The following is a 288,358-nucleotide window of genomic DNA, read 5'->3' on the forward strand; positions in this document are numbered from 1 at the left end:
TTTTTTATGTGGATATTAAAAGGAAAGTTTTAAAATTTAAAACCAAGTTTTAAAATTTAAAACATCTCTAATAATATTTCTTTTTAAAAGAAAGTTTTGTAAATTTTACAACTCTCTTTTAAAACCTTGTGGCCTAATTTAAATTAGGAAAATTTTATAAATTTTTAAAATCTCTCTTTTTACAAATTGTAAATATATGAGGAAATTTAAAAATTCAAAAACAACCTTCCTAATTTAAAGATTGCGGCCGGCCCCCTTGCCCAAGGCAAGGGCCGGACACTTCTAGAGAATATGTGGCCGGCCTTTGCTTGGTCACCAAGCAATGAACCGGCCCCTTCTTGGACACCAAGATAGGCTTTTCTTTGGATGGACTTGAGGCTTTATTGAGGCTACAACAGAGACCTAAAGGAGAAATTGGTTTTGGCCTTCCGATGAACTTGAGTATCCTATGCTCGCCCCGAACACACAACTCAAGTTCATCGATAATAACTCATTCCACTAAAGAGTTATTACCGCACTACCGCACCAATCCCAAATTACATTATGGGTTCCTTCTTATCATGAGTGTGTTAGTCTTCCTGTGTTTAAGATTACGAATGTCCACTAATTAAGTGAGTTACTGACAACTCATTTAATTAATATCTAGCTCCAAGAGTAGTACCACTCAACTTTATTGTCATGTTGGACTAGGTCCACCTGTAGGGTTTAACATGGCAATCCTTATAAGCTCCTCTTGGGGACATTCTCAACCTATATAACTAGGACACAGATTCCTTCTATAATCAACAACACATACTATAAGTAATATCATTTCCCAACTTATCGGGCATATTGATTTATCGAGCTAAACCTCACCCTTTGATAAGTCAAAGAAATAAATATTAAATATACATGCTTGTTATTATATTAGGATTAAGAGCACACACTTCCATAATAACTAAGGTCTAGTTCTTTTACTAAGTCAGTACAAAAAGAACATACCTAAATGATCCTTCTCAATACACTTAAAGTGTATCAGTGTAATTTATTAATCAAGATAAACTAATACTTAATTACACTACGTCTATTCTGATGGTTTGTTCCTTTCCATCTTAGTCGTGAGCAACTGTTTATAATTTATAGAGAACCGACAACATAATCTTCTAAGTGTGACTCCACACTCCATGTTATCTACTATATAAATTAATTGAACAATTACATTTAACAAATAAATGTAAACATTTGACCAATGTGATTCTTTATTTCAAAATAAATGTGTACAAAAGCTAAACTTTTAAGTATACACTCCAACAGACATGTCCAAGGGTCCAATCACACACAACATCTATAAGCCATAATAGTTGGAGCCTGCAACCACAAAGTTAGCACATCCTACTATTATCCTACCTAAATTATGTATGACATGTGCATAACCTAATTTGAAAACCAAACACACAGAGGTAAACTCTCGCTCTGATACCAATTGTTGGTTAGTCATAGGAAAACGTAACGGTTCCACTGTACAAATTTTTTTTGTACAAGTGTCAAACCTTTCCTTAAATAACCTATTGTGTTCTTTAGAAGTTAAATTAGGAATCGCAGATGGAACTTAACATCATTGATTCCAAATTTAACTTATCTGTTCTTGATGGTTTAGATTTGGATCGGAAGCAAAACTTAACACTATTGATCCAAATCCACCTATGTTATTAATTCCATTAAATATTAATTTCCAAAATTGGCTTCCAGGATTACATGGCGAGGCACATGGCCTTCTTGGATATGGGAGCAACCACCACCGCCTAGACAAAGCCTTTTAAGGAAAGCTAATATTTAATTTTCTTAAATAACTCTAGGTTAACCAAAAGGAACAATCGAATCACAAATTCGAAAACAAAGAAAACAAAAATTCGAAACAAATCCGAAAATTCTAGAATCATATGCCTCTTGTGTTTGGTATTTCTAAAAATAACTTATTCAAAGAAAACTAGTATGATGCGGAAAGCAATTACTAGTTATACCTTTCTTTGTAAGCAAATAATCTCTTGATCTTCTACCGTTTGGCTCTTCTTATCCCGGACGTTATGTGGGCAACGATCTACCGAGATGAGAATCCACCTAAGCCACCTTCTTCTCCAAGCAAGATTCGGCCATCACAATTCTCCAAGAGAAGTAGAGGTCCAACCACCACCACCAAGCTCCAAGGGATGCAAGAAACAAAACCTCCTTTCTGTCCTTCTTCTCCTAGCTAGAACCGGCCACCATCAAGAGCTCCAAGAGGGGATAAAACTGGCCACTAAAGAAGAAGAGAAGAGGAGAGGGAAAACCTCTAGGGCAAGCCACATCAAGGAGAAAAAGAGAGGAAGAAAAGAATAGAGTTAGCTCCCATGAAGGCAACTCTACCCCCTCTTTTATAATCCTTGGTCTTGGCAAATAAGGAAAATTTAAATAAAAACTTCCTTATTACTTTGCCATGAAAAGGAAAATTTAATTAATTAAAATTAAAATCCTTTTCACAATTGTAATGGCCGACCACTTTAATCCCAAAAACAAGGAGAGTTTTAATTAACACAAGAATTAAAACTTCCTAATTTGTTTCTGAAAATTTATAAAAAATTTCTCCAATAATTTTTCCCTTTATGGTGGTTTATAAAAAGGAATTTTTATAAATTAAAATATTTCTTTTAAACATGTGGATAAAAAGAAAGTTATCTCTAAAAATTAAAATCTCTTTCAATCTACAAATAAGGAAAGATATCAAATCTTTTCTTAATCTTTTGTAGAAGCTTTATAAAAGAAATATTTAATTTTTAAACTCTCTTTTAAATCATGAACATGGTTAAAAAAGGAAAGTTTTCTTAAAATTAAAATCCACTTTTGAATCTACAAATAAGGAAAGATTTCAAATCTTTTCTTGATCCTTTATAGAAAGCTATAAAAGGAAAGATTTAAATTTTAAACTCTCTTTTAAAACCATGATATCCACATAAGAAATTTTTTTAATAAAAATCCCTTTTTAATATGATGTGGCCGGCCACACCAAGCTTGGGTTCAAGTTAGGGCCGACCACACCAACTCAACTCATCCTATTTACTTGGCCGGCCCAAGCTTAGGTTCCAAGCTTGCTTGGCCGACCCCAATAGGATGGGTATAAAGGTGGATAAGAAGTGGGTATAAATCTCTATATACAAGAGGCTATGATAGGGACCGAGAGGAGGAATTGGTTTTGGTCTCCTGATGAAATTAAGCTTCCCGTGTTCGCCCCGAACACACAACTTAATTTCATCAATAATAATTCATTCCACTAAAGAACTATTATTGAACTACCGCACCAATCCGAAATTACATATTGGGCTCCTTATTATGAGTGTGTTAGTCTCCATGTGTTTAAGATGTCAAACGTCCACTAATTAAATGAGTTACTGACAACTCACTTAATTAATATCTTAGTCCGAGAGTAATATCACTCAGCCTTATCGTCATGTCGGACTAAGTCCACCTGCAGGGTTTAACATAACAATCCTTATGAGCTCCTCTTGGGGACATTCTCAACCTAGATAACTAGGTCACAGTTTCCCTCTATAATCAACAAGACACACTATAAGTAATATCATTTCCCAACTTATCGGGCCTATTGATTTATCGAGCTAAATCTCACCCTTTGATAAGTCAAAGAAATAAATACTAAATATATGTGCTTGTTATTATATTAGGATTAAGAGCACACACTTCCATAATAAGTAAGGTCTAGTTCTTTTATCAAGTCAGTATAAAAAGAACTTACCTTAAATGGTCATACTCAATACACTTAGAGTGCACTAGTGTAATTTATTAGTCAAGATAAACTAATACCTAATTACACTACGACTATTTCAATGGTTTGTTACTTTCCATCTCAGTCGTGAGTAACTGTTAATAATTCATAAAGAACCGACAACATGATCTTCTGTGTGTGACACCACACACCATGTTATCTACTATATAAATTAATTGAACAATTACATTTAACAAATAAATGTAAATATTGACCAATATGATTCTTTTATTTCTAAATAAATATTTATACAAAAGCTAGGCTTTTAGTATACACTCTAACAGTCTCCCACTTATATAAAAAGACTATGTTTCCATATATCTTGCCATACATCTTATTCCCAAACCTTCACCATGCCCATCAAAAGCTCTTGCCTAAGGGCCTTAGTGAAAGGATTTTCCAGGTTATCACTTGATGCAATCTAGGCGGCAACAACTTCTCCTCATTATACGATTTCTCGTATTGGGTGATACTTGCGCTCTATTGTGTTTACTTACCTTATGGACTTATGGTTTCTTCGAGTTTGCTACTGCACCACTATTATTACAATAAATTGTAATAATTTTAGGCAAATCAGAAATCATGTCCAAGTCCATCATGAAGTTTCTGAGCCATATAACTTCTCTAGCTGCCTTAGAGGCTGCCACATACACAGCTTCTATGGTGGAGTCCGAAAAACACATATGCTTAACACTCCTCCATAGTTATGGCTTTACTTCCTAAAGTAAACATAAAACCCCGAGGTCGACTTACTATTGTCCCTATCTGATTGGAAGTCAAAAATTCATGTAACTCATAGGGATCAAATTATCTGCCTTGTAAACTAGCATATAATCTCTAATCCCACTAAGGTATTTTTAATATATGCTTTACTGCAGCCTAGTGTCCCGTTCCTGAGTTACTTCGATATCTGCTAACTATACCTTGGGCAAAACAGATATCCGGTCTCGTGCACAACATAGCATACATTAGGCTTCCGACTGTCGAAGCATAAGGAACTACCTTCGTGACCTCTATCTCATTTGATGTCTTCGAAGACACCTCTTTAGATGAAGCTACTCCATGCCTAAAAGATAGAAAACCTTTCTTGGAGTCTTTCATGCTAAATCGAGCAAGGATCGTATCTATATATAAAGTTTGAGATAGACACAACATTCTTTTCTTGCGATCCCTTATAACTTTGATCCCAAGAATGTGTGCTTATTCTCCTAAGTCCTTTATATCGGATTGCTTGGACAACCATACCCCTACTTTTAACAACACTTTGATATTGTTTCCAACTACCAAAAATGTTATCTACGTATAGTACAAGAAATACCACCACGCTTCCATCACACAAGACTCATCCGAACACTGAATACATCCAAAGGTCTGGATTACTTTATTAAACCGGATGTTCCAAGACCTTGAAGCTTTGCTTCAGTCCATAGACTGATTGAGCTTGCACACAAGATGCTTCTTTGTCCTTTGCAATGAACCCTTCTGGTTGCTTTATATGGATGCTTTCTTCAAGACTTCCGTTAAGGAAAACTGTCTCGATATCCACTTGCCAAATCTCATAATCCATATGAGCAACAATAGATAAAGGAATCCGGATAGACTTTAAGCATGGCTACCGGTAAAAGGTCTCCCTTTTTCAACAAGCCCTGATTTGAAAGTATACACCTTCCTGTCTGTCCTTCCTTTTCTATTGTAGACCTAATGGCTTTTACACCATTGGTGGTTCTACAAGCTCCCAGACTTTGTTAGAATACATATATTCTAATTCTGTATTCATTGCTCTTTGCAAAGATGCCATATCTTTATCTTGGAGTGCTTCGTCATATGTCCGGGGATCAGGTTCATGTCTACTAGGGATCAAGTCCAAAGACTCTCCCAAAACATGAATCTTTTTGATTGCCTAACAACCCTCCCACTACGACGAGGCACTTTCTGCAATTGTGTATCATTTGTGATACGTGTTACAGTTTCTTGTGATATTTCTTCTTGTACAGTTGGTACTAGATTAGACATGTTCTTTAATTTCCTTAAGAACAATTTTTAGTCATGGGCTTGTGGTTCATAGTCCTTTTCTAAAATCAGGCATTGGTGCCAACAATGACCTTCCGGTTTTAAGGACTATAAATCTCTTTTCATTTTTCTAGGATAACTCACAAACAAGTGAACTCATGTCCAACTTATCAGTGTCCCTCATGTGCTAGACCACCCAAATCTGAATATGCTTTAGACTAGGCTTACGCCATTATGCAATTCTATGGGAGTAGAGAGTTCTGACTTAGAAGGTACTTTGTTCACTTCCGTTTCTAGTATATATCCTTATAACGAATTTGGTAATTTTTTGAATAACTCATCATCGATCTAATTTTTCCATAAGAGCCTTATACCTTCTTACTACTACACCATTCTGTTGGGGTGTACCAGGTGCAGTTAGTTGGGATTAAATATCGATTTCTGATAAGTGACTCCTAAACTCTCCTAAGAGGTACTCGTTACTACGATTTCACCGTAGTGTCTTGATACTTTTACTTTGACGTTACTCCACATCAGCCTAGTACTCTTTGAACTAATCAAAGCACTTAGACTTGTGGCGTGTCAAATAAATATATCCTTATCTCGAATAGTCATCTATAAAAGAGACGAAATATTCGAAACAACCTCTTGCCTGGATAGTCAAAGGTCTACACAAATCAGAATGAACCAATTCCAACATATCTTTGGCTCCATACCCCTTAGACTTAAAAGCTTCTTGGTTATTTTTCCTTCCAAGTAAGATCCACGGGTTGGAAAAATTTCCACTACCAATGAACTCAAGAGTTCATTGGTTATTCTCCTTTGAATCCTACTTAAGTTAATATAACCTAGCCTTAGACTGCCAAAGATGTGATTGGTTCATTTCCGAAGGTTGCTTTCTCTTATTAAAGTTTAGAAGATGTGTTATTAATTTCCATTTATTGCATCGTGGGAGTTATTGGATTTTAAATTGCCAACCAACGTACCAAAACAGATAACTTTCTTATTTTCTCGATAATAACTTTGTTATTAAAATAGACACAATATATATTCTTTAATAGTTTAGAAACTGCAATCAGGTCCTTTCTAAACTTAGTACGTAAAAACAATTTCTAAAAATTCATATTTTATTCCTATCATAGGATAAGCATCTCCCACTGCAACAGTTACGACTTTTGCAGCAGTGCCCATGTAGACGGTGACTTCCCCTTCATATAGTTATCAGGTTTCCTGGAACCTCTACAATGAATTGCAGACATGATCAGTGGCTCCTGTATCTACATACCAGGTACCAGTAGATAACACCACTAATCATGTATTAACTAATGAATTAAATACACCTATTTTGTTCTTAGTTCTAAGAGGACAGTCTACCTAAACGTCCAACTCCTATTTCCAATCATTACAATTGGGACTACTAAGTCTATTCTATAGTATAACAACTAGGGGATTGACAAATATTTTAAATTCCAAAAATATTTGGTCAAGACCAACACCATAAAATCCCCATGAATTTTGTATGCCACTATAGTGTGGACGTATACAAAATCAAAGAGGAGATTTTATTCATTAATTTTATTATCTCGTCATCCTAACTTTATGACAAATTAAATTAATAGTTGGTCTATCAAATATTTGGTCAAAAACTTTGAATTTGAAATAATATTGATTTCTCAAAACAATATCATTTAAATTCACCAACACCTCAAACACCGTGAATTTTGCATGCCATGATAGTGTGGACGTATACAAATTCAAACATTTGTAAGAGGAGGGTTTTACCTATTAATTATCTTGTCAATAAGTCTTTATGACAAATAAAATTACCTCAAACACCGTGAATTTTGTATGCCGCGATAGTGTGGATGTATACAAAACCAAACATTTGTAAGAGGAGTTTTTCCCATTAATTTTATTTTCTTGTCATCCTGACAAATAAAATTATCTCATGCACTGTGAATTTTGTATGCCACGATAGTGTGGACGTATACAAAAACTCGACATTTGTAAGAGGGGGTTTTACTTTTATTATCTTGTCAACTTATCTTTTTGACAAATTAATAGTTGGTTTTCCTTTGGTCACACAAATAATAGCAGTGACTCCGATGGGGAGGATACTATTAGACGTGTCTAAGTGTATACCATTACTTGACACTAAGTCCATTAATAAGATTGTGCCCCTTCTGATGAGGAAGATCACACACTCTTAATTAATTTCCTATAATCATCCTAAATGGAAGTTTGATCTAGTGATCTGCAAACAAACTCAGCCTAGATGGAAGATTGTGCCTCTCGGCATATAACTTGAGCCTATCATTATTAATTTCAAAGTTACCTGATAATTGTTGGGCTGCTAATTGAGAATCAGAATAAATGAGGACTCGAGCTGCCCCTATATGCCGAGCGACCTGCAATCCAGCTATCAATGCTTCATATTCTGCTTCATTGTTAGTGGCTCTATAATTCAACCTGATAGAAAGTTAGAGTCTATCTTCCCTTGGAGATATAAGAAGGACACCAATTTCGCTACCTTGTCTGGTTGAGGAGCCATCCACATAAACTTTCCAAGTATTTTCTTCCTCGGGACCTTGAACTTCTATAATGAAATCTGCTAGAGCTTGTTCCTTGATGGTCGAGCGGGGTTGATACTGTATGTTATATTCACTAAGTTCAGTCGTCCATTTGATCAGCCGACCTGATGCCTCATGGTTGAGTAGCACCTGTGCGAGCGTACTATTGGTCAATATAACAATTTCATGTGCCAAGAAATATGGGCGCAACCTCCGGGCAGTCAGCACTAATGCATAGGCCAACTTCTCTAGTGTAGTATATCTACACTCAGCTCCTTTTAATAAATGACTGGAAAAATATACAGGTTGTTGTTCTTTCCCTTCTTGCCTAACTAATACAGAGCCCACAACGTTCTCATTAGCTGACAAATACACCCAGAGGGTCTCTCCATGTAACGATCCAAATTTCCTCAATTAGAGTCCTAAAAGTAATTTAAAAATATTTAAAAATTCTATAGAAATATTCTAGGGATTTTTAGAAATTTTTAGAGTATTTTTATGTAATTTTTGGAAGTCGTTTGGTATTTTTACTAAACGAAGGAAGTTTCGACAAAAAAATATCCAAGCTAAGAATTGAACCCACGACTTTTGACTCGGTCAAAACCCAGCTGACCAGGTGGGCAAACAGATTTTTCTGTTTAGAAAAGGTAGCGAATTTATTTAAGATAGTTAATAGAAAATTTGATTATAAAAGGGATAAGTTGATCTTGGATTTGTCTGTTTAGAAAAGGTAGCGAATTTATTTAAGATAGTTAACAAAATATTATAAAAGGGATAAGTTGATGTTGGATTTGTCTGTTTAGAAAAGATAGCAAATTTATTTAATGAGTTAACAGAAATATTAAGTTATAAAAAGGGATAAGTTGATGCTCTGTTTTCCCGTGACTTAAACCATTCTCTCCTTCTCTTCTGCGTACGATGGTGGAGCTCGGGCAGAAAATGAAAGGGAGTTAGGGCATCATCTCCGGCGGCCGGCCAAGGTCCTAGAAGCCCTTTTTGTTCGGTTGTGAGTCCAAGAATCAAGGTAAGTGCTTCTCACCTGCAGTAGGAGTAGTTTCGGACCTTTGTTCTTCTTGAATTCGAAGCATGAGAAGCGCTTATAGTGCAGATTTTTAATTAAGCCTATAGTGCAGATTTTAATTAAGCTTATAGTACAACTTTTTATGTATGCTTATAGTGCAGATTTTAATTAAGCTTGTAGTGCAGATTTTTAATTAAGCTTATAGTGCAGATTTTAATTAAGCTTGTAGTACAGATTTTTAATTAAGCCTATAGTGCAGATTTTAATTAAGCTTATAGTGCAGATTTTTATGTAGGCTTATAGTGCAAATTTTAATTAAGCTTATAATGCAGATTTTTATGTAAGCTTATAGTGCAGATTTTAATTAAGCTTATAATGCAGATTTTAATTAAGCCTATAGTGCAGATTTTAATTAATCTTATAGTGCAGATTTTTAATTAAGCTTATAGTGCAGAATTTTGATTAAGCTTATAGTGCAGAATTTTGATTAAGTTTGCAGGCAGATTTGATTAAGCTTGTATGCAGATTTAGTTTTAGTGCAATTCAATAAGCATTTCAGTACAATTCTATTAAGTATTTCCATGCAATTCTGTTAAGCATTTCAGTGCAGAGTTAATAAGCATTTTAGTGCAGTTTTGTATGAGACATCTTTTTAATAGAGGTATTAACAAGTATAAGCAAGATAAAGAAAAGAAAGAAAAAGGCCAAGGCCTTAAGTAGATCCCAAAGTCAAGACTTTAGGGATTTTGGCACACAAGGTGCTTATTAAAATGCCAAGGCATTTAAATAAGAAATAATTAAGATAATAAAGTATTTTACTTTTTAAGAGGCTAGTACCCGACTTCCGAGGTTGTCGTTAAACAAATCCAGGTGTCCAATTCCAAGGTCTTGGCCCTGGTAGACCGAGGTCTGCTCTTTTAGGATTGGTGGCTCACTACCCCAACCTATTAGGGAATGCGCATAAGATGGTACTACGCCTGAGCCCAAGAAGAAAGTTGATTATTATTTTGAAGTATTATAAGTATAAAGCAAGTAAAATAAGTTTCACATAAGTATAAAAGTATTCAAGTATAAGTTTTAAACAAGTGGAATAAAAGAATAAGTTTAGAACAAATGAAATAAGTTTCATTTTGTTTTAAATCAGCAAGTTTAGTTTTCTTTTATGCTAGCATGTTTGTTTAGATTTGCTTTACATGTTTAGCATTCCAGTATGCTTTGTTTCCTTTGCAGTTAGATGAGTATGAATAGTATTTCTTTCTGAGCATTCAGTTTTAGACTTCTTTCAATGACATGCATATTCGAGTTTTGTGAGTTAGATAGCGCTTACTAAGCAATTTTGCTTATAGTTATTTTTTCCTCTTACTGTAGATAGAGCAAAGGAAAAGTTATAGCAAAGGAAGACGACTAGGAGGTGCGGATGGATGTGTGATGCCTGGACTATAGAAGCCTTGGGATTTAGCATAAGAATTTATTAACAAAGAGTTGAGTAGAATGTATTAGATGAGTCTTTTGGTCTTCCGCTTCTAGTTAGTTGTAAGTTTTGAGTTCTTTGAGAGTTTTAGGAATTATTATCAACATGTGTGCAATGTTAGTTAAGTAAAGTTAGTAGTCCAGTAGCGCTCTACCCTCACAGTCCAGTAGTGAGGAGGGTGGGGTGTTACAAGTTGGTATCAGAGCAATTCCCATTCTCCAGCATCACACATCAGCACCATCTTTGCCGTCTTCAAGTTAGAAAGTATTTAAGTTTCCTTTTATGCTTTCTTTATAGAGTGATTACTTATAAGTGCTTAAGTCAGATAAGAGTTTTTGCTGTTTTCTTTATTCATATACATAAGTATGTTTAGAAAGGATAGAGAAGATATCAAGTCTTCCAAAGACCACTAATGGATACGATGCGAGATGAATACTAGAGGACTGAGAAGTTAAGAGATTAAGAAACAAAGAAGTACCACTAGTAAAGGATAGTATAAGACAGAAATATCCAGAATTAGTCTAAGTTCGAGGACGAACTTTTTATAAGGTATGGGGATTGTAACGACCCAATTTTCCTCATTAGGAGTCCTAAAAGTGCTTTAAAATATTTAGAAATACTTTAAAAAAATTCTAGAGATTTTTAGGAATTTATAGAGTATTTTTATACAATTTTTGGAGTTCATTTGGTATTTTTACCAAGAGGAAGAAGTTAAAAAAAATAAAAAATAAAAATTTGTTGAAGCCGGGTTTTGAACCGAAGACCCCGGACCCGAATCCGGACTTAGCCAACCGACTGGTCTGGAAACGTTTTGTTAATCATATATGAAACAAATAGTATTTAAAGAATAGTTGGTAACAGAAAATAATTAGAAGAAAAAAAAGGGTTTCGGCTGAGGTTCGAACTCGCAAACCTCCAACCCGGTCCAAGTCTTAAGCGAAACGAGCTAGCCAAAAGACCAAGCAAGTATTTCGTAAACAAATTTATAAGGAATTGGTCTTAAGCCATAACAGAATATTGGATTATAAAGGGAGAACTTAATTACCCCGTGACCTAGCTTTTCCCCTTTCCTCTTCTCCCTCACGCGCGCGACAAATCTGTGTAGGCGGAAAACGCCGCACGAAGCCGAGCTAGGGCTCGTCTCCTGCGGCCGGCGAGCACCCTTCTCCGTGGGTTCTTCACAGATCCGAGCTCCCCTCGGCGAGGAGAGCATGTAGACGTGAGGAATCATCGGATTTGGAGTGTTGCCGAAGCCCTAGAAGCTTCTTCTCCGATGTGAGTCCAAGAACACTAAGGTAAGTTGCTTACTCACCTGCAAAAGAGTAGTTTTGGATTTCCCGTTAGCCTTTTCTTTTTGATTTTTGCATCATGTTATTAAGAAGGTTTGCTTCCTTAAGTTGCTACCGCGAATTGAGGATTTAAATTCTTGTATCTTCTTGATGTTTATTTTGAAACATGCTGTAAGGAATAGGTTGTAAAGGGTTAGTACATGGTTTGAGTTTTACAGAATTCGGATTTAAGCTGTAAGATTTGTTGCTTAAGCTTTCTGCCGTGAGTTAAGTTTAATTCACCAAATGACTTAAGTCTTCTACCGTGAGTTAAAAGGAAGAACACAAAAGGATTAGTTTAGGTTAAGCATGAAGAACAGTTACAAAACTTAGGTTTCCAGTAGTAATTCTACCCTATTAGCAGCACGTTGGAGAATTTGGGTTGCTTTGCAAAAAGATTAAGCTGTGAATTTGTTGTATAGGTTTGTTTTAAGTTTTACATCAAGTTCAACTTGATTTTATGCAAAGAAAAGGGGCACAAGTAGCTCCCTTGGGGTTGCTGTGCAATTCGGCTATTTAGCTGAACATGAGAAGGCATAGATTGTTGATTAGCATGTAGTTTTCTTTATGTTGTTAGCTTATTGTTGCTACTGTCGATTTAGAGTTAGTTTTCTTCTAAAACATGTAGGTTTGTTTTTGTAGCTTAAATGCAGAAGTACGGTTAAGTAGGTATGCATATTTTACTAAAATTCAATACATGTTTTTACTAGCAGTTTAGCATTTCAGTTTTTTGATATATTCTATCATGTTGTTAGACTTTCCCTATTTGTTATTAGTTAAGCATGTGTAGTTTCCTTACTACTAGAATAGCATGAGTAGTATTGAATTATAATGTTTTCCTTGCTTTGGATTTTCTGTACAGCATTAGAACGGCTAGAAGTTAGGAGTAGTTAGTTTGCTTTGTTTTCTTTGCTTTCGGATTACACTATACAACTTTGGAATAGCTAGAGATTATTGAGTAGCATGCATTCTTTGCTCTCTTTCTTTTATCTCTGTTGTAGCAAGATTTAAGGTTTTAATTCCAACAAGTTTTAGATGTAGTTTAAGCTTATATGATATGCAGATTTTCTAATTTTCATTGGCTATTTTTAACAAGCATGAACAGCCATGTATTCTAGTGGAAAAATAAGAGTTCTATTAAATTCTTTTAGAAGTATTAACAAGTATAAGACAGATAAAGAAAAGAAAGAAAGAGGCCAAGCCCTTAAGTAGATCCCAAAGTCAAGACTTTAGGGATTTTGGCACATAAGGTGCTTAATAAAATGCCAAGGCAGTATATATTAGAAGTATTAAAAGATAACAAGTATTTTACTTTTATCAGTGGCACTGTACTAGACTCTCAGTTGTCCTTGGGTTGGGCTCCCATAGTCGTCCCTAGGTTTAGATAACCTAGTATGCAGGACTCTCAGTAGTCCTTGGGCTGGGCTCCCATAGTCGGTCCCTAGGTTTAGATAACCTAGTAAACCCTACTACATTCGGGACCAGCTATCTCGGGTCTAGTTAGGGATGCGCGCATAGCAAGTACAGTTGTCGGGCCCAAGAAGAAGTTGATTATTATTTTGAAGTATTATAAGTATAAGTTTTTGAACAAGTAAAGCAAGTTTTACATAAACATAAAGTATTAAAGATTAAGTTTAGAACAAATGAAATAAGTTTCATATAGTTCTAAAATCAACAAGTTTAGTTCTTTACGCTAGCATGATTGTATAGATTTACCTTACATGTTTAGCCTTTCAGTATGTTTCTTTCACTAGTAGATGAGCATGAGTAGATTTCCTTTTGAGCATTCAGTTTTAGATTAGTATATCCTCATGCATATCGAGATTTTGTGAGTTAGATAGCACTTACTAAGCAAATTTTGCTTATAGACTACACTTCCTCTTACTACAGATACAGGAAAGGAAAAGATAGAGAAAGGAAGGCAACAAGGAGGTGGTCGAAGGATGTGTGATGCCAGGACTATGGAAGCCTTGGAACTAGGAAAGAAGTTTTATTCTAGTTTCTATTGTCTTTTGCTATGTTAGAAGTATTTGAGATAGTACATGATATTTGATGTGATTAGGACATAGTAGATGAATTGTGATATGGTGTGATGAGTTGTGGTATTGTTTTCTTTATTTTGGATTTATTATACTGCGTGGTTGATTGATATGTGTTCCAGCCGCTTGTGGCTGAGTATATATTGCATGTATTGTTGAATATGGTCACCGGTACAGGGGAGACTCTGTCGAAATTTTTCGGTAGGGTTTCCATGTGATTTTTAATCATACCGGTTAAGTAGAGTTAGTAGTTAAGTAACGGTCATCCTTAGAGTGTAGTAGTAGTAAGAAGGGTGGTCGTTACACTTCTACTATAGGCTTAGCTAATACAGGAAGGGTAGACAAGTAATCTTTTAATTCCTGGAAGGCTTTATCACATTCCTCATTCCATTGAAATTTGTTTGCCTTCCGGAGTATTTTAAAGAAATGGAAGCTACGATCGGCCGACCTGGAAATGAACCTAGACAAGGTTGTAATCCGGCCGGTAAGTCTTTGAGCTTCCCTCATGTTGCACGGCGGCTCCATGTTCTGAAGTGCCTTAACTTTGCTCGGGTTGGCCTATATTCCTCGCTCGGACACCATATACCCCAGGAACTTTCCCCCTTTTGCTCTGAATAGATATTTGCTCGGGTTTAGCTTGAGCCCATATTGCCTCAATGTCTTGCAAGTCTCCTCTACATCCCTGCACAGATCAATAGCTTGAAGAGACTTAATTAAGATATCATCGACATATACTTCCATATTTCTTCTAATCTGCCTCTGGAAGACCTTATTCATGAGCCTTTGATAAGTCGCTCCTGCATTTTTTAGTCTGAAGGTCATAACATTATTACAATAAGTACCTTCAGATGTTATAAAACTGACCTTTTCTTGATACTCCTAAGCTAGGGGGACCTGATGATAGCCCTGATAAGCATCCAGCATAGAGATGTATTCACACCCAGTGGTAGAATCTACCAATTGATCGATCCTGGGTAGTGGATAATAATCTTTTGGGCAAGCTTTGTTGAGATCCCGGAAATCAATACATACCCGCCATTTGTTTCCTGGCTTAGAGACTAAGACCACATTAGCTAGCCAGCTAGGATACTGTACCTCCCTGATGTTGTAACGCCCAAAAATTCTCAAAATAAATTTTAGAAATATTCTATTATTTTTCTGGAATTTTAGAATATTTTTATAGAATTTTTGAAGTAGCAGAAGTAGCAAAATTAAATAAAAATGTAAAACAGCCTAAGCGGGAATTAAACCCGCAACCTATGGACTCTATGACTTATAGGGTGACTCTAGTAACCAAGGATCCCCAGTAGGGGTGGTGCTGAAAGAATAGGAGAGAAATTCTATTTATGATTGAGTTGGGGCATATTAATCACTTAATATAAATGAGGAATTTTAAGTGGGGATTTAGGAGATTTGATCGACAACTTCTTTTATTCATCACCCTCACCTGACACCGCCCTCTCTCCTCCTCACCCTCTAGGTGCCCAAGCCCAAGAGAACTAGGGTTCCATCCCTAGGGTCGTAGGAGCACCTTCCGGCGACGTCTCCGATATGAGGACGCTCCTCTCCTCGAGAAGAAAGCGTAGACGTAAGAGGATCGCCGAAAAGACCTTCTTCTCCGGAAACCTAGCGATCGGATTGTAAGAAAACTTAGCGCAGGATGTAAGTAACCCCTCACCTGCTATATAAGTAGTTACTCATGCATTTTTATGCTTTTAGTTTAGCCACATGCATGACTATTAAGTTAAGGAGAGTTAGAGCACACCAAGTGCTCGATAAAATGACTCGTACAACTATTTGATACAGTAGGCATTTTTATAGCTCAGTTAAATGCCATAGAAGCATTTTAAATAGCATGTTTAGTCTTGCTTTAGTTTATATGGGACTATGATCCGATGGGTGGTCTCCCATAGTCGCCTCTAGGTTCAGATAACTTAGTCAGAACAAGATAAGATAAATTAGCTTATGATTCAGTATTTTACTTTATAAGTGGCACTGTACTGGACTCTTAGTTGTCCTTGGGTTGGGCTCCCATAGTCGTCCCTAAGTTCCGATAACCTAGAAAACTCAACTAGATTCGGGACTAGCTACCTCGGGTCTAGTTAGGGATGCGTGCATAGCAAGTACAGTTGCCGGGCCCATCAGCAGCATAATTATTATTTTTATCTATTTATGAAAATAGTTTTCAAACTTCACAAACCAGATATGTGAATATAGCTCAGCTTCAGTTTAGTTTTCTTATTGATATAACAAATAACTTTATGTTCAGTCTTTGATTGCCATGACTTGTGTGTCAATATGCTATGTTTTAGCATTTTCAGCATGATCATCAGCATGTATTTCAAATAGCATCCTTGAAAGCATGATTTCTTCGAATGCATGTTTTTGTGAGGTAGATGGTTCTTACTAAGCTCCCAAGCTTATAGTTTCATTTTCCTTATACTATAGATAAAGGTAAAGGGAAGATGGATTAGCGGAGGCTGGAGGGCAATGCGACAAGATGTGTGTGAGAAGGAACCTGGAATAAAGATTTTTGGGAAACTAGCAAATTTAAAAACTTAGTACTTCCTTATGTTGCTGCTTTTCTGCACTTTTAGGATGCTAAGTATCATGATTTGTGAAACTATGTATTATGCCATGCTTAGACTGCTAATTGTCTTGACATTAGTTAGTAAGGTATGAGTAACAACATGACTAGTAAAATTGTTCATGCTTTAGTTGAATTCTGGAGGTTCTGAATGAGTTCGTGAGGGATTTCAGTGAAATCAGAAACCCAATCGATCAGCCGATCGATTGGGAGGAAATTCCCCATGAATAGAGAGCAGCTGAGTCGATCAGCTGATCGATTGAGAAGTCCTCGATCGATCAGCCGATCGATTGAAACGTGACTTCCGCGTACAGAGAGCTGCTGAATCGATTATCGGATCGATTGACCAGACTGGATCGATCAGATGATCGATTCCGAATTTACCTCCGTGCACAGTAGCACGTTGAATCGATCGGTGGATCGATCAAACAACTCCAATCGATCAGCCGATCGATTGGAAAGTCTGATTTCAGCTAGAAGTGTCTGATTTCAGCTTTTTGATCAAATAGAAAGTTTAGGTTCCCTTCTTTAGCATATGTACAACTTCAGAAATGTATTCTGAATATAAAATCCAGATTTTTATAGCAAATAGCAGAGAGTTTTAATTAGTTTAGCTTTTCTGCACCTTACTATTCAGTGATAGCCCACGAATAGTTTAGCATAATGTAACCCCCGGCCTTACAACCTAGTCAGTAGAAGGCGGGGCGTTAGGGAGTGGTATCAGAGCAAGTTCCATACTTCCTCCACACACACTTCAGCATTGAACCTGCAGCTTCCAAGTAAGAATATCTCTCACTTTATTTATGTTCCTTGCTTTCATGTTTATAGATAACTAAAGCATGTTCATATATGATAGCATCTAACAAGATAATAGTAGTTATGTAAACATGATTGTATTAGTTATGTATGCCCTCTTTCTCCCTAGAAAATGGCACGAGGATGCTCAGCTAGAAGGGCACCAGCTACTGAGCCCCAACATGAGGCAGACAACTCAGTGCCTCCCCCAGACCTTACAGAGGTAGTGGCTATATGATAGCATCTAACAAGATAATAGTAGTTATGTAAACATGATTGTATTAGTTATGTATGCCCTCTTTCTCCCTAGAAAATGGCACGAGGATGCTCAGCTAGAAGGGCACCAGCTACTGAGCCCCAACATGAGGCAGACAACTCAGTGCCTCCCCCAGACCTTACAGAGGTAGTGGCTATATGATAGCATCTAACAAGATAATAGTAGTTATGTAAACATGATTGTATTAGTTATGTATGCCCTCTTTCTCCCTAGAAAATGGCACGAGGATGCTCAGCTAGAAGGGCACCAGCTACTGAGCCCCAACATGAGGCAGACAACTCAGTGCCTCCCCCAGACCTTACAGAGGTACTCGGCCTTTTTGCATGTCACAAGGCGCTCCAAATTAATAAAGATTGGAACCCATTTAAGCTAAAGAAAATGCGTGTAGTAAGGAGTCCCAAGTCGTATTTTTTTCCAAGGATAACTAGTAGGTGTGTATGAATTCTAGAATTGGTTCCAATCAAATTCCGACATCAACAAGATCAATTTAACTTTTCATTTAATTAACACTTCAAACTGAATCCTTCCACAATCACAAATAAATCAAAGAATGTCCATTCTCACCTTAACATGATTAAACTTCTCCTCATCAAATTAATAACAATTAAACTCAAATTCTTAAGTATCAGCTCATCAATTAAATCAATTGAATTCCCTTCCATTCAAGTTCACAAAAATAGAGCCTTCAAGTATTTAACATTTACAATCTTAGTAGCCATAACTCAACTCAAATTCTCATCAAAGTTACATGAACCGAAAATAACAATCCATTCTCTATCACAATCAAATTCAACACTTACTTGATTATCAGATCTTGAATTCACTCCACAATCAGCAAGGTTAACAGAATTTGTAATGAAACCCAACTCAAGAATTTAAACTAAACTCTAACTTGTTGAAACCAAAACATGAATTAAAAACTAGAGATAAGTTGCAAACTAAGTTAGTAACTGAACAAGATTTGGATTGCCAAAAACTCAACAAATCCATAATGCAAGTAAGAAACTCAGAAATGAAATTGCATAAACATCAAGTAAGGAAACCAGGGCTTGAATTGCTGAAATCTAAAGAAATCAAAGATGCAAGCAAGAAATCAGATCTTCAAATCTGAGCCAAGTTATGAACAATTAAAAGACAAAAACAAAGAAATCTAAACCCTAAGCATTCCTCAAACCGTATCCAAGCTCAAACTCCTCCAATCTGCTGTAACACAAACAGAAATGCCCTCGGGACCCCTATAAGCATTCAACAACAATCCAACAAGCTACCTTCTATTACCAGGGAATGCTCATAGCTCTTGGAAACCTCCATTCGAGCTCACATTCATCTGGTAATCCCATCAACCGAAGAACAGAGCTCAGGATCTGTGAAGTTGCAAACAAGATCGAATGGCCAATTCAACACAGTTTGGCTGCGGAATGAAGATCGGAAAAGGTCCAGTAGCATCTGAGAAACCTCCCTTCAGCTCTGGTGGATGCGAAGATCGCCGATTGGGAGACCTCCACAATCGGAATCGCGGCGATGAAACAAATCCCAAATCGCAATCGGGAGACCTCCCTCAAGCTCTCTGATCAACGGAAGATGGACGCCGGCAGCTCGGGTATCGCCGTCGGTGAAGAAGCCAGCTCTCAGATCTGGAATTAAGGAACGGGAACTCGGCGCCGCTAAGGAAGAAGACAAGGCTACAGTGAAGAAATCGCGAACGCCCGAGCCCAGGTGCACTGTAGCTTCTCACGAAGCTTTTAAACCTCCTCAAAACTGATCGGACGGTCCAGAACAATCCGGGTCTTGATCAACGGCTGGATGAGGTCAGATCTGGATCAAAACTTCTGGATATTCATCAATAGACGAGATCTGCTCCTCATTAGGTCGGATGGACCAGATTCTCAACGGATGGCTCAGATCTCTCTGATCTTCAACGAACGGTCCATAATGTTCCAAGGTTTGATCGCCTCGTTTAGCCCTTGATTTGAGCCCAAGTGTGGTACAATCTGATCGGGTCCATGACCCTTTTGATGCCTACAAAATAAGAATCAAATATTAGCACCAAATACCATGAAAATAAGCTAATTTACAATTAAGTCCAAAATCAAATGTAATTACAAAATGTAATGTATATATGAGTTTAAGCTATGAATAGACCATCAAAAATATGCATTATGAATCAAAATAATATAGCTAAATCATGGTTATCAAATCCCCCACACTTAGTCTTGGACGTCCCGTTCAAGTCAAGAAACTAAAAATCATCTCCACACAAATTTTCTAGCAATACCTAGAAGATGGTAAAAAGAATTTAACTACGATCATTTTAAAGATCACAAACAATCATGAATACAATTCAAACAATAATCAGTAGGTATGGTAGTTTCAATCCATTTGAAAAATTAAGCAAGTTGCAATCTCACAAGGTATTCACCTATTCTAGCTCTCACACTCAAAAATGCATATTAGTGGAGCTCACTCAATGCAACTCACAACATTTCACTACCATAAGCTTGCTTATATTCTACTTCTCCACCACTATAAAACATAGCATACATGAATCAAAAGGATTTTATCATGAAGAATTGAAATGGAAGCAAGAAGAACAATTAAAGTAAATGAAATGGCAAAAGAAAAGTATGAAGAAAATGAGAAGATAAGAGTATTGGAGGAGTATACTTGATGAGTTGACCAATTTGATGTATAAAGAGATGAATACCATTTGTTATTACCACTTCAAAATATCAAGCTAACCTCTCCTTCAATTTGAATGCAAACATAGAATCTTGATACTTTATCTCCAACTTTGATACTCTCTTGAATGTGCCATTTTCAAAATTTTTCTTTCTTTTTTTCTTCACTGTTTTCCACTTCAATTTCAACATTTGGAACTAAAACAATTCAATATCACCTTATGGAAAAGAGCTCCCTCCCCCACATTTAAAGTATTGTCCGTCTCGGACAATGAAACATAGTATGACACTCTTCTAACCACTTCTTATGTCTTCCTTCATTGATTCTGCAGTTCCTTTTCTTCTTCTTATTTCCTATTCTCTGTTTTTGTAAATGTAAATGGACTCTGGTATTGTAATCTGCTAGATCAGAATCAAATCCAGCAATTGGTACAAAACGAATTCTGAATTCATTAGCTGCATATGCATCTGTATTGCATTTTTGGAAAACGAAAACAAGCTTCATTAATCACCTACAGCAACCCTTTTACATCAGATTCTAAACCAATCTCTGGTATCCAGATTAAGCAACCACATTATCAGATTTCGACATCAAACTTGTAATTGTTGATACATTAACTTCATCTCTGTAGAAGTACATGTCACAGAAATCAAAGAAATCACACCACTGCACATCATTTGCAAATTCAACTAGGCATTTACAGGAATCACAGCCACTGAATTCCACATTTCATCCACAGCAATAACAATCATTCTATTGAAAATTTTCTACTGCAAAGAAACTGGATAATTCCATAAATCTATTCCATTGTCTATGCATGCTTTAAATCATATCAGATGAATGCCAATGATCAACCAGAATTGCAAGCCAAACATGTTGAGAAACAAAAATGAACCTTTCAACCATAAAAACTGATCAGCAGCAGATAATGTATTTCTTAAAGCACTGCATTTCTGGAATCTGAAATCCAATGCAAGCTCTTAATTTGCTCTTGTAGCTATCCTTTTAAAGTAACACAAATAGCATAGATGAAAGTTTGTTCCATTTGAGCTTGAAAATTCTACAGATTGTGCTAAATTCCAGCATGACCAACAATTGAAATGATAACACTTTCAACTAAGAAGTCTCTAGCATGCTTCAATTTGTTTTTCAGATTGGCACAATTTTGCACAGATTGCTAATTTCAGATTGGCACAATTCTGCACAAAAGCTGTTGATGCCCACCTTGCAATTTCTTCCACAGATTCAATCTTCGAGAATTTCCCAGATTTTCAACTATTGAAACTAATACTCAACCTTTGTATTACTAAATTCAGCTTCAAAACCTCACTGATCAGATTCTTCATACTGAATTCTGGAAATCAGCAATCTAGAATTCAATATCAACAAAAATTCAGCTGCAATACACATAGTTCAAACAACTCCAAGCACAGCAGTAGTTTAAGAATTCAGTTGCTTCAATATGAATCAGAATTCAGCAGGAAATTAAAGAGTTGCAGCTCCAGAATTTCAGGAATCATTCTACATATTAAGGCTCCAGATCAAAGAGCTTTGCTTCCCAACTTCCATCCTCTGATAACTTTTCTGATAACTCCTGATTTTCAATTTATCACTCCTCCTTACTGTGCTCAAAACACAACTTACAGCAGCATCTGATTACTAGCAGTGCAGTAAAGCTATGCAATTTCAGAAATATGAAATCCAAGTAACTCTGCCACTTCCTGGAAACTCAGTTAAAAAGAAGGTTTCAGGTTCTCTGATTTTCTCAGAATTTCAAGGCTGCAAGGCTTGAGTGAATAAAGGATGGTTTGATGAAGGAGTTAACAAAATTCCAGCAGCTTCTAGCTCCTTATAGATTTGCAACAACATACTTTCAAAATTCTGAAGTTACTGGAACACAGCTCAACTTTTTAACAGCTCACAAATTCATCCATAGATCAGTTCCAGAAATCTTAATGTATTTATGCAAATTCAAGCTTCAGAACTCAGCATTTTCAGTATTAAAATCCAAGTTTCAGCAAGGATTCAATGGAGTTTAGCTGCCCAAAATTCTGTTTTGTGAGTGCTAATGATATCAGAAATATTGCTGGAATTTTTCACAGCAGCTCGTATCTTAAAAACTGATGAAAACAGGAAATTTGCTAAGGGAATGGAGTATAATCCTGCTGAAACTGAACTGCACTTCTCTGATTCCAATTCTAGAACTGAATCTTGGCACACACAAATCAGCAAGTTGCAGGAAACCCATATCTGCAGAATTGGTTTCCGATTTCAATTCCCAGCTAATTCCTTCAACTCTAGTATCTTATAACTCACTTTACTACTTGTTCCAGAAATTAAGAATCCAATAGAATGAATTCACAGCTAAATACAAAGCAAAATCAGGCCCAAATAGAAATTTTAAAGCAAGATTGCAGTTTTAATTCTGAATCTGCCCTGTAGTCTCAAGATTCTGATACAAGGTAATTTTTAGTAAAATTTTCAGTAAGTTTAGCTTTGGAAAATAGCTCATTTGATATTGAATCAAAAGGGCTTTGAATTCCATTCATTTCAGAGCAGAAACACCAAGAAAACTTTGGCATAAAACTGATCTTTCTTGAAAACAGAATTCAGTTTCAGATTTGTGGTTTTCAGCTTGTTTATCTGTGGGTGTTGTATCTGCTCAACAGTCTAAAAACCATGTCAATAGAGAAACGAGTTTATCATCCAACCATACTCAAACAACACCTGGTTTATGACTTTACAGTGGTTCAATAGTTCTACCATGTAGCATAGTTAGTGTAAACCTGAATTCGCTGTATAGCATCCTGATTTTGTGTCAACTATACATCATTTAGCCGCCAAATATCTCAATTCCATTTCCATCTACCTTCTTAATATCCCTCTCAATGCATACTTCGCAGAATTCCAGATTTAAGTACGTTTTGCTCATTCAATTTCAATTCCCAATTTGGCACAGAACTACCCATTATTGTGCAGAATCTTGCATTTCTGGAGTTTCTGCACTATGTTCATTTCTGCAACTTACATCATTTTCATTCCTGCACATCACAACGCTTCAATTATCAGAGAATTGCACCAAGAATTCAATACATGAAGGATCAAACTGCATTCTGCAGATTTGATTACTGCCTTTATAGTTCAAAACCTTACTAAGACGTTGAGTGTATCACCATAGTATCAACTTCCAAAATTCCAAACTATTGGAGCTTGCTCTTTCCATGAATAAACTCAAGAAATGGACACATTTAGCATAGAACATTAGAGCCATTCTTTCACAAACGAATTTTCCGAATTTTGCACCATCAACACCTCCTAAAATGAGCCCTTGCTCAAACATTTTCCAAATCTTGATCCATTTATGCCATTTCAAATTCAGTGATGTTCTTTCCCCCACACTTAAAATCTTGGACATCCTTACTCATCAAGCAATTCATCCAAACTCTCAATGAAATAACAGAAATATGACAAGCAAAGAAAATTAAGATTTAGAATGCTAGATGAGAATGTTTCAAGAAAATTATGAGGAAAGGAATTAGAAAGTATGATGAAACAAGAATGACATATATCCTTCATCTCCATGCACACCTATGCTATTGTGACTTTGAAAAGAAACTAAGCAAGTTCTAGAGTTTAATTTGCTATGAGTGCATGCCACACAAAAATAAAATAGAGTATAGGCTTAAAGTGGTCCTCTCTAGGTAATTTTCATGCAATCTAGCCCAATTGATCAAATTGGAATCCACCACCATTTTAACCAATATCATGTAAGTAGAATATCCAATCATGTCACATGACCTAAATTGATGATCAAATTTAAGAAGCTTTGACCATCTTAAAAATATTACTTAGAAAATTCCCATGGAGAATCTTATCCAAAAATGACATGCTATGTAAACAAAATGCAAAGTATGAAAGCAAAGTGTGGAAGTAAAATGCAAATGCAAAGTATGAAACTAAAGTAAGTTGCACAAAAAGAATTTATTAACAAAACATGAATTAAAATTGCAAAAGAAAATGAAATTAGAACCAACTCCCCTTTCATTCCGGTGGTCGAAGAAGATTTAGCAATAAAATCCATACCGGAAATGGAGTACTTTTGGTTCCACTCAATTCCTTTTTATTCTTCATTTTTCCTTTCAAAGCTTTTTCTGGAGGACGGAGGCGGTTCAGTTCAAGCATCCACTCCGGAAGCTTATGTTCTCCTACAACATCAATCAAAGAAAACGTCTCCCACACGCATGTGAGGTAAAAAGAAGATAGGAGAATATTAGTGTGGTTATAAAATTTATCAAGAATTGAATCACAACTAATGAAATCAACAATTGGTACCTCAATTAAATTTTTTGATAAATCACAAGAAATCCTCACCTTGTTGTGTTGAAAGGTACCTAGAGTGGTGATTTTTACCTCTTCTTCATCATGTTGTGGCTCAAGCTCTTGTTCAAGTGATGGTTCAGGTGATTGTACATCCTCATGTAGCGATTCTTGGGTGCTTGGCTCCATAGCACAAGTCCCTACACTTACATCTTCAACTCTTGGTGATTCTTGAGGTAATGCTTCCAGAAAGCATTCCCCTACACTTAGATCATCTTCAAAAACATGTTCAGAACCTGAATCACTAACAACATCTTCAACAACAATATTATTAGGATCAGAAATTTGCATAATTACATAATCATCACAAAAATTACTAGAAAAATCCTGTGAATTAATGGGAGTAGGGTCAGGCCTGACAGAATCGCTACTTTCCATCTCTCCACTGGAGCTTTGTGCTTGCGGCTGATTGATAGATGATGCAATTTGATCTAACTGAATTTGTAGGTTCTGTATGCTTGAGAATTGTTGCTCTTGATGTTCAATCATTTGTTGCATCATCTCCCTGAGTTTCCATGTTGACTCATCCATCTGAGGTTCGTTTTGTTGAAAAGATTGTGGCAAAAAATTTGTTGAAACCTCTTGAAACTCATATGAACTCTGGTAAGCTGGATATGGCTCAATAAATGGTTCTTGTGCACTTTCATACCTGAAACATGAATTATCCACCCAATTAGCGTTAAAACCATTTGAAAATGACTCATACCTATTTTGTTGATCCATGTTTGGGTAATATTGATACTCAGGCTGAAAATGATAATTCTCCATTCCACCTCCAAAATTCTGAAAATACGGATCCATGCTAAAGAAATCTCCTGTTTTCACACTACAACACTAAAATTCAACGTTAGAAGATTCAAGAGCATAAAGTTTCAAACACATGAAAACATGAACAGTAAAGGCACTTAAAAATTCAAGAACAAACCAACATGAAAATATAAAAAGAATTAAGCAATCAAATCAATCAACATGCTAACGAAATAAACTCACTCAATGCATCAATCTAAAATAAACACACACTACTAGTTAGTTGCTCCCCGGCAACGGCGCCAAAATTTGGTGTCGGCCTTTTTGCATGTCACAAGGCGCTCCAAATTAATAAAGATTGGAACCCATTTAAGCTAAAGAAAATGCGTGTAGTAAGGAGTCCCAAGTCGTATTTTTTTCCAAGGATAACTAGTAGGTGTGTATGAATTCTAGAATTGGTTCCAATCAAATTCCGACATCAACAAGATCAATTTAACTTTTCATTTAATTAACACTTCAAACTGAATCCTTCCACAATCACAAATAAATCAAAGAATGTCCATTCTCACCTTAACATGATTAAACTTCTCCTCATCAAATTAATAACAATTAAACTCAAATTCTTAAGTATCAGCTCATCAATTAAATCAATTGAATTCCCTTCCATTCAAGTTCACAAAAATAGAGCCTTCAAGTATTTAACATTTACAATCTTAGTAGCCATAACTCAACTCAAATTCTCATCAAAGTTACATGAACCGAAAATAACAATCCATTCTCTATCACAATCAAATTCAACACTTACTTGATTATCAGATCTTGAATTCACTCCACAATCAGCAAGGTTAACAGAATTTGTAATGAAACCCAACTCAAGAATTTAAACTAAACTCTAACTTGTTGAAACCAAAACATGAATTAAAAACTAGAGATAAGTTGCAAACTAAGTTAGTAACTGAACAAGATTTGGATTGCCAAAAACTCAACAAATCCATAATGCAAGTAAGAAACTCAGAAATGAAATTGCATAAACATCAAGTAAGGAAACCAGGGCTTGAATTGCTGAAATCTAAAGAAATCAAAGATGCAAGCAAGAAATCAGATCTTCAAATCTGAGCCAAGTTATGAACAATTAAAAGACAAAAACAAAGAAATCTAAACCCTAAGCATTCCTCAAACCGTATCCAAGCTCAAACTCCTCCAATCTGCTGTAACACAAACAGAAATGCCCTCGGGACCCCTATAAGCATTCAACAACAATCCAACAAGCTACCTTCTATTACCAGGGAATGCTCATAGCTCTTGGAAACCTCCATTCGAGCTCACATTCATCTGGTAATCCCATCAACCGAAGAACAGAGCTCAGGATCTGTGAAGTTGCAAACAAGATCGAATGGCCAATTCAACACAGTTTGGCTGCGGAATGAAGATCGGAAAAGGTCCAGTAGCATCTGAGAAACCTCCCTTCAGCTCTGGTGGATGCGAAGATCGCCGATTGGGAGACCTCCACAATCGGAATCGCGGCGATGAAACAAATCCCAAATCGCAATCGGGAGACCTCCCTCAAGCTCTCTGATCAACGGAAGATGGACGCCGGCAGCTCGGGTATCGCCGTCGGTGAAGAAGCCAGCTCTCAGATCTGGAATTAAGGAACGGGAACTCGGCGCCGCTAAGGAAGAAGACAAGGCTACAGTGAAGAAATCGCGAACGCCCGAGCCCAGGTGCACTGTAGCTTCTCACGAAGCTTTTAAACCTCCTCAAAACTGATCGGACGGTCCAGAACAATCCGGGTCTTGATCAACGGCTGGATGAGGTCAGATCTGGATCAAAACTTCTGGATATTCATCAATGGACGAGATCTGCTCCTCATTAGGTCGGATGGACCAGATTCTCAACGGATGGCTCAGATCTCTCTGATCTTCAACGAATGGTCCATAATGTTCCAAGGTTTGATCGCCTCGTTTAGCCCTTGATTTGAGCCCAAGTGTGGTACAATCTGATCGGGTCCATGACCCTTTTGATGCCTACAAAATAAGAATCAAATATTAGCACCAAATACCATGAAAATAAGCTAATTTACAATTAAGTCCAAAATCAAATGTAATTACAAAATGTAATGTATATATGAGTTTAAGCTATGAATAGACCATCAAAAATATGCATTATGAATCAAAATAATATAGCTAAATCATGGTTATCAGTTATGTATGCCCTCTTTCTCCCTAGAAAATGGCATGAGGATGCTCAGCTAGAAGGGCACCAGCTACTGAGCCCCAACATGAGGCAGACAACTCAGTGCCTCCCCCAGACCTTACAGAGGTAGTGGCTCAGTTACAGAAGCAACTAGCTGAACAACAACAGGAGATAGCCACCCTGAGGGCTAATCAGCAGAACACTCCCACTTCCACTCCGTAACCTAACTTAGCAACCCCAGTAGTGATAGAGGTTCCACTAGTCTAACCTAAGTACCAGTAGCCCCATCAGCAGGGGCAAGGAGAGAAGCCTATCTGATCCAGTGGCAGAAAATCAAACCAGAGAACTTCTTAGGCACCAGTGAACCATGGGATTCCCAAGCCTGGTTCAAAACACTGGAGAGTACGATGGAGCTTCTGGACTGGCCAGAATATGAAAAGGTGAAATGCACCTCCTTCTGCCTGGCAGGAGATGCACGTATGAGGTGGGAGAGGATTAAGGTGAAGCGCCCAGTGAACCAGATGACATGGGCCGACTTCGAGAGAGAATTCTTTGAGGAGTTCTTTCACATGCGGGTCACAAATCAACCACTATGACGAGTTCACCGAATTTCGTCAGGGCAACCTTTCAGTTGAGGAGGCTGTGAAAAAATTCAACAGACTAGCTCGTCTATGCCCTTAAGTAGTCAGCACTGAAAGAGAACGAGTCTGGTTGATGCTCAAAATGCTAAGGCCAGAAATAGCACTGAACGTGGCCAGCAGCGTCCGTAGGCCGCAAACCACTGAAGAACTAGTAAGTAGCAGTCTAATCACTGAGCATTACCAGAACAGTATCAAGCAACAGAAGCAAGTCTTCTCATAGTCCAAAGGCCAAGGAGGCTCAGGTACTCAGAAACACCAGGGCCACAGCTCTAACTGGAAAGGGAACTCTAGTAATAAACGTAAACCAGGGAGTTACCCAAAAGGAGGACCAGCTAGTAAACAGCCTAGCTATCCCAAGTGTGTTACTTGTGGGAAATTCCACCCAGGAGTTTGTCGCAAGGGCACACGAGGATGCTTCGAGTGTGGCCAGGAAGGGCATATGGCCAAACAATGCCCGAACAAGACCAGTTTTCCCCCACCGCAGTCGATTCAGTACGGAGACAAACCAGCCCAGTTGCACCAGATGCAGGCTGCTTTAGATGGTCCACACATCAACCAAGGCAGACTAGAAGCCCCCTTAGCCACAACAAACGCGAGGATCTACTCACTCACCAGAGAGGACGTAGCGAATGCCTCAACAGTTGTTACAGGTCAGATCAGTATTTTACAGCAAAGTGCAACTGTCTTATTCGATACTGGGGCAACCCATTCTTATATATCCAGGACATTCGCCGAAAAGTTGGCAATATCTCCAGAGGTACTCAGTAGTCAGTTTTTGACAACACTACCTTCAGGAGAAATTATGGCATCCATGCACTGGCTCCGAGCAGTGCCAGTCATTATAGCAGACAGAGAGCTTTTAGTGATCTGATAGTGCTAGATATGGCCGACTATGATGTCATCTTGGGAATGAACTTTCTGATCAAGTACGGTGCCTTTATAGAGTGCCATAAATAGAAAGTTGTATTCCAACCCGAAGTAGGAGTGCAGTTTGGGTACATCGGAGAACCAAAGAGAAAGGCCAAGAAGTTTCTCTTAGCTCTGAAAGCACAGAAACTACTGGATTCAGGATGTACAGGATTCTTAGCACATGAAGTCAGTACCAGTCAGAACAAGGACCAAAAGCTAGAAGAGGTCCGAGTTGTATGTGACTACCCAACAATCTTCCCTGAGGAGTTACTGGGCCTAGCACCAGACAGAGAGATTGAATTTGAGATAGAACTCATCCCCGGTACGAATCCCATCTCCAAAGCACCCTACCGCATGGCTCCAGCCGAACTGAAGGAACTTCAGGAGCAACTACAGGAGCTGCTTGACAAGGGTTTCGTACGCCCTAGTCACTCACCATGGGGAGCTCCTGTATTGTTCGTGAAGAAGAAGGACGGGAGCATGCGCCTATGTATAGACTACCGGGCACTAAACCAAGTCACGATTAAGAACATGTATCCTCTTCCCAGGATAGATGACCTGTTTGATCAGCTAAAGGGAGTAGCAGTGTTCTCTAAAATAGACCTCAGATCGGGATATCACCAGGTAAAAGTTAAAGAAGGTGACATACCCAAGACAACTTTCCGGACCAGATACGGACATTATGAGTTCGTAGTCATGCCCTTTAGCATGACGAATGCTCCAGCTACTTTCATAGACCTCATGAACAGGGTATTCAGAGAATACTTAGATAAGTTTATTATCGTGTTCATCGACGATATTCTTATATATTCCGGAACTTAGGAAGAACACGTGGAACACCTGAAGATAGTACTGCAGACCCTTCAGCAGAACCAGCTGTATGCCAAGTTCATGAAATGTGAATTCTGGCTCGATCAGGTATCCTTTCTAGGTCACATCATCTCCAAGGAAGGTATCATGGTAGACCCCAGTAAGATAGAGGCAGTGAGTAACTGGAAAAGACCTAAGAACGCCAGTGAAATCAGAAGCTTTCTGGGACTAGTAGGCTACTACAGAAAATTTGTAGAGGATTTCTCCAGGATAGCCTCCCCACTGACAGCTCTCACCAGGAAGAACAGAAAATTTCAGTGGACAGAGGACTGTGAGAATAGTTTCATCGAGCTAAAAAGAAGATTGACCAGTGCTCTCATTTTGACTCTGCCAGAAAACACAGACATCTTTGATATTTACAGCGATGCCTCTAAATTGGGACAAAGAGCAGTACTGATGCATAATGGCAAGGTGATCGCCTACGCCTCCAGACAACTCAAGTACTACGAGAGGAACTACCCTACTCACGACCTTGAGCTTGCAGCAGTTGTGTTCGCCCTCAAAATTTGGAGACATTACTTGTATGGAGCTTAGTGTAGAGTGTATACAGATCATCAGAGTCTGAAGTACTTCTTCACTCAGAAGAATCTGAATATGCGACAGTGCAGATGGCTCGAGCTGGTCAAAGACTATGACATAGACATCCTCTATCACCCAGGAAAAGCCAACAAGGTAGCAGACGCACTTAGCAGGAAGTCCAGTGCCACCTTACTATCCCTAGCAGCCATGTCACTGCCCCTACAAAAGGAGATTACAGATTTCTATCTCGAACTTATAGTTGGGCAGCTCTCTACTATAACCTTAGCATCTACCCTACTTGGTGACATCCAGACAGCTCAGGGTCAGGACCTTGAAATTCAGAAAATCAAGCAAGGGTTAGCAGAATCACAAAGTAGAGAATTCAGAGTATCCTCTAGTGGGGTATTGTATTTTGGTGACAGACTATGCGTTCCGGATCAGGAGGAATTACGGAGGAAGATCCTAGACGAGGCCCACAGGACTCCTTATGCGATGCATCCGGGTTCCACTAAGATGTACCAAAACCTAAAGAAACATTTTTGGTGGCCTGGAATGAAGAGAGACATCGCTAGATATGTCAGTATCTGTCTGACCTGCTAGAGGGTTAAGGCAGAACACCAGAGACCAGGAGGAGTTCTACAGCCTATTCAGATTCCAGAATGGAAGTGGGAGGATATTTCTATGGATTTCATAGTGGGACTACCCAGAACCACGAATGGTTTTGATATCATCTGGGTAATAGTCGACAGATTGACTAAATCAGCCCACTTCTTAGCTATTAGGATATCCTACTCCATGGAGCAGCTAGCTCAGTTGTATCTCAAGGAGATTGTCTAACTGCATGGAGTCCCACGGACCATTATATCAGACAGAGATAGTAGATTCACGTCACACTTCTAGGAGTGTGTACAGTCAACATTGGGCACCAGGTTAAAGTTTAGTACAACTTTCCATCCTCAAACAGATGGTTAGACAGAGCCAATAAATCAGGTACTCGAAGATATGCTCCGAGCGTGTGCCCTAGACTTCAAGGGAAGTTGGTGCAAATATCTGAGTTTAGCAGAATTTGCATACAACAATAGCTATCAGGCCACTATCGGTATGACACCCTACGAGGCTCTTTACGGACGGAGGTGTAGATCTCCAATCTGCTGGTATGAAAGTAGTGAACAGAAAGAACTAGAACTTCAGACAGATCTAGTAGCAGATACCACAGCCGCTATACAGCAGATCCGCCAGAGGATAGAGACAGCTCAGAGCCGCCAGAAAAGCTATGCTGATACACGGCGCCGACCCTTTGAGTTTTCAGTTGGGGATACGGTATTTCTCCGAGTGGCTCCCATGAAGGGAGAAATGCGTTTTGGGAAGAATGGCAAATTAAGTCCCAGATATGTGGGACCATACCTTATCACTAGAAGAGTGGTCAAGGTAGCATATAAGCTAGAGCTACCCCAGGAGATGTCAGCTATCCATAAAGTATTTCATGTCTCTATGCTGAAGAAGCATATCCCAGATGCCACCCAGGTGATTGAGCCCCAGTCGGTACAAGTCTATGAAGACCTCAGCTATGACAGTCGACCTATCCAGATAGTAAACCGCGCAGTTAAGAAATTACGGAACAAGGAGGTACCATTAGTAAAAGTCATTTGGCAAAATCACACCACAAAAGAGGCAACTTGGGAGACAGAAGCTAGTATGAGACAGAAGTACTCAGAATTATTCTAAGTTCGAGGATGAACTTTTTATAAGGTATGGGGGATTGTAACGGCCAAAAATTCTCAAAATAAATTTTAGAAATATTCTATTATTTTTCTAGAATTTTAAAATATTTTTATAGAATTTTTGGAGTAGCAGAAGTAGCAAAACTAAATAAACACGTAAAACAGCCTAAGCGGGAATTGAACCCACAACCTATGGACTATATGACTTATAGGGTGACTCTAGTAACCAAGGGGCCCCAACAGGGGTGTGCTGAAAGAAGAGGAGAGAAATTCTATTTATGATTGAGTTGGGGCATATTAATCACTTAATATAAATAATGAATTTTTAGTGGGGATTTAGGAGATTTGATCGACAACTTCTTTTATTCCTCACCCTCACCTGACGCCGCCCTCTCTCCTTCTCACCCTCTCGGCGCTCAAGCCCAAGAGAACTAGGGTTCCATCCCTAGGGTCGTAGGAGCACCTTCCAGTGACGTCTCCGATACGAGGACACTCCTCTCCGCGAGAAGAAAGCGTAGACGTAAGAGGATCGCCGAAAAGATCTTCTTCTCCGGAAACCTAGCGATCGGATTGTAAGAAAACTTAGCGCAGGATGTAAGTAACCCCTCACCTGCATTATAAGTAGTTACTCATGCATTTTTATGCTTTTAGTTCAGCCACATGCATGACTATTAAGTTGAGGAGAGTTAGAGCACACCAAGTGCTCGATAAAAGGACTCGTACAGCTATTTGATACAGTAGGCATTTTTATAGCTCAGTTAAATGCCATAGAAGCATTTTAAATAACATGTTTAGTCTTGCTTTAGTTTATATGGGACTATGGTCCGATGGGTGGGATCCCATAGTCGCCTCTAGGTTCAGATAACCTAGTCAGAACAAGATAAGATAAATTAGCTTATGATTCAGTATTTTACTTTATAAGTGGCACTGTACCGGACTCTTAGTTGTCCTTGGGTTGGGCTCCCATAGTCGTCCCTAGGTTAAGATAACCTAGTAAACTCTACTAGATTCGGGACTAGCTACCTCGGGTCTAGTTAGGGATGCGTGCATAGCAAGTACAGTTGTCGGACCCATCAGCAGCATAATTATTATTTTTATCTATTTATGAAAATAGTTTTCAAACTTCACAAACCAGATATGTGAATACAGCTCAGCTTCAGTTTAGTTTTCTTATTGATATAACAAATAACTTTTTGTTCAGTCTTTGATTGTCATGACTTGTGTGTCAATATGCCATGTTTTAGCATTTTCAGCATGATCATCAGCATGTATTTCAAATAGCATCCTTGAAAGCATGATTTCTTCGAATGCATGTTTTTGTGAGGTAGATGGTTCTTACTAAGCTCCCAACCTTATAGTTTCATTTTCCTTATACTGCAGATAAAGGTAAAGGGAAGATGGATTAGCGGAGGCTGGAGGGCAATGCGACAAGATGTGTGTGAGAAGGAACCTGGAATAAAGATTTTTGGGAAACTAGCAAATTTAAAAACTTAGTACTTCCTTATGTTGTTGCTTTTCTGCACTTTTAGGATGCTAAGTATCATGATTTGTGAAACTATGTATTATGCCATGCTTAGACTGCTAATTGTCTTGACATTAGTTAGTAAGGTATGAGTAACAACATGACCAGTAAAATTGTTCATGCTTTAGTTGAATTCTGGAGGTTCTGAATGAGTTCGTGAGGGATTTCAGTGAAATCAAAAACCCAATCGATCAGTCGATCGATTGGGAGGTAATTCCCCATGAACAGAGAGCAGCTGAGTCGATCAGCTGATCGATTGAGAAGTCCTCGATCGATCAGCCGATCGATTGAAACGCGACTTCCGCGTATAGAGAGCTCCTGAATTGATTATCGGATCGATTGACCAAACTGGATCGATTAGATGATCGATTTTGAATTTACCTCCGTGCACAGTAGCACGTTGAATCGATTAGTGGATCGATCAAACAACTCCAATCGATCAGCCGATCGATTGGAAAGTCTGATTTCAGCTAGAAGTGTCTGATTTCAGCTTTTTGATCAAATAGAAAGTTTAGGTTCCCTTCTTTAACATATGTACAACTTCAGAAGTGTATTCTGAATATAAAATCCAGATTTTTATAGCAAATAGCAGAGAGTTTTAATTAGTTTAGCTTTTTCGTACCTTACTATTCAGTGATAGCCCACGAATAGTTTAGCATAATGTAACCCCCGACCTTACAACCTAGTCAGTAGAAGGCGGGGTGTTACAGATGTAGCCAGCTTCCATGAGTTTAGTTACTTCTTCCTTGATGATTTGGTTCTGCTCTGCACTAAAATTTCTTTTCCTTTGCATGACTGGCCGGGCATCTGGAAAGACATGCAGAGAATGCTCCATTATTGCAGGGGAAACACCCGTGACCTCTTTCAGTGTCCAGGCAAAGACATCATTATTTTTCTTCAAGCATTGCACCAGCTCAGCTTTCAGCGTAGGATCAAGATCAACCGCGATATAAGTAGTAGCTTCAGGTCGACCGGTTTGAATCTGGACTTATTCCTTTTCTTCATAAACTAGAACAGGCGGCTTTTCCTGAATGGCATTGACTTCCATTCTTCAAATTTTTCGAGCAGCATTAGCTTCAGTCTGAACGATCTCTATATAATATTTACAGGCTGTCTTTTGATCACCTCGCACTTCCCCGACCTGGTCATCAAAAGGAAATTTAACTTTTTGACAAAAAGTAGAAATGATCGCCCTAAACTCGTTTAGGGTATTACATTATAAGAGGACGGGGCATCCACCACCATAAAATAAGATCTTCTTGTTCTCATTAAGGGCTCCTCCCCTAGAGATATGACCAACTTTATTTGACCGAGCGGTTGTACTTCATTACCCGTGAATCCATATAGTGGAGTTACCATCTGTTGATGTTCGCTCGGGTCGATCTGTAATTAATCAAAAGCCTTCTTAAAGATAATATTGACAGAACTACCAGTGTCTATAAAGGTACGAGAAATAGTATAATTGGCTATCACAGCCTTGATTATTAATGCATCATCATGGGGTATTTCTACCCCCTCAAGATCTCTAGGTCCAAAACTTATCTTGGGACTAGCTGCTCGTTCCATGCTGCACCCCACAGCATGAATCTCAAGTCTCCGTGCATGTGCTTTTCTGGCCCTATTAGAATCTCCATCAGTGGGCCCGCCCGCGATCATTCTGATATTGCCCCGGGTGGCATTACTCCTGTTTTCTTCTTGTCGGGCTGACATGGCTTCAGACAGAGTCTTCTCTGACACCTGACTTGTACCGGCCGGGGTAGGTAATGCATCCTGCCGAGGCTCAACCGGGCGATATTCCAATTTGAGCGGACTCTACTGCCAAGGGTATTGCTGCCGCTAATAGTTTTTCCTTTGGTAGCGATCCCTGTTTGCTCTTTTATTTCTCAAAACAAAACAGTCTTCAGTATGATGACTGCTAGTCTTGTGATAAGTGCACCATCTTCTCGGTGCCTCTGGCTATATCTCCACATGTTGCACTGCTTGCGGACAATATTCTAGATAACGATGAGGTGTATGAACTACTTGAGGTCCTCTAGGTGGAGGGACAGGAGCAGGAGTCTTCTCCTTTACAGGGGTAGGAGAAGAAGTGGTGCCCTCTTTCCTGCGGGCAGCTTGAGCTTCTTCAACATTAATAAATTCAGTGGCACGTTCAATTAAGGAATCAAAATTGGCAGGAGGTTTTCTCACCAGATCTTTAAAGAAATCATTATCATTTAAACCTTGAGAGAAAGCGCTTACTAAGATTTCAGTAGTAGCATTGGGTACATCGATAGCTACCTGATTGAATCTTTTGATGTAGGCTCTAATAGACTCTTTAGATGCTTGTTTAATTGAAAATAAACTCCAAGGAGTCTTATGATACCTCTTGTTACTGGAAAAATGGTGTAGAAAAACCTTCTTGAAATCCTTAAATTTTTGGATAGATTTTTCTAGCAATCTCTTGAACCAACGTTGTGCAGCTCCTCCGAGTGTAGTAAGGAACATCCGATATTTCACCCCATCAGAGAATTGTTGTAATAATGCTACATTCTCAAATTTCAATAGATGATCCTCTGGATCTGTAGTCCCAGTGTGTTAGTTAGAGCCCTAGAGTCAATCATTTGATGATTGTTGTATGGACTTATTGTATCATATTCTTGTATATTAATAAAGGCATTTGTTTTTGGTTATTATACTTACTTGTATTGGTGTCAAATAAACTAAGTATAATGGCGTCCTTGATTAGAAGGTTCTTACCTATATCAATCTATTGGTTGAATCGATAGTGAGATGATATAGGGAACACTACTCTTAATCATTCCTAGTCGAGTATTAACATTTAGGGACAATGTTAATGCAATAAGACTAGCATATAGGTCAACTCGATGACTTGATCTCACAAGTCATAGATATAGAGATATCAAGTTGACACATGGGTATGCATTGGAGAATGTATACTGAATGACCCTCCATGAGAAAGTATCATGGATCGTTATATGAGTGTCATATACTTTCTCATGTGGCTATTAGTATGACTACTAGTCCTTGGACCTGAAGTCACCATGGATCCCTTCATAAGGAGATACATACTTTGATTTCGTCAAACGTCACCCGTAACTGGGTGGACTATAAAGGCGATTACTGGATATGTAACGAATTATGCAGAGGGATGTGAGTGATGTAGATGGGATCTATCCCTCCTATATGATGGGAGAGACATCGATATTCTTGATAGAGTGAGACCACTAAGTGCATGGCCATGCCCAAATGAGTCAATATAAGATATTGAGCTCATTTGATCGAGTGAGTATACTTGGAGTTCAAGATTTAGATTGATTAGAGGATGACACGGTCCATGCCTCACATTAATCAATCTAGATGTCAAGGATAGAAGGGCACTTGTCATATATTGTGAGGAGTCACAATTAGTAGTCACAAGTGATGTTGGGTCTCAACATTTTTGTAACTTGGGTAGTAATAATGTGTTGCTAGATACCGCTCATTACTTATGCTTCTAAATGGGTTTAGGAGCATTGCCAACGTTACAAGAACCTATAGGGTCACACACAAAGGGAAATTAGATGGAGATTAGGTTCATTTGATGAACCTAAATGATTAGGTTCATATGATGAACCAAATTGGATTAAGAGTAATCTAAATTAGGCTAATTGAGTTGGACTCAAGTTGGTTCATGTGTTAAGTGAGTCTAATTTGGACTTAGACTCATTTAATTAATTTAATTCAATGAATAGAGATTCATTAAATTAAAATTGACTTGAACCAATGGTTAGATTAGATCAACCAAGGGAGAGAAGTGGTCAAGTTTTACTTGACTTAAGTAGGAAGATGAAGAGTCAAGTTTTGACTTGACTTTGACTTGACCAATGCCACATCATCAAGGCTTCTTCATTTGGTCAAGTTTGACTTGACCAAATGCCACCTCATGGAGGAGATCAAGAGACTTGACTCTTGATATTCCATGGGGGTTACAAACCATTATGTGGTCGGCCACCTTTAGTGTGGATGAGATTGATTTTTTCATTCAAGGCATTCATTCCATCTTCTTCCTCTTGCTCTCAATTTTCTTCTCCCTCTCCTCTCTTGGCCGAACACTTCATAGGTGCCAGCACACCTTTTGTTTGGCCTCTCCATCTCTTGCTTGTGTGGATACACATAGAGAAGTGTCTACTTTGACATTTTCAAGATCCGACAAACCGAGGACTAGCGGGATTGCGAAGGGCTTCGCATCAAGGGTAAAATTCCTTCTCCTTGTAGATCTAGTTTAGAACTAGTGTAAGAAACTCGTACTCGTAATGTTTTCAAAATTTTAATCTTCTCACGGATCCGGTGGCTGGGGTTTCGGGGTTTTCGCAACGCAAAAAGAGGTTTTTGCGGCCCGAAAAAGTGTAACACCCCTAGAAAGCCTAGATAAGAAAGTAAGGGTAATGAGAGTACGAATGTAGTGAAAAGAAGGTGTAGATATTCTAAGTTAAATATTAAGATGGGAAGGATTTAGATGATTATGAAAGAAAATAAAGTTGAGAATATAAATCATCTATGCATGATTTATAATGTATGGAATTAATGTAGACAAAAGGAAGAAATATGAATACATGTATGAAATATTTATGCATAATGCATAATAGGGTAATATATGAATTATTATGTACAAAAGAAAATAAAATGTTAGAAGAGAGATTGAACCTTGGATCTCTTGTAAGGAACATGTATAGGATACCAAAGGGGATAGGAGAATTATTGATAAGGAGAGAGAGGACTAAGTGGTTAAGAATAAGAAAGGATTCTTTTTACTAAAAAGGAAAAGGGAGTAAAAAGAAGTAAAAATATACATAACCAAGTTTTGATCCTTGGTTCTCTTGTGGATACATGCATGTGTTAACCAAGTGGGATAGGAGAGGATATTGTAAGAGGAGAGATAGGAATTTTAATTAAAGGAAAGAAAAGAGAGAAATTAAGGGAGAACTCAAGAAGCATCTTCTCTAGAATATTCTTAACATTAAGAAGAGAAGTAAATAAGGAGGATGAATCAAGACAAGTTTCCTCCCCTCATTTTAGTATAAATAGGCATGGAGGGGTGACTTCAACTTCATCCCCACTCACTTTCCTCCTCTCCTCCCTTGGGTGCCGAAAACCCTCTCCCATCCTCCTTTCTTCTTCTTGTTGCCGAGCAACACAAGAGGAAGAAACCTCTTCTTCCTCCTCACTCCCTCCCTCTTTTCTTTCTTGTTGTTGCCGAGCAACACAAGAGGAAGAGGTCTCTTCTCCCTCCTCCTCTCCACCAAAAGACCAAGCCACTCTTCTCCTCCATTGGTGCCGAGCAAGCAAGCAAGGAATAAAGGTCCCCAAGCAAGTTCTCAAATCTAGGAAACTTAAGCGAAGAAGGTAAACTTCCCCTCACCTGTGGTACAAGGCTTTTATGTGATTTTCAGATTTATAAGGATTAGAAAACCTAGGAAAGAATTTAAGAAAAATTCGGCTAAAGAAAAGGTTTTCAAATCTAGGATGATTTAAACAAGACCTCATTTCATGATAAGATTTTCTATGCTATGTAGAAGGATTCCTTTCCATGATTTTATATTGATATGATGTATGATCAGAGGAGTATCTAACCTTAGGATTTCAACCAAAAATATTTTAAAGAGGTGAGTAAGATTATTGTCTAACCGAACTAGTGCAAAGGTTCCTTCTATGAAATGCTAAGGACCTTCCTATGGTTTTCTTGCTTGGAAGTTGATTGGAACCAAAAGAACTCCACTCTCATGTTTCGGCCAAGAAAGAATTTAGGGTTAGGAGGACCTTGAATTTAAAATAACTATGCTTATATGACATGATATAAAGTTCTTAAGAGTTGTATACTTGTATGTTGAAAGAAACTCATGAACCTTACTCTATGCTATACATAATGTTATGTAATATGCCATGATATGTGATAGCATAGGAAATGCTAAACATAATGAGGAGAAAATGAAATTATGTTATATGCCATGATATGTGATAGCATAGGAAATGCTATACATAATGTTATGTAATATGCCATGATATGTGATAGCATAGGAAATGCTAAACATAATGAGGAGAAAATGAAATTATGTTATATGCCATGATATGTGATAGCATAGGAAATGTTATACATAATGTTATGTAATATGCCATGATATGTGATAGCATAAGGAAATGCTATACAAAATGAAGAAATGAAATTATGTTATGTAATATGCCATGATATGTGATAGCATAGGAAATGCTATACATAATGAAAAGAAATGCATGAAAGATTGTTAAGGACATGATATGATAGTTATGCATGATAAGTTATTTTTGTATGGGTTTGTACCATGGGTGGGCTCCGTAAACGCCTCGGGGTCGATGGAGTAAGACTCGGGCCTCGTCAGTAATGGGCCTCTGAATGCCCTAGGTCGATGGAGTAAGACTCGGGCCTAGTATGTATGCATGATAGGGTTCAAGACTTGCTACCTTGGACCTACCTATGAAGCTCGCGTATTATGTATGTGGTACAAACCGGGATCCCCTTAATGATGATATTAATTTAAAGTACTTATTAGTATAAGTTTTCAAATTCATGATGCATTGCCTACATGTGTACTTGAATTATCTGATGATTAGATATAATGTCATGTGATAATATGATATGAATATGATACCCTTGTATGTTGTATGCTTATGATATTACGCATGATATTGATATACGATGATTTTCGGTTTCAGTGAGTAGGAAAGGAACTTACTGAGCCATGAGTGCTCATAGCTTACTTTCCTTGTACCGCAGATATGGGGGACGGATATTCGGAACAACGGAGCAGCAGGAGGAGCAGATAGTGATGTGTGTGGTGGTGGCTCGGCAAAGAACGATTCGGACAAATTAATATGATTAGTTATAGAATCAATATTTGAACAAATCAGAATATGTGATATTATGCTTAATAAATTAAATTCTTTAAAGTTTTTATTCTTCCGCTGTTATAGTAAAACATGTACGTAAGTAGTATAAGAACGTAGCGCCGCCCTTGGGTAAGAAGGGTGGGCGTTACAAAAAGACCCAACACAGTGTACTCGCCGATCTGCAAATTTTGATACCGCTTAGGAAGCAGATCATCCAGCACGCTTTGAGAGAAAGGAGAGATGACTTTTTCCGGTGAGCTATCATTAGTTATCATTTTAACTTTACGCTTTTCTCTATCTGGTGCTTCGCCAGAAGATTCTTGAAATACAGGCCTTTGTCCTCCCTGCTCCATAGGAGTACGAAGAAAGGCTCGCGGACGCCTTGTCGGAGAAACCATGGCTAGAGGAAAATATACATGTTCTTCCTCTTCCGGCTCTTTTCCCTTTCGGTGCTCAGTATTTGAAATTGCTAGATTATGAGCTACCTGTAAAGTGGCTCCAGTATGAGCTTGTTGTTGTTGCTGTTGTTGTTACAGAGCCTTCTGCACATGAGTGTTGATGAGGAAATCTAGATCCTCACGGCTAATGGTGAGTAGATTTGATTTTCCAGCCTCTTCCATCTTGTAGTCTCAGATTCAGGGGAAGTTTCCCACAGACGGCACCAAATTTGATCCTATCTGAGAAGTTTGACAAAACGAAAAGCTGGGAGAAGAAACCTACTGCTTGCGAAGAATAATACCTATAGAACACTGATCCGAAAAACCCAAAGCGGATCTTAGAGAATGAAGTCCCGGAATGTCCTTCTAGTACGAAGCTCCAATGGCGAGAAAGAAATCCGACTGAAGAAAACTCATATCCGGAGCTTCCAAGGCTTCCTGTGCACAAGAGAACAACCAACACTATCGTCAGTGACCTGAGACCGGGGTCGGAATCCCTGGCTAGGCCCTCCGACGCTTAAGTCAGTGATCTCTCTTTGTGTGGGAAAAAAGGAAGAAGAAGATGAACAATAGTTGAAAACTAGGGTTATGAATGTGAGCAGTGATGTGAACTTACCTCGCCAACGGAGAGAATTCCCCCTTTTATACCACTTCATATAACCTCCGTAGTCATGAAGTGGACCCCGGTTCATTAGAGTTTGTTATGAGATGACGTAAGCTGTGTACTTGTGGAAAATGGTTTTTAAGGAATCTTTTTTGTACCCCAGATGTACCTTCTTTGTCGTCTAGTACCTACAGAAAAATCCAGAAGCCTTCCTCCCGCCACATTAGCGAACCTGTTATACAATCACATACTACAAATATCTTCATTAAACTACTTTATTTGAAATATATACTTCTGTCCTGTTTCATAAGTTATTTCAGAGTGCATCTATCATTCCTGCTTGCTATATCATAGACAGCTTAATGTAACATTGCTCCTTGTATCGGTCGAAATCGAACTCGGACTAGGTCCGGTCAATTATTATTACCTCTCATGATGTTTCTTGGGCAATACTGGTCTACACCCCTCTAAGTTTATTATCCTAACTGATATTAGTCTGTATTTTATTAAGTATGTAATCTCGACCAATATTGGCATATCCTTTTCAAGGTATTATCCAGCCAAGACTGGCCTACCTCTCTGAAGGTATGTCTCGGCCGGTATTGGTCTACCTACTTGGAAGTATATCTCGGCCGATATGGGCCTTCCTCCCTAGAGGTATATCTCGGTTGATATTAGCCTGCCTCCCTGGAAGTATATCTCGGCCGATATTGGCCTTCCGGCCTGCCTCCCTAGAGGTATATCCCGGTCGTTATTGGCCTGCCTTCCTAGAGGTATATCCCTATCGATATTGGCCTACCTCCCTTGAGGTATATCTCGGTCGATATTGGCCTACCTCCCTCGAGGTGTATCTCGGTCGATATTGGCCTACCTCTTTTGAGGTATATCTCGGTCGGTATTGGCCTACCTCCCTAGAGGTATATCCCGATCGATATTGACCTACCTCCTTTGAGGTATATCCCGGCTGATATTGGCCTACCTCCCTGAAGGTATATCTCGGTCGATACTAGCCTACTTCTTTAGATTCCATTATCTCCTTTCTTCTTTTCACCAGGGACCTACTAAACCTAACTCATATCAATGTTGGATGAGACAAATCAAATTATGCGGGGGTTGGTAACACCTCGTCATGCGCCTCCAATATTCTCTTACTGTTGAAAAGCCAATCATAATCAAGGAAATTCTGAGAAGAAGACACAGTTTACTAGGTGTAATAAAGGGAGAGAGATTGAGTTTGACAAAACCTGGGTCAAGGAAAAAAAATAATGAGAGCTATTTAGACGTAAAGCACGGTTCGAATTAATGTTATTATAAAGCACAGACTAATATCGATCGAGGTAATTTTGTTTGTTGTATCGGTTAGAATAACTTTATCTATAATAGATGGCATAACACCGATCGAGATAACTTTATTTGCAATAAACAAGATAATATTGGTCAGAATAACTTTATCTATAATAGATGGCATAGTATCGGCCGTGATAACCTTGTTTTCAATAAACAAGCTAATATCGGTGGGAATGACAATGTTTATGACATATAAGTCAATATTGGTCAAGGTATTACGTTTATTCTTGTGAACTAGAAGGATTCAAGAAAGTCACCAAATTCAATACAAAAGATCCTTCAATTTTACACTTAAAACCTGATCAAATACATAACATTACATTTTCCTCTCAAAACATTAAACTTCGAAAGGTCAACAAAAGTTACAAACATACGGTCTCAGAATACTTAGAAGATTTCAATCCCACTGGAGCCGAGCTTGTCAAGGCGCAGAAGTGAAAATATTTTACCTGGCACGAAGGAAGCTTGCTCAGGCTGTAGAAGTGGGAATATTTTGTCCGGGACGAAGGAAACTATGAAGCAGAGTGGGCTCATGAACAAGGAGGGGCAGATTTATTCATGCCCTGGTGGAAAGGTGACTGAAGAGTCCCTTTCCTATTGGAGCCTTTGAGCTCTACTTCTGGAGGGTCTGCCTTAGCCTGCAGGTAACTTGGGCTATGCCTTCATCGCGACATCCATGGGCTATTTAGTTGGCCCTCCATGAGTAGTGGGAACCCCTCTGAAACCCGTCGGGTTTGCAGAGCAGTCGTACCTTTGGCTGGAGATTCTAGATCTCGAGAGACTTCGTTTCTTAGGATAGTTTCTTGGACCAAAAGGTTTACTAAAGCCAAAGCTTGGGCAAACTCATATATAGATCTCGCCTTGTCCAACAAGAATTGTCCCCAGAAAGGAGGATCTGGGGCTATACTCTCGGTAAGAAGATGTGAACAAGGAAGACAAAGAAATGGGGCGAATGGAGAATGAAGAGAGGGTAATAGCTCTATTTAAAGGATCAAAAGACTCACGGGATCACTGTACTTGAGTTCACAGGATGACTATAGCAGAGGATCATGAGGCCACAATAGTATCTATAGCAGAGTCACGGGTAAAGATAGGCAAAGAAACAAAAATAGACTTGTGTCTTGTCAGTCGGCTACACCTCCTTCGACTAGACTTGAGGGGAAGGCTAGTGATATGTGTTATGTTTAGTAGGTCCCTGGAGAAAAAGGGAAAGGAGATAGCAGAATTAAGAAGACAGGTCAATATCGACCGAGATATACCTTGATGAAGGAAGATCAATATCGACCGAGATATACCTTGATGAAGGAAGATCAATATCGATCGAGATATACCTTGGGAAAGGCATGTCAATATCGACCGATATATACCTTAATTAGAATAAGCTAATATCGACCAAAATATACCTTAAAGGAAGTAAGCCAATATCGACCGATGTATACCTCAAGGGAGGTAGACCGATATCGATCGATACATACCTCGGGAAAAGTAGGCCAATCTCGGCCGAGATATATCTTAGGGGAAGAAGGCAGGTTAATATCGACTGATATATACCATAAGGAAAGTAAGCTAATACCTATCGAGAAATACCTTGAGAAGAGTAGGCCAATATTGGCCGGGATACATCTTGGGAAGGGTAAATCAATATCTGCCGGGTTTACACATTTAAGATAAAAAGCCAGGATTGTTTAAGGTGACGTATCTAAAATTAATTAAGTATACATGATCGCCCGAGAATGAAAAGATCCAGAGCTCTATAGAATTGGTAATATATTAATGAACGATTAGTTGAATGATAATGATAAATCGACCGAACAAGGTCTGGGTTTAATATTCGGTCAATACAAAACATAGTATAATACCCAACTGTCTATAACATAATAAAGACAGGACGAACAAGTAGACTCATAATTAATTTAATAAAGATATTTGTATGTGATTGAATATCAGGCTTTACCTATTTGGCGGAAAATGTGTTTCCAAACTTTTCTGCAGGTACTAGACGACAAAGAAGGCACATCTGGGTTACAAAAAAGATTCCTTAAAAGCTATTTACCACAAGTACATATCTTACGTCATCTCATAACAAACCCTAACAAACCGACGTCCACTTCATAACTATGGAGGTTATATGATGTGGTATAAAAAGGGGAATCCTCTCCATTGGCCAGATAAGTTCACATTACTACTTGCACTCACGAACCCTAATTCTCAACTACTGTTCATCTTCTCCTTCCTTCTTCCACACCCAGAGAGATCACTGACTTGAGTGTCAGAGGGCCTAGCCAGGGATTCCCACCCCGGTCTTAGGTCACGGACGATAGTGTTGGTTGTTCTCTTGTGCGCAGGAAGCCTTGGGAGCTCCAGATCTCGGTTTTCTTCAGTCAGATTTCTCTCTCGTCATTGAAGCTTTGCACAAGGAGGGCATTTTGTAATTTTATTCTCCCTGATCCGCTTTAGGTTTCTCAGATTAGTGTTCTACAGGTATTATTCTTCATCAGCAGTAGGGTTTTCTCCCAGCTTTCCGTTTTGTCAAGTTTCTCAAACAGGATCAAATAGTGTTAAGTTCTGCTTATGATTCAAATCTAAACCATTAAGAACAGATAAGTTAAATTTGGAATCAATAATGTTAAGTTCCGTTTGCGATTCCTAATTTAATTTCTAAAGAACATAATAGCTTGTTTAGGAAAGGTTCGACCCTTGTACAAAATTTCTGTACAGTGGAACTGGTACGATCTTTCTAGGACCAACCAACACCCCCTTCATCGATGCTCTCAATGCTCATTTCAGAAGAGCTTGACTCGCAATCATCGTCTTGATGACTTGCCATTAGTGCAAGTTTGGAGAAGGCTTCGACTTCTGATTCAGACGACTTGTCATCCCACATCATTTTTAATGCCTTGCGTTTTTAAATAGGCTTCTTACCTTTATCCTTGTCCTTGTTCTTTAGCTTAGGGCAGTTGTCCTTGATGTGCCCTTCTTCATCGCAGTTGTAGCAGCGGATGGACCTTTTCTTTTTACCCTGTGGATAGTTAGCTTTTCTAGACTTACAAAGATTCTTGAATCATCTTACCATCATTACCATTTCCTCGTTGTCGAGAGAAGACTCCAACTTAGGTTTGTCTCTCGATGCTTTAAAGGCGACATTGTTCTTAGGCTCCTTCGTACCTGCACATCTTGATTCGTGCACTTCAAATATGGAAAAAGTTCTTCTAATGTAATTTTTTCTAAGTCTTTTGAAATATAAAAGGCATCTACTAGTGACGCCCATTTTGAATTTCTAGGAAAGGAATTTAGTGCATACCTTAGTGAATCTCGGTTACTTACCGTCTCTCCGAGATTCGAAAGTCCGGTGATGATTTCCTTTATTCTTGAATGCAGATGCGCAACTGTCTCGTCTTCCCCAAGTCGCAGACTGGTGAGCTAGTTGCAGAGTAAATCTCATTTTGTGAGCTTGGCTTTGGACGTTTCTTCATGCAGCTCGAGGAACTTCTCCCAAAGTTCCTTCATGGAGTTGTAATTGCCGATCTGGTTGACTTCTTGTGGTGGAAGAATGGTTAGTAGATGGTACTCTGCTTTGTCATTTGCCACGTAGTCGGCCTGCTCCTTTTTCATGCAATGGTATTTCTCCTTACCTTCCAGTGCTGTAAAACTGAACTCCATAATTAACATTAAATCAAAATTAGTTTTAAAGAATACCTGCATTCGCTTTTTCCAGCTAGCAAATTCCCCTGCAAACTTCAGCGGGTAGATGCTTGGTCCGGCCATTATTTCATTGCTTTGTTCAGCGGTTTGTCCTCCTGAAGCACCTTGGCTCTGATACCACTTGTTGGATTGCTGGGGCCGACTAGAAGGTGGGTTGAATAGCCTAAAAAATAAACTGAAACAAATCCTTCTCGACTTTTCTTAACCTAACACTTGTATAAATTAAATAAGTAGAAAAAAAAGAAGAGGCTCACAGAGATTTGACTTGGTTACAACCGGGGAGGTTGTTAATCCAAGGAATAAAGCTCGCATTTGTATCTCCTTCAGGCGGAGAAGCCTTTTACAGCAATGACGTACAAAACAAAGAAACTAAACTACAAATTAAGCGCACAAGTGTTGAATGAATGAATTGCTTGGAATAATGTAAAGCTTCTGGACCAAGGCTGTATTTATAGCCTTGGTCGGGGCACCCCAAAGAGTTCCAGGCGCCCTGGGGGGGATAAAACTTTATCCCTAATGGAACAGATCACTCTTGACGTAATTTGGTCAAAAAGCCAACTCCGGATGCCTGGAATGGATCCGGGCACCCGGAATGGATCTGGGCACTTGGACCACTAAGTCAACCAAGTTGACTTTCTAGTCTGGGCCCTCCACTCCGGTGCTACTCACCTCGGTTCGGGTCTTCCTCTCTAGCTCCGCTTGCTTGGGTGATCTCTGCCATCCGGAATAGGGCTCACCCGAACCCAACTTTCGGTCTTCTCGAGCAGGCTTCTGCTCCGGCTTCTCATCCCTCGGAATCGTCGCGTGCTTCCTTCTTGTCTGCCAGCGTACTCATCCGCAGTCTTCGTCCTAAGGTCGCACCCCGTGCTGACCTTCTCACTAGCTATGCCACTTGCTCCCCGAGCAGTCTTCCGCTCCGGCTTCTCATCCCTCGAAACCACCGCACGCTTCCTTTGCGTCCGCCGGTGTACTCTTCCATAGCTACTCGTCCCTCGGACGCACCACGTGACATCCTTCTCACTAGCTGCGTCTTCCGCTCGACTTCCTATGCTCCTAAGCTCCTGCACACTTAGACACAAGGTTAAAAACACACAGGACCTAACTTAACTTTTTGATCACACCAAAACAACCTTAGGGTTCCAACATCAACTACCTGCATTTGAGAGTCTAGATCATCTTGACCGTGTGTTTAAACTAAAGAAAGCCTTGTATGGTCTTAAACAAGTACCTAAGGCCTGGTATAAAGGGTTAACCTCTTATCTAATTTCTAAAGGATTAAACCAAGGTCAAATTAATCCAACTTTATTTATAAAATCACTCAAACAAGATATCTTCATAGCTCAAGTATATGTAGACGACATAATTTTTAGTTCAATCAACTCAGAATTTTTTACAATAATTTACAACCTTAATGGAATAAGAATTTAAAATGAGCCTAGTAGGTAAACAAAGCTATTTCTTAGGATTACAAATTAAACAAACAAATAAAGGAAATTATGTTTACTAACAAAAATATATAAAATAATTACTTAAAAAATTTGGAATGAAAAATACCAAAGAAATAAAAATACCAATAGCGACTAACACAACCTTACATAGTGATCCAAATGAAAAACCAATAAGATCTAAAATATTATAAAAGTGCTATAGGCAGCCTTTTATACTTAACTGCAAGTTGACCTGATATTTTATTTGCAGTTAATATATATGCTAGATATCAAACCTGTACTAAGGAATCCCACTTAACTAATATAAAAAAAAAATTTAGATACTTGAAAGACACATTAAATGTAGGAATTTGGTACCATAGAACACCTAATTTTAAACTAATAGGTTACTCTGACTCAGATTATACTAGATGTACACTAGATAGTAAAAGTATAAATGGTGGATGTCATACCTGGACTATCACTTATTAGTTGATTTAGTAGAAAATAACACCGTGTTACTTTATCTACTACGGAAGCCGAGTACATAATAAAGGGTGAGTGTGTAATACAATTATTATGGATGATGCATACATTCAAAGACTTTAACTTAGAATATAAAAATGTAAAAATTTATATTGATAATATCAGTTCAATTAACTTAAATAAAAATCCAGTGCATTATTTAAGAACCAAACATATTGAAATCAAATATCACTTCATTAGAGATCATGTCGCCAAATAAGACATTGCACTCAACTGTGTTGAGTCCAAGTCAAATCTGGCTAACATCTTCACTAAACCACTTCCAAAATATGAATTTAGTAACTTACGAAGATGACTAGAAATGTGCACAATAGACTAGGACTCTAGTTATCAAATAAATTTTCAAGTGATTTCTAAATTCTAGGAAAATTATTTACTTATGTTTTCTAAAAATTTCTCATTTCTCTAGAGTTGTAAAATTGTTTTGGCCTTAGTTTAGATCAAACCCATAAAAAGCATGATCCTATAGATCTAGGGAACGAGCATCTCACAAACATACTAGGTCTACCTTGATTGTGTATTTAAAAACATAGAATGGCATGAGATGCGTTGGTATTTTTCCTGGACTTTAGATACTTATATTAGTGCATCAAAACAAGTTTAAGATATAAATATAACAATATATTGATCAAGTTAAGTAGTTCTTTTTAGTAAATTTCTAATTGGACATTAGGACTTAACTTAATTAACCAAGTGAACACTACTATTTTCTAATAGTTAGTTAGTAAATAACGATTAGCCATTTAAGGATAGTTTTTAGATGAATATTAATATTTTAAATAATATCAGGTTCGAGGGGAGGATATTTAAAAAACTACTTTCAAATTTTTTTCCTCTTCTTGTTACTACTGTTTGCAAACTAGATGTTAAAACAAAAGGATTTTGAAACTTTAAGTTTTTTTAAAAAATGTTTTGAATAAATATTTCAAAATTAGCTTTGAATAATTTTCTTTCAAAAATTGCAATGAAAAACTGCCTAAAAATACTTTGAAAAATATTTTGAGTGATGTTTTCAAAAATACTTTGAAAAGTTTTATAAAATTCTTGTAAAATTTATCTTTGCAAAATGTTTTCAAACATTGGAAGACCATTTGCAAAATTCCTTTCAAAATTTTCTTAATTACTTTGAAAATTTTATTGAAAATATTGTGTAAAATGTTTTGAAAATTATCATTTTAACAAATCTATTTTAAGGTATTTTTGAAAAATACCTTTTAAAAGTTATTTCGAATTACTTTACAAAATTTAGCTCTTTGTAAAATTCAAACTTCAAAATTTTGAAAATCGTTTGTAACTTTTAAAAAGTTGCTTTCAAATTGCCATAAAAATTTTGTTTATTTTCTCCTCCCTATGATAAACATGAGTTTTTTTTAACAAAAACTTTACCTTTGTAAACATTATTTACTTGAAAATATTACTTGCAATGGTTGTTTTCAAAAAACTTGTTTTTAAAATTTAAGAACTTGAAATTATTATTTGAAAACTTGTTTAAAAAAACTTAGTTTGCAAAATTTATTCATTTTGCTAAAACTTTATTTAAGTTGTTCAAAAATTTCCAAACATTAGTTACAATTGGTTGAAATATTTGTAACTTTTGTTTTCAACTGATATGAACAATTAAAATTTGTGCTTAATGAGTTGTATTAATTTTTGATGTATGCCAAAGGGGGAGGATAGTGGGTTAGGTTAGAAAAATCCAACTCACTTAAATTTTAGATTATATGTTTAATGCATATTTACATGTTTTATTTCTAACTTTAGTCATTACATCAAAAAGGGGGATATTGGTGTAGGTTGCATTGATAATCAGGTTTTGATGTATGACAAATAGAATAAAATTAGATATGTTATTTGTCTAACCTCTTTATCAAGTGTGCAGGACTTAATGGGTCTAGAAGACCGGAACACCAGGTTGAATTTTAGCTAGGTTGATAGTTGGCACGAAGTTTAGATTGATTGAGATCTAGAAAAGGAAGTCTAGCAAGGTTGATAGCTAGCACAAACTCTAGATCGGTTGAGATCTAATAAGAGGAAGTCCAAATTGGTTGAAATCTGGCAGGAAGTCCTGGTGGGTCAAGGGACCTGAAGTCTGCAATTGTTAAGTGTAGGTAAGCAATTGGAGGAGAGATTGAGTGAGGACGCGTTCTTGGTTGAGGAAACAGTAGGCGTCGGTCTAGGTTAGGTTCATTTAGGAAACCTAAGATGAAAACTTTGACTAGATCTTTGTTTTGGGGAGACATGATCTAATTAATACTACCATCTTATTGTGCTAACTTTATTTTGTAAGATAAATATATTATAGTTATCTAAACTAACTCTTTTTTACAATAAAGAGAAGGGTGAAAAAGGGTTGTTCGGGCGTTGGGAAGGGATCCAGCCGCCTAGACTCCGGGTGCTTGAAGTTGGTCTGGGTGCTCAGACTAGCTTCGCCTAGATGGGTGCTTGGCCAGGCACTCGAGGGACAGCGCCAGAGTAGTTAGAGCGCGATGACTAGCCGCCCCACGTTAATGGTCCAGGCACCCCGAGATGGATAAACTTCGGGAATGAAGTTTTGATGAGAGCTCGCCACGTCAACATGGTCCAGGTGACCAAGAGGGGCAACAAGCATGGGATGGGTCTATAAAAGTAGCCTTTAACTAGTATCTTGGAAACAATATTTACTACAACTTTTGTTCTTGTGCTGCTTTGAGAAGGCCTGACGATTCTAAAAAGCTTCTCCAACAACCTACGATCAAGGAATTCTATTCATACTCTCTCGTTGTTGGTCATCTTTCATTTTACAGTTCTTATACTCAAATTTTGTAACTCATTTTCAAACTTATAGTGATTTCCCAACAAAACCACTCAACGAGTATGGGCATTACAGTAGAAGTCGTCGAAAGCTCCAAACCAAGTGAAAAATTAATTGTGTTAGCGCTTGTTCTTTCTTTTTCTCACTTTTGTTCCTTAGTTTTATTTTTGCTGCAAACTTGATATTCTTTAAAAGAAAAAAACGTTTTCAAAATGATGTGATTAACCCCATCTCTCACATGTTCACGATGATTTTGCAACCGAAAAGCCAAAGAAAGGCTAACACCTTCATTTTACTTGATATCTACCTCCTTAAGGTTATTAATCCAAGAGTCCACTCCTTACACTCACAGCTCGAATATAAATACCTCCTTCACAAAGGCAGAGAAGCCTCATACAAAAACAAATATGAGAATACACCAAGAAGAGAAGAATCAAATACAAATTGAAATCGAAAATGATTTCACAATACTTGAATCTTGCTTAGCTTGCGTTCTTCTTGCTTGTAAAATGCATATTGATGCCTGGAAAGTGCAGCAATAGTTGTCTCTAAGAGATCAAGATCTAGTAGCCAAGAAGCGTGCTTTAATCCTTCAAGAATACCCTTTTTTAGGGTTCACTCGATGCCTCCAATTGATTCAAATTTTCCCTAATCGATTGTCAACCAGCCAACCATTCGAACACCTAGAGAATGACTCTTTTTTAACCTTTAATCGATTGGTGAGTTATCCCAATTGATTCAGAAGCATTAAATCAATTTCCCAATCGATTCCCTAAGCTTCTATTCTCTACGAGAAACTTCCCAATTAATCTGGGAAGCTACTGTTTGCTCACATTTTCTCCCAATCAATCACCTTATCGATTGGCCTCTTTGCAAACAAGTATCTCTTAATCAATTAGCAATCTGGCTAATTGATTAAGATATTCTTAATATATTCCTCTAATCAATTAACCCTGCTAGAATCGATTGCCTAATCGATTTTGACACCTTTTATGCTCTCGCGAAAAAAGCCCCCAATAAATTGGGGCAGACTTAATCGATTAGGCTAATTGATTCCCAGCCTTATTCTCACACGAGAATGCCTCTTAATCGTTTGGGCATCTTCCCTAATTTATTAAGTTTAAGTCCAATTGATTACCCTAATTGATTGCCCAACCCTAACTGTTTGATTGAGTCTAGAGTTCCGTTACCCAACATCTGGTCAATTGTGACATGTTGGGACTTCCAGTTGCCTAGTATTTGGTCAACCTTGACCTGCTAGAACTTCTTTATCAAGTGTCCAATCAACCTTGACCCACATAGACTTTTGATTACCAAGTGTGATCCTTCTTGACCCACTTAGACTTTCGATCACCAAGTGCAGCGTTCCTTAATCCGCTTGGATTTTCCTCTTGCCTAATCTCATTTAAGGTTATCCACTCGGTAGACTTTCACCTTGCCTAATCTCAGTTAGAACTTTCTTTTGTCAACGTGTGATCCTCCTTGACCCACTTAGACTTTTCTTTTCCTAACCATAGTTAGGACTTTTCCCTTATTTAATCCTCAAGTTTGGATCTTGCCTTGCCTAACCTGTATTGGTGCAGTTAGCATCAATGATTAAACTCAAGTTTTGATGAATGATAAGTGGATTAAAGTTAGATATTATATTTTTCTAACCTCTTTACTAAGTGTGGAAGAATTGATGAGTTTAGAGGACTTGACACCAGGAAGAAGTCCAGATGTACGATTCTAGTAGGAAGTCTAGTTAGGTCTACGGGACCTAACAGTTGGTTGAACTCCAGTCAAGATGTTCAATTCTAAATGATTAACTGAAGTCTAGATGTTCAATTCTAGCAAGAAGACCTAGTGGGTCAAGAGGCAAGTCAAGAGACTGCAAATGGTAAGTGAAGGTGAGTTACTAGAGGAGAGTGATTCAGTGAGGACGAGTCCCTGTAGGACTATGGGCGTGGTCTAACTTAGAGTCATTTTAGAAGTTTAAGCAGAGACCATGACTAGATTCTGGTCTTAGTACGATAGAATCTAAGTCATAAATTGATTATATTTTAAATGTGCTAATTTTACAGGGAATCAAAGCTGCAAATTGGTTGAAAAAGGGGCTCCAAGCGCCTGAAAAGGATCTGGGTGCTTCGACTAGCTCCAGGTGTTTGGAGTGGCTTGAACCTAGGGAGGCACCCAGCTAAGATGGCAGACACTGATAAGCCAGTAGACATCAGAGTCTAGGTGCCTGGACTGGTCCAGGTGCCCCGAGTTGGATAGATTTTTCATGGATAGAGCTTCATCAAGGTATGACCATGTCAATAGTCCAGGTTCTTTGGGGTGGGTGGTCCATATGCCTAGAGTTGGCTATAAAAGAAGCTTCGAATAGCAGCCTCAACACATCACTTGCTCCAACGTTTGTACTTGCACACTACTTCGAGAAGACTCCTACGACACTAAAAGGCTGCCTTGACAACATGCAACCAAGCTTCCATTTCCTTTTGTTGTCAATATAACTTTATTTTTCTTGCATTATACTTAAACTTTTGTAATCCTTTTGAGCTTATAGTGATTACCCAATGAAAACACTCAATGAGTGACGATCTTGGAATATGAGTCGTCGAAAGCTCTAAACCAAATAAAATGAACTTATGTTAGTGACTTCTTCTTTCTGTTTTGCTTCCTCTCTACTTAGTTATATTTTCGCTACGTACTTGATTTCAAAATGAAAAGAAATTTTAAAAATCACGAGAGTCATTTTGTTCAAAGGAACCCAATGAAAGTCTGTTACCTTTCATTGTATCCTATGCTCACCCTAGATCATTCATCCATCACAATGAAGATTCTCAATCATCCATTGTCTTCAATGCTCAACCTAGAATATTCATGCAATGAAGGCTCCCAATCTTCCATGTCTCCCCATCTTAAAAAAATTATGTCTTTATGGAAGACCTTCCCCTTAAGACATATTCCAATTTCTATCATTGCACTAACAATGATTTTATGTTTCTAAATTTTTAGGAAAACTCAAACGAAGTCATGAGATTAAAAATTTAATCTTGAATCTAAACCTCCCCATAACTTTACATTTTTCACCATAAACCTCCCCCTTTTCATTTTCACTAAGAAAATTACCCTAATAGACTTATACAAGAATTTCAGAGGATTAGAGATGATTAACTTGACTAAACATGGCTTAACCAATTGAAATCAGATATTTTCAATCAAAATTAGAAACATCAATCGATTGATTTTAGCTACCAAATGATTTCGGCCTAAGCTAATCCATTAGCATTGGCTGTCAATCAATTACTTAATCGATTGGAGTTGGATTCCAATCAATTATACCCTTACCAATCGATCACCTAATCGGTCTCGCGAGCTTCTGTGCTCACAAAAATTCATCATCAATCAATTACTTGATCGATTAAGCCATGCCCCAATTGATCACCTAATCAATTGAAGTTTCTGATTTTTAAATCCAATTTCAAAAAATCATTATCAAAAAATTATGAAATTTTATATAGACATTACTATGTCATATACAATTAGGAAAAAATAGTTTTCTATGAAAATATATCCCAATTTCAAGGATTGATATAAAATTAGAAACTATTAAAAATTTTAATGTTTTACTGTAACTTAATGTCTACTTAATTAATGGTGACTCCTATCAAAAGATGGGCTTCACTAATATTTTTAAAAATGATTTTGAAATAATTTTTAAAATAAATTTCTAACCATGATCATTAGGCAAATATACATGACTTTTACACTTGTTTTCCTCATGATTAAACTTCATATAATCATTTGTTTTGATGATATTAAAACTCAAAAGAATATACTAAATCAATATCTTGAGTTTTCTTCATCTTTCTAACATCTCACTTATAATTAATGTGCCTCAATACATATAAAAGTCAACTCCATAGTTTTTGTGAGATGGAAAATAGGTTTTCTCTAAACTAAGGGCTTATGCATTTCTAACTAGGCATTTAACTTTGATCATCTAACCCAGGATGTCAATTGATGCCATATTTGTCCTTAGTAATAAGGAATAATAATTTATGCATATAAATGATCATGACATATACCACATACACATTTTCAAAAAGAAATCAATCATATCATGACTTAAATAATGTATGTATGATATGTATCATTTTCAATGTAAGATGTATGATATAATGACATGACATGTGATAGGGCACACAAAACATGATAATTTTAGCATAAAGAATGTATCCTAGATTTTCTATCTAGGTATCATTAATAATCGCTAAGTCAAAAAATAAACCTAAGTTTACCTTTATCTCCCAAAAAAAAAACTAAAATTCCAACTTGACATTTCTTTAAATTCTATCCTAATTATGCCAATTTGATTAAGTTCAATACTTTAAATATTTTAATTGACACGGTTTTACTCTTCAAGAGTAAAAATCAACATTTCATTTTTAAGGTGTCACACTACCTAGAAAATGTCCCAAAGTGTCAACTTCATCACGATTGGGTTATCCACCCTTCCAATTTGAGTTGATACACTCTAAATCCATCTAGGGTGTAGATAACACACTCTTAGGAACCTAAAACCTATTGGTACTTCTTGGGTGTTTTAGGTACTTATTAGGGATAACTCTCTTGATACCTTCCTAATGACTTTCCAAGGTTTCTTAGAAGCCTTAATCACACTAGTCTCCTCTAGATCAATTCTAGAGATAACCTCTCCTATAACCTTCTTAATGACTTGCTTAGGCTTCTTAGAAGTCTTGGTCATGTTAGTTTTCTCAAGGTTAACTCTAGGGATAACTTTCCTTGAAACCATGACTTGATTCCTTGATCTAAGGTTGATTCCATAACTATATGGAACTCTATGGTATGAGGGAATATTTTCTTGACTTTTAGTTACAATCTGATCTCACTTGGTTACTAGGATTCATAAATTCTAATACTTAAGTCTGGAGGTTTAGAGTTCGAATCCTGGGGGAGGCAAAAATCTATTGCCAGGGGTGGAAAGTTCTAGTGAGTAACGGTACGACCAAAGGGTCGTGGCCGCCAGTTGGGCCGCCACAAGGGCCGCCCAAGAGGCCAAAGGGTCGGGTCGTTACAATAAAAGGCGCCTTTTTATTGTAACGACCCGACCCTTTGGCCTCTTAGGCAGCCCTTGTGGCGGCCCAACTGGCGGCCCTTATGTCGTCGGCCCATTTGGCGACCTCTCATGTCGTCGACCGACGACCTTTGGCCGTGTCGTTACTCACTAGGACTTTCCACCCCTGGCAGTGGATTTTTGCCTCCCCCAGGATTCGAACTCTAAACCTCCAGGCTTAAGTATTAGAATTTTTGAATCCTAGTAACCAAGTGAGATCAGATTGTAACGTCCGAAAATTCTCAAAAGACTTTTATAAATATCCTACTATTTTTATAGAATTTTAGGATATTTTTATGGAATTTTTAGAGTAGTAGAAGTAGCAAAAATAAATATAAACGTAAAATAGCCTAAGCGGAAATTGAACCCGAGACCTATAGGACTCTAAGTCTTATAGATAACTCTAGTAACCAAGTGAACCCAGCAGGGCCATGCTAAAAGAAAAGGGAATCAATTATATTTATATTTAAGTTGGGTGAATTAACCACTTAATATAAATAGGAAATTAAGAGGAGAATTATTTTCATCGTAACTTTTCCTCTCCCTCAAACCCTCACGCCGCCCTCTTCTCCTCCTCATCCTCTCAGCGCCCAAGTCCAAGGAAGAACCTAGGGTTCCATCCCTAGGGCCATAGGAGTATCTTCCGGCAACATCAAGGGTACGAGGACGCTCCTCTCCGCGAGAAGAACGCGTAGAAGCAAGAGGATCGTCGAGAAGATCATTTTTCCGGAAAACCTAGCGATCAGATCGTAAGAAAATTTAGCGCAGGATGTAAGAAACTCCTCACCTACAGTATAAGTAGCTATTTGTATGTTTTATGCATTAGTTTAGTCGTGTGCAGAATTTTAGTACGTAGGGTGAGTTCTAGTGCACACCAAGTGTTTGATAAAATGTTAGCTCAGTAAAATGCTACAGTAGGCATTTTAATAGTTCAGTAAATGCGGTAGAAGCATTTAAAATAGCATAATTAGTCTTGCTTCAGCTTATATGGGACTACGGTCCAATGGGTGGGCTCCCATAGTCGCCTCTAGGTTCAGATAAGCTAGCTCTAGTTTCAGATAACCTAGTAAAAGCAAGACAAATTAATTAGCTTATGATCCAGTATTTTACTTTTATCAGTGGCACTGTACTGGACTAGATGTCCTTGGGTTGGGCTCCCATAGTCGTCCCTAGGTTTAGATAACCTAGTAAACCCTACTAGATTCGGGATTTGCTACCTCGGGTCTAGTTAGGGATGCACGCATAGCAAGTACAGTTGTCGGGCCCATTAGCAGCATGATTATGTATTTTCATCTATTTATGATAAATAGCTTTCAAAACTTCACAAAATAGTTTATGTGAATACAGAGCAGCTTAGCATCAGTTAGCAGTAGTGTAGCTCAGCTTTTATTTTAGTTTAGTTCTTATGGATCCACATGGTGGTTTTATGCTTAGCTATGATTGCCATGTATCGTATGTGATTATGCCATGTTTAGCAATGTTCAGCATATATTTCAAATAGCATGTTTAAAAGCATAAATTGCATCGAATGCATGTTTTGTGAGGTAGATGGTTTCTTACTAAGCTCCCAAGCTTACAGATACTTCTTTTCCTTATACTGCAGATAAAGGTAAAGGAAGGATGGATTAGCAGAGGCTGGAGGACAATGCAATGAAGATGTGTGTGGATGGAACCTGGAATAAAGATCTTGGAAGAACTAGAACATTTAAGAACTTAGCGTTTCTTATCATGTTACTTTTTGCTTACTTAGTTATCTAAATGCCTTGAATTGTGAAAGTATGTCTAGAATACTAGTTATCATGCTTAGAATACTAGTATCTGCTATTAGAATATTGTCCAACCACTTTAGAATTTACGTATGTGATTTGGGCACGAAACAGTGCTGAAATCAGACTCCTGATACGAAATCAGTAACCCCAATCGATCAGCCGGTCGATTTGTGGGTTCCCAATCGATCAACTGATCGATTGGGTAGTTTTTCCGTGAAGAGTAAGCTCCTAGATTGATCATCCGATCGATCCAGTCGCGTTCTGTTGCGAACAGAGAGCTTTTGAATCGATCACTGGATCAATCAACAAGTCTGGATCGATCAGCCGATCGATCCATAATTTATCCCATGCACAGTAGCAAGCTGAATCGATCAGTGGATCGATCAGACCACTCCAATCGATTCACCGATCAATTGGGAGGCCTGATAACAGTTGGAACCCCCCTCATTTCAGCCCTTGATCATATGTGAAGCCTAGATTACCTCCTTTAGCATATGAATAGCATTCAAGATGTAGTTTAAACATGAATTTCAGATCTGATAGAAATTAGCAGAAGAAATTGTATTAGTTATCAAAATTTTTGATTAACTCAATTTCCGCACCTTAAGATATAGCTTAGCACAGCATAATGTAACCCCCGGCCTTACAGCTTAGTTAGTAGGAGGCGGGTCGTTACAACACATGTTGTGCTCCTTATTGGTCCATTCTCTTGTTATCGAACTTAGTAAGGACAACACATATTAATTTAAAATAAATAATAACATAAAAAGAAAGTAAGAGACTCAAGGTTTACTTGGTTTCAACTTGTGTGGTTGTTAATCTAAGGTAAGTGTAAGCTTACTAAACAGAGCTCTTTTGATGAAGGCGGAATAGCCTCTTACAAGTATTGAAAGTACTAGAAATTAAACAGAAGATTACAGACATTGAAACGAGTGTGTTGTCATTAACTTCGAAAACCAGGGCTTTATTTATAGCCCACTAGTCATAAATAGTCATTTGCTGACCTGTCGCTTCCCGGATGCTTGGATTGGTCACCTTGATCCACTCGGTAATGGCTTCCTAATATGTGTTTATCGATTCCTGGGTGCCTGGACCCGGTCTGGGTACTTAGAGACTACTGACATAAACTCCTACATTGATCCTCGCTGCAACGACTCCGTAATGGGTTGCTGATGTGGCCGGGACATCCCGAGCTGCTGGACTTCGTCGGGTGCCTAGAGTCTAGGTGTCTGGACAAAGTCAACTTAGTGTCGACTTGTCTGGTCGCTTGTTCGATCACTTGGGTGATTCTTTGACTGTCCAAAGTTGAGCTCACTTGAATCCAACCCTGACCTTTTCCTCGAGCAGTCTTCCTCCCAGGTTTCTCATCCCTCGAAAGAGCTATGCACGTCTTTCTCGTCTGCTAGTGTATTCTTTCATAGCTCCTCGTCCCTTGGATACACCAAATCTGTCCAATCAATTCCTGTGGCATCCTTCTCACTCACTACATCTAGCTTCTGCTCAACTTCTTGTGTTTCCAAGTCCCTGTACACTTAGACACATGACATCAAATCGTAGAGCCTAACTTAACTCGATTGATCACATCAAAACCTACCCGGGGTACTTACACTCCATGCCCTTTCGTATCATGAGTCTGACATCTTTTGATTTTTCTTTGACCTTGGGTGCCACTTGGTCAATTTTGGGCACTTGCTCTTATACTATCCATTCTTCCTAGACTCAAAGCATATAATATGATTTTTATTTTTAACAATTGAAATTATTATACCTTTGCTTGTAGAGGAGGTACATTCTTCTTCATTTGACTCGGAAGTAGATGCTTCTTCTTGTTCTAGTGTTAATGAATTATGCTCCCCTTCAATCCTTGAGGTAGATGTCTCTTTAACTTCATCCTCGGATGCTGAGCACATCTCAACCTATGAATCCTCATGCACATGAAATAAGCAGTTCCTTCTTTGCCTTTGTCCTTGCATTCCATTGAGGATAGATCTTTATGAAGCTTTGCCAATTTACTCCATAGCTCCTTGGCATCTTGATATTCTCTAATCTGGTACAAGATGATGTTTGACAATAAATTAACTAACAATTTGGTTACTTTATTATTAGTCTCATATCTCTTGATTTGCTACTCGGTCCATTTCTTCCTCTTAAGGAGCTTTCCATTTTCATCTATGAAACTTAAAATCCCTCCATTAGAGCAAACCATTATTCTATGTCCATCATAAAAAAATTCTTAACCTTGATTTTCAAAGATTGAAACTTCCAATTTCGAATGGTGAAGATGATTGGATATTCATAACCAAATCCATCTTTACACTTTATTTTTGAACTTGAGCTCTTTTAATGATGAGTCCTTGACCTTTGAAATTAGGGAATCACTTCAACTTCTTCTTCTTCCTCTAGCTCGTTACTTTTTTTGGCAACTAGTCCAAAGAAGAGCAGCTTCCCTTTAATACCACTTGTTAGGATACTTGAGAGCTGGTGAATGGCTTCTTTCCCTTCTTGTTGATGATTTTACAATGGAAAACTCGAAGCAGGGCTAACAATTTCACTTTACTTGGTATCCACCTCCTTGAGGTGACTAATCCAAGGATCCGCTTCTCACACTCACAACTCCATTATGAATACCTACTTCTCGGAGGTGGAGAAGTCTCGTAAAAGCACAAATATGAGAATACACAAAAAAGAGAAGAGAATACAAATGGAAATTGAAAACAATTTTACAATACTTGAATGTTTCTTAGCTTGCATTCTTCTTGCTTAGAAAATGCCTCTTGATGCTTGAAAAGTGTAGAAACACTTGTCTTTGAGAGCTCAAGAACTGATATCCAAGATGCATGCTTCAATCCTTCACGAATACCCTTTTCTAGGGTTCACTTGGTGCCTCCAAATGATTCAACTTTCCCCCAATCAATTGCCACATCAACTGACTGTTCAAACACCTGCAGAATGGTTCTTTTGAACCATTAATCGATTGGAGAGTCATCTCAATCAATTCAAAACCATTTAATCGATTTTCCAATCAATTTCCTAAGCTCTTGTTCTCCACAAGAAACTTCCCAATCGATTTGGGAAGCTACTATTCACTTGTGTTTTCTTCCAATGGATCACCTAATCAATTAGCCTTTTCGCGAACAAGTAGCTCTTAATCGATTAGCAATCTGCACAATTAATTAAGATGTTCTTAATCAATTCCTTCAATCGATTAACACTATCAGAATAAATTTCCTAATTGATTCTGGCACCTTCTGTACTCTCGCGATAAAAGCCCCCAATCGATTGGGGAAGACAATCGATTAAGCCAATTGATTCCTAGCCTTATTCTCACACGATAATGCCTCTTAATTGATTGGACAACTCCCCTAATTGATTAACCTTAAGTCCAATTGATTATCTTAATCAATTTCCCAACCCTAACTGTTTAATTGAGTCTATGGTTTCTTTGCCTAACATTTGGTCAATCGTGACATGTTGGGACTTCCCATTGCTTAGCATCCGGTCAACTTTGACTTGCCAAAACTTCTTCAGTAAGTGTCACATCAACCTTGATCCACTTGAACTTTCAATTATCAAGTGCGGTCCTCCTTGATCCACTTGGACTTTTGATCACCAAGTGCTGTGTTTCTTAATCTACTTGGATTTTCCTTTTGCCTAACCTCATTTAGAGCTAGTCACCCGGTAGATTTTCACCTTGTCTAATCTCAATTAGAGCTTTCCTTTGTCAATGTGTGATCCTTCTTGATCCACTTGGACTTTCCTTTGCCTAGCCATAGTTAGGACTTTTCCTTTGCCTAACCCTCGAGTTAGGATTTTGTCTTGTCTAACCTCTAGTTACGACTTTCCTTTGCTTAACTTCCTGTTAGTACTTCTGAGTCAAGTATCCGGTCCTTCATAATCTACTTGATTTTTCTCTCATATATTGTCAAATATCTGGACAACCTTTCTTACTTGACCTCTTCTTACATATTGTTCAAACATCGAAACTCAAGTTTGAATCCACTCAAACTTAGTCAACCTTGACTCAAGGAAGATTGCACCAACATAAATATCAAGTGAGGACACTTCAAACCAATATTTTTTACTTCAATCATTCACATCTACTACTAAAGCTATTAGATGGGTTGCACATGGCAAGGTGGGCCAACCCACCATTCTAATAGGCTAGGAAATCCTCATCCCAATCCAAAGTTAGTTGTGAGTTAGGTGGGTCACCCCACAAAAAAATCCTTAGAATTCATGAATTTGATCATTTCATAAATAAACATTTCTAGAAAATTCCCCAATAAAATTTCTATTTCTTACTTTCACACTTATACATATTAGTCAAAGTAATTGGCATAAAAATTCACAACTTTCACTACAAAATACATATATCATGATAAATCTATTATCTAATTTTAAATTTCTTTTCTTCTCAATCCACGAGCCAACTTGAGTTAGTCACAGGCCAGCTCGCCTAGACCCTTATTCTGCGTGAGCTGGCTCATTTAAATAGGTTGTAAAATGAGCTGAAAAAATTTCAACCCAACTAATTTTAAACTATTTAACGAGACAAACCAACCTCACGAATAAAACCTAAATTGATAGCTCTACTACTATTTCATTTATGCATTTATACATTTGTTGTTGTTTTGAAGTGTTACAATCCAAATCAATGAAGGTTCTTTAATCGAGCTACATTTCTATTAGAATTTCTCTTGTACTTCATTCCTTATGTATAAAAGAGAACTATATCAATATGAGATTTCTTCACCTATGAAAAGGAAATATCTTTTTAATTAGTGGATTTGAAGAATGACTCGGCTAACAAGTTATAGGCTATCAAGTAGTAGTTTAGAGGTTTCCAAATCAAATAAAATATTTGTGCCAACATTATATTTTATATATTTTTTAGTTGCTTTATTTCTTATTTATTAATAACTCCACCCATGACGACCGGTCATGGCAGTCTCAAGCCTGGATAAAGGAGGAGGGCTGCATTAGGTTGTCAACTACCTGTTAGGATGTATACTAAAAACCTAGCTTTTTGTATGAACATTTATTGAATGAACATTTATTTTGTAATAAGAATCACATTGGTCGAATGTCTGCATTTAGTTAAATACAGTTGCCCATTTAATTTATATTATAGATAACATGGTGTGTGGTGTCATACAGAAGATTATGTTATCAGTTCCTTATAAATTATAAATAGTAGCTCACAACCAAGATGGATTGGGACAAACCATTGGAATGATTGTAGTGTAATTTGGTACTAGTTTATCTTGACTATAAAATTACACTAGTACACTATGTGTGTATTGAGCAGGACCATTTGAGATTGTTCCTTTTATACTGATTGCATAAAAGAACATAACCTCTATTATTATGGATGTGTGTACTCTTAATCCCGATATAATAACAAGCACATATACTTAGTATTTATTTCTTTAATTTATCAATGGGTGAGATTTATTCGTTAAATCAATAGGCCCGATAAGTTGGGAAAATAATATTATTTATATGGTGTGTTATTGATTATAGAAGCAAATTGTGTCCTAGTTATCTAGGTTGATGATGCCCCCTTGAGGACCTTATAAGAATTGTCATGTAAACCCTGCAGGTGGACTTAGTCCGACATGATAATGAAGTTGAGTGGTACTACACTTGGAGCTAGATATTAATTAAGTGAGTTGTTAGTAACTCATTTAATTAATGGACATTCGATATCTTAAATATAGGGAGACTAATGCACTCATAATAAGAAGGAGCCCATAATGTAATTTGGGATTGGTGCGGTAGTTCAATAATGACTCTTTAGTGATATAAGTTATTATTGATGAACTTGAGTTGGGTGTTCGGGTTGAACACAGGAAGCTCAAGTCCATTAGGAGGCTAAAACCAATTTCTCCTCTAGGTCCCTATTGTAGCCTCTTAATTAAAAGCCTTTTTATCCACCCAAAGCTCAGCTTCTTACCCAAACTAGGGGCCGACCACATCCTTGCTTGGTGCCCAAGCAAGGGGTCGGCCATAGCATGATAGAAAAGGGGATCTTATTTAAAATTAAATTTTCGTAAAATCTTTCTTTTTTGAAGCCATCCACATGGTTTTAAAAAAGAGTTTTAAATTTTAAAATCTTTCCTTTTATAGCTATCTACAAAGGATTAAAAGAGAGATTTTAATTTTGTTAAAATCTTTCCTTATTTGTAGTGTTTAAAAGAGAGATTTTAATTTTGATAAAACTTTTCTTTTTTGTAACCATGATTTAAAAGAAAAGTTTTAATTTTAATCTTTCCTTTTTTGTAGTCATCTACAATGTTTAAAAGAGAGAGATTAATTTTAAAACTTTCCTTTTGTAACCATCACAATAGGAAATTTAAAAGAGAGAGATTTTAATTGTTATTTAAATTTCCTTTTTTGCTATGACCAAGGATTATAAAAGAGAGGTAGATGGTGCCTTATGGGGTAACACACAACCTAAGTCTCCTCTTCTATTCCTTGGTGGTCGGCCCTTCTTCTCCCTTTTTCCCTTGAGGCCGGTGGCACCTATCCTCATCCTTGGTGGCCGGTTGTGTGGTGGAGAAGAAGAAGGAGGAGGAGGCCTCTTCATCTTGTTTTCTTCCTTAGGGACGGCGGCACATTAAGTGACATCTTCTTGTGGCCGGTTGCTTGGAGAGGAAGCAGAAGAGTAGGAAGTTTCCTATTTTGGTTTCCCTTGGTGACTGAATTTCTTGGAGGAGAAGATGTTGTTTGGGTGGATTTCATCTTGGTAGATCGTCGCCCACACGACATCCAAGAGAAGGAGAGGAATACAACAGAAGATCAAGAGGTCTTTTAGTTACAAAGAAAGGTATAACTAATTAATTATTTACGCTTCAAATTAATTAGTTTATGTTCTTTGTATGGATCCTGAAATACCAACACAAGAGGCTAGCGATTTCGTGTTTCGTTTTGTGTTTTGATTTAGTGTTTTGATCTTGTGCTTCTATTGAGATCTTTGTAGTTAAACCTAGGGTTATTGTAAGAAGTTAAATACCCAATTTGTTTGAAAGGCTTTGTCTAGGAAGTGGTGGATGATCCTGTAACGCTCGCCCCTCCTGCTAGTAGGGCGGGGTTACTTACAAGGGGAAAACATACATGCATAATAAAACTTCTTTTTAATATAAAACAGCGGAAGTACTTATTTTTTTATATTCTTTTAATGAACGAGGTCACGATGTCAAATTCTATCATAAACCTGAATAAGTATCATGAAATCATGCGAAACATTAACATAAATAAACATAGTTCATGTCAACATAAAATAACATAAGCAGGTCTTTTTCTTTTTCTTAGCCGAGCCACCACCACGCACATCTCTTGCCTCTCCTGTGGCTCCCCTAGTTTATCCATTCTTTGCCTTTATCTGGGTACAAGGAAAGTAAGCTATAAGCACACAGGCTTAGTAAGATCCTTTCCTACTCACAAAAACATATTTCATATCATAATCACATAAGCGTATAACAATGGAGACATAATCATCTAAACATCATATCATGTAAACAGAGCATCATAACATATCATATCATTAAGAAACATCATGCTATATCATATCATAAATAAAAGAGCATCATGTCATATAAATCATAAGAGCATATCATATTATAAAGAAACATCATGATATATCATATCATAAATAAAAGAGCATCATGTCATATAAATCATAAGAGCATATCATATCATAAAGAAATATCATGATATATCATATCATAAATAAAAGACCATCATGTCATATAAATCATAAGAGCATATCATATCATAAAGAAATATCATGATATATCATATCATAAATAAAAGAGTATCATGTCATATAAATCATAAGAGCATATCATATCATAAAGAAACATCATGATATATCATATCATAAATAAAAGAGCATCATGTCATATAAATCATAAGAGCATATCACATCATAACTGATTATATCATGCAAGATGTCTTTTAAAACATGTGTCATGTCATGTGCAAGATGTCTTAAAACATATCATATAATACTTAAATATAATATCAACATGAGGGCTCGGCTTGTACCACATACATACATAAATGTGCGCAATCCCTAGGACAGGGTAGCTAGCCCCGAACCTACTAGAGAACTAGGTCCGTACTACGACCGTCGACCTAGGGGCGTACTAAGGAGCCCATCCCTTTTTACTAGACCCGCTCATAGTCCGTCGGCCTAGGGGCGCTTATGGAGCCCACCCTTGGTACAAGCCATACAAAGTAAAATAACATGTCATAGTTACTTATCATATCATGAAGAGTGCTCTTAGTCCCAACTAATAGGGAAGCAACTCTTAGGTCTTTACTTGTCATATCATAAAGAGTACTCTTAGTCCCACTTCATAGGGAAGCAACTCTTAGGCCTTTACTTATCATATCATAAAGAGTGCTCTTAGTCTCACTTAATAGGGAAGCAACTCTTAGGCCCTTACTTATCATGTCATAAAGCATGCATACTTGAGCATATAGCACATCATAAGAGTCATCATAATACATGGTTCATAAGCATACATGAATGAGCATATTACTTGTCATATCATAAAGCATGCATACTTGAGCCTAAAACACATCATAAGAGTCATTATCATGCATGGTTCATAAGCACACATAAATGAGCATATAATACATCATAGGAACATAATCATGCATGGAAAATATTAACTAGCATCTCCTACTTCATATCATAGCATGTGAGACACATAGTAAAATCATAATTGGGTCTCTAACCCTAATTCCATGTAGTGGCCGAAAGTTCCAAGCCTAGATCTAGGTTATAAGCAACATAAAAGCATGTGAACCCTAAACCAATTTCATATCATAAATCATTAAGAACTTAGTTTAGGTTCTAAGCTTCCTAGGTCCTCGGTCTTGTTATGGCCGAAAGTTATCATGCCTAGTTCTAGGTTATAAACCACATAAAAACATGTGAACCCTAAACCAATTTCATACCATAAATCATAAAGAACATCATGAGTACATTTAGTTTAGGTTCTAAGCTTCCTAGGCCTTTTAACTTGGTTGTGGCCGAAACTTTGGGGCATGAAACTAAGTTCCAAACAACATACAAGCATAAGAATATCAAGCTAACTTCATATCATATCATAAGGGAAATCATGAGCATGCTAGATTTAATTTTAAGCTTCCTTAGACCCTAAAACTCATCATGGCCGAAACCATAGAGAGACATGTATCTAGATTTCAAGCAACATTCAAACATGATAACCCTAAGTTAGCTTTATATCATGCCATAAGGAGAGTCATGAGCATGTTAGACTAAGTTTTTAAGCTCTCCTAGGTCTTAAATCCCATCATGGCCAAAACCCTAAGGTGCAATACATTTAGGTTCCAATCAACATACAAGTGTGCAAACATTAGGTACTTTTCATAACATATCATAAAGCAAGTTATGAGCATGGTAGACTAAATTTTTTAACCTCTCCTAGCCAATTATTTCTATCATGGCCGAAAACTTTATGAGCATGAATTTAAGTTTTAAGCAACCTACAAGCATAAGAACACTAAACTAATCTCTTATCATAGGGTACATATCATAAGGACATAGTGAGCATGTTTAGTTTAGGTCTTAAGCCTTCCTAGGTCTCTTATTTACACCTTGGCCGAAAGTTTAAGAACATGGATCTAAGTTTTAAGTAAGCATACAAGCATAAGATCATTAACTAACCTTCTATCACTACAACAAAAACCCTCATAGACATCGGTGGAACAACAACAGTTTTAAGCAAAAACCGATGTCTTTGAGTATTTTACACCGGTTTTTCCAAAAACCGGTATCTATGAGCGCAGATTTTCGCTCATAAACATCGGTTTTTTAGCCGATGTCTATGAGCGCCCTTTTTTTCATTAATAGACACCGATTTTAACAGCGGTTTTTTAAAACCCGATGTCTATGCACCAAAATAAAATAATATAATTTTTCCACCAATACTTAGCCAAAATTTTCAACACTTCACTCTTCCCTCCAAACCTAAACCTATATCGCGCCGTCCACCGTATACCGTCGCGACGCCACCACCACTTTCCTCCTTACCTCATCTCCCTCTTCCCCTTCCTAGATCTATGAAAGATGGCATATTTTTCGTGGACGGAGGAGGATATGCTACGGTGCTGCGGTAGCAAGCGTTTCGCCAAGGAGCTCACCTCCACCTCTCCGTTTTCTGACCTCCACCACGCAATCCAGTCCGCCCACGGGATCTGGTTCAATAAGGTCGCACTTTTGACCTCTTCTTCTACCTCTTTCTCTTTTTCAGTGTTTCTTTTTTATTCTTCCTTCCAACCTCACCACCTTTCTTCTTCCATAATTCTATCTTTATATTTGCTTTTGTTTTCTTTAATCTGAATCTCTTATTTCTGCCCCGTTGTTGTTTTGGTGCTCGATCATCTGGTAAATCTCATTTCTTTTTTCCTTTAATCCATTTATCAAAGGTATACTTTCCGATCTGAAATTTGTCTTCCATCGTATTGTTGTTTTGTTTTCGATCCTTAAGTTTTATCTCTTTTTTTCTCGATTTTAACTTATGCGACTGCTTTGATTTGATTTGGTGAAGAAAAAGTGGAGTTTTCTACTGAGATTTGATGGGTTCTCTATCTATGATGGAGCGAGAGCTGATTTCGTCTCGAGTTTGATGGTATTTGTTTAGCGTTTAGTCTGACGATTGTTGAGTTGCTTTTCTTTTTGTATCTGGAAGACGAGATCGATTATTTCTCATCTAGTGGCGATGCTACTTATTTTGAGACATTTAATGATGTCTTTAACCTTGTGTTTGATGTCTGCTGTGTAGAACACCTAAGGAAATGGTGAAGGTTGTTGCTATCTTGGGTAACAGTGAGGGTGTTAAGGGCACAATTTACTTCGTCCAGGAAGGAGATGGTGAGAAATCTCTTGAAATACTACTTGTGGAATGCTAAATTCCTTTCAGATCTAGGGTTTCAACTTCAACCATTTTGATTTTTCTGTGAATTTGTGATCCGATCTAATTTTGGGATGTAAATCTCTGTGATAGGTCCAACCACCATCACCGGATCCATCACTGGCCTCAAGCCTGGGCTTCATGGCTTCCATGTGCATGCTCTTGGAGACACCACCAATGGATGCATGTCAACTGGTAAAATTATTTACCTTTTCCTTCATGGCGATCTATTGAGTTGCAAGTTTCTGATTGAAAGGATTAAATTATTGATTATGTACTCATGCTCTTGTATACTGCATGGCCTCATTTTAATCCTACTGGAAAGTTACATGGTGCTCCTGAAGATGAAAATTGACATGCTGGTGATCTAGGCAATGCCACTGCTAGCGAGGATGGTAAGTTACTTTATCATCAGCTCATGATGTTACTTTTGTTATCTATTTTTACCCATATTTACTATAACGCTTTTTCTCGTAACAAAAAAAAAAAATCAAATGATTTACCCATTTACTATAACGCATTTACTATAAAATGATTTATGCAGATTGAGGCTTCAGGAGGTCAGGCTCTCACTTATGGAGGAGATGTTTCAAAAGAAGAGGATGTGGAATCCATGGTCAAAACTGTTAGTAATGAAGATTGCATAGATCTGGCTTCTTACAATTTCATCTTTGACTTATTTTATTGCATGTGAATTTTTTTAAGCAGTAGATGCTTGGGGATCAGTTGACATTTTAGTTAACAATGCAGTTGTCTGGAATTATACTTATGTTCATCTTGTCATGAGACACACTGTTGATGAGAATGAAAAAATCACAATGGAAGGAAGTCATTGACCTGAATCTTACTGGTGTCTACCTTTGCACACAGGCATGCATTTTCATATCTTATTATCTTGCAATCTTTTATGATGAATACTTATTTCACCATGATGACATTTCTCCTGCAGGCAGCAGCAAAAATTATGATGAAGAAGAAAAAGGTATTCTCTTCATATATATATATTTTTAGCAGTTGGTTACCAATTAGCTAAGTCATTCAATATAGTATTTAACCTGAAGGATTTATATCTATATGAGCAGTTGGCTTGGTAAAAACCATATTTATGATTATTCATTTGTTATTAGCATAGACATTGTGGATTTCCAGAAGTAAATCTTGTTATTGAGTTGTCAAAATGTTGCTTCTAATTAAACCCTATCATTAAAATTGATTATTACAAGGAAGGGAAAATGCTACCAGAAGAGCTAGAAAATAATTTGGAGGAAATGGATAGAAAAAGATTTCTCAGTTTGTGATTTCTAGATAAAGAAAAAATGGGAAATCATTTGATGTGATTGTTCTTTTATTTTGTTGATCCTTAGCATTAGCTAAGATCAATGTTCCCTTTGGTTCAAATACTACCTAGACCAATCAAGTGTTTGGTATACCTAAATTCTGGAAATAATGGTGCCAAAATTGTTGGAACATTGATGATTTAGGTGGATGGGATGAATAGATGGCATGAAGTTTTCGATAAAACATAAGTCAAATTAAGGTTAGTAGCATGTGTGATAATATCAAGGCTCAGAATTTGGAATCGTGCTAAAGTTTTAGACTTTGACTGAAATGATACAATTTCTTGTTTCATCATGTGGTGTTGGTGTAGAGTTAGAGAGGAAGGAGATAAAAAAGAAGAGAAGATAACTATATACCTAACTTTGATCTGTGTCCGTAACTTCTAACTTTGTGTCCATGTACAGAATTGACATTGTATTATATGAATACAAGGTACAAAAGGATATCAAACATTATTAATTCAGCTTGAAGTATTTTGTAGTGTGTCCAAAATTTTTGGATTTCAATACGGCGTGATACTTAGGATACATTACTTGTTGTCCGACATTGTACAATATTTTATTAAAACAATATTTATAATATTCAGTTTTGATAATTTATTAGAATAATTTATTAGAACCATTTTAAAAACTCGTCACTACCTTAAATAAATTCAACATTTACATTCATATAATCATAATTCAGATAGGTTCACAATGGAATGGATAGAATTTTTTGGGAAAATGTTTAAAATGATTTAGTATTCCAAATTCTAATAAAACGCATATTTGCAAATGAAAGTTCAAAAACTTTGTATGGAAATATGTGTTATGAAACTTGAAGTAGCCAATACAATATCCACAACTTTGTAAAGTTGCATGCTGAATTATGTTTGTTGTAATTATCAGGTGCATTCTAAATTGGTGATATTTAACAGGTGAATTCTAACTTGGTGATAATTAACAGGTGAATGCTATTGTGCCGGGGTTCATTGCATCTGATATGACAGCTAAACTAGGAGAAGATATCGAGAAAAAGATTTTGGAAACTATTCCAATGGGTATGTATGTTTTGAAATATTCATTCCTTGGATATACCGAACTATCATATCGCCTTCACAAGTATCGAAAATACACTTGCTAGATTTAAAAAATGAACTATCGCCTTCACAAGTATCGAACTATCATATCGTCTTAACTCTTATCAGTTCACTTCTATTAATCTCTTGGAGTTGGATAAATATTATTCCTTTTGCTTTGATTCTGTTTAATTTTTATCAAGATTGTAGTTATATCTAAGAGGTCAAGGAATATGCAGGCCAAGGTTCTAGGTGCTCTCTAGCCCACATTTTGCACCTCCTTTGAGCTGGAGCATTGTTTTTTCTAGAAGAATTCATGTTCCTTTTCAATCTCATGTTTAATGAACCTTTCAATAAATTAGTGTTAATGTGAAACAAATCTTGTGCTAGAATCTCTCTTGTAGTTACCAGAAGATTCCTCCTTTCAGCAACAATCATTTATATGAATCCTTCCGAAACTTCATCTAAAGACTTCTTTTTTCTGGTCGGCAACATTAATCTTTCACTAATACATGTTTTGGTAATTGTCTTTCTTTTCTGCATCAAAATCATTTATTTGGTCGCTGTCAGTTCCTAAATTAGGCTAGCTTCACTCAGAAAATTCTATCATTTCACTGCATATTTTTTGGTTCTGTTCTATTTGCTCAACTGCATTAGATCCCAATAGAGCCCAGTGCTCTCATGGGCTCCGTGTAAACAAATAATTCTTTTTCTTTTCCAATTTGGAGCTAGTGTGCTATTATGCTTTCATTTTGTTTGAAGAAAGCTATACGAAAAACAGGGCAACCTATTAATCCTTCATGTATTTTTCTTGCTATGAAGGGCTTCCCCTCTGAACGTACTATGACATGGACTCCATTAAGGAAAATTATTATGGCAGCAGGTGAGTCTCTCTCCTACAATATAGTGTGGTCCTATGTGGTTTTTTACAAGTTAAGATTCTCAATTAATTTAATCTCTTTTTTCAATGGTTATTGTCTTCTTGACTTTGCCAAATGTAGATGTCAAGCTGCTTCTAATTTATTGATCCTACAGTGATTAGACCAGGTTTCTAGCTTATATGTTTGTAGACTTTAAAACATTTTATCCAACTTGCTGATGCACCAATCAAACTTTAAGACATCACCATCTTATGAATTCTTTAAAACGTAAACTGTGTTTTATATGTTTTCCTTCTTTTATTCTCCAATCAGGATTGAGTGTAGACTGTTTAAGGATCATATGCAGAACATGTCTTTGTCTCCTCATGCTGGTCATGGGATTCCTACACAGTCCTTTGAGGAAAATCAAGGGGGCATAAATTAATAGATGCCAGGAAATAGGCAATAGTATTGGAAATATGTTGTCAACATGTAAATTTTTTTGCTTCTTTTCTTACCTTTGTTGAAACATGGATGTATTTTGATGTGGCAATACAATTCCCACTGATTATATGCATGAAGGGCCTTGAAAATGTATAATGTGGAGGCGGGAAGGAAAGGGAAAAAACAACCAACATGGGTAGTTGTCAAGGTATGTCCTTTTGATTAGCAACTGTTTTACTTCTTTACTTATTTCTTGTTTTACTTGATGTATTATTGAGCATCCTCATCCATATATTATAGGCCTTGGAAATTATATACAGTTATATATTGACCACAATATTAGTAATTTGATTATCAAGTTGATCTCATAGTTCTGTTGGTTCTAAAGGAAATTTATTCTTTGTCACTTTTTATACGTACAAGAGTTTTGGATTGTTTAGGGGAGAGAATTACACGTCAGAAAAGCTCAAGTTCTTTAGTGGATATATACAGTTGTTTGTTTCACCTTTCTTGATCTCAATGCACACCAATCCCTTAGTTTAGGGAGGTAGTTCATTTTGTTGAATTGTTGTTACAAATTAATCCCTTATATTTATGTGATAATTGATGAATGTTTCTTTTTTTAAGTATTTCAGTTAGTCATCTTGTTACCTGGTGCCCTAACTGCTTTTTCAACTATGATTTTTTGTCTTGGTTTACTAATATATTATTTATGTGTTTTTACAGTTTACAAATCTCAAGTACTCCAGAGTTAAAATTGATGAAGTGCGGTTCGAGTGGGCTGAATGCATGTTAGATTACATTTAAAGTGTGGTTCTACCTTGATGTGTTGTTAAAAGAATGTTCTACCTTGATTTTGATATCTATTAGCTAGCTTTTGATGTAAAAAGAATGTTTGGGTATTTTATGGATACTGTTGTAAGAAGATTATTTATATAATTTGTGAATATCTGTGTATTTTATGGATATTATTGAATGAAGAATATTTGTATAATTTGTGAATATTTGTGTATTTTTTTATTATTGTCGATTTTTCATTGTTTCGGAAATCAAATTGTTAAAAAATATCCATATTACATCGGTTTTCCACCGCTGCAAAACCGGTGTTATTAATTAATATTACATCGGTCATTTACCGCTGCCAAAACTGGTGTTATTAACATACAATATTACATCGGTTTTACACCGTTGATGAAACGGTGTCGTTAAATGATACTACACCGGTTAATAACCGATTCGAAGACCGGTGTCGTTAAGTGATACTACACCGGTTTTAAACCGATGTCTAAAATGGCAGACCTTTTACATCAGTTTCATAGACATCGGTCGAAAATGAAATAGACACCGGTGGAAAACCGATGTCTATGAGGGTTTTTGTTGTAGTGTATCCTAGGATACATGTCATAATAACATAGTGAGCATGCTTAGTTAGGTGTTAAACTTCTCTAAATCTTTTATTCATGTCTTGGCCGAAAGTTTAAGAATATGGATCTAAGTTTTAAGTAAGCATGCAAGCATAAGATCATTAACTAACCTTCTATCCTAGGATACATGTCATAATAACATAGTGAGCATGCTTAGTTAGGTCTTAAACTTCTCTAAATCTTTTATTCATGTCTTGGCCGAAAGTTTAAGAACATGGATCTAAGTTTTAAGTAAGCATACAAGCATAAGATCATTAACTAACCTTCTATCCTAGGATACATGTCATAATAACATAGTGAGCATGCTTAGTTAGGTCTTAAACTTCTCTAAATCTTTTATTCATGTCTTGGCTGAAAGTTCAAGAACTGACCTTAAGTTTTTAAGCATTCTAACCTCGTGGAAAACACATAAACAACTTGTACCACAGGTGAGGGGATACTTACATCTTCTTGCTTGTTTTTCCTAAGGAAGATGGTGCCCTTGTGAAGAGAAAGAAGAAAGCTTCCCCCTTCTTGCTCTTCCTTTTGTTTTCTCTTGTTTGTAAGGAGTAGGTCTTGAGGACTCCTTCTTGTGAGCTAGTTTCCTTAGGAAGGAAACCTTAGCTTAGATTTCAGAGATGAGAGGTAGAGCTTTAGATCTCGGTGGAGAAGGAAGAAGGAGAAGAAAAGGAGGAGGAAGAAGAAGGAGGAAGAATTAACCAAACTTTCTTTCCCTTCTCTTCTCTCATTCATATTTATTCCCAATGAGGATGAAAAGTGTCCCAATTCATCCCCTTGCCTTCTCTATCTTCTCACTCTCTTCATTCCAACGAAAATAGCAAGAGAAGGAAAAAAAAGGCAACTTGTTCTTTGCTTTGTTCTTTTCTTAACCAAGAGAAAGAGGAGGAAAGCCACTTGTCTTTCTCTTGTTCCCTTATTTAATCATACTCTTTACCTTTATCTATAATTTCCATTCTTTGCTATTTATGTGTCATTCATGATTCTAGTGGTTATTATACACCAATTTAACTTTATCATTTGTGGGAGGTTCAAGGTTCAAACCTTAACTTCTCTTTCTTTTTATTTCTTTTTGGTTCTATTTTCATTTCCCTTTTATTCTAAAAGAAAAATACCCATAGGTATAGCTTATTATTTTGTGGGTGTTACAGATCCCATACCCAAGAAGGCTGAGTGCCTTCCCATGTTTAACCTAGAAGTCAATCCTTGAAATAGATATTTAATCAACTTCTGTAACATGGGATGAACTTGGATTAATAATGTTAAGTATCATTTGCAATCCAAGTTTTAACTACTGAAGACACATGAGTTGAACTTGAAGTAAAAATGTTAAGTTCCGTTTTAATTCAAGTTTAACTCATGAGGAACACATAGATTGTTAGGAAAGTTCTGTGCTTGTATAAATTTTTGTACTGGGGAAGCAGAATGGAATTCCGAGTAGCATCCAACAATTGGTATCAGGGCTAGTTTTCTGCCTCTATGTGTTTGATTTTCAGTTAAATTATACACTTTTCATACATAAATTTAGGCAGGATAATAGTAGGATGTGCAAATAGATTAACTCTGTGGTTGCAGGCATCCTAGTTCCAACTATTATGGCCCTATTGTGTTTGTGTGTGATTGGACCCTCGAGCATGTCGAGGGCATTTTATGTGTGCGCATGATTATAATTATTAAATACAGCAAGAGTTGTATTAGTTTTAGGATTTTATATTTTTGTTCGATCTAGATTACATGTACGCTCCATAATGGAATATAGGATCAATAAATGTAAAATTTTATTTTGTTACGGATCGTATCCTTGTGAGGCATGGTGCTATTTGAGGACTAGAGGCACATCGGAAAAGGAAGTAAGAAGGACGCAACGACATAAACCCTAGGGCTGACAACCAGAGTTGGCGGCAACTAGGGTTAGTGAAATACGGAGGACAGCTATAGATGAGGCCATAATAGTTGGAAAATTAGTTTTCATATTTGTTGCCTTTTATGCTGTGATGTGTGTGCTGTGCTGTGTGTGTGTGTGTGTGTGTGCATATTAAAATTCCTCATTTTAAATAACTTAGTGGGAGAGTAATTATTTAAATTTCATGATCTCCATTACTGGTTTGTAAGTGATGCATTCAAACTTAAGCGTTGGCTCTGAGCGCCTTCCTCCACATCGGATGAGTTTATTTATGGATCACTAGATCAAACTTTCTTTATGGATGATTATAGGAAGTTATTTAGGTGCATATGATCTTCTCCATCCGAAGGGGCACAATCATATTTAATGGACTAAGTATCAAGTAATGGTATACACTTAGGCACATTTAATAGTATCCACCCCATCGAAGTCACTGCTATTATTTGTGTGACCGAAGAAAAATCAACTATTAATTTTATTTGTCATAAAGTTAGGTTGATAAGATAATAAAATTAATGGGTAAAATCTCCTCTTACAAATGTTTGAATTTGTATACATCCACACTATCGTGGCATTCAAAATTCATGGCGCTTTGAGGTGTTGGTGAATTTAAATGATATTGTTTGAGGAATCAATATTATTTTAAATTCCTAAGTTTTAACCAAATATTTTGTGATTCTTAGGATTTCAAATGACCTTCAATCCTCTTGCTATTATATTGAAAGAGAACAAACTTACTGGACCCAATTATATTGATTAGAAGAGAAACTTGGACATTGTCTTAACTGCCGAAGGCTACAAGTTCATATTTTTTGAGATTTGTCCAAACTTGCCTAATAGTGATTCTAGAGAAGAGGAGATTGAGTGTGATAAGAAATGGGCCAGGGCAGATGAGATGACACAGTGTTATATTTTGGTTTCTATGACAAATGTACTGCAACATCAGCATCAGGTCATGCCTACTGCTTATGACATGATGTGCAATCTCAAGGAACTCTTCGGACACCAGAATCGGGCTGCTGGACAACAGGCTATGAGAAACTTGATGACGACCACCATGACTGAGGGAACACTTGTAAGGGATCATATCCTTAAAATTATGGCTCATTTAAATGAGATAGAAATCCTTGAGACTGAAATCGATGGAGAAACCCATGTCAATATCATTCTCTAAACATTTCCTAAAGGTTTTGAGCAGTTCTGCTTGAACTACAATATGAACAAAAGGGTTTATTTGTTGGTAGAACTTCTGACAGAACTTCAAGAAGCAGAAGGGTTATTTCATCAAAACTCTTAAATTTACATTGCTGAAAACATTTCTATTTCTAAACCAAAAGGTAGAAAGAAGAAAAAGAAACAAGTTGGTTTAACAAAGAAAGTGAATTGATCTCTCGAACCGAAGGCAGGTGTGAAGAAGCCAAAGGGAAAGTGCTTCACATGCAAGCAGTTTGGACATTGGAAGGTCGACTATCCTCGTAGAAATGAGAACAATAAAGGTATATCTTATTCTCTAGTAGCTGAAACATGTTTAGTGGTATTATCTATCGGTACCTGGTGTGTAGATACGGGAGCCACTGATTATGTCTTCAATTCATTGCAGGGGTTCCAGGAAACTCGACGACTACATGAAAGGGAGATTACCATATACATGGGCAATGCTACGAAACTGGCGGCTGTTGTAGTGGGAGATGTTTATTTGTCTTTTGATAGAAATAAAATATTGATTTTGAGAAATTGTCTTTATGTACCAAGTTTAGAAAGAACTTAATTTTAGTTTCTAAACTCTTTATGGATGGATATTCTGTTTCTTTTGATGACAAAGTAGTTTTCAAGAAAAATAGGGAAGTTATCTATTCTTGTACATTGGTTGGTAATTTGTATACTCAAAATCCAATAACTCCCATGATGCAACAAATGGAAATTAATAACACATCTTCTAATTCTAATAAGAGAAAGCAACCTTCGGAAATGAACCAAACATATCTTTGACATCTAAGGTTAGGTCATATTAACTTAAGTAGGATTCAAAGGTTAATAGCTGATGGACCTTTGGGTTCATTAGTGGTGGAAAATTTTCCAGCCTACGAATCATGTTTAGAAGGAAAAATGACCAAGAGACCTTTTAAGGCCAAGGGGTATAGTGCCAAAGATGTGTTGGAATTGGTTCATTCTGATTTGTGTGGACCTATGACTATCCAGGCAAGAGGTAGTTTCGAATATTTTGTCTCTTTTATAGATGACTATTCGAGATACGGGTACATTTACTTGATACGCCGTAAGTCTGAGTGTTTTGATAAGTTCAAAGAGTACAAAGCTGATGTGGAGAAACATCATGGTAAAAATATCAAGATACTACGGTCTGATCGTGGTGGCGAGTACCTCTTAGGAGAGTTTAGAAGTTACTTATCAGAGGTCGGGGTTCAATCCCAACTGTCTACACCTGGTACACCCCAACAGAATGGTGTGATAGAATGAAGGAATATGACTCTTATGAAAATGGTTAGATCAATGATGAGTTATTCAGAATTACCAAATTTGTTTTGGGGATATGCTATGGAAATGATAGTGTACATTCTGAACTTGGTACCTTCTAAGTCAGTACCCTCTACTCCCACAGAATTGTGGAATGGGTATAAGCCTAGTCTGAAGTATATTCGGATTTGAGATAGTCCAACACATGTGTTGAAAGGAGACATTGATAAGTTGGAATCACATACAGAAGTTCGCTTGTTTGTGGGTTATCCTAAAGGAACGAAAGGCGGTTTATTTTATAGTCCTAAAGATCAGAAGATCATTGTTAGAACCAATGCTTGATTTTTAGAAGAAGACTATGTAATGAACCACAAGCTCATGAGTAAAATTGTTCTTGAAGAAATAAGAGAAGACACGTCTATCGTAGTACCAACGGTACAAGATGAGATACCACAAGAAACTGCAACACGTATCACAAATGATGCACAATTACAAGCAATGTCACGTCGTAGTGGGAGGGTTGTTCGGCAACCTTATAGATTCATGTTTTTGGGAGAGTCCTCGGACTTGATCCCTGGTAAACATGAACATGATCCCTGCACATATGATGAAACAATCCAAGATAAAGATGCAGCATCTTGGCAAAGTGCAATGAACTCTAAAATAGAATTTATGTATTGTAATCAGGTCTGGGAGCTTGTAGAACCACCAAATGGTGTAAAATCCATTGGATGTAAATGGGTCTACAAAAGAAAAAGAGGAACAAATGGAAAGGTGGAAACCTTCAAAGAAAGGCTTGTTGCAAAAGGGTATACTCAAAAAGAGGGAATCGATTATGAGAAAACCTTTTCGCCGGTAGCCATGCTTAAGCCTATCCGGATTCTTTTATCTATTGTCACTCATATGGATTATGAGATTTGGCAAATGAATGTCAAGACAACTTTCCTTAATGGAAGTCTTGAAGAAACCATCCATATGAAGCAACTAGAGGGATTTATTGCAAATGGCAAAGAGCATCTTGTATGTAAGCTCAATCAGTCTATTTATGACTGAAACAAGCTTCGAGATCTTGGAACATCCGATTTAATGAAATAATTCAGTATTATGGATTCATTCAGTGTCTGGATGAGTCTTGTGTATACAAGAAAAGTGACGGAAATATGGTGGTATTTCTTGTACTATACGTAGATGACATTTTGCTCATTGGCAATAATGTCAAAGTGTTTTCAGATGTAAGGGTATGATTGTCTAAACAGTTTGATATGAAGGACTTGGAAGAATGTGGACATATTCTTGGGATCAAAGTAATAAGGATCGCAAGAAAATAATGTTGTGCTTATCCCAAGCTTTATACATCGATACTATCCTAGCTCGTTTTAGCATGCAAAACTCCAAGAAAGGTTTTCTACCTTTTCGGAATGGAGTACCTTTATCTAAAGAAATGTATCGTAAAACATCAAAGGAGATAGAGGACATGAGGCATTTCCTTATGCTTCGGAGCCTAATGTATGCAATGCTATGTACGAGATCGGATATCTGTTTTGCCATGGGCATGGTTAGCAGATATCAAAGTAATCCAAGACAGGGACATTGGACTGCCGTAAAGCATATATTAAAGTACCTGAGAAGGACTAGAGATTATATGCTGGTTTACCAGGCAGATGATTTCCTCCCTGTGGGTTACACGGATTCAGACTTCCAATCAGATAGGGACAATAGTAAGTCAACCTCAGGGTATGTGTTTACTTTGGGAGGTGGAGCCATTACATGGAGGAGTGTTAAGTAAAAATGTGTTTCGGACTCCACCATGGAAGCTGAGTATATGGCAGCCTCTGAGGCAACCAAAGAAGTTGTATGGCTTAGAAACTTTTTAATAGACTTAGATGTGATTCTTGGTTTTGTAGGGTTTTTCGGGCCGTAAAAACCGCCTTTTTGCGTTGCGGAAACCCTGAATCCCATGCCACCAGATCCGTGCGAAGTTTAAAAATTCATGTACGAGTTTCTCTACTCCTAGATCTATATTAGATCTACAAGATCAGAAGGTATACCTTTGAAGCGATGCCCGTCTCTTAATCCCGCTCGTCCAAATGATGTCGGATCTCGAGAATGTCAAAGTAGACACTCCTCTATGTGTATCCACATGAACAAGGAGATGGAGAAAAGACACTAGAGTGTGCTAGCACTCTTTGTGGCTCTCGGCAATGGAGGAAGAGAGGGAGAGAAGAGAGCTTGAGGAAGAAGATGAGAGTTACACACAAAATGAAAAAAAAAACTCCTCTCTCTAATAAATTGTGGTCAGCCACATTAAGAGGTTAATAACCTCCATGGAATACCAAGAGTCACAACTCTTGGTAACTCCCATGAGGTGGCATCCCACTTAAGCAACTATGATGATGTGGAGTATCATCATTGGTCCACTCTTTGCCAACTCACCAATGAGGTGGCAAATGGTCAAGTCAAACTTGACTCTTCATCTTCCTCTCAAGTCAAGTCAAACTTGACCACTTCTCTCCCATGGTTGATCAAATCTAACCATTGGTTCAAGTCAATTTTAATTTAATGAATCTCTATTCATTGAATTAAATTGACTCAATGAGTCTAAGTCCAAATTAGACTCATCTAACACATGAACCAAATTGAGTCCAACTCAATTAGCTTAATTTGGATTACTCTTAATCTAATTTTATTCATCACATGGACCTAATCCTTTAGGTTCATCAAATGAACCTAATCTCTATCTAATTGCCCTTTGTGTGTAACCCTATAGGTTCTTATAACATTGGCAATGCTTCTAAACCCATTTAGAAGCATAAGTAATGAGCGGTATCTAGCAACACATCATTACTACCCAAGTTATAAGAATGTTGAGATCCAACATCACCTTGTGACTACTAATTGTGACTCTTCACAATATATGACAAGTGTCCTTCTATCCTTGACATCTAGATTGATCAATGTGAGGCATAGACCGTGTCATCCTCTAATCAATCTAAATCTTGAATCCCAAGTAGACTCACTTAATCAAATGAGCTCAACATCCCATATTGACTCATTTGGGCATGCCCATGCACTTAGTGGTCTCACTCTATCAAGAATATCAATGTCTCTCCCGTCATATAGGAGGGATAGATCCCATCTACATCACTCACATCCCTCCACATAATTTGTTACATACCTAGTAATCGCCTTTATAGTCCACCCAGTTACGGGTGACGTTTGACGAAGCCAAAGTATGTAACTCCTTATGTAGGGAACCATGGTGACTTCAGGTCCAAGGACTAATAGTCATACTAATAGCCACATGAGAAAGTATATGACACTCATATAACGATCTATGATACTTTCTCATGGTGGGTCATTCAGTATACATTCTCCAATGCATACCCATGTGTCAACTTGATATCTCTATATCCATGACTTGTCAGATCAAGTCATCGAGTTGACCTACTTGCTAGTCTCGTCGCATTAACATTGTCCCTGAATGCTAATACTTGACTAGGAATGATTAAGAGTAGTGTTCCCTATATCATCTCACTATCGATTCAACTAACCGATTGATATAGGTAAGAACCTTCTACTCAAGGATGCTATTATACTTAGTTATTTGGCACTAATACAAGTAAGCATAATAACCATAAACAAATGTCTTTATATATATAAGAATATGATACAATGAATCCATACAACAATCATCAAATGATTGGCTCTAGGGCTCTAACTAACAGGTTTGCCCAAAATTTTCACAATTTATTGTGATAATAGTGGTGCAGTAGCAAACTCGAAGGAACCACGAGCCCATAAGGCTAATAAACACATTGAGCACAAGTATCACCTGATACGAGACTGTTGGTTGCTACCCGAAATATTACACTGGTTCTCCTGTACAAAAATCTGTACAAGTCCTGAACCTTTCCTAACAGCCTATTGTGTTCTTTAGAAATTAAACTTGGAATCGCAAACAGAACTTAACATTATTGATTCCAAATTCAACTTATCTGTTCTTAGAGGTTTAGACTTGGATCACAAACGATGCTTAACATTATTGATCCAAATCCACCCATGTTACAAAGTTAATTAAATATTTATTTCAAAGATCAACTTCCAGGTTAAACATGGTCAGACACTAGGCCTTCTTGGGTATGAGATCATCCACCACTTCCTAGACAAAGCCTTTCAACAAAATTCAATATTTAATCTCCTTACAGTAACCTCAGGTTTAATCACAAAGAACAATCGAATCACAAGATCGAAAAAAAAGAAACACAAAATCGAAACATAAAATCAATTGCCTAGAATCGTTAGCCTCTTGTGTTTGGTAATTCAAAATCCGTACAAAGAAAACTAGTATGATGTGGAACAAGACAACTAGTTATACCTTTCTTTGTTAACAAAAACCTCATGATCTTCTATTGTATTCCTCTCCTTCTCTTGGATGTCATGTGCGTGATGATCTACCAAGAAGAAATCCACCAAAGCCTTCCTTGCTTCCAAGTTTCGGCCACCACCACAATGCTCTAAGGGATGCTAGAAAATAATGCCTCCTTTCTCTACTTCTTCACCTCCAAGCAACCAGCCACCAAGAGCTCCACAAGAGATGATGCTGCCGGCCACAAAGAAGAAGAGAAAGAGAAGAGGAAGGGTCGGCCACTAAGGATGGAAGAGAGCAACAATAGAATAGGTTGTGTGTCTCATGAAGGCACCCCTCCCTCTCTTTTATAATCCCTGGTGAATCCAAAAAAGGAAAGTTTTATAACAAAAAATAAAACTTCCTTTTATTCCTCTCTATGGTCGGCCACACCATGTTTAAACAAACAAGGAAAGATTCTAAACAAAAAATTAAAATCTGTCTTTTAAAAATTCCTTTTGTGGTTAGCAATAAAAGGAATGTTTTATAAATTAAAATCTTTCTTGTTTAAATCCTTTTATGGATATCTATAAAAGATAAGATTTAAAAATAAAACTTCTTTTATATCATGGTTACAAAAAAGGAAAGTTTTCTTAAAAATTAAAATCTTTCTCTTAACATTATAGATATCTACAAATAAGGAAAGATATTTAATATCTCTTTTAATCTTTTGTAGAAAATCTCTAAAAGGAAATATCTTAAAATTAAAAACTCTCTTTTAAAACCATGTGGATAAAAACATAAAAGGAAAGATTTTATCAAAATTTTATTTTTAATAAAATCCCTCTTCCCTTTCACACTTGGTCGGCCCCTTGCTTGGGCACCAAGCAAGGCTTGGCCAGCCCTAGCCTTAGCTCCAAGCTTGGCTTGGCCGGCCCCTTGCTTGGGCTCCAAGCAAGGATAGGAGCCAGCCTCTAGCATGGGCTAAGAGGCTAGGCTTTGGGTGGATATAAGACTATATATAAGAGGCTACAATAGGGACCGAGAGGAGGAATTGGTTTTGGTCTCCCGATGAGCTTGAGCTTCCCGTGTTCGCCCCGAACACCCAACTCAAGTTCATCAATAATAACTCATACCACTAAAGAGCTACTATTGGATTACCGCACCAATCCCAAATTACATTATGGGCTCCTTCTTATTATGAGTGTGTTAATCTCCCTGTGTTTAAGATATCGAATGTCTACTAATTAAATGAGTTATTGACAACTCACTTAATTAATATATAGCTCCAAGAGTAGTACCATTCAACCTTAATGTCATGTCAGACTAAGTCTACTTGTAGAGTTTACATAACAATCCTTATAAGCTCCTCAAGGGGACATCCTCAACCTAGATTACTAGGATACAGTTTCATTCTATAATCAACAACACACCATATAAATAATATTATTTCCCAACTTATCGAGTCTATTGATTTATCGAAATAAATCACACCCTTTGATAAATTAAAGAAATAAATATTAAGTATACGTGTTTGTTATTATATCATGATTAAGAGTACACACTTCCATAATAACAGAGGTCTTGTTCTTTTTAAGAGTCAGTATAAAAAGAAACTACCTCAAATGGTCCTGCTCAATACACTCATAGTGTACTAGTGTAATTTTTTAGTCAAGATAAACTAATACCTAATTACACTACAACCACTTCAATGGTTTGTCCCATTCCATCTTAGTTGTGAGCAACTATTTATAATTTATAAGGAACTGATAACATGAACTTCTGTGTGTCTCCTCATACCATGTTATCTACAATATAAATTAAATGGACAACTACAACTAGCATAAATGTAAACATTTGACCAATGTGATTTTTAATTTCAAAATAAATGTTTACAAAAAGCTAGACTTTTAGTATACATTCTAACAATCTCCCACTTATACTAAAAGAGCCATATACCCTGCCATACATCTGATTCCCAACCCCTCAACATGCCCATCAAAAGCTCTTGCCTTAAGGGCCTTAGTGAAAGGATCCAGGTTATCTCCTGATGTAATCTAGGCGACAACAACTTCTCCTTGTTATTTTATGTCTTGTATTGGGTGGTACTTGTGCTCTATGTGTTTACTTGCCTTATGGGATCGTGGTTCCTTCGAGTTTGCTACTGCACCAAATAATTTTGGTCAAACCAGGAATCACATCTAAGTCCATCATGAAGTTATTGAGTCATTCAACTTCTCTGGCTACCTCTGAGGTTACCACATACTTTAGCTTCCATGGTGGAGTTCAAAAAAGCATTTATTCTTAACACTCCTCCATTGTTATGGCTTCACCTCCTAAGGTAAACACAAAACCCCGAGGTCGACTTACTATTTTTTTTTATCAGTCACAATCTGTGTAACCCACAAGGAGCAAATTATCTGCCTTACGACAATCCAATACCCCGGTTCTGGGTTACTTTGATATCTGCTAACCATGCCCACGGTAAAACAGATATCCGGTCTCGTGCATAACATAGCATACATTAGGCTTCCTATAGCTGAAGCATAAGGAACTGCCTTCATTTCTTCTATCTCTTTTGATGTCTTTGGAGACATCTCTTAGATAAAGATACACCATGCCTAAAAGGTAGAAAACCTTTCTTGGAGTCTTGCATGCTAAAACGAGCTAGGATTGTATCGATATATGAAGCTTGGGATAAGCACAACATTCTTTTCTTACGATCCCTTATTACTTTGATCTCGAGAATATGTGTACATTCTCCCAAGTCCTTCATATCGAATTGCTTGGACTACCATACCCTTACTTCCGACAACACTTTGATATTGTTTCCAACTAACAAAATGTCATCTACGTATAGTACAAGAAATACCACCACGTTTCCTTCACACTTCTTGTATACACAAGACTCATCCGGACACTAAATAAATCCATACAACTGGATTACATCATTAAACTGGATGTTCCAAGACTTTGAAGCTTGCTTCAGTCCATAAATAGACCGATTGAGCTTACATACTACATGCTCTTTGCCCTTTGCAATAAACCCCTCTGGTTGCTTCATATGGATGTTTTCTTCAAGACTTCCGTTAAGGAAAACTGTCTTGACATCCATTTGCCAAACCTCATAATCCATATAAGCAACAATAGATAAGAGTATCTAGATAGACTTAAGCATAGCTACCGGTGAAAAAGTTTCCTCATCATCGATTCCCTCTTTCTGAGTATACCCCTTCGTAACAAGCATTACTTTGAAGGTTTCCACCTTCCCGTCTGTCCCTCTTTTTCTTTTGTAGATCCATTTACATCCAATAGCTTTTACACTATTTGATGGTTCTACTAACTCCCAAACTTTGTTAAAATACATAGATTCTATTTCTGAATTCATTGCTCTTTGCCAAGATGTTGCATCTTTATCTTGGAGTGCTTCGTCATATGTTCGGGGATCAGGTTCATGTTTACCTGGGATCAAGTCCGAAGACTCTCCCAAAAACATGAATCTTGCAGGTTGCCTCACAACCCTCCCACTACGACAAGGCACTGTCTGTGGTTGTGTATCATTTGTGATACGTGTTGCAGTTTCTTGTGATATTTCATCTTATACTGTTGGTACTAAAGTAGGTGTGTCCTCTCTCATTTCTTCTAGAACAATTTCACTCATGGGCTTATGGTTCATTACATAGTCCTCTTCTAAAAATCGGGTATTCATGCTAACAATGACCTTCTGATCTTTAGGACTATAAAACAAACCACCTTTCATTCCTTTGGGATAACCTATAAACAGGTGAACTTCTGTACGAGATTCTAACTTATCAGTATCTCCCTTCAGCACATGTGTTGGACTACACCATATCCGAATATGACTCAGACTAGGCTTACGCCCATTCCATAATTCTATGGGAGTAGAGAGTACTAATTTAGAATGTACCAAGTTCAAAATGTACACTGTCGTTTCTAAATCATATCCCCAGAATGAATTTGGTAATTCTGAATAACTCATCATCGATCTAACCATTTCCATAACAGTCATATTCCTTCATTCTGCCACACCATGCTGTTGGGGTGTACTAGGTGCAGATAATTGGGATTGAATCCCAACCTCTGATAAGTAATTCCTAAACTCTTCTGAGAGGTACTCACCACCATGATCAGACCGTAGTTTCTTGATACTTTTACCATGAAGTTTCTCCACATCAGCCTTGTACTCTTTGAACTTATCAAACCACTCAGACTTGCGGTGCAACAAGTAAATGTATCCATATCTTGAATAGTCGTCTATGAAAGAGACGAAGTATTCGAAACCACCTCTCGCCTAGATAGTTATAGGTCCACACAAATCAGAATGAACCAATTCCAACACATCTTTTGCTCTATACCCCTTGGCCTTAAAAGGTCTCTTGGTTATTTTTTCTTCCAAGTAGGATTCATAGGTAGGAAAGTTTTCCAACACTAATGAACCCAAAAGTCCATCGGCTATTAGCCTTTGAATTCTACTCAAGTTAATATGACCAAGTCTTAGATGCCAAAGATATGTTTGGTTCATATTTGATAATTCCTTTTGTTAGTGAGAGCCCTGTTGGATCGAAAGCGCTAGAGAGGGGGGAGGGGGTGAATAGCGCTCGTGGCTTTCACTATTTTCGAATTTGTAAAGACGTTCGTAAATCGTTCGAGTAATAAAGCAGCGGAATAAAATAAAGAAGACACACACATAAAAACACACCAAGATTTACTTGGTTCGGAGCCAAGGGCGACTCCTACTCCAAGGCCCGCGATCGTTGATCGCTTACTGTGGGAAACAACTATATCGCGCAAAAGTTTGTACAACTGAGAACTACAATAAGTGCAAATTAAAGTAAACTTATACCGACGACAGAATCTTAGAATCGCGGAGCTCCGGGTCATCAGAAACTTGTAGCAGCACTTCAGGGTGTTTTTGAGGCAGCGCGTTGTAGCTTGATCGCTTGGAAGATGATATCCTGAGCCTCTACCTCGAACCCCCTTTTAAACAGTGCTGGAGGTGCCTCCAAGCCTATCCGAGGCACCTCCAGGCCGTCGAGTCGCACGCGTGGATCAGCTCTGATCTGGTCGGACCTTGTCCCACCCAAGGCACCTCCAAGCTGCTGCAAGGCGCCTCCAACGCCTGGTCCAAGGCAACTCTAATGACCTCCGAGGCGCCTCCAGCATCTCTGGACAGCTGGCTTTGGCTAGCACCCGAGGCACCTCCAAGCCCCATGGAGGCACCTCGGACAATATTCATCTGAGGTCTAAGTTGCTCCTTTGTTCCTTGAAATTATGTTAGTCCCAAACATAAACCCTACAAAACAAAGTTAGCACAGAAACAATATGATAGATATACTTGACAGTCGTTGGACTGTCCGGGTCTGACTTTAAATTTCCAGCCGGAAAACCTAGGTCGACCCGACGCCTACTGTTCCCTCTACGGGGAACGCGTCCTCACCTAATCCACTCAGGAAATTTTCCTGATGCCAGTGCGATCCTCCTGATCGACTGGACTTTTGCTTAGCGTTCGTAGCTTCCGGACTTTCTGCTGGACTTCCACTTCCCGGCTGGTCCAGTCTCTCACCTAGTTTGCGACACCAGGACTTTCCACCTAGGGTTACCCCCCCCCCCCCAAGGACTTTTGCCTGAAGCTCTCGACCCGCCAAGACTTTTCGCATAGAGTTACCATCCCCTATGACTTAGGGTTATCACCCCCTAGGGTTTTCCACCTGCCTAACCACAGCTAGGACTTTCCTGAAACACTCAATTAAGTGCATTAGATCACAAAAGAACTTACCTTTGAATTCCTTTGCCATTATCAAAACAACGGTCGATCGTCGGATGCTCCCGCACCAACAATCTCCCCCTTTTTGATTATGACAGCTAAAATTCAAAGCTAAGTAACATAGATGCATAAAGTTTAAGTAAGCAAGCTTAATAGATTTTAAATGCACGTATGGTTAAGCTAAAACTTAAACTTTGTCAGGCTCCCCCTTAATAAAGGCATTCTTTATAAATTTTTGCATTTGAATTCTGAATTTCTCTATTCTCCCCCTTTGCCATTTATTAAAAAGAATGAATATGTTTGAGAAAATCTTAACTTTTCACAAAAAAATTTTAGGATAAAAGAAAAAAAACTAAGGAAATTATAAGACACTTTTTAAAAGCGATCAAATCACTAAGTGAAATAGTTTGAGTTTGAGGTTAGTTTTCTAAAACTTTATCAATTACTTTTGTTAGAGAAAGATTTTTCTTTTGTAGCATAACAAAAGCAACTTTAGTTTTAAGTAATTTAGAGATTTTGAAACAGTAGGCTTTTTATAAGGGACAAAGTATTTTTGTTATACTTGGTTTTGTATAATATGCTTTAGCTAAGTTAAACCAAGGTCTAAAGAGCAATTTTTCTTTTTTTTTAAAAAAAAAAAGCTAAAAATTGACTTTGAAAAATAATTAGTTAAAATTTCAAAATACTTAGCTTTTAAAATGGCAAGAATTTTGAAAGCTTAGTCTAAAAAGTACATCAAAAATTACTTTTGAAAGTTTGAAGTTTTGAAAACTTAGCTAAATTTGCAAGAATTTTTCTTTTAGACAAATAATTAATTTAAGGCTTTTGAGGGCAAGGGAGGAGCTTCAATCCTTAATGTCCAAGCATGAGTTAAGTTAGATTGATTGTAAATTGGCTAATTTCTCTTTAAGTAAGGTATCAGAGCCTTTATGTTCATGCCTGAGTGATCTCAAAAGGTTTAAAAATCAAGCACGTAGGTTCGCGTCCACATGTCTAACCATTTAGCTACTGGCTGATTATCTAGAGGGCAACAGCTTTCACTTGGTTAGTCAAGTTAAGTCAATAGATCCAGTTAGATTTGACTAGTGCTGGAAGACTTGACTTGATTACTGTTAACTAGGTGTTTAATGCCCAGACTCATATTGATGCACAGATATAAGCATTCTTGAGTCCAGGTTATACCCTATGCATCTCACGCCGTTCTATGTTTTTCAAACACAAGCAGGGTAAGCCTAGGTGTTTGTGAGATGCTTTGGCTGAATTCTAGGGGAGCATGATTTTTAGGGTAGAGCCTAAGCTAATTCTATATTTTGAAAATCTAGTAAAATTGGAATTTTAAAAACAATATTTTCCTAGAATTTTTAAAACATAAGATGATTTTAAAAACTGTAGGAAACTGATTTGAAAATCAAAAACTATTCTACCCAACATATTACCATTTGTGCAGATAGTAAACAACTAAAACTCATAAACATAAATAAGTAGAGGTCAACCAAATCCTAGTAAAATCAGAGAAGACAAATAGGTGTCTGTCCAAGATACATCAAGTGATAGTCTCAAAAGGCAGGATCATCGAAAGCAGGATCATCAGCTGGAGGGTCGTCAGCTGGAGGTGGTGCAAGAGGCTGCTCGGGTGCAGGCTGAGGCTGTCCCTGGCGCCGTATCTCACCTCGGAGAGACGCGAACCCTGCAGCTATCTCGGATCGAAGAGATCGGAGGAAGCGATGGCTATCTAGCACAGCCTATCGCGTCTGAATAGACTGGATCTTGAGTCGAGCGAGTCTGTTCTCGACGGAAGGAGGTGCCGAAGTCGAAGGCCTGGCTGATGTGGAGGGTCCGACAGAGGTGGAAGGATCTACGAAAAACTCCTTTGCCAAGAAGTTGGGCCACTCCTCACCCTCACCTGGTACGTCCTCGGCCTCTGGAGCACCAGGAGCAACGACTGGCGGTGGCCGACCCTTCCAGGCCAGAATCCCCTCTGCAGTGACCTCTACACCCGCTAATCTAAGACTACGCTGACCTAACTCATCATATATAGTAAGTGGGATAAGTGTCCCTCTGGTAGTGTCTATCCTAGAGGTGGAGAAAATCTGCGTAAGGATATGGCAGTAGGGCATATGGATCACTCTAGACGTGACTGTACTAGATGCCTGAATGATGTTATGAAACATATGCAGTGCAATGTCTATATCTAGGCGCTGGCTAAGAGCGTACAAAAAGAATGAGTGGGATGATCGCATCTTCGAGACGTCTCGAGATGTGATGGGCAGATGTAAAATATACCTAGGAGGCATTGCAGGGGGATGAAGGAGTTGGAAAGGGTTGAAGGTGCCTTAGGGGAAGGAATCGCACGATTTGGAGAAGGAATCGCGAGAGAGAAACGAGAAACGGACCGTGAACGAACAGAAAAGCTTCTGTTCGTTACTGAAATCTCGGATTGGAGGCGCCTTATATGGTTCTTAAGGCGCCTTCATTGAGACGTTCGAGGCGCCTCGGAGACCATCCGAGGCGCCTTTGGTTAAGGCGGCGGGAAATTTCCCGCCGTGATTAAGGGCGCCTCCCTCATGTGGGAGGCGCCTCCGCTGGGCGCCTACATGTCCCCTTTTTTTTGTTAATTTTTAAACGTTATATTTAATTAAAATAAATTAATTTTGAAAAAATAATTTTAAGTTAATTAAATTTTTGAAAAATGATTTTAAGTTAATTAATTTTGAAAAATAATTTAAGTTAATTAATTTAGAAAAAAATAATTTAAGTTAATTAATTTTGAAAAAAAAATAATTTAAGTTTTAAATTTTGAAAAATAATTTTAAGTTAATTAAATTTTGAAAAAATAATTTTGAGTTAATTAATTTATAAAAATAATTTAAGTTAATTAATTTTTGAAACATAATTTTATGTTAATTAATTTTTGAAAAATAATTTAAATTAATTAATTTTGAAAAATAATTTAAGAAAAATAACTTTAAGTTAATTAAATTTTGAAAAATAATTTTAAGTTAATTAAATTTTGAAAAAATAATTTTGAGTTAATTAATTTTGCAAAATAATTTAAGTTAATTAATTTTTGAAACATAATTTTAAGTTAATTAATTTTGAAAAATAATTTAAGTTAATTAATTTTTGAAAACTAATTTAAGTTAATTAATTTTTGAAACATAATTTTAAGTTAATTAATTTTGAAAAATAATTTAAGTTAATTAATTTTTGAAAAATAATTTATATTAATTAATTTTTGAAAAATAATTTAAGTTAATAAATTTTGAAATATAATTTTAAGTTAATTAAATTTGAAAAATAATTTATGATTAATTAATTTTTGAAAAATAATTTAAGTTAATTAATTTTTGAAAAATAATTTACGTTAATTAATTTTTGAAAAATAATTTACATTAATTAATTTTTGAAAAATAATTTAAGTTAATTAATTTTGAAAAATAATTTAAGTTAATTAATTTTGAAAAATGTTTTAAGAAAAATTAATTTTTTAAAATGTTTTATTAGTTAATTAATTTTGAAAAATATTTTATAAGTTAAAAAGAATAATTTTAAGTTAATTAAATTTTTAAAAAATAATTTTAAGTTAATTAATTTAGAAAAATAATTTTAAGTTAATTGATTTTGAAAAATAAGTTATGTTAATTAATTTTGAAAAATAATTTAAGTTAATTAATTTTGAAAAATAATTTAAGTTAATAAATTTTTGAAAAATAGTTTTAATAAATTATAAATTTTAAAATCGAATTTTGAATTTTAATTCTAATTTTGAATTTGAGTTTAAATTAATTTTAATTACAAATTTAATTTTGAATTTGAAATAATCTTAATTACGAATTTAATTTTGAATTTGAATTAATTTTAATTACATTTCTATTTCTTAGTCATCTCACCCGATCTAAATTTTCATTCTGGTAATCCTGTAATATGTGAGATGAATTAAATTCAATTTTTAGGGTTTGGTTTAAATTTGTGTTAGATTCAGGTTTAGCTTTGGGTTCAACAATTAGGCGTTCTTTGGATAAACTTCTGGACTATGGTGAGTCATAAGGACATCATTAAAATAACCATGCCTTCGAGGTTTTCCAAATAGTCCTACCCATTGAACTTAATACAAAACCTTGGTCTAATTGGTTAGGATCCATAAAGGGTAGCTTCGGTTAATTCCACTTGGCTAAATGCACCAGGTCGAAGCCATATCTTCCTAGACATGCGATGACTAAGTTTCCCCAACGTACTATCATCCAATACTTCACGAGTACCGTGGGTCAAGTTAAACCTAACCCATTTTAGTCTAATCTTAATTACCCGGCCGGGTAGTCTACTCTTGTTTATCCTTATCGGATGGATTAATTTCGGAGGTGCCAGCTATTCTGGAGCCTTCCTTTGGATTTTAATTTGATTTAGTTTGAATTTAATTTTAATTTAATTTAATTTAAATTTAATTTGATTTTAATTTAATTTAATTTGAATTTAATTTGATTTTATTTTAATTTATTGTTAATTTTAATTTGATTTTATTTTAATTTAATTTGAATTTAATTTAATTTTTAATTTAATTTGAATCTAGTTTTATTTTTATTAATTTTCTTCTAGCTCCCCCTAGATCATAGCCTCGATTTGGTCTATCGAGGTAATGTATTTGATCCTTAGGGACCCAATATTGTCCAAGTCCAACTTGATTGATCAGGTTGGACTTGGGGACCCATGCTTGGACCATTTTGTTATTTGTTCTTTATATAAGTGATAAATATGACTTATATTTCTTTTTCGATTTGAATCCTAGTCCAGTTCTATTGTTGATTACCCTTTGTGTTCCAAGAATTAGGTCAAGGTTCTTGGAACCCAAAGAGAATCGTTCTAATGTTTTCTCCAGATCCTTGACCTGAGTTTTCAGGCTGGAATTCTCTTCCTCATGTTTTTAGATTTGAGTCGAGTTTCCAGTCTGAACTAGTTCAGTCAAATATTCGGAGTTAGTCACTTCTTTAAGGACAGCTACTTCCTTTAGAAGTAACTTAATTCTTAGATTAGACTTAGCTAATTTTCGTAACAAGTAATTAACTAGATTGTTTAGTCGAGGGATACTTACAGAGGGATCGGGCCCTTCGGAAACGGATACGGATCCGTGGCTTCTTTCCGATTCTGCTTCTGACTCGCTCTCGCTCTCGGACACATCGATCTGGTCTTGGACCATCAGGACAAGAAGGCTCGTCTGTTCGAGCTCGTCGTTGGTATCCTCTTCTGAAGATTCTTCAAAGGTTGCTTTTAGCACCTTCTTCTTCCTCTGCTTCTTTGCATCCTTCTGATTGAGGCAGTTGGCCTTGATGTGCCCCTTCTGGTTGCACCCATAACAGATCACCTCAAACTTGACCTTTGAGCTGGGTTGAACCTCCTTTGATTGTACGGCTTTCTTTAGGTCTCTCTTGTTGAATCCCTTCTTCTTTTTGTAGAGCTTCTTCACAAGATTCACGAGTTCGGAGGTCAATTTGTCGTCTTCATCGTTTGAGTCGAGTTCGTCTTCCGATTCAGGTTCAGTTCTTCGCCTTGATCTTGGTTCGCGTGTTCGACTGGTACCTCCAACCAAAGCAATACCTTTCTCGATTGGCTGTGTATTAATTTGTTCATGCAATTCAAATTCTGAAAACAATTCATCTAGTCTAATGGAAGTTAAATCCTTGGAGACTTTGTAGGCATCTACCATCGATGCCCACAATGTGCTAGTCGGAAAAGCATTAAGTGTGTACCTTATAATGTCCCTGTTCTTAACCTTTTGCCCAATAGCGTGTAGGGAGTTGAGGATGTCTTGAATCCGTGCATGGAGTTGACTTGCTGTCTCTCCTTCCTACATTTTCAGATTATATAATTTATTGAATAAAAGATCTCTCTTGCTTACCATGGTGTCAAAGGTGCCCTCGTGGAGTTCAATCAGCTTCTCCCAAAGCTCTTTTGCGCTGGAGAATGGTCCAACTTTGTTGAGTTCCTCCTTGGTCAGTCCGCACTAGAGGGTGCAGGTTGCTCTAGCATCAGCTTCCACCTTCTTGATTAGGGTCGGTTCCCATTTTTCGTAGGGTGTCGGCTTGCCGTCTTCGTCGATTGGCAATTGTATTCCAGTCTTGATAATCATCCACGTGTCAAACTGTGTCTTGAGAAAGGTTTCCATTCGCCCCTTCAAATATCTGAAGTCTTCTCCGAAGAAAAGTGGGGGGTGAACGGTGCTGAAACCTTCTTGTTGGGCCATTAGCAATATGAAAAAACAATGACAAATAGAAATGTCCCAAGACTAGGTCTTGGATTAGCAGTGCGGGAAATAAAGTTAAGAAATAGCAAACTCGAGTGGTGTTGCACCAGCCTCGAGCAAAAAACTGATTCGAAAAAATAATTAGAATATAGCTATTAAGCTAATTCTAATTGACTTCGTAAAACTGAAAATACCACAAAAAAATTACGTGATCGGTGGTTGCACCAGATCAACGCGACCCCGCTCTGATACTAATTGTTGGATCGAAAGCGCTAGAGGGGGGTGAATAACGCTCATGACTTTCACTATTTTTGAATTTGTAAAGATGTTCATAAATCGTTCGAGTAATAAAGCAGCGGAATAAAATAAAGAAGACACACACACAAAAACACATCACGATTTACTTGGTTCGGAGCCTAGGGCGACTCCTACTCCAAAGCTCACGATCATTGATCGCTTACTGTGGGCAACAACTATATCGCGCAAAAGTTTGTACAACTGAGAATTACAATAAGTGTAAATTAAAGTAAACTTATACCAATGATAGAATCTTAGAATCGCGGAGCTCCGGGTCATCAGAAACTTGTAGCAGCACTTCAGGGTGTTTTTGAGGCAACGCGTTGTAGCTTGATCGCTTGGAAGACGATATCCTGAGCCTCTGCCTCGAACCCCCTTTTAAACAGTGCTGGAGGCGCCTCCAAGCCTGTCCGAGGCGCCTCTAGGCCACCGAGTCGCACGCGTGGATCAGCTCTGTTCTGATTTCACCTTATCCCACCCAAGGCGCCTCCAAGCTGCTCCAAGGTGCCTCCAACGCCTGGTCCAAGGCGCCTCCAGCATCTCTGGACAGCCCGCTTCGGCTAGCACCCGAGGCGCCTCCAAGCCCCATGGAGGCACCTCGGACACTATTCATCCGAGGTCTAAGTTGCTCCTTTGTTCCTGCAAATTGTGTTAGTCCCAAACACAAACCCTGCAAAACAAAGTTAGTACAGAAACAAAATGATAGATATACTTGACAGTCGTCGGACTGTCCGGGTCTAACTTTGAATTTCCAGCTGGAAAACCTAGGTCGACCCGACGCCTACTGTTCCCTCTACGGGGAACACGTCCTCATCTACTCCACTCAGGAGATTTTCCTGATGCCAGCGCGATCCTCCAGATCGAATGGACTTTTGATTAGCGTTCGTAGCTTCCAGATTTTCTGTTGGACTTCCGCTTCCCGGCTGGTCCAGTCTCTCACCTGGTTCGCGACACCAGGACTTTCCACCTAGGGTTACCCCCCTAGGACTTTTGCCTGAAGCTCTCGACCCGTCAAGACTTTCCGCATAGGGTTACCACCCCCGATGACCTAGGGTTACCACCCCCTAGGGTTTTCCATCTGCCTAACCGCAACTAGGACTTTCCTGAAACACTCAATTAAGTGCATTAGATCACAAAACAACTTACCTTTGAATTCCTTTGCCATTATCAAAACAACGGTCGATCGTCGGATGCTTTCCGCACCAACAAGCCCAAGAGCCGATCATGTGATGATTGTTATATGGACTTGATGTATCATATTCCTATATATATTTATAAAGGAATTTCTTTATGGTTATTATACTTACTTGTATTAGTGCCAAATAACTAAGTATAATAGCGTCCTTGAGTAGAAGGTTCTTATCTATATCAATCGATTGGTTGAATTGATAATGAGATGATATAGAGAACACTACTCTTAATCATTCCTAGTCAAGTATTAACATTCAGGGACAATGTTAATGCGATGAGACTAGCATGCAGGTCAACTCGATGACTTGATCTCACAAGTCATGGATATTAGATATCAAGTTGACACATGGGTATGCATTGGAGAATGTATACTGAATGACTCGTCATAAGAAAGTATCATGGATCGTTATATGAGTATCATATACTTTCTCATGTGACTATTCGTATGACTATCAGTCCTTGGACCTGAAGTCAACATGGTTCCCTATATAAGGAGTTGCATACTTTGGCTTCGTCAAACGTTACCCGTAAATGGGTGGACTATAAAGGCGACTACTGGGTATGTAACAAATTATGCGGAGGGATGTGAGTGATGTAGATGGGATCTATCCCTCCTATATGACGGGAGTGACATCATGATTCTTGATAGAGTGAGACCACTAAGTGCATGGTCATGCCCAAATAAGTCAATATGAGATATTTGTTGGAACCCCAAGATTGTTTGGTGTGATCAACAAGTTAAGTTAGATCCTGTGTTGTCTCTAACCTTTTGTCTAAGTGTGCAGGTGCTTAGAACACAGATACTCGAGCGGAAGACGCAGCTAGCGAGAAGGACGGCACGCGATGCGTCCGAGGGACGAGGTGCTGCGGAAGAGTACCCTGGTGGACGAGAAGGAAGCGTGCGGTGGTTCCGATGGATGAAAGCCGGAGCGGAAGATTGCTCGGGGAGAAAGAGACGCAGATAGAAAGAAGGTCCGCACGGGGTGCGACCGAGGGATGAAGACTGCGGATGAGTACGCTGGTGGATGAGAAGGAAACATGCAGCGATTCCGAGGGACGAGAAGCCGGAGCGGAAGGCTGCTTGAGAAGACCGAAAGTTGGGTTCGGGTGAGCCCTTTTTTCAGATGGCAGAGATCACCCAAGCGAGCGGATCCGGAGGAGATGAATCGGACCGAGGCGGGACTGAACTAGAGAAGAAGTCCCGGATGAAAAAGTCAACAACTGTTGACTTTGAGCTCCGCGGCGCCCTGAGCAGTAAAATTGACCAGATCGAGTTTTGACTCGATCTAAACGTTGGGAGATAAGTTTTATCCCACCAGGGCGCCTGGAACCCTTCCAGGCGCCCCGACCAAGGCTATAAATATAGCCTTGGTCCAGAAGATTTTCAATGAACTCTAAATTGTAATTCCAAACACTTGTGTGCTTCTGTTCTAGTTTAGCTTCTGTTTTCTGCGCTACATTGCTGTACGAGGCTTCTCCGCCTGAAGGAGGTTTTTAGTGAGCTTAATCTTCCTTGGATTAACAACCACATCGGTTGTAACCAAGTAAACCTTTTGTGCCTAGCTTTTTCTTTATGCTTTTAATTTATCAGCTTACTTTATTATTTATGCAAGTCTTAGCTTAAAGAGTTCGAAGAAGGGTGTTTGCGTTTTGATTTTTACAGGGCTATTCAACCCCCCCCCCCCTTCTAGCCGGTCCAACGGTCCTACAAGTGGTATCAGAGCCGAGACGCTTCAGGAGGACTAACCGCCGAACGAAGCAACGAGATGGCCGGATCTAACATCCACCCACCAAAATTCGAGGGGGACTTTGCAAGCTGGAAGAAGCACATGGAGGTATTTTTCGGTACCGATTTTGATTTATTACTAACAATGGAACTCGGTTTTGAAGCTCCCGAGGGCAAAGTGAAAAATCAATGGACAAAGAAAGAGCAGGCCGAGTACGTGGCAAACAAGAAAGCAGAATTCCATCTGCTAACCGTACTTCCGCCACAAGAAGTCAACCGTGTCGGCACCTACAACTCGGCAAAGGAGCTTTAGGAGAAGTTCCTTGAATTACATGAAGGAACATCCGAAGCCAAGCTTGCGAGACGGGACTTACTTCGCAACCAGCTCACCAACCTCTGTCTTGAAGAAGGTGAAACAATTGCACATCTACACTCAAGGATACAAGAGCTCATCACCGCACTTTCGAATCTCGAAGAAGAGGTAAGTAACCGAGATTCGCTCAGGTACACTTTAAATTCCTTCCCTAGAAATTCAAAATGGGCATCACTAGTAGATGTTTTTTACATTTCGAAGGACTTAGAAAAAATTTCATTAGAAGAATTTTTATCAACATTTGAAGAGCATGAGTCAAGAAGTGCAGGAATGAGGGAGCCAAAGAACAACGTCGCCCTCAAAGCTTTGAGAGATGAACCTGAATCAGAATATTCTCTCGACGACGAGGAAATGGTAATGATGGTAAGACGATTTAAGAAGTTATACAATTCTAGAAAAACTAACCACCCACAGGGTAGAAAGAAAAGAACGATCCGCTGCTACCATTGCGACGAAGAAGGGCATGTCAAGGACAACTACCCCAAGCTGAAGAACAAAGACAAGGAAAAGGGTAAGAAGCCTATCCAAAAACGAAAGGCCCTGAAGGCGACGTGGGACGATACGTCGTCCGAATCGGAAGTCGAAGCATTCTCCGGACTCGCACTGATGGCGAGTCATCAAGACGACGACTGCAATTCAAGCTCTTCCAAAATGAGCATCGAGAGCATCGATGAAGGGGGAGACACGTCGGAAGAAAGCAGCAGCTCAAGGGAGAAACGGACAACGAGATCGACAAGGTAAGTCAGGTACGATCTCTTCCTCCCGATAAAATGTTTAAGTTCGTTAAACTTTTAACAAAAGATTGCTGCAAATTAGAAAGTGAAAATAAAAATTTAAAAGTAATTCTAGCTAATTCTAGCAAATGAAAAATTGAAACTTGAAAATGATGATTTGAAAATTCAAGTAGATAACTTGAAAAACTATGCATGTTCATCTAAAACTAATTTTAGAAGATTTAATAATTTAAATTGGTATTTTAAATATCATCCGGGACAAATTAGGAACATTTCAAGAAAATATATCCCTAAAAGCTTTTTAATTAATCCAGTAGGGTGGAACCTATATTGGGTTCCTAAATCATGCCTAAACTAAATTGTAAAGTTAAAATTAGCGCTTTAAGTGAGAAAATTAAACAAAGAATTTCCTTATGAGGCTTTGTCAAGGAAGTGGTTGTTGCTCCAATAACCAAGAAGGCCTAGTGCCTCGCCACGACCTGGAAGCCAAAATATTGAAATAAATGTTTAATTAACTTACTAATAAAGCAGTAATACAAGAATTAATTAGTGCTTAAAAAAGGTTATTCAAAACATTTAATTTCAATTTAGAAATTTACTTACTTATAATGATTTTTTTAAGTCATTTTTTTTTGCTTAAAAACTCTCAAAAATTTAAGTTAGGATTTTTTTAATTTATTTCAAAAATTTGTTACTTAGGATTTTTCTTACTTAGAAAAATTCTCAAAAATTCCTAAGTTTTTCTCAAAAAAAAAAAACTTTTTTTCTGAAACTCGAAATTTTTTTCTAAATGTCAACCCTTAGATTCTCTTTTTAACCCATTTTTATTGTGATCAAAGGGGGAGAAAGAAAGTATAAGTCTAGGGGGAGGTACAAATTGAAAATTAAAAATTTTTGAAATTTAATTTTGTTGCACATTATTGCAATAACTTATTTTAATTTTATGTCTAGTTTTGACCCTAGCTTAACTTGGGTTGATCACACCAAAAAGGGGGAGATTGTTGGAACCCCAAGGTTGTTTTGGTGTGATCAACATGTTAAGTTAGGTCCTGCGTTGTCTCTAACCTTGTGTCTAAGTGTGCAGGAGCTTCGGAGCACAGGTACTCGAGCGGAAGACGCAGCTAGCGAGAAGGACGGCACGCGGTGCGTCCGAGGGACGAGGTGCTGTGGAAGAGTACCCCGGTGGACGAGAAGGAAGCTTGCGGTGGTTCCGAGGGATGAAAGCCGGAGTGGAAGATTGCTCGGGGAGCAAGAGACGCAGCTAGCGAGAAGGTCGGCACGGGGTGCGACCGAGGGACGAAGACTGCAGATGAGTACGCTGGTGGACGAGAAAGAAACACGCAGCGATTCCGAGGAACGAGAAACCAGAGCGGAAGGCTGCTCGAGAAGACCGGGAGTTGGGTTCGGGTGAGCCCTTTTTCCGGATGGCAGAGATCACCCAAGCGAGCGGATCCGAAGGAGAAGAACCGGACCGAGGCGGGACTGAACCAGAGAAGAAGTCCCGGACGAAAAAGTCAACAATTGTTGACTTTGGGCTCCGGGGCGCCCGGAACCCTCCGGGGCGCCCTGAGCAGTAAAATTGACCAGATCTAGTTTTGACTCGATCTGAACATTCGGGGATAAGTTTTATCCCCCCAGGGCGCCCGAAACCCTTCCAAGCGCCCCGACCAAGGCTATAAATATAGCCTTGGTCCAGAAGCTTTTCAATGAACTCTAAATTGTAATTCCAAACACTTGTGTGCTTCTGTTCTAGTTTAGCTTCTATTTTCTGCGCTACATTGCTGTACAAGGCTTCTCCGCCTGATGGAGATTTTTAGTGAGCTAAATCTTCCTTGGATTAACAACCACATCGGTTGTAACCAAGTAAACCTTTTGTGCCTCACTTTTTCTTTATGCTTTTAATTTATTAGCTTACTTTATTATCTATGCAAGTGTTAGCTTAAAGAGTTCGAAGAAGGGTGTTTGCGTTTTGATTTTTACAGGGCTATTCAACCCCCCCCCCCTTCTAGCCGGTCCAACGATCCTATAATATTGAGCTCTTTTGATTAGAGTAAGTCTACTTGGAGTTCAAGATATAGATTGATCAGATGATGACACGGTCTATGCCTCAATCGATCAATTTAGATGTCAATGATAGAAGGACATTGTCACATATTGTGAGAGTCATAATTAGTAGTCACAAAGGTGATGTTGGATCTCAACATTCTTGTAACTTGGGTAGTAATGATGTGTTGCTAGATACCACTCATTACTTATGTTTCTAAATGGGTTTAGGAGCATTGCCAACGTTATAACAACCTATAGGGTCACACACAAAGGCCAGTTAGATGGAGATTAGGTTCATATGATGGACCAAGAGGATTAGGTTCATATGATGAACCAAATTGGATTAAGAGTAATCCAAATTACACTAATTGAGTTGGACTCAATTTGATTCATGTGTCGAATGAGTATAATTTAGACTATGATTCATTGAATCAATTTAAACCAATGAATAGAGATTCATTAAATTAAATTTATTTGAATCAAAGGTTAGATTTGATCAACCATGAGAGATAAGAGGTCAAGTTTGACTTGACTTGAGAGGGAAGATGAAGGGTCAAGTTTGATTTGACCAAATGCCACCTCATTGTGAGTTGGCATGGGCCGGCCAATGATAATGTTCCACATCATCAAGGCTACATCATTATGTGCCACCTCATGAAGAAAACCAAGAGCCATGACTCTTGGTATTACATGGAGGTATAAGATGCTCCATTAAGTGGCCGACCACATTAGATGTGTATTCAAGGCTTCTTCTTCTTCTTCCTCTCTTCATCTTTCTCTCCTTCTCCTCCATTGCCGAGACCTCTCAAGGGTGCTAGCACACTCTAAGTGGTTCTCTCCACCTTTTGTCCGTGTGGATAAGTGTAGAGGAGTGTACACTTGACACTCTACGAGATCCGGCAACCATTTGGACGAGTGGGATAAGCCAAGGGCATCGCTACAAGGGTAAAACCTTTTTCCATGTAGATCTAAGGTAGATCTAGTGTAGACAAACGTGTACATAAATATTTTATTTATCTTTGCACGGATCCGTGGCTAGCTTCGAGGATTCCGCAACGCAAAAAGCAGTTTTTATGGCTTGAAATTGCTAACACCTTTCTCTTATTAGAATTAGAGGATGTGTTATTAATTTTCATTTGTTGCATTGTAGGAGTTATCAGATTTAGAGTATACAAATTGCCAACTAATGTACCAGAATAGATAATTACCCTATGTTTCTTGACAACCACTTTGTCATCAAAAGAAACAGTATATCCATCTAAAAATAGTTTAGAAACTGAAATTAAATTCTTTCTAAACTTGGTACATAAAGATAATTTCTCAAAATCAAAGTTCTATTCCTATCAAATGATAAGTAGACGTCTCTCACTACAACAGCCGCCACATTCGTACCATTGCCCATGTAGACGATTATCTCTCCCTCATATAGTCGTCAGGTTTCCTGGAACCCCTGCAATGTATTGCAGACATGATCAGTGGCTCTTGTATCTACACACAGGTACTGGTAGATAACACCGCTAAACATGTTTCAACTACAAGAGAATAAGATATACCTTTATTGTTCTCTTTCAAAATAATAGCCAGTGGGTTGAAAGTCATCCTAAGAATCAAAAAATAAGTTTTGGTCAAGAATTTATAATTTAAAATAATATTGAGTCCTCAAACAATATTATTTAAATTCACCAACACCTCAAAACACCGTGAATTTTGTATGTCACGTTAGTGTAGACGTATACAAAATCAAACATTTGTAAGAGAAGGTTTTACCCATTAATTTTATTCTTGTTATCCTAACTTTATGACAAATAAAACTAATAGCTGGTATTCCTTTGATCACACAAATAATAGCAGTGACTCTGTTGGGGAGGATACTATTAAATGCGCCTAAGTGTATACCATTACTTAATACTTAGTCCATTAAATAGGATTGTGCCCCTTCAGTTAGAGAAGATCACACGCTCCTAAATAATTTTCTATAACCATCCATAAAGGAGGTTTGATCTAGCGATCCGCAAAAAAACTCATCCGATGTGGAGGGAGGCACTCAGAGCTAACGCGCAAGTTTATTTGCATCGCTTACAAACCAGTAATGAAGACTGTGGAATTTATTTACTAATCTCTCTCCCATTTAGTTATTTAAGATGAGGATTTTATCATGCACACACACATCACAGCAACTAAAAGCAATAAATATGAAAAAAACAATTTTCCAACTATTATGGCCTCTTCCATCACTGTCCTCTGTGTGCTGTCAACCCTAACTGCTGCCATCTTTAGCCACCGCAATCGGGTCTAGTTGCCGCATCTATCTTGCTTCTTTTTCCGCTGCGCCTCTGGTCCTTAAATCGCACCACACCTTGCAAGGATATGATCCGCGACAAAAATAGGATTTTACATTTATCGATCCTATATTCCACAAAGGAATGTACATGTAATCTAGATCGAACAAAAAGTAAAATCTTAAAACTAATACAGCTCCTACTGTATTTAATACATACAATCATGCACACACATAAAATGCCCTCGACATGTCCGAGGGTCCAATCACACACAAACACATTAGTATAACGGCCCGACCCTTTGGCCTCTTGGGCGGCCCTTGTGGCGGCCCAACTGGCGACCCTTATGTCGTCGGCCCATTTGGCGACCTCTTATGTCGTCGACCGACGACCCTTTGGCCGTGCCGTTACTCACTAGGACTTTCCACCCCTGGCAGTGGATTTTTGCCTCCCCCAGGATTCGAACTCTAAACCTCCAGGCTTAAGTATTAGAGTTTATGAATCCTGGTAACCAAGCATAACCAGGTGTGAACCAAACCGGCTAACAAAAATGAACCGGGTGAACCAAACCGGACTGACAAAAATGAACCGGGCCGCCCGTAAGCACGAAGCCCACGACCTGGGGATTTGCACCCCCCCTGCGCGCGATGATCGCGTGCGTCGCGTCCGGTTTATGGATTTCCGGTTCGAACCCCCTGAAACCACCTGATTTGGGCTTAGCCCGTGCATGCATGTAGGTCCTCCTTAACTTGACTAAGCTAGCATGGAAGCCTTCCATATATAAAGGCTTCTAAGCTTCTTTAGCTTAGCAATGTGGGACTAAAGGGAATTGAATTAAAAATCCCAACAATCCCCCACTAATTCAAATTATTTTAGTCAAAAACAAAGATATGTTCTGAGGCTTGGTTGCAATGAGCTTTCAGTGAAAATACCTTCCGGTTTGAATTTTCACCTAAGTACACCAATCTTATTCACATAGGTTTGAAGAGAACAGAGTCTTGATCTTAAACCTTTTATATGTGAAGATCAATTGGTAACAACTCATCACTGGCGACGGTTGAATCCTTCTGGGTTGGTGCATTACGGCCATGCCACCGAATCTTGTTTCATAAGTGCTAAGGAGAGTTGCCTAGACCCCCCACACTGTGGCCTCACAGTTACACTTACATAGGTGAGTTCTCCAAGGATGTACTGCAAGCATCCTGTCATTAAGACCTTGAACTTATTAAGAGCTCCTAAGCTCATCCTTACTAGCAGTCAAGCATCTATCCAGGGAAGAGACTATGAGATTACATCTCAATCAATTTGATGCTTACATTTCACCCTTATAGATTGTTTGTACCACATTGAACCTATTTTTTGGGATCTCCAATCAGATAGGTTGGGTTGCCGCTATAGATGAAACCAGGACAGGCCTCAGTCCCATTCCCTTACTGGATCTCTTGATTTTCTCAGAATCAAGTCCTTTAGTGAGTGGATCAACAATATTATCTTTTGAACTTACAAAGTCCAATGACACCACTCTAAGAGACACTAGCTCACGAATAGACTTCAATCTTATTCGTACATGTCTCTTCTGTTTCTGGTTATACTTGGAGCTTCTAATCTGAGCTATTGTTGTTTGATTATCACAGTGCACTGAAATAGAAGGTATTGGCTTCATCATCAAGGAAATTTCAGAAAGAAGACCCTTAAGACAATCAGCTTCAGTTACTGTGGTATCCAAAGCACACAATTCTGTCTCAGATGTAGACCGGGTTATAATTGTCTGTTTAACAGACCTCCAAGTAACTGCACCGCCTCCAAGTGTAAAGACATAACCAGTAACGCCTTTATACTCAGCAGTGTCAGTTATCCAACTAGCATCACTATATCCCTCCAGGACTGCAGGGAATCTCCCATATCACAAGCCCAAGGATATAGTGCCTTTCAGATATCTGAGTACTCTGTCTAATGCATCCCAATGCGTTCTGTCCGGACAGCTGGTAAACCTGCTCAATTTCGTTATAGCAAAAGAAATATCAGGTCTAGAACAATTAGCTAAATACATTAGACTACCTATTATTTATGAGTATCTTAATTGAGACACTGTCACACCACTATTATTCTTGTGGAGAGTTTTTGAAGGGTCATATGGTGTGACAACAGATTTAACTTGGCTATAGCCATATTTCTCTAATACTTTCTCAACATAGAGTGACTGAGAAATTGCTATTCCATTAGTTGATCGAGTCAACTTCAGCCCTAAAATCATATCAGCACAACCCATATCTTTCATATCAAACTTACCACTTAAGAGGGCCTTAGTCTCTTTTATAATAGAAAGGTTAGTTCCAAATAGTAGAATATCATCTATATATAAGCATAGGATAATACAATTATCACCTTTCATTTTAGCATATACACATTTATCAAAGTCATTCACTTCAAAGCCAAATGATAGCATAACTCTATCAAATTTTTCGTGCCACTGCTTTGGGGCTTGCTTCAAACCATAAAGAGATTTGACTAATCTACAAACTTTGTTCTCATTTCCAGAAACTACATATCCCTCAGGTTGATCCATATATATCTCTTCTTCAAGATCTCCATTAAGGAATGTCGTTTTGACATTCATTTGATGGATCTCAAGATGATATATGGACGCCAATGCTATTAGCACTCGGATTATAGTAATTCTTGTAACAGGAGAATAAGTGTCAAAATAGTCAATCCCTTCTTTCTGTTTGAATCCCTTAGCAACTAGGCGGGCTTTGAATTTATCTACTGACCCATCAGGTTTTAGTTTTCTTTTAAACACCCATTTACATCCTATAGTGTTACATCCAGGAGGTAAATCTACCAACTCCCAAGTGGCATTAGAGATAATAGAGTCCATTTCACTTTTAATGGCCTCTTTCCAGTGCTTAGCTTCAAGAGAAGCCATAGCATCTCTATATGTCACAGGGTCACTTTCTATATTATAGGTGATAAAGTCCTGGCCTAAATTCGTAGACACACGTTGCCTCTTGCTCTTTCTCGGTTCTGTATACTCACTATATTCATCTAGACTAGAGTGACTTGAGGAAGGTGTACCCACTACGGATAATGGGACCTCTACGGAAGAGGGCTCATTTCTAGTAGGAATACTAGATTGAGGTGTTCTCGTCTTCATAGGAAATATATCCTCAAAAAATGTAGCATCGCAAAGTTCTACAATAGTATTTGCATCTATTCCAGGAATTTCTGATTTAATAATCAGGAACCTATATGCAATACTATTTTGAGCATAACCCAAGAAGATACCATCTACGGTCTTTAGACCAAGTTTTTTCCTTCTGTGTTCAGGTACTAGTATCTTTGCCAGGCACCCCCACACTTTAAGGTATTTCAAACTTGTCCTTCGGCCTTTCCAAAGCTCATATAGGGTTTTATCCCTTGACTTCATTGGGACTCTATTTAGCACATGGCATGCAGTGTATAGAGCCTCCCCCCACATAAAGTTGGGTAACCCAGAACTGCTTAACATGGAATTAATCATATCTTCAACGGTTCGATTTTTTCGTTCTGCTATACCGTTGGATTGAGGACTATATGGAGCAGTTACCTCATGGATTATACCTGTATCTTGACAAAATTTTTGAAACAGGTTCGAGGTAAATTCTCCACCCCTATCAGACCTTAACCTCTTAATAGTTTTATCGGTTTGATTCTCAACTTCAGATTTAAAAATCATAAATTTATCTAAAGCTTCATCCTTGGTTTTTAGCAAATAAACATAACAATAACGAGAGTGATCATCAATGAAGGTAATGAAATACCTTTTATGGTCTCTCGTTATTACACCGTTAAACTCACAACAGTCAGTATGAATCAATTCTAAAATATCAGAATTTCTATCAACTGATTTGAAGGGTTTACGGGGTTGTTTATATTGCACACAAATTTCACATTTTTTCTTATCATTTATAGCATGCTTAGGGATCATGTCAAGATTCATCATCCTTTTTACGGTATTAAAATTGACATGTCCTAATCTGTCATGCCACAGATCATAAGACTCAATGTTATATGAACAACCAATATCAGAAGTTTTATTTAAAGTAGCATTTTCTACATTGAGTTTAAATAAACCTTCATTAAGGTAACATTTTCCAATAAAGGTTCCTAAATGTAATATTACAACTTTATTACATTTGAAGTTCAACTCATAACCAGCACGGACTAACTTTGATCCGCTAATCAAATTTCGACGGACCGCTGGAACATGATGCACCTCATGCAGTGACAGGACTTTTTCAGAGGTGAACCTTAGGTCAACTTGTCCTATCCTAAACACCCTGGCTGCAGAATGGTTCCCTATGGTCACGGAAGTGCCTTCAATTACCTGATAAGTAAAGAAGGCAGAGTGATCAGCACAACAGTGTACATTAGCACCTGTATCAACTAACCATTCATTGGATTGATAGATCAAGTTTAGTTCGGGTTTGAAGGTAACAAACCTATCGCTGGTGTCGTCACTAGCAGTCACGACATTTACTTGTGCCTTGGTGTTGGACGTATTGCTTTGGTTTTTCTCCTTGTCCTTTTGCTTAGGGCAGAATTTGACATAATGTCCAACCTGTCCACATGCCCAGCAAGGCTTAGGTTTGGTTCCAGTTTTCTTTTGAACCTTTGGGTTGGGTTTCATCTTGTTTTTCATTTTATGTTTTTTGAATTTCTTCTTGTCAGATGAGACTACTACATTCGCCTTTGGAATAAAATCCATAGGCATTCTTGTATCATCATTTTTATGTTGCTTCCGATGTTCTTCTTCGATATTTAAGGCAATCATCAAATCTTCGAGAGAGATTTTACCTCTCCGATGTTTAAGAGTCATGCCAAAATTTTTCCAACTCGGAGGTAATTTTTCGATGATTGACAAGACCTGAAATTTTTCAAGTAATGGCATATCTCCTTCAGCAAGACCATGAATTTGGACTTGGAATTCAAGTGTCTGCTCTATCACAGATTTACCTTCAACCATTTTGAAGTTTAGGAATTTTTCCATAGTGTACTTTTCTAAACCAGAATCTTCAGAGTTGTATTTTTTATCCAAAGATTTCCACAGCTCTTTAGCTGAAGCGGTTGAACAGTACACATCAAATAATGCGTCTGAGAGGGAAGATAGGATTCTCCCATGGCAGAGATAATCCCTTTGCTTAAACCTCTCTAAGGCAGCACTACGGGCAGGTTCCTCTTCATTGGGTGAAGGAGGGTCTGTTTCTATAACGGAGAATAGTCCTAGTATAGTAAGCCAAAATTTCATTCGTTGTTGCCAACATCTGAAGTTTTGCCCGAAAAATCTTTCGGGTCGGGCGCTAGCCTCATCAGACCCCGTTACCCTATCGTTCATCATGTTTATTGATGCTACAATAAATTCTCTAAAATTGTAATGGAACTAATTACGCTAATACAGTAATCTATAATTGCACCAATAAATGATGAGCATGCAATAAACGTTAATAACAGTAAAGGTTAAGAAATTGTATATCTCCGGTCGAAGCGTCGGACGTGCCGACTGTCTTTAGAGAAGTTATTGCCGCCCACGGTGCAGAGGCTCTCCGGCAAAATCCTCCCAAGATCCGACAACCGCTCGCGTCGCTCGTAGGTGCACTCCAAAACGAGCACCGCACTCAGACTCAACCTCAGATCGCGAACCAAGCCTCAGAACAACTCGGAAAGAAGGAAGAAGAAGTAGAAAGCAAGGAAGAAGGAATGCTTTGCTTTCTGGAGTGAGTTGAGAAGGAAGTGAGGAAGTGTATTTATACACTTGAAGCAGTGCAGAGGAAGAGACGCACACTTTGCTTATGCTTCCTCTTCTCACGCGCGGATGCGCTGCTTCGCATCCTCACGCGACGCGGACAGAACCGAAGCGCTGCTTCGCTTCCTCACGCAGACCAAAGCAGGTGTGAACTAAACCGGCTAACAAAAATGAACCGGGTTAACCAAATCGGACTGGCAAAAATGAACCGGGCCTCCTGTAAGCACGAGGCCCACGAGCTGGGGATTTGCACCCCCCCTGTGCGTGATGATCGCGTGCGTCGCGCCCGGTTTATGGATTTCCGGTTCGAACCCCCTGAAACCACCTGATTTGGGCTTAGCCCGCGCATGCGTGTAGGTCCTCCTTAACTTGACTAAGCTAGCATGGAAGCCTTCCATATATAAAGGCTTCTAAGCTTCTTTAGCTTAGCAATGTGGGACTAAAGGGAATTGAATTAAAAATCCCAACAATCCCCCACTAATTCAAATTATTTTAGTCAAAAACAAAGATATGTTCTGAGGCTTGGTTGCAATAAGTTTTCAGTGAAAATACCTTCCGGTTTGAATTTTCACCTAAGTATACCAATCTTATTCACATAGGTTTGAAGAGAACAGAGTCTTGATCTTAAACCTTTTATATGTGAAGATCAATTGGTAACAACTCATCACTGGCGACGGTTGAATCCTTCTGGGTTGGTGCATTACGGCCATGCCACCGAATCTTGTTTCATAAGTGCTAAGGAGAGTTGCCTAGACCCCCCACACTGTGGCCTCACAGTTACACTTACATAGGTGAGTTCTCCAAGGATGTACTGCAAGCATCCTGTCATTAAGACCTTGAACTCATTAAGAGCTCCTAAACGCATCCTTACTAGCAGTCAAGCATCTATCCAGGGAAGAGACTATGAGATTACATCTCAATCAATTTGATGCTTATATTTCACCTTTATAGCTTGTTTGTACCACTTCATACCATCTAACCTGGTAAGATTGTATTTGTTTTGTCCTTTTTTGAAAGAGTGTGTTTTGAAGGATGGTGACCTCTTGGACCCTTGGAATTTGTGAGACATTGAGGTATTTCCAAACCTAGCCAATGACATTTAGATTTGCCTTATGATTCATGATGTTGTAATCGGTGGTTTCTTTTCCATTTGCAAGTAGTCGAGCATTGGTATTTAGGACGAGCTTAGAAAATGGGTTCAATATTTTGGTTATGCAATGGAGTTGTCATGGCTTATGGGTGATTTTGTGTTCCATTTGCTCCTAGAGTCCTAGTCAAAGCATCGAGACTCAAGAGTACAAGTTTAGGAAATTAGTTGGCTTTGATGGTTTTGATTATGCAAATGAGATTCATGTTGATAAAGTATGGTTCTAGATATCATCAGATGAATTGTAGGTTGTGAATGGTTTTTGAGACTGATAAAAAAAATAAAAGAATAATTAAAAATAAAATCGGGTTGGCATGTTGAAACGGGTTGGAAGGGGTTCGGGTTTGAATTTATAGATTTCGGATTAGAGTCGGATTCAGGTCGAATTCGGATTTAGTAATTTTTTAAAAAACTGATTTCACCACCTGACCTTAGTGGGAGGCATCCACTTAAGTTCTGTCAAGGTCGTTAATAATTGGGGGATAGAAGGGAGAGTTGAAAAATCTATGGATGATGCTTTGATAGTTTTAAAACTCAAGGGGCTCTTTAAAAAACAGAAATTTCCTTTTGCTTTTTTGATTCTTTTGGCACATTGAGTCCACAACATTATTATTTGTCACTATTTCAAGGGGCTTAAAAATGTCTGTCGATCCGAGCCAATAAAAAAATAAATTGGAATTGAGGTTTTTTTTTTAATTCGGAACAAATTTGGATTGAAATTTTTTTCCATTGATTTAGGTTTGGATCGATCGGATCGCGTTGACTTAGGTTGATCAGAATTTAATATTTAAGTTTTTTTAATTAAATTAAATTTATTTTAAAACTTAAAATATTTTATTACATAAATAATAAATTAGTATAATAATGATAAAATATTAAGATTAAAATAAAAACTATAGAAAAATAATAATAAAAAAAATCAGATAAGGTGGATTATTCGGATTGGTTAGGTTATCGAGTTTGGATTTAGAATTTTCAGATTGAGTTCAAATTTTAATTGAGATTTTTTCACTTACTGATTTTCAATCCAACCCAAATCTATTCAACCCATCCAAATTAACAGTCCTAACTATTTTCCAAAATTATAAAGGTAAATTAATTTTTTTTATATATGTTTACTATTTTTAAATATAAACATTTGTAACCAACTTTACTATTGTATATAAAGCCAAATTCATTTAATTCATACTTCTGATATTTAACGTAGATAACGAAATAAATATTAAAAAATATTTTTTAAAAAAATAAATTTAAAATACGTTTAAATTAGCTCATTGATAATAAAAATTAAAAATTAAAAATTATTAAGATTGACTAATTTGTAATAAATAAAAATAAATTAAAAAATATTTAAGATTCTCGCACTCGTAATAATGAGAGCTTTAATTTTTAACCTATGGTAATTAATATTTTTATTTTAGTAATAAATACGGAATAATATAAATTCTATTAAGATTAATAGAAATAAATATATTGACCATTGAGTTAGGTTTATAAAAGGAGCGTAAGTTTTGTATTTAATTATCTTTTAATTTATATAATTTTTAATTTGACTTTTCTTTGAGAGTTTTCCTTCTAATTGAAATGATTTTCTTTTACATGTTATCAATTTTGTTACTAATTCTTAGAGGGTGTGACAAGTCAATTTTGGTTGTTGCATCAATATTCATATTCCTATGTTGAGATGATAATTGCCAATTTTGAAGTTTCTTATAGGGGTATAAATGAGTCAAGTCGCTCATAAACTATTCGAAGCTCGATTCGATAAAATCTCGTTTGAGCTCATTTAATGAGGATCGTTAAGATAAACAAACCAAACTCAAATGATAGTTTTGATATTGCCAAGATGATAATTGCCAATAAAAAAAATAATAGTTTTGATATTGAATTTATAGATTTTACACTCTACTTATGAAAAACATAGACAAATATATTAAATTTATTTATTAGAATAAAATTATAAATTTTAACAAGAATATTATAATTTTTTTAAAATATATAATTTAGTTTTTAATAAATATTTAAATTTATAATTTATATTTATTAAGCTCGTTTAGGCTCGATAAAAGCTCGTGAGCCATGAAAATATTCGTTAAATAAAGCTCGAGCTCGGCTCGATTATAAACGAGCCAAACTCAAATCCAAGAGTTCGGCTCTGTAACACCCCACCCTCCTCACCACTAGTTTGTGAGGGTGGAGCACTACTGGACTAAAACTAACTATACTTAACTAAAATTGTTCGCATGAAAATATCTATACTTAAAAACTCTCAAAACTCAAAACATGCAATTAACTAGCAGCGGATAACTAAATGACTCATCTATACATACTACTCAGGCTTATGTTCACAACTAAATCTATACAAAAAATCTAATCATGCTGAAATATGTGTATTAATCTGAACATGCATGAAATTATTATACAACTTCGATAATAGGTCTAATGTGCACAACAATTTAAATGAAAGAATTCTAAATACATGGCAATCTTATGAATTAAATCATCTACATGAATAAACAATCCCAATAGTCTAAATACAAAATATCATAATAAAATCTTTAACTAATCCCAAGGCTTCTATAGTCCAGGCATCACACATCCATCCGCACCTCCTTGTCGCCTTCCTTTGCTATAGCTTTTCCTTTCCTTTATCTGTAGTAAGAGAAAAATGCAACTATAAGCAAAATTGCTTAGTAAGCGCTATCTAATTCACAAAACTCGAATATGCATGTAACTGGAAGAAATCTAAAACTGAATGCTCATGAAGGAATACTACTCATGCTCATCTAATAGCAAAAGAAACATAGCATACTGAAATACTAAACATGTAAGCAAATCTAAACAACATGTCAGCATACAAGAAAACTAAACTTGCTGAATTTTAAACTTATGTGAAGTTTATTTTACTTGTTTAAAAACTTATACTTTAATACTTCAAAAAATAATCAATCTCTTCTTGGGTCCAGGCATAGTACCATTGCGCGCTCCCTAATAGAAACTGAGGTAGCAAGCCATCAGTCCTACGAGGGTAAAGACCTCGATCTTACCAGGACCAAGACCTCGAAATTGGTCACCTGAATTTGTTTAACGACAACCTCAGAAGTCGGGTACTAGCCTCTTAAAAAAATAAAATACTTGTTATCTTTTATTACTTCTAACATATAATGCCTCGGCATTTTAACAAGCACCTTGTGTGCCAAAATCCCTAAAGTCTTAACTTTAGGATCTACTAAAGGTCTTGGCCTTTTTCTTTCTTTCCTTTATCTTTCTTATAAAATTCAAAATATTGATAGGGAACTCAAAATCTGGAATTGAAATCCTTAATGAAAAATCTGCACTGCAATGCATATTAAAAATCTGCACTAATACTTAACAGAAATCTGAACTAAAGCTTAACAGAATCTGCAATGCTAAACAAATCAAAATCTGTACACTTGAATGAATGTAGCAAGGAAGCATAACCCATCCGAACCAAAATGCATATCAATTCCTCATGCTCAATTCTGTACACATGCATATCAATTCTTCACGCTAGAAATACATTAAATCTGTACACATGCATATCATCACATGTATATAGCAGTTATACAAAAATGCAACTAGAGGAAGAATTTGCTACTAGAAACTAAAGAGAAAGTATCAAACATATCTTCATGCCTACTGTATTTTCAAAGGAAGTGCATTCTTAAGGACATGCAACTGCACTACTACATATTTCTCTCATGCCTATTGCATGTACCAAGGAAACTAGAAGCTTAATAAAATCTGCATTGCTTCATTTGTTGTGCACAAACAAAGCTGCATGCTAATCAAACATATCCTTATGCTCACTGTCTACAAACGGAAAAACCCGAATGCACAGCAATGTCCAGAGGAAACTGTTCTTACCCTTCTCATTGCACAACCGAACTGCCCATTAAGGTAACAACACATAGAATTCCGAACATGAAACTCAAATTATAAGGGCTGAAGGGTCAGCATGCTTCAGAATTAAAGAAGGAACAAGACCCGAAACCTCAAAAGAAACCATATCCCTAGCAACCACACTTCTTAACAGCATGTTTTAAAAGCCAAAAGGAAACCTAAATCCATAGCCAATCCAAAAATTTCTCACGGCAGCAACTTAAGAAAAGCAAACCTCCTTAATAACATGCTTCGAAATCGAAAACGAGAAGCTAACATGAATCCAAAACTACTCTACTGCAGGTGAGGAAGCACTTACCCTTTGTTCTTGGACTTACAACCGGAAACAACTTTTGGGGTTTGCGGATAGCCCGAATTTCTGGCTCCTCTTCGTGCCCATAAGCTCTCCCTACCGAAAGGATCTCAATTCGGTGAAGAGCCCACAGAATCGAGCCTTGCCCAAGCCGCCGTCGCACGCGAGAAAGGAGAGGAGAAAGGTTTTTAGGTCACGGGAAATACAACATCAACTTTATCCCTCTTTATAACTTAGTATTTCTGTTATGGCTTAAGACCAACTCGTTATTAATTTGTTCACAAAACACCTGATGAACGTTTGGCTACCACGTTCTGCCTAAATCTCTGACCGCGTCAGAGGTTGCGGGTTCGAATCTTAGCCGAAACCCTTTTATTCCTAATTATTTTCTGTTTTCTATTAACTACTACTTAAATTAATTTCGTTCTTCCTTTAATCAACACAGCCCTGCTGGGTTCCTGGTCAGCCGAGACAATTTAAGGCTTTGCTTAACCAGAGGTCTCTGGTTCGAACCTCGGCTTAATCTCTTTATTTTTTGCAACTTGTTTCTTTTGGTAAAAATACCAAACGAACTCCAAAAATAACATAAAATTACTCTAAAAATTTCTAAAAATCTCTAAAATATTTCTAAAGCATTTCTAAATATTTATAAGTACTATTAGGACTCGTAATGAGGAATTTTGGGTCGTTACAATTCCCCATACCTTAAAAAAAAGTTCATCCTCGAACTTAAAATAATTCTGGATATTTCTACCTCATGCTGTCATCACGCTCCCAAGTAATTTCCTCGCGCTTCTGATGCCAAATGACCTTCACTAGTGGTATTTCTTTGTTCCTTAGTCTCTTAACTTCTCTGTCCACTATCACTCATATCACATCGTACCCACTAGTGGCCCTTGGAAGACCTGTTATAAAGTCTCTGGAGACTGTAGGTGAATTAGTCACACTAAATGGCATGACTACAAACTCGTAGTGTCCATATCTGGTCGTAGAAACTGTTCTGGGTATATCACTTTCTTTCACTTTCAGCTGATGGTACCCAGAGCGTAGGTCTATTTTAGAGAACACTATTGTCCTCTTTAGCTGATCAAATAGATCATCTATTCTGGGAAGAGGATACTTGTCCTTAACTGTTACTTTGCTCAGCGCTCTAAAATCTATGCACATCCGCATAGACCATCTTTCTTCTTAACGAACAACATTGGGGCTCCCCGGGGTGAATGACTAGGGTGGATGAAACCCTTGTCAAGTAGCTCTTGAAGTTGTTCTTCTAACTCTTTTAGCTCTACTGGAGACATTCGGTATGGAGCTTTTGAAATTGGACTGGTGCCAAGAACCAACTCAATTTCAAACTCCGCTTCTCTATTGGGAGGTAGTCCAGGTAGCTCTTCTGGGAATACCTCTGGGTACTCACAAACTACCCGAACATTCTCCTGCTTGAGTCCTTTTTGTTCTCCTATACTCGGTCCTCAGTACGAGCGGTACGGGGACATCCTCTTCTTGCCATATTTATGTAGAAAGAGAAAACTAAGCATAATTCTTGACTTTGTCCCTATACTCTCTAGACATATATATATAAACATAGGAAGAAAACAAAACAAGAACTTTTATCTCACTTAAGCACATACGCAAATATCTCTAAGAATCTCTCTATACTACAAATAACAAGGAAAATCATACTAAATAAAAGAAAGTATAAATACATTCTTACTTGAAGATAGCAAAGTTGGTGCTGATTTGTGATGCTGGAGAATAGGAACTGCTCTGATACCAACTTGTAACACCCCACCCTCCTCACCACTAGTTTGCGAGGGTGGAGCACTACTGGACTACTAACTATACTTAACTAAAATTGTTCGCATGAAAATATCTATATTTAAAAACTCTCAAAACTCAAAACATGCAATTAACTAGCAGCAGAAAACTAAATGACTCATCTATACATACTACTCAGGCTTATGTTCACAACTAAATCTATACAAAAAATCTAATCATGCTGAAATATGTGTATTAATCTGAACATGCATGCAATCATTATACAACTCCAATAATAGGTCTAATGTGCACAACAATTTAAATGAAAGAATTCTAAATACATGGCAATCTTATGAATTAAATCATCTATATGAATAAACAATCCCAATAGTCTAAATACAAAATATCTTAATAAAATCTTTAACTAATCCCAAGGCTTCTATAGTCCAGGCATCACACATCCATCCGCACCTCCTTGTCTCCTTCTTTTTCTATAGCTTTTCCTTTCCTTTATCTGCAGTAAGAGGAAAATGCAACTATAAGCAAAATTGCTTAGTAAGCGCTATCTAACTCCCAAAACTCGAATATGCATGTAACTGGAAGAAATCTAAAACTGAATGCTCAGGAAGGAATACTACTCATGCTCATCTAATAGCAAAAGAAACATAGCATACTGAAATACTAAACATGTAAGCAAATCTAAACAACATGTCAGCATACAAGAAAACTAAACTTGCTGAATTTTAAACTTATGTGAAGTTTATTTTACTTGTTTAAAAACTTATACTTTAATACTTCAAAATAATAACTAATCTCTTCTTGGGCCCAGGCGTAGTACCAATGCGCGCTCCCTAATAGAAACTGAGGTAGCGAGTCATCAGTCCTACGAGGGTAAAGACCTCGGTCTTACCAGGGTCAAGACCTCGGAATTGGTTACCTGGATTTGTTTAACACAACCTCGGAAGTCGGGTACTAGCCTCTTAAAATAAATAAAATACTTGTTATCTTTTATTACTTCTAACATATAATGCCTCGGCATTTTAACAAGCACCTTGTGTGCCAAAATCCCTAAAGTCTTGACTTTGGGATCTACTTATGGTCTTGGCCTTTTTCTTTCTTTCCTTTATCTTTCTTATAAAACTCAAAATACTGATAGGGAACTCAAAATCTGGAACTGAAATGCTTAATGAAAAATCTACACTGCAATGCATATTAAAAATCTGCAATGCATATTAAAAATCTGCACTAATGCTTAACAGAAATCTGAACTAAAGCTTAACAGAATCTGCAATGCTAAACAAATCAAAATCTGTACACTTGAATGAATGTAGCAAGGAAGCATAACCCATTCGAATCAAAATGCATATCAATTCCTCATGCTCAATTCTGTACACATGCATATCAATTCTTAACGCTAGAAATACATTAAATCTATACACATGCATATCATCACATGTATATAGCAGTTATACAAAAATGCAACTAGAGGAAGAATTTGCTACTAGGAACTAAAGAGAAAGTATCAAACATATCTTCATGCCTACTGTATTTTCAAAGGAAGTGCATTCTTAAGGAAATGCAACTGCACTACTACATATTTTCTCTCATGCCTACTGCATGTACCAAGGAAAATATAAGCTTAATAAAATCTGCATTGCTTCATTTGTTGTGCATAAACAAAACTACATGCTAATCAAACATATCCTTATGCTCACTGTCTACAAACGAAAAAACCCGAATGCACAGCAAACTCCAGAGGAAACTGTTCTTACCCTTCTCATTGCACAACCAAACTGCCCATTAAGGTAACAACAAATAGAATTTCGAACATGAAACTCAAATTATAAGGGCTGAAGGGTCAGCATGCTTCGGAATTAAAGAAGTAACAAGACTCGAAACCTCAAAAGAAACCATATCCCTAGCAACCACACTTCTTAACAGCATGTTTTAAAAGCCAAAAGGAAACCTAAATCCTTAGCCAATCCAAAAATTTCTCACGGCAACAACTTAAGAAAAGAAAACCTCCTTAATAACATGCTTCGAAATCGAAAATGAGAAGCTAACATCAATCTGAAACTACTCTACTGCAGGTGAGGAAGCATTTACCCTTCATTCTTGGACTTACAACCGGAAACAACTTCTAGGGTTTGCGGATAGCCCGAATTTCCAGCTCCTCTTCGTGCCCACAAGCTCTCCCCGCCGAAAGGATCTTAATTCGGCAAAGAGCCCACAGAATCGAGCCCTGGCCGGCCGCCGGAGACGAACCATAGTTTTTTCTTCGTCTTCGCCCGAGCCGCCGTCGCACGTGAGAAAGGAGAGGAGAAAGGTTTTTAGGTCACGGGAAATACAACATCAACTTATCCCTCTTTATAACTTAGTATTTTTGTTATGGCTTAAGACCAACTCGTTATTAATTTGTTCACAAAACACCTGGTGAACGTTTGGCTACCACGCTCTATCTAAATCTCTGACCGGGTCAGAGGTTGCGGGTTCGAATCTCAGCCGAAACCCTTTTATTCCTAATTATTTTCTGTTTTCTATTAACTACTACTTAAATTAATTTCATTCTTCCTTTAATCGGCATGGCCCTGCTGGGTTCCTGGTCAGTGAGGACAATTTAAGGCTTTGCTTAACCAGAAGTCTCTGGTTCGAACCTCGGCTTAATCTCTTTATTTTTTGCAACTTGTTTCTTTTGGTAAAAATACCAAACGAACTCCAAAAATTACATAAAAATACTATAAAAATTTCTAAAAATCTTTAGAATATTTCTAATGCATTTCTAAATATTTTTAAGTACTATTAGGACTCATAATGAGGAATTTTGGGTCGTTACAGGCTCGTCTCGGCTCGATTACACCCCTAGTTTCTTGTGTAGATAAAATTTTTTATGGAGATTAATCCTTTTGTCCGATAACTCGTTCATTTTTTTTTAAATATTTTTCTATTATGGATGAGCAAAATATTTGTTAGTAACTCAATTAGGTTTTGCTTTCTATTGGATATAGGGATGAATCTATGAATTAGAGTTAGGAGGGACTTAAACTATGAATTGATCTTAGGTGTGGAAGGAATGGACTTTAGTGGGCTAAGTAAAAAAATTTACATAGGTAATATAAATTTGTTTTGGGATTCAATTTATGGATCTTGTGTGTCTATAAGTGGAATGCATAGATGCAACCTACAAATTTAAATTCTTTTTATTGCTATTGCAAATATAAAGCCTTAATAACAATGCATTAATAAATAAGAAATATAACAACAATCAAACATTTTCCCACTAGGTAGGGTTAGCTATATGAATCCTTTTACGTCATTGAGCTCTATCTCCTACTATATTATCATCTATATTTAAATAAATTTTATCTTATTTTATTATTGCTAACCAAGTCTTTTTTTGGTCTTCCTCTTCCTCATTTGATATGCATGTTTATCGTAGTTTCACATCGACTAACTGGAGCATTTATTGGTCGTCTAAGTACATGTTCGTACCATCTTAAACATGTCTCTCGGAGTTTTTCCTCAATAGAAGCAACTCCGACTTTCTCTCTAAAGCTCTCATTTCTTATTTTTTCCATTCTTGTATGTCCACACATCCACCTTAACATCCTCATCTCTGCAATTCTCATCTTCTGCTCATGTGCTCGAGTCATAGCCCAACATTTAGCTTCATATAACATAGCAGGTCTAGCTGCGACTTTAAGGAACTTACCTTTAAGTTTAAGATGTACTTTATAGTCACACAAAACACTCGACGCTCCCCTCCATTTCACCCATCTTGCTTATATTCTATATAAGACATCTCTCTCAATCCCTCCATCATTTTGTAAAAATGATCCTAAATATTTAATTCTCTCGGTTCCGGGAAACTCATCCTATCTTATCTTAACAATTGTCTCATTACTTCTAATATTGCTAAACTTAAATTCCATATATTCTGTCTTTCATCTGCTAAGCTTAAAAACTTTCTCTTCTAGTATTTCCTGCCAATATTCTAGTTTAGCATTTACTCCTTCACGTGTTTCATCTACCAAAATAATATCATTTGTAAATAACATGCACCACGGTACTGTGTCTTGAATGTTCGCAGTGAGTTCGTCCATAATTAGTGTAAAAAGAAAGGGACTTAGAGCTGATCCTTGATATAACCCTATCTTTATTGGAAATACTTCAATTACTCCGCCTGAAGTTTTACTCTGGTCATTACATCCTCTTAAATATCCTTAATTAGGTCAATATATATTACACTAACAGCTCCCTTTTCTAGAATTCTCCATATAATTTCTCTTGGGACTCTATCATAAGATTTTTCTAAGTCAATGAATACCATGTGTAGATCTTATTTTTTCTCCTGATATTTTTCAATTAATTATCTAAGAAGATGTATAGTTTCTATTGTCGACCTTCCAGGCATAAACTCAAATTGATTTTTGGTCACTGTGGTCTCCTTCTTTAATCTCTTTTCTATTTCTTTTTCCCAAAGTTTCATAGTATGACTCATTAGTTTAATACTCCTATAGTTTGCACAATTTTGTATGTCTATCTTATTCTTATATAAGGGAACTAGAATACTTATCCTCTATTGATCAAGTATTTTTTTCATTTTCAATATCATGTTAAATAATTTTGTAAGTCATTAAATACCTTGTTTCCCTAGGCACTTCCATACCTCTATCGGAATATCATCTAGTCCAACATCTTTTCCATTATGCATCTCATTTAAAGTTTGTTTTACTTCTGAAGTTTGAATTCTACGATAAAAATTAAAATTTCTATGCTCATTTGACCTACTTAAATTATCTAAGTTAAGTTGGTTACCTAAATCTTCATTAAAAAGTTGATGAAAATACCTCTTCTACCGCTCTTTTATTTCTCCATCGTTTACTAATACCCTATTACTTTCATCTTTAATACATTTTATTTGGCTAAGATCTCTTGTTTTCCTTTCTCTCACTTTAGCTATTTATAAATGTCTCTTTTCTCTTCTTTTGTATCGAATTTTTGATATAATCATTCAAAAATTTTATTTTTTTGCTTCACTCACTACTTTCTTAGCTTCTTTCTTGGCTATTGTATATTTTTTTAAATTTTTCTCATTCATAAAAATATATAATTCCTTATAAGCTATTCGTTTTTCCTTCACTTTCTCTTGTACTTTCTCATTCCACCACCAAGATTCCTTACTTAGTGGTGCATGTCCCTTTGACTCACCGAGTACACTCTTAGCTACTATTTTCAACTTTGATACCATCTTATCCCATGCTATATTAGAGTTATCATATATTTCACCTAATTCTTGTACTTCTACCTTCTTCTTAAATATATTTTGCTTCTCATCCTTTAACTTCCACCACTTAATTCTAGGAATCATATATATTTGTTTTCTATTGATACTATGTTTGAGGAGTATATCCAACACTACTAACCTGTGTTGGGTAGTTAAGCTTTCTCCAGGGATGACTTTGTAATTTTTACAAATCTTTCTATCCTTCTTCCTAACCAAAAGAAAGTCAATTTGCGATTTATTATTTCCACTTTTGAATGTGACTAACCGTTCTTTTCTTTTCGTAAAAAACGTATTAACTAATATAAGGTCATATGCTATCATAAAATCTAATATAGTTGTCCCTTCCTCATTTCTCATTCCAACCCCATAACTCCTATGTACCCTCTCACATTCTTTATTCTTCACTCCGATATGCCCACTTAGATCACCTCCCATTAAAATCATTTCATTTGGTGGAATATTTTATAATATTTCATCTAAATACTCCCAAAATCTTGATTTGATAGTTTCATCTAATCCTACTTGTGGTGCATATAAGCTAATTATATTCATAGATTCTTTTGCCACTATTATCTTAAGGGCTATAATTCTATCTCTTTTTATAACTACTCCTACAACTTCATCCTTTAACAAACTATCTACAATAATGCCCACTCCATTTCTTGCTTTACTCTTTCCAGTGTACCATAACTTTAAACTCGAGTTCTATATCATCTTTGCCTTCTCACCTATCCATTTTGTCTTGAGCATACAAAATACTAATTCTTTTTATAATCATCATATCTACTACCTCCATTGATTTACCGGTGAGAGTTCCTATGTTCCATGTTCCAAATCTTAGATTATTAGTTTTCCTATCATATTTATTCTTATCCAACCTATGGTGTGAGAACTCTTGCCTATTTAACACTACACTCAAGTTCTCATGGAGATGTAGCCATCCTTGTTGAGACGTTATAGTCAGACTCTGTAATGCGAACTCTTGCATATTTAGCACTATACCCAAGTTGTGGAGATGTAGCGATCCTTGCCGAGATGTTACAATCAGACCCTGCAATGCGTTCCTTTCGGAGAACAATCTAGCATTAGTACAATAGTTTAATAGATCCATTCATTGAATATTTGTCATAGTTTTGATGCTAGTGTTGGATGCTACTTGAAATTTCGTTCTGCTTCCCCAATACAAAAATTTGTATAAGCACAGAACTTCCCTAACAACCTATGTGTTCCTCATCAGTTAAACTTGAATTGGAAATGGAACTTAACATTTTTACTTCAAGTTCAACTCATGTGTTCTTCAGTAGTTAAAACTTGGATTGCAAACAATATTTAACATTATTAATCCAAGTTCATCCTATGTTAGAGAAGCTGATTAAATATCTATTTCAAGGATTGGCTTCCAGGTTAAACATGGCAAGACACTCGACCTTCTTGGGTATGGGATCATCCATCACTTCCTTGACAAAGCCTTTCAAAGAAATTGGATATTTAACTTCTTACAGTAACCCTAGGTTTAACTACAAAGATCTCAATAGAAGCACAAGATCAAAACACTAAATCAAAACACAAAATGAAACACGAAATCACTAGCCTCTTGTGTTGATATTTCAGGATCTATACAAAGAACATAAACTAATTAATTTGAAGCGGAAACAATCAATTAGTTATACCTTTCTTTATAACTAAAATACCTCTTGATCTTCTGTTGTATTCCTCTCCTTCTCTTGGACGTCGTGTGGGTGACGATCTACCAAGATGAAATTCACCCAAACAACTTCTTCTCCTCCAAGAAATTCGGCCACCAAGGGAAACCAAAATAGGAAACTTCCTACTCTTCTTCTTCCTCTCCAAGTAACCGGCCACAAGAAGATGCCACTTGATGTGCCACCGGCCCTAAGGAAGAAAACAAGATGAAGAGGCCTTCTTCTTCTTCTTCTCCACCACACAATCGGCCACTAAGGATGAGGATAGGTGCCGCCGACCTCAAGGGAAAAAGGGAGAAGAAGGGCCGACCACCAAGGAATAGAAGAGGAGACTTAGGTTGTGTGTGTTACCCTATAAGGCACCATCTACCTCTCTTTTATAATCCTTGGTCATGGTAAAAAAGGAAATTTTAATAACAATTAAAATCTCTCTCTTTTAAATTTCCTATTGTAATGGCTACAAAAGGAAAGTTTTAAAATTAATCTCTCTCTTTTAAACATTGTAGATGACTAAAAAAAAGGAAAGAATAAAATTAAAACTTTTCTTTTAAATCATGGTTACAAAAAAAGAAAGTTTTATCAAAATTAAAATCTCTTTTAAACACTACAAATAAGGAAAAATTTTAACAAAATTAAAATCTCTCTTTTAATCCTTTGTAGTTAGCTATAAAAGGAAAAATTTTAAAATTTAAAACTCTCTTTTAAAACCATGTGGATGACTTCAAAAAAGGAAATATTTTACCAAAATTTAATTTTAAATAAAATCTCCTTTTCTAACATGCTATGGCTGGCCCTTTGCTTGGGCACCAAGCAAGGCTTGGCCGACCACATCTTGGACACCAAGATGGGCTTGGCCAGCCCCTTGCTTTGACACCAAGCAAGGATGTGGCCGACCCGTAGCTTGGGTAAGAAGCAGGGCTTCGGGTGGATAAAAAGGCTTTTAATTAAGAGGCTACAATAGTGACCTAGAGAAGGAATTGGTTTTGGCCTCCTGATGGACTTGAGCTTCCTGTGTTCGAACCGAACACCCAACTCAAGTTTATCAATAATAACTCATACCACTAAAGAGTCATTATTGAACTACCGCACCAATCCCAAATTACATTATGGGCTCCTTCTTATTATGAGTGCATTAGTCTTTCTGTGTTTAAAATATCGAATGTCCATTAATTAAATAAGTTACTGACAACTCACTTAATTAATAATAATATCTAGCTCCAAGAGTAGTACCACTCAACTTCATTGTCATGTCGGACTAAGTCCACCTATAGGGTTTACATGACAATCCTTATGAGCTCCTCAAGGGGGCATCATCAACCTAGATAACTAGGACACAGTTTCCTTCTATAATTAATAACACACTATATAAATAATATTATTTCCCAACTTATCGGGCCTATTGATTTAACGAATAAATCTCACTCATTGATAAATTAAAGAAATAAATATTAAGTATATGTGCGTGTTATTATATCGGGATTAAGAGTATACACACCCATAATAATAGAGGTTATGTTCTTTTATGCAATCAGTATAAAAGGAACAACCTCAAATGGTCCTACTCAATACACACATAGTGTACTAGTGTAATTTTATAGTCAAGATAAACTAGTACCAAATTACACTACAATCATTCCAATGGTTTGTCCCGATCCATCTTGGTTGTGAGCTACTATTTATAATTTATAAGGAACTAATAACATGATCTCCTGTGTGACACCACACACCATGTTATCTATAATATAAATTAAATGGACAACTACATTTAACTAAATGCAGACTTTCGACCAATATTATCCAAGTGTGTCGACCCCAACCATAACCCAATATTTTTCGTGTCGACTTGGGTCGGGTTATCGAGTCGAGTTCATTTTTGACACCCCTAGGCATATATAATGGATGATAGAAAAGTAAGAGTGTAAAAAATGAGAGAAAGCCCCCAATAGGCCAATATTAATATTCTTGGATATTTACAAGTATGTTATGTGGTGTTATGCGTAGAGCAAGTAACTATAATCTCTCAAAACTATTCACTCGCTATCGCTATTTATCTCGGTGATTAATTATCGTTACATCCATTAATGCTAATTACTCAATTCTTACGGGCCATTAATTCAAGAAATAATGATCCTGGTCATACTTGTTTATGACCCATGACTATGTGGGCGGTAGTGACTATTTTGAAAAGATCATCAGCTACTATAAGTGATCCTATCTAAAAGCGAAGGAGATAATGTACTAGATAGGTGGTTTAACTATTGACGGGGAGAAGACCTTGAATTGAAAAAATGGACTCCTTCTCTACACACCAAAGAGAGGGCAAAGGGAATGTTAGAGCAAGAATAAGGGAGGGGGTCCCTGGCACAAACCATCCAATGCTCAGTCAGTACGGTGGCCGAGAGAAAATTGAAGAGAATGAACAGTAGAAGCACGTGCGCAATGTAAAGCATGAGGACGTTTTTGCGTACGTGGCCAACATAGCCCCCTTTTATACCACCTCTTATAACCTCCAGAATAATGAGGCGACAGAGAATATTTGATATCATAATATGTCCGGTGATGGAAGATATACAATCTGAAAGATGTGCAACATTCCTCCAAGGAATCTTCTGTTATCGGTATATGAATCACTTCTTATAACCTCTGCCATCAATGAAGCAGTTAAGAGAATATGCCGTCAGAATGTTGGGTAATGGAAGATATACAGTCACCCTTCGAGGAAGGTTCCATAACACGTATATGTAACAACAGCAAAATATTCTCTGACAAGTAGCTGTTATTTTATGACGGGATTGTTAGAATGTATACCAAAAGCCTAGCTTTTTGTATAAACATTTATTTTGAAATGAGAGTCACATTGGTCAAATGTCTGCATTTAGTTAAATGCAGTTGCCCATTTAATTTATATTGTAGATAACATAGTGTGTGGTGTCACACAAAAGATCATGTTATCAGTTCCTTATAAATTATAAATAGAAGCTCACAACCAAGATGGATTGGGATAAACCATTGGAATGGTTGTAGTGTAATTTGGTACTAATTTATCTTGACTATAAAATTACACTAGTGCACTATGTGTGTATAGAGCAGGACCATTTGAGGTTGTTCCTTTTATACTGACTACATAAAAGAACAGAACCTCTGTTATTATGTATGTGCGTACTCTTAATCCTGATATAATAACAATCACATGTACTTAGTATTTATTTCTTTAATTTATCAAAGGGTGAGATTTATTCGTTAAATCAATAGGTCTGATAAGTTGGTAAATAAAATTATTTATATGGTGTGTTATTGATTATAGAAGAAAATTGTGTCCTATTTATTATGATGATGATGTCCCCTTGAGGAGCTCATAAGGATTGTCATATAAACCCTGCAGGTGGATTTAGTTCTGACATGACTACTCTTGGAGCTAGATATTAATTAAGTGAGTTGTTAGTAACTCATTTAATTAATGGACATTCGATATCTTAAACACAGGAAGATTAATGCACTCATGATAAGAAGGAGCCTATAATGTAATATGAGATTTGTGCGGTAGTTCAATAATAACTATTTAGTGGAATGAGTTATTATTGATGAACTTGAGTTGGGTGTTCGGGTCGAACATAGGAAGCTCTAGCTCATTAGGAGGCCAAAACCAATTCCTCCTCTAGGTCTCTGTTGTAGCCTCTATGTATAAAGTCTCGCATCCACCTAAGTCATCCTTATGGCCGGCCACATCCTTGCTTGGTGCCCAAGCATGGGGCCGACCACCCCTTGCTTGGTGCCCAAGCAAGGGGCTGGCCAAGATCGGTTTAAAAGTGGGTTTTTAATTTTTTAAATCTTTCTTTTTGTAGCCATCTACAATGTTTTAAAAGAGAGATTTTAAATTTTAAAAACTTTCCTTTTTTGAAGCCATCCACATGGTTTTAAAAGAGAGTTTTAAATTTAAAAAATCTTTCCTTTTGTAGCCATCTACAGTGGTTTAAAAGAGAGATTTTATTTTTATTAAAACTTTCCTTTTTTGTAACTATGATTTTAAAGAGAGTTTTTAATTTTAAAAATCGTTCCTTTTTGTAGTCATCTACAATGTTTAAAAGATGGATTTTTAATTTTAAAACTTTCCTTTTGTAGCCATCCACAATAGAAAATTCAAAAGAGAGATTTTAATTGTTGTTAAAATATTTCCTTTTTAGCCATTACCAAGGATTATAAAAGTGGATAGATGGTGCCTTAGAGGAAATAGTCATCTACACAATTTCTATTCCTCTTCTATTCTCCATATGGCCGGCCCTCTCATATTCTTATTCTCCCCTTGCTTTCTCACCTAAGGCCGGTGGCATCAAGAGACTTCAACCATCTTGTGGCCGGCGGGTTGCAAGGAAGAAAGAAGAACAAGAGGTGGTGTTCCTAGCTTTGATCCCTTGGTGGCCAAAAGTGTTGGAAGAAAGAAGGACTTGGGTGGTTTTTACGTCTTGGTAGATCATCACCCACACGATGTCTAGAGGAGGAGAGGAATACAGCAGATGATCAAGAGATCTTTAAGCTATAAAGAAAGGTATAACTAGTTAATTGCTTCCGTTGTGTACTGGTTTATTTTTCCTTTATATGGATCCTGAAGTACCAACACAAGAGGCTAGTGATCTTGTGCTTTGATTGAGGCCTCCGTAGTTTAACCTTGTGTTTACTGTAAGGAGTTTAAATATTCAATTTCTTTGAAAGGCTTTGACTAGGAAGTGGTGGATGATCCCATACCCAAGAAGGCTGAGTGTCTTGCCAACGACCTGGAAGCCAATCCTTGAAATAGATATTTAATCAACTTCTGTAATATGATTTAACTTCTAATGAACACATGGGTTGAACTTGGATTAATAATGTTAAATTTTTTTGTAATCCAAGTTTAACTTTTGAAAAGCACATGGGTTACTAGGAAAAGTTCTGTGCTTGTACAAATTTTTGTATAGGGGAAACAAAATGAAATTCTGAGTAGCACCAGCAATTGGTATTAGAACTAGTTTTCTACCTCTGTGTGTTTGGTTTTCAGTTAAATTATGCACTTTTCATACATAAATTTAGGTAGGATAATAGTAGGATGTGCAAATAGATTAACTCTGTGGTTGTTGGCATCCTAGTTCCAACTATTATGATCCTATTGTGTTTGTGTGTGATTTGGGCACTCAGGGATGTCGAGGGCATTTTATGTGTGTGCATGATTGTAATTATTAAATACAGTAGGAGTTGTATTAGTTTTAGGATTTTACATTTTGTTTGATCTAGATTACATGTATATTCCCTTGTGGAATATAGAATCGCTAAATGTAAAATTTTATTTTTATCGCGGATCATATCCTTGCGAGGCGTGGTGCTATTTGAGGACCAGAGGTACAGTGGAAAAGGGAGCAAGATAGATGTGATGATATGACCCGTTGGCGTCGGCTAAGGTTGGTGGCACACGGAGGACAACTATGGATAAAGCCATAATAGTTGGAAAACTATTTTTTATATTTATTACCTTTGATGCTATTTATATGTGCTGTGTGTGTGAGTGCATGTTAAAATTCCTCGTTATAATAACTAAGTGGGAGAAGAATTATTTAAATACCACGGTCTCCATTACTGGTTTATAAGTGATGCATTCAAACTTACGCGTTGGCTTTGAGTGCCTTCCTCCACATTGGATGAGTTTGTTTGCGGATCACTAGATCAAACTCCCTTTATGGATGATTATAGGAAATTATTTAGGTTTGTGTGATCTTCTCCATCAGAAGGGGCACAATCCTATTTAATGGACTAAGTATCAAGTAATGGTATACACTTAGGCGCATTTAATAATATCCTCTCGATTGGAGTCACTGCTATTATTTGTGTGACTGAAGAAAAATCAACTATTAATTTTATTTGTCATAAAGTTAGGATGACAAGATAATAAAATTAATGGGTAAAATCTCGTCTTACAAATGTTTGAATTTGTATACATCCACACTATCATGACATACAAAATTCACGATGTTTTGAGGTGTTGGTGAATTTAAATGATATTGTTTGAGGAATCAATATTATTTTAAATTCTAAAGTTTTGACCAAATATTTTGTGATTCTTAGGATTTCAAATGACTTTCAATTCTCTTACTGTTATATTGAAAGAAAACAAACTTATTGATCTCAATTACATTGATTGGAAATGAAACTTGGGCATTATCTTAACTGCTGAAAGTTACAAGTTTATACTTTTTGAGATCTGTCCAAGCCTGCCTAATAGCGATTCTAGTGAAGAGGAGATTGAGTGTCATAAGAAATGGGGCAGGGCAGATGAGATGTCACGGTGTTACATTTTGACTTCTATGTCAAATGTGCTACAACATCAACATCAGGGCAATCTTACTGCTTAGACATGATGCGCAATCTCAAGGAACTCTTCGGACACCAGAATTGGGCTGTTAGGCAGGAGGCTATGAGAAACTTGATGACGATCATCATGACTGAGGGAACATTAATAAGGGATCATATCCTCAAAATGATGGCTCTTTTGAATGAGTTGGAAGTCCTTGGAGCAGAAATCGATGGGGAAACCCAGATCGATATCATTCTCCAAATGCTGCCTAAAAGTTTTGAGCAGTTTCGCCTGAACTACAACATGAACAAAAGGGTTTATTCATTGGCGGAACTTCTGACAGAACTTCAAGCAGCAGAAGGGCTATTTCGTCAAAGTTCTCAAATTCGCATTGCTGACAATGTTTCTGCTTCTAAGTTGAAAGGTAGAAAGAAGTAAAAGAAACAAGTTTATTCAGCAAAGAAAGTGAATCGATCTCTAGGGACTAGGCTACTTGCAGGTGTGAAGAAGCCAAAGGGCAAGTGATTCACATACAAGCAGTCTGGGCATTGGAAAGTGGGTTGCCCTCCCAGAAAGGAGAACAATAAAGGTATATCTTATACTCTAGTGGTTGAAATATGTTTAGTGGTGCTATCTACCGGTACCTGGTGTGTAGATACGGGAGCCACTGATCATGTCTGCAATTCATTGCAGGGGTTCCAGGAAACTCGACGACTACATGAAGGGGAGATTACCGTCTACATGGGCAATGCTACAAAAGTGGAGATTGTTGCAGTGGGAGATGTTTATTTATCTTTTGATAGAAATAAAACATTGATTTTGAGAAATTATCTTTAAATACCATGTTTTAGAAAGAACTTGATTTCAATTTCTAAACTATTTATGGATGGATATTCTATTTATTTTGATGATAAAGTAGTTAACAAGAAAAATAGGGTAGTTATATGTTTTGGTACGTTGGTTGACAATTTGTATACTCTAATCCAATAACACCCACGATACAACAAATAGAAATTAATAACACATCTTCTAATTCTAATAAGAGAAAGCAACCTTCAGAAATAAACCAAACATATCTTTGGCATCTAAGGCTTGGTCATATTAACTTGAGTAGGATTTAAAGGCTAATAGCCGATGGACCTTTGGGTTCATTAGTGGTGGAAAATTTTTCAATCTGCGAATCTTGATTGGAAGGAAAAATAACCAAGAGACCTTTTAAGGCCAATGGGTATAGAGCCAAAGATGTGTTGGAATTGTCTGATTTATGTGGACCTATGACTATCTAGGCAAGAGGTGATTTCGAATATTTTGTCTCTTTTATAGATGACTATTCGAGATACGAGTACATTTACTTGATGCGCCGCAAATCTGTGTGCTTTGAAAAGTTCAAAGAATACAAGGCTGATGTGGAGAAACGTCATGGTAAAGGTATCAAGACACTAGGTCTGATCATGGTGGTGAATACCTCTTAGGAGAGTTTAGGAGTTACTTATCATAGGCCGGGATTCAATCCCAACTGTCTGCACCTGATATACTCTAACAAAATGGTGTGGCAGAACGAAGGAATAGGAATCTTATGGAAATGGTTAGATTAATGATGAGTTATTCAGAATTACCAAATTTATTTTTGGGATGTGCTCTGGAAACGGCAATGTACATTCTGAACTTGGTACCTTCTAAGTCAGTAACCACTACTCCCATAGAATTGTGGAATGGGCGTAAGCTTAGTCTAAAACATATTCGGATTTGGGTAGTCCAGCACATGTGCTGAAGGAAGATGCTGATAAGTTGGAATCATGTACAGAAGTTTGCTTGTTTGTGGGTTATCCTAAAGGAACGAAAGGTGGTTTATTTTATAGTCCTAAAGATCAGAAGGTCATTATTAGCACCAATACCTGATTTTTTGAAGAGACTATATAATGAACCACAACCCCATGAGTAAAATTGTTCTTAAAGAAATAAGAGAAGACACGTCTACCGTAGTAGTGGGAGAATTGTTAGGCAACCTGATAGATTCATGTTTTTGAAATAATCTTCGGACTTGATCCCTGGTGAACATGAACCTGATCCCTGGACATATGATGAAGCACTCCAAGATAAAGATGCAGCATCTTGGCAAAGTGCAATGAACTCTGAAATAGAATCTATGTACTCTAATCAGGCCTGGGAGCTTGTAGAACCACCAAATGGTGTAAAAGTTATTGGATGTAAATGGGTCTACAAAAGAAAAAGAGGGACAGACGGGAAGGTGGAAACCTTCAAAGCAAGGTTTATTGCAAAAGGGTATACTCAGAAAGAGGGAATCAATTATGAGGAAACCTTTTTGCCGGTAGCCAGTTTTAGTTTTATTAGATAAGAATTTAACCCAAGTGTATTTCGAGTAGTCATCTATAATTACTAAGCAGTAAAGGCTTCCATTTAGTGATTTTATACTATGAGAGTCAAATAAATCTAAATGTAAGAATTCAAGTATTTTATTAGTACTATTTGGATTAGCTAATTTATGAGTTGATTTAATTTGTTTTCCTTGTTGACAAGAATTACAAAACTTATTTTTAGGGTTTCCTAATTTTGGTAGACCCTTAACTAATCTATTTTTGTGTAATTTTAGTAAATTCCTAATATGGGTGTGAGCTAATCTCCTATGCCACAACCATGTATCTTCATGATGTGTTAAAAAACACTTGGGTAATGTTTTAGATAGATTAATTGAGTATATATTTTTATCTCTAAATCCTTTTAGCAATATTTTAGTTGAATCATTATAACTTATTAAACATTCAGAAGAAAGAAATTTGACCTTAAATCCTGAATCACATAATTGACTTATACAAACAAATTATAATGAAGATGTTCAACAAGTAAAATCTTTTTAATTGATATATTAGATTGTAATTGAATTTCACCTGTACCAATTACCTTTAGATCGCCATTGTTTCCAAAGACAACTGGTCCTAGATTTTTAAACTTGATTTTGGTAAATTTGTGTTGATCCCTAGTCATATGTCTGGAGCAGCCACTGTCCAAGATCAATTTATCCAGAGCTTTGGATTCCTACACAAAATAACTCATCTAACTTAAGAATTGAAAGATCCTTAGAAACTTTGTAAGCGTATGCAATTGATGCCCATAAAGCATTCTGCAGAAAAGCATTTAGTGCGTACCTTATTATGTCTCGGTTCTCCAAGTTGTGTCCGATCAGATGGAGGCCATTAAGAATGCCCTTTAATCAGCATGTAGTTACGAAGCCGTCTCTATGGGGAGCATTTTAATTTTGAATAAATTATTTAAAAGTAAGTCCCTTTTATTTACCTTAGATTTGTTAGTCCCTTCATGTAGTTTTACTAGGCAGTCCCATAGTTCCTTAGCGTTGTCGTAGGGGTCGACTCAATTCAACTCCTCCATTTTGAGCCTGCACTAAATGGTGTTGATCACCTTGTAGTTTAGTTGTGCCTTCTTGAACATTGGAGGAGCCCACTCTTCAGGTTCTAGTGGCGTTCCATCTTTTGTTGGAGTTGTGTAGCCTTTCATTATTATGAACCAAAGCTCGATATCAGACTTAAGGTAGCATTCCATTCTATTCTTCCAATAGTTGAAGTTCTCCTCTTTCAAAAGAGGAGGTCGGATAGTGCTGTATCCTTCTTGGTAGGAGTTTGACATCCATGAAATAAAGAAAATAACAAACAAATATCCAAAACTTTCATCGTGGGATTAGTAGTGCTGAAAAAATATAAATAAGAAAAAGAAAGAATATTTTAAAAGAAAAGAAAAGAAAAGAAATAAGTGAAAAGCAAAAGTTTTGAAAATACTTCGAAAAACGGTTAAGTAATTTCAGAGCTACGATGCTTTCATACCAATTGTTGGATCGAATGAGTGCGATAGAGAGGGGGGGGGGGGATATCGTGCTTTTAAAACTTTTTATTTTACTCGTTAAAAACAAAGTCGTGCAGCGAAAAAATAAAGAACAGTTCGGTTAATTGGTTAGAAGCCTGGGTGACTCCTGCTCCAACGCCCGCGATCCTTGACTGCACCGATGGGCAATCCACTAATACTCTTCTTTTCAAAAACATCAGAAAGAAGCAGCGCATACAATATGCAAGATAGTAACACCCTACTATCTTGTAAGAATTTAAGTACAATGCAAGCTTTTCTAAAATAAAATATACCGACAATAATTGATGATGAAGCTTGGTCGACACTTCTGGATGGAGCAGCTTACGAGTCGTAGAGCAGTAGCAGAAGCTTGCACAGAGATGATTTTTGAAGCAGAACAGAGTTGTCTTCAACCTCGGACCTCGTTCTCTCTTTTATAAGAATTGTCGATGTTCGATCGATCGATCCAGGGGTTTGGTCGACCGAACCAGCTCCCTTCCTTCCTGGTTGAGATCCGATGCTGATTTGATCTTCGACAATTATTGACCAGTAAGGGTTCGATCTACCGATCCCTTTGTTCGATCAACCGAATGGGCTCCTTCTCTGTTCATCGAGATTTGCCGAGATTCACATTTATTGTGCCTTTAATGATTGATTGTTCGGTCGACCTATCCTATGGTTCGGTCGATCGATTAGTGTAGTTTTCTTCTTTTGATCGTTGCTGATTGAATTGGTCTATGCTGAGTCAACCTGGTTTGATCGATCGATCCCTATGCTCGATTGACTGATTAGGTCATAATCTATAAAATAGTGTTAGACAAAGTATCCCTACAACATAAAGGTTAGTATAGTAATATATAATACATGAGTAATATTAGATAGTAGTGTTGGGGTTGCAAGGTTGCAAACATAGTCCCATATTGAAAACACATGGGAAAGATGATGGGTTTATAAGAAAAAGTTATCTCCATTGGCATGAGGCCTTTTGGGTAGATCCCAAGAGCAAAACCATGAGAGCTTTGGCCCAAAGTGGACAATATCATATAATTATAGAGATATCTAAATTCTTTTCGATCCTAAATTGGTATTAGAGAACGGACTGCCATAAAGATTAACCGTCGACTGTGCACAAGAGCTATGGTCTGATTGAGCCATGTGGGTACAATATTGACCTCGAACAAAGAAAGTGGGGGCTCCTATGTTCGGATCAAGAGGACTAGACGCTAGACAGACAATATCATACCATTGTGGAGATATCTAAATTCTTTTCGATCCTATAAGTAGAACCTGTCTTGATCTCAACTTGGAAACCTTCCCGGTTTCTTCAGTTGGGTCAGTGACCTTAGGTTGTTCCCTTCAAGAACTCGACCTCTTTGTCGCTGCTCCAGTTGTTTACCTCAACCTACCTGCCAAACATTGATCCTCTAGATCTTGTTTGGACTTTTAACTTAGCCTTGATCGGCTCGCCAGGACTTTTCTCTTGATCTTCGATCCTCCAAACCTCTCGATCATACGGCTAAGCGTCGAGTCCTCTTGACCCACTTGGACTTTCGCCTGAGTTCCATGATCTGCTAAGACTTCTCCTGCCTAGACTCGAACTAGGCCTTTCCCGGTTGAGTAAACAGTCTGCACACTTAGTTAACTTGTTAGATCACAACAAGATTTAACTTGAACCTTTTACAACATCAAAACTGAGGTTTGATTCTAATGCAACTAGCACCAACAGAAGCAACTCTATAAAGTCTGGTTAAAGGGTTACTCTCTATCACAGGGCCCTCAGGTCATGCAATTGCTAGACTTATCTAATGTACTTCCTAACGATAGCACTAGAGTATCCAGTCCAATTAAAATGCCCTAACAAGGATTAGTCCATATGTTAAGATCTTTTGATTCTAGAAAGTGGGTTAATATTGATGCTCTATGTCACTAAGGGCATAATATGTCTGCTTGAATGAGTATCCTCTGTCACTAAGATCCCCTGATTATCCACTCTAGTAGAAACTTTAACATAGAGATAAATATCTCACATTTAAATGAATTGACTTCACACGTATTTCATTAAACACATACAAGGCACAATACACATAGAACTATTGGGATGGATACTATAAGTCTAGCTTTTGTATGAACATCTGTTTTGAAATATTTTGAAATGATAGACACTTTGGTCAAATATTTGCATTATATATATATATATATATATATATATATATATATATATATATATGTCAATGCAATTGTCCATTTAATTTATATTGTAGATAACATGATGTGTGGTACCCCACAGAAGATCATGTTATCAGTTCCTTATAAATTATAAATAGTAGCTCACAACCAAGATGGATTGAGACAAATCATTGGAACGGTTGTAGTATAATTTGATATTAGTCTATTTTGACTATAAAATTATACTAGTACACTATGTGTGTATTGAGCAGGACCATTTAAGGATGTTTGATTTGTACTGACTACATAAAAGAACAGAACCTCTGTTATTATGGATGTGTGTTCTCTTAATCCCTATATAATAAGCACTTATACTTAGTATTTATTTCTTTAACTTATCAATGGGTGAGATTTATTCGTTAAATCAATAAGCCCGATGAGTTGGAAAATAGTACTTTTTATATGGTGTGTTGTTGATTATAGAAGAAATCTGTGTCCTAATTATTTAGGCTGATGATGTCCCCTTGAGGAGCTCATAAGGATTATCATGTAAACCCTACAGGTGGACTTTGTCCGGCATGATAATAAAGTTGAGTGGTACTACTCTTGGAATCATATGTTAATTAATTGAGTTGTCAGTAACTCATTTAATTAACGGGCATACGATATCTTAAACATAGGGAGATTAACGCACTCATGATAAGAAGGAGCCCATATTGTAATATGGGATTGGTGCGGTAGTTCAATAATAACCCTTTAGTGGTATGAGTTATTATTGATGAACTCGAGTTGGGTGTTCGGGCCGAATATAGGAAGCCCAAGCCCATCAGGAGTCCTAAACCAATTCCTCCTCTAGGTCCCTGTTGTAGCCTCTATATAAAGCCTCGCATCCACCCATCCACAACTTGGTTTGGTTTGGTTTTTCTCTACCTTCCTAGGGCCGGCGGCAAGGGCTATAAGAAGGAGTAAGTGGTGTCCCCTGAAACCTAATTTTTTCACAATTCTCTTCTCTCCTCCTAGGGTCGGCGACACACATCCTCCTCCTTGTGGCCGGCGCCCCTCACCTCCTCCCTCCTTGTGGCCAGCGCCCCTCCCCTCCTCCTTGCTTAGGGTCGGCGCCCCTCCACATTGCCAAGGGTCGACGCCCCTCTTCCTTCCTAGGGTCGGCGCCCCTCTTTGCTAAGATCTCTTGGGGGAGGCGGATTAGAGAAGAGGAAGAAGAGGAGAAGGAAAAAGATTAGTAGGCGCCCCATCCTAGAGATTCCTTGGTGGTCGGTGGTTTGGAAACAAAGAAGAGAAGAAGGGTGATTTTCATGTCGTGTTCTGCTTGCTTGTTGGATGAATGGCACGACCATGTGGGATCACACGGCCATGTGGTATCACACAACCGTGTCTTGCTTCTCCTCTGGTTGGGCCACATGGCCATGTGGCTTCATACAGTCGTGGTGATCCTCCCTTCTGCTCCTTTGATATGGCCTTGTGGGATCATACGACTAGTGTCATTTGCCTGTATGCTCTCCGGATCATCAACAAATGACATTTTTTGCTTCAAATGTCGTCCTGTCAATTAAAACAAGCAAAGAGAAGATTTTTTAATAGAATATAATGGAAGTACGACATTATAATGAAATAGGGTGCAATAAATATAGATTACGCTAATGAAATACAAGTAGATGTTCGTCAAAGTATGTATAAAAGTGTATATAATCTATGCATATCACTCGTTCAACCAAAAGCATTTCCTCTTATCGATCTAGTGTGTCTTCCTCCAATTGCAAAGACTCAGACAACATAGCCATAAGAAGAGTTTCCATCGCATAAAATAAAAAGGACCTCAATTAGAGATAACATGAAGACTAAGTTATCAATTCTTATTGAATGAAAATGGAAGCATCACTCGGGCAGGGCTTAGTTTGAACAAGTAGAGTAGGCCTTCTTGTGGTAATTTTGGAGCTCTAAATTACAGCTCGGTTAGCTTCTCCGAGATAAAAATAAAAGATGGATCACATTTATAGTTTCCTAGGTTAGGAAGGGGAGGAAGGTATGCTCGCCATTCAGTCAGCCAGGAGACAAGCTCAGGCATCCAAATGAGAAAGAAATAAGATTTCCATCTCTTATTCAAGGAAGGAAGGTCCTTAAAGAAAACTACCTTAGGTTGGGATTGGAATAAGAAGACCTCAGGCTCTGATTTTCTTGGGATAAGAAAATAGTGGAAGTTACGTGAGGCCAAAGGAATACCATATAGAAAAAATAGGATGTGCATTCCACACATGGTACGAAAAGCGTTAAGCGCAAGTTGCTAGAGTGGGAGGTTAAAATAGCGACTTATCTCAGATAGAAATGAGTAATCAAAAAGCATAAATCCATAAGGATCTATTCCTTGAAAAAGGTGACAAAACCAGGAGGAGGACAATGAGGGAAGTCTTGAGGAGTTGGAATGCAGATATAGAAGATTTTGGTATTTCTAGAGCTAGATGAAGCATTTCTAGGTTACAATTATCGAAATCATAATGAGTAAAGGTGTACCAAGGAGAAAATGTTTCTTGGGCCATGAGTGGATGAAAAAAGGAAGATAGAAAAAATAACTTACTTATGCAGGTTGCAAAAGGGGGAAGGTCATTTATAGAAATCGCCGAAAGAGAAGGTTGAAGAGGATGAAACACAAGTAGTTTTCTTCTGTGACACTTACGGTTCTTTAAACAATAGCCATAAACAAATTTCCATTCCAGCTGTATAATCAAATCTACTTGATCCTTAGTCACCATTGGATTGGAGCGGAGGGAGTGTGGTTGGGCCATAAGAAACGACGTCCGTCAACGGTCGCTTCACAGAATGGGTAGTGGGACACGTGGCATGTAAGATCTGATAATTAAATAATAAGTGTTATTGAAGAAATAATCTTATGAAATTTTTTAAAAAATTTTAGAATTTTTTCAGGATTTAAACGAAGACCGTATAACACGTTTGAGGGGATAGATCTATTAGACTTAGAGAAAGCCTTGTTTGAATTATCAGTTTAGTGGGAGTTGATTAATTGATTAACTTAAAGTTAGATTATTAAACCTAAGTATATAAGCCTAGGTTTGCTGTTCATTTCTCCTAATCCCAATCTCACTTCTTCCCCAACCTGGTGCCATCGACATCGCACTCGATGCCATCGCCGGTGCCACTCGACCGTCGTCGACCATTCGCGTGAGGCCCAGAGGAGACGCATCAACCATCATGAGAGGCGACGTTGTTGGCACGAGTGAGAGCCCTCTTGGTCTCTCCTCTGCTTGATCCCCTCTTGCAGATTTCCACCACCACTTTCCGATCTCATGGTGTAGATCCACCACCGTGCCCTTCTTCATCTTCTCTTCATCGTTGGTCGGTCATCTTCCTCTGACGGATCATCATCTAACTTTCTTCGGCTGACTGTCATTGGGACTTTTCCCTTCACCTAATTACCGTTGCTTTACTCTGAGCTAGCAACTCTTAGGTACAAACAGGGACACGTGATTGTGTCCTAGATCTATATCTATAGCTTATCCTTCATTTTTATTGCTATATGTGATCGAGATTTCTTCTTCCCCTCACTATGAGCCATCATCCTTCTACTTGTGCCAAATTCATTCTCTATGCTTAGCCATGCCCATCCCAAAGAGCTAGCCGTCGACTATGGTGAGAGCCACCTCCTGATCACCTTGATTCATTACTGCCCTTCCTTTGCGCGAGGTTGAATGAGTGATGCTATAGCCACCTATTGAGTGAGAGTCGCTGATCGCCATGAGTCACTACTGGAGTAGCAAACAACCACTGGAGGAGAAGAGGGAGCCATGGGTAACGAATCCCTTAACCAAAGCTTTATTGATCTATGATCAATGCTAATTTAAGGTTATTTGATTGGAGGGCAGCACCTTCTGTTGGGGTTGCAAGATTGCAAAAATAGTCCCACATTAAAAATACATGAAAAAGATCATGGGTTTATATGAAAAGATATCTTTATTGGCATGAGGCCTTTTGGGTAGAGCCCAAGAGTAAAACCATGAGGGCTTAGGTTCAAAGTGAACAATATCATACCATTGTGGAGATATCTAAATTCTTTTCGATCCTACAATTAGTATTAGAGTGAGGTCACTTTTCACCGGACTAACCATCGAAAGAAGCAGGAGCCAGAGCCATGATCCAAGATTGAACCATGTGGGTGAAAATCTTGAACAAAGTAGGGGAGGCCCTGAGCAGGTCAGGGTGACTCGATGCTCGACGGGAGACCCTAAGCAAGTAAAGAGTGACCCGATGTTTGAAGGGGACCCTTGTTAGAGTGTATACTAAAAGTCTAACTTTTTGTATAAACATTTAAGAATCACATTGGTCAAATGTCAACATTTATACAAAGTGTAGTTATCCATTTAATTTATATTGAAGATAACATGGTGTGAGGAGATACACAGAAGTTCATGTTATTAGTTCCTTATAAATTATAAACAGTTGTTCACAACCAAGATGGAATGGGACAAATCATTGGAGTGGTTGTAGTGTAATTAGGTATTAGTTTATCTTGACTAATAAATTATACTAGTATACTATGAGTGTATTGAGCAGGATCATTTGAGATAGTTTCTTTTTATACTGACTATATAAAAGAACAATACCTCTGTTATTATGGAAGTGCATGCTCTTAATCATGATATAATAACAAGCACATATATTTAATATTTATTTCTTTGATTTATCAAAGGGTGTGATTTAGCTCGTTAAATAAATAGGCTCGATAAGTTGGAAAATGATATTATTTATATGGTGTGCTGTTGATTATAAAATGAAACTGTGTCCTAGTAATCTAGGTTGATGATGTCTCCTTGAGGAGCATATAAGGATTGTCATGTAAACCCAGCAGGTGGACCTAGTCCGGCATGACAATGAAGTTGAATGGTACAACTCTTGAAGCTAGATATTAATTAAGTGAGTTGTCAGTAACTCATTAATTAATGGTCATTCAATATCTTAAACACAGGGAGACTAACACACTCATGATAAGAAGGAGCCCATATAGTAATATGGGATTGGTGCGGTAGTGCAATAATAAATATTTAGTGGTATAAGTTATTATTGATGAACTTGAGTTGGGTGTTCGGGGCGAACACAGGAAGCTCAAGTTCATCGGGAGACCAAAACCAATTCCTCCTCTCGGTCCCTATTGTATCCTCTTATTTATAAAGTCTTATATCCACCAATACCAACTTTCTTACCCACCTTAAGGTGGTCTGCCAAGCCAAGCCTGGAGCCCAAGCTAGGGCCGGCCAAACCAAGGTTAGATGGATTTAAGTTGTGACCGACCCTAGCTTGGAGCCCAAGCATGGGTGGCCGTCCACAATCACATTGAAAGAGAGTTTTAAAATTATAAATATTTCCTTTTATAACTTTCTACAAAGGATTGAGAGAAAGGTTTAATAGCTTTCCTTATTTGTAGTTAAAAGGAAGATTTTAATTTTTTGATAAATTTTAAATCTTTTCTTATGTGGAAGCCATGGTTTTAAAAGAGAGTTTTAAAATTATAAATCTTTCCTTTTATAGCTTTCTACAAAGGATTAAGAGAAAGGTTTGATATCTTTCCTTATTTGTAGTTTAAAGGAAGATTTTTTTCAATTTTTGATAAAACTTTCCTTTTTGTAACCATCCACATGTTTTAAAAGAGAGATTTTAATTTATAAAACTTTTCTTTTAACGAACCATGAAGGGATTTAAAGAAAGAAATTTTTTAATTAAAATTTCTTACCGGAAACAATTAAGGAAGTTTTAATTTTTTGTTTAAAACTTTCCTTGTTTGGAGAACAAGGTAGGGGCCGACCATTAAAGGTTTATAAGAAAGTTTTAATTAAATTTTCCTTCTTAGACATTGGCAAGGAATATAAGAAAGTTTTAATTATGTTTAAAACTTTTCTTATTTGCCAAGACCAAGGAATATAAAAGAGAGGGTAGATGTGCTTCACCTCATAATAACATATCTTCTATTCCTATCCTCTCTTCCTTGGTGGTGGCTGGCCCTCTTCTTCCCCTATTCTTCTTCCTTGGTGGGCGGCGGCATCTCATCTCTAGGAGTTGTTGGTGGCCTCTTGTTAAAGGAAGAAGGAGAGATAGGAGGCATTGTTTCTTAGCATCCCTTGGAGCTTGGTTGGTGGCCGAAGTTCTTCATCACTAGGAGATTGTTGGTGGCCGAAACTTGGAAGGAAGAAGAAAGTTTTGGTGGATTCTCGTCTTGGTAGATCGTCACCCACACAACGTCCAAGATAAGAGAGGAATACAATAGAAAATCATGAGGTCTATAAGCTACAAAAGGTATAACTAGTTATTTAATTCCGCATCATAACTAGTTCTTTTTGTATAGATCTTGAAAAACCAAACACAAGAGGTTATCGATTTTAATTATCATTTTTGTTATCGATTTTCATTTCGATTTCATGTTTCGATAATGTGTTTCTATTGTAGTCTCTATTGTTAAACCTTGTTTACTGTGAGAAGTTTAAATATCTGATTTCTTTGAGAGGCTTTGTTTAGGCAGTGGTGGATGATCCCATACCCAAGAAGGCCTAGTGCCTTGCCACATTTAACCTGGAAGCCAATCCTTGAAATAGATATTTGATCAACTACTGTAATATGGTTTAACTTAGGAAGATCACATCGGTTGAACTTGAATTAAGAATGTTAAGTTTCGTTCCCAATTCAAGTTCAACTTATAAAGGGAAAATTTGGATTAATAATGTTAAACATCGTTTACAATCCAAATTTAACTTTAGTAGAACACATGGGTAGCTAGGATAGTTCTATGCTTGTACAAATTTTTGTAAAGGGGAACTAGGACGATATTATGAGTAGCAACCAATAATTGGTATTAGAGCTAGGTTTTAACCTCTGTGTGTTTGATTTTAGTTTAATTATGCACATGTCATACATATTTTAGGCATGATAATAGTAGGATGTGCAAATAGATTAACTCTATGGTTGCAGGCTCCAACTATTATCGCCTATTGTGATTGTGTGTGATTGGACCCTCGGACATGTCGAGGGCATTTTATGTGTGTGCATGATTGTACTTATTAAATACAACAAGAGATGTATTATTTTTAGGGTTTTACATTTTTATTCGATCTAGAATTTATGTACATTCCTTTGAGAAATATAGGATCGATATATGTAAAATTCTATTTTATCGCAGATCGTATCCTTATGAGACATGGTGCTATTTGACGACCAAAGGTACAGTAAAAAATTAAGCAACATAGATGCGGCGACGAGACCTGATTGTGGTGGCTAAAGATGGCAGCAGCTAGGGTTGGCGGCACACAAAAGACAGTGATGGAAAAGACCATAATAGTTGGAAAATTATTTTTCATATTTATTGCTTTTAATTGTTGTGATGTGTGTGTTGTGTTTATGTGCTTGTGTGCATGATAAAATCCTCATCTTAAATAACTAAGTGGGAGAGGGATTTATAAACAAATTCCACGGTCTCTATTACTAGTTTGTAAGTGATGCAACAAACTTGTGTGTTGGCTCTGAGTGCCTCCCTCCACAATAGATGAGTTTGTTTGCGGATCACTAGATCAAACTTCCTTAATGGATGATTATAGAAAATTATTTAGGATGTGTGTGATCTTCTCCAACTGAAGGGGCACAATTCTATTTAGTGGACTTAGTATCAAGTAATGGTATACACTTAGGCGCATTTAATAGTATCCTCCCCAATGGAGTCACTGCTATTATTTGTGTGACCAAAGAAAAACTAACTATTAATTTGTCATAAAGTTAGGTAAAACCCCCTCTTACAAATGTCTGAATTTGTATACGTCCACACTAATGTAGCATACAAAATTCACGGTGTTTGAGGAAATTTTATTTGTCATAAAGTTAGGTTGACAAAATAAAATGGGTAAAATCCTTCTCTTATAAACAATTAAATTTGTATACGTCCCCACTAACATGGCATAAAAAATTCATGGTGTTTGAGGTAATTTAAGGTTGACAAGATAATTAATGGGTAAGACCCTTCTCTTATAAATGTCTGAATTTGTATACGTCCACACTAATGTGGCATACAAAATTCACGGTGTTTGAGATGTTGGTGAATTTAAATAATATTATTTTAAGGAATCAATATTATTTTAAATTCTAAAGTTTTGACCAAATATTTGATCGAAGACAGACCAACTATTACTTTTATTTGTCATAAAGATAGGTTGACGAGATAATAAAATTAATGGATAAAATCTCCTCTTAATGTTTGAATTTGTATATGTCCACACTAACGTGGCATACAAAATTCACGAGGATTTTGAGGTGTTGGTCTTGACCAAATATTTTTGTGATTCTTAGGATTTAAAATGTTTTTCAATCCGCTAGCTGTTATACTATAAAATAGACTTAGTAGTCCCAATTATAATGATTGGAAACAAAACTTGGACACTAAGGTGGACTCTCCTCTCAGAACTGAGAACAATAAAGGTGTATTTTATTCATTAGTTGTTGAAACGTATTTAGTAGTGTTATCTACCGGTACTTTGTGTGTAGATACAGGAGCCACTGATCATGTCTGTAATTCATTGCAGGGTTCTAGGAAACGCGACAACTATATGAAGGAGAAATCACCGTCTACATGGGCATTGCTACAAATGTAGTAGTTGTTGCAGTGGGAGATGTTTATCCTCTGATAGGAATAAAACATGGATTTTGAGAAATTGTCTTTACATACCAAGTTTTAGAAAGAACCTAATTTCAGTTTCTAAACTATTCAAAGAACTTGATATTCTGCCTCTTTTGATAACAAAGTTGTTATCAAGAAAAATAGGGAAGTTATCTGTTCTGGTACATTGGTTGGCAATTTATAAATCCAATAACTCCCACGATGCAACAAATGGAAATTAATAACACATCTTCTAACTCTAATAAGAGAAAGCAACCTTTGGAAATGAACCAATCATATCTTTGGCATCTAAGGCTATGTCATATTAACTTGAGTAGGATTCAAAGGATAATAGCCGATGAACTTTTGGGTTTATTAGTGGTTGAAAACTTTCCAACCTGCGAGTCTTACTTGGAAGGAAAAATGACTAGGAGGCCTTTTAAGTCTAAGGGGTATAGAGCCAAAGATGTGTTGGAATTAGATCATTCTGATTTATGTGGAGCTATGACCTATGACTATCCAGGCAAGAGGTGGTTTCGAATATTCCGTCTCTTTTTTAGACAACTATTCGAGATACGGGTACATTTACTTGATACGCCGCAAGTCTAAGTGCTTTAATAAATTCAAAGAGTACAAGGCTGATGTGGAGAAATGTCAAGCTAAAAGTATCAAGACACTACGGTGAGATTGTAGTGGCGAGTACCTCTTAGGAAAGTTTAGGAGTCAATTATCAGAAGTCGGGATTCAATCCCAACTGACTCCACCTGGTACACCCAATAGAATGGTGTGGCAGAACGAAGGTATAAAACTCTTATGGAAATAATTAGATCGATGATGAGTTATTCAGAATTACCAAATGTAGGGTTATTCGGGCCGCGAAAACCACTTTTTCGCGTCGCGGAAACCCCGAAACCCCCCGCCACCGGATCCGTGCGAAGAAAAATAAAACAAAATACGAGTACGAGTTTCTAAAGTCTAGATCTACACTAGATAAGAGCGTTACCCTCGATGCGATGCCCTTCGCTATCCCTCTAGTCCAACGGTTTGCCGGATCTCAAGATTGTCAAAGTAGACAACCCTCTAGAAGTATCCACACGAACAAAATTAGGTGGAGGGGACCAAACAAAGGTGTGCTAGCACCTAGGGTGTTCATCCAAGAGAGGAGAGGAAGAGCAAGAAGAAAACTCTAGAGGAAGAAGAAGATGGAGTTACACAAGAAAAATAAAACTCCCTCCTTGAATAAAAGTGGCCGACCACTTTAGGTGGAGTTGTAACCTCCATGGAAAACCAAGAGTCACAACTCTTGGTTACTCCCATGAGGTGGCATCCCACTTAAGCAACCATGATGATGTGGAGCATCATCATTGGCCTACTCAATGTCAACTCACCAATGAGGTGGCAAATGGTCAAGTCAAACTTGACCTTTCATCTTCCTCTCAAGTCAAGTCAAACTTGACCACTTCTCTCTCTTGGTTGATCTAATCTAACCATTGTTCAAGTCAATTTTAATTTAATGAATCTCTATTCATTGAATTAAATTAATTCAATGAGTCTAAGTCCAAATTAGACTCATCTAATTCATGAACCAAATTGAGTCCAAGTCAATTAGCCTACTTTGGATTACTCTTAATCCAATTTGGTTCATCACATGAACCTAATCCTTTGGGTTCATCAAATGAACATAATCTCCATCTAATTACTCTTTGTGTGTGACCCTATAGGTTTTTATAACGTTGGCAATGCTCCTAAACCCTTTTAGAAGCATAAGTAATGAGCGGTATCTAGTAACACATCATTACTACCCAAGTTATAAGAATGTTGAGATCCAACATCACCTTGTGACTACTAATTGTGACTCCTCACAATATATGACATTGTCCTTCTATCCTAGACATCTAGATTGATCAATATGAGGCATAGACCGTGTCATCCTCTAATCAATCTAAATCTTGACCTCCAAGTAGACTCACTAAATCAAATGAGCTCAATATCTCATATTGACTCATTTGGGCATGGCCATGCACTTCGTGGTCTCACTCTATCAAGAATATAGATGTCTCTCCCGTCATATAGGAGGGATAGATCCCATCTACATCACTCACATCCCTCTGCATAATTCGTTACATACCCAGTAATCGCCTTTATAGTCCACCCAGTTACGGGTGACGTTTGACGAAACCAAAGTACATAAATCCTTATGTAGGGATCCATGGTGACTTCAAGTCCAAGGAATAGTAGTCATACTAATAGCCACATGAGAAAGTATATGATACTTATATAACATTCCATGATACTTTCTCATGGCGGGTCATTCAGTATACATTCTCCAATGCATACCCATGTGTCAACTTGATATCTCTATATCCATGACTTGTGAGATCAAGTCATCGAGTTGACCTATATGCTAGTCTTATTACATTAACATTGTCCCTGAATGTTAATACTCGACTATGAATGATTAAGAGTAGTGTTCCCTATATCATCTCATTATCGGTTCAACTAACCGATTGATTTAGGTGAGAACCTTCTACTCAAGGACGCTATTATACTTAGTTTATTTGGCACCAATACAAGTAAGTATAATAACCAAAAACAAATGCCTTTATTTATATAAGAATATGATACAACAAGTCCATAATACAATCATCAAATGATTGGCTCTAGGGCTCTAACTAACAATCTCCCACTAGCACTAATGCCAATCAGTGTAGGCTCTAAGCCCCAATGACCTAGTGTGACCATCATGCTTCCTCTGTGCCAAAGCCTTAGTCAAGGGATCTGCGATGTTAGCCTCTGTAGGTACTCTGCAAATCTTCACATCTCCTCTCTCGATAATCTCTCGAATGAGATAGAAGCACCGTAGTATGTGTTTGGTCTGCTAGTGTGAGCGAGGTTCCTTCGCCTGTGCTATAGCTCCATTATTGTCACAATAGAGCTCAATAGGGTCAGCGATACTGGGAACCACCCCAAGTTTAGTGATGAACTTGCGGATCCAAACTGCCTCCTTTGCTGCCTCTGATACAGCAATGTACTCGGCCTCTGTCGTAGAATCAGCTACTGTGTCCTGCTTCGAACTCTTCCAGCTCACAGCACCACCATTAATGCAAAACACGAACCCTGACTGCGATCGATAGTCATCCTGGTCGATCTGGAAGCTAGCATCACTATAACCCTTTATAGCTAGCTCCTCGTTGCCTCCATATATCAAGAAATATTCTTTAGTCCTTCTTAAGTACTTAAGAATATTCTTGACCGCTATCTAGTGACTTTCACCTAGATCTGACTGGTATCTGCTCGTCATGCTCAAAGCATATGAGACATCAGGACGAGTACATAGCATGGCGTACATGATAGATCCTATGGCTGAGGCATAAGGGATCTGATCCATGCGGTCTCTCTCCTCTCTAGAAGAGGGACCTTGAGTCTTCGAAAGACTCATGCCATGTGACATCGGCAGAAATCCCTTCTATGAGTTCTGTATGGCAAACCGAAGAAGTACCTTATCACTATATGTACTCTGACTTAGGCCAAGCAATCTCTTAGATCTATCTCTATAGATCTGTATCCCTGGAATGCGGGATGTCTCACCTAAGTCCTTCATTGAGAAACATGTCCCTAGCCAAGTCTTGACAGACTATAGCAAAGGGATGTCTTTCCCAATGAGTAGTATGTCATCCACATACAATATGAGGAAGACAACTATGTCCCCTACAACCTTCTTGTAGACACAAGGTTCATCTTCATTTTTGATGAAACCAAACTGTTTGATCGCATCATCGAATCGAATATTCCAGCTCCGAGAAGCTTGCTTTTGTCCATAAATGGACCTATACAGCTTGCATACTCTGCTAGTATGCTGTGGATCTACAAAACCCTCAGGTTGTGTCATGTACACATCCTCAAGTAGGTTTCCATTTAGAAACACAGTTTTGACATCCATTTGTCATATCTCATAGTCATGGTAAGCTGCAATAGCAAGCATTATCCTAATGGACTTAAACATCGCCACTGGAGAAAAGGTTTCATCATAGTCAATACCATGAATCTGCTTGAAACCTTTAGCTACCAAGTGACCCTTATAGATAAGTCCATCCATGTCAGTCTTTCTCTTAAAGACCCACTTACACCCTATGGGTTTTACCCCTTCAGGTGGATCATCCAAAGTCCATGCTTGGTTGGTGTACATGGATTCCATCTCGGATCTCATGGCCTCTAGCCATTTCTCGAAATCTGGTCTCATCACAGCTTCCTGATAGGTGGTAGGCTCATCCTCTATGAGCACAATGTCATCATAGTCAAACAAGAGAAATGAGTATCTCTCAGGCTGACGACGTACCCTATCAGACCTGCGAAGAGGTATGTCTACTTGAACTGGTTATTGTTCCTCAACTTTTTGTGGAACAACATCATCCACAACACCTTATGGTTACAGTTCAACTTCCATAAAGGCCTCAGTGCTATGGTCCGCATTTTGAACTTCTTCAAGATCGAACGTACTCCCACTAGTCTTTCTAGAAACAAAGTCCCTTTCTAGAAAGACCCCAGTCTTTGCCACAACTACCTTGTGCTGATTGGGAATGTAGAAGTAATATCCCTTAGTCTCCTTGGGATATCCAATAAAGTAGCACTTGTCAGATTTGGGTCCTAATTTGTCTGAGACTTGACGTCTAACGTAAGCCTCACAACCCCAAATCCTCATAAAAGACACCTGGGCATCTCTCTCAGTCCATATCCTATATGGTGTCTTTATCACGGCCTTGGATGGAACTCGATTGAGTATAAAAGCTGCCGTGTCTAGAGCATAGCCCCAAAAGAATGTCGGAAGATCTGTGTGACTCATCATAGATCGTACCATATCTAATAGGATACGATTCCTCCTTTCGGATACACTATTCCACTGTGGTGTTCTAGGAGGAGTGAGTTGGGATAGAATCCCACACTCAGCTAGATAGTCACGAAACTCATGGCTAAGGTATTCTCCACCTTGATCTGATCGAAGTATTAAGATACTCTCGCTAAGTTAGTTCTGTACTTCATTCTTGAATTCTTTGAACTTTTCAAAGGATTCTGACTTATGTGTCATCAAATACACATAACCATATCTACTGAAGTCATCAGTGAATGTGATGAAGTACTTATAACTGCCTCTAGCAGCAACATTGAAAGGGCCAGATACATCACTATGTATAAGACCTAACAAGTTAGTCGCTCTCTCACTATGCCCACTAAAGGGAGTCTTGGTCATCTTGCCTAGTAGGCATGACTCGCACGTCTCATAAAATTCAAAATCAAATGAGTCCAGCAAACCATCCTTATGAAGCTGGGATAAGCGCTTGTCATTTATATGGCCTAAGCGACAGTGCCAGAGATAGGTTTGGTTCATGTCATTTGACTTGAACCTCTTGGTATTTATGTTATAGATAGGGCTTTCAAGGTCTAGAATGTAGAGTCCGTTCATCAGAGGTGCACTATAATAGAATATATCTTTTAAATAAACAGAACAACATTTGTCCTTTATTATAAAAGAGAAACCTTTCTTGTCCAAACAAGAAACTGAAATTATGTTCTTAGTTAATGCAGGCACATAACAACAATCATCCAACTCTAATACAAGCCCAGAGGGCAGAGATAGAAAATAGCAGCAACCCGTGCTCCATTGCCTACGTGTAGGTCCACCTCGCCCTTCGTCAATGCCCTGCTATTTCTCAGCGCCTGCACATTAGTACAAATGTGAGAAGCACATCCGGTATCTAATACCCATGATGAAGAAATAGATAGATTGACTTCTATAACATATATACCTGAAGTGGAAGTCTCACTTCGCTTCTTCTTAAGATCTTCCAGGTACACCTTGCAGTTCCTCTTCTGACCGCAGTGGAAGCAGGTAGCATCCTTGGCGACCCCTCCTTTAGGCTTCAGTGCCTTGCCTTTGCCCTTGGCTTGGGACTTTCCCTTGCCTTTGGGCTTGCCCTTGCCCTTGTGTTTCTGAACCATCAGAACAGAGTGGGGCTTAGCCTTCTTAAGGTTCAGCTCAGCAGTTCTTAACATGCTAAGCAGCTCGGGCAGTGGCTTGTCAATTTCATTCATATTGTAGTTTAGAATGAACTGACTATAGCTATTCGGCAAGGATTGCAAGATCAGGTCAGTGGCCAGCTCTTGGCCAAGCGGGAATCCCAACCTCTGTAGGTTTTCTATGTACCCAATTATTTTGAGTACATATGGGCCTACGGGAGCCCCATCTGACATCTTGCACTGAAATAGTGCCCTTGAGATCTCAAATCTCTCATGCCGCACTTGTCCTTGATATAGTTGACGAAGATGTTCAACCATATCGTAAGCGCCCATCAACTTGTGTTGCTTCTGAAGCTTAGAGTTCATGGTCACGAGCATTAGACAGGACATATCTAATGCGTCATCTTGATGCTTCTTATAAGCATCTTTGTCAGCTCGCGGGGCATTGGCAGGAGGAGCCTCCAGAATGGGCTGCTCCAGAACGTACAGTTTACGTTCCTGGGTGAAACTATTCTCAAGTTCCTGTACCAGTTCAGGAAATTTGCTCCGTTGAGCTTGTCCTTCTCAAGGACTGAACACAGGGAGAAGGAGTTCGTATTCGACGTCATGGTTATCTACAACAGAAAAATGCAGAAAATAAATATCATATTCTTTTAAATCATTTAATTAGGCCTTTAACTAAATGATCCTCCCACTGAATTCTATAATTCATGTGGGACAAGATCCACATCATACTAACCCTTGAGTTAGCTTTGGCTAATACGCCCAAGATTTAATATGATCAGTAGGTAACGATTTACCAATTGCATCTCTATGCAACTCTTGTTTATAGGATCATTATCCGCAGTTATATTAAAACTTGAGTTAGCTTTGGCTAATACGCCCAAGAATTAATATAAATGTAATTTATGTCCTATCTTTCCAACTATTGGAAGAATGCCTATAGTTGTACTTGATCCAACTGAGTTAACTAGGAATACTCAATCTAATTGAGTTTGTATTCGCCCATGCATTGATAAGCGGGACCAAGATTGTCCCTCCGTACCCTACCAAGATAATATGTGTTGCTCTGCTTTGGCAGATTCAACAACACATGTGATCGAGGTAGTGATAGGTATCACGGCACGGTAGGCATTAGAATTGACGCGATTTAGATCTAATCTAATCGTCGATGTGTATCAAATACGCGATAGATCTAATCTAATTGAAAGGGTGCATCTTGGACACGATTTAGATCTAATCTAATTGTTAGGCACTAATTAACTACTAATCATGCATCACATACACACAAGTAATTAACTAAATTTATTTGTGATTAGTCATGGCCCTACTACGATCTTCTCAAGCCAATGAGAAGATCGGATGGTCAACCTAAGGTCAATAGCTTCTCAAGGTTCTCCCTTTGACCACCTTGTGTTGCTCACGCCCTCCTCGTAACTCTGTCTCGTGTGGACCTTCCACGGCTCCAATTTTGTGCATTACAATTTTAAAACTCAAGTTACATTCGAGTCTAAACTAATTTTACAACAAGAATAAATGGAGAAAGGCACGACGCGCAGGTCGCGTATCAAATATACAGCACACACAACACAAATGACGGCGCGCAGGCCGTAATATGAATTACAACACAAATCCAATCAGATTGGGTCTTTTTGGGCCATGACTCTCACAAATTATACATAATTCTAAATTATGTAATTTCCATAATTTTTTGTAATTTTAATACTAATTTTTACAATTTTTACGAGTAAAATTTCCCCGCGGTCCCATTTAGTGGTTTTCGGGCGCAATCGCGGAACGAATCTCCTTGCAGGGCTAGGGGCAGCGCCCCTACCCGCGATCTAACCATCGCGAGTATCCCTAAGCGATCCTACAGTGCCTTAGTCCACTGTCTCAAAAAGTTTTCGAGCGAAACCTTGCCGTTTCGGAAAAAGCTTCTCGGGAGTCGAAGCCTGCAAGTGTCTAAACACTTGTGCTTCGCTTCTACGAGAAAATACCCATAAAAATCATAAAAATCAGAAATTTACAGAAAAATACAGTACTGAATTTTTGTCATAAAAATAAAAACTAAACTCGTACAAGTTTCGCACGTGGCTCTGATACCACTGTTGGGTTATTCGGGCCGCGAAAACCACTTTTTCACGTCGCGGAAACCCCGAAACCCCCCGCCACCGGATCCGTGGAAAGAAAAATAAAACAAAATACGAGTACGAGTTTCTAAAGTCTAGATCTACACTAGATAAGAGCGTTACCCTCGATGCGATGCCCTTCGCTATCCCGCTAGTCCAACGGTTTGCCGGATCTCAAGATTGTCAAAGTAGACAACCCTCTAGAAGTATCCACATGAACAAAATTAGGTGGAGGGGACCAAACAAAGGTATGCTAGCACCTAGGGTGTTAAGCCAAGAGAGGAGAGGAAGAGCAAGAATAAAACTCGAGAGGAAGAAGAAGATGGAGTTACACAAGAAAAATAAAACTCCCTCCTTGAATAAAAGTGGTCGGCCACTTTAGGTGGAGTTGTAACCTCCATGGAAAACCAAGAGTCACAACTCTTGTTAACTCCCATGAGGTGGCATCCCACTTAAGCAACCATGATGATGTGGAGCATCATCATTGGCCTACTCAATGCCAACTCACCAATGAGGTGGCAAATGGTCAAGTCAAACTTGACCTTTCATCTTCCTCTCAAGTCAAGTCAAACTTGACCACTTCTCTCTCTTGGTTGATCTAATCTAACCATTGTGTTAGCTAGAGCCCTAGAGCCAATCATTTGATGATTGTATTATGGACTTGTTGCATCATATTCTATATATTTAAAGGCATTTGGTTTTTGGTTATTATACTTACTTGTATTGGTGCCAAATAAACTAAGTATAATAACGTCCTTGAGTAGAAGGTGTAGGACCATGATCGTTCGATAGAGGGGGGGGGAGGTGAATATCGATTCGAAAAGTTGAGTTAAAATACGCAGCGGAAAAGTAAATGAACACAGTTGTTTTTACTTCGTTCGGAGTCTGTGACGACTCCTACTCGAAGGCCCGTTGTCCTTGACCACTTTCGTTGGGCAATCACTATCAATTCGAATATAATTACAAAATAAGTACAGGAAATGCTAGTGAAAAAATAATACCGACAAGGAAATTAACTAAAACCCGAAGGAACACTTTGTCGGAGCTTGTTGGCGTCACAGGAACGTAGAGCAGCAGGACCAGCAGTAGAGGAGTTCTCAGATATATTTCTGAAGCTCCTGCCTGGGGCTTCTTTTATATGTTGCTCCGGGCGCCTGGATTCCTTCTGAGCGCCTGGAATGTGACGTAGCTGCTCAAACCGAGATGCTCCACGTGGCGATGACTTGGCTGGATTCCCTCCGGGCGCCTGGACCACCTTGTTCCAGAAAACTCCCTTTTCCTGCAAAACAAAGTTAGTCCGAGGCAATATGTATCCTGCAAAATAGATTGTTAGCACATTTTATAATAGCATGAATTAACACAAATAGTATGACTTAGATTCCGTCTTTCCGAGACCGGAATCTAGTCACGACCTCGACTTAGACATCCGAAATGGATCTAAGCCGGATCGACGCCTAATGTTCACTTCCCGGGAACGCGTCCTCGCAGTCACCCCCCTCCAGTGACTTACCTCACTTACCTGCCAGACGTCCGGTCAGCCCTTCGACCCGTCTGGACTTCTCGCCAGCTATCTAGTCAGCCCGTCGACCTAGCTGGACTTCTTGCCAAGCGTCCGGTCAGCCCGTCAACCCGCTTGGACTTCTCGCCAGCTATCCGGTCAGCCCGTCGACCTAGCTGGGCTTCATGCTAGACATCCGGTCAGCCCGTCGACCTGCCTGGACTTCTCCTGCACACTTGATTAAAGTGTCAGACAACAACAAAACTAACTTAACCAATTTGTCATTCATCAAAACACAGGTTAGACCGTTAGTGCTACCTGCACAAATAGAAGGTTCTTTCCTGTATCAATCGATTGGTTGAATCGATAGTGAGATTATATAGAGAACACTACTCTTAATCATTCCTAGTCAAGTATTAACATTAAGGAACAATGTTAATGCAATAAGACTAGCATGTAGGTCAACTCGATGACTTGATCTCACAAGTCATGGATATATAGATATCAAGTTGATACATGGGTATGCATTAGAGAATGTATACTGAATGACCCGCCATGAGAAAATATCATGGATCGTTATATGAGTGCCATATACTTTCTCATGTGGCTATTAGTATGACTACTAGTCCTTGGACCTGAAGTCACCATGGATCCCTACATAAGGAGTTATGTACTTTGGTTTCGTCAAACGTCACCCGTAACTGGGTGGACTATAAAGGCGATTACTGGGTATGTAAGGAATTATGCAGAGGGATGTGAGTGATGTAGATGGGATATATTCCTCCTATATGACGGGAGAGACATCGATATTCTTGATAGAGTGAGACCACGAAGTGCATGGCCATGCCCAAATGAGTCAATATGAGATATTGAGCTCATTTGATTGAGTGAGTCTACTTGGAGTTCAAGATTTAGATTGATTAGAGGATTACACGGTCTATGCCTCACATTAATAAATCTAGATGTCTAGGATAGAAGGACACTTGTCATATATCGTGAGGAGTCACAATTAGTAGTCACAAGGTGATGTTGGATCTCAACATTCTTGTAACTTGGGTAGTAATGATGTATTGCTAGATACCGCTCATTACTTATGGTCCTAAATGGGTTTAGGGGCATTGCCAACATTACAAGAACCTATTGGGTCACACACAAAGAACAAGTGGATGGAGATTAGGTTCATATGATGAACCAAGAGGATTAGATTCATGTTATAAATCAAATTGGATTAAGAGTAATCCTAATTGGGCTAATTGAGTTGGACTCAAGTTGATTCATGTGTTCAATGAGTCTAATTTAGATTATGACTCATTGAATCAATTTAATTAAATGAATTAGATTCATTATATTAAATTGGCTTGAATTAAATGGTTGGATTAGATCAACCATGAGAGAGATTAAGTCAAGTTTGACTTGACTTGAGAGGAAGAGGAAGAGTCAAGTTTGACTTGACTATTTGCCACATCATTAGTGATTTGGCATTAGGAGGACTAATGATGATGTGCCACATCATCAAAGTGTGCCACCTCATGGGGGTTACAAATCTATTCTCTTTAATGCCCACATTTAATGAGAATGGGGGTTACCCTTTTGGTTTTGAATGAGAATGAATTTTTCATTCACTCACATTCACATCATCTTCTTTCTCAAGCTCTATTTTTGCTCCCTCTCTTCTCTTGGTCGTGGGTTTCAAGCAAGGGAGAAGAAAGGAGAGTGAGTCTAATCCAAGAAGAAAGGTTAGTGAAAGTCACATAGAGTTTTTTTTAGAGGAGTGTGTTCTCTTCTTTTCCTTTCTTCTTCTTCCAATCCCATCCGAGAGCATCAAGAAGTGCTAGCATACTTGTGGTGTTCTCTTCTCCATCATTGTGTGTTAGAGAACACATCTTGTTCGTGTGGATACTTCTAGAGGATTGTCTACATTGACAATCTTGAGATCCGGCACTTCCTTGGACGAGCGGGATTCGAAAAGGGCACGCATCAAGGGTAACCTTCTAAACATGTAGATCTAAGTGTAGATCTAGTTAGTAAATTCGTACATGTAAAATTTTTGTTCTATACTCTTCGCACGGATCCGTTGGCTAGGGAGTTTCGGGGGTTTTCGCGGCCCGAAAAACCCAACAGTGGTATCAGAGCCACGTGCGAAGACATGTACGAATTTATTTTGTATTTTTTTGAAAAATATAGTTTCTGTGAATTTCTGTAATTTCATGAATTTTATAGTTTTAAAGGGTATTTTTCTCGTAGAAGCGGAGCACAAGTGTTTAGACACTTGTAGGCTTCGACTACCGAGAAGATTTTTCTGTAACGGCAATGTTTCGACCCAAAACCTTTTGGGACAGCGGGCTAAGGCGCTGTAGGATCGCTTAGGAGCAACTCGCGATGGTTTGATCGCGGGTAGGGGTACTGCCCCTAATCCCGCAAGGGGATTTGCTCCTCGATTGCGCCCGAAATCGCTAATTGGGACCGCCGGGAAAAATTTACTCATAAAATTGTAAAAATTATGAAAAATTACAAAAAATTATGAAAAAATATATAATTTAGAATTATATATTATTTTTGTGATAGTCATGGCCCAAAAAGACCCAATATGATTGGATTTGTGTTGTAATTTATAATACGACCTGCGTGTCGTCAAGTGTTTGTGTGTGCTGTATTTGATACGCGACCTGCGCGTCGTGCCTCCCTATTTATATTCTGGTTGTAAATTAGATTTAGACTCGAATGTAACTCGAGTTTCAAAATTGTAATGTAAATTTTGAAGTGGTGGAAGGTCCACTCAAGACGGAGTTACGAGGAAGGCGCGAGCAACACAAGGTGGTCAAAAGGAAGGCGCTTGAGAAGCTGTTGACCTTAGGTTGACCATCCGATTTTCTCATTGGCTTGAGAAGATCGTAGTAGGGCCATGATGTTGGTGCAATCGACCTAGGTTTTGATGTTTGTGTCAAAGAGTTTAAGTTAGGCTTTCATATGTATTTGATATGTGTTTGAGTCTTGCAGGACTTGGTGGAACACATGAGAACTTGGTGCGGCCAAGTATGGGAAACTCATCCAAGGGCTCGGATCCTTGAGTCGGTGAAGGATGGTGTGGAAGACATCCGAGGGACCGCCGGACGAGGAGCAATGGAGTGGAGCCGAGGGAAGTGGACTTCAAGGCAGCGTGAAGGATGGCACGGAGAGGAGCCGCGGGCTCAGGTGCATCTGAGGGACGAAGGCAGAGGAAGAGGACTTCAAAGGCGACTCCGGAAAAGATGAGAGGAGTGAATGTACTGGGACCAGTCGACTGATCCCACTTCACAGAATCGACTGGTACATAGCCGTTGGCAGAATTTGGGGTTCTGCAAAGAGCCGTTGGCTGGGTCCAACGGCACACCAGTCGACTGGTGTCGGGGTTTGAGTTGATTTGTGATCAACTCTCTCCTCTTATTTAAGGGGAGCTTTGGGGCATTGAGGAGGTTACTGATGCTTGTAGTTTAACTCCTATTCTGTGCCCAAAGCTCCCAAGTCAATTCTCTTCCTTCTAATTCTAACTCCATCTTGTAAAGAGGAAGAGTGCACCTTGTGAGAGGTTTGCTCCACCGAGAAGGAGAAGCTCTAGCCGGAGATTGCCGGGGACTGATCCACCGAAGGATCAAGGGATCGTCCACCTCAAGGACACGCCGTGGAGTAGGAGCATCATCTCCGAACCACGTTACATCGAGCTTGTTAGCGTTTGCATTCTTGTTTGTTTTTCATAGTATTAGTTTTAGTATATTCCGCTGTGCACTAACCCTTTTGTAGAGAAGAAATCAATTTGGGGGTGGCCTAGCTATCCAACCCCCCCCCCTTCAAGCGGCCATCGATCCTCCAACACATGACATAATCACAAAAGTATTTAATTAATTACTTATGTGTGTATATGATGCATGCTAGTAAAATAGTAATTAATTAGTGCCTAACGATTAGATTAGATCTAAATTGTGCACAAGATGCACCCTTACGATTAGATTAGATTTACATCATGTACAAGATGCACCCTATCGATTAGATTAGATCTATATCGAGTATATGATACAACATCAACATTTAGATTAGATCTAAATCACGACAACTCAAAATGCCTACCGTGCCGTGATACCTACCACTACCTCGATCACATGTCGTTGTTGAATCTGCCAAAGCAGAGCAACACATATTATCTTGGTAGGGTATGGAGGGACAATCTTGGTCCCGCCTATCAACGCATGGGTGAGTACAACTCAATTAGATTGAGTAACTAGTTAACTCAATTGGATTGAGTACAACTATAGGCATTCTTCCAACGGTTGGAAAGATAGGACATAGATCCCATTTATATTAATTCTTGGGCGTATTAGCCAAAGCTAACTCAAGTTTTAATATAACTGCCGATAATGATCCTATAAACAAGAGTTGCATAGAGAGTAATTGGTAATCGTTACCTACCGATCATACTAAATCTTGGGCGTATTAGCCAAAGCTAACTCAAGGGTTAGTATGATGTGGATCTTGTCCCACATGAATTATAGAATTCAATGGGAGCATCATTTAGTTGAAGACATAATTAAATGATTTAAAAGAATATGATATTTATTTCTACATTTATTTCTATTGTAGAATTTCCATGACGTCAAACACGAACAACTTCTCTCTGCGTTCAGTCCTTAAGAAGGACAAGCTCAATGGAGCAAATTTCTTGGACTGGTACAGGAACCTGAGAATAGTTCTCACCCAAGAACGTAGACTGTACGTTCTGGAGCAGCCCATTCCAGAGGCTCCACCTGCCACTGCCACGGGAGCAGACCGAGATGCTTACAAGAAGCATCAAGATGAAGCATTAGATGTGTCCTGTCTTATGCTCGCGACCATGAACTCTGAGCTTCAAAAGCAACATGAGTTGATGGGCTCTTACGATATGGTTGAACATCTTTGTCACCTATATCAAGGACAAGCAAGGCACTGGAAGAGGAACTCCAAAGAATACCTGGAAGATCTTAAGAAGAAGAGAAATAAGATTTCTACTTCAGGTATACATGTTATAGAAGTCAACCTCTCTATTTCTTCATCATGGGTATTAGATACCGGATGTGCTTCGCACATTTGTACTAATGTACAAGCGCTGATAAATAGCAGGGCATTGACGAAGGGTAAGCACGGATTGCTGCTGTTGCTGTAGGAACTTATCATCTATCTCTGCCCTCTGGGCTTGTACTAGAATTAGATGATTGTTGTTATGTGTCTGCATTAACTAAGAACATTATATCAGTTTCTTCTTTGGACAAGAAAGGTTTCTCGTTTACAATAAAGAACAAATGTTGTTCCGTCTATTTAAACGATATGTTCTATTGTAGTGCACCTCTGATAAATGGACTCTATATTCTAGATCTTGAAAGCCCTAATTATAACATAAATACCAAGAGGTTCAAGTCAAATGACCTGAACCAAACATATCTCTGGCACTCTCACTTAGGTCATATAAATGACAAGCGCTAATCCCAGCTCCATAAGGATGGTTTGCTGGACTCATTTGATTTTGAATCTTATGAGACGTGCGAGTCATGCCTACTAGGAAAGATGACCAAGACACCCTTTAGTGGGCACAGTGAAAGAGCGACTGATTTGTTAGGACTTATACATAGTGATGTATGTGGCCCTTTCAATATCGCGGCTAGAGGCGGTTATAGGTACTTCATCACATTTACTGATGACTTCAATAGATATGGTTATGTATACTTGATGACACATAAATCAGAATCCTTTGAAAAGTTCAAAGAATTCAAGAATGAAGTACAGAACCAGCTTGGCAAGAGTATTAAGATACTTTGATCAGATCGAGGTGGAGAATACTTTAGCCATGAGTTTCGTGACTATCTAGTTGAGTGTGGGATCCTATCCCAACTCACTCCTCCTGGAACACCACAGTGGAATGTTGTATCCGAAAGGAGGAATCGTACCTTATTAGATATGGTACGATCTATGATGAGTGACATAGATCTTCCGACATACCTTTGGGGCTATGCTCTAGACACGGCAGCTTTTATACTCAACCGAGTTCCATACAAGGCCGTGATAAAGACACCATATAGGATATGGACTGAGAGAGATGCCCAGGTGTATTTCATGACGATTTGGGGTTGTGAGGCTTACGTTAGACGTCAAGTCTCAGACAAATTAGGACCCAAATCCGACAAGTGCTACTTTATTGGATATCCCAAGGAAACTAAGGGATATTACTTCTACATTCCCAGTCAGCACAAGGTAGTTGTGGCAAAGACTGGGGTCTTTCTAGAAAGGGACTTTGTTTCTAGAAAGACTAGTGGAAGCACGTTCGATATTGAAGAAGTTCAAGATGCGAACAATAGCACTGAAGCCTCGATGGAAGTTGAACTGGAACCACAAAGTGTTGTGGATGATGTTGTTCCACAAGGAGTTGAGGAACAACAACCAGTTCAAGTAGACATACCTCTTCCCAGGTCTGATAGGGTACGTCATCAGCCTGAGAGATACTCATTTCTCTTGTCTGACCATGATGACGTTATGCTCATAAAGGATGAGCCTACCACCTATTAGGAAGCTGTGATGAGACCAGATTCTGAGATATGGCTAGAGGCCATGAGATCAGAGATGGAATCCATGTACACCAACCAAGTATGGACTTTGGTTGATCCACCTGAAGGGGTAAAACCCATTGGGTGTAAGTGGGTCTTTAAGAGCAAGACTGACATGGATGGACTTATCTATAAGGGTCGCTTGGTAGCTAAAGGTTTCAAGCAGATTCATGGTATTGACTATGATGAAACCTTTTCTCCAGTAGCGATGTTTAAGTCCATTCGGATCATGCTTGCTATTGCAGCTTACCATGACTATGAGATATGGTAGATGGATGTCAAAACCGCATTTCTGAATGGAAACCTACTCGAGGATGTGTACATGACACAACCTGAGGGTTTTGTAGATCCACAACATACTAGCAGAGTATGCAAGCTGCATAGGTCCATTTATGGACTAAAGCAAGCTTCTCGGAGCTGGAATCTTCGATTCGATGATGCAATCAAACAGTTTGGTTTCATCAAGAACGAAGATGAGCCTTGTGTCTACAAGAAGGTTGTAGGGGACATAGTTGTCTTCCTCATATTGTATGTGGATGACATACTACTCATTGGGAAGGACATCCCTTTGCTTCAGTCTGTCAAGACCGGGCTAGGGAGTTGCTTCTCAATGAAGGACTTAGGTGAGGCATCCCGCATTCTAGGGATACAGATCTATAGAGATAGATCTAAGAGATTGCTTGGCCTAAGTCAGAGTACATATATTGACAAGGTACTCCTTCGGTTTTCCATGCAGAACTCCAAGAAGGGTTTTCTGCCGATGTCACATGGCGTGAGTCTTTCGAAGACTCAATCTTCTAGAGAGGAGAGAGGCCGCATGGATTAGATCCCTTATGCCTCAACCATAGGATCTATCATGTACGCCATGCTATGTACTCGACCTGATGTCTCGTATGCTTTGAGCATGATGAGAAGATACCAGTCAGATCCAGGTGAATGTCACTGGATAGCGGTCAAGAATATTCTTAAGTACTTAAGAAGGACTAAAGAATATTTCTTGATATATGGAGGCAATGATGAGCTAGCTGTGAAGGGTTACAGTGATGCTAGCTTCCAGACCTACCAGGATGATTATCGATCGCAGTCAGGGTTCGTATTTTGCATTAATGGTGGTGCTGTGAGCTGGAAGAGTTCGAAGCAGGACACAGTAGCTGATTCTACGACAGAGGCCGAGTACATTGCTGCATCAGAGGCAACAAAGGAGGCAGTTTGGATCCGCAAGTTCATCACTGAACTTGGGGTGGTTCCTAGCATTGCTGACCCCATTGAGCTCTATTGTGACAACAATGGAGCTATAGGACAGGCGAACGAACCTCGCTCACACTAGCGGACCAAACACATACTACGGCGCTTCCATCTCATTCGAGAGATTATCGAGAAAGGCGATGTGAAGATTTGCAGAGTACCCACAGAGGCTAACATCATAGATCCCTTAACGAAGGCTTTGGCACAGAGAAAGCATGATGGTCACACTAGGTCATTGGGGCTTAGAGCCTACACTGATTGGCACTAGTGCTAGTGGGAGATTGTTAGCTAGAGCCCTAGAGTCAATCATTTGATGATTGTATTACAGACTTGTTGTATTATATTCTATATATTTAAAGGCATTTGGTTTTTGGTTATTATACTTACTTGTATTGGTGCCAAATAAACTAAGTATAATAACATCCTTGAGTAGAAGGTTATTACCTGTATCAATCGATTGGTTGAATCGATAGTGAGATGATTTAGGGAACACTACTCTTAATCATTCCTAGTCGAGTATTAACATTCAGGGACAATGTTAATGCAATAAGACTAGCATGTAGGTCAACTCGATGACTTGATCTCACAAGTCATGGATATAGAGATATCAAGTTGACACATGGGTATGCATTAGAGAATGTATACTGAATGACCCGCCATGAGAAAGTATCATGGATCGTTATATGAGTGTCATATACTTTCTCATGTGGTTATTAGTATGACTACTAGTCCTTGGACCTGAAGTCACCATGGATCCCTACATAAGGAGTTATGTACTTTGGTTTCGTCAAACGTTACCCGTAACTGGGTGGACTATAAAGGCGATTACTGGGTATGTAAGAATTATGCAGAGGGATGTGAGCGATGTAGATGGGATCTATCCCTCCTATATGACGGGAGTGACATCGATATTCTTGATAGAGTGAGACCACTAAGTGCATGATCATGCCCAAATGAGTCAATATGAGATATTGAGCTCATTTGATTGAGTGAGTCTACTTGGGATTAATGATTTAGATTGATTAGAGGATGACACGGTCTATGCCTCATATTGATCAATCTAGATGTCAAGGATAGAAGGACACTTGTCATATATTGTGAGGAGTCATAATTAGTAGTCACAATTAGTAGTCACAAGGTGATGTTGGATCTCAACATTCTTGTAACTTGGGTAGTAATGATGTATTTCTAGATACCTCTCATTACTTATGGTCCTAAATGGGTTTAGGGGCATTGCCAACGTTACAAGAGCCTATTGGGTCACACACAAAGAACAAGTGGATGGAGATTAGGTTCATATGATGAACCAAGAGGATTAGATTCATGTGATGAATCAAATTGGATTAAGAGTAATCCTAATTGGGCTAATTGAGTTGAACTCAAGTTGATTCATGTGTTCAATGAGTCTAATTTAAATTATGACTCATTGAATCAATTTAATTAAATGAATTAGATTCATTATATTAAATTGGCTTGAATTAAATGGTTGGATTAGATCAACCATGAGAGAGATTAAGTCAAGTTTGACTTGACTTGAGAGGAAGAGGAAGAGTCAAGTTTGACTTGACTATTTGCCACATCATTAGTGATTTGGCATTAGGAGGACTAATGATGATGTGCCACATCATCAAAGTGTGCCACCTCATGGGGGTTTCAAATCTATTCTCTTTAATGGCCACATTTAATGAGAATGGGGGTTACCCTTTTGGTTTTGAATGAGAATGAATTTTTCATTCACTTACATTCACATCATCTTCTTCCTCAAGCTCTCTTTTTGCTCCCTCTCTTCTCTTGGTCGTGGGTTTCAAGCAAGGGAGAAGAAAGGAGAGTGAGTCTAATCCAAGAAGAAAGATTAGTGAAAGTCACATAGAGTTTTTTTTAGAGGAGTGTGTTCTCTTCTTTTCCTTTCTTCTTCTTCCAATCCCATCCGAGAGCATCAAGAAGTGCTAGCACACTTGTGGTGTTCTCTTCTCCATCATTGTGTGTTAGAGAACACATCTTGTTCATGTGGATACTTCTAGAGGATTGTGTACGTTGACAATCTTGAGATCCGGCACTTCCTTGGACGAGCGGGATTCGAAAAGGGCACGCATCAAGGGTAACCTTCTAAACATGTAGATCTAAGTGTAGATCTAGTTAGTAAATTCGTACATGTAAAATTTTTGTTCTATACTCTTCGCACGGATCCGTTGGCTAGGGAGTTTCGGGGTTTTCGCGATGCGAAAAAGCGGTTTTCGCGACGCGAAAAAGCGGTTTTCCCAGCCCAAAAAACCCAACACATTATTCAAGTCAATTTTAATTTAATGAATCTCTATTCATTGAATTAAATTAATTCAATGAGTCTAAGTCCAAATTAGACTCATTTAATACATGAACCAAATTGAGTCCAACTCAATTAGCCTACTTTGGATTACTCTTAATCCAATTTGGTTCATCACATGAACATAATCCATTAGGTTCATCAAATGAACCTAATCTCCATCTAATTACTCTTTGTGTGTGACCCTATAGGTTCTTAAAACGTTGGCAATGCTCCTAAACCCTTTTAGAAGCATAAGTAATGAGCGGTATCTAGCAACACATCATTACTACCCAAGTTATAAGAATGTTGAGATCCAACATCACCTTGTGACTACTAATTGTGACTCATCACAATATATGACATTGTCCTTCTATCCTAGACATTTAGATTGATCAATATGAGGCATAGACCGTGTCATCCTCTAATCAATCTAAATCTTGAACTCCAAGTAGACTCACTAAATCAAATGAGCTCAATATCTCATATTAACTCATTTGGGCATGGTCATGCACTTCGTGGTCTCACTCTATCAAGAATATCGATGTCTCTCCCGTCATATAGGAGGGATAGATCCCATCTACATCACTCACATACCTCTGCATAATTCGTTACATACCCAGTAATCGCCTTTATAGTCCACCCAATTACGGGTGACGTTTGACGAAACCAAAGTACATAACTCCTTATGTAAGGATCCATGATGACTTCAGGTCCAAGGACTAGTAGTCATACTAATAGTCACATGAGAAAGTATATGACACTCATATAACATTCCATGATACTTTCTCATAGCGGGTCATTCAGTATACATTATCCAATGCATACCCATGTGTCAACTTGATATCTCTATATCCATGACTTGTGAGATCAAGTCATCGAGTTGACCTACATGCTAGTCTTATTGCATTAACATTGTCCCTGAATGTTAATACTCGACTAGGAATGATTAAGAGTAGTGTTCCCTATATCATCTCACTATCGGTTCAACTAACCAATTGATATAGGTGAGAACCTTCTACTCAAGGACGCTATTATACTTAGTTTATTTGGCACCAATACAAGTAAGTATAATAACCAAAAACAAATGCCTTTATTTATATAAGAATATGATACAACAAGTGCATAATACAATCATCAAATGATTAGCTCTAGGGCTCTAACTAACGCCAAATTCATTTTGGGGATATACTCTGAAACAGCAATGAACATAGTACCTTCTAAAGTCAGAACCCTCTACTCCCATAGAATTGTAGAATGGGTGTAAGCCTCGTCTGAAGCATATTCGAATTTGGGATAATCCAGCACATGTGCTGAAGGGAGACACTGATAAGTTGGACAGGAGTTCATTTGTTTTTGGGTTATCCTAGAGAAACGAAAGGAGATTTATAGTTCTAAAAATCAAAAGGTCATTATTGGCACCAATGCCCGATTTTTAGAAGAGGACTATGTTATTAACCACAAGCCCATGAGTAAAATTGTTCTTAAGGAAATTAGAGAAGACACGTTTAAACTAGTACCAACTGTACAAGATGAGATACCACAAGAAACTGCAACACGTGTCACAAATGATGCATAATTGCAGATAGTGCCTCGTCGTAGTGGGAGGGTTGTTTGGCAACCTGAAAGATTCATGTTTTGGGAGAGTCTTTTGACTTGATCCCTGGTGAACATGAACTTGATCCCCATACATATGACGAAGTGCTCCAAGATAAAGATGCAGCATCTTGGCAAAGAGCAATAAATACAGAAATAGAATCTATGTATTCTAATAAAGCCTGGAAGCTTGTAGAACCACTAAATGGTGTAAAAGCCATTGGGTGTAAATAGGTCTACAATAGAAAAAGAGGGACAGACGGGAATGTGAAAACTTTCAAAGCAAGGCTTGTTGAAAAAGGGTATCATTTATAAGGAAACCTTTTCACTGGTAGTCATGCTTAAGTCTATCCAAATTCCTTTATCTATTGCTGCTCATATGGATTATGAGATTTGGCAAGTGGATGTCAAGACAGCTTTCCTTAATGGAAGTCTTAAAGAAAGCATCCATATGAAGCAACCAGAGGGGCTCATTGCAAAGAGCAAAGAGCATCTAGTATGTAAGCTCAATTGGTCTATTTATGGACTGAAGCAAAGCTTCAAGGTCTTGGAACATCCGGTTTAATGAAGTAATCCATACCTATGGATTTATTCAGTGTCCGGATGATTCTTGTGATGGAAATGTGATGGTATTTCCTGTACTATACGTAGATGACATTTTTATTAGTTGGAAACAATATCAAAGTGTTGTCGGAAGTAAGGGTATGGTTGTCCAAGCAAATTCGATATAAAGGACTTGGGAGAATGCGCACATATTCTCGGGATCAAAGTAATAAGGGATCACAAGAAAAGAATGTTGTGCTTATCCCAAGCTTCATATATCGATACTATCCTAGCTCATTTTAGCATGCAAGACTCCATGAAAGGTTTTTCTACCTTTTGAGCATGGAACATATTTATCTAAAGAGATGTCTCTGAAGACATCAAAAGAGATAGAAGAAATGAAGGCAGTTCTTTATGCTTCAGCTGTAGGAAGCATAATGTATGCTATGTTGTGAACGAGACCGGATATCTGTTTTGCTGTGGACATGATTAGTAGATATCAAAGTAACCCAGGACTGGGACACTGGACTACCGTAAAGCATATATTAAAGTACCTGAGAAAGACTAGAGATTATATGCTAGTTTACAAGGTAGATGATTTGCTCCCTATGGGATACACGGATTTTGACTTCTAATCAGATAGGGACAATAGTAAGTTGACCTCAGGATTTTCTATTTACTTGAGGAGGTGAAGCCATAATAATAGAGGAGTGTTAATCATAGATGCTTTTTGGACTCCACCATGGAAGCTGAGTATGTGGCAGCCTCTGAGGCAGCCGTAGAAGCTGTATGGCTCAGAAACTTCATGATGAACTTAGATGTGATTCCTAGTTTGCCCAAAAATTATTATAGTGTATTGTGATAATAAGTGGTGCAGTAGCAAACTCGAAGGAACCACGAGCCCATAAGGCAAGTAAACACATAGAGCGTAAGTATCACCCAATACAAGACATCATATAACGAGGAGAAGTTGTTGGCGCCTAGATTGCATCAGATGATAACCTAGGAGATCCTTTCACTAAGGCCCTTAAGGCAAGAGCTTTTGATGGGCATGTTGAAGGGTTGGGAATCTGATGTATGGCACGATATATGGCAGCATAGTTTTTTAGTATAAGTGGGGGATTGTTAGAGTGTATACTAAAAGTCTAGCTTTTTATATAAACATTTATGAATCACATTGGTAAAATGTCTTCATTTATGCAAAGTGTAGTTATCCATTTAATTTATATTGAAGATAACGTGGTGTGAGGAGATACACAGAAGTTCATGTTATCAGTTCCTTATAAATTATAAAAAGTTGTTAACAACCAAGATGGAATGGGATAAACCATTGGAGCGGTTGTAGTATAATTAGGTATTAGTTTATCTTGACTAATAAATTACACTAGTACACTATGAGTGTATTGAGCAGGACCATTTGAGATAGTTTCTTTTTATATTGACTATATAAAAGAACAATACCTCTGTTATTATGGAAGTGCATGCTCTTAATCTTGATATAATAACAAGAAAGTATATTTAATATTTATTTCTTTGATTTATCAAAGGGTGTGATTTAGCTCGTTAAATCAATAGGCCTAATAAGTTGGAAAATGATATTATTTATATGGTGTGCTGTTGATTATAGAATAAAACTGTGTCCCAGTAATCTAGGTTGATGATGCCCCCTTGAGGAGCTAATAAGGATTGTCATGTAAACCCTGCAGGTGGACCTAGTCCGGCATGACAATGAAACTGAGTGGTGCTACTCTTGAAGCTAGATATTAATTAAGTGAGTTGTCAGTAACTCATTTAATTAGTGGACATTCGATATCTTAAACACAGGGAGACTAACGCACCCATGATAAGAAGGAACCCATATAGTAATATGGGATTGGTGCAGTAGTGTAATAATAATTGTTTAGTGGTATGAGTTATTATTGATGAACTTGAGTTGGGTGTTCGGGGCGAATACAGGAAGCTCAAGCTCATCGGGAGACCAAAACCAATTCCTTCTCTTGGTCCCTATTGTAGTCTCTTATTTATAAAGTCTTATATCCACCAATACCCACTTTCTTACCCACCTTACGGTGGCCGGCCATGCCAAGCTTGGAGCCCAAGCTAGAGCTGGCCAAACAGAGGTTAGATGGGTTCAAGTTGTGGCCGACCCTAGCTTGGAGCCCAAGCATGGGTGGCCGGCCACATTCACATTGAAAGAGAGTTTTAAAATTATAAATCTTTCCTTTTATAGCTTTTTACAATGGATTAAGAGAAAGGTTTGATGTCTTTCCTTATTTGTAGTTTAAAGGAAGATTTTAATTTTCAATAAACTTTCCTTTTTGTGACCATGCACATGTTTTAAAAGAGAGATTTTAATTTATAAAACTTTCCTTTTAACTAACCATGAAGGGATTTAAAGAGAGAAATTTTTTAATTAAAATTTCTTATCGGAAACAATTAAGGAAGTTTTAATTTTTTGTTTAAAACTTTCCTTGTTTGGAGAACAAGGTAGGGGTTGACCATTAAAGGTTTATAAGGAAGTTTTAATTAAATTTTCGTTCTTAGACATTGGCAAGGAATATAAGGAAGTTTTAATTATGTTTAAAACTTTCCTTATTTGCGAAGACCAAGGAATATAAAAAAGAGGGTAGAGGTGCCTCACCTCATAATAACATATCTTCTATTCTTCTCCTCTCTTCCTTGGTGGTGGCCAGCCCTCTTCTTCCCCTATTCTTCTTCGTTGGTGGCTGACAGTATCTCATCTCTAGGAGTTGTTGGTGGCTGGATCTTGTTAAAGGAAGAAGGAGAGATAGGAGGCATTGTTTCTTAGCATCCCTTGGAGCTTGGTTGGTGGCCGAAGTTCTTCATCTCTAGGAGATTGTTGGTAGTCGAAACTTGGAAGGAAGAAAAAAGTTTTGGTGGAGTCTCGTCTTGGTAGATCGTTGCCCACACGACGTTCGAGATAAGAAGAGGAATACAATAGAAGATCGTGAAGTCTATAAGCTACAAAAGGTATGACTAGTTATTTAATTCCGCATCATAACTAGTTCTTTTTGTATAGATCTTAAAAAACCAAACACAAGAGGTTATCGATTTTAATTATCATTTTTGTTATTGATTTTCGTTTGAATTTTATATTTCGATAATGTGTTGCTATTGTGGTCTCTATTGTTAAATCTTGTTTACTGTGAGAAGTTTAAATATCCAATTTCTTTGAAAGGCTTTGTCTTGACAGTGGTGGATGATCTCATACCCAATAAGGCCTAGTGCCTTGCCACGTTTGACCTAGAAGCCGATCCTTGAAATAGATATTTGATCAACTACTGTAATATGGTTTAACTTAGGAAGATCACATCGGCTGAACTTGAAGTAAGAATGTTAAGTTTCGTTCCCAATTCAAGTTCAACTTCTAAAGGGAAAATTGTTGGGAATTTCGGGCCGTCCAATACGATGCCCTTCGCAATCCCGCTCGTCCAACGGTTCGTCGGATCTCGAGATCGTAAAGTGTACGATCCTCTAGAAGTATCCACTCAAACAAACTAGGTGGAGAAGACCAAACAAAGGTGTGCTAGCACATTAGATGGTTTGGCCAAGGAGGAGGAGAGGGAGAGCAAGAAGATAGGAAGAAGGAGGAATGAATGCCTTGAATGAAAATCAATCTTTCATCCACACCATAAGTGGCCGACCACAATTGTAACCCCCATTCCATTTAATGTGGTCTGCCATTAAAGAGGGGATTTGTAACCTCCATGAGGTGGCACACACATGTGCTAACTATGATGATGTGGCACATCATCATTAGCCCTCCTAATGCCAACTCACAAATGAGGTGGCAAATAGTCAAGTCAAACTTGACTTTTCATCTTCCTCTCAAATCAAGTCAAACTTGACATTATAACTGCCATGGTTGATCAAATCCAACCATTTGATTTAAGCCACTTTAATATAATGAATCTAATTTATTTAATTAATTTGATTCAATGAGTCATAATCTAAATTAGACTCATTAAACACATGAATCAAATTGAGTCCAACTCAATTAGTTCAATTAGGATTACTCTTAATCCAATTTGATTCATCACATGAATCTAATCCTCTTGCTTCATCATATGAACATAATCTCCATCTAATTGTCCTTTGTGTGTGACCCTATAGGTTCTTATAATGTTGGCAATGCTCCTAAAGCAATTTAGAAGCATAAGTAATGAGCGGTATCTAGCAACACATCATTACTACCCAAGTTATAAGAATGTTGAGATCCAACATCACCTTGTGACTACTAATTGTGACTCCTCACAATATATGACATTGTCCTTCTATCCTAGACATCTAAATTGATCAATGTGAGGCATAGACCGTGTCATCCTCTGACCAATCTAAATCTTGAACTCCAAGTAGACTCACTAAATCAAATGAGCTCAATATCTCATATTGACTCATTTGGGCATGGTCATACACTTCGTGGTCTCACTCTATCAAGAATATCGATGTCTCTCCCGTCATATAGGAGGAGTAGATCCCATCTACATCACTCACATCCCTCTGCATAATTCGTTACATACCCAGTAATCGCCTTTATAGTCCACCCAGTTACGGGTGACATTTGACGAAGCCAAAGTACGTAACTCCTTATGTAGGGATCCATGGTGACTTCAGGTCCAAGGACTAGTAGTCATACTAATAGCCACATGAGAAAGTATATGACACTCATATAACGATCTATGATACTTTCTCATGGCGGGTCATTCAGTATACATTCTCCAATGCATACCCATGTGTCAACTTGATATCTCTATATCCATGACTTGTGAGATCAAGTCATCGAGTTGACCTACATGCTAGTCTTATTGCATTAACATTGTCCCTGAATGTTAATACTCGACTAGGAATGATTAAGAATAGTGTTCTCTATATCATCTCACTATCGATTCAACCAATCGATTGATATAGGTAAGAACCTTCTACTCAAGGATGCTATTATACTTAGATTATTTGGCACCAATACAAGTAAGCATAATAATCAAAACCAAATGCCTTTATATATAAGAATATGATACAATGAGTCCATACAACAATCATCAAATGATTGGCTCTAGGGCTCTAACTAACAATCTCCCACTAGCACTAGTGCCAATCAGTGTAGGCTCTAATCCCTAATGACCTAGTGTGACCATCATGCTTTCTCTGTGCCAAAGCCTTGGTCAAGGCATCTGTGATGTTAGCCTCTGTAGGTACTCTTCAAATCTTCACATCTCCTCTCTCGATAATCTCTCGGATGAGATGGAAGCACCATAGTATGTGTTTGGTCCGCTGGTGTGAGCGAGGTTCCTTCGCCTGTGGTATAGCTCCATTGTTGTCACAATAGAGCTCAATAGGGTCAGCGATGCTAGGAACCACCCCAAGTTTAGTGATGAACTTGCGGATCCAAACTGCCTCCTTTGTTGCTTCTGATGTAGCAATATACTCAGCCTATGTCATAGAATCAGCTACTGTGTCCTGCTTCGAACTCTTCCAGCTCACAGCACCACCATTTATGCAAAACATGAACCCTGACTGTGATCGATAATCATCCTGGTCGGTCTGGAAGCTGGCATCACTGTAACCCTTTACAGCTAGCTCGTCATCGCCTCGATATATCAAGAAATATTCTTTAGTCCTTCTTAAGTACTTAAGAATATTCTTGACCGCTATCCAGTGACTTTCACCTGGATCTGACTGGTATCTGCTCGTCATGCTCAAAGCATACGAGACATCAGGACGAGTACATAGCATGGCGTACATGATAGATCCTATGGCTGAGGCATAAGGGATTTGATCCATGCGGTCTCTCTCCTCTCTAGAAGAGGGACCTTGAGTCTTCGAAAGACTCACGCCATGTGACATCGGCAGAAATCCCTTCTTGGAGTTCTACATGGAAAACTGTAGGAGTACCTTGTCAATATATGTACTCTGACTTAGGCCAAGCAACCTTTTAGATCTATCTCAATAGATATGTATGCCTAGAATGCGGGATGCTTCACCTAAGTCCTCCATTGAGAAACAAGTCCCTAGCTAAGTCTTGACAGACTGTAGCAAAGGGATGTCTTTCCCAATGAGCAGTATGTCATCCACATACAATATGAGGAAGACAACTATGTCCCCTACAACCTTTTTGTAGACACAAGGTTCATCTTCATTCTTGATGAAACTAAACTGTTTGATTACATCATCGAATCGAAGATTCCAGCTCCGAGAAGCTTGCTTTTGTCCATAAATGGACCTATGCAGCTTGCATACTCTGCTAGTATGCTGTGGATCTACAAAACCCTCAGGTTGTGTCATGTACACATCCTCGAGTAGGTTTCCATTCAGAAACGCGGTTTTGACATCCATCTGCCATATCTCATAGTCATGGTAAGCTGCAATAGCAAGCATGATCCGAATGGACTTAAACATCGCTACTGAAGAAAAGGTTTCATCATAGTCAATACCATGAATCTGCTTGAAACCTTTAGCTACCAAGCGACCCTTATAGATAAGTCCATCCATGTCAGTCTTTCTCTTAAAGACCCACTTACACCCAATGGGGTTCACCCCTTCAGGTGGATCGACCAAAGTCCATACTTGGTTGGTGTACATGGATTCCATCTCGGATCTCATGGCTTCTAGCCATTTCTTGGAATCTAGTCTAATCATAGCTTCTTGATAGGAGGTGGGCTCATCCTCTATGAGCACAACGTCGTCATGGTCAGACAAGAGAAATAAGTATCTCTCAGGCTGACGACGTGCCCTATCAGACCTGCGAAGAGGTATGTCTACTTGAACTGGTTGTTGTTCCTCAACTCCTTGTGGAACAACATCATCCACAACACTTTGTTGTTCCTGTTCACCTTCCATCAAGGCTTCAATGCTATTGTTCACATCTTGAACTTCTTTAAGATCGAACATACTCCCACTAGTCTTTCTAGAAACAAAATCCCTTTCTAGAAAAACCCTAGTCTTAGCCACAACTATCTTGTGTTGACTGGGAATGTAGAAGTAATATCCCTTCATTTCCTTAGGATATCCAATAAAATAACACTTCTCGGATTTGGGTCCAAGTTTGTCCAAGACTTGACGTCTAACGTAAGCCTCACAACCCCAAATCCTCATAAAAGACACCTGGACATCTCTCCCCGTCCATATCTTATATAGTGTCTTTATCACGGCCTTGGATGGAACTCGGTTGAGTATAAAAGCTGTCGTGTCTAGAGCATAGCCCCAAAGAAATGTAGGAAGATCTGTATGACTCATCATAGACCGTACCATATCTAATAGGGTACGGTTCCTCCTTTCGGATACACCATTCCACTATGGTGTTCCAGGAGGAGTGAGTTGGGATAGAATCTCACACTCAGCTAGATAGTCACAAAACTCATGGCTAAGGTATTCTCCACCTTGATCTGATCGAAGTATCCTAATATTCTTGCCAAGCTGGTTCTGTACTTCATTCTTGAATTCTTTGAACTTTTCAAAGGATTCTGACTTATGTGTCATCAAGTGCACATAACCATATCTACTGAAGTCATTAGTAAATGTGATGAAGTACCTATAACCGCCTCTAGCAGCGACATTGAAAGGGCCACATACATCACTATGTATAAGTCCTAACAAATCAGTCGCTCTTTCGCTGTGCCCACTAAAGGGAGTCTTGGTCATCTTGCCTAGTAGGCATGACTCGCACGTCTCATAAGATTCAAAATCAAATGAGTCCAGCAAACCATCCTTATAGAGCTGGGATAAGCGCTTGTCATTTATATGACCTAAGCGACAGTGCCAGAGATAGATTTGGTCCATGTCATTTGACTTGAACCTCTTGGTATTTATGTTATAGATAGGGCTATCAAGGTCTAGAATGTAGAGTCCATTCATCAGAGGTTCACTACAATAGAACATATCTTTTAAATAAATAGAACAACATTTGTCCTTTATTATAAAAGAGAAACCTTTCTTGTCCAAACAAGAAACTAAAATTATGTTCTTAGTTAAAACAGACACATAACAACATTCATCTAATTCTAATACAAGCCCAGAAGGCAGAGATAGAAAATATGTCCCTACAGCAATAGCAACAACCCGTGCTCCATTGCCTACGCGTAGGTCCACCTCGCCCTTCGTCAATGCCCTGCAATTTCTCTGGGCCTACACATTAGTACAAATGTGAGAAGCACATCCGATATCTAATACCCATGATGAAGAAATATATAGATTGACTTCTATAACATATATACCTGAAGTGGAAGTCTCACTTCGCTTCTTCTTAAGATCTTCTAGGTACACCTTGCAGTTCCTCTTCCAATGCCCGGTCTGACCGCAGTGGAAGCAGGTAGCATCCTTGTCGACCCCTCCTTTAGGCTTAGTGCCTTGCCTTTGCCCTTGGCTTGGGACTTTCCTTTTCCTTTGGGCTTGCCCTTGCCCTTGTGTTTCTGAACCATCAGAACAGAGTGAGGCTTAACCTTCTTAAGGTTCAGCTCAGCAGTTCTTAACATGCTAAGCAGCTCGGGCAGTGGCTTGTCAATTTCGTTCATGTTGTAGTTTAGAATGAATTGACTATAGCTATCCGGCAAGGATTGTAAGATCAGGTCATTGGCCAGCTCTTGGCCAAGTGGGAACCCCAATCTCTGTAGGTTTTCTATGTACCCAATCATCTTGAGCACATATGGACCTACGGGAGCCCCGTCTGACATCTTGCTCTGAAATAGTGCCTTAGAGATCTCGAATCTCTCGTGCCTCGCTTGTCCTTGATACAGTAGACGATGATGTTCAACCATATCGTAAGCGCCCATCAACTCGTATTGCTTCTGAAGCTCAGAGTTCATGGTCGTGAGCATTAGACAGGACACATCTAATGCGTCATCTTGATGCTTCTTATAAGCATCTTTGTCAGCTTGCGTGGCAATGGCAGGAGGAGCCTCCGGAATAGGCTACTCCAGAACATACAGTTTCCTTTCCTGAGTGAGAACGATTCTCAGGTTCCTTTACCAGTCCTAGAAGTTTGCTCCGTTGAGCTTGTCCTTCTCAAGGACAGAACGCAGGGAGAAAGAGTTCGTATTCGACGTCATGGCAATCTACAATAGAAATAAAAGTATAAAGTAAATATTATATTCCTTTTAAAATTTAATTAGGCCTTTAATTAAATGATGCTCCCACTGAAATCTATAACTCATGTGAGACAAGATCCACATCATACTAACCCTTGAGTTAGCTTTGGCTAAATCGCCCAAGACTTAGTATGATCGGTAGGTAACGATTTACCAATTACATCTCTATGCAACTCTTGTTTATAGGATCATTATCCGCAGTTATATTAAAACTTGAGTTAGCTTTAGCTAATGCGCCCAAGAATTAATATAATTGTGATTTATGTCCTATCTTTCCAACCGTTGGAAGAATGCCTACAGTTAAACTCAATTTAACTAGTTGTACTCAATCAAATTGAGTCTCTACTCACCCATGCGTTGATAGGCGGGACCAAGATTGTCCCTCCGTGCCCTACCAAGATAATATGTGTTTCTCTGCTTTGGCAGATTCAACAACACATGTAATCGAGGTAGTGATAGGTATCACGGCATGGTAGGCATTTTAGAGTTGATGCGATTGAGATCTAATCTAATCGTAGGGTGCATCTTGTACACGATTTAGATCTAATCTAATCGTTAAGGCGCTAATTAACTACTTTACTAGCATGCATCAAATACACACACACAAGCAATTAATTATACTATTTGTGATTAGTCATGGCCCTACTACGATCTTCTCAGAAGATCGGATGGTCAACCTAGGGTCAACAGCTTCTCAAGCTCCTCCCTTTGACCACCTTGTATTGCTCGCACCCTCCTCGTCACTCCGTCTTTAGTGGACCTTCCACCGCTCCAATTTTGTATATTATAATTTTGAAACTTGAGTTACATTCGAGTCTAAACTAATTTACAACAATAATAAAAAGAGAGGCACGACGCGCAGGTCGCGTATCAAGTATACAGCACACACAACACAAATGACGGCGCGCAAACCATAATATGAATTACAACACAATTTTCAAATCCAATTTGGGTCTTTTGGGCCATGACTATCACAAAATAATACATAATTCTAAATTATGTATTTTCTATAATTTTCTGTAATTTTAATACTATTTTTTACAATTTTTATGAGTAAAAATTCCCGGCGGTCCCGATTAGCGGTTTTCGGGAACAATCGCGGAACGAATCCCCTTGCGGGGTCTGGGGCAGCGCCCCTACCCGTGATATAGCCATCGCGAGTGTTCCTAAGCGATCCTACAGCACCTTAGTCCGCTGTCCCAAAAGGATTTGAGGTGAAACCTTGCCGTTTCGGAAAAAACTTCTCGGTAGTCGTAGCCTACAAGTGTCTAAACACTTGTGCTTCGCTTCTACGAGAAAAATACCCATAAAAACCATAAAAAACCTAAATTTACAGAAAATTACAGAACCTACATTTTTCATAAAAATGCAAACTAAACTCATGCACGCTTCACACGTGGCTCTGATACCACTGTTGGGAATTTCGGGCCACAAAAACCGCTTTTTCGCGTTGTGGAAACCCCGATTCCCATGCCACCGGATCCGTGCGAAGTAAAATAAAACAAAAATGTTACATGTACGAGTTTCTAATTTAGATTTACACTAAATCTACAAAGGGAAAAAGGATTTACCCTCGATGCGGTGCCTTTCGTAATCCCGCTCGTCCAACAGTGCGCAGGATCTCGAGATCGTCAAGTGCACGATCCTCTAGAAGTATCCACACGAACAAACTAGGTGGAGAAGACCAAACAAAGGTGTGCTAGTACCTTAGATGGTTTGGCCAAGAAGGAGGAGAGGGAGAGCAAGAAGAGAGGAAGAAGGAGGAATGAATGCCTTGAATGAAAATCAATCTTCCATCCACACCATAAGTGGCCAGCCACAATTGTAACCCCCATTCCATTTAATGTAGCCGACCATTAAAGAGGGGGATTTGTAACCTCCATGAGGTGGCACACACATGTGCTAACTATGATGATGTGGCACATCATCATTAGTCCTCCTAATTCCAACTCACAAATGAGGTGGCAAATAGTCAAGTCAAACTTGACTTTTCATCTTCCTCTCAAGTCAAGTCAAACTTGACATTATAACTCCCATGGTTGATCAAATCCAACCATTTGATTCAAGCCACTTTAATATAATGAATCTAATTCATTTAATTAAATTGATTCAATGAGTCATAATCTAAATTAGACTCATTGAACACATGAATCAAATTGAGTCCAACTCAATTAGTTCAATTAGGATTACTCTTAATCCAATTTGATTCATCACATGAATCTAATCCTCTTGCTTCATCATATGAACCTAATCTCCATCTAATTGTCCTTTGTGTGTGACCCTATAGGTTCTTATAACGTTGGCAATGCTCCTAAACCAATTTAGAAGCATAAGTAATGAGCGGTATCTAGCAACACATCATTACTACCCAAGTTATAAGAATGTTGAGATCCAACATCACCTTGTGACTACTAATTGTGACTCCTCACAATATATGACATTGTCCTTCTATCCTAGACATCTAGATTGATCAATGTGAGGCATAGACCGTGTCATCCTCTGACCAATCTAAATCTTGAACTCCAAGTAGACTCACTAAATCAAATGAGCTCAATATCTCATATTGACTCATTTGGGCATGGCCATGCACTTTGTGGTCTCACTCTATCAAGAATATCGATGTCTCTCCCGTCATATAGGAGGGATAGATCCCATCTACATCACTCACATCCCTCTGTATAATTCGTTACATACCCAGTAATCGCCTTTATAGTCCACCCAGTTACGGGTGACGTTTGACGAAGCCAAAGTATGTAACTCCTTATGTAGGGATCCATGGTGACTTCAGGTCCAAGGACTAGTAGTCATACTAATAGCCACATGAGAAAGTATATGACACTCATATAACGATCCATGATACTTTCTCATGGCGGGTCATTCAGTGTACATTCTCCAATGCATACCCATGTGTCAACTTGATATCTCTATATCCATGACTCGTGAGATCAAGTCATCGAGTTGACCTACATGCTAGTCTTATTGCATTAACATTGTCCCTAAATGTTAATACTCGACTAGAAATGATTAAGAGTAGTGTTCCCTATATCATCTCACTATCGATTCAACCAATCGATTGATATAGGTTAGAACCTTCCACTCAAGGATGCTATTATACTTAGTTTATTTGGCACCAATACAAGTAAGCATAATAACCAAAACCAAATGCCTTTATATATAAGAATATGATACAATGATTCCATACAACTATCATCAAATGATTGGCTCTAGGGCTCTAACTAACAAAAATTTGGATTAATAATTTTAAGCATCGTTTGCAATCCAAATTTAACTTTAGAACACATGGGTAGCTAGGATAGTTCTATACTTGTACAAATTTTTGTATAGGGGAACTAGGATGGTATTCCGAGTAGCAACCAACAACCCTATGGTCCTTTGTTTGAGGGGGGGGATTGTTGGGGTTGCAAGGTTGTAAACATACTCCCACATTGAAAACACATGGAAAAGATCATGGGTTTATAAGAAAAAGATATCTCCATTGGCATGAAACCTTATGGGAAGAGCCCAAGAGCAAAATCATGAGGGTTTAGGCCCGAAGTGGATAATATCATACCATTGTGGAGTTATCTAATTTTTTTTTATCTTGCACCTTCACCTAGCTCCGATCATCGCTATGACACCATCCTCTCATCGGATCTAAGAGGAGAGCTTTTCTTCTATGGATGTTGTGATTAAATTTCTTCATCTGGTAGTGAACCAGATTTGGGTAAGTTATGGAGCTAATTTCATATATAAACTAGATTTGATTCTAGTTGTGGAATGGTTAGAGTGGCCTAATTCTATTTAGTTGTGATCTATTGCTTGAGTGGATTTTGGTTTGTGATTTATTATTATGTGGATTGATTGTTATTGAGATGAATGTTTTTGGTTGAATGGAGGATTGATTCATTGCTAGAATTGGGTGAGTTTTGGATTGATTGTGGGTTGGATTAATTGAGGTGGATGAATTATGCAGGGTTGATTCATGATGTTTGGTAGATGGTATAATGAACTATAGAAATTGATTAAGTTATATTTTATAGATTGTAGATTATGATTGGAAAGATTAAAGGATTCATGGATGATTCGATTAGAGTTTTTCCTAATTAGTTTGGGTTGAGATTTAGCTAGTTGTTGTTAGGATGTATACTAAAAGCCTAGCTTTTTGTATAAACATTTAGTTTGTAATAAGAATCACATTGGTCAAATGTCTATATTTATGTTAAATACAGTTGTCCATTTAATTTATATTATAGATTACATGGTGTGTGGTGCCACACAGAAGATCATGTTATCAGTTCCTTATAAATTATAAATAGTAGCTCACAACCAAGATGGAATAGGAGAAACCATTGGAGTGGTTATAGTGTAATTTGGTATTAGTTTATCTTAACTATAAAATTACACTAGTACACTACGTGTGTATTAAGCAAGACCATTTGAGGTTGTTTCTTTCTATACTGACTACATAAAAGAACAAAATCTCTATTATTATGGATGTGTGTACTCTTAATCCCGATATAATAACAAGCACGTATACTTAGTATTTATTTCGTTAATTTATCAATGGGTGAGATTTAGTTCGTTAGATCAATAGGCCTGATAAGTTGGGAAATAATATTATTTATATGGTGTGTTGTTGATTATAGAAGGAAACTGTGTCCTAATAATCTAGATTGATGATGCCCCCTTGAGGAGCTTATAAGGATTGTCATGTAAACCCTGCAGGTGGACCTAGTCCGACATGACAATAAAGTTAAGTGGTACTACTCTTGGAGCTAGATATTAATTAAGTGAGTTGTCAGTAACTCATTTAATTAATGGGCATTCGATATCTTAAACATAGGGAGATTAATGCATTCATGATAAGAAGGAGCCCATAATGTAATTTGGGATTGGTGCAGTCGTTCAATAATAACTCTTTAGTGGTATGAGTTATTATTGATGAACTTGAGTTGGGTGTTCGGAGCGAACACAGGAAGCTCAAGCTCATCGGGCGACCAAAACCAATTTCTCCTCTCGGTCCCTGTTGTAGTCTCTATAAAGTCTTGTATCCACAAAGTCCACGTCTTACCCAAGTAATGGGTCGGATGCATCCTTGCTTGGAGCAAGGGGGGTCGGCCAAACATTATTTGGAGCCCAAGAGGTGGCTGACCCCAAGCACATCTTGGTGTCCAAGATGTGGCCGGCCACATAAGTTAAAAGGAAGTTTTAATTTTTGTTTAAAACTTTCCTTTTTAGCAGCCACATGAAGAATAAAAGGAGTTTTTAATTTTGTGTTAAAAATTTCCTTTTATAGTCATCCTCATGGTTTTAAAAGAGAGTTTTAAATTTTTAATATCTTTTCTTTTATAGCTATCTACAAAGGATTAGAGAGATTTTAATTTTGTTAAAATCTTTCCTTATTTGTAGTTTTCTAAAAGAAAATTTTTAATTTTTGATAAAACTTTCCTTTTTTGTAACCATGATTTTAAAAGAGAAGTTTTAATTAATCTTTCCTTTTTTGTAGTTGTCTACATATTTTAAAAGAGAGAGATTAATTTTAAAACTTTCCTTTTGTTGACATATACAATAGGAAATTTAAAAGAGAGAGAGTTTAACTGTTGTTAAAATTTTCTTTTTTAAAGGGAGGCCACAAATATGGAAGTTTTAATTATGTTTAAAACTTTCCTTTTTTGCCATAACCAAGGATTATAAAAGAGAAGGAGAGGGTGCCTCATGAGACACACAACCTAAGCCTTGCCTCCTCTCTTCTCTTCCTTGTGGCTGACCCCCTCTCTTCCTCTTCTCACTTTGTTTCTTCTCTTAGGCCAACGACACCATCTTCTTCTCTTCCCTTTCTTCTTTCTAAGGTTGGCACCTATCTAATCTTGGTGGCCGAAACTTGAAAAGAAAAGAAGAGATCCTTGGTGGTCGGTTGTTTAGAGGGGAAGAATAAGAGAAGGAAATTTCCTATTTTGGCATCCCTTGGTGGCTCGAGTTTCTTGGAGGCAAAGAAGTAGTTCGGGTGGAGTTATCTTGGTAGATCGTTGCCCACACAATGTCCAAGAGGAGGAGAGGAATACAACAGAAGATCAAGAGGTCTTTAGCTACAAAGAAAGGTATAACTAATTAATGGTTTTCGCTTTGAATTAATTAGTTAGTTTTCTTTGCATAGATTCTGAAACACCAATACAAGATGCTAGCGATTTTATGTTTCGATTTCGTGCTATCGATTTTGTATTTCGATTTTACGTTTGATCTTGTGTTTCTAATGTGGTCTCTGTAGTTAAACTTAGGGTTACTGTAAGAAGGTAAATATCCAATTTCTTTGAAAGGCTTTGTCTAGGAAGTGGTGGATGATCCCATAACCAAGAAGGCCTAGTGCCTCGCCATGTTTAACCTGGAAGCCAATCTTTGAAATAGATATTTAATCAAATTTTGTAATATGATTTAACTTAGGAAGATCACATCGATTAAATTTGGAGTAAAAATGTTAAGTATCGTTTCCAATCCAAGTTTAACTTCTGAAGAGCAACTTGGATTAATAATGTTAAGAATCATTTGCAATCCAAGTGTAACTTCAGTAGAGCACATGGGTAGCTAGGTTAAGTTCTGTGCTTGCACAAATTTTTGTACAGGGGAAACATAACGAAATCCAGGTGTAGCAACCAACAATTGTTGCATATGTAATTAGCTAAATTGTACATCATGTTATTTACATAACTTTGATTCGAGACGAGTATCTTGACGTGGGATTGTTTATAACAATCAACATATAAAGGAGGATACTTCCTGCTTTGTCTCTTTAGTACTTTGACCTTAGTGCATGAGCTATATATTCAGATAGTTGCTGTATTTACCTTGACTCCACTCGTATTTTTCCTATGCTTGATGCTTATGCACTCGATTTTTGAGATACTCATTTTTATATTTATACAGTCTCACATTGTTATCCATTCTATTTAGTAGATACCAAATACTAGATAGTAGATACTAGAAACTATATATCATGCTTACTTGTTTTGATTGTTGTTTATTCCTATACCTTGTTGATCATGCTGGCTTCATGTAGCATACCCGATTTTTGTTTATATATGTGATGACTGCTGCATCTTGCACATCATGTCATTGCATGTAAGCTGATGACCATGTCTCACTTGTGGCTGTGAGGGTCATTAGCCAGAGCCACACGCTCGGCCACTCATGGGTAGTGGTAGCTGGAGCAGATGTTTCTTGTCCTGTCGTGCCACACTCGACCACTCATGGGTAGTGGTAGCTGGACTTGTGAGGAGTAGGGGCCCCTTTCACTGTATAGCTAGATAGATACTCAGCACCAGTCCACTTGGTCACTCGAGAGTAGTGGCAGCCTTTGAGTGAGTACAGTTATCATCGATCCGGCGAGCATACACAGGTTGTGGTGTAGAGGGGTGGGCAGGGTGACCATCTGTGCATACAATGTAATTATTATACCTACAGATGTTGTTGATGTTGATGCTACTCGGAATTCCGTTCTATTTCCCCTGAACAAAAATTTGTACAAGCACAGAACTTTTCCTAGAAACCCATGTACTTTTCAGAAGTTAAACTTGGATTGCAAACAAAATTTAACATTATTAATCCAAGTTTAACCCATGTGTTCATCAGAAGTTAAACCATGTTACAAAAGTTGATTAAATATCTATTTCAAGGATTGGCTTCCAAGTCGTTAGCGAAGCACTCGGCCTTCTTGGGTATGGGATCATCCACCACTTCCTAGTCAAAGCCTTTCAAAGAAATTGAATATTTAAACTCCTTACACTAAACCCTAGGTTAAACTACAGAGACCTCAATCAAAGTACAAGATCGCTAGCCTCTTGTGTTGGTACTTCAGGATCCATACAAAGGAAAAATAAACTAGTACATAACGAAAACAATTAACTAGTTATACCTTTCTTTGTAGCTTAAAGATCTCTTGATCTTCTGCTGTATTCCTCTCCTCCTCTTGGACGTTGTATGGGCGACGATCTACCAAGACGCAAAAACCACCCAAGTCCTTCTTTCTTCCAAGACTTTCGGCCACCAAGGGATCAAAGCTAGAAACACCACCTCTTGTTCTTCTTTCTTCCTTGCAACCCGTTGGCCACAAGATGGTTGAAGCCTCTTGATGCCGCCGACCTTAGGTGAGAAAGCAAGGGGAGAATAAGAATATGAGGGGGCAGGCTACAAGGAGAATAGAAGAGGAATAGAAATTGTGTAGAAGATTATTTCCTCTAAGGCACCATCTATCCTCTTTTATAATCCTTGGTAATGGCTAAAAGGAAAGATTTTAACAACAATTAAAATCTCTCTTTTAAATTTCTTATTGTGAATGGCTACAAAAGGAAAGATTTTTAAAATTAAAACCTCTATTTTAAATCATGGTTACAAAAAAGGAAAGTTTTAACAAAAATAAAATCTCTCTTTTAAACCATTGTAGATGGCTACAAAAGGAAAGATTGTTTAAATTTAAACCCCTCTTTTAAAACCATTTGGATGGCTTCAAAAAATGAAAGTTTTTAAAATTTAAAATCTCTCTTTTAAAACATTGTAGATGGCTAAAAAAGAATGATTTAAAAAATTAAAAACCCACTTTTAAACCCATCTTGGCCGGCCCCTTGCTTGGACACCAAGCAAGGGGTGGCCGACCCCTTGCTTGGGCACCAAGCAAGGATGTGGCCGACCATAAGGATGACTTGGGTGGATGCGAGGCTTTATACATAGAGGCTAGAGCAGGGACCTAGAGGAGGAATTGGTTTTAGCCTCCTGATGAGCTTGAGCTTCCTGTGTTCAACCTGAACACCCAACTCAAGTTCATCAATAATAACTCATACCATTAAAGAGTTATTATTGAACTACCGCATCAATCCCATATTACATTATAGGCTCCTTCTTATCATGAGTGCGTTAATCTCCCTGTGTTTAAGATATCAAATGTCCATTAATAAAATGAGTTACTGACAACTCACTTAATTAGCATCTAGCTCCAAGAGTAGTACCACTCAACTTCATTATCATGTCGGAACTAAGTCCACCTGCAGAGTTTACATGACAATCCTTATGAGGTCCTCAATGGGGCATCATCATCCTAATAAATAGGACACAGTTTCCTTCTATAATCAACAACACACCATATAAATAATATTATTTCTTAACTTATCGGTCCAATTGATTTAACGAATAAATCTCACCCTTTGATAAATTAAAGAAATAAATACTAAGTACATGTGCTTGTATTATATCAGGATTAAGAGTACGCACATCCATGATAATAGAGGTTCTGTTCTTTTATGCAGTCAGTATAAAAGGAACAATCTCAAATGGTCTTGCTCTATACACACATACATAGTGTACTAGTGTAATTTTATAGTCAAGATAAATTAGTACCAAATTACACTACAACCATTCCAATGGTTTGTCTCAATCCATCTTGGTTGTGAGCTTCTATTTATAATTTATAAGGAACTGATAACATGATCTTCTGTGTGACACCACACACCATGTTATCTATAATATAAACTGAATGGACAACTACATTTAACTAAATGCAGGCATTTGACCAATGTAATTCTCATTTCAAAATAAATGTTTATACAAAAAGCTAGGCTTTTAGTATACATTCTAACAATCTCCCACTTATACTAAAAGACTATGCTGCCATACATCTGATCCCTATCCCCTCAACATGCTTATCAAAAGCTCTCACCAGAAGGGCCTTAGTGAAAGGATCTGTTAGGTTATCTTCTCATGCAATCTTGGCGACAACTACTTCTCCTCGCTTTACGATGTCTCGTATCTGGTGGTACTTGCACTCAATGTGTTTACTTGCCTTATGAACTTGTGGTTCCTTTGAGTTTGCTACTGCACCACTATTATCACAATAAATTATGATCATTTTGGGGAAACCAGGAATCACATCTAAGTCCATCTAGAAGTTTCTAAGCCATACAGCTTCTTTGGCTGCCTCAGAGGCTGCCACATACTGTTTCCATGGTGGAGTCCAAAACGCATTTCTACTTAACACTCCTCCATGCTATGGCTCCACCTCCCAAAGTAAACACATACCCTGAGGTTGACTTACTATTGTCCCTATTTGATTGGAAGTCTGAATCCGTGTAACCCACAGGGAGTAAATCATCTGCTTGGTAAACTAGCATATAATCTCTAGTCCTTTTTAGGTACTTCAATATATGCTTTACGACAGTCCAATGTCCTTGTCCTGGGTTACATTGATATCTACTAACCATGCACATGGCAAAACAGATATCCGATCTCGTATATGGCATCGCATACATTAGTCTTCCTACAGCCGAAGCATAAGGAACTATCTTCATGTCCTCTATTTCCTTTCTTGGAGTTTTGCATGCTAAAACGAGCTAGAATAGTATCGATGTATGAAGCTTGGGATAAGCACAACATTCTTTTCTTGCGATCCCTTATTACTTTGATCCCAAGAATATGTCCACATTCACCCAAATCCTTCATATCAAACTACTTGGACAACCATATCCTTACATCTGACAACACTTTGACATTATTGCCAATGAGCAAAAATGTCATCTACATATAGTACAAGAAATATCACCACATTTCCGTCACTCTTCTTGTATACACAAGACTCATCTGGACACTAAATAAATCTATAAGACTAGATCACTTCATTAAACCGGATGTTCCAAGATCTCGAAGCTTGCTTCAGTCCATAGATAGACCGATTGAGCTTACATACAAGATGTTCTTTGCCCTTCGCAATGAATTCCTCTGGTTGCTTCATATGGATATTTTCTTCAAGAATTCTATTAAGGAAATCTATCTTGACATCAATTTGCCAAATCTCATAATCTATATGAGCGGCAATAGATAAAAGAATCCGAATAGACTTAAGCATAACTACCGGTGAAAAGGTTTCCTCATAATCGATTCCCTCTTTCTGAGTATACCCTTTTGCAACAAGCCTTGCTTTGAAGGTTTCCACCTTCCCGTCTGTCCCTCTTTTTCTTTTGTAGACCCATTTACATCCAATTGCTTTTACACCATTTGATGATTCTACAAGCTCCCAGACCTGATTAGAGTACATAGATTCTATTTCAGAGTTCATTATACTTTGCCAAGATGCTACATCTTTATCTTGGAGTGCTTCATCATATGTCCAGGGATCAGGTTCATGTTCACCAGGGATCAAGTCTGAAGATTCTCTTAAAAACATGAATCTATCAGGTTGCCTAACAACCCTCCCACTATGACGAGGCACTACTTGTAATTGTGCATCATTTGTGACACATGTTGCAGTTTCTTATGGTATCTCATCATGTACCGTTGGTACTAAAGTAGATGTGTCTTCTCTTATTTCCTCAAGAGCAATTTTACTCATGGGCTTGTGGTTCATTACATAGTCCGCTTCTAAAAAACGGGCATTGGTGCTAACAATGACCTTCTGATCTTTTAGTACTATAAAATAAACCACCTTTCGTTCCTTTAGGATAACCCACAAACAAGTGAACTTCTGTACGTGATTCCAACTTATCAGTATCTCCCTTCAGTACATATGCTGGACTACCCCAAATCCAAATATGTTTCAGACTAGGCTTATGCCCATTCCACAATTCTGTGGGAGTAGAGGTTACTGACTTAGAAGGTACCAAGTTCAGAATGTACACTGTCATTTCCAGAGCTCATCCCCAAAATGAATTTGGTAATTCTGAATAACTCATCATTGATCTAACCATTTCCATAAGAGTTCTATTCCTTCGTTCTATCACATCATTTTGTTGGGGTGTACCAGGTGCAGACAGTTGGGATTGAATCCCAACTTCTGATAAGTAACTCCTAAACTCTCCTAAGAGGTACTCTCCACCATGATCAGACCGTAGTATCTTGATACCTTTACCATGACGTTTCTCCATATCAGCCTTGTATTCTTTGAACTTTTCAAAGCACTTAGACTTGTGGCACATCAAGTAAATGTACCCGTATCTCGAATAGTTGTCTATAAAAGAGACAAAATATTTGAAACCACCTCTTGCATGGATAGTCATAGGTCCACACAAATTAGAATGAACCAATTCCAACATATCTTTGGCTCTATACCCCTTGGCCTTAAAAGGTCTCTTGGTCATTTTTTCCTTCCAAGCAAGATTCGCAGGTTGGAAAATTTTCCACCACTAATGAACCCAAAGGTCCATCAACTATTAGCATTTGAATCCTACTCGAGTTAATATGACCAAGCCTTAGATGTCAAAGATATGTTTGGTTTATTTTCGAAGGTTGCTTTCTCTTATTAGAATTAGAAGATGTGTTATTAATTTCCATTTGTTATATCATGGGAGTTATTGGATTTAGAGTACACAAATTGCCAACCAACATACCAGAACAGATAACTACCCTATTTTTTTTGACAACTACTTTGTCATCAAAAGAAATAGAATATCCATCCATAAATAGTTTAGAAACTTAAATCAAGTTCTTTCTAAAACATGGTACGTAAAGACAATTTCTCAAAATCAATATTTTATTTCTATCAAAGATAAATAAATATCTCCCACTGTAACAACCGCCACTTTTGTAGCATTGCCCATGTAGACGGTAATCTCCCCTTCATGTAGTCGTTGATTTTCCTGGAACCCCTACAATGTATTGCAGACATGATCAGTGGCTCCCGTATCTACACACCAGGTACCGGTAGATAACACCACTAAACAGGTTTCAACCACTAGAGAATAAGATATACGTTTATTGTTCTCCTTTCTATGATGACAATCCACTTTCCAATGTCCAGACTTCTTTCATGTGAAGCACTTGCCCTTCGGCTTCTTCACACTTGCATGCGACCCAGTCCCTAGAGATCAATTCATTTTCTTTGCTGAACCAACTTGTTTTTTTCTTCTTTCTGCCTTTCGGCTTAGAAGCAGAAACATTTTCAGCAATGTGAATTTAAGAACTTTGACAAAATATCCCTTCTGTTGCTTGAAGTCCTATTAGAAGTTCCGCCAACTAATAAACCCTTTTGTTCATGTTGTAGTTCAAGCGGGACTGCTCAAAACTTTTAAGTAGCATTTGGAGAATGATATCGACTTGGGTTTCCCCATCGATTTTTGCTCCGAGGACTTTCATCTCATTCAAAAGAGTCATCATTTTGAGGATATGATCCTTACGGGTGTCCCCTCAGTCATGGTGGTCGTCATCAAGTTTCTCATAGCCTCCTCCTGCCTAGCAACTCGATTCTGGTGTCCGAAGAGTTCCTTGAGATTGTGCATCATGTCATAAGCGGTAGGCATGGCCCGATGTTGATGTTGCAACACATTTAACATAGAAGCCAAAATCTAACACCGCGCCATCTCATCTGCCCTGACCCATTTCTTATGATACTCAATCTCCTCTTCACTAGAATCACTATTAGGCAGGCTTGGACAGATCTCAAAAAGTACGAACTTATAACCTTCAGCAGTTAAGACAATGCCCAAGTTTTGTTTCCAATCAATGTAATTGGGATCAGTAAGTATGTTTTCTTTCAATATAACAACAAGAGGATTGAAAGCCATTTGAAATCCTAAGAATCACAAAATATTTGGTCAAAACTTTAGAATTTAAAATAATATTGATTCCTCAAACAATATCATTTAAATTCACCAACTCCTCAAAGCACCGTGAATTTTGTATGCCACGATAGTGTGTACGTATACAAATTCAAACATTTGTAAGAGGGGGTATTACCCATTAATTTTATTATCTTGTCAACCTAACTTTATGACAAATAAAATTAATAGTTGATTTTTCTTCGGTCACACAAATAATAGTAGTGACTCCTATGGGGAGGATACTATTAAATGCGCATAAGTGTATACCATTACTTGATACTTAGTCCATTAAATAGGATTGTGCCCCTTCAGATGGAGAAGATCACACAAACCTAAATAATTTCCTACAATCATCCATAAAGGGAGTTTGATCTAGTGATCTGCAAATAAACTCATCTGATGTGGAGGAAGACACTCAAAGTCAACGCGCAAGATTGAATGCATCACTTACAAACCAGTAATGGAGACTGTGGAATTTAAATAATTCCTCTCCCACTTAGTTATTTAAAATGAGGAATTTTAACATGCACACACACATACCAGATATAAACAACATAAAAGGCAATAAATATGAAAAGTAATTTTCCAACTATTATAGCCTCATCCATAGTTGTCCTCTGTGTGCGACCAACCCTAGCCATCACCAATGGGTCATGTCATCGTGTCTATCTTGCTTCCTTTTCCACTGTGCCTCTGGTCCTCAAATAGCACCACGCCTCGTAAGGATACGATCCGCAACAAAAAAAAAATTTACATTTATTGATCCTATATTCCACAAGGGAATGTACATGTAATCTAAATCGAACAGAATGTAAAATCCTAAAACTAATACAGCTGCTGCTGTATTTAATAATTACAATCATGCACACACATAAAATACCCTCGACATGCCCGAGGGTCCAAATCACACACAAACACAATAGGGCCATAAAAGTCAGAACTAGGATGCCTGCAACCACAGAGTTAATCTATTTGCACATCCTATTATTATCCTGCCTAAATTTATGTATGAAAAGTGTATAATTTAACTGAACACCAAACACACAGAGGCAGAAAACTAGCTCTGATACCAATTGTTGACGCTACTCGAAATTCTGTTCGGTTTCCCCTATACAAAAATTTGTACAAGCACAGAACTTTTCCTAGCAACCCATGTGCTTTTCAGAAGTTAAACTTGGATTGCAAATGAAACTTAACATTATTAATCCAAGTTTAACCCATGTGTTCATCAGAAGTTAAACCATGTTACAGAAGTTGATTAAATATCTATTTCAAGGATTGACTTCCAAGTCGTTGGCGAGGCACTCGGCCTTCTTGGGTATTGGATCATCCACCACTTTCTAGTCAAAGCCTTTCAAAGAAATTGAATATTTAAATTCCTTACATTAAACCTTAGGTTAAACTACAGAGACCTCAATCAAAGCACAAGATCGCTAGCCTCTTGTGTTGGTACTTCAGGATCCATACAAAGGAAAAATAAACTAGTACACAGCGGAAACAATTAACTAGTTATACCTTTCTTTGTAGCTTAAAGACCTCTTGATCTTCTGCTGTATTCCTCTCCTCCTCTTGGATGTCATGTGGGTGACGATCTACCAAGACGCAAAAACCACCCAAGTCCTTCTTTCTTCCAAGACTTTCGGCCACCAAGGGATCAAAGCTAGGAACACCACCTCTTGTTCTTCTTTCTTTCTTGCAACCAGCTAGCCACATGATGGTTGAAGCCTCTTGATGTCGCCAGCCTTAGGTGAGAAAGCAAGGGGAGATTAAGAATACGAGGGGGTCGGCCACAAGGAGAATAGAAGGGAATAGAAATTGTGTAGATGATTATTTCCTCTAAGGTACCATCTATCCTCTTTTATAATCCTTGGTAATGGCTAAAAAGTAAAGATTTTAACAATAATTAAAATCTCTCTTTTAAATTTCCTATTGTGCATGGCTACAAAAGGAAAGTTTTAAAATTAAAAATTCCTCTTTTAAACATTGTAGATGGCTACAAAAAGGAAAGATTTTTAAAATTAAAACCTCTCTTTTAAATCATGGTTACAAAAAAGGAAAGTTTTAAAAAAATAAAATCTCTCTTTTAAACCATTGTAGATGGCTACAAAGGAAAGATTTTTTAAATTTAAAACTCTATTTTAAAACCATGTGGATGACTTCAAAAAAGGAAAGTTTTTAAAATTTAAAATCTCTCTTTTAAAACATTGTAGATGACTACAAAATGAAAGATTTAAAAAATTAAAAACCTACTTTTAAACCCATCTTGGTTGGCCCCTTGCTTGGACACCAAGCAAGGGGTGGCCGGCCCCTTGCTTGGGCACCAAGCAAGGATGTGGCCGGCTATAAGGATGACTTGGGTGGATGCGAGGCTTTATACATAGAGGCTACAATAGGAACCTAGAGGAGGAATTGGTTTTGGCCTCCTTATGAGCTTGAACTTCCTGTGTTCGTCCCGAACACCCAACTCAAGTTCATCAATAATAACTCATACCACTAAAGAGTTATTATTAAACTACCGCACCAATCCCATATTACATTATGGGCTCCTTCTTATCATGAGTGTGTTAATCTCCCTGTGTTTAAGATATCGAATGTCCATTAATTAAATGAGTTACTGAGAAATCACTTAATTAATATCTAGCTCCAAGAGTAGTACCACTCAACTTCATTGTCATGTCGGAACTAAGTCCACCTGTAGGGTTTACATGACAATCCTTATGAGCTCCTCAAGGGGACATCATCATCCTAATAAATAGTGTTAAAGTATATACTAAAAGCCTAGCTTTTCTATAAATATTTATTTTGAAATAAAAGAATCACATTGGTCAATATCTACATTTATTTGTTAAATGTAATTGTTCAATTAATTTATATAGTAGATAACATGGTGTTAGTTAGAGCCCTAGAGCCAATCATTTGATGATTGTTGTATGGACTCCTTGTATCATATTCTTATGTATATATATAAAGGCATTTGTTTATGGTTATTATACTTACTTGTATTGGTGCCAAATAACTAAGTATAATAGCGTCCTTGAGTAGAAGGTTCTTACCTATATCAATCGATTGGTTGAATCAATAGTGAGATGATATAGGGAACACTACTCTTAATCATTCCTAGTCAAATATTAACATTCAGGGACAATGTTAATGCGACGAGACTAGCATGTAGGTCAACTCGATGACTTGATCTCACAAGTCATGGATATAGAGATATCAAGTTGACATACGGGCATCGCATCAAGGGTAATCTCTTTTTCTTTGTAGATCTAGGTTAGAGAAACTCATACACGTAGAAAATTTTTGTTTTATAACTTTGCACGGATCCGGTGGCATGGGATTCAGGGTTTCCGCAATGCAAAAAGCAGTTTTTACAGCCCGAAAAACCCAACAGTTGTATCAGAGCCACGTGTGAAGCGTGTACGAGTTTCTTTTGTATTTTTATGAAAAATATCAGTTTTGTAACTTTCTGTAAATTTATGATTTTTATGTATCATCCTGTCCGAGCGATGAGTCGATGGACGCTTGGGACGTGGTGCTCTCCGCTGTCTTCGACTAGTGATGTGGATCTCCGGCGGACCTACAAAGAAGCCAAGCCGGGAGGGGTTTCCCAGCGACGACCCTCCGACGCTCAAGTCAGGCAGCAAAGAAGAAGAATAAGGCAACGTTACTGTGGCTACAGTGATAAGAATTGCATACCTCCGTCGAAGTCTGAGGGTCCTTATATAGGACCCCGGGGAGGTGCGGGCACGCTTCTCGAGGCGTGCATGTGATGTGCGTAGATTATATACTCTTTTATGCATGTTTTTACTCACACTTACATACTTTGAGCATGCTTGATCTATGCATTTTTATACTTCCAGCTTTCCTTTTAGCATATTTACTCTTTTGTTCGGAGATCTGCTTTTTGTGCATTTTCTGTACACAGGAGTCGAAATTGGTGAAGATTATGCGTCCTCGGGCAAGCTTGGAAGTAATTTAAGAGAGAGAGCATCAGGCCGTGTACCACACATGACCGTGTAGTCTTAACAGGAAGGGAAGAGGACATGGCCCTGTGAATCTCACACGGCCGTGTCTTGATTTGAAGAAATCAGAGCAGATGCCTTACATGGTCGTGTGCATCTACACGGCCGTGTGAGGTTTCCAGAGACCAAGCAGGTGGTGGTCGTGTGCATCACACTGCCGTGTGAAGTTTCCAGAGACCAAGCAGGTGGTGGCCGTGTGCACCACACGGCCGTGTAGCACTTCCAGAGAACAGTAGGGTCCTGGCCGTGTGGAGTCACACGGCCGTGCAGCTTTGGCAGAGAGGGAACTGGACATGGCCGTGTGAATCTCACACGGCCGTGTCGTGGGGCCATGTGGCACCCGATTTCCTCCTCTATTTAAACCTTCCTTCATGAATTGAAAGGAGATCTCTCCCCCTTTGGGAGAAGACAATATTTGGTGGTTTCCTCCCATTCTCGGGAGGATTTCTGGGCGATTTTAAGGGAGTTCTTGACGATTTCGACTCCGGAGCGAGGATTGGGTCCGAAGACGAGGCTTCTTCGTAGATAAGTTTTCTCTTTCCCCTTTTCTTGGTTTCTTGGATTGGGGATTTAATAAATTCTTGTAATCTTTATTTCTTCGGGTATTCTTCCTCGATTCATGGAGTAGATCTTGTATTCTAAGATTAAGGGAGTATTTGTATGATGGATTGATGTAATCTCTTATGGATTTGCCATTTTCTTGTTTCAATGACATTTTCTTGCTTGTATCAATTAGATCTTGAATGATTGATGGTGATTTGTGCTTAATTCTCATTCTTGATTGATTGTTTGGATTTCTTGTGGACTTTGTAAAGATAAAATCTCACTCTATCATCCGAGGGATCCACGTGACAGGTGCAAGCCCGTGTAAGGACGTTTGAGAGATAATCTTAAAGAGGAAATAGGAATATTCAAGAGAGTAGGATGGATTTTGTGATCAGTTTCCTGTATCTTGATAGATTAATAAGTTGTGGGCTTCTATGTTGATATCTGAGGAAGGCATAGTAATAGGTGCGCTTCTGTGTAAGGACAACGTAGGTTCACGTCTAATTGATCATTTTTAGATACATTTCTCAGTCCTTAGCCGGTTATCTATTGCAAGAGAGAACCGGAAACTTTCTACAAGTGTTTGGCAATTGAGGGATAAGAATTGGTGAACCATTTACATTCAAGAAACCTTACAAAGAAACCGAAACTCCTAGAATCTCCCTTTATCATAACCTAAAATACTAAACTCTTGTTTGTTGATCTTTAATATTAGATTTGTTTACCTTCACTTTGCATTTGAAACGATTGGATAGTTGTTTAGCTAATTCGCATTGAGACATTTCTAGTGCTTATTCCAGTCCCTGTGGATACGATAATCTTTTATATTACTTGCGACATTTCCGTACACTTGCGGATCATAAGAAGTTTTTGGCGCCGTTGCCGGGGACTGCGCTATAACATTAGGAATTATCAATTGAGTTAGACTAAACATAACATTTGTTTTCCTTTCATATTGCATAGTTGTAACTAATCATTAGATTTTTGTTTTTACTTTCTTGTATAACTTTTACTTCTTGTTAATTCTTTTTGTACAAATTCAATTCTGTATTTTTTTATTCTTTTAATTTTCTTTTTATGTTGAATTGTCATTTGCTATCTTATTCTTGTGTATGCAAAGATCTAACTTTACAGGGGAATTCTTTCCTTTTGACCCTGAGATTGACAAAACTTTCCATAAAAGAAGAATTCTGCAAAGACAAATTGAAGAACAAGAACATTTGAACATGGCGAATAGACCACTTAAGGATTATGCAGCACCTTATGCAAGAGGTTTTCGATCTAGTATTTCAAGACCTTCAGTGGAAGCTAATAACTTTGAGATCAAACCCGCAATTATATCTATGGTGCAGCAGAACCAATTTGGTGGAGGACCTCATGAAGACCCCAATCAACACTTAGAGGTCTTTTATGAAATATGTGGTACCATGAAAATGAATGGAGTTCCTTCAGATGCAGTTAGATTATTATTATTTGGGTTTTCTCTAAGAGATAGGGCAAAGCAATGGCTGAATTCTTTGGCCCCTAATAGCATCACCACTTGGGAGCAGTGTGAGCAACAGTTTCTTGATAAATTCTATCCACCAAGCAAAATCGCTCATATGAGGAATTTAATTGCAAGCTTCAAGCAAACTGACTCAGAATCTCTTTTTGAAGCATGGGATAGATATAATAGTATGCTCAGACAATGCCCACATCATGGGTTGGAAAGATGGTTAGTGTTGCACACTTTTTATAATGGTATCAACTATCATACCAAAGTGTCCCTTGATTCAGCTGCTGGAGGGGCACTTATGAATAAAAGTTTAGATGAAGCTGAAGAAATTATTGACAGTGTAGCACAAAATCATCATCAATGGGCAAATGAAAGAAGTGGTGGCTATTCTTCTGTAAACCCAACAATTAAAGCATCAGGGAAGTTTGATGTAGATGCGGTCACTCTTTTGTCTGCAAAATTGGATGCTCTTACAAAGAAATTTGAGAATATGGGGACTAGTGCTAATATGGTCAATGCTATTAGTACATCTTGTGAAGTATGTGGGAGTTCAGAGTATTCAAATGACTCATGTCAATTGGGAGCTATCACTGCACAAATCAATCAACTAGAACAATGTGATGCAATCATGAGTTACAATCAAAGGCAGAACAACCCATACTCAAATACTTATAACCCTGGATGGAAGAGCCATCCCAATTTTTCTTACAGAAATAATCAAGATCAAGGACCATCTATGGGGGCAAGACCAAATTTTCAAGCTGGGCAACAAAATTTTCAACATCTATCTTCTCAAGGCTTACCAAAGTCAAATATTGAAAAGATGCTTGAAGAAATTATCTCAAGTCAGAATGAAATGAAGCAAGATTTAGCAAAGCTCATTCAGAGAATGGATAATTCTGAAAAGCATCAAAATGTCCAGGATAGTCAAATTGCCCAACTAGCTTCCTCATCATCCAGAGCACCAGGACAACTTCCAGGAAAACCTGATGTGAATCCTATGGAGCATTGCAATAGAATTGAGCTTAGGAGCGGACGGACCTTGGGAGACTCCCAAGTGACTGCTCCAAAAGGGATACAAAAAGAAGAAGAGCTCTCTCCTCCTATATCAAATCGAATTCAAGCTAATGAGGAGAGTACCATTGAGGTTGAAGAGACTCTTCCACTGAACCATCAGAGCAAAGCTGTCCCTTTTCCTCAAAGATTTACAATGCTCAAGAAAGATGAAGAATTTGGCAAATTTTTAGAAAAAGTTAAGGAAATTTGTGTAGAGGTACCTCTTATTGATGCTATTCTTCAAATGCCTAGATTTGCCAAATTCCTGAAGGATCTCATGTCAAACAAGAGAAGAAGAGGAGAGGTTGAGATCATTGCGCTTAGTGAGGAATGTAGTGCTATTTTTGAGAAGAACACTTCCCCAAAACTAAAGGACCCAGGGAGCTTTTATATTCCTTGCAGCATAGGAAAAGAATTTTTTGAAAAAGCTTTTTGTGATTTGGGGGCAAGTGTTAGCCTCATTCCCTATTCAATTTGTAATAAATTAGGTCTCAAAAACATTAAACTTACTACTATGGCACTTCAACTTGCCGATCATTCCTGCAGGTACCCTTTGGGTATTATAGAAGATGTGCCAGTAGAGGTGGATGGAAATGTTATTCCCACAGATTTTGTTGTGTTGGACATGGAAGAGGACCCTAGGATTCCTATCATATTAGGAAGACCTTTCCTTGCTACAGCTGGAGCTATAATTGATGTTAAAAATCATAAGCTTTATTTGGTAATTGGTAAGGAAAGGTTGGAATATGATTTATCTAATACCTCTAACCATGTCTCGTCTCTTTTAAATGCTTGTAGCAGGACAAGCATTTATAAACTTGAGGAATGGAATTTCCATCCTCATGGAAGGCCACCAAATGAAGGAGACAATGTGGTGGAAGATGTTGGGAGAAGATCTCCCAACAAAAATGAAAAGTATATCTGTCCTCCAAGGGCGAGGAAAAGAAGTGAATGATCAAGTTTGGTCGAGCTAAAGACCTTAAACAAGCGCTTCTTGGGAGGCAACCCAAGGGTTCTTTTAGTTAGTTTGGATTTGTATTTTAATTTCTTTTAGTTTGATGCGTTCTTTTGATTTTGTTTTCAGGTTAGGTGCAAAACAGAGCCCGGTCGTGTGCTATACACGGCCAGGCAAAAGTTGCAGAGAAGGGAAGTGCTTGGGCCGTGTCATCCAGACACGACCGTGTAGGATTTCCCGAGGAGAAAAGGGTCTGGGCCGTGTCTCAAACACGGCCGTGTAAAGAGTCCCGAGAAGAAAAATGGAGAGGCCGTGTCCCAGACACGGCCGTGCGAGGAAACCGGTGAAAGAAGAGGGGGAGGCCGTGTGGATCTGCACGGCCCGTGTAGGGGAGCTATTAAAGTGTTCTTTCTACCTCACACGGCCAGATCTTGGCCGTGTTCCGCACACCCCCAACTCTCCAAAACATCTCTTTCTCTCCCAATCTCTTAAAAACTCCTCTCTAATCTCTCAAGATCTCTTAGATCTGGATTCTCTTCCTCTCTTAGACTTGGACTTTTCATTCTCCTAACCTAAGATCTTTGCTCTTTGAAGTTTTGTTCTTTGAGTTTCATTCTTCCAACCCTAGATAATTCCTCCCCTATCTAAACTCATTAATATGTCCAACATTTTGAAGAAACTTCGCAAAAGAGGTGGTGGATCCAGTGGGGACAAAGAGGAGGAGCCATCAAGGGACAAAGGAAAACAACCAGTGAAGGGAAAAGGCAAAAGGACTTCACGCAACGAAGGTAATGACAATGAATTCAATATTGTGTTAAGAAATGATGATCAAGTAACTAGATTTGCAATTCTTGTCAATAGAAAGATAGTGTGTACTAGATATATGGACCTAACTGTTCTTGATATGCTTGGAATTAGGGAAGATGTAGATTTGATGATTGGGTTTTTGGATTGGAGTGATATTATGTACACACATTTGCCTACATATCCTCGTCTTGTTTTGGAATTTTTAAGTTCATTGGATGTCCATTTTACTAATGAAGATGATTATTTTGGAAAAATCTCATTTAGACTAATGAATCAAGAATTTCTATGGACATTTAGTGACTTTAATTCTTGTTTTGGATTAACCACCGGGAGCCCTCGTAGGTTTGATCCAAGGTTTAATTGGAATCATTTTTGGAATGCAATAACTGGGTTAGATCAACCTTATGAGCCTTCAAGAGCTAAGGCCTCCAATATGCAAAACCCCATCTTTAGGTATCTACATAGAGTCATAAGTAAAATTATTTTTGGTAGGGGAGAGAGTGATGGGGTAGTTAAAAAGATAGAGTTTTATGCTTTATGGGCTATGCTTTATAAGGTTGAATTTGATTCTGGATTTCATTTTGTTCAAACCTTATTAAGATCTGCTAGGGCATCATTGGGATCAATTGTTTTTGGTGGTTTGATTACCCGAATAGCTTATAATTTAAATCTTGATGTTGATGGGTTGGAAATAATTCATGGTAATGACATGATTGACATTGATGCATGTCTTGCTATGAAAATGATCGTTCGGGATGAGAATGGTTTCGCGTTTCCTAGGAGGAGTGGTTCTCCTTTACCCCTTCCTTTTCCTGAACGAACTACTATTCGTAACCCGGCTAATTGGATAATTTCTGAGTTAGATTTTGAGGATAACCCTTCTATACCTGGAGACACTGAGCCACGTCATGAGCCCTCGTCATTTGGACACCCGCAGCCTTCTAGTTTTATGGACCCTGCTAGGCATTCTTTTGCATATGGCACGGGATCTTCTAGGTTTGATTTTTCAGATTTTCGTACGTCTCTAGAATCACTTCATGAGAAGCAAGATGCTCAACGAAAAATGTTGGAGGGTCGCTTCTCTTTATCTGATGATCAGTTTAGGGAGGTACAAAATCATTTTCAGTTTACAAGGAATTTTCAAGGTCAAGTGGCTGAGTTTGTGCAGGATTATGATACTGATCAGGCTAGGATGAGAGATTTTATGCAGAGCATAACACTTACTAGCCAACAAGTAGATGCTTTATATGAGTATCATAGATCTTTGGGTGAGATTCCAGGTTTTCCTAGTTTTCCTATTGGCCAACCACGTCGTAGACCCCCTTTTCCTCGTCCACCTCCACCTCCTCCACCATATTGATTTCATCGGGACGATGAAAAGTTTATGTCTGGGGGGGTGTCATGTACTGTTTAGTTTGGTTTTCAGTTTTTAGTTTTTGTTAGTTTTTCATGTTGGTTCTTATTTTCATTGCTTGTTGCTTTATTTTGCTTGTTTTTGAAATAATCATGGCAAAAAAATTTTTGAGAACATCAAATCTTCACTTATATGCTTTCTTGGATTCAAGTGAAATGTTAGCACGATTATTGTCTTGATTCATGATGTTCGAATGATGCTAGTAGTAAACTTTGTGTAGTTCCTTTTTCTATCTTGGGAAGCATTAATAAGCTAAGAATCTTATGGTGATGAGTTTTAGTTTTGGTTCAACCTTAAGGATTTTATCTTCACTACACTTGTGCTTGATGCTTGAATAGTTGATGTCATTGAAATAGTCATGATTCATCTTGTTTGCTTAGTACTTGGTTTCCATGGTGATTTCTCAACTTTCATTTTGGTTACTGGATGAGGCTCAAATCATTAAAGCTCATTTGGAAAAATCAAAATATCCCAACATGTGTGCTAAAAGTACATTTGTGAATAAGTTTTGCACAATGCAAACACTTATAAAAAAAAATTTAAAAAAATAAGGGATATAAAAAACAGTTGTCATGAGTGGAATCTAGCAAGTCACCCCTTTGAGACCGAGTTAGGTTACTGGGGAAATGACTGCTTAGCTTCTCTTGAGATTGAGCACACCTTTGAGACCTTGGGTTAGTTGAGAAATATGAACCAAGTGAATGGTGAGTAAGTGTCTATCACTGGTTACTTGTCTTTCACTGGAAACATTAGGAATTCAAATTTGATGACGACTTGACTAGGACATGGATTGAAACTTGAAGGGTGTTGAGTTACTTTTACACTGTGCACAAGATTCTTATGCTTGAACCATACTTTACTTGTTTCCATGATCATGCTTGTTAATGAAACTTTTTGATAGAATTAGGAAAGTGCACTAGGTTTTATGAATGTGTTGTAGAACATATGAATTTAGACTGCAGCATTTTGCTTGAGGACAAGCAAAGGTTTAAGTCTGGGGGTGTGATGTGCGTAGATTATATACTCTTTTATGCATGTTTTTACGCACATTTACATACTTTGAGCATGCTTGATCTATGCATTTTTATACTTCCAGCTTTCCTTTTAGCATATTTACTCTTTTGGTTCGGAGATCTGCTTTTTGTGCATTTTCTGTACACAAGAGTCGAAATTGGTGAAGATTATGCGTCCTCGGGCAAGCTTGGAAGTAATTGAAGAGAGAGAGCATCAGGCCGTGTACCACACATGGTCGTGTAGTCTTAACAGGAAGGGAAGAGGACATGGCCGTGTGAATCTCACACGGCCGTGTCTTGATTTGAAGAAATCAGAGCAGATGTCTTACATGGCCGTGTGCATCTACACGGTCGTGTGAGGTTTCCAGAGACCAAGCAGGTGGTGGCCGTGTGCATCACACTGCCGTGTGAAGTTTCCAGAGACCAAGCAGGTGGTGGTCGTGTGCACCACACGGCCGTGTAGCACTTCCAGAGAACAGTAGGGTCCTGGCCGTGTGGAGTCACACGGCCGTGCAGACATGGCCGTGTGAATCTCACACGGCCGTGTCGTGGGGCCGTGTGGCGCCCGATTTCCTCCTCTATTTAAACCTTCCTTCATGAATTGAAAGGGGATCTCTCCCCCTTTGGGAGAAGGCAGGATTTGGTGGTTTCCTCCCATTCTCGGGAGGATTTCTGGGCGATTTTAAGGGAGTTCTTGACGATTTCGACTCCAGAGCGAGGATTAGATCCGAAGACGAGGCTTCTTCGTAGATAAGTTTTCTCTTTCCCCTTTTCTTGGTTTCTTGGATTGGGGATTTAAGAAATGCTTGTAATCTTTATTTCTTCGGGTATTCTTCCTCGATTCATGGAGTAGATCTTGTATTCTAGGATTAAGGGAGTATTTGTATGATGGATTGATGTAATCTCTTATGGATTTGCCATTTTCTTGTTTCAATGACATTTTCTTGCTTGTATCAATTAGATCTTGAATGATTGATGGTTATTTGTGCTTAATTCTCATTCTTGATTGATTGTTTGGATTTCTTGTGGACTTTGTAAAGATAAACTCTCACTCGATCATCCGAGGGATCCACGTGACAGGTGCAAGCCCGTGTAAAGACGTTTGAGAGATAATCTTGAAGAGGAAATAGGAATATTCAAGAGAGTAGGATGGATTTTGTGATTAGTTTCCTGTATCTTGATAGATTAATAAGTTGTGGGCTTCTATGTTGATATCCGAGGAAGGCATAGTAATAGGTGCGCTTCTGTGTAAGGACAATGTAGGTTCACGTCTAATTGATCATATTTAGATACATTTCTCAGGCCTTAGCTGGTTATCTATTGCAAGAGAGAACCGGCAACTTTCTACAAGTGTTTGGCAATTGAGGGATAAGAATTGGTGAACCATTTACATTCAAGAAACCTTACAAAGAAACCGAAACTCCTAGAATCTCCCTTTATCATAACCCAAAACACTAAACTCTTGTTTGTTGATCTTTAATATTATATTTGTTTACCTTCACTTTGCATTTGAAACGATTGGATAGTTGTTTAGCTAATTCGCATTGAGACATTTCTAGTGCTTATTCCAGTCCCTGTGGATACGATAATCTTTTATATTACTTACGACATTTCCGTACACTTGCGGATCGTAACAGCATGCTCCCCCAAACATATCTCAGTAGGTCGTGTTAGAAAAGAATGCCTGATGTCATTCCGTAATCGTCCGAGCATATCCCGGATGTGACGGTGGAAGCTTCCACTGTACGATACTCTGTCCGCTCTTGCCACCGACCATGCTATTTGTCGGCGGCAGGTGTCTCGAGGACGAAGTTACTAGTTGTCCTTTTTGTATCCTAGCACTCTTACCTGTTCCCGGGCAGAGCGGACCAGCCGCTCGGCGCTCATGGCCTCCGGGAGGCCCTGCTCATGTGCTCAGATGGAATTACGCCTTATTGTCCTGCGACTCGGCCAAGCGGCCTGTCCGCCCGGCCCATAGACCCTTTTACCTTGAGCATCGGAAACCCGACCCCTGGTCGGGCTGTCTTTCGTCCGGTCTGGAAGACCCTTGGCCAGATGTCCAGTTGGCCGGATGCTCGGTCGGCCCGCCACTCCGCTCGGCACGACCTTGGGATTGACCCTCTTGACCATTGACCTCCACGTGTCGTTGACATCCCACCAACGAGTGATCCCCCGTCCTTGCCACCGGATCACATGCCTCCCCCTCAAGTCTAGTCGAAGGAGGCACTAAGTCCGACTTACTGGACTATGAGTCTGGCCAAGCGACAGCCGATCCGCCACTCCCAAAAGTATACCCCCGCTCGGCCCCTATGGGGTCGAATAGAGCCGGTTGGCTAATTGCCGAGGGCTGCCCCACTGGCCTATGATGATGTCCTTGGGATCTTCTCGGAATGCGTGCAAATCTCCGCCATTATGGTTGAGCACGCGGGTTCTGCCTCGTGATAGGGCTCATTAAATGCCTCCCTCTGACAGAGTGCCATGTGGCGATGTTGATGTCATCGTACGACCGCTGCCTCACGCCTGATGCAACGTCCGTCGGTTTGAAATGGACGGTTGGATGCGGGCCTCGGGTTATGTGACCTGCATCCGACGGCTCGGGCGGATCGAGTCTACCCTTATAAGGCTTTCGCCGCCTTCCACCGCCGCATCTTTGCCTTCACGTGCTCAGAAGCCTCTCCTTGCACTCCTCGCTCAGGTGATCTTATTCCCAGGCATTCCGGCGACCCCTCGCCCTCTTCCTTCGATTATCTTTTCTGTAAGGTTCTTCTGCCTTTCTCTCGTTGGTTCCCGTGTTTTCGTTCTTGGCCGCGTTCTTGTCTTTCGGGTACTGTCTCGCTCATCTTCTCACTCGCGCCTTTGCTTTTCCTTTCGACTTCTGCCTCCTCCGTTGTTCCGACGATGGCAAGCTCTTCTCAGCCCGCCGACCCCGCTCTCGGTCCATGGTATACCACCATGGAGTCGCAGTTCGATCAGCGCGATGTCGAGAGCCTGATAAACGCTTTTGATATCCCTTCAGATTTCGAACTGATTTTACCTTCACCTTCCGCTCGGCCGCACAAACCTCCGCGCGGTGCCTTTTGTCTTTTCCGCGACCAATTCGTAGTTGGTCTGCGGTTTCCCCTCCACCCCTTCATTGTTGAAGTTTGTAACTTCTTTGGCATTCCGCTCACCCAATTGGTTCCCAACATTTTTCGCCTTCTGTGTGGAGTTGTGGTCTTATTTAAGATACACAACATTCCCCTCTGCCCGGAAGTTTTCTATTATTTTTATTATCCCAAGTAGTCTGAGCCGGGCACTTATCTGTTTCAGGCTCAGCCTGGTTTGGTCTTTTTTGATAAACTGCCCTCTTCCAACAAACATTGGAAAGAGAACTACTCTTTTCTTCGTATCCCCGGTCGGCTTCCTTTCCGGACCAAATGGCAGGTCGGACCACCCATCTCTCCCGAGCTGAAGAAGTATAAAACCCGACCGGACTACCTCCGAGTAGCGAATATGCTAGCCGGTCTAAAGCTCGACATCAACAAGCTCCTACCTGAAGGAGTGATGTCTATATTCGGTTTGAGTCCAAGCCGGACCCCCCCCCCCCTCCCGAGCAACTTTGGTATGAAATTTACTTGTGCATTTGCCTTGAGTTCTAACTGATTTTCTTCTCTTTTCCTTGCAGCGAACATCGTAATGGAGTCCGTGCTGTTCGGAATCTTGAAAAAAAAAGCGACCGCACTCGAGGCGGTAGCGGCCAAGGAAATGGAGCAGTTGGGCATCACCCCAGTCGGCTCTCACGAGGGTGAGAGCGAGACAAATGCAGGGGAGTCGGCCACTCAGGCTTCGCCCGCGGAGGCGACTGGTGGTGCAACTTCTAGCAAGGAACCGATCGTTCGAGAGGAAGACTCCGATCCGGAGGATGAGCTCCCGCTCGATAGGAAAAGACGACGTGTTGAGATGCCACTCCGCTCAGCAACCTCCACAGTGCAAGCGTCCGAGCGGACGGGCACCACATCTCCCCGTGGCAAGGCGCCATCGGTCGAGGTGCTCTCCTTCGACCGGACCCCCTCTCAACTGGATGCGCCCGCGGCCCCCATCGAAGCGGTGCCGGTCAGCTCCCTTCCTCTTGTACCCCGCTGAGTCCGTCGCTCGGGCACTCTGTCCACAATGTCCAACCCGGCCTCCGATCCTTCGGCGTCCGCTCACACGACTCCCGACCGGCGCCGCACTATTAGGGCCACCCTACACCTCCCCACCGAGGCGTTTATGGCTGAGTCAGATCGGCCGACGGCTCCTAAACACGTGATCACTATAAAGGGGCCCCTTGCTAAGATGCGGGCAGACGACCGAGCCCGCGTAGCTATGATACCACTTGACAAGCTGGTTGACGGCCACATGCAGCAAGCTACAGGGGTAAGCTTCACTTCTGTTCTTTTATGTAGTCCTCCCGGTCGGCATTTTAACATTTCTATGCATTTTAGAGATGGGTGTGTTGGTGCAATCATGCCCTGGAAGTTTCAATGTATTGACAATTATTTAAGTTTAGGTTAATACGTTGGATCTAACATACAGTGTGAGTTTGCAGGACAAGTTCTTGCAGGTCGGAAGACTGGATGCAAAGCAAGAGAAGTCTAAGAAGGTCGAGGACCGGATTCTTGGCAAAAGAATCCTTGTAGGTCGGAAGACCGGATGCAAGGCAAGAGAAGTCCAAGAAGGTCGACGACCGGATTCTTGGCAAAAGAAGTTCCTGCAGGTCATAAAGCTGGATGCATGATCCCTCACGTATCCGAAATCGATTGGAAAATCGATTTAGACACGGCTGTGAGGCAGAATGCCTCTGGATCGATCAGTCGATCGATTGGAAGGAAGCCAATCGATCGGCCGATCAATTGGGAAGGTTCTGCACGAAGCACAGTGTGCTTCTGGATCGATCAGCCGATCAATTGGGGAAATCCAATCGATCGAGCGATCGATCCAGGAAGCTTCTGTGCGAAGCACAGAATGCTTCTGGATCGATCAGCCGATCGATTGGGGCAATCCAATCGATCGATCCAGGAAGCCTCTATGCGAAGCATAGATTTCCCTTAGATCGATCAGCCGATCGATCTACAAAGCTACGATTTCACGAGCAGTGGTCGGAATCGATTCAAGAATTGCACCGATCGATTCAAACTCAAGTGAAGCAATCTAAGTCGTTGATCATGACGTGATGGTTTCCAACGAATACTTATGAATCAATCCAAATATGACTCCGATTGATTCACAGCGACGGCTACGTGAGAAACGGCTAGTTTTCTCAACGTTTAAAGGCATGGAAGAAAAACAAAAGAGACAAGAAAACAAAGAGATACTGTTCCATTGCTCTCCAAGGTCTCAACTCTCTCAAGTGCTCAAGATCTTCAAAAGGTGCTCAAGTTTAGAATCTCCCTCTCGCTACTTTCTCAAATCTCACTCAGCGAAGAAGAAGCCTTTCTAAAGCCTGTAATCTTTCTTTTCTTCTTCATTGTGGTGAGTGTGATCCTTTACTTTGGAGAGGGAGAGTTGTAACCGTGTAAGGTTTCTCCACCTTCGGTGTAATTTCGAGAAGGAGGATTTTGATAGTGGAAGAGTGTGAGTGGTGTGGATCCTTGGACTAGTCACCTCCTTGGGGAGGTGGATACCAAGTAAATATCCGAGTTAGCATTGCCTTCGAGTTTCCACTGCGCAAAATCAAGTTGATCAAGAAAACGAAGTGATCCATTCACCCCCCCCCCCCTCTAGCTCAACCGATCCTAACAAGTGGTATCAGAGCGTTGGTTTGCTTTTGAGGATTCATCGCCAAGAAAGTACAAGTTAAAAGAGCTACAAGATGTCTTTGAAGGAGGGACATAGTACTTCTCGACCACCATTCTATGAAGGCAGTAATTTCGCATATTGGAAAAGCCGTATGGAACACTATCCTATAACCGAGATTGACATGTGGTTCTCAATCACGGAGGGATTCACGGCGCCAACTAAAAATGGAAGAATGTTTGAATCATCAAGGTGGACTGTTGAACAAAAAAAGAAGGCTCAAGCAAATGCAAAGGCAATTGTGACTCTTCAATGTGGATTAAGCTCGGAACAACTCAACAAGGTTGGACCCTTCAAGAGTGCCAAGGATTTATGGGACAAGCTCATTGAGCTAAATGAAGGCACCAAGAATTCAAGAATTGCAAAGAGAGATCTCTTGATAAACCAACTCCAAAATTTCACAATGAAGGAGGGAGAAACGGTAAGTTCTCTACATGGGAGGTTCAAGGAACTCCTAAACGGTCTTCATTCAGTTGGAGAGAGTGTAGAGAACTGAGACCTCATAAGGTATGCTTTAAAATCCTTCCCAAGAAACTCATTATGGTCATCCATGGTGGATGCCTATAAGGTATCAAGGGATTTGTCAATAGTAAAGTTAGATGAATTATTTTGTGAACTTGAATTACATGAGCAAGCTAACACATGCCACAAAGAGAAAGGTATAGCTTTGGTTGCAGGTGAAAAGAGCAAAAAGAAGCACAAGGAAAAGAAAAAGGAGAAGAAGGAGTCATCTTCCGAATCTGAACAAAATAGTGATAGTGATAGTGATGAAGAGCTATCATCTAGTGAAATGGAAAACTTTGTTCGAAGAATGATGAGACATTCAAGGAAGTTTGACAAAAAGGATGTCAAGAAGATTTTCAATGATGAAAAGAGAAAAGGTAAATCTCTTGTGGATTCTAAGACTAAGACTGATGTTATTTCCTATGAATGCAAGAAAAAGGGGCATTACAAAACGGAGTGTCCAAAGTTAAAGAAGCAAGAGGAAAAGATCAAGAAAAAGAAGAAGGCTTTGAAAGCCACATGGGATGACTCATCGTCAAGCTCATCGGAAGAAGATGAAAGGAAGAGCTCTAAGCACATAGCTCTCATGGCCTTAAGCCATGTTGAAGATAGTGAAGATGAAGATAGTCATGGAGAGGATGTGGAGTCTTCAAGTGAGTCATCATCTAGTGATGACGAGGTAATTTCTCCCAAGCTTGATAAGATGTATGCCACCATTGCATGCTTAACCAACGCACTAGCTAAATCAAAAGGGAAGGTTAAGAAATTGCAAAATAACTTGAAATCACTTAAAAATGAAATTGTGTCATGTGAAACTTGCATGCTTCATGAAAATGACAAAAATGATTTTGATGATCTTAAAAAGGAAAATGTATCGTTGAAATTACAAGTTGATGATCTTAGATGTGCTCTAGAAAAATTTACTTCAAGCTCAAAGTATTTAGACATGATTCTAGGAGCTCAAAGGGGTGTGTACAACAAAGCGGGACTAGGTTTTAAATCAAAAGATAAGGAAGTTAAATTCATGTCTCTAATTAGTAGAAATCATGCTTCAAGAGTTAAGTTTGTTCAAGCTTGGGTACCCAAGCAATTTGTTATTGATGCTACCGGACCCAAGGTTTAGGTACCAAAACATTTGGTTTATTGTGTTTAAACAGGCATGCGCCGAGGGGGAGCATCCAACAACATGGTTTATAGATAGTGGATGTTCTAAGCATATGACGGGGGACTCATCAAAATTTTCATCACTTAGACACAAAAGTAAATGTACCGTTTCTTTTGGTAATAGTGGTTAATTAAAAGTTATAGGAATAGGAGATATTAGAATTTCAGAAAAATTTGTAATAAAAATGTGCTATTAGTGAAAGGCATGGTCTTTAATCTTTTAAGTGTTAGTCAACTATGTGATTCGGGTTATGGAGTTGAGTTCAACTCATCTCAATGCCTAATCAAGCATAGTGAACTAAACACCAATATTCTCATAGGCCATAGAAGAGAGAATATTTATCAAGTTGAACTATTTGGTGCTACTAATGTGTTTGTTAAGTGTCTCATGTCCAAAGAAGAGGAGACGTGGCTTTGGAACCGGAGACTCGCTCACACCAACATGAAGAATATCAAAAACCTTTCAAAGAAGGAGTTGGTGCAAGGATTGCCAAAGTTGAAGTTTCAAAAAGACAAAATATGTGATGCATGTCAAATGGGTAAACAAACCAAAGTTACTCATAAAGGTAAAAATGTTGTAAGTACCTCAAATGCTTTGGAGCTCATTCACATGGATTTATTTAATAGTAGTAAATATATTTCTTTAAATGGTAGTAGATATTGCTTTGTGATTGTGGATGATTACACTAGATATACATGGGTGTTTTTCTTGAAACATAAGGATCAAACTCTAGATACCTTGATTTCTTTTTGTAGTAGAGTAGAAAACGAAAAGGCTCATAAGATAAACAAGATAAGATGTGATCATGGAAGTGAGTTTGAAAATGATAGATTCACAAATTTTTGTATAGAAAAAGGATATAAACATGAATTTTCCACCCCTAGGACTCCTCAACAAAACGGAGTTGTTGAGAGGAAAAGTAGGGTTTTGCAAGAGGCCGCTCAGAGCATGTTAAATGAATATTCACTTCATAGTTTCCTATGGGCCGAAGCAATTAATACGGCATGGTATGTGCAAAATCGAACATTAATACATAGGTTTCTAGGAAAAACACCTCATGAGTTGTGGTTTGGTAAACCACCTACAATTAAGCATCTTAGAGTGTTTGGGTGTAAGGTCTATATTCTAAACACCAAAGATCACTTGGGAAAGTTTTCCGCTAAGGCAGATGAGGGGATCCTTGTAGGTTACTCAAGTCATAGCAAGGCGTATCGAATTTACAACAAAAGATCAAAATTATTTGAAGAATCACTAAATGTTGTCTTTGAAGAAAATCCTTCTTTGAACTCTATAAGAACAAACGATGAAGAAATACATTTTGAGTTAGAGAAATTAACATTGGATGGAGTAGATCATCAAGGAGAAGAAAGTCAAGAAAGTGATGGTGAGAAAAATGAATCTTTGCCACTTGAACCCAAAATTATAATAAATCAAGAATCAAGACCTACTAGGATTCATGTAAATCATCCCTTAGATCAAGTAGTAGGAGACATCACTCAAGGAGTGAGAACTCGATCTTACTTTAGAAATGAAGGAAGCCAAGTCGCTTTGATATCTCAAATAGAACCAAAAACCATTGATGATGCCTTGTTTGATCCCGATTGGATTTTAGCAATGCAAGATGAACTATCTCAATTTGAGAGAAGTCAAGTTTGGGATTTAGTTCCTAGGCCTACAAACAAATCGATTATTGATACAAAATGGGTTTTTAGAAACAAACTTGATGATAAGGGGATAGTTGTGAGAAACAAAGCTAGATTGGTTGCTAGGGGTTTCAATCAAGTAGAAGGGTTAGACTATGATGAAACTTATGCACCCGTAGCAAGATTGGAGTCAATTAGGATGATGTTGGCATTTGCCGCCCACAAGGGGTTCAAATTGTACCAAATGGATGTAAAATTAGCATTTTTGAATGGTGTTATAAAAGAAGAGGTATATGTTAAGCAACCACCGGGGTTTGAAAATTTGGAGTGTCCAAATCATGTATATAAACTTAAAAAGGCCTTATATGGGCTAAAACAAGCTCCCCGGGCTTGGTATGAACGATTGTCAACATTTCTAGTATCAAAAGGGTTTCATAGAGGAAAAATTGATCTCACTTTATTCTTGAAAAATAGTAGTAATGATATGTTTGTGGCCCAAGTATATGTAGATGACATTATTTGTGGTTCTACAAATAAAGATTATTTAAATGAATTCATTAATCACATGGAGAGTGAATTTGAAATGAGTTTGGTTGGTGAATTGACATGTTTCCTAGGGTTACAAATTAAGCAAACAAAAGAAGGCATTTACATTCATCAATCTAAATACGTCAAAGAGCTATTTAAGAAATTTGGAATGGAAAATGCAAAGGAAATATCTACTCCCATGGCCACTAGTACTAAATTGGATAAAGATGTTGAGGGGAAAGAAGTTGACTCCAAGGTGTATCGTAGTGCTATAGGGAGTCTTCTCTATCTTACGGCTAGTAGGCCCGACATACTTTTTGCCGTAGGTATATGTGCACGGTATCAATCTTGTGCCAAGGAGTCACATTTGAGTGCCGTTAAGCAAATTCTTCGTTATCTCAAGGGGACTCAAATTGTTGGTCTTTGGTATCCTAGAACCGAAACTTTTGACCTAGTGGGCTATACCGATTTCGATTATGCCGGATGCAAATTGGATCGCAAAAGTACTAGTGGTAGTTGTCAATTTCTAGGGTCCTCTTTGGTAAGTTGGTCAAGTAGAAAACAACATTGTGTAGCTCTCTCCACAACCAAAGCGGAATATATTTCCATGGGAGAGTGTGTATCACAATTATTGTGGATGACTTATACTCTAGAGGACTATAAACTTACCTATAACAATGTTCAAGTTCTTTGTGATAATGTGAGTACAATCAACTTGACCAAAAATCCCGTTCATCATTCAAGAACGAAACACATAGAGGTTAAACATCATTTTATTTGTGATCATGTAACTCGAGGTGATATCATTTTAAATTATGTTGGATCAAAATCAAACTTAGCCGATATCTTCACTAAACCTCTTCCCGAAGTTGAATTTAGCTTTCTTAGAAGGGAATTGGGAATGTGTTGTATTGATTAAATCACATCCTCCATGATCACTTTATAGGTAAAGCTATTTAAGTTCTATTCACCTTAAAATTGCCTCTCACAAGAACATAGGTTTGTCCTCTTACTATGATTTAGATGGGGTGAGAGGTTAGGGACATTTATCTTGGTCATGATGCTTGTTATGATGCATCATTTTGGTCAAGAAAAGTGGTTTTCATATGAAACATTCATTTGTCCAATCATAGGGAAAGCAGGTGCACAAATCATGTGCACTTTGCCCTACGATTATGATTGGAAATTTCAAAATTACAATATGTATAAAACTTTTGTTTGACACCTTGATTGAAGGTTGTTGTTGGAAGAGAGTTATCATCGCACAATTGGATACATACTTACTCAAAGTATTAAAGTTTTTGACCGCTTTCAATTTTGTGTAAGTTTTCGCTAAGAAGAATCAATTTATGTCAAACTTTATTTTTCCTTGATAATATGAGACATATATAGTGACTACACAAAATCTCATGATTTTTAGAGGCGTGTACAATTATTTGTGCATTTCCATCCCTTGAATCTGAAAGCTTTCAGAAATGCAGAAATATCAGCCTTCCCAATCGATCAGTTAATTGATTGGGCGGCTTGCTTTTCATCACAGAGAGTGTCTGAATCGATCGATGGATCGATTCAGCGCGTTTCAATCGATCAATGGATCGATTGAAACACAGTTTTGACTTTCCAAAAAGCATCTGGATCGATCAATGGATCGATTCAGTGCGTTTGAATCGATCAATGGATCGATTGGGACGCCCTTTCGATTTTTCACAGAAGGCTTTTTAATCGATCAATGGATCGATTCATCCCGTTGAATCGATCGTTGGATCGATTGAGACGCATCTCCAAATTTTCACAGAAGCTTCGTGAATTGATCGACCGATCAATTCACGTCGATCGACCGATCGATTCACCTGCTCTCAATCGATCGGTCGATCAATTGAGAATTTAAAACCCATCTTAAACCCCTAAATCCAATGGTTCTCGAATCGATCCACTTATTCTCATCTCTTCCTTTTCTCTCTCTCGACCCTGTCTTGCCCTAGCGATTTTCCAGGCAACTCTTTCGTCTGCCTCGCTCGTTCACTCCGACGTGCTTCTCCGGCAAAGGGGAGCTCTTCCACTTCTCTTCCGGTTCTGCTCCTTCTCTCTCGACGTACTGGGCAGCCTTTCTTCCTCATCTCCGCGTCCTCACACATCATACGGTCTCAAAACCCTAATCCTAAGTAAATTTCTTTGCTCTCTTCTTATTTTTTTTGGGTTTTTGCTTCTATATTTGACCTAATCTATATGTGTCTTGTGTGTCTTTGTGCATTATCCCTCATGCATTGCATTATCTGCACTGTCCTTGCATTTTTGCATATCCTTCCCTGCATTTTTTCTGTTGCACTGCCAAATCGTGTGCCACCTTTTGTGTTTTTTATTTCCTATCCCACAGAAAGAAACAAAAGGTCCGTGAATCGGGCAAAGGATCGTCTGTACCTTCATTACGTCCTCAACCTCCTACTGATCTGAGATTCCCAAATGCTGCAATGCAGCAAGCCTTTAGCAAAAACACCTTCAAACTTATAACCCTTAGATCAGTTGATTTGCAATACTATAGGACGTCTTGTTTTGATACCTATAACCGATTCAAGCACTATAAACTTGACTCCTTGTTAACCTGTGAGAGGGATGTTAACCTGTGAGAGGGATGTCAATGTAGGTCTTGTCTTCGAATTTTATAATAATTTGCACACTTCTGATGGTGTAAATTATCGCACTCGTGTTGCGAAACGGAGCTTGAACTTCTCCTATGAGATCCTTTAATCTTTTCTTGACTGTCTACCATCCACCAATGATTTTGTCTTTTATCCCAATCTTCCCGATGAGTTGCCTCCACCTTTTGAGCATATTAGCATTGCATCCATGCATCAGTTCCTTTTTGGTCGTCCTCGTCCGGATGGGCCAAATGCTCATATCACTAAGTTTTCTTCACTTGAGTTATCGACTGAGAACGCCGCTTTGTTTAAAGTGATCATTAACTGCCTTTTCCCCATTGTTTCTCATGCCTTAGCCACTCTGCGACCTCCTCACATGTTTGCCCTCTATGTCATTCATCATTCCCTTGACATCAACATCGCTCTGAACATCTTTCATTGCATCATTCATTTTACCCAGCCCGTGCAGCAGACGGTCCATATGCCTTTCGGGCATCTTATCATAGATTGGCTGGAGTCCCAGAAGATAGATGTCTCTCGGGGACGGCTGGAGCACATGACATTGGCTTATTCTCGGATTTCTTCCCGCTCCTTCACGAAGACAGGCTTAGTTGGTGGTCCAGCGGGAGTTCGATGGCGCGATGGGCGTGCTTTTGGTGAGGGACCCAGGGCTCGCCGCAGGGGGGATGCACGGGCATTGGTTCCTGCGGCAGATGATGCTGAGGAGGATATCCCTGAGCCAGCTTCTCCGACATTCGAGGAGACTGTCGACACTCGCCTGGAGGAGCTGACCATGGACGTAGCCGACCTGCGTTCCATGATGGAGACCATGGTCCATCGACAGACTTCGATGCAGGCGACTATGGATACATTAGTGGATTTAGTGAGCTCCTGGGTGACGGGTCATCCATCTCAGTCTGCTCCATCCACAGCTCCCGTTCCCCAGGCTGAGGATGCTGCTGGTGCTGACTCTGCGGCGGTTCCTGCTCTAGCTACTACTTCGGCTCCTCCTCCTGCTGCTGCTGATCCCCCTCCTTCGGGCGATGATCTTATGAGTTTTATGTCTCTTTGTGATATGTTATTGTATGTCTTATGGATGGTTGTTATGGAGTCCTTATGTGAACTCTATTTTATTTTTAGATATATGATATGCTACTTGTTCTACCTTTTCTTTTTCTTCTCCAATTCACGTGGTTATATTTTATTGATATCTATGTGGTTTAGGGGTAGTAATCCTTGGGTTTATTGTGTTTGCTTAGTGCACATTTTGAGGGGGAGTTCTGTTTTTTTTTATATATATGCCAAAGGGGGAGATATATGTTGAAGTTCATGCTAAATAAAATTTAAATTGAAACTCAAGCTTACTGTGTATGCTCATACTTACTGCTTATGATTTTCAGCGTTGTTGCAATCATTATTTATCAATTATACTATTATGGTATATTGGAAATTGGCCTAAACTTAAATAGATTGTCAAACATCAAAAAAGGGGAGATTGTTGGTGCAATCATGCCCTAGAAGTTTCAATGTATTGACAATTATTTAAGTTTAGGTTAATACGTTGGATCTAACATACAGTGTGAGTTTGCAGGAGAAGTTCTTGCAGGTCGGAAGACCGGATGCAAGGCAAGAGAAGTCCAAGAAGGTCGAGGACCGAATTCTTGGCAAAAGAATCCTTGCAGGTCAGAAGACCGGATGCAAGGCAAGAAAAGTCCAAGAAGGTCGAGGACCAGATTCTTGGCAAAAGAAGTTCCTGCAGGTTATAAAGCTGGATGCATGATCCCTCACGTATCAGAAATCGATTGGAAAATCAATTTAGACACGGCTGTGAGGCAGAATGCCTCTGGATCGATCAGTCGATAGATTGGAAGGAAGCCAATCGATCGGCCGATCGATTGGGAAGGTTCTGCGCGAAGCACAGAGTGCTTCTGGATCGATTAGTCGATCGATTGGGGAAATCCAATCGATCGAGCGATCGATTCAAGAAGCTTCTGTACGAAGCACAGAATGCTTCTGGATCGATCAGCCGATCAATTGGGGCAATTCAATCGATCGAACGATCGATCCAGGAAGCTTCTGTGCGAAGCACAGAATGCTTCTGGATCGATCAGTCGATCGATTGGGGCAATCCAATCGATCGAGCGATCGATCTAGGAAGCCTCTGTGTGAAGCACAGATTTCCCTTGGATCGATCAACCGATCGATTGAGGTTACTCAATCGATCGGGCGATCAATCCACAGAGCTGCGATTTCACGAGCAGTGGTCGGAATCGATGCAAGAATTGCACCGATCGATTCAAACTCAAGTGAAGCAATCTAAGCCGTTGATCGTGACACGATGGTTTCCAACGGATACTTATGAATCGATCCAAATATGACTCCGATCGATTCACAGCGACGGCTACGTGAGAAACGACTAGTTTTCTCAACGTTTAAAGGCATGGAAGAAAAAAAAAGAGACAAGAAAACAAAGAGATATTGTTCCATTGCTCTCCAAGGTCTCAACTCTCTCAAGTGCTCAAGATCTTCAAAAAGTGCTCAAGTTAAGAATCTCCCCTTGCTACTTTCTCAAATCTCACTCAGCGAAGAAGAAGCCTTTGTAAACTTGTAATCTTTCTTTTCTTCTTCATTGTGGTGAGTGTGATCCTTTACTTTGGAGAGGGAGAGTTGTAACCGTGTAAGGTTTCTCCACCTTCGGTGTGATTCCGAGAAGGATGGTTTTGATAGTGGAAGAGTGTGAGTGGTGTGGATCCTTGGACTAGTCACCTCCTTGGGGAGGTGGATACCAAGTAAATATCCGAGTTAGCATTGCCTTCGAGTTTCCGCTGCGCAAAATCAAGTAGATCAAGAAAACGAAGTGAGCCATTCACCCCCCCCCCCCCTCTAGCTCAACCCATCCTAACAGGGTGGAAGACATTGTCGTCGCCAGCCGATTGGCCTTAGTGGAGGAGGAGCTGAAGAGACTGAAGGGTCCGGGCGTCCCGTCTTCTTCTCAAGGCCCTTCATATGCCGAGATGCAGAAGGAGCTCACAAAGACCAAGGGCCTGCTAGAGGCCGAGAGGAAGAAGATGGCCGACCAAGCATACATGCTGGACCAACTTGACAAGCAGGTCAAAACTTATGACCGCAAGATTGAGCTCGCCACCACTCGGAAGAACACTGCTATCGCTGATCTGGATAAAAAGAATGTGAAAGCCTGAGCTCTGGAGCAGCGTGTGAAAGAGCTGGCCGAGCTACTAGAAGGAGAGCATAAAGGCCGCTCGGAGGAGGTGACTAAACTCAAGAACAATTTGAAGGCCTTGCAGGAGGCTCTTGATGCTTCCCGTGCCGCCTTCAAGGAGTACCAAGAGGCGGAGCCAGGCTGCGTCACCACCTTGAGGCAAAACTACATCCGCTCGGCAGAATTTGTGGAGAAGGTGTGTGATCGGATGGTCATCGCCTTCGAGTTGGCCATCACCGCCACGGTGGACTATCTGAAGTCCAAGGGTCAGCTTCCCGAATCCGTTGTCATCCCTGCTACGGAGCATGTGGCGCTTCTCACCACCATTCCGAAGCATGTTTTCAATTACCTTGAATGAAGTATTTTCTGTAATTCTCCTGATCGACTAAACCTTAATTCTAATGAATTGCATCTGTAACTTTGCCTCCGGTGGGCGAACTTTTAAATGTAAATTTGGAATGCCAACTTTTACTCTATTAGCCTTTCGTTTGAGTGCTCCTTGTAACTGTGCCGACAGGTCGCTCGACCTTTTTTCCGCATGTAATTTCTTAACTATCTCGCTCGGTCAAATGACCTTCATTCCGTATGGAACTTCCGTTAGTTTTTTGTTAGAAGTGTCTTTCTCGACAGCGTCGCTCGGTCTAACGATCTTCATTCCACATGGAACTTCCATTAGTTTTTCGTTAGAAGTGTTTTTCTCAACCGTGCCGCTCGGTCTAACGATCTTCATTCCACAAGGAACTTCCATTAGTTTTTCATTAGAAGTGTTTTTCTCAACTGTGTCGCTCGATCAAACGATCCACATTCCACATGGAACTTCCGTTAGTTTTTCGTTGATCGGCGCTGGTAATCGCGCGCCATTGTTTTCTCCCTGTCCTTAGGATCAAGCCATTGTTTTTCATTGATGCCGGTCCGACTCTAGGGTTTAACGTTGCCGCTCGACGGTCTTCAAGCCGGGGGTTTATAGTCGCCGATCTGACTCTAGAGTTTAACGTTGTCGCTCGACGGTCTTCCGCCCGGGGGGTTTATAGTCGCCGGTCTAACTCTAGAGTTTAACGTCGCCGCTCGACGGTCTTCAAGCCGGGGTTTATAGTCGCCGGTTCGACTCTAGAGTTTAACGTCGCCGCTCAACGGTCTTCCGCCCGGGGGGTTTATAGTCGCCGGTCCGACTCTAGAGTTTAACGTCGCCACTTGACGGTCTTCATGTAGTTTGCCGTTCAGCGAATAACGCTCAGACTCTTCGTAATTTTTCTTATCTTCAATCCTGCAGCCAAAGGATACAGATAAACGGAACATACATGAAACGAATTACACTGGTGCACCTTTTATCCAGCACGGTAAGGCTGGAGATGGTTTGCGCTCCATGGTCGATCTAGCCGCCGTCCGTCCTCATCTTCCAGGTAGTATGCACCCGATCGGAGCTTCTCAACGACTCTAAAGGGCCCTGCCCAGGGAGCTGCCATCTTGCTCACATCGTCGACCGGCTTCACCTTCTTCCATACAAGATCCCCGACCTGGAATGCTCTGGGAATTATACGCCTATTGTAATTCTGCTTCATTCTCTACCTGTACGCCATCAGTCGGACGGCTGCTTTAGCTCTTGCTTCGTCCACCAGGTCCAACTCCAGCTGCCTTCGCTCGGCATTATCCCCATCGTAGCTTTGGATCTGATCGGACTCCACTCCGACCTCAACTGGGACGACCGCCTCGCCTCCGTATACGAAGTGGAACGTGTTGTGATTACAAGGTTGCAAACATAGTCTCATATTGGAAACACATGAGAAAGATCATAGGTTTATAAGAGAAAAGATATCTCCATTGGCATGAGGCCTTTTGGGGAGAGCCCAAGAGCAAAACCATGAGAGCTTCGGCCCAAAGTGGACAATATCATACCATTGTGGAGATATCTAAATTCTTTTCGATCCTACAATTGGTATCAGAGCCTGGATTGCCAGAAGGTTTAACCGCCGACTGTGCACAAGAGCTATGGTCTGATTGAGCCATGTGGGTACAATATTGACCTCGAATAAAGAAAGTGGGGGCTCCTATGTTTGGATCAAAAGGACCAGACACCAGGCAGGAAGTCCTAGTAGGTCAGGTGGACCGAGGGGTAGGAAGACCTGGTGGGTCGAGGATCGGACGTGGGAAGCCTATGGTCCTTTGTTTGAAGGGGGGATTGTTGCGGTTGCAAGGTTTCAAACATAGTCCCATATTGGAAACACATGAGAAAGCTCATGGGTTTATAAGAAAAAAGATATCTCCATTGGCATGAGGCCTTTTGGGGAGAGCCCAAGAGCAAAACCATGAGGGCTTAGGCCCAAAGTGGACAATATCATACCATTGTAGAGATATCTAAATTCTTTTCGATCCTACAATTGGTATGAATATCGATTTGAAAAACAACGAGTATAAACGCAGTGGAATAAGAAAATTGAACACAGTGGATTTACTTCGTTCGGAGCCTATGACGACTCCTACTCGAAGGCCCGTACTCCGTGAGTACTTTCGTTGGGCAATTCACTAGCAATTCAAAATATAGATTACAAGTTAAGTACAATATTGCTAATAAGGAAAAATTACCGACAATAAAAAGACTTAGAACAGAAAGGAAAAGCTTGTCGGAGATCGCAGCGCAGCAGGAGCACAAGGAAGCAGATTCTTCATTCTGAGAGTTGTGTCCTTGAAGCTTGCTCACCCCCTCCTTTTATAGCCCTTTGGAGGGGTCTCCAGAGCTTATCAGATCCCAAAAATTTGGATCAGATGAGGAGAGTTCGAATCTGGCTGATCCGAGTCGTCTCCAACTACTTGTTTGACACAGTCATCTTCCGAAGGTCATAACTTTTGACTCCGAGCTTGGAATCAAACTCTGTTAGTTGCTACGCGTGCAGAATTTGAAGCTATACATTTGTATCTACAAAATAGAGTTAGAAAAATATATGTATAGATATTTTATATAGATTTATGAGATAGGTCCTGTCTTCCTGAGACCAGAATCTAGTCAGGGTCTCAATTTAGGGATCCAAAATGGACCTAAACGGGATCGACGCCTACTGTCCCTTAACTGGGATGCGTCCTCACATTCACTCTCCTCTAGTGACTTACCTTTACTTACCTGCCAGACGTTCGGTCAGCCCTTCGACCCATCTGGACTTTGTGCCAGCTATCCGGTCAGCCGGTCGACCTAGCTGGACTTCGTGCCAAGCATCCGGTCAGCCCGTCGACCCGCTTAGACTTCGTACCAGCTATCTAGTCAGCCCGTCGACCTAGCTGGACTTCTCGCCAAGCGTCCGATCAGCCCGTCGACCCGCTTGGTGTAAACGCCCACCCTTCTTACCCAAGGGCGGCGATACGTTCTTATACTACTTACGTACATGTTTTACTATAACAGCGGAAGAATAAAAACTTTAAAGAATTTAATTTATTAAGAATAATATCACATATTCTGATTTGTTCAAATGTGCATATATTGAACTTATAACTAAAAATATTAATTTGTCCGAATCGTTCTTGCCGAGCCACCACCACACACATCACTATCTGCTCCTCCTGCTGCTCCGTCGTTCCGAATACCCGTCCCCCATATCTGCGGTACAAGGAAAGTAAGCTATGAGCACTCATGGCTCAGTAAGTTCCTTTCCTACTCACTAAAACCGAATTCATATCATTGCATATCAATATCATGCGAGGTATCATAAGCATACGACATACAAGGGTATCATATTCATATTCATATCATAATATCACATGACATTATATCTAATCATCAGATAATTCAAGCACATATGTAGGCAATGCATCATGAATTTGAAAACTTATACTTATAAGTACTTGAAATTAATATCATCATCATTTGGGATCCCGGTTTGTACCACATACTTAATGCGTAGGTCCAAGGTAGCAAGTCTTGAGCCCTACCATGCATACATACTAGGCCCGAGTCTTACTCCATCGACCTAGGGCACTCAAAGGCCCATTACTGACGAGGCCCGAGTCTTACTCCATCGACCCCGGGGCGTTTACGGAGCCCACCCTTGGTACAAACCATAAAAATAACTTATCATGCATAACTATCATATCATGTCCTTAACCATCTTTCATGCATTTATTCTTTTCATTTCTTTTCATTATGTATAGCATTTTCTATGCTATCACATATCATAACATAACTTCATTTCTTTTCATTATGTATAGCATTTTCTATGCTATAACACATCATGGCATATTTCATAATATAACTTCATTATGCATATCATTTCGTAACTAAAGCAATCATGCATTCTAACTTATTATCATATCATTTTCATACAGCATGGCATAGACATATTTAATTTTTGTTCTAGGGTTTCTAGGGCATCTATCCCTTCATGGCCGAACACATAATAATTCATTTAGGTCATACAAACATGTATCACCTTCACACATTATCAAGTTTTCATAAGAAGTACTTTTAACCCCTTAGGTTTCATTTCCAAGGCCTCTAGGTCCTTTAAACCTTACTTGGCCGAAATTCATAGAATATAAACTTCCTTTAAGTGGCCTAAAGCATGGGAAACCTAAGTAAATTTCATAGCAAGATTTACTAAGAACATCATACACAAAGTTGGATCATAAATAAGCTAGGACTCTTGTGATCTTACATGTCATAAATCATGTAACTAATTTTCTACATTCCAATTAAACATGAGAGCATTAATCATCTTTCATAACATAATATCACAGAGGTCATTGAGCATATTAGAATTTTGTTTAAGCTTCTCTAAACCATCACCTTACCATGGCCGAAATATTAAGAGTAAGGTTCATGAGTTTCTTTCAACATACAAGTATACAACTCTTAAGAACTTTATATCATGTCATATAAGCATAGTTATTTTAAATTCAAGGTCCTCCTAACCCTAAATTCTTTCTTGGCCGAAACATGAGAGTGGGGTTCTTTTGGTTCCAATCAACTTCCAAGCAAGAAAACCATAGGAAGGTCCTTAGCATTTCATAGAGGGAACCTTGCACTAGTTTGGTTAGACAATAATTTTCCTAACCTATTTACAATATTTTTGATTGAAATTCTAGGGTTACATACACCTCTGATCATGCATCATATATGTATACAAACATAGGGGAAAACTTTCTTTCAAGGCATAGAAAAAGAATCCGAAAATCACATGAAAGCCTTGTACCGCAGGTGAGGGGAAGCTTACTTTCTTTGCTTAAGTTTCCTAGAGTTGAGAATTTGCTTGTGGACCTTTCTTCCTTGCTTGCTTTGCTCGGCACCAATGGAGGAATAAGTGGCTAGGTCTTTTGGTGGAGAGGAGGAGGAAGAAGAGGAGGCTTCTTCCTCTTGTGTTGGTCGGCAACAAAAAGAAAGAAAGAAGGGGAGAGTTGTTGCTCTCGGCAACAAGAGGAAAGAGGGAGGGAGAGTGCTCGGCACAAATGGAGGAGAGGAGAGTGGGTTGAGGATGAAGCCCCCTCCATGCCTATTTATACTAAAGTGAGGGAGGAAAACTTGACTTGATTCATCCTCCTCATTTACTTCTCCTCTTAATGAGAAAGAATATGCTAGAGAAATGCTTCTTGAGTTTCTCTCTTTTCTTTCTCTTAATTTCTCTCCTTTCTTTCCTTTAATTATAATTCCCATCTCTCCTCTTACAATATTCACTCCTATCACACTTGGTTAACACATGCATGCATCCACAAGAGAACCAAGGATCAAATCCTTCTCCTAACATATTTTTGTACAAAATAATTCATGTATATGCATTATGCATAAATATTTCATACATGCATATATAATATCTCATATTTCTTTTGTTTACATTAATTCCTTGCATTATAAATCATGTATAGAACTTTATATTCTCAACTTTATTTTCTTTCATAAAGTTTTTAATCATCTAAATCCTTCCCATCGTAACATTCAACATAGACTATCTACACATTCTTTTCATTACATTCGTACTCTCATTGCCCTTACTTTATCTAGGCTTTCTAGGGGTGTTACACTTGGACTTCGTGCCAGACATCCGGTCAGCCCGTCGACCTGTCTGGACTTAGCCTGCATACTCGATCAAAGCATTAGATAACGACAAACCTAACTTAACCTATTTGTCATTCATCAAAACCTGGGTTAAATCGTTAGTGCTAACCGCACCAACAGAACGGTGTTACCCCCGTTGCCTCCTTTGGGGTTGTGCGAATGGCCCATAGTACGCCCAGCAGCTTGTCCACCCAGCTTCCTCCCATGTGATCGAGCTGAACCCAAAGTATTCGCAAGATCTCCCGATTGGCTACTTCAGCTTGACCGTTGCTCTGAGGATACACCACGGAAGTGAAGTGTTGTTCGATGTTGTATCCTTTGCACCATTCTCCGAGCTCCTGACCAACGAATTGTCGCCCGTTATCCGAAATGAGCCGACGAGGGATGTCGAACCGACAGATTATATGCTGCCAGATGAACTTTTTGACCATCTGCTCGGTTATTTTTGCCAGTGGTTCAGCTTCGACCCACTTGGAGAAATAGTCGACCACCACCAATAAAAACTTCCATTGCCCGGTCGCCATAGGGAAAGGCCCCACTATATCCATACCCCACTAGTCGAACGGGCAAGACACAACAGACGCCTTCATCTCTTTCGTTGGCCTATGGGAGAAGTTGTGGAACTTCTGATAGGAAAGGCAGGTAGCGACGGTCCGAGCGGCGCCTTCCTGTAGGGATGGCCAGAAGTATCCGGCCAACAGGATCTTCCTCGCCAAAGACTGGCCGCCCGGATGACCTCCGCAAGATCCTTGGTGTACCTCTCGAAGAATGCACTCTGCGTCCTCCAAGCTGACGCACTTTAGTAGTGGTCGGGAGAATACCTTCTTGTAAAGTTGATCCCCGATGAGTGTGAACCGGCCGGCTCTCTTCCTCAATAGCTGGGCTTCCTCCCGATCAGATGGAGTGTCCTCCGATCGCAAAAATTCTATTATGGATGTCCTCCAATCGCTCGGGAATGTGAGGCCTTCCATCCGATCGATGTACGCCACCAGGGACACTTGCTCGATTGGTTGCTGGATGACGACCAGTGATATCGAACTAGCGAGCTTGGCTAGCTCGTCCGCAGACTGGTTCTCGGCTCGGGGGATCTTCTGTATGACAACTTCGATGAAGTTGGTCTTGAGCTTTTCAAAGGCCTCCGCGTAGAGCCTGAGCCTCGCGTTGTTTATCTCGAAGGACCCTGAGAGTTGCTGAGCAGCCAACTAGGAGTCTGAAAATAGCGTCACCCGGATGGCTCCCACGTGTCGTGCGGCTTGCAGGCCGGCTATGAGGGCCTCATACTTTGCTTCATTATTGGTTGCTCGGTAGTCCATCCGGACGGACAGGTGCATCCGCTCTTCTTGAGGGGAAAGTAACAGGATACCAATTCTGCTTCGGAGTCGAGTGGACGATCTGTCCACAAATACTTTCCACATAGCTTCGGGCTCAGGATTTTGCACCTCGGTCACAAAATCTGCCAAGGACTGCGCCTTAATCGCCGAGCGGGGTTGATACTGAATGTCGAATTCACTTAGCTCTGTTGTCCACTTGATGAGCCGCCCGGACGCTTCTGGATTCAGGAGCACCCTTCCCAACGGGATGTTCATAATCACGATGATTGTATGCGCCAAGAAATAAGGGCGCAATCTCTGTGCTGCGAGGATCAAGGCAAAAGCCAATTTCTCAAGACCAGTGTAGCGAGATTCAGCATCCTTTAGAATGTGGCTTAAGAAGTACACGGGCTGCTCTTCGCTGTTCGGCCTCACTAATGCCGAGCCCACAACATGCTCGGTCGAAGACAAGTAAATACGAAGCGGCTCTCCTACAGCCGGTTTGGCCAGCACGGGCAAAGAATTGAGATAAGTCTTCAGCTCCTCGAACGCCCGATCGCATTCCTCGTCCCATTGGAACTTGGTAGCTTTACGCAGAATCTTGAAGAAAGGGAGGCTTCGGTCGACCGTTCGGGAGATGAATCGTGATAGCACTGTTATGCGACTGGTGAGGCGCTATACTTCTCGAAGATTTCTGGGAGGCGGCATATCTTGCAATGCTTTCACCTTGCTGGGATTCGCCTCTATGCCCCGCTCGATCACAATATAGCCCAAGAAACACCCGTCTTTTGCTCCGAACAAGCACTTCTGGGGGTTCAGCTTGACCCCGTATCTCCTCAGTGTCTGGAAAGTCTCTTCCAAGTCCGCATAAAGGTCCGTCGCTCGGAAGGATTTGATAAGTATATCATCTACGTATACTTCCAAGTTTCGCCCGATTTGCTCCCAGAATACCTTGTCCATTAGCCGCTGGTAGGTAGCTCCTGCGTTCTTTAGCCCGAACGGCATTATGTTGTAACAGTAAGTGCCATCTGTAGTGATGAAACTGACCTTCTCTTGGTCTCCTCGGGCGAGCGGCACTTGATGGTAGCCCTGATAAGCATCCAACATGCATATCAGCTCACACCCGGTTGTGGAGTCTACTAGTTGATCGATCCGGGGCAAAGGGTAGAAATCCTTCGGGCAGGCCTTGTTCAAATCCCGGAAGTCAATGCAAACTCTCCATTTGTTGCCTGGTTTGGAGACCAGCACCACGTTTGTGAACCAACTCGGGAACTGCACCTCCCTTATGTGGCCGGCCTCCAAGAGCTTCTCGACCTCCGCTCGGATGATGATATTTTGTTCAGCGCTGAAGTCCCTCTTCCTTTGCTTTATCGGCCGAGCATCCGGTTGGACGTGAAGCTCGTGTTGCGCTATGCTCGGCGAGACTCCTGGCAACTCGTGGGTCGACCAAGTGAAAACGTCGCAATTTTTCTGGAGGCATCTAATCAGCTTCTCTTTCTGGCTTGCTTCCAGGTCGGATGCTATGAAAGTCGTGGCCTCCTGTCGGGCAGGGTGGATCTGTACCTCCTCTTTATCTTCATAAACTAGAGAAGGTGGCTTTTCGGTTATAGCGTTTACCTCGACTCGTGGCACTTTCCGAGCGGATTTAGCCTCGGCTCGGACCATCTCTACATAGCATCGCCGAGCGGCAAGATGATCTCCCCAGACCTCCCCAACTTGGTCTTCCACCGGGAACTTGATCTTCTGGCAGAAGGTGGAGATGACCGCTCGGAACTCGTTGAGAGCCGGTCGCCCCAAGATAACATTGTACGCTGAGGGAGTGTCGACCACGATGAAGTTGGCGGTTCGCGTTCTTCTGAGTGGCTCCTCCCCCAGCGAGATAGCCAGTCGGACCTGTTCGACTGGAAAAACTTCGTTACCGGTGAACCCGTAGAGGGGGGTTGTCATCGGCAGCAACTCGGCTCGGTCGATTTGCAATTGGTCGAAGGCCTTCCGGAAGATTATGTTGACCGAGCTGCCTGTATCAATAAAGATATGATGAATAGTGTAGTTAGCTATTACCGCTCGGATGATCAGGGCATCATCATGAGGGACTTCAATTCCTTCGAGGTCCCTAGGCCCAAAGCTGATCTCGGGCCCATTCGCCTGCTCCTGACTGTAGCCCACCGTATAAATCATAAGCTTCCTTGCATGCGCCTTCCTCGCCTTGTTGGAATCTCCTCCGGTCGGCCCTCCGGCAATAATGTTGATTTCACCCCTCGACGCATTGCCTCTGTTCTCCTCCTCCCGAGCGGATGGTCGGGGTTGTTTATGCGATGCCCGAGGAATGGCCCTGTGCTGTTGGTTATGTTGCCGCTCGGGAGATCTCCTTTCTGTACGCTGGGCGGGACTTTGGTGTTGATGTCGTCGATTCGGCGAAGGTGATCGACGGCGATAGCTCCTCGGCATAGGATGAGCGATTGGAGGGAGGCTCCAACAGTCGCGGGTGTTGTGAGTTGTTGACTGATGGAGCGAGCAAAACATGGAAGTCCATACCTTCCCCTTGGACTTCGGCCGATCGGCTACCACCTGTTGGATGGCGTGCGGCCTTGTGTGCTGATGAGGACAGGCTGCTTCTTCCCGTGGTCCTCTCGGTGGTTGGTGAGTAGTGGGTGGCTTCCACTCGGCTGAGGATGGTGGCTCGGAGGGTATTTCTTTTTTCCTTCCCATCTGAGCTTCCTCCACATTGATGTACTCGTTGGCTTTGTTCAGCATGTGGTCGTAGCTGCGAGGCGGCTTTCGGATAAGCAATCGGAAGAACTCACCGTCCACAAGCCCCTGTGTGAACGCGTTCATCATAGTTTCTAAGGTGACCGTCGGGATGTCCATGGCCACCTGGTTGAAGCATTGGATGTAAGCTCGGAGCGACTCCCTCGATCCTTGCTTGATGGCGAATAGACTGACGCTGGTTTTCTGATAGCGTCTGCTGCTTGCGAAGTGGTGGAGAAAGGCTGTGCGGAACTCTTTGAAGCTTGTTATTGATCCGTCGAGCAGCCTCCGGAACCACCGTTGCGCCGACCCAGAAAGGGTGGTGAGGAACACTCGGCACTTCACCCATCTGTATATTGATGTAATGTGGTGGTGTTGTCAAACTTACCCAGATGGTCGTCCAGGTCAGTGGTCCCATTGTATTCCCCGATCGCCGGGGGTGCGTAATGCCTTGGTAGTGGGTCACGTAGGATGGCCTCGGAGAATTGTCTATTGATCCGCTCGGGGGGCGCCTCTGTCCGTGGCGCCTTGCCCTTCCTTGCATCGCGGAGGGGCACCTCATCGGACGAAGAGCCCCGGTCGGGGTTGGCCTGCGCGACTTCCCAGGGCGTTTGGAATAAAGTCCGATGGAACGGCATCGAGGCGGGCGGAGCTTCCACCTGAGTGCCGGTCGGACCTTTGTTCTGGCCCCATATTGAGAGCTACTCCGGCCGGTCGTCTAGTGCCGCCCGACCGCCTGATGCCGACGTTGCATGTTGCGCTATCCGATCGGCTTGAGCCTTTTGCTGTTGCTCGACTATCTTGGTCGCCCGCACTTGGATGAGCGCGTCTAGTTCTTCAGGAGAGAATGTCACCGTGAGTTGGCGTCCAGCTTCTTCCATCATCTTTGCTCGGATTCAGGTACGTTCCCACAGACGACGCCAATTTGATCCTGTCCGAGCGATGAGTCGATGGACGCTGGGGACGTGGTGCTCTCCGCTGTCTTCGACTGGTGATGTGGATCTCCGGTGGACCTGCAAAGAAGCCGAGCCGGGAGGGGTTTCCCGACGACGACCCTCCGACGTTCAAGTCAAGCAGCGAAGAAGAAGAACAAGGCAACGTTACTATGGCTACAGTGATAAGAATTGCATACCTCCGTCGAAGTCTGGGGGTCCTTATATAGGACCCCGGGGAGGCGAGGGCACGCTTCTCGAGGCGTGCACACTTCCCCAAACATACCTCAGTAGGTCGTGTCAAAAAAGTATGCCTGACGCCATTCCGTAATCGTCCGAGCATATCCCGGATGTGACGATGGAAGCTTCCACCGTACGATACTCTGTCCGCTCCGGGCGCCGACCATGCTGTTTGTCGGCGGTAGGTGTCTCGAGGACGAAGTTACCAGTTGTCCTTTTTGTCTCCTAGCGCTTTTACTTGTTCCTGGGCCAAGCGGACCAGCCGCTCGGCGCTCATGGCCTCCGGGAAGCCCTGCTCATGTGCTCGTATGGAATTGCGCCTTATTGTCCTGCGGCTCGGCCGAGCGGCCTGTCCGCCCGGCCCATAGACCCTTTTATCTTGAGCATCGGAAACCCGACCCCTGGTCGGGCTGTCTTTTGTCCGGTCCGGGAGACCCTTGGCCAGATGTCCGGTCGGCCGGATGCTCGGTCGGCCCGCCACTCCACTCGGCACGACCTCTGGCTGCTCGGCACGACCTTGGGATTGACCCTCTTGACCATTGACCTCCACGTGTCGTTGACCTCCCACCAACGAGTGATCCCCCGTCCTTACCATTGGATCACTATCTATGTTGGAGGATATTTATGGATAAGATTAATTAGTAGAGTTTCTATACTCATAAGGCATGAATTGATTGTATCTCCACCATTTAGAGAGTTGTTGGTTATCGATCAGAAAGTCAAGGGATATCCCTTGGACTTCAGTAGTCATACATTTTTGGCAGGATGGTGATATATTTCTACATCTTGTTAGTACCCCATGATGTGAGTGGGTCACTAGGAAGTTGGATTTGTGAGCATATAACGGGTTTGTCTCATTAAAAATATATGCTACAGAAAATTTGTGAGTATTGTTGAACTATGGTGGATATATTTAAATTTGTTGGTAGTGGGTGTTAAAGGTTGGATGCCTTCCTTTTTCTCTATCATTATATGGGAAGTTATCAAGATTGATTGATGTTGAGGATGATTTAGGATTAGCAGATATAGTGATTTTTTATGATATGTACGATCTGATGATCTATTAGTGAATATTTAATTTGATGGTCTATTATTTAATATTTATTGTTGATAGTGACATGAGGAGTAGCATGTCTGTGATATTTATGGGTTTGATAATTTACAATGGGTGATTAGATAATAAACTGTTGCCAGTAATCTTACGGTTAAGTGTGTTGTGTGTACGGACGTTATGAGTACTTGGTATTGTCATTTGGGATTACCATTGCTCCACTTGTTTTCATGGACTCGAGGAATCTAGTATTCCTAGAGAATTTAGATTAGTTCTAATTGTCTTCACTGATAATATTACAATATATTCCCGATCCGAGATGGATCATGAACACCATCTTCGCATGGTTCTGGAGATGTTTTGAAGAAAATATCTTTATGTGAAGTTCAGTAGTGTGCATTTTGATTATCTTTTGTGTGATTTCTAGGACATAATGTCTTTAATAGGGGTATATTAGTGGATCGACAGAAGATAGAGGTTGTTGCTAGTTGGGAGCAGCTAAAGTCTATACAGGAGACTCATAACTTTCTTGGTCTAGCTGGATATTACCGGGGACTTGGTGAAGGTTTTCTAGCATAGATATGTCGTTGATTTGACTGCCCAAGAAGGGTATAGAATTTTCATGGACATAGGCTTGCCAGGCCAATTCTCAGGAGCTTAAGTAAAAGTTGGTAACTACATTCGTCTTAGTTTTATCTTCTAGTGTAGACGGAATTGTACTCTACACAAAGGTATTGTATTAGGGGTTAGGTGCAATTTTGATGTAGCATGAGCGAGTAGTATTGTATGCTTCTCGTCAGCTAAATGATCATGAGAAAAATTACCTAACTCATGATTTGGGATTAGCAGCCATCATTTTCACGCTGAAAATGTGGAAACATCATTTATGCGGGATTCTTTATTACCATGGGAGATGGTGTGTTCATGGGTCACATCATATCCAAAAAGATTTACTCCAGGAAGAACATTGATCTAGATTTATACTACATCCGAGTGGTATTCGATGTATAGAGATTTGAAATGTTCCTATTGGTGGAATGACATGAGAAAAAATATCACGGATTTTATAGCTCGATGTCTAGTATATCAACAAGTGGAGGCTAAATATTAGGGACTAACAGTGTTGTTTCAGTAGATTCAGATACCAGAATGGGAATGGGAGTATATTATGATGGACTTTGTTATGGAGTTATCCAGGATGAGAGGATATGATGCAATTTGGGTAATCATTGATTGGTTAACTAATTTGTTCCCTTTCTATCGATCCATAGGATGGATTCTTTAAATCGATTAGTAAGGTTATGCTATAAAGAGATTACCAGACCTTATGGTATATCTTTGAGTATTGTATTGGATAGAGATCTACTATTCACATCATGGTTCTGGCAGATTTTACAATAGACCATGAGTATAGAGCTCTTTTTAGTACAACCTTCCACCTTCAGACAGATGGACAGTCTAAGTGCATTATATAGATGTCAGAGAATTTGTTAATAGTATGTGCATGGATTTCGGAGGTAGTTAATTTACCCATAGTTGACTAGATAGCAATGTGGGAGTAGTGGAAGAATGATAAACTCATAACCCACAGAGTCATCGATATCTATTTGGAAGTGGATCATCATATAGTTTTATAAGGAAACCTTAATCTCTCACGGTTGGAGATTTGTTCATGATAATAAGATGGAGTCGTATATGGGTATGCTGATTAGTTGTTAATCTTAGATGAGGATCCTTGAGTTGGAGTAATAAATTTAAAGACCAATTTTTTATTAGTGGAGAGAATGTAAGATACAACAAATTAAATAATAAGTGTTATTAGAGAAATAACTTTATTATATTTTTTTTAATTTTTAGAAATTTTTTGAGATTTAAACGGAGTCTAGATGATATGTTTAAGAGGATGAATCGATTAAGAAGAAAGCATGTTTAGAATACCCATTTAAGTTAGGAGTTGTTTGGAAAATAAACTTAGGTATTAATAGATTAACCTAAGTTTCTCTCCTCACCCGATTCCTCGCCTCATCTTCCTCACCCGCACCTTAGATCCACGTTGTCTATCTCTCTTGCGCGATGCTCTCTGGATCGACATCGTTGCGGTCGCCACCGTCACGAGGGTCATCACCGTTGGTTGTATGGGAGCTACTAGATTCCCTTATTCACTGATTTCCCCTCATCCTCTTCCCTCGATCCATCGCCAACGTGTTGCCCTCTCCCGATCGCTCATCACCGTTGACCATCAAGCCTCGACGCCACAATTGTCGCATGCTCCTCCTCGCACTCAATCGTCGAATATTGCTGCCACCTCAGATCTAATCCCAGCGCACCTTAACAACTCTTCCTCTTTCGACATTGGCCCCCATTTGTCCTCGGTCAGTCGCAATCCAGTTGTTGTCAGAGGGGCTTCAAGTGTCCAAAAATAACGTTGTTTCTCTATTGACGCCCCCGCTGTTTCTCCATCGATGTGAGCAAGGCAAGCATCGTTCAAGCGGTGCCCTTCACGACGCTATTCCATAGCCACCACCGTCTACCATCCTCTACACAACCACTAGTTGTCGACATAGAATTGGGATAAGGTAAGTTTAATATCAGATTTGTAGTGATCTGATTTCAAATTTTGAATTGGGGGTTGTGATTGGTTGTTTGCCGACCTTTGTAGCTCTGGCCATTACTGTTCATCGGCAATCCATAGCTCCTGTCATTCTGTTCCGCTAGTGAACCCCGAAATTACCTTCGATTTGGGTGAGTTTTGGGGGTAATCGATGGTTGTAAACCCTAATTTAATTAGGTTATGGTATGATGAAGGTTAATTGTTGGATTAAACCTAATCTAGTTAATAAAAATGATTAATTAGGGTTGATAATATGGTTAACCCTAATTTGATCAATGGATTAGATTAATTGAAGTAGATCATTAATTAGAATTAATTAATGATCATTTGAATAGGGTTTTTTCCAATTGATTTGGGATTTAGTTTAGCTAGTTATTGCATATATGAATAGCTAAACTATATAGTATGTGATTGTAGGAATTTGATTCGACATGAGCATCTTGACGTGAGATTGTTTAGCTCAATCTACAATTAAGGCGGGTATTTCTTTCTTAGCTTCTTTAGTTCATTGAACTTAGTGCATAGTTATTTTTTATTGATGGATTAAGTCATTTTACCTTAAATTTATTCATTTGTTATCTTGCTTGATACTCATCTACTTGACCTTAGAGATGATCTAGTTATTTCATATATAGTCTTAGCTTTGAATATCTATACTCTGTTGTGTATACACATGTAGAGTATGTATGATAGGAGATATCTTGTTGACTGTGTTAATATACTGATTATGCATATGTTGTTAAGTGTACACATGTTTGGCATGTATTATAGAAGTCACCATGTTGACCATCCATTTGCATGTTGTGTGTGCACACATGTCTATGGTGTACTATTGGAGGAATCAAGTTGATCATACCTATGTTGTGTGTGCACACGTGTCTAGTGTGTACTATCAGAGGAATCATGCCGATTATACTTATATTAGGTGGGCACATGTATCTAGTGTGATTCTTGGAGTTATCATGATAATTATACTTATATAGTAGGGTGTGTACTTGTTTGGTGTGTACGTGTCTAGTATTGCTAGTTATTATATTTGTTGATTAGTAGACACCTGTTGGATTTACTCGAATCTATAGACTTAAGTAATTAATAGATCATGTACTGGGATTACTTATGTGGATTGGGATGTTGTTTTGATGATGATCGTGTTGGTATCAGGATTATTTTCATCATTGCACTATATGCATGCTACTCATCAGTCATGTTAGCTACCCATTCGACCACTAAGGGAGAGTGGTAGATTGGAGTGAAGCTAGTCTTATCGTGCTCACTTGGCCGCTCAATTTTATACACTGTCCGCCTCGGCCACTCAAGAGTAGTAGTATCTTGAGGGTAGTACAGTTCTCAGGGGCTAGAGATGTGAGTAGTCATGGACCTCAATGCTATGTAGTTAGATAACAACTTAGTGAATTGTCTACCTTGCCACTCTATTATGGTATTTGGAGGGTAGTACAGTTATCATTTCCCGGTCTCTCAGTCATACAAGGATTGTGGTGTCTTAAGACGTGGGAGAGAGTGACCATGTTGCATGCACGTGCATATTGCATATGATGTGTGGTGCATCTTTCAGAGATATATCTGCATGTGCTTATGATTGTTGCACATGCTTAAGATATGATTGTTGCATATGGTTGATATGCTTTATACATGTTCATTTATCATACATGTATATGCTATCGGTTATATTGCTTAGGTGTTATGAGCAGATCTGTTTCTAATCCATAGTGAGTTTACTGATCATTATACCGTGTGTGTTAGATTTAGGTTAGGTATATGCATTTATTATGTCAAATAGGGTATGTGCATTGATTATGTCATATATGATCATGTTATTATTTCTCTACTGAGACTGTATACTTTAATCTCCATGTTATATATTGACCATGCACTATCTTATCTATTACCCACTGAGTCATCCGCACCCACCACCCCATTTATGTATTGTCTTTTTCCTCAGATAGTAGGTAGATGATTATAGAGTCGCTTGGAGTATCTTGTCTACCAGTCCCAATTCATATCGGAGAACAGCTTTTTACTTTGCTTTATGTTTTTCTTGCATTTCTTTGGATTTTATATACTTGGTATTATAATAATTTTATCATGGACTTAGTGTTTAGCCTATGACTACTTTTATTCATTTGTTATTTATTGTATAAAGCTTAGCTGGCTAGCAGTCTGTCATTTTTTATTTATGGGGTTTTCTTTATCTTCCTCTATATTTTGTTTTCTTTCTAGCCGTGTGGGCTATGTATACAATTGCGTGGTTGGTGATCTAGCTGTGTGGGTTACATATTCTTTATGGTTGTGTTTTATTGCCAATCGTGTGGGTTGTAGGTTATTATTATATACTTGTACAGCCAAGTGACTATGTATCTAGGTTTCATTTGTCACTGTTACAAGTGAGATGCTATATGTTTGTCAGGAAAAGACTCCTCTGGGTGTGACAGGTTGACCGAACAAGGTGATTAGTCGACTGAATAATTAATGCACTTGATGGAGAAAAGATTGGATCCCTGCAAAGAAGGAAATCCACATGATCAGTCGATCGATAGGGAGATCAGTCGACCGAATATCTTTTCGATCGATCAAATGTGGCTTATAAAAGAACCTCGAGATTAGCATCGAAGATCAACTTTGATGAGCAATCTCATTCTCTCTATTCGTGTTGTTGCCACTACTACGCTTCATTTACATGTGCAAGCTTCTACAACTCTTCTCCGATGATCTATGCTTCAACTCTTCATCTTTGTTGGTATATTTTGTGCTTGCATTATTTCTATAAAGATATCAGTTTATTACAATCCTATACATCATTTCTACGAGTTACTTCTTCTCCAAAGTTTTCGGAAAGAAGACTATTAGTGAATTGTTCAATGGTGGAGTAGGAGTTGATACAGTCTCCAAACTAAGTAACCAACTGTGTCTTTTACTCATTGCTCTTGCTATCTTATTTTGCTTCAACTTTGATATTTGTTTTACGAATTGACAAGAAAAGAAAAGGTTTTTTAAACGAATGATATTCACCCCCCCCCCCCCCTTCATCTCTATTCGATCCTTCACTTCTTAGGTCACACTCAAATTGCTTTGGTATCATACTCATCATTAAAACTATTTGATAGAGTTATACCGATTCACTAGGAATTATGATCCATTATACCAATACATAGGTTTAGATTGCAGGTTTTTTCTTGAGTATAAGTAAAGGTTTAAGTCTGGAGGTATGATGTGCACAGATTATATATAATTTTAGACTTTGAGTGATGCACATTCACTAGCATTTATTGATTATGATTTATATTATCGCACTCTATTCATTCGTTTCATTAGCATAAATACTTCTTTGTGTTCAAAGATATGCTTTTGCTTTGTTTTGATTGACGGAACGTAAAATGGAGCAAAAAGGGACAAAGAATGTGAAGTGCAGTCTATTCTGGAGCCCAGCATGGGCAGGTCATGCTCTAAGGCATGGTCGTTCTCCCCCTACAGAGATAGCCATGGTAGGGTTGTGCCTACCAAGCACGATCATGCCCTTTTTCCAGAGGGTGGCACAGCAGGGTCGTGCCAGTCAGCACAGCCATGCCAAGAGGCACGATCGTGCCTCCTATTCACAGAGAGGTTCATGGCTAGGTCGTGCCTTTCGCCATCTGCACAACCATTCGTGGTAAGGGCAGGGGGTTGTGTTGCCTGCTCTAAAAGAACTCCTCCCCTTTTCTTGGGGTGGACCATCACACTCTATTTTCCAACGACTTCTCGACGATCCGAAGCCATTTCCACCATCCGTTCATCTCCAAAGTTAAGGATTGGTTCTCGAAGACATCGATTTCACCTCGGATCAACTTTCTCCTCTCTTCTTGTCATTTTGAGTTGTAGAATGCTTCCATTCATGTCTTCGAGTCTTAGTTCTTTGTGTATGAAATAGATTTTCCTTGTTATAGGATATAGGGAGTAGTTGTGATGTGTATTTGATGTAAACTCTATAGATATGCCTATTTCTTATTTCTTTAACATGTTTATGCTTTGTTCTTGTTCGATTGAATGTGTATGTGAGCTTTACTTGCTTATATGTGTTGCTTGGTTGAATGGATATATGGATTGGTCATCATTTAAAGGGAATACTATAGATTGTATGATCAGGAAGCTCATGGTGACAGAGGATATCCTTTCAATCGAACATCTCAAACATTCCCTTAAAATGGAGGCCAAATCCATACAAGGGAGATTCTAATTAGTGCTTAAGGAGTTTTCCCTAATCCCATGTTAGGAAGAGATTTGCATAATCTAGATCGTATGACTGGGGCTCTAGGTGACAAAGGCTATCCCTTTAACTAAACCTTCTTTGTTACCTTCTCTACTTAGTAGCACTGGATGCTAATGGGGAGAGCACTCCAATATAACTGTCATGGGGTAACATCGGTATTTAGTTAGATTTCCCACGAAGCATGAACATATAGGTAATTAGCTATTCATATTATATCAATAAGTATCACAATGAAACTGAAATCCTAGAACTACTTTTCCAAGTTATTATATCAATAACTACTTCCTCATACGACTTTCCTCAGTCTCTTCTTTCTAGCTCTTACTTTCTCTCTACTTCACAAACTTTCCCACAATTCGATAGTCTAGGTAATTCGCTTTGTAAAATCTCTAGTGGTTACTCATCAATTTTTATAGATCGATATTTTTTATTACTTTACGATATTTACGTACACTTATATACATGTACACATCAAGTTTTTGATAAAAGATAATATATATATATATATTTCCTGCACAACGCGCATAGTGCGCGACTGTGCGCGTCAAGTAGGATAGCAACGCTTTTTTTCTTTTTTCTTTTTTTTATTTTTTAATTAAAAAAATAATTAAAATATTTTTTAAAAATTTTATTTCTAGAGTTCATGTTTCCCAATTGGGTTATAATTTGTAAGTTATTTTTTTAAAAGATTTTACCTCTAAGGAGGTTCAGATTTCCCAATTGGGTTATAGTATTTAGTAAAAAGAAAAATTAAAAAAAAATAAATTTAAGTATTTATGGAGTATTGTAATATTTTTAGGGGATATATTCATGGATTAGGGATTTATATATGAGAAAATATTGATTTTTTAAAATTCAAAATCGAAATAATAGATATCGTATGTTATTATTTATTATTATTATTTTTAAAAATTTTGAATTTAAAAAAATAATTAAAATATTTTTTAAGATTTTATTTTAGGATTCATGCTTCCCAATTGGGTTATAATTTTCGAGCTATTTTTTTTTTAAGATTTTACCTCTAGGGTTCAGACATCCCAATTGGATTATAGTGTTTAGTAAAAAGAAAATTTAAAAATGAAATAAATTTTTTAAAATATTTATGGAGTATTATAATATATTTAGGAGATATATTTATATATTAGAAATTTATATATAGGAATTTGATTTTTTTTAATTCAAATTATAAAAACATAATTAGAAAAGTGATATGCTGCGCGCGCACAGTGATGCACTTTGGGGCGTGCAACATATCACAACTCTATATATAAACAAGAAAATATTAGAGAAGAAAAAGAAAAATAAAATAAAATAAAAATAAAAATGAGAAAAAAAAAGATAGAAAGATAAAAAAAGAAAAAAAAAAAAGGGAAGATCATTCAATAAAATTTATTTTAGTAGCACCTCCTACTATTATTCTTAACGAGTTTTCAACTTTTTATTTTTTTTATATAGTACTTATTATTTTCTAAAACCAGTGGTATTTTTTCAAGATATTATAAAATAAAAATATATCTTTCTTTTTTCCAACATATGTAGCATTTACGGGTGCATATATACTAATAATATCTTATAATCAACTTTTTCTTATGTAATGAATGTACACAAGTATTCCATTATAATAAAATACATAATTTGTTCAATTACTATGAAAATAAGTATATACTAGATTTAATATATAATTAAATATACCATATCGGTATATATTAGCCATGAGTTTATAGTGTGCCACACATCGCACGGATAAAATTGAAAAAATATCTATTATATACCATCTCCTATATTACAAGAAACTGTTTTCACAATTTGAATATATGACCATCATATTACACAACAATTTTACCATACAAGAAAACTCCCCTTCAATAAAAAAGAAAACAACATTAAAAACTAATTTGTTAATATAAAAAACACCCCTACTTTTCCTGCTATATTACTTTCATGTCTTGCTGCAGTGAGTAGAGGACAAGTAACAGGTTTAAACTGCTGTGGCTCTGCAAGTCTTTACAGTTCAGGATTATTTAGTTATTTATTTTTGATGTTAATGAATGTCTTTTAAGAGAACACAGGAGCCATGAGAACTGCAGTTGTCTTCTTTAGCCTATCTTTATCATTCATGGCAATAGAAAGCAGGGTTTTTCTGGAGCATTTGTGTTGTAGCAGATGCCTCAAACACTATTGCAGAACTTGTGATAGTGGGATTGTTGTCACAAGAATTATTGTTGAAGGCTCAGTTGCACTTGCGCATGCTTTGAGCAGTTTGATTCCCTCAAGAAGCCATCATAACACTATCACAAATACATTTAAATTATCACATTTAACTGTCATAAATAAATGGATACCGTAGCAGTTGATTTTTTTTTTCTCTGTACTTAATGAGGAATCTGTCATAGTTGTCAAGCAGCTATCCGTGCCAGAAGACTCCATCAATCGAAGCTTACTGACAAAAAGCCACAGGCCAAAAGACATGGATTATTATTAAGGTGGTTTCTGAAGAATGTCAATTTCAATTCTTCCTGCCCAGTGACAGGGGAGCTTGCTGAATGGTCCTACCAACATTTGTCTACTTAAGAGATTCTTGGAGAACGGCTAAAAAGAGCAATTGCGTAAGGCAAAATCACATATGTATCAGTTTTTTGTGGTTTCTGCAAATTCTACATGTAAATGATAGAAGTACAGTAAAGCTATTCTATGAAATTTAACTAATTAGATCACTAGGTTCCCACACACCATTCAAAAAGAAGGGAAGAAACAAAAGAACATCTCAAATCTTTATAGTTGATCAAGACAGGTGAGCCATACTCCACTTAAAATGACAAAGTAGTTGTTCAGCAGCTATTTGTCATTTTCCAATCTTAACTATCAGGTGCTCATCTCTCAAAGCAGCATTGAAGTTAAAAAGTCTTACTTGATTAGGTGATAAGGTGGCAATGGGGGATCCAAAAGTTTCTGGCCCATGGCACACTCTGGTCATTTAATTTATGGTCCCCAAGCATTCAAAGAGTTAAGAGTTCTTTTTCTATGCACACTTGTCTCTGCAAGTATTTATGACAGTTTAAATTTATTTATCTATAGTCTGTGAGCTCAAAATCAACATCTGCGCTTGCTTGAGTTCCATGCTTTGTCACAACATTCTGCTAACAAGTCAATGAGAGGAAATTTTATGGGAAAAAAAAAAATCAGCAAATGACTGTTTCTGTCCTAAAGGCAGACATTTTTCAAGGGTATTTTGGTTTATATAGAAGGGTGGATTGGTCATGCCTTGATTCATGCTAAGTTTGATTTATCAAGTAGTTTCCAAACGAATTTGTCACTAATTTAATATGATTTTAGAAATTATTTTAAGGATATAAGTGTATTTTTCCTTAAAAAGCCTAACACGACCCATAGACATGACTATATTAGGCTTCACCCGACTCGATTCTAATAGAGCTACATCAAGCATAACCAGATCCGAATCAATCTAGGTTGAGCATCCTAATCAAGTGAAGCCAAGCATAACTGGATCTTAATCTGGCTAGTCTAAAAAGAACTCAAATAAATTTGGATTCTCAAATCTATATCTCAAGATACAAAGCATGTACAATGTCTGCTGACGACAAAATGTGACACACCCTGTAAATATTTCTCAAAATTTTAAGCACTGAAAACAGAAAGAATTTCAGAATGAATAGTGAACAAATATTTTTTCTTCTTTGGACATGTTCATCCAAATGAAGTGAATGACACAGGGTTAATAACAAGAAAAATAATCACCATCCTATTCCAATTTTGGCCTTGTTATAAGGTAAAAAAGCAAGGGAAAACAATCACCATTCCCTGAATTTTGGTCTCCTTTCATGATGGATCCCCCTTCCTATTATATCTTTATACGATTATACTATTATCACCACCTTTATACCTTTCTAAAAGTATTAACCCAACCCTTTATATCTTCTAATCAGTACCACCAATGGGTCTTACACCTGAGATTATTCTTTTGTGGGTTCCTTCTAGCAATGGATCGTCTTTATCAGTTCTACAAGTCCTTTATTAGAAAGAGTTATACATCCAAACATTCTTACAAGATCAGGAAGAAAGAGAAAGTGTGATGATCCATGAAAGATAATTAACTAGTATTACATGCAGGCTATAACATTGGCCGATAAGAAACAACTTACAATGGAGTTTGGCTCACCAGGGTGTTACTCTTGTTTTTTGCTTTAAACCTTGCTGACATGGTTCCATGTATTTGTCATGGACCCATCACCAAATTGTCTGGAGTAGTGTAATACATATTTGATGGATTTATAGGATTTGCCTTAAATGTAAATCTGTTGTTAGTATTTTCTCCAGACTCATAGATTCTAGGTTGCGAAGTGTCATGAAACAAAGAGGTAGCTTGAGTTGCCCCACCCTTCTGTTCTATTTCTAAAAACTGATGTTCTCCATTTGTGATGTTACCTAAACATGGAATGATCCCAACACCGAGATCAAGGCTGATCACAGGGGTTCTGCTACTGCAGTTCCTAGGCAGAGTACTCGTAGAACTGTCATCATTTGTATCTGATGGCATGGATGCATCCTGGCTACTTGGCCTTGCAGCAGGTACATCATGATTGTGTTTTCCTTCATATGTTGTAATTACAGCTTTTGGATCATGTGATGCCCTCTCGACATGTTTCCTGACAGGGCAACCTACATTTGTGCACTTGTAGTAACTCCTGCAAGGAATAAGATTAAAAAAAATAAGTAGATAGTGAAGAACTTAGAACTGAAACAACGATTTCTAGCAACTTCAAAGGTCCAGGTTTCATAGTCCAACAATTTGTAAGAAGAAAGTAAATGTAAAACAGTTAAAACTCTCAAGTAATAGGATGATACAAAATCAGTCAATTAAAAATACCAGCATCATGAAAACCAATTCAGTTATAAAATAGTAAAACATAAATATACTACTGTCTTCAAAATTAGAGATTGATTTCTTTGGACGATTAGTGAAAACATAATAGAATCCAAGTCACTGACTTACAAAGATATGTTGTAACTTAATGGACATTAATTATAATTAGAGATACCAAGTTAGCACAAAGGTCCCTCATGCCAATGATACTGAAACCTCCTACTCTGCTAGATGAACACAATAGTTGAAATGACTTTACATGATGGCAAAGGTGATTCGCTCGCCCCTAGTACCTCCGCCAGCCCGTCTCTACGTCAACACGAAAGAGGTAAATCACGGGTGACTATTAGCCTTGGGCAGCTGAATAGCGTATGGGGGAGGGTAGGCACCTAGCTACTAGCCGGGATTTGACCCCCAAACCTCATGATGGCAACACTACCATGCGCTAATCAACTGTCCGTCCCGAGGGGACTAGAATGTGGAAGAATAACAGCAACAAAGAAAACATGTTGCAACAAGATTCATGTTGTGTGACACAAGATTGCCGGCACTTTTCTAGACAACAGATTCATTCCATTCTGAATTTCATATAAGTATACCCATTGGCACAAGATAGAAGTCAACTTGGGCAGGAGTTATATGGAAAGCATGACTCAGCATGTTTATGACTTTTTAATACACATGCCGGAACTATGACTCAGCAAGGGAGTGCACAGATATATGAAACCTCAGATGATACAAAGTAAATGATAAACAGACAAGCAGTGAAGTGCAAAGGAGAAAAGAGGAACAAATGTGGCTTAATTATGAGCTTTTTACCAGTAATTCTGCATCTTAGATATGGTTAAGATTTTTGTAAATGTAAAATGATCAGTATGAACAGAACTTTCCTACTCAGAAATTGCCAAATAGTAAAACTCAAATAAATTCATTTTATCTATTAAATATGTAACATGTAATGATATATAAACAGCCATCATTCACACATCACGAATTTAGTTTCCATCAGGAAGGGAAAAGCGTTAGAGTTGTATCCTAAGAATCACACAGTTGTAATACATTGTGATAGATTAACCATATCATTATGGTCTATAGCAAACCAATTTATTGACCATTCTACTGATAAAACATATAAACACAGATTTGGTATATCCCAGGCATGCATGCATAACCATACTCTAATAAGTCCACAAAAGTAATGGAGTAGTACCAGCTAATACCTAAACCTTGACTATAACCATGGTATTCTATCAATAGCTACCTGTAAATAAAGATAAAAAGAATAACATAAAACAGTCAAACATTCCAAGGAATAATAATACTATCATACACTGCTTAAAATGATCTTGGAAATCATTGCCAAATTTCCATTTGAACATGAAAAAAATGCTATGTCACAAGGCAAATAAAACAAATATAAACTAAAAGTGACAACAGATCAAAAGGAGCATAGTTTACCATAGAAATATAAAACTACCTTGGATTAGGATTTCCCTTAACTACTTTCTGACCATATTTCCGCCAACGATATCCATCATCTAAGATATCAACTTCACTAACGGTTTGTACTACGACACGTGGCTCACGGTTCAGTTTGCCAATCGAAGCAGAATCAACATTAGCAATTTCCATTTTCCTGCTTATAGACATTGCAACATCAACCTATTGGTTCATATAATTGCAACATACAATTAACTTTGGGATTCATCAATCAAAGAGGGCACCTGCGCTTAGACTCAGGATCACCATCTCCAACTACCTCATCACAATTATTAGATTGCCCACCACCAATTTTGGCATCATGCTCACTGATTGATGCTGGATACATCTCACTAGCACCATTAGGATCCACCTGTTGAGATATCTGGCAAAGCACATTTTCTGACTTATCTGAAAAATGACAGGCTCCAGATGAAAGAATATTTAAAAATTTTGAAAACGCACAACATTATTCACTTATAAAACTCTCTTACCTTCATCAGCCACTAAAGAATAAAAAATAGGCGAATTTTCTTCTTCTTGGTTGGACAATGAACCAATTGCTGAACGACGGTTAGTCTGAGGTTTAGGATGATCATGTTGACCTCTATGTATTATTTCAGTAATTTTCCCATCATGAGAACGTTCTATCTGCTTCTTCATGTGGCAATTAGGATGTGTGCATTTGTAGTAGCTCCGAGGATATTCACTGCCTTTAACATGTTTCTGACCATACTTTCGCCAGTTATAACCATCTTCTGCAGATTTTTCAATTATAGGTTCATTCATATCAGACTGTAATATACATGCACCTTGATCTGACCATTTTGCTCGTTGTGTCTCAGTAAAATCTGTTTTAACTGGTGGACAAGCTGCTGATGTGGACACTTCAATAGCAGAAGTTGAAGCACCAACTAGTTGAGCTGACTCATTTTTTGAGGGAAATCCAGACTGACCTAGAGATTGACTTGAAATCTGTAATGCCCTTTCAGGATTAGCCAATGAACTTGACATTAAATGGCATAGAAATAATAGCAAACAACTGATGAGCATATTCAATCTAAATTCATAAAAATTAAACAGACAAAAGAGCAAGCACAGGGAAATTCTAGCATATTAGGATGCAGCACATTCAGGAAATTATAACTTACAACTCTGGTGCAAGGCTTCCCACATATAAGTTCCTCACAATTAAACAAAGCTAGGCTTGCAATTGGGATAGCATTGCAGTAAAAATTATATGCACTAATCAACTTTGAACTTATTTAGAATTTTTTTTAACAAAAAGCAGCTGCAGTAAAATACAAGCAGCTGCAAGTGACAAATAGCTTTTGTATTGAAAGTCATCATGATTATCAAGCCTATTTGTCCAAACTTTAGCATTGAAAGTCCTTTTTAATAATTAAATTCATTTCCATATTATATATGCACACACAATCAGAGTTTGTATTGAAATTTCAAAATTAGATACATCAAAATCATGTTTTCTCTCATACAACAGCAACAACCATATATCCCCACTGTATGGCTTGAATCCTGGCCTCTACAATCAGAGTTCTATGAAACACTACACTAATAATGCCTAGGTCAATTAGATAAGCTTCAATTATGTTTAGAATTTCCTTTGATCTTCCTTTACTAATTATAACTTTAATTAATTCAACTAGTTTAGAAGTGGAATTTATATGTTTATTGCCCAACAAGTTGACCCAAAACATGATTGGATGCACCACAATTTTATCAAATATTTTCTTTTAGACAAAGGACACATAACAATCCAGAGAACCCTCTCCACTGAGCCATTTGAATTTTTATCCCTTGAACAATAACTTCATCAATCTTCATAGCTAGATAATAGAGCTAAGTTACCTTTAGAGATTTTCTTTCCAATCAACTCAACTAACCCTTAGTCTTTTCATTTTTTTTTTTGTTATTTTTCAAGTTATTTATCATATACAAAATTTTCATTTTTCTTAGTTTGAAACCTTTAGTTGTAAAGCTTGACTTTTCAAATATTCTATGAATTTATCACTCAGTCAATGCTAATATCAAATTAAATTCTAGAACCAAAGATGGGAGCTGAATTTTGATAGGCATTAAACTGTTTCAAAATAAATTTGTAATATTTCTTATCTATATGCAATGAGTCTACTAGTTGCACTAATAACTTAAACAACAAATTGTTTGTAAGAGTAAATTAGTTATTGCAAGAAATAAGATTACTTGCCTAAGATAGAGAAATATTCCAATGCAATTTAGCATCAATTAACTAATGTTATAAGTTGCATAATTTTTTTTTAGTTCTTAAGAACTAAGACCACTAGCCTAGATAAGAGCTAATTAACTCTGATAGGTAACTCTTTAATTAACTTAAAGTAAATGGAAACTATTTACCAGTGCCTAGTAATCTTACAAAGAACTAATGTTTAACTATTCCAAATTTATATACCATTGCCTAACAATTTTGCAAAGATTTAATGTTTTTACTTCTCCAATTCTGTTTACCAATGCCTGATATGAAAAGATTTAATGTTTCTATTCCAAATACAACAACAACCAAGCTTTATTCCACTTTGTGAGGTTGGCTATATGGATTCTTTTACGCCATTGGGCTCTATCTCCTACTATATCATCATCTATATTTAAATAAATTTTATCTTGTTTTATTGTTGCTAACTAAGTCTTTTTGGTATTCCTCTTCCTCATTTGATATGTGTGTTTGTCATAGTTTCACATCGTCTAACTGGATCAACATGCCCGTACCATTTTAAACGTGTCTCTCAGAGTTTTCCCTTAATAGAAGCAACTCCGACTTTCTCTCTAATGCTCTCATTTCTTATTTTATTCCAAATCCAAAAGGAAAAATTATACTTTATTGATCTCGAAACATAATACCTTAAATAAATAAAGCATAAAAAAGTTTGAGATTTGTATTAGTTGATAATTAAAATATTTATCAATATCACACAACACATAATATACAGTTTCATGATTATGTGCATATACAGCTCTACAAATTATCTACCTTACATAAAAACAAATGGAAATTACCAAAGGTCTCAATGAAGATAAGCTGATATTATAAGATGCTTTGACATGGGGTTTAAACTCAAAAGCTCTGGAAATCCCTTCATCACTTGAACTGAGGTTTGAAATATCTATTGGGGACATTGATGTGCCTAAATGAGCATTTTTACCCAATATAGAGGCCATATTGAGGGTTCCTGTAGTTGGAGAAGGCTCAGCCTGCAGAAAGGGGATTACCAAGGTAAACAAACCATTATCTTCCTATTCATATGATTGAAACATACATGTCTTACACTACTAAGAAATGCAAAAGGCTCAAGCTTTATTTATCTACAAATCCTTTATTAACTGTGGTATCAACAGATAGAACTGCTAGACTTTTTATTCCAGAAGCCACATATAACAAAGTAATATTTTTGACTAAGGCGGCATTGTGTACAAACAGCGACAAAAATATTTTTATATTTATGATTTAAGGATAACCAACAAACTGATGAAATCCAAGCAAATAGATGAAATTCCAAGTCATGAGTGATCGAACTACTATCCTACATTCACAGAACTAGTCTAATAGCATGTCATATATGATATCCAAACAGTATGTTTTAGAAAAATAAAAGAAAAAAGTTGCTGCAAAAATTATATCAGACTAAAAAACTATACGATCAGGATTGTAATAACCACAAAACTATTTTTTATGATAGTATGGGCAAACTCTATCAAGAAAAAATGGAAAATTTGGAAACTTCTTTGGCACTTAAGAAAAATGACCATCATTAAAGGCTTAAGTGCATACCAGTTTTGCTTGTTTCTTTGTCCAAATTCTTACTAGTTTTCAAATGCCTTCTTCCTTTCTGAATCCATCACAATAAAGCAGCCTAAAGACTACTTTAGAAGTAACATGATTTCAGACAGCCACAACAGCCCAAACGATAGCTTTCCAATTGATTTCTCAATTAGAAATTTTCATGAGTTACAGATACATTCTAGCTTTTCAACACTGTATCATAATCATCTGCTATTTAATAAAAATCTCATACAAGTATGAAGAAACAAGGAGTCACGAAATATTGGTTTTAAAGCTACTAGTTTATGAGAAAGGCGACATGTGGAGGCATTTAATAGAAGGAGAGGTTCCCAATCAAGCACAATGCTGAACCAAGAACTGGGATATTTGAATTATATAAAGGAATAAAGGTGACGAAACGGAAGGGAATGAGGCAAGAATAAGATTCAGTTTAAAAATTATGGATAATGGGATTCCACCAAACATTGCTTTCAACATAAATTCTTTCAAAAAGTAAACAAAGAAGAAGCCTCTCGAGGCACTAAAGACAATAACATCTAGATCACATTAATCAGTTCAAACTAGTTAAAAGCTATTGAAAGGCAGAATATCATACTGAGCCACTTTTACTAATCTAAAAGGCACACAAAAAAACCATTTTATTCTTGTAGGCATTCATGAGTGGAGAATTTTTCTATGATTGAGGTGAGTTTTTCTGTCATGCACTGACGTAGTGGAATGCTTAATCGGTAACTATTCAAATCCTATGGAAAGACATGCTTCCTCTTGCCGAACACAAAACTTAGAAACTGAAAGATTTGAACACCAGCCATCGAGACTATCAGAATTCAGAAATGACACGAAATCGAAGCATGAAATGGAGAGAAAAAAAAAATAGAAGGAAAAGTAAAATAAAAGAAAAGTGAAGCTATCTCGCACCATCCTGTTAGTGATGAGAACAGGGGATTCAAGCAGTGAGGAGGGACTAAATCCGGGAGGAATTGTAAGGCAAGGGGAACGCACGATCGGAAGCCGAGCCGGAGACATCGACTTATACCTCGCCCCGTTCAATCCAGCAAGATTTGACGGCCCAGGACCCGGCTTCTCCACAACCCCAGTCCTCTTCTCGCGCGTCCCGGCATCGTTTCCGGCGCCGGAGCACTCAGATCGAAGCTCTGGAACCGGCTGACTACCCTCGGCAGTTCGGCAGCTGAGATCTCCGTAAACGAGTTCGGTATTCGCCTCCATTTCAGGATCCCACAGGTCTGCCGTAGACACTGTGCGAGTGGAGAGCAGGCAGAGAAGCACAAGCAAGAGAAGAACCCGAAGCAACCGGGGACGGCTAGGGGATTTAGCGGTCCTACTAAGGGTAATTTTGGTATTAGATTGCTTGTTAACCCATAAAACTAGTACAGCATGCTGCATTCTTGTTGACTTGCAAGGAAAATGCTATTTTTATTTACTATACAACGAACTTCTATTTCTTTGAATTACGAAAGGGTCCCTCTTCGTTCACGCGAATGGGCACCCGATCCTGTATCATGTCATAACCGGCTGATCCCGCCCGTGGGGGCATGAATCTTGGAAAAGTATGTTCATGTCCCTGCTTTGGTCCCCACAGAAGTGGGCATGTCTTGCACGTGATATGCTAATTATTAAGGAGACATGATTGATAATCAAAACAAAATTATTTTTAAAATAGGTTGATAAATATGTGGGGCTCACATAATTGTATTGCCATCATCGTAGAGATTTTAGTGAGAGAAAAAAATATAATATTTTTGTTTTTATATATTAAATTAATTTCTGTCATGTGTATGATTTTATATATGAGATTAGCAGAACACATCTAGATTTTTAAATTAATCAAAAGATATATGTTACTCATAACAAAAGATTGATATGTAAATCATATCCACGATATTTAAGGTATAGTTAATGTTTTGGTAATATTTTAATATATTTGGAAAGTTAAAATAAACAATAAATAGGATATATGAACTCTTTGTAACATCAGAAAATGCACAGGAACTGAAATAGAGATAATTGGAGTTCTCTAGCTCCATTAGTGAGTTTTGGTCAAAAATCAATCTAAAGATCTCATATTGCACTCATTTCAATTTCATTGTAGATTTCTAGAGTTGCAAAGGGTTTAAATATATTATCTATTATTTATTTCGACTTCTCGGAGGTGTTAAAATCTATTAAGGAAAAATCGGTAAAAATCTCCATATTAGACCTAATATGGAATTATATCAGGTCCAATGTGGAGATTTTTAATGATTATTCCTTATTACATTTTAACACATCCGAGAAGCCAAAATAAATAATGGATAGCTATTTAAACTTCTTGCAACCCTAGAAATACAAGAAACTGAAATAGGTACAATACGAGATTTCTAGGTCCATTAGTGGATTGATCCTGTCTGAATGCCGAATCAACGGACGCTAGGCAAGGGGCGCTCTCCGACTGCTGACGTGAATCTTCGACTGGTGGCACGAAGCTCCGGCGAACCTGCACAGAAGTCGGGCCGGGAAGGGGTTCCTGGCGGCGACCCTCCGACACTCAAGTCAGGTAAGCAAGTGGTGGAAAAAATAGCTCCAAAGGTGTTCAACGCGTACCTCCGGCGAAGTATGAGACTCTTTATATAGAGTGGTGAAGGAGCTCCTGCACGTCCACCGAGGCACGTACGTATCCGCAGCCCATACCTCGGTATGTGTCTGTCAGAAAGCTTACCTGACGCCATACTGCTACAGTCCAAGCATGTCTTCGATGGGACAGGAGAACACCTAGCTGTCAGACTAGGAGTATGGCCTAGCCCTAGGGCTTGACAGCTGGCATAAGATATTCTTGTCTTTCTCTACCTACCACAGGCTGGTGGGTCCGGCACGTCCGACCTGCCGTTGGTATTGATACGCTGGGGAGATTTCGGTAGGTTGCTATGCAAGGACTGTTAGCGCTATGTTACCTTATATCTTCGGCCAATCATGACTTCCGCTCGGCCCCTCATTATTGTTCGTTCGAGCGCCGGTATCCCGACTCCTATCCGGCTGGCGGGGAGGTCGACCCAACCTTCTCCGGTCAGTCGCCCGGTCCACCTGGCCTTTTGACTTCCACGTGGCGGCGACCCCTCAGAACGGGGGCCCCCTGTTCTATCCGCCGGATCATGGATTTTGATCGAAATCCACTAATAGACTTAAAAAACTCTAATTACACATATTTCAGTTCTTATGAATTTCTGATATTGCAAAGAGTTCACATATACTACCTATTGTTTAGTTCAGCTTCTTAGAGGTGTTAAAATATAATAAAGAAAAATTGACAAAAACCTTCATATTGGATTTGATATTGGGTCTTATATGATTTCATATCAGATCCTCAATGTCACTTAAACTATTCAAGGCTCCTCAACTACACCTCTAAATAATTCACACGTCAAAAAAAAAATAATTCACGGTTGGTGAGATCGTCTTAGTGCTGATGAGTTCCAAGTTTAATTTTTAATAACCCACCTCTCAAATTGTGAAGAAGACAAGTGGTCGATGGTCCACTAGTATCAACAATTCATTTGTGATTGTAAATGCATGGAAGCACAGAAGAATGCATTCATGTTTATAGTGCAGAGTTCATATTTTCACAGAATAACTAACTGTGATTAACTTAAGATATTATATGTTATTAAGTTGTTAGGTCTGATATGGAATCATATCAAGCCCATATTGAGCCTGATATGATTCCATATAAGGTCTAACGTGGAGATTTTTATCGATTCTTCCTTATTATATTTTAATACCTTTAAGAAACTGAAATAAATAATAGATAACATTAGAAATTCATAGGAACTGAAATGGGTACAATCAGAACTATGTAGGTCTATCAGTGGATTTTCAGTCAAAACCTATTGATTGACCTAGAGATCTCAAATTACACACATTTCAGTTTCTATAGATTTTTGGCCCAACGTGGAGATTTTTATTGATTCTTTCTTATTACATTTTAACACCTTTGAAAAGCCAAAATAAATAATGGATACATATTTAAACTTCTTGTAATCTCAGAAATCTACAGGAACTGCAATGGATACAATCTGAGATATTTTGGTCCATTAGTGGATTTTGAACGAAATCACTAATAGACCTAGAGAGCTCTGATTGCATCTATTTTAGTTTCCATGGATTTCTAAGATTACAAGGAGTTCAAATATATTATTCATTATTTATTTTAGTTTCTCCAAATGTATTAAAATATTATTAAAAAATTAACTAAATCTTAAATGTCGTGGTCCTGATATGATTTGCATATTAGACCTATGATTGTATGCATGCAAAAAAAAGAGGAAAGAGAAGAGAGGAAAGGAAAAATAAGAGAAGCTGCATATATATATATAAAGGCATGAATATATTAATAAGAATTCCAAAAGTACATTAATTTTGATTTGAAGAAATTTGAAATTTCTAAGTCCATCAACTTGTTTAAGATAAAACTAACTGATAGATTTATACTATTTAAAAATTTAAAAGTTTGATATTTTTCAGGAAAGTTTTAGAATTTATTGGTGGTATTGGTTAGTGAGTATCATTATCGTAGGTTTTATAATAAGCTTGTGACATATTTTATCAAGATTTTACAAGTTTAAAAATTTATTACTTTTAATTTGCGTTATCGAATTTAGATATGCATGCATAGATATATTAAACAAGCTTCCAAGAATATATTGATTTTGGTTTCAAGTGATTCAAAGTAGTCTCTATTTAAAAATTTAAAAGTTTGATATTTTTCAAATCAGAGGACTCTTAAGAATCCATTGATAGTGTTAATTAATAAGTATCATTGTTATAAATCTTATAATGAGTTTACAATAAATGTTATCACATCTTTTTAAGTTTAAAAATTCAATGTTCTCAATTTATGCTGTCAAATTCATATTTAAGGGCATAGATATATTAAGGAGGCTTCTAAGATTATATTAATTTTAGTTCAAAGTAAATCGGAATTCTTTGAGTTCATCAATCAACTAATGAAATTAAAGAATTCCGAATCACTTTGAATCAAAATTAATGTAAGCCTCCTTAATATATTCATGCCCTTGGATCTAAATTCGATAGCATAAATTGAGAGCAGTGAATTGTTGAACGTGTAGAACAAAATTAAAAGGAAAGAGATTAAATTTTTAGAGCAATTAAAGGAGGAGAGATATAATAGGAATGCGCTATGTGATTTTACTATTATCAAAGTTAAGGACATGAAATGAAAAATTTTAAAACTTGTTTGTGTGATTTAGTAAAATGCCTAAAAGAATTTTATTACTAATATCAAATGCATTGAATTTATACAAAATCTTAAAGTAAGATGAGAAAGAAATATGAATATGATTGGAATGATTGAAATCCACACTTATCATTTAGCTTTCAATTATGCAATCAGAACTTGTGAATTTGTGATCCTAGCCATATGCTTTGACAATGTTATTGATATTGATATGATGCCCTATTTTATTCTAAAGACAAGAAGGCATAGTTACAAATATATTGAGCTGCATGTGACGTCGACATGATTGTGTATATAAATTCACTTAATGATTGTGAAGATCAATTACTTATATTTTAAATATAAGAGAAATTTTAGAGTTTTTCATCTATTAATAAGTAGAGTTTTAAAAATTGAAAAAAAGGTTTCGTAAGTTTTTTTTAAAAAAAAAGATATTGTAAAAGTATCACGGTACAATAATGTAATTAAAATCAATAAGCAAATCTTTATCGTTTCTATCTCTATCAATAATTTATTTTTATTAAACTAACTGTTTTATATTTTTAAATATTTTAAACTAATAAATTTAAAATTTTCAAATATAGTTTTAAAAAATAATAATATAAATTCATTTTTTTTAAATAACTTTATTAAAAGTTTAAAAAAGGTTATAGTTTTTACCGTAATTTACTAATATGGTGCACCAAGTTTTCGAATTGACCAAAAGATATACTATAATTTAATATTTACCAAAGGACGCAGTCAAATGTCTGTTATTCCCCTTCTACCCCTCCCGACAACTTCTCCTTTTCATATGCAATTTTCAAAGGCATCTGAACCACTTTCTAAGAATTTTTAATTTGAAAGTAATTCTATGGTTTGGATACACGTTACCTCATCATGTGTCTCACCCTCTCACTCCATCCATACCTCTTCTTGTTCTTATAAACACAACGCCATTATGAAGCTCTTCTTGCTTACCCTACATCTTCTTGCAATTGGAGGGATTGCAAAAGAGTAAGTAGAAAGTGGGAGTATTGTTGTAAGACATTCAAGAGACGACTTTGAGGGACAACAACATTCAAGAACAATGTCATTGAAGAACATCGACGTTGAAGGACAAATTTCAAGTAAGACTGACTTTGGTAGAAGAAGATAGATAAAAATTTAGTGATGTATGTACAAATTTACTACTATAAAATTGGTTTGCACTACAACAAAAACGTTAAAAGACAACGGATTTTATCCGTTGTCGTAGGCCTTTTAAAACCGTTGTAACTGACTGTGTTGTTAAAAGTGAGGGCTGCGACAACAATTTTAAACCGTTGTCTTTGAATGAAAGAACAACAGTTTTGCAACGGTTTAAAACCGTTGTCTTTGAATGAAAAGACAACGGTTTAAACCTGTTGTTGTTTAGAGCATTTTTAATAACACTACCAGTTACAACATTTTTTGGAGCTACGACAATAGTTTTTAACCGTTGCCTTTGAGGGCGATAGACAACAACAATAGTTTTAAACTATTGTCTTTTAAACTATTGTCTTTTAATACCAATATATCATATTTCAATATAAATATATAATAAAGAATCATAATCACAAAAGAAAGAATATTCTCCACATCAATGTCATTCAAAATGTTACTTATACAAGAATTACAATCACAAAAAAAAAAACATATCTCATATTCAAATAAAATTTATCTCAATACAAATAAATGAATAAACTCCATTTACAACTAATGAACAATAGCTAAAAGACTAGAAACTTGTGATGGTGGTTCATGCTAAGTAAGATTGCACTTAATTATTGCCAACCCAAGTCCCATCACAATCTTCAACTTGTAGGATTTCATTGAACTCCTCTTTCCCACTTGCTGATTCTTCCATGTCAACCTTTTCCAACATTGTTGATCATCACTTTCATAATAAATCCAGACCTTAATATGTAGTCCTCATCAACTTCACAGAGTAACTCTTCACTCCCTGTCCCAGAGAGTTCAACACAATTACATTAGAAAACTTAAAATAGCATACAGGGAAACACACTAAGTTTGTTGATGATTTTGCAAAAGGGAATATCATCAGAAACAGGTGAGGAAAAGTTGTACCAATACATGCACCATCAATGTCTTATTAGAGTTAAAGAAATATGCAATGATTTGATAAATGAACAATCTCTGTGTATGCATTTAACCAGAATCTAATGTTGTGTAGAAAACCAGGCAGGTATATGTATAAAAAATATCAGAAAAATGCAACTTCTAACTGAATAAGGACTGAGCATTTCATAGGATATACCAAAGAAACTAATATGCTAAGTAATTTTCTCCTAGTATATGAAAATTGGAACATGCTATTGTACTAATTCTTGATTGATTGTGGGGCACCAAAATGCAAATTCTACCTGATGCCACAATACACATGCAATACAGTTTGCAAACAAAATCAAGATAAAATATTTGGTAGCTTCACCATCTATATTATCTATCATCCAACAAAGTAACTTTTTCAATAAGTTCATAGACTATTTCAAAAGCTATTGATTGATAATAATTCAAGGGGAAATCTAACATGTAAGTATAGTTATATAAAGAAGCTATTGTAAAACTTACTTGAGTCAAATTGCTAACTTGGATATTAAACCTTTGAATGACTGCAATAATGTCCCCTCTTTGGCACTGTAGTTTCTTCAATAAGGCTACTTATTATATATGTATTTAAATACACACTTTAAAATTTAAACAATGTTAAATAAGGTTCAATGCATTATAAACCAAAAATTATAACAAGTATGAGGTCCAAAAAAATTGAACAACAAACCATAAATCTTAAATGAGTTTCATATGCTAAATAAACTCAATCAAGAAGCTACTACTTGATTAAAGGATAAAATTTCTAGTCTTATTGAAAGTACAGGCTCAACTTGCAACCTTAATCAACTGATTCAAGCAATAGCAGATACAACTTGATCAACAATTATTATTTCAAAGGAGGGATCAAGGGCTTCTCGGATAAATTTGTTGTAGCATTGCGAAAACTAAGCTCTAATAGGTCTTGTTTCGCCATCAAGTTTCTGGAAACAAAATAAAGCCATTAGTGTGTTTAAGAAAATAAAGATTTCTAATCTACTCATCTGTCAAGCACCCAAGAGGTATGAGATCCATCAAGACTAATAATTTGTGAATAAAGTCAATAGGAGATGAAGGACTAAGATTAAGGGCACTTTTAAAGAAGAACGATTATAACGTCAAGCAGAGGGAAAAAATATAGAATTAAGTATTCAAATTATATAGTAGCCCATCATAAGTGACACAATAGACTTCTTCCAAGACAACTAAGATATTAATAGACTTATTTTTCACTCATTCCTATCTCAAGAATGTTCCATTAAGAGGGGGAAAAAGCTAAACTAGATGCAAACTAACCTTTCCATTCGGCATTGCAAGTATTTCTTTGATAGGTGCTTGCATTTTTCTGATTGGTAATCAAAAGATTTGAGACAGGCAATGTACTCTTTTTTCACCTATGTAAAAAACATTGGATTCTTGTATAATAAACATACTTGAGAATTTGCATGAGTAATCAAATAAATATGAACATATTTGCATAATGAATGCACTTGCAATCTTCACATGGAAAAGAAGTCAAAGTAGTAATATTCAAGAGAATAAACAAGCATTTTGGGCATGAAACTATGCTAAATCTATTAATTCCATAAAATAGAGCCAAATCTATTATTTTCATAATGTATGATGGAATTCCACCAATTATAGTAACTAAATAAGAACAAGATGAGTTGAGCTAGAACAAAGTCAACCGTTTGACACAATCGGGTTAGCAAACCTAACAAACTGCCTTATTTGAGACAATCAACAACCACTCAAGTAAATTAGAAATATGGCAAACCTCTGCAATGCCTTTCCTGTAAAGGATTGAAAGCACTGTTTTAATCAAAGATCACTGCACTTAGAGCAAGATAAATTGGAATTAGATTAGATCAAGTTAGACAAAAGTTAAGTACATTATGATAGTGCAGACTTTTACCATTAGAGAAGATAATGAAAAGTTGATAATTTTTACGATTTCTTCGGGTCCAAATAGAAACTACAACAAGGGAAAAAGCGGAAAGGAAAAGTGTGACGACCCGCCTTCTACTGGTTAGGCTGTAAGGCCGGACCGTCACATTATGCTGTGCTAAGCTATATCCATGACCATTACTAAGTCTAGGTGCGGAAAACTGTACCAATTAAAACCCTTGCTAAGCTAATACAAGTTCTTGGTACTACATGTGCTAAGGGATGCAATCTAAGGTATACATGGCATATCCTACATCCCCTATGGTCAAGAAGCTGAATTACAAGGTCTCTTGGTCGAAACCCAACTTCCCAATCGATCCAGATTGAACTCGATCGATTGCAAGCTGTTGGATCGATCCATGGATCGATTCAGATCGCTATTGTGCTCGGGGTAATAATCTGGATCGATCGGCTGATCGATCCAGACTGGCCAATCGATCCAGTGATCGATTCCAGAGCTCTCTGTTCGCGGGAGCGATTTCCCGATCGATCGAACGATCGATCCCTGAACTCTCTGTTTGCGACAGAATGCGACTGGATCGATCGGCTGATCGATCCAGAAGCTTACTGTTCGCGGAACCAGGCTCCCAATCGATCCGCTGATCGATTGAGGGCCCCCAATCGATCCACTGATCGATTGGGGTTTCTAATTTCGCAGCAAAACTCTGATTTCAGCACTGTTTCGTGCCAAACTCACCTACAAGAGTTCTATATTAGCTGAAAACATATCAATAACACATGACTAGGATTATGAGTATAAGTACTAACAATCTAAGCAAGTCTTTCACGATTCAAGGCATTAAAATAACTAGAAATGCGGAAAATAACACTATATAAAAACTAAAGTCTTAGTTTGCTAATTTATCCAAGATCTTTATTCCAGGTTCCATCCACACACATCTTCATCGCATTGACCTCCAGCCTCCGCTAATCCATCTTCCCTTTACCTTTATCTGCAGTATAAGGAAAGAAGTATCTGTAAGCTTTACGCTTAGTAAGAAACCATCTACCTCACAAAACATGCATACGATGCAATTTATGCTTTTAAAACATGCTATTTGAAATATATGCTGAACAGGAAAAAGCATAGCATGGCATACAAACAAACTAGTCATGGCAACAAGTGCTAACATAAGCTATCATATTGTATCAATAGGAAACTAAATTGATACAAAAACTGAGCTGAGCTAATTCTAAACTAATGCTAAAGCTGTACTGAATTCACATAACTATTTGTGAAGTTTTGAAAACTATTTTCATAAATAGGTTAAAATAATAATCATGCTGCTGTTTGGGCCCGACAACTGTACTTGCTATGCGCGCATCCCTAACTAGACCCGGGTTTGCAAGTCCCGAATTTAGTAGGGTTTACTAGGTTATCTAAACCTAGGGACGACTGTGGGAGCCCAACCCATTGGATATCTGATCCAGTACAGTGCCACTGCTAAAAGTAAAATACTGAACATAAGCTAATAATGCTTGTCTTGCTCTTACTAGGTTGTCTAAACCTAGAACTAAGTTGTCTGAACCTAGAACTAGGTTGTCTGAACCTAGAGGCGACTGTGGGAGCCCACCCATTGGACATTTAGTCCTGTAAAAACTGGAGCAAGACTACTATACGATCTTAAATGTTTCTGTTGCATTTAACTGAGCTGTTAAACTGTCTAAAACTATACTGGTTATTTTATCGAACACTTGGTGTACGTCATCTCTCCTCTCTATTAGGGAGATTACCTCTAGGCACCCGACAACGTCTAGAACCTCCAACTAAAGGGGAAAACATGTCCGGCCCATCTAGAGATGCTCGACTAATCCCTAAATCTGTGGGGAGGGTTAAATACACCCTGTATGTCGACAAAAAATCTGCATATAGCAAATTTAAAGGCACACAATCATACGAAAGCTACTTATACTGCAGGTGAGGGGTTTCTTACCTCCTGCGCTAGTGTTCTTACAAATCTAGTCGCTAGTTTTACGGTGGAGACGATCTTCTCGACGATTCTCTTGCGTCTACGCGTTCTTCTCGTGGAGAGAAACGTCCTCGTGCCGGAGTTGTCACCGGAAAGGTGCTCCTATGGCCCTTGGACGGAACCCTAGGTTTGCTTGTGGTTGGCGCCGAGAGATGAGGGAGGAGAAGGGGTCAGCGTGTGTGTGAGGGTTTGAGGGAAAAGTTTTCTCATTTAAGAAAATAACAATTCCCTATTTATATTCCTATTTATATTAAGTGGGTAATTCGACCCAACTCAAATATAAAGAAAATTGATTCCCTTTTCTTTCAGCACGGCCCTACTGGGTTCACTTGGTTACTAGAGTTCACCATAAGTCGTAGGACCCAATAAGTCTCGGGTTCGATTCCCGCTTAAGCTATTTTACGTTTCTATTTATTTTTGCTACTTCCGCTACTTTAAAAATTCCATAAAAATATTCTAAAATTCCAGAAAAAAACATAGAATATTTCTAAAATAATTTTGAGAATTTTCGAGCGTTACAAAAAGAGATAATTTTGAGCTGCAAATGCAATTCCCTTATTCATCATCCTGTTCATCCTGTTCATCATTCAACAATGTTTTATTTATAGAGACATAATGTGGAAAATAGCTTCTTTTTTTATTATTATTATATTTCAGACCTCTTCTTCTTCATCATCCTTATCGTCATCATTCAACTCAGATTTTGACTTGTCGGATTCCTCACCTTCTTCTTCTTCTTCATCTGCGGCAACGACACGACTTCCTCCTCCTCCACCAGACTATGACCAGATAAAGGTGATAGATTAAGTGATTCGATACTAGAGTTGTTCCAAAAAAAGAGGTGAGTTTATGATTGTTGGTCCCTTTGGAGGCTGGCAAGAGGGGAGGGGTGAATTATCCTACAAAAATAAATCTAACCTTTCTCGGATATATCGACTAATTAACAAATACTTGTAACAATAAAGAGACGAGACTAATTAAAAGAGATTAAACACAGAGGGTTTACTTGGTTTGCAATCAGGGGATTGCTAATCCAAGGAAAAGAAGGCACAGTATCTGATGATCTCCTCTGGGCGGAGGAGCCTCTTACAGCGTTGAGAGCACAGACAGAAAAGTAAAGCACTAAGAAACTGATTACAAGTGAGTTGAATAATCTGTGCTAATCAGTGCTATATTTATAACACTGGTCTGGGCGCCCTAAATAGTCCGGGCGCCCTAGGGGATAAAATTTTATCCCCCAACGATCAGATCTAGTCAACACTTGATATGGTCAAAATCTTCGCTCCGGGTGCCCCGATACGTTCCGGGCGCCCCGGTCAGCTCCGGGCGCCCCGGACCCCAAAAGTCAACTCTGGTTGACTTTTTTTATCCGGTAGCTCTGCTTCGGTTTGGCTCATCTCGGTCCGGGTCTTCAACTCCGGTTCCGCTAGTTTGGGTGATCTCAGCCATCCGGAATAGGACTCACCCGAACCCAAGTTCCGGCCTTCTCCTCGAGCAGCCTTCCTTCTCAGTTTCTCGTCCCTTGAACGTCGCGCACGTTCTTCTCGTCCACCGGTGTACTCTTCCGTGGTCACCTCGTCCCTTGGACGCACCGAGCCAGTTGACTCTCTCCCCGTGCCGTCCTTCTCGTTAACCGCGTCTTCCGCTCGACTTCCTGTGTTTCTAAGCTCCTGCACACTTAGACACAAGGTTTAGGCAAAACAGGACCTAACTTAACTTGTTTGATCATATCAAAACACCTTGGGGTTCCAACAATCTACCCCTTTTTTATGTGAGCAACCTAAGTTAAGTTATAGTAAATATATGCAATAAAAATAGTTAATTTGCAAATAAGTCCAAAGATTTTTCAATATATACTTCCCCCTAGACTTAACATTCTTCTCCCCCTTTGATCACATAAAAACATAGGGTTCATTTTAACAAGTCTAAGGTAAATTCTAACTTAAAAAAAATAAGTGTTTTAAAAAAAATAAGTTAGAAAAAAAATGTGATAATTTTTCAAAAATTTAAGTGTTTGCAAAAATTTCTAAGACAATATTTTAATTTGCAACGTAAAAATAAATTTTCTAACTAAAAAAAAAATTCTAAGTTTTTGAATATATTTTCTAAAGCAAATTGAATAACTCTTTTAAAGCATTATTTGCAATAGAAATATTTTCTAAGTTAAACAAAATTTTCAAAACAAATGTTTAAAAACTTTTAAGTATTATTTAATTCTAACTTTAATACTTTTTCCAGAAAGTTAATTAAACATTTGATTTCAGTATTTTGGCTTCCAGGTCGTAGCGAGACACCTAGGCCTTCTTGGTTATTGGAGCAACAACCACTTCCTTAGACAAAGCCTCATAAAGAAATTATGAGTTTAACTTTCTCATTGAAAATGCTAAGTTTAGTTTTAAATTCAAGTTAAACATGTTTTCGGAACCCAATAGAGGTTCCTACCTACATGATTAATTAAATATTTTCTAGGTATATAGGCTTTTGAAATTTTTCTGATTTGACTTTGGTGAAACCTATAGTACCAGTTTAGTCCTCTATAATTCTTAAAAGTAGAAATATTTGAACCGGTAGACTTTTTCAAATTTTCTATTTCTTCTTTTAATTTTTGAGTTTCAATTTATCAAAATCCTCTATTAGACATTATTTTGCCGAAATTCTTTTGGTTTCTAAAATTTCATTTCCTAATTTGTTATTTTTATTTTCTAATTTATACATGGATTTTGCCATAGCCTTAATACCAAAGTAAAGTCGAACAGGAGGTAAGAGGCATACCTCACTTACCATATCAGACTTGAAGTCTGATTCTCCCCCTGCTTCGCTGCATTCATCTGAGATCGCTCCCCCTTCATCGATGCTAGGTTCTGATGTACTTTGCCCTTCATAGCTTGCCATCAGTGCTATCCCGGCATATTCTTGAATATCGGACTCAGATGATGAACTATCATCCCAAGTTACTTTTAGATTCTTGTTCTTCTTGGGTATCTTGTCTTTGCCCTTCTTTAGTTCTGGGCAATCTTCTTTTAAGTGTCCTTCCCTTTGACACTGGTAGCAACGCATCCTTCTTCTATTTCTTGGATTCTTTTTATTTTGTATTTCTTTAAACTTATTAGATCTAAAAAACTTTTTAAAGTTTCTTACCATATATGCTTCCTGATCCTCTTCTGAATCTAACTCGGGTTCATCCTTCTTGGTTACATTTAGTGCGATCATCTGGCTTGATTCCTTTGTTGTCCCTGCACACTTGGTTTCATGTAACTTAAGAGTAGAGAACAATTCTTCTAAAGTACTTACCTCTAGGTCTTTTGAAATATAGTAGGCGTCGACGATTAATGTCCATTCTGGAGTTCTAGGAAACACATTGAGTGAGTAGCGTATGGTGTCCCGGTTTGTTACCGTTTCACCGAGGTTCTTGAGCCCAGTAATCAATTCCTTTACCTTCGCGTGTAGATCGGCCACATTCTCACCTTTTTCCAGACAGATGTTCGTAGTTTGTTTCGGAGGATGTCTCTTCTAGCTAATTTTGCTTCGGATGTCCCTTCCTGGAGTTCCAGGAACTTCTCCCAGAGTTCTTTGGCCGACGAGTAACTTCCGATACGGTTGACTTCTTGAGGCGGTAACACGCTCAGCAGGTGATATTCCTCACGGTTGTTCACCACGGAATCACTCTGCTCCTTCTTTGTCCATTGGCTCTCTTCTTTTTCTTCTCCATTTTGATTCGTTAGAGCTACAAAGCCATACTTTATAATTAACCGAATTTCAAAATAAGTTCTTAGGAATACCTCCATACGACACTTCCAGTGTGCGAAGTCCCCCTCGGATTTTGGTGGAACGATGTTTGGTCCGACCATTTGGTTACTTCGATCGGCAGTTAGTCCTCCTGAAGTGCCTTGCTCTGATACCACTTGTTGGTCTCTTTGGAGGCCGGCAAGAGGGGAGGGGTGAATTGCCCTACAAAAATAAATCTAACCTTTCTTGGATATATCGACTAATTAACAAATACTTGTAACAATAAAGAGACGAGACTAATTAAAAGAGATTAGACACAGAGTGTTTACTTGGTTTGCAATTAGGGGATTGCTAATCCAAGGAAAAGAAGGTGCAATATCTGATGATCTCCTCTGGATGGAGTAGCCTCTTACAGGGTTGAGAGCACAGACAGAAAAGTAAAGCACTAAGAAACTGATTACAAGTGAGTTGAATAATTTGTGCTAATCAATGCTATATTTATAGCATTGGTCGGGACGCCCTGAAGAGTCCGGGTGCCCTGGGGGATAAAATTTTATCCCCCAACGATCAGATCGAGTCAAAACTCGATCTGGTCAAAATCTTCACTCCGGGCGCCCCAGTACGTTCTGGGCCCCCTAGAGGGGTCCGGGTGCCCCGGTCAGCTCCGGGAGCCCCGGACCCCAAAAGTCAACTCTAGTTGACTTTTTCCGTCCGATAGCTCTACTTCGGTTCGGCTCGTCTCGGTCCGGGTCTTCAACTCCGGTTCCTCTAGCTTGGGTGATCTCGGCCATCCGGAATAGGGCTCACCCGAACCCAAGTTCCGGCCTTCTCCTCGAGTAGCCTTCCTTCTCGGTTTCTCGTCCCTCGAACGTCGCACACGTTCTTCTCATCCACCGGTGTACTCTTCCTCGGTCACCTCATCCCTCGGACGCGCCGAGCCCGTCGGCTCTCTCCCCGTGTCGTCCTTCTCGTTAGACGCGTCTTCCGCTCGACTTCTTGTGTTCCTAAGCTCCTGCACACTTTGACACAAGGGTTAGGCAAAACAAGACCTAATTTAACTTGTTTGATCACATCAAAACATCTTGGGGTTCCAACAATGATCAGTACCTGCCCTTTGTTGTAGGCAGCCATGGTTTTGGTGTAATCGACTTTGAGCATTGCTGCCTTGGCTATATATGGAGCTTTCTCCTTCAAAGGAGAGTTTGTTAAAGGTTGTTCGATTGAATTAGCAAATCATGTGTTGCTATTGATTACTTACTTCTTCCGTCAAAGATTTCCACTTGTCTCCTCCAGCTAGCAACCTGTTCAGATCAAATTGATGCGTTTATTATGGTGGTAAAAAATCAAAGAGAGGGAAAAAAAATCAGTTATGGAGTAGAAAGATCTGTAGGGGAAAGGAAGAGGAAAACTAACTGTTGTGACCGACTTGTTATTAGGGTTCTTTTCCTTGAACGTCTTCCGAAAGTCTTCCCTGTCGAGCTAATCGAGTGAGCAATGACATACAAAAAGGGTAAAAAAAATCGATGAGCCGTAAGAGAGGATCTCACATGAAGACGAAGAAGGCACTCTGAGGCCTCTTGGCCGTGTTAGGATCCTTGCCAGCTTTGGACTTCCTTGGCTTCTTCATCGCCTATTCCGGTCCCTTCTTCACCAAAATCCTTTAGAGAGAAGAAAACAAGCGACCAATCCCCACAAAATTAAACTTTTCAACACCGATCGATCTGCTAAGAACATTCAAAGGTGAAATGGAATCTCACTTGGTATCAGTTTTCTTGGAAGCGCCCGTCTTTGATTTCTCCCTCTTCATGGCGAGATCTACAGCAAAGACGATCAGATCCGTCCATAAAAGTAAAAAAAAAACACACACAAATCACATAAATCATGAGAAATCGTAAACATTACCTTGAGATTAGGGTTCTACGGCGTAGGAGAGGAGGAGTGATCGATCGATGGGATGCGGAGGCGAAAGCGAAGAGGATTAGAAAAGAAGGCGAGGAGGGGTTCCTCGGCATAGATGGGGTCGCCAGTGTGAAGAGATCAAGAAAGAAAAATGCAAAGTAGGTGAAGAGATCGTAAGTTGGAGAAGGTAAAGGAGGAGAATGCGGCAACAAAAAATTTTGGGGAGAGGGAAAGAAAAAATACGGCGGCAAAATATAGGCGAAGGGGAAAAAATAGCAAAGGAAAAAAAACAACGGTATTTAACAACGCTTAATAGACAATGATTTTCAAAAACAGTTGTTGTAATCCCTAAAAAAGCATACATAGATAACATTTTTCAAAAACTGTTGTCATAGCCTTTAAAAATTGTTGTCATAGCTCCAAAAAAGCATAAATAGACAACAGTTTTTAAAAACCATTGTCGTAGGCCAAAATAACTACTAAAAGACAATGATTTTTGTTAAAATCGTTGTTAAAAGGCAAAAAAATAATGATTTGGTATAAAACCGTTGTCGTTTGAGTGTTGTTGAATGAGGATTTTCTTGTAGTGTTGTAATGTCAAAGAAAATATTGTACACTTTTGTAGCAAAAGGTGATCACACAAATCATATTTATATTAAGAACATCCTTCTCACACAAGGGCCCACGATCCATATTCTTAGATTACACAGATCACTTCCTAATATTAATTTGGGAGAACCCTCTAAACTCTAATTAATCTTCCTAACAAGAATTAATCCCTGTTTCAAGGAAATGTCGTAGAAAGTAAGGGATACCTTATGTCACAAAGCCCTATGGTCTTACAATCCAAGGCTCTTCCTATACTCAGTTATCTAAACCCTGCATTTACATGGATTGACCTCACACACATATTGTCAAATACATACAAGGCACAACACATATAAATGACAATATTAACACTTCACTGTATAGGAAAATGTCCAAAATCATAAATGATAAGTCAAGAGGTACCCGCCTCCAATGTAGATCGAACTAATCAACCTCTATGTCGATGTGCTCATCCCGAATCCGAATCCTCGTTCCAAGGAATATTTCCAATTGGCTCAACACAGATGTAATCTAATAACATATACAGAATCTATATAGAACAAACCATCCTCAATAGGAATCTAAAGGAAATCACTGAACCTGCTCACCTAAGTGTACGAATAATGATCAAATTCCTCATCTCCACAACAGTCTAACCCCAATTGGCCCTCCTCTGTTGAATCGCAGCCGGGGAAGTTGCTGCCGGATATACTGGCCGGAGCTAGGTGGAGCCGCTAGCCTCCAAATCCACACTAAAATTCCCAAACCCTGCTGTATATGTCAAATATCAATCATATAGCTTACAATTCCAGTACAGGTCATGAAATCAAATCCTGCAAAGCCAATACCTTGCAAGCTTCACTCCAATTCCAGGTTAGCAGCCTTCTCTCAGGCGAACTCCACTTGCTACCGTGGTGGTGAATCGGCAGAGAACAACAATGGTACTAGGGCATCGGGTCAGAGGGGCGGCGGCTGAGGAAGATCGCAACTAGGGCACGGTGGCGTAAACCAGAAAGCTCTCGGTGGCTAGCAGCTAGGGCACAGGGAACTAGCCAGCGTTAGGGATCTCCACGGCGATGGGGTGAGAGGCGATGATTGGCCTCGGCGCGCAGATCAGATGAGAGGAGATGAAGTGCCGAGGAATTGGGGCTTTGTAAGCGTGGGGAAAGCGAGGAAACTGCTCGGCACCGATTAAGGCACGGATCAGCAGTGTGCGAGCGCAGGGGAGAAGGAGTTGGCCGGCTCTCTGTTCCCCGGCGTCGTCGGTGTCGGGCAGAGGTGAGGAGACGCCGATTAGGGCGGTTAGGGCAGGCGTCGGGAGAAGAGGCTCGGCTCGTGTGGGTTTCGGTGGGGAAAAAGGAAAATGAAGAAAAGAAATAAAAACAGAAAAAGAAAAAGGAATAAGGAAAATGAAATTAAAACTTTTCCTCATTAAAACAGGGTAGCCTAAATAGGCTTTCCCAAGCCCCATTTTATCCCCGTTAAATCGTCCATACGAGCTCCGAAAAATTCCTGAAAAATTTCTAAAAATTCCGGAAAATTCTCTTATCATTATTCGCCATTTTTCGGTATTTTACATTCTCCTCCACTAATAAAAATTTGGTCCCCAAATTTCGATATCTACCATCAGCAATTACTAACAACAGATATAGAGTATAAATGCTGAACGGTAAATAAATCACATACCTCAAGTGAAAAGATGGGGATATCGAGCTCGGATCGTATCCTCGAGCTCCCAAGTAGCCTCCTCGCCCGAATGATGCTGCCATCCGATTTTTAACCAGCCGGATAGTCTTGTTCCGCAACTGACGCTCTTTCCGGTCGAGAATCCGTATCGGAACCTTCTCATAAGTAATGTCAAGCTGAACTGGAACTGAGACATCTCCAAGACAGGGTCGTGCACGATCTCCTCAACATAGATACGTGAAAAACATCGTGAACGCCTAACAGGAACGGTGGTAGTGCCAGTCGATAAGCTACCGCTCCGATCCTCTCCAAGATCTCGAAAGGGTCAATATACCGCGGGGCCAGCTTACCCCTGAGGCCAAATCTCTTCACCCCTTTCGTGGGTGAAACTCGCAGAAATACATGGTCACAAATGGAGAACTCTAAGAGTCTCCGACTCCGGTCAGCGTAACTCTTCTGGCAATCCTGTGCCTCTAACACTCTCCGTCTAATAGTACGGACCAACTCCGCCTCATGCTGAGCTCTATGAGGTCCCAACAACTGGGCCTCCCCAACCTCATCCAGAGAGTAGGTGTCCGACAAGGCCTACTATACAACACTTCAACGGTGGCATTTGGATAGCCGAATGCAAACTGTTGTTGTAGACAAACTCTACCAATGGCAAATGGTCCTCCCAACTGCCCCTAAAAAAAAATCTAGTACACAAGACTTCAGCAAGTCCGCTAGAGTCTGAATGGTCCGCGGTGTTTATCCATCTGTCTGAGGATGGAAAACTGTACTGAAACAGAGCTGCGTGCCCAAGGTCTGCTGCAGACTCTGTCAAAAAACGAGACGTGAATCGGGGTCTCTATCCGAAATAATAATCAACGGGACACCACATGATCTGATGATCTCCCGGCAAAACAGATCTACCAATCGATCCAGGAAATCTGTCCTCCGATTATACGCGGATTTGGGTAATTGATCAAAGATTACCCAAATCGCGTGGTCTCGTCATGTCCTCGACAAACTCACCATGAAGTCCATAGTAATATGTTCCCATTTCCACTCGGAATAGGAATCCACTAAAATAAACCGATAGGTCTCTAGTGCTCGGCCTTTGCTGACGCACAAGACATCTAGCTACAAAATCCGCGATGTCTCCCTTCACGTCGCTCCACAAATAAACACCTCAAATTGGTACATACGGCACCGCTGTGGTGGACAAAGAAATCATGAGCGATGAGCTCCTAAGTAACTTCTATAAGACCGGATGAGACTAAAATACGCAAAATCATCTCAAAGTGTATTACACCCTCCTCGTCTCGTGAACCTTCGCTACCCGAAGCTATCCGGTCAAATAAACTGCAACTACGGATCAGCAGCCTAGAGCTCTCGGATCCTCGTCCTGATCGACGACTGAGCAACCATGGTAACCAGAGTACCCTGCTCTGTCTGTTCTTAACCCTCAAGGTCCAACTCGGAGAAACCTTGAATCAAGTCTGTGACCACAACTCGGTGGCAAGCTAAAGTCCCTTTAGACTTCCGTCTAAGTAAATCGACAACCACATTAGCTTTTCCCCAAATGATAGCTAATGGTACAATCAAAATCCTTCAGGAACTCCATCAATCTTCCCTGTCGGATATTAGATTCCTTTCTAAGTGAACAAATATATGAGACTCTTATGGTCCGTGAGAATCTCAAATGTAACACCATATAAATAAGGCTGCCAAATCTTCAAGGCACAAAATAATGACGGTCAACCACAAGTCATATACTGGGTAGTTCTACTTATGCTCCTACAACTGTCGAGAAGCATAGGAGACTACTTTATCGTGCTGCATCAGAACAGTGCTCAAACCCTGAATAGGTGCGTCGGTGTAGAGGACATATCTGTCCTCTCCATAAAGGTAAACCAAAATCGGAGCCGACACTAGTCTCCGCCTCAGCTCCTAAAAGCTGATCTCGTAGTCCTCGAACCACGTAAATTTCACGCTTTTCCTGGTCAAGCGTGTCATTGGCATAACAACGCGTGGAAAAAAAAAAACCCCAACGAATTGTCTGTCATATCGATCCAAACCAAGGAAGTTGCAAGTCTCCTGTATAGACTACAACTACTCCCAACGATAACAACCTCTATCTCCTGTGTAACCACGGTATACTCCTACTAGCGACCGTGTGTCTCAAACATCTCACAGAAGACAACCAAAATATGCACTACTGATCTTCATATGTAGATGTTCTCGTCGAAACATCTCCAGAACTATGCAAAATGGTGTGCGTGTCTCACCGCGGATCCGAAATAGATCACAACATCGTCAACAAGACAATGGAAACCGATCCAAACATCCTGGAAATACTAAAATCATCAAATCTCTGAAAACATCTAAGGCTCCGCAATCTCTAATGGTAACACTAAGACACATAATGTCTGTATGACAGACATTCCTAACCATAAGATCCCCGACAACAAATTAGGAATCTGATCACCAACGATATAAATCATCTAAGAATAGATCCTCCAGTGTGAGAGCAACGCTCCATCACAAGAAATACCACATAGGTGGGAGCAACGCTCTACCACAAACAATCTATAATATGTGGAAGCAACGCTCCACCACAAACAAACAATAATATGTGGGAGCTACACTCCACCACAAACGATCCATAACCTGTGGGAGCAACGCTCCACCATAAACAATACATAAGTGCCCAAGGCACCTAACTATCCAGCTAGAGACTGCACGAGATCTCTCTACCACAGATCACTGTGGTTAGCCTAGGGTATCACAATCCAGTAATCAAATCAAATTCATAGTCCACTATATCATCATCCTAGTGGGTCGGTCACCCACTAATAGGAGAATTAGTTGATAGGGTAAAACAACCAATATCATAATGTAGACATTTAATACCATACATCTGACACACATGCACACACAACATATGTATAATCGCCATAATCCTCCAATTAGTACACACCAAAAATACTCACATCATAGATATAAATCACTGTGATACCTCCAACAATGTATACCGAACCCGTGTGCATATATCATCACAGATAAAATCAACAATACCCCTCAAACAACACTCACATGGCATACATACACCTATGCCAAGAATATAATCAATGTATACTTCCAATAAACCATACTAAACCCAGGTGCACTCACAAATCACACATAATCAACAAGATACCTCAGATACCACACCAAACTCATATGTATATATCACAACACTGATGTAGTCGACAAGATACTTCCAACATGACACTCGCACCCATGTGCACATACCACGACACAGATTTAAATCGAAAAAAAACCTCCAATATGTCAATCAGGCACGTACAGCTAACTAAATAGCTATAATCCACAAGGAACCTACAATAACCATATCTAGATGGGAATACCCACACTATTTACAAATGAACTATCCATCATAGAACTCCTTCAACTCATAACAATCATATGTACACTTCATATATATGCATAATCAGCATATTTTAAATCCAATCTACCTCACAAACCCTACGCCGCCTTCTAAGTTATCCTACAAGATACAAATAGTCTAAATTTAAGGTACCCACGGAATAGGATAAATCAATCCTCTAAAGACTGACCAAAATTGACAATGATATACGATCAACTCAGTCTTTTCCACGTCAGTACAAAACATGTACTCAAATGTGCTCTAGATACCAAACTAAGCACAAACAACCCAAAGATCAGCATCTCCATAAAAATAGGGTATGATGGTCCTCTACTGATCGGTCCAACAAAACTAAATCGGTCATCTACCAACTGATTAAGATTACATTAATCCCCTTCAAGCAACTATGGTAAATCAAACTTCTACTGACCGATCTCACAAGAGTAGATCAATTATCTACTAATGAAATTAACTAAGATAACATGGTATACTACTGGCTAGGTCAACATAAAGATATAGATACTATCCACTACCCAGCTAATAATAGCAGAGGCTGGTATGTGCCTCAATCTGCTAACCACTAGTAATAACAGAAACTAAAACTACTGGTGTATGATAAGAAAAATCACCAGAAACTGTAATCCCTCAATCTCTATTAAGGTTGATCATCGTCAGTGGCTAACCCCTCACATGTAATATGGCTACAACATCAGACAGATACCAGATACAAAGTGTCATAACTATCACAGTCAACAATGCATACACTAACTAAATAGTAGGATAACAGTATACCAACATACCTCCTATAGCTTGGAGATGTCCTGCCGCTGCCAGGTCCTAAAATCCGAAAAGTCACATCGAAAAGACCAAAACACAAAATCCGAAACACCGGAAAAATAAGACACGTAAGTCGATCTCTGATACCAAATAAATTGATATCAGATAAATCTCGAAAATCCAGAACACATAGCAAGTATCGTATACCTGCTCTGATACCACTAAATTGTCACGCCCCAGAGGGGTCCCTGTCCGAAGAAATTTCGGCAGCACCTCCCCTGTACGGTTGACAATATGAAGCATTTCTACAGGCATGATATACATCAGCCACAGGCGGCTGGAATATACACACAACCACGCAGTTAATAATCTCAGCCTACACGGCTGGACAAATATATCCAAAAACCAACACAGCGAAAAATACATAAAGACAAGTCCATACAGCGAAAAACACACTGCTAGCCGGCTAGGCTTACACTACACAACAACACAACACCCCGGAAACAAAACCGGAACACACAAAGCCAAATACATACATCTCATATACCAAGATAAAATAACAATAAAACGGAGGTATGTCTTTTGATGTGACGTGGGGACCAGCAGACAGGATGCTCCAAGCGACACCATAAATAACCTGGTACTTGAAAAGATAGTGTCAACGGGGGTGAGTTCAACAACTCAGCGAATACCAATGGACATGAGTAGTAAGATATATCTAACAGCAACAAACATGGAATACAACTTCCTAATCATATATAGGGAATATGTAAAACTGAAAGGTAACTGAGGAAGTCAGACTCACCAGAACTCTATCCGCATAAAAGGGTCGCAAACCGAAGTGTCAATAATTCCTCAGATGCAGTCAAAAGTACGATCAACCAAAACGCAGAACCAAACGCAAAGAAACACAATCATAAGAATATAAATGCATCAATGCGTATGATGCTAATGATGATCTCGTCACCCCCGACGATCATCTCACACAAACGGTGAGACCGAGTGGTATGACAACCACAGCACTGTCCGTCACTGCCTCCCGATGAGTGACCGAGTGACGGACGCCGGAGTACTCGCCCCGTGACCCCAAATCATAAACGGGGAGCTCAATGCTCATCTTCCGATACACGACGATGTGGAGGTATCTCACGGCCTACCGAGTCACCGACCAACGAACCAAACAGAGTCCACCGTCTGGCCGGCTACTACGCTACACTAAATGCCAACGAGCCAAACAGAAGTGAATCGTCACGGCACCACGCCGAGTCCTCGGACTAACGGAGCGAACAGAACCGCCACACACTGTCTCGATATACCACTAATCCATGAGTGGTGGTGTATGTGCTCAACTATAGTGGAGCCGACAATCGCGCAGCATGCAATCATGATGCATGACACTAAGTATAGTCATAAACTGATCAGCATAACCATATCCATATATACAAAATGGTTACTGTAAAAGTGATGGTCACATACCAAAATCTAGAGTACACAGGTCAAATAGAATATAAAAAAAAAACCTATGTCCTGAACATAATAAGTATGGAATATCCTGATCAGCATAGAAAAATCCATATATACATAATATGGGTACCACAGTATCAGTAATCCACGGATCTAGAGTATACAGGTCCTCTAGGGTATAACAACCTAGATCCTAAACATATCCCCCTTCCATAGTATATGTACCAACAATATGCACAGATCAAAGCCACAAGGTTTAGGTACACGAATCATATATGATATACCAATAGAAATACACAATCCAGGCATGGCATAAAAACCTAAGTATCAGATAATTTGGATACACATGCCAGAAACAAAAATCCAGAATCTAATCCTAACCTCAGTAAAGCATGGTATGTCACTCCAGAAACTAAAATACTCATGGTAATAAAGTACTCATGGCAATAAGATACTCATGGTAACAAATCACGAGATATAAGCACGAATACATCACAGGCGACAAACCTAATATGCTATGGATATCAAACAGTGACATACCAAAGACAAACATGTTCATTGCTTGTAGTTATAAAGTACTATGCATATCCAAAGACAATATCATAAATGATAAGTCAAGAGGTACCCGCCTCCAATGTAGATCGAACTAATCAACCTCTATGTCGATGTGCTCGTCCCGAATCCGAATCCTCGTTCCAAGGAATATTTCCAATTGGCTCAACACAGATGTAATCTAATAACATATACAGAATCTATATAGAACAAACCATCCTCAATAGGAATCTAAAGAAAATCACTGAACCTGCTCACCTAAGTGTACGAATAATGATCAAATTCCTCATCTCCACAACAGTCTAACCCCAATTGGCCCTCCTCTGTTGAATCGCAGCCGGGGAAGTTGCTGCCGGATATACTGGCCGGAGCTAGGTGGAGCCGCTAGCCTCCAAATCCACACTAAAATTCCCAAACCCTGCTGTATATGTCAAATATCAATCATATAGCTTACAATTCCAGTACAGGTCATGAAATCAAATCCTGCAAAGCCAATACCTTGCAAGCTTCACTCCAATTCCAGGTTAGCAGCCTTCTCTCAGGCGAACTCCACTTGCTACCGTGGTGGTGAATCGGCAGAGAACAACAATGGTACTAGGGCATCGGGTCAGAGGGGCGGCGGCTGAGGAAGATCGCAACTAGGGCACGGTGGCGTAAACCAGAAAGCTCTCGGTGGCTAGCAGCTAGGGCACAGGGAACTAGCCAGCGTTAGGGATCTCCACGGCGATGGGGTGAGAGGCGATGATTGGCCTCGGCGCGCAGATCAGATGAGAGGAGATGAAGTGCCGAGGAATTGGGGCTTTGTAAGCGTGGGGAAAGCGAGGAAACTGCTCGGCACCGATTAAGGCACGGATCAGCAGTGTGCGAGCGCAGGGGAGAAGGAGTTGGCCGGCTCTCTGTTCCCCGGCGTTGTCGGTGTCGGGCAGAGGTGAGGAGACGCCGATTAGGGCGGTTAGGGCAGGCGTCGGGAGAAGAGGCTCGGCTCGTGTGGGTTTCGGTGGGGAAAAAGGAAAATGAAGAAAAGAAATAAAAACAGAAAAAGAAAAAGGAATAAGGAAAAAGAAATTAAAACTTTTCCTCATTAAAATAGGGTAGCCTAAACAGGCTTTCCCGAGCCCCATTTTATCCCCGTTAACTCGTCCATACGAGCTCCAAAAAATTCTTGAAAAATTTCTGAAAATTTCAAAAAATTCTCTTATCATTATTCGCCATTTTTCGGTATTTTACATAAAATATAGCTAAGTGTTTTAAAAGCTAAGTCATTTATAAAGCTTAAAATTTAGCTAAATATTTTTTCTTAAGTAAAGTTTTGTTTCAAAAATTAAGAATTCAGCTAAGTTTGTTGGCAAAGAATGTAAAATATGATAATTAAATAATATGTGTTATTGAAGAAATAATCTTATAGAATTTATTTGGAATTTTAAGAAATTTTTCAGGGTAGAAATAGAATCGGTATGAAGTTATTAGCGGAGGAAATTGCTTTAATTAATAATTTAATTAAATTAATAATTAATTAGTACATTAATTAAATGAAGTATAAAAGGAAAAGGGACGTGAACAGTAACCCTAGGAAACTTACTTTTCTGATTGAATTCGTGTCGTCGCTATTCACGCATCTACTCCCTCACGTGTGTCGTCGATCGCCGATCGTTGGGCATCAACGCCAATGGTCATGAAGAGTCGAACGCCTCCGGTGTAGCCCGGTCATCAGCATCGGACGCTGCAGCGACAAGGGTCAAGGCCAGCCCCTCTTGTCTTGCCCATGCCAAACATCTTTGTCGTCGCCGCTCTACTCGCTATAATTCGACCACCATCACCACCTCCTTGTATTGGACCATCATTGTCATTCCTTTTGGTCCTAGCCGATACAACCCGGCGAACAACGACAGACAGTTGATTGCAACCATCTCCACCCATCGACGCTAGCCATCCATCAACATCGGCCACCCAACGATTCCGTCGCACTCTGATTTCTATTTTGGTTTGAAATCATGGTGTTTTGATTGCTTGGTTGTTCAATGCAACTTCGAGACAACACTATTCCTCATCGATCCACAACTCTAACTATCCTATTCCGACAGTGAACCCCTCCGACCATGAGCCACCAGTTAGCACCTTGGATTTGGGTGAGTTTTAGCTGATGAACTGAGGGTCTTATTGTGTATGGAATGGATTTAATTTTAGCTAGATGTTAACTTATTCTTATGAATTGACACTTAACTCCAATCTTTGATGAATTGGTGAGAATTAAGTTTAATGGAGGCTAGACCTAATTCAATCAAAGAGTTAATCAATGATCGTGTTCGATTTTGATTACCTAATTAGTTTGGGATGTGGTGTAGCTATTTGATTCATGATAGGATTGACTAAAATAATATATATATATATATATATATATATATATATATATATATATATATATATATATATATATATATATATATATATATATATTGTTACCTCTTATGAGTGTATGTTCCGATATAATTGATGAATCCACAGGTACTGTTGATTAAGTACTAGAGATGTCACAAGAAAAGTTATCTAGACGATCAAAAGCTGGCTTTGGCGTTTGCAAACTAACGAGGGTGATTGAAAAGGGAAAGAGAAGGATGAGAGAAAGAGAAGAGATCTTGGAGGGAATGAGCTTCGGGAGATGGATTCTAGGATTTCGGTTTCATTGTAATACTAGGAGATACTACATAGATTGCTTAGTTTCTACCCTCTATGTCCATGCTCTTGTAGGAAGTTAGATTGGTTAATATCCTTAAGTATCGAATAGAGACGATCCCTGTGAAATCCTATAACGGTTAACCCCTGTCACTAGGGCGTCTCGGTAGATCACAGGAATTCGTGCCTAGTAAATAGCAATAAGGATAAAGGTAGATGGTACAGGTTCCTACTTCCTTATGAAGGAATTACCTCTTCTTTCAAGAGAATATCCTAGACATTCGTGAACGGGTTACCCTTGTCACTAGGGCCCCTCGGGTATATGATCTAGAGCACTCTCTCTACGAGAGTAGCAATTCCTATGGGATTGTTTCTCCTTTTAAGGGAATGTCTTAGACATCCGGAAAGGGTTACCCCTGTCACGAGGGTACCTTGGTCAATACGCTCTAGGGCATCCCCTTACGTGATCAACAATCCTTCACATCAATCAACAAAGCGTGCAAGAAACATAACTATGTCACACACACAACATCATCAAGTATGAACAAGGCATAAACAATTCATTGAATAGAAATAAGGCGAATCAACATAGTTCTACATCTCCATTGTATTACAAATACTTCCTAATCCTAGAAGAGGATGTCTACTCCATTGTGGGGGAAGAACAACCCCAGAACATAAAGAAAATCATACTTACAACCCTAGAAGGAAAGGAAGAAGAGATGCTTGATGATTCCGATGTCTTAGGGATGCTTCCTTGCTCCGGAGATGGACGGATCGTGAAGAGACGGCAGTGGATGAAGCTCGACGGCTTTCCCCAAGGGGAGGGACGAAGTCCCCAACCAAAGATGATCCCAAGAATAGGTTTCTTAACCCTTTTATAAACTAGGGTATGAGCGCCGCATGGCTCGTGGCACGACCATGCAAGGTTGGCACGGCCACGCCCATCCTCTCTTCTAGCAAAGTTGCATGGTCGTGCCGATTGGCACGGTCGTGTGGTCTCTGACTTCTACTCCCTGCGGCACGGTCGTGTGGTCTCTGACTTCTACTCCCTGAGGCACGACCGGGCAAGGATGCACGACTGGGCATTCCTTTGTCTCAGTCTAGGGTGGCACGGCCGTGCAATGATGCACGACCGTGTGCTGCTTTTCCTCTGCCATGACTACACGGCCGTGCAAGGGTGCACGACCATGCACTGCTTCGCCTCTGCCATGGCCGCACGGCTGTGCAAGGGTGCACGACCATGCACTGCTCCACCTCTGCCATGGCCGCACGACCGTGCAAGGGTGCACGACCGTGCACTGCTCCCTTTTGTCTGGTCACACGGCACGACCGTGTTCTTTGGCTTGTTTCAGTGCATAGATAATCGTTGTTTTTGCTCCGAAAGTTGTCCCTGTCAACACAAAACCAAACAAAGAGCAGATATCTGAACAAAAGAATATATATAATGAATACAAGACGAAAGAGGCAATCATGCAATGAATATATATGAATAAAGTATGTGAATATGCGCTAAAACATGCGTAAATGATCATAATGTTTGCGCACATCACACCCCCCAGACTTAAATCTTTGCTTGTCTCAAGCAAAATCCGAAATCTAGATTTATGTGGTTAAATAGTGCATCATAATTTCTAGCAAGTCAATCTAATTCTATCAAATGATTTCATTGGTGAGCAAAATACAAAAGTAGTTTAAGTATGACCTAAGTAGTAGTCCTCCGTGCTCAGTGCAAAGATGGTCTAGATTTATCAAGTTTCAATCCCTAAGTCTAGTCAAGTCGTCATAAAATTGTGTTCCTTATGCTTCCGGTGAAAGGCACTTACCTGCCACACGCAAGGTTCATTCCCCTCAAAAAATGTTGTGCATCGTCTACACAAGGTCTCAAAGGAATACTCAGTATCAAGAGAAACATAGCATTCATTTCCCTAGTAACCTAACTCGGTCTCAAAGGGGGTGAATTGCTAGTTTCCACTCACAATAACAAATTTTTTATCCCTTATTTTTTTTTCATTCATTTTTTTTCTTTTTGAATGTTTGCAAAGTACCAAAACTGAACAAACTTTCAATTTTTCTTTTTTTGTGATTAATTTTTTCCAAATGAGCTTACATGATCTGAGTTTATCCAGTAACCAAAATGTAGTTGAGAGGTTACCATAGAAGCACAAGTACTAGTCCAATTCTATGAATCATGACTATTTTAGAGTTATCAACTATAAAAAATAGGCATAGTGTATAGAGGTCCTAAAACAAGGCTAATACTTAAACTCTTATAGTAAAAACATTGCTCGCTTCATGCTATCATAGGTAGAAAAAGATAGATCACTAAACTTAATAACACCATAAGTAACCAATAAACCACATGGAATCTAGAATAAACGTGCTGGTATTTTGCAATAAGGAACAAACAATCAACAATCATGATGTGATGTAAGATGCAACTAGCAAAAATTTTATTATGCAAAAAGAAGAAATAAGCAAAAACTAAACAAAACCAAATGCATCTAATGCATCCCCCAGACTTAAACTTTTCATTGCCCCAATGAAAACTAAAAATAATGTGGAGGAGATTTAAAGTAGGAGAAGTTACCAAATGATGCGTGTCAAATGCCCATGTCATTAACTTCTCCACCATGTAGTTGCACTCCTCCTAATCTTTAAGTCCTCATTAAATTCATCGTAATCTCACTCTTGGAGGGGTAAGATATTTCAACACCCTCTTACCAAGGGCTTTTATTATGGAGGGAGCTTTCAATGTAGGAGTTGAAAAATGAGGTATCGCTCTCTCCATCTTCATCTTCTTTGAAGTTCTTTCAGGTGGTCGAAGACGGTTCAGATTGAACTTCCAATTAGCAGCCCAAGTGAAATGTGCACAAGCAAAAGAAATACAAATCTCCCACAAACGTGTTAGATAAGATGGAACCATAACCATATTATATAAGCAGAATAAGAAATAAAAACTGAATCACATCCAATAAAGTCAATGATGGGTACCTCTATAATGTTTTCTAAAGGATAAAAAAAAATACTAATCTTGCTTTGCTGAGTGATACCTGAAACTACTAAACCTATGGATGTGACTTCCTCTGAAGCAAATGATGGTTCTGGCTCTGGCTCAGGTGTTGATGCTACAAAAGGTGGTGATTCTTGGGGTTTCGCTTGTTGGGTTTTTCGGGCCGTGAAAACCGCTTTTCGCGTCGCGGAAACCCCGAATCACCCAAGGCCAACTGATCCGTGCAAAGAAAACCAAAAAATAAATACGAGTACGAGTTTGAAAAAACCTTTTAGATCTACATGTTAAGAACTTTACCCTTATTGCGTGCCTTTCGCGTTCCCGCTCGTCCAAGGAGTTGCCGGATCTCTAGACCGTCAAGCGTCGGTCCTCTAGAAGTATCCACACGGACACGTAGGTGGAGAAAACCTTACACAAAGGTGTGCTAGCACCTTGGTAAGATTCGGCCAAGGCAAGGAGGAGAGGGAGAGGAAGAGCTTCAAGAGGAAGAAGAAGAAGATACCCCACTTGAATGAAAAATGAAATCACATTCAAAATCAAAGTGGCCGGCCACTCTCCATGATGAAAACTCCCAAATTAATTGCAATTAATATGAAGCCATTAAGAGAATGGCTTTGTAACTTCCATGAGGTGGTACCCATGATGATGTGGAGTATCATCATTGGTCCGCCTAATGCCAACTCACCAATGAGGTGGCAAAAGGTCAAGTCAAAATTAACCTTTGGTCTTCCTTCTTAAGTCAAGTCAAACTTGACCCAATCTCTTCCATGGTTGATCTAATCTAACCATTTGATTCAAACCAACTTAATATAATGAATCTAATTCATTTAATTAAATTGATTCAATGAGTCAAAATCTAAATTAGACTCATTGAACACATGAATCAACTTGAGTCGAACTCAAGTTAGCCCAATTAGGATTACTCTTAATCCAATTTGATTCATCAAATGAATCTAATCCTCTTGGTTCATCATATGAACCTAATCTCCATCTAATTGTCCTAAGTGTGTGACCCTATAGGTTCTTGTAACGTTGGCAATGCCCTAAACCCATTTAGGAGCATAAGTAATGAGCGGTATCTAGCAACACATCATTACTACCCAAGTTACAAGAATGTCGAGATCCGACATCACCTTGTGACTACTAATTGTGACTCCTCACAATATGTGACATTTTCCTTCTATCCTAGACATCTAGATTGATCAATATGAGGCATAGACTGTGTCATCCTCTAATCAATCTAAATCTTGAACTCCAAGTAGACTCACTCGATCAAATGAGCTCAACATCTAATGTTGACTCATTTGGGCATGGCCATGCACTTAGTGGTCTCACTCTATCAAGAATACCGATGTCGCTCCCGTCATATGAGAGGGATAGATCCCATCTACATCACTCACATCCCTCTACATAATTCGTTATATACCCAGTAATCGCCTTTATAGTCCACCCAGTTACGGGTGACGTTTGACGAAACCAAAGTACATAACTCCTTATGTAAGGATCCATGGTGACTTCAGGTCTAAGGACTAATAGTCATACTAATAGCCACATGAGAAAGTATATGACACTCATATAACGATCCATGATACTTACTCATGGTGGGTCATTCAGTATACATTCTCTAATGTATACCCATGTGTCAGCTTGATATCTCTATATCCATGACTTGTGAGATCAAGTCATCGAGCTGACCTACATGCTAGTCTTATTGCATTAACATTGTCCCTGAATGTTAATACTCGACTAGGAATGATTTAGAGTAGTGTTCCCTATATCATCTCACTATTGATTCAACTAATCGATTGATATAGGTATGAACCTTCTACTCAAGGACGCTATTATACTTAGTCTATTTGGCACTAATACAAATAAGTATAATAACCAAACAAATGCCTTTATTAATATACAAGAATATGATACAATGAGTCCATACAATCATCAAATGATTGGCTCTAGGCTCTAACTAACAATCTCCACTAGCACTAGTGCCAATCAAGATAGGCTCTAAGGCCTAATGACCTAGTGTGACCATCATGCTTCCTCTGTGCCAAAGCCTTGGTCAAGGGATCTGCGATTTTAGCCTCTGGTACTCTGCAAATCTTCACATCTCCTCTATCGATAATCGCCGAATGAGATGGAAGCGTGTAGTATGTGCTTGGTCCGCTGGTGTAAGCGAGGTTCCTTCGCCGCTATAGCTCCATTGTTGTCACAATAGAGCTCAACGGATCAGCGATGCTAGAACCACCCCAAGTTCGGGATGAACTCATGGATCCAATCGCCTCCTTTCACGCTCTAATGCAGAATATACTCCTCGTTGTAGAATCACCATCGTGTCCTACCAACTCTTCCACCACAAAGACCACCATTTAAGCAAAACACGAACCCCGATCATGATCGTAATCATCCTCGACGGTCGAAGTCGCATCATCAGAACCTTTACGTTAGCTCAAGATTGCCTCCATACATCAAGAAATATTCTTTAGTCCTTCGTAAGTACTTAAGAATATTCTGACCGCTATCCAATGACTTTCACCGGATCTATCATCTCGTCATGCTCAAAGCATACGAGACATCAAGTCGAGTACATGGCATGGCATATGATCGATCCTATGGCCGAGGCATAAGGGATCTAATCCATGCGATCTCTCCTCTCTAGAAGAGGGACCTTGAGTCGAAAGACTCACACCATGTGACATCGGAAATCCCTTCTTGGAATTCTGCATGGCAAACCGAAGGAGTACCTTGTCAATGTATGTACTCGACTTAGGCCAAGCAATCTCTTAGATCTATCTCTATAGATCTGTATCCCTAGAATGCGGATGCCTCACCTAAATCCTTCATTGAGAAGCAACTCCCCAGGTCTTGACAGACTCAAGCATACCGACGTCCTTCCCACGAGTAGTATGTCATCCACATACAATACGAGGAAGACAACTATGTCCCTACAACCTTCTTGTAGACACAAGGCTCATCTTCGCTCTTGATGAAACCAAACTGCTTGATCGCATCATCGAATCGAAGATTCCAGCCGAGAAGCTTGCTTTAGTCCATAAATGGACCTATGCAACTGCATACTCTACTAGTATCTGTGGATCTACAAACCTCGGGTTGTGTCATGTACACATCCTCGAGTAGTTTCCATTCTAAACGCGGTTTTGACATCCATCCGCCATATCTCATAGTCATGGTAGGTTGCAATAGCAAGCATGATCCGAATGGACTTAAACATCATCGAGAAAAGGTTTCATCATAGTCAATACCATGAATCGCTTGAAACCTTTAGCTACCAAGCGACCCTTATAGATAAGTCCATCCATGTCGGTCTTTCTCTTAAAGTCCCACTTGCACCCAATGGGTTTTACCTCTGTGGATCAACCAAAGTCCATACTTGGTTGGTGTACATGGATTCCATCTCGATCTCATGGCTTCTAGCCATTTCTGAATCTGGTCTGCTTCTTGATAGGTGGTAGGCTCATCCTCTATGAGCACAATGTCATCATGGTCGACAAGAGAAAAGAGTATCTCTCGGCGACGACGTACCCTATCGGACCTGCGAAGAGGTATATTGAACCGGTTGTTGTTCCTCAACTCCTTGTGGAACAACATCATCCACAACACTTTATGGTTCCAAATTCAATTTCCATCGTGGCATTAGTGCTATTGTTCGCATCTTGAACTTCTTCAAGATCGAATGCGCTCCCACTAGTCTTTCTAGAAACAAAGTCCTTTCTAGAAAGACCCTAGTCTTTGCCACAACTACCTTAGTCTGGGAATGTAGAAGTAATATCCCTTAGTTTCCTTGGGATATCCGATGAAATAGCACTTATCGGATTTGGGTCCTAATTTGTCCGAGACTTGACGTCGACGTAAGCCTCACAACCCCAAATCCTCATGAAAGACACCGGCATCTCCCAGTCCATATCCTATATGGTGTCTTTATCACGGCCTTTGATGGAACTCGGTTGAGTATGAAAGCTTCCGTGTCTAGAGCATATCCCCATAGATATGTCGGAAGATCTGTGTGACTCATCATAGGACGTACCATATCTAATAGGGTACGATTCCTCCTTTCGGATACACCATTCCACCGTGGTGTTCCAGGAGGAGTGAGTTGGGATAGAATCACACACTCCGCTAGGTAGTCACGAAACTCATGGCTAAGGTATTCTCCACTCGATCCGATCCAAGTATCTTAATACTCTTGCCAAGTCGGTTTTGTACTTCATTCTTGAATTCTTTGAACTTTTCAAAGGATTCGGACTTATGTGTCATCAACACATATCTACTGAAGTCATCAAGAAATGTGATGAAGTATCTATAACCACCTCTAGCGAAGAACATTGAAAGGGCCACATACATCACATGTATGAGTCCTAACAAATCCGTTGCTCTCTCGCTATGCCCACTAAAGGGGTCTTGGTCATCTTGCCTCGTAGGCATGACTCGCATACTCATATGATTCTAAATCAAATGAGTCCAAAGAAACCATCCTTATGGAGTCGATGCTTGTCATTTATACGACCTAAGCGATGTTGTCGAGGTAGGTTTGGTTCATGTCATTTGACTTGAACCTCTTGGTACTAATGTTATAGATAGTGCTCTCAAGGTCTAGAATATAGAGTCCGCTTATTAGTGGTGCACTATAATAGAACATATCTTTTAAATAAATGTAACAACATTTGTCTTTTATTATAAAGAGTATCCTTTCTTGTCTAAACAAGAACCAAACTATCTTCTTAGTAAGAGCGTACATAACAACAATCATCTAAATCTAGTACAAGCCGTGAGGGCGAGATAATCGATAAGTTCCTACAAGAATAAAGAAGAACCCGTGCTCCATTGCCTACTCGTAGGTCCACCTCGCCCTTTGCCAATGCTCTGCTATTTCTCACTGCACATCAAGACAAATGTGAGAAGCACATCCAAGATTCTAATACCCATGATGTAGAAATAGATAGATTGACTTCTATAACATATATACCTGAAGTGGAAGTCTCACTTCGCTTCTTCTTAAAATCCTCCAAGTATACCTTGCGCCTCTTCCAAAGGTCTTGGCTTGACCGCAGTGGAAGCGTGTAGCATCCGCGACCCCTCCTTAGGCTTCAGTGCCTTGCCTTTGCCCTTGGTTTGGGACTTCCCTTACCTTTGGGCTTGCCCTTGCCCTTGTGCTCGGACCATCGAATGGGCTTAACCTTCTTAAGGTTAATCTCAACAGTTCGTAACATACTAAGTAGCTGGCAGTGGCTTGTCAATCTCATTCATGTTATAGTTGAGAATGAATTGACTATAGCTATCCGTAAGGACTGCAAGATCAAGTCAGTGCTCTTGGCCAAGTGGGAACCCCAGTCTTTGTAGGTTCTCTATGTACCCAATCATCTTGAGTACATAAGGACCTACAGGAGCCCCGTCGACATCTTGCACTGAAACAGTGCCTTCGAGATCTCAAATCTCTCATGCTCGCTTGTCCCCGATATAGTTGCCAAGATGCTCAACCATATCGAAGCGCCCATCAACTCGTGTTGCTTTTGAAGCTCGAGTTCATGGTCGCGAGCATTAGACAGACACATCTATGCGTCGTCTTGATGCTTCTTGTAAGCATCTGTGTCGCATGGGCAGGAGGAGCCTCCGGAATGGGCTGCTCCGAACATACAGTTTACGTTCCTCGGTGAGAACTATTCTCAAGTTCCCGTACCAGCAGAAATTCGCTCCGTTGAGCTTGTCCTTCTCAAGCACGATCGCAGGAGAAGGAATTCGTGTTCGACGTCATGGTTATCTACAACAAAAATTTAAATAAATATCATATTCTTTAAAAATCATTTAATTAGGCCTTTAACTAAATGATGCTCCCACTGAATACTTCATGTGGGACAAGATCCACATCATACTAACCCTTGAGTTAGCTTTGGCTAATACGCCCAAGGCTTAGTATGATCGGTAGGTAACGATTACCAATTACATCTCTATGCAACTCTTGTTTATAGGATCAAGATCCATATTTATATTAAAACTCGAGTTAGCTTTGGCTAATACGCCCGAGAGTTAATATAAACGTGATTTTGTCCTACCTTTCCAACTATTGGAAGAATGCCTATAGTTGACTCGATCCAACCGAGTAACTAGGAATACTCAATCTAATTGAGTTTGTATTCACCCATGCGTTGATAGGCGGGACCAAGATTGTCCCTCCGTACCCTACCAAGATAATATGTATTGCTCTGCTTTGGCAGATTCAACAATACATGTGATCGAGGTAGTGATAGGTATCACGGCACGGTTAGGCATTTAGAGTTGGTTCGATCGAGATCTAATCTAATCGAAAAGGATGCATCTTGTGCACGACTTAGATCTAATCTAATCGCAAGGGTGCATCATGTGCACGACTTAGATCTAATCTAATCGTAAGGCACTAATTAATTAACTACTTATTAAATATGCATCACATACACAAGCAATTAATTAATCTATTTGTGATTTAGTCATGGCCCTACTACGATCTTCTCAAGCCAATGAGAAGATCGATTGGTCAACCTAGGGTCAACAGCTTCTCCAAGCTCCTCCCTTTGACCACCTTGTGTTGCTCGTGCCCGCCTCGGAACTCCGTCTCGTGTGGACCCTCCACCGCTCCAATTTGTACATTACAATTTGAAACTCGAGTTACATTCGAGTCTAAATCTAATTTACAACAAGAATATAAGAGAAAGCACGACGCGCAGGTCGCGAATATAATACAACACTCGCAAACACATAACGTCACGCAGGCCGTATTATGAATTACAACACAATCCAATCATATTGGGTTTTTGGGCCATTACTATCACAAAATTAATATATAATTCAAAAATATATATTTGTCATAATTTTATGTAATTTTAAAATTAATTTTTACAATTTTTACGAGTAAAATTTCCATGGACCCTTATGCGGTTTGGGCGCAATCATGAACGGATCCCCTGACGGCCAAGGCTTCCCCACCAGATCTAACCATCGCGAGGGTTCCAATCCAGCGCTTAAACCCGCTGTCCCAAAACGATTTGGGCCGAGACATTGCCGTTTGGAAAATCTTTCCGGCGGGTTCGCTTTTAGCGATTTCGAGTGCAACGCATGAGCAAAGTGGGGTTAGGGGCAGTGACCCTACCCGCGATCTAACCATCGTGAGTTGCTCCTAAGCGATCTAATGGTACCCAAGCCCGCTGTCCCCAAAAATTTTGGGGCGAAACGAAGCCGTTTTGGAAAAATCTTTCCGGTAGCCGAAGCCTACAAGTGTCGAGACACTTGTGCTTCGCTTCTATGGAAAAATTACCCATAAAAACTCGAAAACCATAATTTTACAGAAAATTACAGAAACTTTAGTTTTCATAAAACCAAAAACAAACTCGTACAAGCCTTGCACGTGGCTCTGATACCACTGTTGGGTTTTTCGGGCCGCGAAAACCGCTTTTCGCGTCGCGGAAACCCCGAATCACCCAAGGCCAACGGATCCATGCAAGAAAAACCAAAAAATAAATACGAGTACGAGTTTGAAAAAAAACCTTTTAGATCTACTCCTAGATCTACATGTTAAGAACTTTACCCTTGTTGCGTGCCTTTTGCGTTCCCGCTCATCCAAGGAGTTGCCGGATCTCTAGACCGTCAAACGTCGGTCCTCTAGAAGTATCCACACGGACACGTAGGTGGAGAAAACCTTACACAAAGGTGTGCTAGCACCTTGGTAAGATTCAGCCAAGGCAAGGAGGAGAGGGAGAGGAAGAGCTTCAAGAGGAAGAAGAAGAAGATACCCCACTTGAATGAAAAATGAAATCACATTCAAAATCAAAGTGGCCGGCCACTCTCCATGATGAAAACTCCCAAATTAATTGCATTAATTGCAATTAATATGAAGTCATTAAGAGAATGGCTTTGTAACTTCCATGAGGTGGCACCCATGATGATGTGGAGTATCATCATTGGTCCACCTAATGCCAACTCACCAATGAGGTGGCAAAAGGTCAAGTCAAAATTAACCTTTGGTCTTCCTTCTTAAGTCAAGTCAAACTTGACCCAATATCTTCCATGGTTGATCTAATCTAACCATTTGATTCAAGCCAACTTAATATAATGAATCTAATTCATTTAATTAAATTGATTCAATGAGTCAAAATCTAAATTAGACTCATTGAACACATGAATCAACTTGAGTCGAACTCAAGTTAGCCCAATTAGGATTACTCTTAATCCAATTTGATTCATCAAATGAATCTAATCCTCTTGGTTCATCATATGAACCTAATCTCCATCTAATTGTCCTAAGTGTGTGACCCTATAGGTTCTTGTAACGTTGGTAATGTCCTAAACTCATTTAGGAGCATAAGTAATGAGCGGTATCTAGCAATACATCATTACTACCCAAGTTACAAGAATGTCGAGATCCGACATCACCTTGTGACTACTAATTGTGACTCCTCACAATATGTGACATTTTCCTTCTATCCTAGATATCTAGATTGATCAATATGAGGCATAGACCGTGTCATCCTCTAATCAATCTAAATCTTGAACTCCAAGTAGACTCACTCGATCAAATGAGCTCAACATCTAATGTTGACTCATTTGGGCATGACCATGCACTTAGTGGTCTCACTCTATCAAGAATACCGATGTCGCTCCCGTCATATGAGAGGGATAGATCCCATCTACATCACTCACATCCCTCTACATAATTCGTTATATACCCAGTAATCGCCTTTATAGTCCACCCAGTTACGGGTGACGTTTGACAAAACCAAAGTACATAACTCCTTATGTAGGGATCCATGGTGACTTCAGGTCTAAGGACTAATAGTCATACTAATAGCCACATGAGAAAGTATATGACACTCATATAACGATCCATGATACTTTCTCATGGTGGGTCATTCAGTATACATTCTCCAATGTATACCCATGTGTCAGCTTGATATCTCTATATCCATGACTTGTGAGATCAAGTCATCGAGCTGACCTACATGCTAGTCTTATTGCATTAACATTGTCCCTGAATGTTAATACTCGACTAGGAATGATTTAGAGTAGTGTTCCCTATATCATCTCACTATCGATTCAACTAATTGATTGATATAGGTATGAACCTTCTACTCAAGGACGCTATTATACTTAGTCTATTTGGCACTAATACAAATAAGTATAATAATCAAACAAATGCCTTTATTAATATACAAGAATATGATACAATGAGTCTATACAATCATCAAATGATTGGCTCTATGGCTCTAACTAACATCGCTTCCATTGCAAAAGTCCCTACACATTTATCATCAACCAATTCCATTCTTATAAATTCCATATCATCAATTGGTTGTGTGATCAAAGAAGGTGATTCTTGATATGCTGCTTCCAAAACACAGCTCCCTACACATTCTTCAATATTATCATCATCAACAGAAGTATCAAAAAATAAACCAACATCAATATCCTCAGTGGGAGAATCATCTATAGGAGGATCACTAACTTCATTTGCAATTTTAAGTTGATCTACCACATCACATTCGTCATCTAAAAATTCAATTTCATCATAACACCCTGTAAACCCAGAAGGTAAATCTGAAAACTTGTTATCCATTGCATTATCATCAAAATCCTCATATGAAGAGTCCTCATCTTCATATACGTCCAGAAATCTACACTCAATCATATTGGTGTCACAGAATTTGCCCAAGTCTTCATTTTCGTTTGCCCTCACTAGCCTTTGTGGAAAATGAACCTTTAGTGAAGGTCTTGGGAAAGGTTGAGCTTGTGACAGAGGTTTAAACTACTTGTCTAGTGATAGTGTGATCAACCGTTGAGGGAAAGGTACTTGTGGCCTTTGGGAACTTCTTGGAGAAATGGAACTGAGTTCTTGTGATCTTCTATTATTCTTCTCCTCAATTCTAAACATGTCCTTCTTCAGAAGTTCTTCATGATTCTTTCCCTTTCTCAACTCAATATCATTACAAATCTCACTTGATTTTGTCTGCAAAGGAGGGGGATCTTCTTTGAACCATTTCGAAACTATGCTCTCAATCTTTGCCCCCAAATGTTTGAACTCCTCATTCTGTGACTTGTGGATTTCAAAACTTTTAGATGGTTGAATTGTATTTTGTTTGACAAGCTCTCTTGTATATATGGCTTGTACTTCTTGAATTTCTGAGGGAAATTCCATCCAACTTTTGCTTGACCATTCATGGAGGTTTAATGCTACTTAATTAATCAATGTATATGCTTCGTCTACACTTTTATCCATAAAAGAACCTCCAGCTGATGAATCTAACAAACACTTATCTGAGAAAGAGATTCCCCTATAAAATATATGCAGGGTCAGCCATTTTTCTAAACCATGATGAGGGCACTGTCTTTGTAGACTCTTGAATCTGTCCCATGCTTCAAATATTGATTCTCCATGTGTCTGAGCAAAATTCGTGATGCAACTCCTCATGTAGATTGTTCTGCTTGGAGGGAAAAAGTGATTCAGAAATTGCTGCTCCAATTGTTCCCAACTTGTGATGTTTTGAGGACGGAGAGAATATAACCAAGTCCTTGCTTTGTCCTTGACACTAAAAGGAAATGCCATCAACCGGACTGTGTCTGCTGATACTCCTTCACAATTCACCAAATCACAAAGCTTTAGAAATGTCTCAAGGTGCAAATAAGGACTTTCTGATGCTTCTCCTCCAAATTTGTGACCTTGTATCATGGAAATTAACTCTGGGACTAGTTGAAAATTTTTTGCTTTAATATGAGGCTGCACAATGGGAGACATAAATCTTGCAGAAATAGGTACCAAGAAATCTCTTAAGGCCCTGCTTGACATGTTAGTGCTCATCGAAATAAAATGAGTAAAAATAAAAATGAAGAATTAAAGACAAAAAATGAAATGTTATATGAAAAACAAGAAATAAAATGCAGAATTTAAATTGCTAGAAAAAAAGTAATTTTTTTTTATTATGTATATGGAAAACAAATTGCAATTTAAAATGGAAAAACACAAACTATTCACAAGTCTAGGTTAACTAAATTGCTAATCTACTAATGTTAATGCGAGCAGTCCCCGACAACGGTGCCAAAAACTTATTACGCAACCGCAAGTGTACGGTTTCGTCGTCAGTAATAAAAATATCGAATCCACAGGGACTGTTGATTAAGCACTAGAGATGTCGCAAGAAAAGTTATCTAGACGATCAAAAGATGGCTTTGGCATTTGCAAACTAACGAGGGTGATTGAAAAAGGAAAGAGAAGGATGAGAGAAAGAGAAGAGATCTTGGAGGGAATGAGCTTCGGGAGATGGATTCTAGGATTTCGGTTTCATTGTAATACTAGGAGATACTACATAGATTGCTTAGTTTCTACCCTCTATGTCCATGCTCTTGTAGGAAGTTAGATTGGTCAATATCCTTAAGTATCAAATAGAGACGATCCCTGTGAAATCC

The 288,358-nt window shown here is 38.7% G+C and overlaps 2 protein-coding genes, 2 long non-coding RNA genes, 2 other non-coding genes and 1 pseudogene across 6 annotated transcripts; 2 read left to right on the top strand and 5 right to left on the bottom strand.

Moving 5' to 3' along the window:
* The first annotated feature begins 69,544 nt into the window (after nucleotides 1–69,544).
* LOC121979589 lies at nucleotides 69,545–205,087 on the top strand (annotated as a pseudogene).
* Nucleotides 195,825–195,930, bottom strand: LOC121983581. Its single transcript, XR_006112616.1, has one exon. It is a non-coding gene; the product is annotated as a small nucleolar RNA R71 (small nucleolar RNA).
* A 34,580-nt stretch (nucleotides 205,088–239,667) lies between the features above and the next one.
* Nucleotides 239,668–247,162, bottom strand: LOC121980506 (WRKY transcription factor SUSIBA2-like). The gene is made up of 6 exons (XM_042532575.1): nucleotides 246,774–247,162; nucleotides 245,072–245,266; nucleotides 242,515–242,995; nucleotides 242,266–242,431; nucleotides 242,019–242,177; nucleotides 239,668–240,362 (listed from the first exon to the last, which is right to left on the bottom strand). Exons 1-6 carry the CDS (start codon nucleotides 247,080–247,082, stop codon nucleotides 239,894–239,896), a joined length of 1,779 nt encoding a protein of 592 aa, XP_042388509.1. The 5' UTR covers nucleotides 247,083–247,162; the 3' UTR covers nucleotides 239,668–239,893.
* Nucleotides 247,163–252,749: 5,587 nt separating this feature from the next.
* Nucleotides 252,750–255,341, bottom strand: LOC121980509. The gene is made up of 4 exons (XR_006111570.1): nucleotides 254,990–255,341; nucleotides 254,509–254,606; nucleotides 253,696–254,156; nucleotides 252,750–253,066 (listed from the first exon to the last, which is right to left on the bottom strand). It is a non-coding gene; the product is annotated as an uncharacterized LOC121980509 (long non-coding RNA).
* Nucleotides 255,342–256,086: 745 nt separating this feature from the next.
* LOC121980507 (HMG1/2-like protein) lies at nucleotides 256,087–262,538 on the bottom strand. The gene is made up of 5 exons (XM_042532576.1): nucleotides 262,403–262,538; nucleotides 262,269–262,326; nucleotides 262,114–262,156; nucleotides 261,963–262,043; nucleotides 256,087–256,112 (listed from the first exon to the last, which is right to left on the bottom strand). Exons 1-5 carry the CDS (start codon nucleotides 262,480–262,482, stop codon nucleotides 256,087–256,089), a joined length of 288 nt encoding a protein of 95 aa, XP_042388510.1. The 5' UTR covers nucleotides 262,483–262,538.
* An 8,766-nt stretch (nucleotides 262,539–271,304) lies between these two features.
* LOC121980508 lies at nucleotides 271,305–272,234 on the bottom strand. Its single transcript, XR_006111569.1, has 3 exons — nucleotides 271,732–272,234; nucleotides 271,492–271,651; nucleotides 271,305–271,414 (listed from the first exon to the last, which is right to left on the bottom strand). It is a non-coding gene; the product is annotated as an uncharacterized LOC121980508 (long non-coding RNA).
* A 15,028-nt stretch (nucleotides 272,235–287,262) lies between these two features.
* On the top strand, nucleotides 287,263–287,368 carry LOC121983472. Its single transcript, XR_006112523.1, has one exon. It is a non-coding gene; the product is annotated as a small nucleolar RNA R71 (small nucleolar RNA).
* Nucleotides 287,369–288,358: the final 990 nt, after the last annotated feature.

Source organism: Zingiber officinale, chromosome 5A (genome assembly GCF_018446385.1).
Source record: "Zingiber officinale cultivar Zhangliang chromosome 5A, Zo_v1.1, whole genome shotgun sequence".
Classification (NCBI taxonomy): Eukaryota; Viridiplantae; Streptophyta; class Magnoliopsida; order Zingiberales; family Zingiberaceae; genus Zingiber; species Zingiber officinale.

Bases quoted from the DNA above. Each gene is read 5' to 3' on its own strand.
- LOC121980507 (XM_042532576.1), bottom strand. From the start codon at position 262,482: ATGAAGAAGCCAAGGAAGTCCAAAGCTGGCAAGGATCCTAACACGGCC. The intron at 262,327-262,402 runs GTGAGATCCTCT...TTAGCTCGACAG, and splicing joins AGTGCCTTCTTCGTCTTCAT to GGAAGACTTTCGGAAGACGT. The intron at 262,044-262,113 runs GTAAGTAATCAA...TCTCCTTTGAAG, and splicing joins GGAAATCTTTGACGGAAGAA to GAGAAAGCTCCATATATAGC.
- LOC121980506 (XM_042532575.1), bottom strand. From the start codon at position 247,082: ATGGAGGCGAATACCGAACTCGTTTACGGAGATCTCAGCTGCCGAACT. The intron at 245,267-246,773 runs GTGCGAGATAGC...CCCTTTCTGCAG, and splicing joins TTCTCATCACTAACAGGATG to GCTGAGCCTTCTCCAACTAC. The intron at 242,996-245,071 runs GTAATTTCCATT...AGGGCATTACAG, and splicing joins TATCTTCATTGAGACCTTTG to ATTTCAAGTCAATCTCTAGG.